Source organism: Dromaius novaehollandiae, chromosome 1 (genome assembly GCF_036370855.1).
Source record: "Dromaius novaehollandiae isolate bDroNov1 chromosome 1, bDroNov1.hap1, whole genome shotgun sequence".
Lineage (NCBI taxonomy): Eukaryota > Metazoa > Chordata > Aves > Casuariiformes > Dromaiidae > Dromaius > Dromaius novaehollandiae.
In genome coordinates, this window is record NC_088098.1 from 207,299,742 (window position 1) to 207,588,099 (window position 288,358).

General features: G+C 40.1%; 9 protein-coding genes and 8 non-coding genes across 35 annotated transcripts in view; 11 read left to right on the forward strand and 6 right to left on the reverse strand.

Moving 5' to 3' along the window:
* HEPHL1 (hephaestin like 1) overlaps positions 1-1,069 on the reverse strand; it is a 34,001-nt gene extending 32,932 nt beyond the window's left edge. Inside the window, exon 1 of the mRNA XM_064505116.1 lies at positions 900-1,069. Within this exon, the coding sequence (XP_064361186.1) occupies positions 900-1,069 (170 nt within the window). The remainder of the gene's footprint in view (positions 1-899) is intronic.
* Positions 1,070-18,207: 17,138 nt separating this feature from the next.
* LOC112988556 (transmembrane 4 L6 family member 1-like) lies at positions 18,208-34,778 on the forward strand. Of its 2 annotated transcripts, none has more exons than XM_026109132.2 (6): positions 18,208-18,340; positions 21,378-21,560; positions 25,581-25,646; positions 31,198-31,343; positions 32,151-32,337; positions 32,830-34,778. In XM_026109132.2, the coding sequence occupies exons 2-6, from the start codon at positions 21,390-21,392 to the stop codon at positions 32,848-32,850; spliced, it is 591 nt and encodes a 196-aa protein (XP_025964917.2). In that variant the 5' UTR covers positions 18,208-18,340; positions 21,378-21,389; the 3' UTR covers positions 32,851-34,778. The 2 variants fall into 2 exon arrangements, with proteins under 2 accessions (XP_025964917.2, XP_025964918.2); XM_026109133.2 differs by having other exon boundaries at positions 18,215-18,340; positions 21,381-21,560.
* Positions 34,779-39,290: 4,512 nt separating this feature from the next.
* Positions 39,291-49,026, forward strand: LOC112988555 (high affinity choline transporter 1-like). Its single transcript, XM_026109131.2, has 8 exons — positions 39,291-39,468; positions 40,491-40,604; positions 42,401-42,556; positions 43,369-43,517; positions 44,031-44,174; positions 45,160-45,313; positions 47,344-47,561; positions 48,505-49,026. The coding sequence occupies exons 1-8, from the start codon at positions 39,291-39,293 to the stop codon at positions 49,024-49,026; spliced, it is 1,635 nt and encodes a 544-aa protein (XP_025964916.2).
* Positions 49,027-66,117: 17,091 nt separating this feature from the next.
* Positions 66,118-85,604, forward strand: VSTM5 (V-set and transmembrane domain containing 5). 5 transcript variants are annotated; one of them, XM_064505133.1, is made up of 7 exons: positions 66,126-66,324; positions 70,441-70,770; positions 70,869-71,006; positions 72,612-72,736; positions 77,528-81,083; positions 81,396-81,563; positions 82,270-85,604. In XM_064505133.1, exons 1-4 carry the CDS (start codon positions 66,240-66,242, stop codon positions 72,653-72,655), a joined length of 597 nt encoding a protein of 198 aa, XP_064361203.1. In that variant the 5' UTR covers positions 66,126-66,239; the 3' UTR covers positions 72,656-72,736; positions 77,528-81,083; positions 81,396-81,563; positions 82,270-85,604. The 5 variants fall into 5 exon arrangements, with proteins under 5 accessions (XP_064361205.1, XP_064361203.1, XP_064361201.1 ...); XM_064505131.1 differs by having other exon boundaries at positions 82,290-85,604; XM_064505134.1 differs by having other exon boundaries at positions 82,322-85,604.
* Positions 74,851-91,080, reverse strand: MED17 (mediator complex subunit 17). 2 transcript variants are annotated; one of them, XM_026109206.2, is made up of 12 exons: positions 90,651-91,080; positions 90,183-90,349; positions 89,348-89,567; positions 88,009-88,145; positions 87,829-87,913; positions 86,511-86,663; positions 85,521-85,651; positions 84,235-84,419; positions 83,610-83,747; positions 82,378-82,495; positions 80,908-81,067; positions 74,851-77,610 (listed from the first exon to the last, which is right to left on the reverse strand). In XM_026109206.2, exons 1-12 carry the CDS (start codon positions 90,880-90,882, stop codon positions 77,405-77,407), a joined length of 1,932 nt encoding a protein of 643 aa, XP_025964991.1. In that variant the 5' UTR covers positions 90,883-91,080; the 3' UTR covers positions 74,851-77,404. The 2 variants fall into 2 exon arrangements, with proteins under 2 accessions (XP_025964991.1, XP_064361192.1); XM_064505122.1 differs by lacking the exon at positions 74,851-77,610 and adding an exon at positions 80,241-80,373.
* Positions 91,081-91,218: 138 nt separating this feature from the next.
* Positions 91,219-104,514, reverse strand: C1H11orf54 (chromosome 1 C11orf54 homolog). 2 transcript variants are annotated; one of them, XM_026109207.2, is made up of 9 exons: positions 104,390-104,514; positions 101,331-101,454; positions 99,217-99,315; positions 98,197-98,270; positions 97,299-97,400; positions 94,927-95,103; positions 94,010-94,159; positions 93,307-93,423; positions 91,219-91,773 (listed from the first exon to the last, which is right to left on the reverse strand). In XM_026109207.2, the coding sequence occupies exons 2-9, from the start codon at positions 101,386-101,388 to the stop codon at positions 91,600-91,602; spliced, it is 951 nt and encodes a 316-aa protein (XP_025964992.1). In that variant the 5' UTR covers positions 101,389-101,454; positions 104,390-104,514; the 3' UTR covers positions 91,219-91,599. The 2 variants fall into 2 exon arrangements, with proteins under 2 accessions (XP_025964992.1, XP_025964993.1); XM_026109208.2 differs by lacking the exon at positions 104,390-104,514 and adding an exon at positions 101,845-101,866.
* Positions 104,507-120,596, forward strand: TAF1D (TATA-box binding protein associated factor, RNA polymerase I subunit D). Of its 8 annotated transcripts, XM_064505127.1 has the most exons (17): positions 104,507-104,617; positions 105,020-105,103; positions 106,820-107,059; positions 107,166-107,619; positions 107,920-108,095; positions 109,582-109,633; positions 109,945-110,229; positions 111,578-111,648; positions 111,904-111,951; positions 113,297-113,426; positions 113,790-113,838; positions 114,739-114,770; positions 115,645-115,729; positions 116,545-116,598; positions 117,555-117,634; positions 118,478-118,551; positions 119,221-120,596. In XM_064505127.1, the coding sequence occupies exons 3-7, from the start codon at positions 106,833-106,835 to the stop codon at positions 110,092-110,094; spliced, it is 1,059 nt and encodes a 352-aa protein (XP_064361197.1). In that variant the 5' UTR covers positions 104,507-104,617; positions 105,020-105,103; positions 106,820-106,832; the 3' UTR covers positions 110,095-110,229; positions 111,578-111,648; positions 111,904-111,951; positions 113,297-113,426; positions 113,790-113,838; positions 114,739-114,770; positions 115,645-115,729; positions 116,545-116,598; positions 117,555-117,634; positions 118,478-118,551; positions 119,221-120,596. The 8 variants fall into 8 exon arrangements, with proteins under 8 accessions (XP_064361197.1, XP_064361195.1, XP_064361194.1 ...); XM_064505125.1 differs by having other exon boundaries at positions 109,945-111,648; XM_064505124.1 differs by having other exon boundaries at positions 111,578-111,951.
* Positions 111,693-111,764, forward strand: LOC112988603 (small nucleolar RNA SNORD5). The gene has a single exon (XR_003260587.1). It is a non-coding gene; the product is annotated as a small nucleolar RNA SNORD5 (small nucleolar RNA).
* On the forward strand, positions 113,064-113,189 carry LOC112988602 (small nucleolar RNA SNORA40). Its single transcript, XR_003260585.1, has one exon. It is a non-coding gene; the product is annotated as a small nucleolar RNA SNORA40 (small nucleolar RNA).
* On the forward strand, positions 113,522-113,655 carry LOC112988605 (small nucleolar RNA SNORA8). The gene has a single exon (XR_003260589.1). It is a non-coding gene; the product is annotated as a small nucleolar RNA SNORA8 (small nucleolar RNA).
* LOC112988606 (small nucleolar RNA SNORA1) lies at positions 114,053-114,185 on the forward strand. The gene has a single exon (XR_003260590.1). It is a non-coding gene; the product is annotated as a small nucleolar RNA SNORA1 (small nucleolar RNA).
* Positions 115,249-115,321, forward strand: LOC112988600 (small nucleolar RNA Z40). Its single transcript, XR_003260583.1, has one exon. It is a non-coding gene; the product is annotated as a small nucleolar RNA Z40 (small nucleolar RNA).
* LOC112988607 (small nucleolar RNA SNORA18) lies at positions 116,363-116,495 on the forward strand. Its single transcript, XR_003260591.1, has one exon. It is a non-coding gene; the product is annotated as a small nucleolar RNA SNORA18 (small nucleolar RNA).
* Positions 117,069-165,999, reverse strand: CEP295 (centrosomal protein 295). Of its 5 annotated transcripts, none has more exons than XM_064505119.1 (29): positions 165,868-165,999; positions 164,101-164,233; positions 162,688-162,888; positions 161,363-161,487; positions 160,413-160,506; positions 155,940-156,053; positions 154,410-154,550; positions 150,716-150,899; positions 149,341-149,508; positions 148,182-148,406; positions 146,910-147,016; positions 144,954-145,163; positions 144,077-144,174; positions 142,856-143,951; positions 141,739-141,904; positions 141,439-141,591; positions 139,324-139,542; positions 133,301-133,407; positions 132,531-132,669; positions 130,771-130,929; positions 129,471-129,619; positions 129,063-129,225; positions 126,065-126,711; positions 125,108-125,281; positions 123,942-124,032; positions 123,147-123,350; positions 122,353-122,461; positions 121,696-121,795; positions 117,069-120,660 (listed from the first exon to the last, which is right to left on the reverse strand). In XM_064505119.1, the coding sequence occupies exons 2-29, from the start codon at positions 164,206-164,208 to the stop codon at positions 120,610-120,612; spliced, it is 5,502 nt and encodes a 1,833-aa protein (XP_064361189.1). In that variant the 5' UTR covers positions 164,209-164,233; positions 165,868-165,999; the 3' UTR covers positions 117,069-120,609. The 5 variants fall into 5 exon arrangements, with proteins under 5 accessions (XP_064361189.1, XP_025964964.2, XP_064361188.1 ...); XM_026109179.2 differs by having other exon boundaries at positions 129,471-129,625; XM_064505118.1 differs by lacking the exon at positions 165,868-165,999 and adding an exon at positions 165,570-165,745 and having other exon boundaries at positions 129,471-129,625.
* Positions 117,308-117,446, forward strand: LOC112988604 (small nucleolar RNA SNORA8). The gene has a single exon (XR_003260588.1). It is a non-coding gene; the product is annotated as a small nucleolar RNA SNORA8 (small nucleolar RNA).
* LOC112988601 (small nucleolar RNA U2-19) lies at positions 132,922-133,005 on the reverse strand. Its single transcript, XR_003260584.1, has one exon. It is a non-coding gene; the product is annotated as a small nucleolar RNA U2-19 (small nucleolar RNA).
* Positions 166,000-228,206: 62,207 nt separating the features above from the next.
* Positions 228,207-270,727, reverse strand: DEUP1 (deuterosome assembly protein 1). The gene is made up of 14 exons (XM_026109212.2): positions 270,599-270,727; positions 269,644-269,707; positions 265,776-265,947; positions 264,396-264,491; positions 259,645-259,779; positions 257,400-257,513; positions 254,662-254,874; positions 250,666-250,811; positions 249,926-250,031; positions 248,463-248,660; positions 248,089-248,175; positions 245,265-245,464; positions 235,220-235,520; positions 228,207-230,611 (listed from the first exon to the last, which is right to left on the reverse strand). Exons 2-14 carry the CDS (start codon positions 269,685-269,687, stop codon positions 230,441-230,443), a joined length of 1,983 nt encoding a protein of 660 aa, XP_025964997.2. The 5' UTR covers positions 269,688-269,707; positions 270,599-270,727; the 3' UTR covers positions 228,207-230,440.
* Between the last annotated feature and the right edge of the window lie 17,631 nt (positions 270,728-288,358).

A 288,358-nucleotide genomic window follows, 5' to 3' on the forward strand; every position in this document is an offset into this window, starting at 1 on the left:
AAGGGGTTGAGCTCCAGACCTGCTAGCATGGGCACCTGGACCTCCTCGCACACTCATGGCTCCCAGCCCAACCCAAACCCTAGGCTCAGAGTAAGGGACCTCAGAATATTTCTAGGTTGTCAAAGATATCAATTCTTAAAAGTATTCCCACGCGCATTTCAAGCCAACGCTGTACAGAGGCACCAAAGGTCTCCGCCATCTCCATCCAGCGTCCAAGCCTGCTCCCCGGTGCCTTGTATTCCTCTGGCTGTGATAGGATTCAGCAAGGTGCTTACGTACGTGCTTCGGTTTCAGCACAGGTGATCGTAGGGACTTCAGTGCCGCCATTGGCAATTGTATGTTTAAGCATCTACCTAAAGAGGTTTCCTAAACAAAGGTCTGCACACATGAAGGAATATGTGGACCATCTTCTCATATCTCATTTGTCAGTACCATACACATCTGAATTTTACAATGTCATACCAAGCCTCCTCACAGCCCTGAGTTTTATCATCTCACAGGGAATGAACTCATGAGTTTTTGCCAGTTGAACAGACCTCCATGTCTCATTGCAATAAATTGTGCTTGATTATGGCAAAATTGCAAATTCATTTGGGACAACCATTCCCAGAAATACCTGTGTCTCTGTGAAACATGCTACATGGCACTTCTTTGACAAATACCAGTTTCTTAATGTCCCTTCAAATGCACAATAACTATCACCCTGCTAAATCAACCATGACAGAAGAGAAGTCAATCAATGTCTCCTGTTACCTTGAAGTTGAAATCCTGCATATCACAACATCAGAAGAACAAGAAAAAGGCCAGCTTAAGACATCTACAGCTATATTAACCATATAGTCAATTTTCCTTGGAGTCATCAATCTATTTCTAAGTTAGCAAAGCTCTCAGTGACTTACTTGTCCTCTAAGAGATTTTGCCCTGTGATCAGATTTTTCCCGCTTGGTGCATAGTCCCAGTTCTCTTCCACAATCCCCAGGTAGTAGGTTCTGACGCTTGCTTCTGCGAGTGCCAACAGCCAGAGGAACCCAAGAGCGCGAAGGCAGCCACCAAGCTGCGCAGAAGGCATTTGTAATTCTGATTGCAAGGCTGGCAGCAGGCAGGCGGCAGCAGGATGCACCACAGGGAGCTCACCCCTCCCTCCTGGCTCTCGACAAGTTATAAATAAGGAATGGACAGAGCAAAGCTCCTCCTTTTCAACAGGTTAGGACTGGGATAGGTAGAGAGCCTGGCTATGCAGAGCAGGGCTGGGGAGGAGGTTGATACCATGACAGAGCTTTTGCCATCCTTCAGTGAGTGTCTAAATTACTCACTTACCTGTCAGCAGACAGTCAGTCAGTGCTTTTTTGGAAGTCTGGGTGCTTTTTTGTCTTCTTCTTTCCAAACTGAGTGGTATGGCATATTGGGACTTTTTTGCTTTTTTTTCTGGTCTGTTGAAATCCATTTGTTTTTGTTCGTTTAAAGCTTTTATTAGTCCACTCTATTAATCCCTCTGAGATTTCTGAAGCTAACATCTTGCAGCCTTAATTCAATGATAATGGTATATTCAGTGATATAACACCAGTTTACACTCCAACATTATCAGAGAGAGAGAGAGAGAGACAATTTGTCATTACTGTTCCAATTTCTAGGATTTTCTGACCTATTTGTTGAGATGACAAGGGAGCTGGATGTATTCATTTTTACAGTGAGACACCTTGTAACAAAGATTTCTAAAAACTAGAGCCCATCTAAAGCCTTTCCATTTTGATACCTAAAAATTGAGGCATGCAGTGATTACCTTTTTATTGCACTTATTAATTAACATGCCCCCATAGCTCTCTAGAAAATCTATCTCTTCCTTTATAGCCTAACCTTCTCTAAGAGGACATCTGTATTATGTCTTGGCAAAGCCAAGTATAAACCAGTATGAGTATGAACTATATTTTCTAAAGTACTTACCTAACATCCCCCCAAAGTTACCTAAGTACCAAGACACTTTGCAAAATCATACTACTCTTATACTATTTTTTAGCTGACTAAAGACTTTAAAAAGTTGTAATTGCGGAATACAGCATTTCACCTGAGATTCATTCACAGCTTTAACAGTTGTGAAACTCCACTTTCAGCTCCAGAACTGTTTGACCTCTTCCTGCCGAAGTTAATGCTTATTTGTTGGTAAGGGTATTAAAGGCTTCTCAAGTGAACTTGGTGGTCACATGTTAAATAGCATCAGGCAAAATCTATTTCAGCAATGTGAATGGATTTTTACATAGTGGTTGCATGAAGTTCACCTTCTGGCTCCATGCTACAGCTATAGCTACGCATAGGGTCAGCTACACTAAATACCTCTCTCTGTCACTGACGTGCATGTTTCTCTGAAATCGCACACAGAATAACTCAAAAAGCAGTTGAAATTCACACCAACCCATTCTCCAGCCACCTGGTCCATGGTGAGTCTCAACTAGATTCAGAAACTATGCAGAGGAGCCTATTAAGGAAGCTTCCAGTTTCTTTAGGCTATGCATTGCATCTCTTTAGACAGGATTACCGAAAGCCCAGTATACACAGGTAAGAATACAGTCTGACAATTGCAAACGATCAGCTTAACATAGCTTTAAAAGTTAGAGCCCCTCAGATGTAAGTCACTGATACAAGATGATGTTCACTGTCTCAAGTCAATTAATTGATAAACAGTGGGAAGGGAGGGAAGTGATATAGCAACATAGATGCTGTACAGAGGTCCTGGACCTGGCAGCTACTGATTTCTTGATCATCTTAACGTTGCCCATCTCTTTGCTTTTCTGCTGCAAATCACGCACTGCCCAGACTTTCAGCACCTCACATCATTCTATGTCTTCTCCTCCAAAATGCCAATACTTAAAAATCATCTTCCTTTTCCATTGCTTTGTTGTGTCACTCAGTTACTCAAATGATGCCAGCTGATAGTACTGTGATTCTAAAAGGCCTAATTAGAAAGCAAAAGAAGAGGCAATGAGTGCAGGACAGGCAGAGATTTTCCCAGTCAGTGGCATAGCTGTCAAATATGCAACTGTGGTGGGACCTGTGAGCCAGATGGTGGGCTATGGACCTGTGCAAAGGCCAAGGTGACACTTGGAGGTTAGCAAGATCCCACTGTGATCTTTGCACAGGGCCAAGCACCCTGCAGCCTACTGCAGTGAATACTTCCCTCATCCAGAGTAGCTGTCCTCTGAGCCCACGCAAACCATGAGCTTCAACTCTGTCCCACAAGCATCTGAGTTTACAGAAGTGGGTACCTGTTATGCAAATGTTTATTGTCATAACATAGTCAGATTTTGTATTTGAATAGGAAATATGTTTATTTGGAGGATAACATACACCTTGAATGAGATTGCTTACAGTTTGATGCTTAAATCAACCATTTACATGACATTAGAGAAATTTAAAGGCCAGATACGGGGCAAATTTCATCCAGGCAATTTTGTTACGACCTTCTCTCTCTTCGCTTTTTTGTAACTAAAGATTTCTATTATTATATGTTTAATGTGAATTTGTGTATATGAACTCATATAACTCATAGTGCATCAAGCTGATCGGGAATAAGATGGGGGAGTGTCTAATTCTGAGCTGACACCCGACTGTACTATGGTCATATAGATAATAATAATGCTATGTCCTAGTTTTTCTATTGCTTCTCATGTGACCAGAATTGGGCCCCAGCTGCTCGTTTGCTAGAATACGTATTCTAAATGCAAATGTGAAGTTAATTTCTTTGTCTTTTACTGTGAAATTTATTTATGTAACAGTAATAATGCGTGAACATTAGCACCTTATATCTGCAAAGATAATGTAATGTTGTAAATCTGGTAAACGCCTTAGCTTCAGCATTTACTAGATCTGGCACCTTGTATACACTTTGCATCCACACATTAGCACTTAATTACCTTGTCACATCATTAGCACCAGGCACATTTACATTCCGGAGAGGTGCTGTGGGCATGACTCAGAAAAAGATGAAAGAATAGCTGTTTTGCCCTTGCATCAGGAAAATTTCTGGGAAATTCCCCTCAGGCAGTAAGGTAATGGGATTAAATTTGTCCCTTTGTTCAGGATCCTTTCAGCAAAAAGGCTGGATACCGTCTCCTCCAAGAACTTCTGCCCCTCTGAAGGCTAAAATTAGTGCAAGTCGGCTCTTAAGTTTTGTAATGATGTTCATAGGTCTGAAGGGTGAACATCTTGAGTACCAGTTTGTGAATGAGCCTTAAAAAACCAGTGATGAAGCTTTCTTTTCAAGTACAGCAGGAATAAGTTTGTAACAATTAGCTCAATTTAATCCTCTAAAGCCCAAACTTATGTCACCTAATGATACTGAATTAACTAGAAGTTAACATCGTGATGACTATTAGGTCAATGAAGAGAGATTTTTGGATGTGCTGATCTTCTGCATTGGCTAGACCTCAGTTCCTTGAAGTTAGGTGACATGAGTTCAGAAATGAGCATTTTATTCAGACTACCTACTATCGAAGCCCAAATTTTATCTTCCATTTAGCAGATGATGAGCTGATGTTCAAGCAGAGTAACTCCACTGTTTCCTCTGCCTTTTCCTGACAGCAGTACAGATCCTGTTCCTAGACACTCATCCCTGGCCCCTCTGCTATGTCAGTTTGTGTCCGCACTGCTGCCCAGGGTGGGGAATTGATCCATCTGATTCTACCGTAAGACTTCCCTCAGCTGGTATTGCCACCAAACCTGCAGTCACACCTGTAGTGACTACCCCAAGGTGACAGAATGCCAGTGGCATAGCCGGGAAATGAGTTGCGCCCTCTGAAGTTCCACACCAGGCTTTGAACCAAGAGATCCTTCTCCTTCCTCTGTTTTCTATCATTTTCCAGCCACAAACTCTTATTAAATACAAGAACCTCATAGTACATCGGTGAAAAACAATTCCACTTGCACTTTCTAATCATTTTTGGAGTTGCAACAGTAGTGATCAGAAGGTAAACCTCACTTTATAGTCTTCGATAGTAACACAAGGTTTATTTGAATTAGCTGAATCTTTTGCGTATGCACTGGTCAGTTGGGAATCTCAGTCTTTCCTCCAAGATTTTCTGCACTTCTGTTTGCAATGCTGGATAGGGCTTTGTCAAGAAAGGCTTTCCTGACATGTCTAGCTCCTTATCCCCAGGAGTGCTCCAAGACTGTTGGAGACAGAATGACAAGAAAAATGGTGTTGAACACACCATAACCTCAAATAATAGTTACATTGAGCTGTAGGAAGGAAATCAGGAAGGATTTTAGAAAAAAAACTGTAACCCACATAACAGATGGCCCAGAGATCCAGCCTGACTTGCCTCCATCCAGAAGTCCCTGTGGCAGGACTGAGGCTGACTCCAGCCCTCCAGATTCCCATGTCAGGACCCAAATGGCTCTTGGTGTTGCCCTCCAGCCATGGAGGCTTGGGCTTAGTCCATGTACTAAAGTCAGAGTCACACTTGGAAATTTCACAAGAGCTGTCTGGAGATTATTATGGCAGATTAATTTTCTCTGTGCATCTCTATATACATTCTTCTTGCAGAAAAGCTATTTTGGTGCATTTCCAGTTGCAAGTAAGCCTTGAGCCAAAGTATGAAATGGAAAAGAGAGCTCCTATTTTATGAGAACCAGCCCCACAGCTCGTTTCTTTTCATTGTGTGTTTGAACCAAATCCTACGGCTGCCATGATGAGGACATAGAGAGATGTCAAAGCTGAATTTAGACTTTAGAGAAACTGATCATACATGACAGAGAAAGAAACTTAAATTCAAAGATAGTGAAAGGAGGCAATAATGAGAAGGAAGGCATTTAACATTGTACGAAAAGGATCTGTAAGTTTGAAGAAGAGATTATAATAAATTGCCAGAAAGACAGGGCAAATGAAATGTGTTCAGCCTCAAAAGCCATTAAAGCAAGCCTAAAAAAACCCGAAGTTTTGATCCTAATTAAGAGAAGCTTCTTGTGTGTAGCAACTCATGTAATATCTGCACTGTTAAAACAAGACTAATACCTAGACAGAACTTCAAGGTACATTATTTATGGGTTTCTATGGTGCTGCCCATTGTAGTACCTAAAACATGAAAGAGCTTAACTTTACGTCATCACTGCTCATTAACCCTATTATACAAACGAGGAAATTTAAGAGGGTTAGGTAACTTCCATGTGCTTGTGCATGAAGGGAACAGTCTCCTGGCCCCTTCCAACACTCAAAGCAAGGCAACAGCTCTCCTCCCTCCCCACCACCTTTCCTCTCAGCTCACGGGGGCAGTGGAGATGGAGGTCTCAGTGGACATTCCCTCTTCCCAGCAGTGATGCCTGTCGGTGACCTGGTTGCACGATGAAACCCTTTCACCCTCACCAGGCCTGCCTTGTCTGCCTTCCCGCCGGAGGAGCGTCGGTGCCAAGGGCCACCTCGGCTTTCCCCTTAGCAGCTTCGCTGCCCACCCAGCCCTCCTCCAGCCTCGCCGCGGCCCCATGGGATCCCCTTGGGCTGCCTCTGATGGTGCTGACCTACTTACTCCAGAGAGAATTTGGCTCTTTTGGTTTCCTGCTGTGACATCATTGCCCCATTTTCTCTCAGGTAAATAGGGGAGTTGTGGTAAGAAGTACCGGCATGGGAAAACTAAGCATGAATATTTAAAGCAGAGAGCAGAAAGGAAGGCAATGAGCACTGCTAGAAAAAATAAAGAAGTGATGTGATCATGTCTATACAAGTGGCTTCCTAACTGTTTCCCAGTGGCAGCCTCACCTCTGCCAGGCGCGCCATCACCAAGAGTGCTGTAAAACACCAAACTCCCACCGGGCTTGTGACGTGCCATGAGGGGTCTGCTGTGTGTGGTGGAGGAGCTAACAGAGGGTCTGTTGTCTGGATAACTCCTTCTGTCCAGTTCCTCTGCCTGAAAAGGAGCAAGTGGGAAAGATGCCATGGCTTTCTGGAAGCCTGGATGGTTGCCCACAATGAAATGGCACAATCTGCAGGATCTGCAGGTGATTGTCAACACTTGTAAATCTTTCATTTGTGTCTACAAAGCTTTGCAATAAAGACTAGCCCTGCCATTCTTCAGTGACTCTGGTGCTTCCTATTTAAAGAAGCCTGCCTTACAGCCAGAGTCCCATTACACAGAGTGGAAACATCTCAAGCCTGGCAATAAAAAGGAAAAAGTACAGTGTATGGAAAAAGAGCTTTCCCTTCCCTCAACCTAGTTTTTCCCCAAAACAAACCAACAGCACTTGGGAGATTGCCTTTAAGGGCTTGTTGTGGTCTTCCAAAACATCATTTGCCTTTTTTCATCATTCAAAGTTATTATCATATCTTACATAGTCCCTTCTTGAGGATTTCTTCTCTCCTCTGCCCTGCTCTTACCCAGTCTCTCCTTTCTGCTGATGGGTTTAATCCTGAGAGGTGTAGAGCACTGTCTTGGTTTAAGCAAGACATGCAGGAGAGAAAACAGTTGTGGGATAAGACCCTAAATCCTGGTGTTGGGTCAGGGCTCTGGACATCTTTCCTTACAAGTAGGGACTTGTAAAGGACTTGTGACAGAGAGGCAGCCTGGTAAATCCGCATCACACATACAGCACTGAGCAAATTTACCAGACCAAATACAGATCCCTCTGCAAAGGACTTATGAAGTGAAAGGCAGCATGAGGCAAGAGTGGCTGTGCCACCTCTGGGTCCAAGGTGGCTTGCCCCAGGCTGCCAGGGTGTTTCTGCATTGGACTCCACTTACGTTTATGAAACCAGGAATAACTCAAGCAGAGTCACCACAGCTTTGCCTACTCCCACTGATGTCGACATGGCATAAGGTGAGTTTCCTCCTTTCCCAATCCAGGCTAGCACTTTGAATGGGAGACTTCATGAATCACGATGCCCAAAATGCCTCCTCCAGCCTCACGCAGGACTTCGGGCAGATCACGCAGGTCCAGAATCTGTATGTTTTGGAAATAAAAGGTGGACCATCAAAACCCGCCTTTGGGCACCTCAGAAAACAACCTGAGCTTCAGAAGTGCTGAGCAACCTCTCCCCATGGAGGAACCATGGCTCCAGCTGACTAACTGTAAGCACTCAGTTAGCCCTCACTTCTCTCTGTGCCACCTGCATGCTCATCTGCAAAGTGGGCATCATTATATCTGACTCACTCTGCAGGTACTTGGAAGTTAATTTAATTAATGCTTGTCAAGCACTTTAAGGTCTTCAGATGAAAGGAGCCGCAGATAGGCAAAGCACTGCTATTACTACTAATTATTTCTATTGTGCAAGTAGACATGAAAGCAGCAAGAGTGAGGATTACTTGCTTCCTTTACAAGTGGCAAGACACAGTAAAAATATATAGACAAGGGACCATCCCTGCCCTGCAGTGCTCCTAATCTTACAAGGCAAATAAACCAACCAAAGAGCTAGGAAAGGAGCGCAAACCCAGAGAAAAGCAGTGGATGTGACAAGTTACTGCACACATTTTTTTTGGCAACATCTGCCTTTGAAATAGACCCTGTTGGCCAAAAAGCGCAATATTGCCATTTTTAGGTATTTAAAAGTCACAAAACCTCTCAAAAATCAGTAGTATGCTACTTCTTATTTAGCTTCTGATTTTTGAGCACTGAAGATCAAGATGTCAAGTTTTTCTCCGCAGCCACGAGAACTGAAAATATTTCACTCTTTCTCCATGTACAGTTTAAGTGCTTGGATACATAACACAAATTATCAGCAGTAATAGTTTGCCGTGTCCCAGCTGCTTGGCAGGAGAAATCTGCGTGTGCTCAGTGTCAGCAGCTTGTTCCTCCTCCTCCTCCCACACATCCAGGAAACATCTCACCTTTCCTAAGCGGAGGGGGAAGCTGTCGCAATTAGCTTTTACTTCCTGCAGCATGCCAGGGCTGTGCACACACCACAGCAGAGTTTGCATGCGGTGACGAGACGCTCCACAACAACTCGTTCCTTTATCTAATCTCTAACTGGGCGGATGAGGGGACAGAGGAGAGGTGCAGCCCAGGGTGCAGAGCTCCCCGGTGCTCGCTGCTCTCCGCCAGGCCACCGCAGCTCTGCTTCCCTCTCCCCTGGACACGGTTCCTGTCCTCCCCCCGCCCTGAGGTGGTCACTGGGGTGGCTGGGCCGTCAGTGAGCTCTGGGAGTCAGTTCTGGCTTTGAGCTACCGCTCTACCGCTCGCAGAAAAATCAAGTGTTTCCCAGCCAGATGCTGAAACCTCTGGGTGTGCAGCTGCAAAAGGGCTGGTGCTGGCACAAGGGCAGGTGATGCCCAGAGAGGCTGTGGAGTCTCCATCCTTGGAGATATTCAAAAGCTGTCTGGACAGGGTCCTGGGCAACGTGCTCTAGGTGCCCCTGCTTGAGCAGAGGGTTGTACTAAATGATCTCCAAAGGTCCCTTCCAACTCCAATTATTCTGTGACTCTGTGAAACAGGGCCAAGGCCAGCTGGTGTAGCAGGGCCGGGACACTCGCAGGGGAGACGTGGCCGATCCAAGCCATCCCACCTTTCCTTCAGCATGTGAAGGGTCACGGAGGCAGACCCTGGGGCTGGGGATACCAGGCTAGCCTAGTGCTCAGGCCGCTCATCCTGAGGAGGGACGTCCACCTCCCACACCTTCTTCAGAGACTGCTTCAGCTCGTCCGTGGAAGGGGATTGTAGCTGGATTCTCCAGGGCGAATTCAGCAGCTATTGGTTAAATGGCGTCATGCTTCCTCTGACTGCAGTATGAATCCAAATGGTTTTCTTATTTGTTTTTTCCCAACTAGAAGCATCCAGCTCATTAATACAAGTTGGTGAATAAGTCTGAGACAACTTCAGCCGTGTTTTTTTGATGAATTTACCATGCAATAAGAAGGAAGATGCCAGAGGTAGGCTATCACCAGATAAGATCTGCTACAAAACTATTAAACTACCCTTAAAGAAATCCCAGCCTCTACAAAAAGAAATTCTTAAAAGGAAGAGCCAACAGTTTTTCTGCCTGGTCAGAGGCAAGTGCACCCTTATTTCATGATGACTACCCACGGTACTGATGCAAGCACGATCGGGGTACCAGAAACAGGTCAAAAAAGCTGAACCGACTGTTCTCCACGCACCGCTTCAGCCCTCCAGCTTGGCTCGTGGTTCCTGCACTTACACCAAGCTCCCTCTAATGGCCAGCGACGACGTGTTTCCCTGCCGCCCCGTGCCGTCCACGGGGGCCAACCGCGGCTGCTAACCCCAGCGGCGCGCAGGGCGAGCGGTGCCTGCCAAAGGCCCTCCAGGTTTCTGTTCTTTTACTGTGCGTGGGTTCGTCTCGCACCTGGTGCTCTTCTGTGATCTTGTCTTTTGATGTCTCCCCAGTGCAGGCTGTGGAGTGGCTGTTGACTCGAGCCAGCTCTCCTGCGGGGACCGAAGGCCAAAACACTGCTGCTAACGTGGCCACAGAGCCCAGGGCAAATGGCAGTGCTGCTGCCCATGAGCTGTGCCAGCGCTGTGTTACTGTCCCGGTCTGATACATGGGTAAGTGGAAACAGACAGGCCACACGTTTTTGGAAGGGACCTTTAATTATGTCTCCTTTTGGTACCTAATTTTAGACAACAAACAAAAATGCCTACAGTTAGGAGTCTGTCTTCCTCAACCCCTCCCTCAGCCCCCAATAAAAAAAGCCTGAAACTCCCTTTCGGTGGACACAGGAACAGAAAAGTGCGACTAGTTTGAAGATGAAGATTGTTTAATTTCTTGGAAAATTGTACGATGTGATTGTCTCTGTGAACAGAGCTTCAGTTTCCGAAATCCAGGTGGTACTAAAAAATGTCTAAAGGAACTTCCTATTTCTGGGGGAATCACCCGGGGCCCTTCTGCTGTGTATGGTATGTCGAGACTTAAAATATTCTTCTGTCCTGTGATGAGCCCAAATCAACAGCTTCCGGGTCAGCAAGGAGATGTTCTGTCCTTTCTTAAACCAGCCAAAATGAGTTGGAAAAAATAGACAGATTTCAGGATCTAGCTATACTCCCAAAAGTTCATCTGATTTTTCCACCTATATCAGTTTCTCTGACAGAGGTGAAGTAAGTAGTAAATATCCTAGTAAGCAGCAATTCTGGCTACAAACCTGTCCTCATACGTACATTTGAAACAATACAGCTACAAGCCAAAACTGGTATTGATTTTCTTTCTTTCTTTTTTTTTTTGGCAGAAAATGGATGGGGAGAGTGAAAGACAGGATAGTCTCCCTCAGAACAACAAAACACTTAATGATGGCTCTTAAACTCTAGGCTCTTGTCCTCCTCTTTCATTTTGGTTGGAGTCGCTGCTCCAGGTGCCTCAGCCTAGGGACTTGTACTCGAGTTTTTAATTTCTCTGAGTGAGCCATAGGCTACGTGGCCAAGCCAGGTGTCTCTCAGTTTAACCAGAAACACCACCCTGCACTGCAGAAACCTTTCCTCCTGAAAATGTCAAATGTCTCTGACAAATGCAATCAACAGTTTTTAACAAAAACACACATTTCCTTGGAATATTCCCAATATTCACTATTCATGACTGAAGGCTTCCTGGGAGAAATAGGGCATTTCAGGGGAGGTTAGAAAGACAGGATGGTGCTTGAGTCACCAGAAGACTTAGCGTTTCTCCCATCTAGTCAGGTAAATAGGGGCATTTTCCAGTGGGTACTGCTTTTAACTCTTAATGCATCTGCACCTTGAGCAGATAGTTGGGGGGACAAACCCCAGTGACAAAATGAAGCACAGGGATGAAAAAAGCCTCTGAGCCCAAACCAGAAAAAACTATTGCATGAAACCAGCAAAATGAGAGCACAATTCTCCAGTTATCTTAATATTGGATAGTGACAGTGTTATTCTGTGTTAGGTGTACAAACAACCCTTGGCCACAGGTCATGGTTCATTGCCATTTCAGAAAACAGTGGTGCTGACGCAGTGCTGTCCCTCTACAAAACATCCCAGTAATGAAATAAAGTGAGGTTTGTGATAAACCAGATGAACACATAGCCATGCAGGCGAGCAGTGAGTAAATGCTTGGCCGGTGGGTAGAGCTTACGGGGTCCCCGCGGTGCTGGCGCGCGGCGGTGCTTCTGCAGAGCGTTGGCTGTGCAAACGTGGGGTGTCCCTGCGCTCACAGAGTCGCTGGTAACCCCGGGCTCATTCCCACCAGCCAGCGCTCTTGGCGGTGGCACTACTGCCCTCGGAGGCAATCAGAGGGGTAACCTGGACGTACGCTCAGCATATGCACCAGACATTGTCTGAGGGAAGGGGAGAGAGTGTAAATACATAGGAAAGGGGGACATGAAAGAAAGCATGAAAAGGAGAGACAAGAAAAGACAGAAGGAATGAAAATACACAAAAAATAGGTAAAATACAAGAGAAGCAAAGCTCAAGCCAAGTGACATTTAAGCTGTTTTAGCTGCAAAGTGCACCTACAGAACATGCTGTATTGGGATGAACACATATGTGATGGTTCCTTGTAGCAAATGTATTTCCACAGAGTGCAGAAAGCCTATTTCAGACTGGTCCAGAAAAACCTCCATTCCATCTCTTCAGACTCCTATATAGTCTTCATTTAAGCACAGTAACCTGCACCACTCAATTATCTGTTGGTATTTATTATTGCTATCTCTGCTCCAATTCAAAGAAGGAAGGCATGAATCTTTTTTAACTGAGCTCCTCCTCATCTTCCTCTGTGCTCTAGCTCTATCATCAACTGTTATCTGGGGTTATTTGTGTCTGGGATACTCTGAATAAAGAAAAACCTGAATAACACTGCTACTGCTTTTTCCACCTTTCTGCTTCTACCTCTACAGAGTATCATTTGCTGCTGGATATTGGCAGGGGTGCTAAATTGGGTCCCTGCTGCAAGAACAGGGAGAGCTGGCTGGGGCTCCAGGGCAGGTTATCTGCGTTCCTGCAGTGCATGGGCCAACCTAGGAAACCTCCCCAGAGGTCTCATCCGTGGAGAAGCCTCCTAACACCAGCTTGCTCAGCGTAAGCACTGATCCTTCCTCAGGAAAATTAACCCCTCCTTTCCCTCAGCTGAAGGAAGCATCAACGATAGAATGTCACAAAAGAAGAGCAAGAAGAGATCATTTGCGTCACGGTGCCAAAGTGGAATAAATTGAATTGAAAGGGCTGTGCCTGTGTACCTGGAATAATGTTTTGACTTCAGAGGAACCACTTAAGATTTATCCTAGTATAAGTGAATGAGGAAATGCCCATCTGCTTTCTATACAGAGTATCAGCACCAAAAAGGGCTTATTCTAGTTAGTGCACCGCAGCTGCCCTCCAAATGGGGCAGATCTATTAGCCGAATAAGTGGGCAGTCAGATGTGCCCTTCAGCAACCTGAATGGTGCTGTAATTCTCCAGTTTCCAGATCGCACATTGCATCACCCAGGGAAATAGTTGGGTTGGAACTGTTTTCATTCCTAGCATGACCTACAGGATTTTTCACATACTTATATTTCCTCTCTCAGTATCTGTGCTGCTACAAGTAATAGGAAATTTAATAAAAAGTTTATGGATAAAAAGAAAGGAATAGAAGGAGGATCAGAGCTGATGAAATAAGCTCAGTAAATCAATATAATCAGGAGGCATTGATCAGTGGAACACAAAATGTTTTCATTGCCTTCAAAATCAATATTGAAGGGAAAAAAACAGATATACACAAATGTATACACTCAGCTTGGCTACTAAACACTTCACAGAAAATTCAGAGTTTTTCTAAGCATTTTAGGGCTTTTTTTTTCTCATTTCTTTAGGGCTATTCTGTCATTTCAGAAAACCAGGTAAGAGTAAGGCCCTAAAGAGCCTGACAGTTAATACAGACTTTCAGTTTGGGTATTAGAGCAATTTGCCCGTGCTCTGCTTTTGTTCTGCTCCGATATTCTCATTTCAAGGGAAAGATTTGCAGCCTGCATAAACTGGGCCTGCCCCTACATTTTTAACTCCTTTCCCTTGGAGATCATAAGGAAGGATAGAAAAGGAACAAAAACCATGCATTAGAGATGTTCTGTATTTCAAATTAGGCCTTTGTGTATTTATTTGTTTGAAAGAGTTTTAAAAAGAAGTTGAAGCTTGCTGTCCTTCAAAAAAGAGTAAAATAATGATGATCTAGTAAAAACAATTAATAACTGAAATAATCATTTTTTCCTTAATGTTGATGCCACCTTAGCCTCAGACTAGTCAGTGAGGAAACTGTTTTTGGTACCTGTCAAAAAGGAAATTCAAGTTCCCTGATATCTGTGAGAATTTTTACAGTGTTCTTCTTTTGGGTACCTTTCTGTACCCACTAAATGACCAGTACTTCAGGCCCAGAAAAGTGGTGCAAAATCCCAGAGACTAAGTGGCATTGCTGGCATTCAGAAGTCTGCATTTCAGAATGAAATTCTCATTCCTTTCTGGAATGAGAAATAAGCTCTTCCTCTGGTCCTAATTTTACAGTACAGGGAAATCTCATTAATTCCTACAAGTAGTGAAGCCTCCTGCTCTTCGCAAAAGAACTTAGTTCAATTTTCATCACAGGCTGAGAATAGTTCCTACTCAGTAATCAGCAAATCAAAAGACATTTTTGAAGCAGCAAGACAGAATTGTGTTTAATATATCTTATTAATATATTTATTTTTCTGTAATGGCTAGAAGCCTTATTCATTGGTTAAGCCCTCTAGTGCAAAGCATTGTACAAACAGACGCAAACACTGCGCTTGTCCCAAACAGTTTAAAATCTCTGTAGTAGAACAAAAGGCAACAGATCGCTGTAAGCTAATGCAAAAGCACAAAACTAATACAGTGTTGGTTTTGGTTATTGTGCACTTGTTTGAAAAACTATTAAGCATTCACTGGATATTGACACTGAAAGGTTTTTGAAATTAGGAGATGTGATCAACTCTAGGTTCTTAATACTAGATGATAATTGATCAATATTGTAAGGTAGAATGGGATAGGCTTTGAAAGGTGAAGAGGAGAAATTGAAAGAGTCAGTAAAGGAATGTATAGAGCTGATGACACAGTTCAGATGAGAAATCACAAAGATGAGCTTTGCACACCACTCTTGTGGACTATGAGCAGGACAAAATCAAGGAAAAGCTGAATCAATCCAGGGTGCTGAGCCCGGTTGACTTTTAGCTATGTGGAGGGTAGGAGAAGTGGTAGCTTAGAGAAACTATGAAGTAAGACTCTATGAAAAGCTGAGAGCTGGGACTACTTAACATGGAGAAGAGAAGGCTCAGGGGGGATCTTACCAATGTGTATGAATGTTTGATAGGAGGACATAAAGGAGACAGAGCTAGACTCTTCTCAGTGGTGTCCTGTGACAGGATGAGAGGCAATGGGCACACACTGATACACAGGAAACTCCATCTGAACCTAAGAAAACACTTCTTCACTATGAGAGTGGTCAAACATTGGAATAGGGTGGCCATAGCGGTCGTGTAGTCTCTGTCCTTGGAGACATTCAATACCCAACTGGCCGTGGTCCCAGGCAACCTGCTCTAGCTGACCCTGCTTGAGCTGGAGGTTGGACTAGACGATCTCCATATGTCCCTTCTGACCCCAAACATTCTGTGATTCTCTGAAAAACTCAAAGCAGCCAGGATATGAAACTTAGAGAGAGGTTCATGTAGAGTACGATTATGAAGTTTCTTTATTTGCTTCTTAACTCTCTACAAAAGCTTGCAGTCCCCCCATAGTCCTCCCAGTTACCCAAGTAGATTGCTGACTCTCTGACTTTCAGCTAGATTTAATACTTTAAAATCTCTAAATGGGTAGTACTTGCCATTAGATCTTGTGTGTTTGCCTGCCTGAAGATTATCTGAGACTTACTTGTGACCTCACCTTTCCTATTAGTTCCATGTTGCTTTTCCTTCATGTTGAAGGACCACCATGTAAAACATGCATGGGGAAATGCTGTTGCCGCTGATGTCAGTTGAAGTTTGGGACCGTGGATTCAGTGGGTTCAGCTCAGTTTCCCTCCCTGTTTCTACTGTAATGAAGTTTATTTGCCTGAGATCACTCTACAAGCTTTTTAAGAATTTCACTGACTGTGAGTCAGTGACAAGAATAAACATCCTTCCTTGCCTCCTCAGGTGTTTATGGTATCAGGTAGGCAATCAGGGGTCCAAAGTCCCAGACTTTGACCATGTGCTTTTGCAGCCATCCTACCATGCTTGAAATCCTCATGGATGGGGTTCATCTGACTGTAGATGCACACACCTATGTCTAAACTAGTACTCAGACTGCTGTGCAGTTAATGCTTCACTGTAACCCTAAAGTAGCTCCTAAATTAGGTCAGATAATTGTTCCTTAAAAGTGCCTGTTCCTTTGAGTAGGTATAAAGGCAGTCTAGGCTGATATCTCCCTTACGGACATCTGAAGTCATGTGAGATGAATTCCACCCTACAGGATCAGTCTTTGGTAATTAGAAATCTTCTCCAAAGGTGAGAAAGGGCTACAGAAAATAGAAAGCCAACAGGGTGGAGACTGGAGCATTTTGCATCTTTGCTTTCATTCACATGCCCCTTTCATTGAGCTCTAACATTTCTATGAGCAAGTCATCCTTCCGTCTTGAGGATGATGAGCACAACGTAACTGGAGGTGCTGTGCACTTCGAGTCGCCATGTTGGTCAGTGGTGGAGTCAGGAACAGAGTCTGCAGCGGCTGAATCCCAGCTCAGTGCTCTGTCATTAGGGAACACTATCTCCCTCTGTGCATTTAATTGGCGGATTTATTCAATGTGATAGATATCTCCATCAAACATACATAATTATGAAAATACATTGCATTCCCAGCACGTTGTCAAATGGCTGTTTATGTCTCCATGGACCATGAAAAAGGGAACAAGGGATATGGGATGATCAGGCAGTGGTGGCAGTGATTGCTGTGTGATTGCCAGAGGGGAAATGTTTTTCACCAAAGACAGAGAGTTCAGGATATTCCCAGCCTAAGTGGGACCTTATCTAACCTGCAGGGTTACATATGTATTTATATGTTTCAACATGCTTGCATATATTTTGACTGCTATTATTATCACATTTTCTACAACAGAAAGTTCCTTGCTGCATCCCTCTTTCCTTGGTATGTGTCTTTTCCCAGTATAATTTTAACATTTCTTCACACTTTTCACTGTGTTTTTCATTTCTTGGTCCGTTGCTCGTGTCTCTGCAAGGCCTCTCATTCCCTTCTACTTGTCCACTCTCTTTTGCCAAAGCAAATATGCAGTTTCCCTTCTGTATTCTCACTCTGCTCATTGGAATTGAGCTTTTCTGTTCTTGCTGTCTCACTGGGCCACATCTCTGCCCTTTTAAAGCCCTTCTGTCCTTCTTCCTCTTTCTTTCCCTGCCTTTATTGGCGTTTTTCTTCCCTTCGCCTTCCCGGCTCTCACCCGCCCCAGGTCTGGCACACCACTCCACATGCCCTTACATCCACACTACATATGCTCATACACATATTTGTTCTCTCCCACAAGCGAGTCACCAGCTTCCTCACCTCCTGTCTGCCGCAGCCCCTGCCCAGACCCCTGCTGCTCTTGAAGATCCTCCTACCAGTCTTTACCCACCCCTCTGACAGTGCTCCCATCCTCACGTCCCTACCATCTTCTCTGCCCAATCCACTGAAACGGTTCTCTATAGCGGCCTGGGAGCAGAAAGCTGCTAGCACTGAGGGGCAGCTTTCCAATGCTTTTGCATCCAACAAATCATCCACAAGTGGCAGAAGAACCTGTGTTTCCAGCCTAATGGCTGGGGTGGTTTTACCAGGGAGCAGCATCCACTTCTCTGCTGCAAGAGTATTACCTGCCCGGGGGCTCTTGCCTGGGGGAGCCCTGAGCCATGCTCCCACCCTCCCATATGGGCTGAAGGCAGCGCAATTTGGAGCAAAGCTGGAGTGGGATTTTAACAGCCAAAAACCCACCCTGAGTAAACTGACTTCACACCGGCTGCCTTGCCGTGCTGTGCCCCCAGCTCCTGCTTCAGTGGTATTTTCTGCAATGCACACGGTGGTCCTCTTTGCACACTGGCACTCCTGCCGTCTCTCACCTCTCCTGTCCTGCGAAACTGTGCACGACCAAAATGGTTGTGGCGGTAAAAAGGACTCCGCTGAGCCAATCTTTGTGTCCTGCGGGGCGGAGGCATTGACCACTGGAACACTGCCTGAAAATAATCAATAACGCAGGCCGACACGCAAACCTCGCGCTGGCCAACCAGGGATAGTTTGGGGTATTTCCTCATTCGCTGGAGAGAAACAACTGTTTGCTCAATAGAGCCCATTGCTGAGAACAGTTTTGTACCTCTCTCCAACTGGCACATTCAAGGAAAGGGGAAAAAAAAGCTTGAAGCCAGCTGTGGGAAACTCCGAAGCCAGGAGGCCATCTTAGCCCTGTAGAGAAGGTAAGCAAAGTTATTTACTTACTTCTCTCAGCATTACACAAGAAAACTTTCTAAAACACTGGTTAAAAATTAGAAGCTTGCTCTAGCTGCCTTGCTTAACAAAGCCATAGAAAATGCCTTTGTTTGCTGAATTAATGAAGCACTTTGAGCACTTCTGGCAATCCAGAATGTTTTCCTAAGCTGTAATAACACGGCCAGATCTTCTGATGTAAACAGGCAGCAAAGCTACGTTGATTTTGGTGGTAGAGGCTCTCATTAGATCTGGTGGTTGATGTTTAGGCAAATTCTCCTTGCAAGTTGAAGTGATACTGAGATAGGTTAGAGAAAATGGGCCAGATCCTCCCCTGGTGACAATCTGTGCTCCTCCAGTCAAATCAGCGCTGTATTCCTTCGCACTGGATAAGAGTTAAGGCCTCTGGCTGTACGTGAAAGATGTAGAAGAAAATTTGTAACTCATCTACAAGATCTAACTTTTATGAAAGGAGGTGTGGTTGTGCCTGTGCTTGTTCGCTTCTCTCTGTGAGGGAAATAGGTGAGGCTGGGCAAACGCATGGAAAAGCAAGGGTCGGAATGAAACAGGAAGGCAGGCGGACAAAAGTCAATATAAAAATGCTTTGCTCCAAAGTGCAAATGCTTTGAGCATTTGGAAGAAAGACAAGTAAAATATCCAGTGTTCTTTCCATTTCCCTCCACCCCCTCCCTGCTTCATCCTTCATTTGCACATTGCCGGGCTACTTAGATTTGTATTTTTTTGAGCTGAGACCTTTTTCCTAGATGCTTGCAAAATGCCCTGCCCAGTTTTGAGCATTATATGCACAATAAATAATGACCATAAAACAAGAAGTACCTCTGTTAAATGTACCTTTCTGAAATTGTTTAATCCCAGCTAACTTGTTTTAAAGCTGAATTGCAATGTATAATACGATTGTAAAGTGCTCAGAGGATAAGGCGTATAAGCACAATGCTCTTATTAAATTCATAGCAGCACAGGACAATGCAATTTTTTCTCTGTAGAAATGCAAGCTCAGAAGAAGTCCCTGGCAACCTCGACCTCACAGCAATGCACAGCATCCCTTCAAACCTTTCCATTTCTCTCTCAGTCACACAGGTCTGAGGACACCGGCCTGTCTTCATGCCTTACCTCACCATTTCGCTGTCCTCATTCTGTCAGCAAAGGCAGCTGCAGCCTGTCTCTGGCTTTCTCAAATACCTAAATACTGTCTTCACCCAGGCCTTTACTCTTGGGGAACCCATGCTGGATTGATTTTGGCTACTCCTAGCCTGCTCATACCTTCTCAACACCGACTTCTGCCACAAAACTTTCAGGACTAGCCAATGCGCATGACTAAACTGAGGGGCATTTCACAGTTTACTGCCTTTATTATTACAAAAAGTACTTGTATGTAGCAAGCGTAGTTGTGCATACATGGGAGCATGTGTGCGGGTATAGCACAGCTGTGTACGTGGATTGCCCTCCTTCCCTTACGTTTTACAACCTGTGCATTGGAGAGCAAAGCCATCTTTGCCACAGCTTATCAGCCTTCTTTGAGGGTAGAAACCTGCAGTTGATATTTTGTATTTTCATGCAGTTGCAAGCCTTGAGCTGGAGTGAAGCTATGATAAAACTGGTGATGAAGAAGCTGTGATCAGTTTGTGCTACAAAGTTAATGCCAGGGTGAAAGTTCAAGAATCCCAGTACCAAGAGTCTGAAATTTCCAGCCTGTCATGGAGAAGTATTTGTGGATCCACTTTTGTATTGACCAGTCTTTTCTCCTCTGGCTATGTATTGCAGCGTGGGTGCTCTATGAGCTGGGATTGCTCAGACTGGTGAAGGGGGATCTCACAGCAGCCTGCACCAGACTGGAAGGGGAGTGACAAAGACGATGGAACCAAATTCTCCTCTGTGCTGTCAGAGGATATAACAAGGAGCTACAGCCACATTTAGAGCTTTGGAGGTTCAAGTTAGACATTAGGAAAGACTTTCCACCAAGGGGTTAGGGCAGCCCTGCATCAGGTGACCCTGAGAAGTGATAGTATCTACATCCTTGGAGGCCTTTAAGGCTCAGCTACACAAAACCATGGCTGAAGCAGTGACCTGGTATTGGTGGTTGTCCTGTTTTCAGCAGGAGGTTGGACTGGAGACCTGCAGAGATCCCTTCCAACCAACATCTCTATGATTACTTGATTTCAAAAGAAAAACCCAACCACTGTGAAATAAAAAGCTGCTATTTTTCACATTATGCCAGATCTCTGAAAATGAGGTGGGATGGCTCTGGGAGTTGGTGTGTCCTGGCAATGACGTATCCTTAACAAATAGCCACAAGATTAACCATGTTTCAACTCTTTTGGATACTTTAGCATGGGTAATAAACAGCCCTGCAACCCACAGTCTTATTTACCCTGATCTGCAGGATAGGCACAGCACAGAAAACAGCAATGAAAGCTGCTCCAATTCCTGCTGGCAGTGTAACTTCAGCTGAAGCAGGGAAAATGCAGCTGGCAAGGGATCAGAAGAGGCACTCCAGTCTGCCCCGCTCCCAAAGCAGGACTGGCTCTTTCTAGGGTGTTCCTGGCAGATGTTTGCTGCTCTTTAAGACCTCCAGTGGTGGAGATTTCAAATCAGCTTCCCAAGACAGTCAGTCCAGAGAACCTGGAACATCCACCTCCCTGTCTGCCTAGGCCTTAGCCCTACCACGAAGACCGCCAGCCAGTTTGTGCAGCCAGAGTGATCTTCCCAATGGCAGAGACACTGTCCGTTAACAATTAGAATGAAGCTATCAATCAGCTCATTGCATACCCACATGTTTACTCCTGACGATTTAAATTAAATCCAATTAAATAATCCAATTTTTAATAATTCCATTTTAAATAAAGGCCCTGGAGGGAATAGGCTCTGTAGAAGAATATTATCTATGTAAGTCTTAACTGGAACATTTCTTGTTTAAAAACTAGCTCTTCTTTCATTAAAGAAGATAACTGCTGAAATGCTGTGCCTCGTGTGTCACAGTAACCCAAATCTTCTTATGTCTTTCCTCAGCAGTGAGCTACTATGTGCACAGGGAAGTGTTCAAAGTGCATTGGGATCACCCTGTTCCCACTGGCGACATGTGCTATAGTCTCCAATCTTCTCCTGTACTTCCCCAGCGGACAAGTTCTGCAGATAAGCGAGATAACTGACCTGGTCTGGTTTTTCCATGGCATTGTGGGAGCTGGGATACTGGTAAGAGAGAAGTGTTGCTCTTGTTGCTTGTGTTCATTAACACTAAGGGCTAAGAAAACCTCTGTTAATTTAACAAAAAATCATAGCTATGTCTCTGCATAAGTTTCTGAACACCTTAACTGGGAAGGTGATGTATAGGACTAAGAAAAGGCATTCAAGACCATTCAAGTCCTTAATCACAGGAATGCAATCTATTTCTGAAAATGAGTATCAGGATTGCAAGCCAGAGAGAAGCAGTCAGGTTGGCTATTCACTGTGGAGAAGAGTAATGCGGGTGCTCATGTCTTAGTGAGTCAAAGCAGAGCTGAAGTCCCAAGCTCAGCTTGAGGTGGTGAATTTTCACCATTGCCTGAACTCTCTTGCTACTGCTCTGACTGATTTTATTCTCACATATTTCACAAAGAACAGTAAGGGTAAAACTGAAACTTGTTTCAGCAGCTCTCCATTAAAAACAGCCAACAGTCAACAAATGTGGAGCTGCAAATGGCTTAAATCCCAGATGCTGTCTGTGTTCCTCCACATTCACATCCTTTTGGATTTGGTTTGCATTTTATTTGCTGTTCTGTGACCAATTCTCCATTCCACTGTCCGGGAAAGATTTCTTTTATGTGAATATCCATAATCAGAGTGGAACATGTTCTGGAATACTGATCTTCCTAGTTCATTAGAAAGACTGCTCCCTTCACGCTCTTTCAATCATCCAACCGAAGTGCAGATGAAAAGCCAAGCAAAAGTAACATGGCTAGTTGCATATGATAAATAATGGCTGTAATACAGTCTAGAAGATGGTAAATTGGCCCCAGGCTGGCTACCTGCATGTCAATTAACTGAATGCTTAAGAACAACTAATTTATAAAAAACCAAATCTCATTCTCAGTCAGACTCTGATGCAGTTACTGCTTAAGTCTAGAGAAAAACTAACAATGGATGTGGTTCAGACTTGTATTTCCCAAAGCAAAAATACTATATAAGATCATCCAATAAATTATTCACCACCAGCAGCTTGTCTGCTTCCTCTTTTAGCTAACACTTGGGCCTATTACTCATGCTGAGCTTGAACGTAAGTGCGTGCAGAAAGCCTAAAGGAAGAAGTGGAACTACATGAGACGCCTGTGGAAAAATCATATCACTGCAAGCCCAGGAGTCATTGGCTTTCCATGAAAGGAAAGACAGATGTTCAGCCTGAGAGCATCACTGGCTCACTCAGAACATGCCTCCTTTGGAGGCCTCCACCAAAGGCTTGCCTGTGGCCAGCACTGCATACATCAAAAATGAGAACAGCAATTGAGAGGGGAGGAAAAAATTGCATTGATCTTCAAAACACAGATGACAGCACTAGGCATAATTATTGATTACAGTAATTACACAAACAATGCTGTTGAGTGTACATGTTTTCCAGAAAACAGCATGACAGATGCCCACAGGTGAAGAGCAGGGGGAAGAAAGCATCAGCTCCGTTTTCCAGGGCGGAGGGAGCTGAAGCATGGAGAAATGAAGACTGACAGAGAAGTAACCCAAGGGTGAGGGGTGCCCCTCGACACACTGAGAAGTCCTGTCCCCAGCCTGAGCCCAGGCCATATCCTGACTCCCCAGCAAGGACAGACTGGGCTGCAGCCTGTTACCCTGTGCACCCAGGTACCTCTCCAGGGAGACTCAGGGCTAGAGGAGAGACACTGCAGCAGGTGTCCTGACTTTGGTAGTTTCCCTGCAAACAGGACACAGCCCACTGGAGCCAGGACTGTGGGGGCAACTTCATATCACACACCCTGGCTTTGCTCTGGCAGCCAGAAAATCTGCCTCAAAGTGGGAACTGAACCAGTAGACTGATACCTAGGTCAGCAGAGCATGCTTATGCTGAACAGCCAGCCTTGCTCTTTCCTCCTCCTCCACTGCTTTTCTAGTGGAATTTTATATAATTTGAAAACTTCACAGTTTCCTTATTTCAGATATTTAGGGTGTAAGGAGAGGAAGGCTGGCTCCATGTCTCATAGTAATGTCTTTGCTGGCAGAAAATCTATGTGCAGCACTGGGAAATGCCTGTATGAGCCACTTGGTCCTCATTTTACTGACAACAACCAAATCAAGCAAATTGTCATTCCAGTTCCAAAAAGCAGGCATTTATAATCAGGCACTGTAAAAAAAGAAAGCTGCCAAGCAAACTGTTCGTCCTGAGCAAGGCTAATAAATAAAAGAAAAGTGCTCACAGCTTAGACAGGAAACCTCCAAGGAAGGAAGTCAGCCCTGGCAGAAAGGGAATGCTGATTTGATGGGCAGAAGCATTAGCTCTCCTCCTGAGTGCTAGGCAGCGACTCTGGGCTGAGGCTGCCTTGTGGACCACCTATGAATATTTAAGAATTGACTTCTTTCCAGGAAGAAGAATATCTTTTTAACCCCAGTATCTAGATCTGCTGTCCTCAAACTGTGGTCCAGGAACCACTGAGGACTCTGGAGGCTGTTCCTAAGGAGTTCATGAAAGGTAACTAAGAAGAGCAAATCCATTGGAAAATATTTAGGGATCTGAAAATCCAAACAGGTTTCATAACACTGTCCTACACAATCTGACATGGATAGTCATATTTACACATACATTCCCTGTGCTTCATTCATCATGGACATCCTGTTCATCCTGCCCTAAATGTCCATCTCTCCAAAATCTAGTCAGGCTGTTTTTACAAACAGTAGTATAGAAGAGCATTATACCTGCCTTTTTCTTGTACGTTGGGTTTTTTTCTTTCCTTAACTGTACGGGGACAATTTCCTACTTTGTCAAATACTTTTTTGCTTGTGCTGCCCTGTGAGATGTCTACACAAACAGGGGTGGAAGCAGCAGGGTTGTTCTGGCCACCCAGCTAGACTCAGAAAATCTTTATTTCCCTATAGCTACCAAACCAAATGCAGTCTTTCCACTCCAGCATGCCTGTGTGGGGTGACGTTACATCCTGAGACACAGACGATTGCTGACTCCATCATATCAGTCCAGCTCCACCTGCTAATTACCATGCTGAAAACTGATGTGAATTGAGAGTTCTCTGTTGAGTGAGCACTGTTTTGTAGGTTTTCCAGAAGTTTATCTTCAGACAAAAGACCAAAATCAGTTATGTTTCAGGAAGTTTAATCTCCAAATTCTAATCTGGAGCAGGATGCTTATAAACAATTCTCACCCCAGTAGTTCACTAAACTTCTTTAGAGTCTGCTGAAGTGAAAGTTGGATGGGAAAGGTTTTCTTTTCCTCGTGGAAATTTACACTATTTCAAAAATTTTTTTTCCATTTTCTCTGATGATGATGATGATGAAGTCCAAAGTTTTTCTTTTTTTTTTTCATAGATATACAAAAATCCCATTCCAGAGTAGGCAATATCCCAATGATTAAAATACTCCACTGAGACACAGGAGCATGGGTAAGGCTCAAGCCTTCACTGTGCCTTATTCAAACGAGACATCTGAATGGCAATCTCCAAGCCCCAGTGTCCTGACCACTAGTCTGCTTCTTACAGAGAGGGTGTTTTGAGCTCTTCTGGGAGAGCTGTCCTGGTTTGGCCAGGGAAAGGGACTGACCTTACACTGCAGCATTTGGGGCGCTCATGTGGAGGGTGGAAGACTAAGATTCGAGTTCCAGACCAGAAGATAGACATGAAAGCTGGCCTCCCGCTTCCATAGCCCTAACAGCAATCTATAAGCTACACTGGAGTAGGAGGAAATCCTATCCGAGCAGAAACTCCATTTTGTCAAAACTGACATGTGTATTTCTGGGAAAAAAGATTGACAACCCCCTGCCTAAAAGAAGCAGAATAGCTTCAACAATCAGAATTACTGTATTAGAAATTTGCCAGCCAGCTCCAGCTGTACTCCCACACTTCCCCCTGAGCTCGCTTCCTTCTGCAAGCACCAATGCCTAAGTCGGTGTAACTCACAAAGAGGCAGGAGATGGTTTAGATTTAAGGCACGTGATGCCTCAGCTCCTAGACTTTAAAAAACATCCAAAAATACTTCACACAAATTCGGCTTGTGCTTTTCTCACAGGTTATGTTGCCGGCATTTATGATGCTGGGAGCGGGCGGAGCAGGATGTTGCGCTAACAGATGCAGGGTAAGTGGATATTTATGTGTTGAAACGTCACTATGCAGTTTGCACAATAGCTCTCAAATGGCTGCTTAGCAGGTAGAAACGTACAGTGACAAACCATCACACCACCATCAACAGCCAAGTCAGGAAAATGCAGAAGTAGCGCTTGATCTATAGCGTCCCTGGGCTGGGGCTGAGAAATCAGTTAGCAAGCAAGAATATTATGATACTGCAGCCACTGATATAAGGGAAATTATACATAGCCAGGACAGCTACTGGAGCCTTTAGCCACAGTCCTGATGGTTGAAGGGGACAAAGCTACTTTACTTTACCCCCCATAAAGTAAAACACTGCTGCAGCTTCCTCCTGCCCAAGGAGATCCTGAAAGTCGAGGCGGCTGCCCATTTCTTCTGCTTTCGTCTGGTCCTCTTCTGTGTCAATTCACTTTTCTACAGATTCATTCTTCTTTACCTCTGAACAGTCAGATACATCAGCCATCTCAATGGCCACTACCATGGGATGCTGAAATTGAGCTCCCTGAGTGCCAAAAGCCTGAGCTGCTCCAGTGGGCATGGAGGAGCAAGCACTGTGTTGCTGAGGCTGGTCCCAGGCTCAGGTGCTCTGTGGACTGAACCTGCAGAAGGCTTTGACCTGTCGCACACACTTGCCCAAGTGTTATGCACGTAAGAGCTGCCAATGCAATTTGGGCTCTTTGTCATGCAAGCAAAGGCCAGAGAGAATTTTCCCCTTGGTAATTAAGAATATTATAAAGCAACATGCTATACAGGCATCTCAATTAATTTTCAAGCCCTGGGCACAGACTTCTATGTGGCTGTCCTCATTAACAAGAATAAACCGAATTAGAAATGTTTCTCTAATCTGCAGTCTTCCCAGAAGCAGCCTGTAACCAGATTCCATACAATAAAACATTTCTCTTCTGTACTCTTCAATTAATATGTAGTTTGAACCGTGAGATCTTTGCCTCTTCAAGTTGTTTTGCTTTAGCTAATTCATTGTTAGTAATACCAAATTGCATTCTTCATTAGGATGCCAACAGGTACATCACAAGGGACATGCCATGACACTGATTTTACCAAGTGTGATGTGCACAGTGGGGAGAATTTGCTAAAGATGGTCAAGTAGGCCAGTTGCAGAGCTGGGATGTGAGCCTCAGCTCCCTGAATCCAAAGCCTTAGCCAGCTGCTTCTCCTGATTTTGAGTAATACAGAAAATTGTGATCAAAAATGGCAGTACTATGTAGTACTGGGGTGCTCACATGTTCTGCAGAACAGACTAAGTTGCAGGGGGAAATTCAGCTGAACAAGGCTCAGCTGTAACATGATGTCTAGGGTCTCCCTCCTCAGTCCTCCATCTCAATACTAAATATTACACTGGACCTCCCAGTTTAAATCTGAGCCAAGAGTCAAACTGCACCAGACAGGTTGGGTTGGTTGCCCTATCTGACTTCCTCCATCTGCTGACTCAGTCAATAGCATACAGCTGGTTGGCAGCCCACATCTGTAGACTGCCTGCTATCTGCTACCCTGCTTCCTGTCTTCCATCCTTTAGCTGTTCAAGGCTTTTTTAACTATGGTCCTTGGCTGCCAGATATCCTGCCAGCATCTTCCCAGCACTGACAGGTTATATATGAGCTGTTTCTCCTCTTTAGTATTTGTTATGGTAGAAGGATATAACAACCACTGTTGAGAAAATCAATATCTGTATGAAGAAAACCAATGCTAGGTGATGAAGCTACTCAAACCAAACTAGAGAAAAAGCCTGGTGATGACAATTAATCTTTGAAACTGTTGTCTTCTAAGACCATGGGAAATGCCCACCTCTTTAGGGTGGAAAGGGGTGCAGTTCTACAAGTCATCCTATGGCTTAAATAGAATGTGGCAAAGTAGAGATGAGGTGGAGGCATGAACAAAGAGTGAGCAACTATGAACAGCATTAAAAGCAACAGTCCTGTGTGCACAGCCCCTGGGAAAGAGTGACTTCCAAGCATGCAAAAAGAGGCAAGTTTTGCAAGAAGATCTGAAGGCCAATGTGTTTCTTCAGGGGAAGAAACCTCAGGGAAACTTCACTTTGGGGATAGTGGGAGGAACAGTGCACAGATACACAGCAGGGTTGCTCAGCCTTCCTGACCATATGAGCTGTAAACCCAAGCCCGAGTATGGTGTGAGCCACCAGACTCTGGAGAGCAGGAGCTCTGGGACTGGTTCGTACATGCACAATGGCAACAGTTTCCCAAGTGTGCCAAATCTCCTTGCAAGGTGGGTCTAGGATGGACCTGAAGACAGGTCCCAGGCTCTTGGTGGCTTATCTGTCAGCCCCACCCCTGCACCACCCTTCTGGCAGGGAAAAAGCCCACACTGGAACTACTCAGGAGCTAGCACGGCCTAGAAACTAGCCTGGCCACCTTTCTGCTTTGGGGACCTTGGATGTAAAAAAACAGATTTACAGAGAACACTCAGCATTGGTTTTCATGGCTGGTTTGGAAACAAGACTAAAGAACCAATATTAATCAGAGTTATTATTCGATCAGAACACAACCATGTTCCTCAGGGTAGGGACTATCCTGCTATATTTTGTGAAATTTCTGGTTTAATAGATCCAGACTTCATCACAGCCTTTACATGCTGCCAAGTATCAACAACAAGAGTAATAACAATTACTGTATTTGTCATCCCTTTATTCATCTTACTGAGTTCTCCAGTTCAAAATGGGGGGTCTTTTGCATTCTAATGATGTGCTGCATTAACTTTTTCCATTAATCCATTTTAACTTGTTGCCTGTAAACATCCCTAGGTGCCTTCCTGTTCTTGCATTATGGAGTAATGATTTTGGAAAGTAACACATTAAGAAAGCTTCATTGTCCTGCAGCTTAGCATATACGCATCTAAAAGCATCCACTGCATAGGCACAATGAGGAAAAAAGCCCCCCTAAATACATAGCTTATGTCATTACATCAGCAAACATATTCTAATACTTCCTTCTAAGCCTTCCTTAAGAGTTACTAGTAGAACAAGAATAGCCTTAGCAGCTTTCCAGACAAACAAACCTAGGTAAGCAAAGATATCTAGATAACCAGAGAGGATATTAATTCATCAAAAAACATCTCCAGAGGAAGAAACACAGAAGAAAAATAGCTTGATGAAACAAGAGCCAGGGCAATAAAGACTAGTACAGAGCAGTACAATCTGGGCAAGAGGAACTTGGTAACTTCACCAAAGCAGCTGGTTCAAATGCTCCAAGAATGAATGCCGAAAGTCCTCATTGGCTCAACAAAGACAAACCAATTCTGTAAGGGATAAATCAGGGAAGACTTAAAAAAAAAAATCACCAAAGAGAATGGTCAGCAAAAACTTCACAAGCAGTACATAACAAGTCAACGTCATGGGAAACTGGTGATTATAACAAACTCAAGCATCCCAGCTTAGACTTCATTTTCAGTCAAAGACACAAGTGAAGCAATAAAAAAAGAAATTTTAAGGGACAAATGAAGATGGTGCAACTATGGAAAATGCTGAAATGCTGAGGTGATGAGATAATAAAATTGTTGGATTTCCATAGAATATGAGATGAGCCCCCAGAAAAGTTTGCAGAAAGTAGAAATAATGGAGAAATGCCATTATGTGTGTAGAAAATGCCTAGGAGAGGCAATCTAACAGTAACAATATAATCATATGCATGGTAAAGTAAATATGTGAGATGAAGCTAACTGTACAGCCAATAGATTCCAAATCAGAAAAACATGCGTTAAAGAGTAATTATCAAAGATAGCACTAACTAGTACTAACCACTATCATAAAACCTAAGAAGAGCAAGGGACCATTTGACTTTTCTATTTTAATTGACTTTGGGACACCCTGTACTGCTGTGTTGTGCCAAAAGAAATCATCAGCATAATTAAGATCCTTATATCAAGCTGCAGAATGCACAACTGAGGGAAATGAGAAAACAGATGGGGAGAAATGGTTCAGCATAGATAGGGGTTTCAGAGTATCAGTCATTCACTTTTACTGCAAGGCATAGCTGGTGATCTTATTTTGAGACACAGTGCATCAGTTACAACCCAAGCACTATGGACCAGGACAATATATTAAATTACCTACATTTTGCTGCCAATGAAGCTCTGTCAAGAGGCAACTGACCCCATATGCAGATAAAGACTGAAAGAGTGTCTAGCTTTGCAAAAAAGACAGAATTATTAATCATTTATGATGAAATAAATCTCATGAGAAATCCCAGCAGCATCTAACTAAAGTATTGCTTTAGAGGTGAAAGAACGAGCAAAGTGAGTCAGTTCACACACTAGTAACACGCAAGGATGTACAAAAGGCAGTAATGTCATCAGCTGGCAAGTTGGAAACTGCATTCACCAGCTTAAACAAGCTTGGGTGTTGAACAGCTTTCAAGGCTAGGTCTCAAATCGCCAGCATGGATGCCGGATATTTCCATTTGTCACTGTAACGGAGAGCTCTGTGGAGCTGCTGGCAGTAGTGCAGGATTGCTACCTTCTTTCTGGACTGTTAGATTTCAGCAACAGAAGAATGTGAGGCCTGAGGTATTCAGTTTCAAACCCAAGTCCTGGATGGGAACGTTTCTCGTGTGCTTCATCAAATGTGTCTCTGCCCCAGCTCGCAGTGCCCTGACTCCTAGGCAGTCTTGCTGCCTCTCCTCTAGCCCAGGTCTTCCGCTGGCTCAGCCAGTCTCCTCCGCAGATTACTTCTCTCTTCTCCTTCTTGGCAGAGTTGTGCACAACCACAAGGAGGGACAAGAATAGTGGGTAACCTTTCCCAGGTATAACCCTGGTAGCATCAGGCTGAAAAGCTTGTTTCTAAATGCAAAAAGCAACAAAATATATCCCATCCATTAAAAGAAAACTATGCCAAAAGAGAGGAAAACTAAAGTTTCTGTGTGAGTAGCCAATGTGAGACATGTGGGTACATTACAAGTAATTCAAAGTCACTGTTTGTTTGTTGACACATTCAGCACAGTTAGATTTCTCAGCATGAGTAGTGGTAATACCATTTCATGCTGTTGAAAAGTAAAGGAAAGCAGCAACTGAAAGGCTCTTTTGCGTTCTTCATCAGTTGTCAAAAACAACTAATGTATTTTCTATTGCTTTCACACCTGGTTCGGTAATTGATTGCCTTTTGGTTTCTGTTTGTAGAAAAGTGCCATTGGCTGAAGAGCTGGAAATGCCAAGGCACCCAAGATATAGACCACATCAAGCCAAGGTGTGTTGGCTTCATATTGGCTTTTTGAAAGAAGACCCATGAGATGTTTTCGTAATTAACAAGTTAAATATGAAACTGAATAAGCCCTGTGCTTAGCCACGTTTAACGAAAGAATAGATACAGGTTGAAATCTTTCAACTCCCAGGATAGCTGCACTGGTCAGAAGTCAGCTACTTATTATTCCCACAAATATCATACTGCTATTATCAGTTTCTGCATGTAATAGGAAATGGATAAAGATAGTTTCCTTCCCATTCAGTGTAAGCTTTCTATCCTACTCAATGCATCTGTGAATATGATGTTGAAGGTTAATTTTCATGCCCTTCAGATGCTGCTGTCAGTGATTCTGGCTGTGCTGGGATTCGCGGGAGGAGTGTACTGTGTGGTCGTCTCCTCACTGGGGCTGATTGGTGGACCTCTGTGCAACACGGGTGATGGAGAGTACATTTACCCTTTCAGGAATGACACTCTGGAGTGAGTATGATTTACAGACTCTTCCAACTTCATGTTGCCAAACCTCCCTACACATATTTTTCATAAAAAATTTGGATTTTTCCAAAGTGAACTAACGCTCCACCCTGGTTAAGCTTGAATTCACATTTCTCTGAGCCAGCATGTTCCAGCTGGTCATCTCTTTGACCAAGGGCTCATCTTCTGGCAAACTGCCTGTTTGCTCTGTTGTGCTTGTCAACACCCTTTGTGCAAGTTGCACCATGCTTTCAAAAGACTGCTGAGTGGTAAGCCGTGACTCCCATCAGAGTCAAAGGAATTATATGATAACTGTGTCACAGTAGTCTGTAAAACCATACGGAGCTGAATCTGCACTATATACTTCTGGAGAGCAAAGCAAAAGTCTCTGACTCTAAAGTTAGCCTTGGGAACTGCTCTTTTCATGCCAGAGCTGGGGACTGTGGATGGACTGAGCTGAGATAAAGCAGAAGAAATGGAGAATATGGAGACCCATTTTAAAGCCATTAGGGACCTTTCCCTTTAGTGATTAACATTGTCATAAAACATAAGGGAAGTTCTCATTTATGCGGCAAAGTACAGGTCTAGCTCTCCTCCCTAGTCATCAGCTGCACTGTTGCAAAGTGGATTCTTAAAGAGAATCACCAGCTTTTACCAGTTATAGTAGAACTTGAGACTCACTTTACATTGTTCAAATGAGCTCAGAAAATGTAATGCCAGAAAACGCAAAGCCTCTTTATAATGGTATTCAAGTCAAAGCCCCTTCATATTTTTGTTTTCTAATATATTGCCAATTATTTTTCTGTATCACAGAGACAATTATTTGTTTAATCAGACAACATGGAGCACCTGCAAAGAACCTGAAAACATCGTCCTTTGGAATATTGTCCTTTTCTCTATTCTCCTGGCAATCGGTGTGATAGAAGCTGTCCTTTGTTTTATTCAAGTCATCAATGGACTTATTGGCTTCATATGTGGCACATGTATGAGAAAACGAAAGGTTGGTATGCAGTAAAAGGTATCAGGGTGCTTACATTCTTACCACTTTTCTTTTTCAGACTCTTTGGGAATGGTGTATGGTTGGACAGATCTATACAACCTCTGAATGAACTCCTTTGGGGAGCAGAGGCAGTACAGATGCATCTGTGCACAGCCCTCTCTCCGTGACATTGTGGTCCTCAGATATGTCAAAACAGCAGTGTGCTGACGCACTCGGTTACATGGTTGTGTTCCTATTCAAGAAGCCTTTTTGATAAAGTTTAATGATTCTCCAGCACTTTTAAATGAGAGACATGAATCTGAGGGATTTTTTTTTTAATGACTAATGGTAGTAGAAAATGTCATTTTACAAAATGGCAGAAAATCTTCTTACAGTTTGATTTATCACCACTGCTTTCTTTTCACTGTTTATTTTCATTGAACAAGATGCCTGCAGTGAGTCTGATATCCATCTGAACTATTAATTAATCATCTGTCATTCATTGCCTTTCAGACAAATATCTCTGGAATGTGACTGACTTACAAGACAAGCCCCAAGCTGCCGATTCGCATACAATAAGGATCATGCATTGTGCTGTATGTATGAGGGAGAGGAAAAAGAAACCCCAAAATGTTCAGGATTTTCAGGGGAGTAAAATGGATTATTTTATAAAGAGATCAGGGTGGAAAAGGGTTAGATTATTTAGGATCTGAGATTCCAAATGTTCTTCTATCTAAATACTCTTGCTAAATCCCTGGTACAGAAAAAACACTAATCTGTGCAGCCCCAAGCACCCTGCTTGGGCATAAAACACAATTCTCAGCTAGAAGTTCACTACTTGTCCTGTGGTGCGTATGGGAAATTGAACCACTGTTAATACATGCATTTATCAGCTGCACTAAACCGGCGGTCTCTGGCTGGATGTAAATAGCTTCTGGTTCCCCCAAAATCTAGGCTTGATCTCACCTGCGTGTTCCCATTAACTTGCTACCTGGGCACTCCCAGAGTTAAATTAGGACCTGCAAAGAATATACTGAGTGGCATTTGTGACACTGCAGGGACAACTGAAGGAAAGAGTTTTCCACCTTCCTTAGTCACCCTCGAGCCAAACCCCCTTGTGCTTATTCTGTAGCTTGCTGTCATATTTGACAGAGTCTAATGCACATCCAAATCAGTTTTCCAGGAGCATCTGGTAGACGTGGTATCTGTGGAGGTGCATTTGGGTGAACACGGAAAGTAGGCTTTTGAACAAGAGTTTAACAATGCCGAGTTTAACAATGCCAAATTTAACAAAAAGGAGGAGAACCTCACCACGGTTTTGCCCTCATAGCTTTGCCGCTGCATAGGAGTCTCACTAGTATCTGTGAAGATCTATGTGGCTGTCCTAGAACAGATCGCATGGACAAGTAGTTAACCCATAAAGATAAACATTAAATCAGTAAAGGTAATAATTATGTGCAGCTTAGTAACAAATAAGAGATATAATCTGAAAGGAGACAAATTACATCAATCTTAGTGTTACAGCAAACAGTAATCCCACAAGGAACTGCGTAATTTGCCATCATCGCTCAAGATCAAGCCCTTGATGCTGAAATCCATGACTGGCAAATTTCAGAAATTCCATCATTTCAGTGGCTTCCACAAAGACTAATTCTAAGACATGCCACTGACTTCTCTGAGTCAGCCAAACTGTGAGATAACTTTTATCCATCCTAAATACAGGTATGCAGCTGTGAAAATCTGAATTTATGTTAAGTACTTAGAGTCTATTTTTCAAAAAGAGGCATTTATATTTTCTCAGTCAAAAGTTGTTCATATTTCCAGATTACAGCATAGGAGCAAGTTATCTGAACACATTCAGCATTTACAGGCAGACGTAGCTGTTTGTGCTGCCCTCTCCTGCAGCGTACAAAGTCCTTTGTACAAACTGGTGCAGGAAATGCCAGTCGTGCGAAGGTGAGTTGCACATGTGTGCTTCCTTGGTGCACTGTTTCACCACTAGAAGCAGGAAATTTGACCCATAAAACTTAAACGTACATTCCGTAAAGAAAGCGTAAGAGAATGCACATGCTGGCTGAAGTTTGAAAGCATAACTAGGTGCATCCAAACCCACTAGATGGCTTAGAAAGCTAAAGCTCATTTTAAGCCGTGAAGCCTGAACAAAGAGGACATCAAAAGAAAGCCGACTAATTCAACCAGGAAAAGAGTCAGGAATGTAGCTAGAAGTACTGATACTCAGCATGTAGTCAGTCCACCATCAGAAGAGGAGCTCTGTAAGCTCTTCCCTCAATATCAGCTCTCGCATCTCTGTGATGAAGCCGGTTTGCAGTGCCAGCACTGGAAGAGGGGGAGATACCCACTGACATGTTCCACCTCAAGCGAGGAAAACTAAACGTATGGCTGTATTGCTGCCATACGCATCCTCCAAGTTGTCCTGCCCTAGGGACTTTTAGTGTCATGTCTGTGTACTAATGGGAAACACTGTCTGTCCTGACCACTGTGCAATCTTTGGCTTTACTGATATATGTAAATATTAAATATTGCTATTCTGAAGTTATTTCCTGGTTTGGTTTGTGTGACCTGCCTTCAATCTAGCTCCAGGAAGAACAGCAACATAGAATAACACAGAAAGTAGAGTGAAATTCATCTTATCTAACTTGAACCATCAAAATGGGACTTTTTGGGGGGTAGGTGCCAAGTCCTATGGGCCATGGAGAAAGGCTTCTCTCAACCCATTCTGAAATCGATGTTTAAGGTGGGTGGGAGAAACTGTGTCTCTGGGCATGGTCCAGTTGTCCACACTAGCCAAGAATATCCAGTGCCATTTGAAATGTGCTGAAGTATCCTGCTTGGCCTCCAGGTACCAGCTCCTTGCGCAGAGCAAAGGAGAGAGCCATGGAAACCGAGGCGTTTCTGGTTGGACAGAGCTTCAAACTGAAAAGGCAACACAATAACAGTAGTAACTTCACTTTTGACAGAGAGTGGGTTTGACCAGTGGCAAGATGTCGTATTTCAGATTTGAGATTGCTACAGATTTTAACTGTTTTCTTCAAATTGGAAGGAATTCTCTGCATGAAATCTCCAAATCAAGAAAAAGAGGCCTTTTTGCCTCAGGAATGTTTTACACATGAAGAATTTGGTAAAACTAAGGAACCTTCTTCCATGTCACTATGGTTTTTTGCTCTAAAAAATAATGGCCAAAAACTCAGACAGCCCTAATGACCAAATATTTGTTTAATTTTTTATATTTAGTACTCACTGTGGACTCTCACCCCACAGACTCTCATACAAGGATTAAAAACATTTTACTATCTCATCAAATTATCCTTCTCCCTTCTGCCATTTGAAACACGTGCTTAGCCACATTTAGAAACTGTAAATGTTTAGGGATCAGTGGCCTGGCGTTTTATCTGCCAGGGTCAAGGACATGATTGAAATACCTGTGTTGGAAACTACAGGCTAGTTCACACTGTCTTGTTTCAGCAGAAATTGTCAAATCATTTTGATGGAAAGACCTCGGGTGCCTTAGGTCCCGGTGCTCTGTTTTTCTTGGCACCTGGAGCAAAACAAAGCAGTGGAGAGGCTGGTCCTTGCAGACCTCCCCGTGCGAGGACCTACCACGCTCTGGTTTACTGCCCCTTCCCCAGCCTGCCTTCGTTCCTCCCAGGGGGGTTCCTGCCAGGGAACCGTTTTTTTTCGCAAACTTTTCAAAAAAAATGTCAAAGGAAGTTTAAAACTCAAGACCTTTCCAGCTCTTCTGAACACTTTATTTCTTTTCCCACAGAGTGTCACTGGGCTTTCCCCTTTCTGGGAGAGTCTCCAGGGTCAGCCTCCCCTCTGAAATGCCTCTTCCCTGAGGGACCTCCCTCACCCCTCGCGATCTCCATTCCTCCTGCACCCATGGGCTGCGGAGGGCTGTCTGAAAGCTGAGCATCAACAGTGTTGCACGTTAAATGCACAACCACAGGAGAAGATCTCTTTCAAAGGCAGAGAGGCCACAACATCTTGTTCATCTCTCTTTCTTCCAGTTGTTTAGCTTCAAACTCTGAATTCTGCAATCAGCTCTCAGTTGAGTATCCCGCATATGGGTACCCAGGGCCGTTGGAGATACCTGAGAATATCCTAGCTGCTGGTACAGCAGGGCATGTGTCTCCCATAGGTGCTCTGTAATATCTGCCTGCCTATCTGGACATCTCAAATGCTTTAGGGCGTCTCAGGTGGCACCGGACACCTCTACGTGAACAGCTGAATCAAGCCCTGAAGTATCTTCTGGCTGTATTGGCACCGCTCTTAAAAGCAGACTTGGAGAGCTGCCCTCTCCCTGTCCTACCTCCCAGGGTGACCTAAGACAGGGGAGTGAATCACATCCTAAAATTGCGTATTTCTCCCCCCCCCCCCCCCCGCCCCCCGCTATGCAGGGAGCTTGCAGTGACGAGCTAAGCAGCCATCACCCTAGGCCGCAGACATCTCTCATGAGCCGGTAGAGGAATCTCACCTCTGATACCTTTCCAGCGATGAGATTTCATCTTTTTGTGAAATAGCTACGTTAGCTGAGAGGCACCTAGTGGCAAAAGAGTATACCGACAGCTTCAGCGAGGAAACCATTCTTAATATATAGCTCCTGCTTATGCAGTTCTTCTTTCAAGCACTATATCTTGGCAAAAAACAGACAGATTCATGTGAATTTCCTTACACGCACTTTTTTTCTCTGAGTCTCCTTCATCCCACAGTGTAAAGTTTTCACTTACATTTTATTCTGTCAGAGGTCTGCCCTACACCCTGAGCTTTAAATGAGGTCTCCCTGGAGATTTTTTAAGCCTGCCACTCTTTGGGGCTTTTTTTTCAAGAGACGATAGAAAGTAGAGTTGATGTAGACTTTCACTGCAGATGTCAAAAAAGAGATTCAAATCTTGCTTTGGATTTGTCGATGTCAATATTGGTTGACTCCCGGGGGAAGGACGCCGGCCGGTACCTCCTGCTGTGCCTGGCTGCCGAACGGCGTGCCACCCGGCTGCAGCGGGCTGGACCTTCGACCTGCTTTTGTTCCTGCCTGGAAACATGCAGCGAAACTGTTGTACATAGAAAAATGTTTAGTCAATCTGCGTGTGCATAAATAGTGCTGTAAGGTTTTGCGACGTCCTGTTTTGAGCAGGGAAGGCAGCCTAGAGGAACCAATGTCTCCTTTGCCACCCACAGTTCCAGTTTCTGTGACTTTGCAGCAGCTGAAGTTAAGGTGAAAATGCCTATTTCTAAGTGCCACCCAGAAAAGATGCCTTTAAAATGTACTGTGTCTCTTTACTGGCATTTTGTACATGAATAATTAAGCAAAAGTTAAAAACCCTTATCAGTCAAAAAAAATTTGTTTCTAAATATAAAGTAAGATTTTTCCTAAAGGAGAGAATAAGTATCTGGCTGTCAGGCTTTTTCATATCTTTTCAGTTTCAGCTTTTCTTAAACACTCTCCGTATAGTCTTAGCGCCAGATCACTGCAGAACTTACCAAAAATCTTATTTTCCCTTCCAATTCTCTATGCAGTTTCTCATGAACATAGGATTTAAAGTCAGATCTGTTTTGGCAGGGATTTGAGGGAAACCCTTCTCGCCCGTTTATCTGCACTTTGAGCCAGTCTCCCTCTCCAAGGCCAGGCGCGCTCTGCGGCAGAGCTGGCGCTCTGATTCCCCGGTGCTGCCGCCGCTACCAGCTCTGCCCAGCCGCCCTGGGCCCCCGGCCCGGCTCTCTGCAGGGTGCTGTGCAGAAGGTGACCGGCTCAGCCGGAGAGGTGCCATCACAAGCACTGCCTTCCCTCACTTTCTCCCCTTCCTCCACGCGGTCACCATCAATGTGCACGAATTTTCAGCATGAACTGCTGAACTAAAGGCCAGCTTCATTTATGCTATACTCGTTTCAAACAACAGCTATTCCTGGATGTCTACACAAGACAGCACAATGCAGAAAACCTCAGAAGAAACTGCAGTGCCTGCTCAGTACATATCAGTGAAGGAGGAATGGTTGATTTCTGTATTGAAAGGCTCTATCTACTCCACAGATAAACACAGGTATCTAGGAAAGCCAGGCCAGCATCATAAAAAGGGCTTTTTTAACATCGAATCAGTTATTTAGAATCACACCAAAACAGATGAAAAAGATTCACAAGACAGCTAAACAGATATCTGTATGGCAACTCTATAATAAATGCATGCAGCTTATTCCCTAATGCATATGTGGGTTTCTCCTCAGAATTTTGTCCATTTAAAGGGAGCTTCACAAAGTAGTAAAGTCTGTATCCTTGCTGTTGTTTTATATATTTATAAATATATTATATACATTATATATTTTAGGTGTCTAACAACACCTCACATTCCTGCCTGTTTTCAGGAATGAAACGATCATGCGCTTGCTTTAAATACTAGAACATAGCTCCGTCAATTGATCATTGGTAAATCTTCCACCATTTCCTGAGTTTATTTTGATTATTATTGCAGGTTTAGTTCAGTCAACTTTAAACAGACAAATTCTTAGCAATATCTTCTGTGTTAACCTTGTAAATAGAACCTAGATAAATGGATACGGATTATTTGCATATCATTCCCTACTAGACCAAATATAACATTTACCCTCATTTAAGCCAAGCTAGTATTAACCCTCTCATCAGCATTCACTTACTCTTATCAGTGCTTATTCCTACCCTCTTGTTCTCTGTTGTCCATGAAAGTAGGACTGGATATTTCCCTAAGAAGGGTAGAAACTGAAGGAAAACTGGTAGTCTCTGCATCCGGTTGTCAGACTTCTGGGATTACAGCTCTGTTTCAGGCTGCATCATTTCTCCCAAAGTACAGTAAATTAATAGCGGGAGGTTTTTTACAAGAAAGCAGCATTTTTTCTGATTTTCTATTTTTTTCTAATTGTGAACTCTACCAAGAAATATAGTCATAAATCTATTGTTCATCTCCATGATCTAAATTAAACAACAGAAGATGGCTCTCAATATACCAGGTGTAGTATCTTTGAGTGTGTTTTATACATTAACTTTAGCTACTGGAATTTGGGCTTCTCAGAAAAGCAAAAAAGATCAGAAGAACAGAAACCCCACTGAAATGGCCATGGTTGGAGGGAGGAATATAAATGCTTTTGTTGGATTGTTTACTGCAACTGGTAAGTTTTCTTAAAGGAATGTTTTTATTCATCTTAAAACATATATATTACATGCGGTTGGGGGGCATTTTTTTGGCTTTCAAAGCAAGTTACCTCCTTTAATGTCAGGACAGATTTAACCTGAACGTAGCTTTAAAGGAGTATGGTTTTGTGAATCATTTGGGGATGGATTCTTCCAGACCTCTTTACACTGTGCAGAACCTGATGTTTATGCAGATTCTTTTAAATTAAAGAGTATGGCCTAAAGAATGCCATGCTTTTCATTAAGGAGGACTGTGGTCTTAATCTTGGACCAGTTTCTGTTATCCAGTGTAACAGAGGTCCTTACTCCTGGAATAATTCAGTCCTATGTGGAACAAATTGCTCCCCATGGTGAGCACTGGGCTCTCACCTGGTGGGAGCGATAAGGAGAGAACATGTCCCCACTGCCAGCTGCCCTCCTCTGTCCTCTTCTGCCCCAGCTACATGACATCATCTGGAATTTGCTTCCCTGCTTTTTTGTTGGCGAAGGCTGCCTCAAGTGATATTCATCTAGCTAATATATTTGGTTAAGCCCGTCCTTAGGTTTGCTATTCTGACTGCAATGCCTGCCTGCATTTTTTCCCCCCCAAGGTCTATTATTTTAGCCTGTGTAAGGGATGCTCAGGGATGATGGTCTGTCATTCATGGCAGAATAACAAAGGCCGTTCTGCCTGCTCTGGCAAGCCTCTTCCACTGAGAAAAATGGAACAAAGAATGGGCATTTTCCAATTGCTTCTAACTGCCTAAACACTAATGAGCTTTTCCATGCACACACAGATATTCATTCTTGAACCTAACCTTAAATCTGTTTAGAGTGAGAGTCTAATAGCGTTACCTCCACTCAACTGTACCTCTCGCTATGGGAGAAGATTTATGAAAGAAAACAGGTGTGTGATTAAATATTTGTATGAGCAAAAGGTTTACAAGCTCCCAGGGTGTTTTATGAGACTAGCTGAGAATGTGTGTCATAACTCTTACCTTCCCATCTTTTATGTTCGCAGCCACCTGGGTTGGAGGAGCATATATCAATGGCACAGCTGAAATTGTCTACTTGCCTTCAAAAGGACTATTGTGGGTTCAGGCACCTGTGGGATTTGCCTTGTCCCTTTTTATTGGTAAATAATTAACATAGTAATCAGGACGTAGTAAGTCTCTTTTAAAAATTCGTCTGGGTGTATTACAACATGTAACAGAGTGTAGAATACATTTTAAAGGTGATTTCATTTCTTCAGTCTCCGGTAGATTCAGAACAGGCATTTACAATCCTATCCTCTAAGTTGAAACATTTGAAATCAGGGTGACTTGAAACAGGTGCAGAGCTTTGTCTGCCTGGAGCAATTTACAGGTCAAAAATCTCATCTGTGAGCATTAGAAACACGTGGTTATGCGGACATCACTTTTGCACCACAGTCCATTATTTGCACAATACTGAGAGTAGCAGTATCATTTTAATTTTTTCTTTGAAATTTTTGTGCAATGAAAGAATACCATCTTGATCCATCTCCACTAAAATATATTCTTCTGACTAGTCTTATCACAAGACTAATTTGTGGTGGATCCAGCTAAGTCCCACTTAATAGGTGGTCGCTGTTGGGTTGAAACGGACACCCACACCCTTCTGTGCCAGTGAGGTCCGCAGTGCCCTATACCTGTTTCTGACTCCAAGGACTATTGGACTCACGCTGAGGTTGAGCTGTCTTGTCTATCTCCCTTCTGGGTAAAGTGGGACTGTAAAGATCAAAGTTTCTTCCAGTCCACACTGGATTTTGCTGTAACTCTCTAAGGACACGCGATGATTAAAGTAAGGACACTGTGCAGACCTTGCACAAGAATTTTTAAAACAGCAATAACCTTTATTCTCAAGTCAGAGAAAGGAGTCCAACTGACGTGGACATGAATCAGTCTTGGAAATATACTGCCAGCGTTTCCTATGTGAGTAATTCTAACTAATGAAACTGGGGAGTGCAGGTCTGATCCTGCAATCTTTACTCAGGTCAGTAGTGCCCAGACAAGCAGTCCTCTTGGCTTTAGGGCTAGGCACAATACACATTCTTTGGTTTTAATGAGGCTTCTGTGTGACTGAGGTCTAATATTGAGATGAAGGTGGGTGGGACTCAGCTCAGTGTGCAGATTAAAACAATATAATTCTGGGAAGAGACAATGAAGCCACCAAACTGAAAATGTAAATGGAAAAGGAATGCATGATGCATCAAATGGTCAAGGACAAAATATTTGCTTCTTTTTCACCAAATATGGGTCTCTAATGCATCTCTCTCTGCCCACTGACATAGGCCTAAGGAAGCATTTCAGAAAATTGTGTGTCTCGTAGCACTCAGATTGATAGATCATTGGAGATGTAGAGGAGTCTACATGCAAGTACCTTGTGAGCTGCATCTCTGAGTTCCTCTTACAGTCAATGGAGCAGTACTGAATACAGTCAGTGTACCTAGAGTTCAGCTTAGTCTTAAGCAGACATTTAGGAGCATAATTCAATTGCCTAAGCACAGGTATCTTCTGCCATTTGGGGTGCCTTAGGGGATCCTGTTTCACCTCCAGTAGCCAATCCAAAAAGATGTAGGTCTCCCAAAAGTTCTGGGTCATAACTCCCAGCCACAAGCAGATGTCCCTGATAACCTAGATCCTCTCAGATGGGTGAAACCCCCACATTTAGGCAAGAAAATCGAGTCCCTGGTGTCTGGCTAGCTACATCAGTCTCTAGGGTCCATTGCCTATAAGAGAGCCCAGACATGCAGTTCACATGCAGAAAACTGCATTAACATGTTTTGATCTCAGACTGAATCCCACACTCGCTATATGAATCTGATATAAACCCAAATGCCATCGAATTCTGACATTTTTCTTGGGAGATAACACATCCAGAGTTCTATCAAAATGTTATCATTTCTGATAGGTGGCTTCTTCTTCGTAAATCCAATGAGATCCAGGAATTATGTGACAGTGATGGACCCGCTCCAAGAAATGTATGGGAACATGATGGGAAGCTTACTCTTCATTCCACCACTGCTAGGAGAGGTGTTCTGGTTTGCAGCTATCTTGGCTTCCCTAGGTAAATACTAACTTCACTGTTATATTTGTTGAAGATTACGTGGCACAATAAGCAGAGTATAATACATATCTAGGAATCATATTAGACTAAGCTGTGGAAAGTTGTGCTTTATGTCTCCTTTTGTGAGAGGAACACAACCATTTCTAACTGCTGAAAAATGTGCTCTTTAGGTTTAAAACAAAATTGATTGGAATGGCTCAACTTTGGCAGTTCTATATATGCATTATATTACAGTAGAGAATTATGGCAATATGATTTGTTACCTTGATCTTACCTGTGGCAGAGCAGACGAAAAGAGGCAAAGTGAGCTGGCTAAGGCCATGCAGAAAGGTGGCAGCAGAATCAGACAAGGAACACGAGTCCTAGCTCTGCCTGCTCTCTGCTAGACCATGTGCTCCTCAGCCAGCAAGGTGTGCCGACACTGAGGCAGAGCTGCAGAGGGGATCTGGCTCTGCAGGACTTGATGCCACTGTCAAGAGATAGTGACAGGAATGGTGTGTATGGACAGGCGATAGAGAAGCAGAGTGCTGGGCAGGCCCAGGAGAAGGCATGGGGAAGGCAGTGCTGCGAGATGCAGCCGTGCTGGGAGTCCATGTGAAAAGGGTCTTGCCAAAGCAAGGAAAGGAGACAATGTGAGACTCTGGAGTGAACCAAAGCAGCCAAGGAGGTATAGGCAGAAAGAGGGGAACTGTGAGAAAACAGAAAGAGGACTACTCCATTGCCATGAGTAGTATATCCCTATTTATTCTGCATTCCACAACTTCATGTATGAAATCTATGTTAAAACAGTTGACTGCTTTCCTTGTCTGCAGGAGCAACGATTAGGGTCATCTTGGATGTTGGAAGCTCTTTGGCTATCATCCTCTCAGCATGCACTGTCATACTCTACACTCTCCTGGGAGGCCTCTACTCTGTTGCTTACACGGATGTCATCCAGTTGGTTTTCATTATCCTCAGTCTGGCAAGTCCTGTGTATTTCTTTGTTACCAGTTTCCTAACTAAGATAAAGGACAAAATCCTACTCTTCTTTTCAGTATGCGTGAGACCAAAAATAACTCCATCAATACTGGCCACTGCCCCACAGTTCCTCTTCAGGAGAAGACTTCAGAGAGGTTTTCCAGTTCTTGTATATGTTAGACAGCATGTACACAAGCTATTGGCCTTGCTGGGTGAATGTAGCTGCCCACAAGTAAGGTGTGCAGACTCTGTTTGGAACAATCTTGCCTGGAAAGGAAAGAGATCTGACTCCTGAAGGCATCAACTGACCTAAATTACAGACTCGCCCACTGGATGATGCTATGGGTCAGAAATGTGTAGATGTAGAGTAAGGAAGGAGAGTAAAGGAAAACTCTTAGTCTGGGATTAATCTTACATAACTTTGTCTTCCATATGTATCTTAGTTTCTGTATCTGAATGGCTCCCCCAAGAACAAGGACCCTGGGGAACTGGTTGACTATTTTCATTTCTATCCTAGTGGGTCTGTATCCCCTTCGCCCTGATGAACTCTGCGACAGAAAGTATTTACTACACTGCAACTCATAAATCCTACCAAGTCCCTTGGGTCGGGAAAATAGAAAAACAGTATCTTGGAAGATGGCTGGATGACTTCTTCTATCTGGTAGGAAATATTTCTTGGACAGGTGGTTGGGAAAAGGAATTGATGGTCTTTCTGTTTGGAAAGCTTATGTGCTCTTCCGGGCAGGAGCCCACAGGTGTGCACAGCTGGCAGAGGCAGGATGAAGTTTAAACCCTCTTCTCAGCCACTCTGCAGTACATTGAACGGGTTGGGGATACCCAGGGCTCAGCTCTGGGTTGGACAGAAGAGGTAGGGACATTACGTCCTGCAGCCTTCTTACACCCAGCACCCATGTGAAGGAATAGCACTTCCTCAGTAAGACCATCCAGACAACTAGTTCCACACCAGGGACTAAATTGGCCATTTCCTGTCTTTTGAGAAGTTGGTCTTGCAGGCTCAATAATGTACTTTTAACATAAATATGTATAATTCTCTCTATTAAAAAAAAATTTAAAAAACAGTACTGCATATTTGGTGCCATTAGCTCCACTGCACAACTCAATTTTCAAACTACCAGTATAAACACGAGCTACCACAGGCTGCTTCCTCTCGCTAGACTGGCAACCCACAGAAGCCTGAGCTTGTTTGGTCAGTACAGAATCTTCAGATTTTATCTGACGAAATTTGTCTGCTGAGCAAGTGAAAATGGTTTCTTTTTTTTTCTTTAGGCTATACTCTAGCCAAGCTTGAGCAGATCTTTACAAAAGTCACATACCTGACAAAATTCTCTTCTCTTTCCCTTCCTCTACTCCTCTTTCATTATGTCATATAACCTACTTTTTCGATGTCTCTGTCTTTCAAAGCATTAACCTGTTTTGATCAAATTTTCACACCCATCACAATTAAAACAGAAGAAAAGAACACTCTCAGTCATAGAAAATTTCAGCCTGAGCGGCTAAAGCTGAGCAAAGTTGGTGCACTTGAAGGGAGGCTTTTGTGACAGGAAAGATCATCCATTCGGAGTGGATGGATGACTGCAGCAGTCAGGGGTCGGGCAGGGAACACTGCTGACATTTGAATGTTTCAGGTGCTTGGGAGCATCCCGTGGCAAACCTACTTCCAAAGAGTCCTCTCCACTGCCTTGCCGGGACAGGCAAGGCTCATTTCCTATCTCTCTGGACTGGGGTGCTTCCTTATGGCCATCCCCTCTGTGCTCATTGGGGCAGCTGCAGCATCAACAGGTAAAACTAAATAATTTGTCTCTGAATAATGAACTTGCTTTTGCCAAAGGTGATTAAAATGGGACCCAAAGAAGTCCTGATTTAGTCTTCCAATAACATAATCCAGACTTTCAGGAGCAGAGCATACCTAAAAGCCCTCAGTGGGAGATTTGGCTAACAAGCGAAAAGCCTGTATCAGACACCTGGAGCCCTCTTTGGTTCAATACACAGCTACTTAGTGATATGTAAACAGCTACGAGATCTGTTTAAAGCCATTTCATTACAGTGAAATGGCTTTCATGGACCTTCTGGTGAGGAAAGATGAAGGCAGAATCTGTCCTCAGCTGTGGCTGATATGGTACCCATGCTTCGGAACGATTTTTAAAACACTGTAAAATTATTTTCTCCACAAAATGTTATTCTGGCATTATCTTCTGCGTCGGTAGTGTAACTACTGTTTGTTAATAAAGTTCAGGAGAAAAAACACTTGAAGGAATCAAAAAGTTCAGTCCTGTAAGCTCAAAGCACAGGAGTTTAGTCTTGTATTGGCTGTGAGCAGGGGTTAAAGAGAAGCCAGATCACCAAATATTTAAAGAAATAGTTCGATGTTTAGGAATTCATCTGTCATTAGGAATATCAGAGCGAAACTCCCTTCTCTTAGCAAGTAAAGTCTAGAAGGTGGGTTGATCTTAAAGTGTGCCATTCCTAGAAGCATGCAGAGCACAGCTATTCCTATGGATACTACTGAGGAAAAGGAAAAATGTGGATCCGGTACAGGCTGCAGTGTGCTATGGGGAATCATCTCATTTCAGGTGCAAATGATACCCAAGGCCAGGTAAGAGAAGTGCTCCTGAAGACCTCCAGAGCTCAATCTATTCCACCCAACTGACATTCATCTCTTTTACATCCATTCTATAGACACTCCAGAGAGCAAGCTGGTCTTCCTTGTGTTAGGGTTCTGCTTCTCCCATGAGAACACAAGGACCCCAAAAGGCATAGTAGGGTTTTTAACCACTTAGCATCCAGCACGCCCAGCCCTCAGTGTGTACTAGTTAGTACTGGTGCAGTCAAAGCACCCAAGAGGCAGCAACCTGTAGGCTCTCAGCTCCTTCCATCCCGAAGGGGCTCAGATGAAGGGCATCACTCTGCAGGCAGGGCCCCTGACTGCTTGGCTGTGGGTTACACATCTTCTACACCTCTGACGAAACTCTGCAGAGATGAATGAGCCTAGAATTCAGACAGTCTGTTTTCCCAGCTCAGCCACCTCTTAAACATACCTGGCTAATGAAATGTAGTCACCAGAGAAACTCTCAGGCTAAGCAGAGAGGTTCCTAACTAATTTAACTACCTATAAGAGAAGATGGTTCCAGGAAGAAGACAGACTGGACAGTTGTCTGGGACTTAATGGATTAGGGCAGCCAGGCCTGAGTTTAGGTGAGATTTTCCATTTGCCTGCTATGGATATGGCAGTAGCTTACACTCCAAAAAGAGACATTTAGGGTAAGTATTCAAGAATAGTTTCTAGTGGGATAAAGACAGTGAGACAGAGGAATGCCTACTATCTGGGGACAATGCCAAATCTTCATCAGAGAAGTTCTTAAAAACTATTAACATGTCAGGAGTCACAGGGCAGCACTGACCCTGCTTGAGGTCAGAGATGGATTAAACAACCTCTGTTAGTATCTTGCAGCCTTTTTTTCTCTGACTTCATGAATTGCCTCATCATGCATTGAACCTACTATCCGTAGGATCAAAAGACTCTGTTTGCATCTAGTACTGGATTACTGTGGCCTTCGTCATTGCATAAAGAGAGGATAATCAATGTAGGTGTTTGCTTCCTGGATCTTCAGTCACCCATCCTTTCTTTCCCTTACTTCACAGCCTGTAGGGATCACAAAAAAATCCAAGGAAATGAATCTAAATCCTGAAATACTGAGTAAGCCTCAGTCCTTAGCCCTGCCACGGCTGATTGCTGTGGAAAGGTAGGTTCAAAGATAACAGAAATGTTAATGAAATGTTTTATTGTGACTTTTCCCTGTTCTCTTTTAAAGACTGGAACCAGACAGGCTATGGTCTTCCCAGTCCACTAGACAGAGGAGAATCAGCCATGATACTGCCTTTTGTTTTACATTATCTCTGCCCAGCTTACGTCTCCATTGTTGGTTTGGGAGCCATCGCTGCCGCTGCGATGTCTTCTGCAGACTCAGCACTTCTCTCTGCCAGCTCCATGTTTGCTCACAATATCTACAGAAAAATCCTGAGGAAAAAGGTACTTGGTTACAGCATTCAAAAGTTTTTGTATCAGGACAGGGGTTTTTGTACCAGGACAGGTTCAAAGCTGGTCTACGCTGCGAATGATTAGAGGTGTCCTTCAGCTGCTGAACTGAGCTCTGGATCCAGAACTTACAACATAGGTTAATGGCATGCATATCCTCAGTAGGGATACAAATACCCACAATAGTGAACCTTGCTCATTGTAAGATGACAGGTACAAGATTTGGACCAGGGTATTACAGAGAATAGCGTAAAGTCATGAGCCTTAAAATTACAAAGCACTACTACAATTTACAGAGCCAGGGCCATATCTGGAGTGGGACAAAATGGGTGCCTGCCTTCAGCAGCTGCTGGAGGTGAGCACCACCTGGATGAAATGAGAGCTTGGCAGAAACCAGCCTGGAGTGGGACCGTGCAGAGCAGTGCTGGTCCCTGCGAGTGTGGCCTGGATTGGGATGCAGTTTTTCTTCCCAGGGCTCTGTACAAACCTCTGCCCTGGGTGCCTGCTGAGCTCCCGTGGAGCAGAAGAGGCTGCTTTGCAGGGGGGAATCGTTCCTCTGGCTCTGGGTGAGGCAGAAGCTCTCAGGCATCTGAAATCCCAGAGGAGCTGAGAGCCAGAAGCTGCTGTGTCCCAGAGCAGAGACACTGGTACTTGTCTCTGGGAAAGTCGATGCCTCTTACCCAGCTCCCTGCCACAGCTCACTGGAAGCAGATGAACCCCACCATCAAAGCTCTGCCTATTCCTGCTGAGTGCCAGTAGCACCCCAAATGCAGTTGTTTCCCCCTAGAAGCAGTGCTGTGGTGGCTGGGGACAAGGCTTGATGTTGTCAGCTGAAATCATCCCAAGTAGCTGGGACAAGCTATTTGCCTCATAACAATACCAACACCATTTAATGAAGTTCCCAGTGTCTGTAACTTTGCAATTGCCTATTTTACAGGCTACTGAGAGAGAAGTCTTATGGACCATGAGGGCCTCCATGCTGGTTTTTGGGACTGGAGCTGCTGGCCTGGCTTTTTACTCCTATTCTGTCTATGACCTCTGGTTCCTCAGCGGGGAGCTGGTGTATGCCCTGCTCTTCCCGCAGCTATGCTGTGCCCTGTTCGTTCCCAGCACTAACACCTACGGCTCAGCTACCGGCTTCTTGGTTGGGCTTCTCCTAAGGCTGCTAGCAGGGGAGCCTGCCCTAAAAATCCCCCCTGTTATCCAGTACCCAGCCTGCTCCCTCGTGAATGGGACCTACATTCAGCTGTTCCCCTTTAAAACATTCACCATGCTTCTCACCTTGGGGACAATCATTGCTGTTTCATACCTGGCCGCGTTTTTGTTTAAGAGAAACCTCCTTCCCCGCAGATGGGATGTTTGCAACATCGTCAAGGAAACCAGCACTCTCATCCCCCTGCAGCAGATGGAGAAACAGATGGGTTTGCAAGTGATTGCACTAGAAGAGCATCATGATTAAATGTTGGACCTCATTTGAAAGGACACAGTGCCTTCTGCAATTAGGGTTTGGCACAAACAGCACTGCTGTTCCCTTTGCTTTCTCCAGTAATAAATAATATAAAGCCCTTGTAGAGTAATAAAGACGCACTCCATTTATGCAAGGAGAATGAGTGAGCTCAAAGTCTGCAGTGATTAAAGGCAGGTGGTGATGGAGCATGATCTTGTAATGGTGACCAGGGGGTACCCTGGGCCCAAGCAGTATTTGCTTCAGGATGTTCCTGCTATCCCATCAGAAGGCACATCTCCAAATCACGTTCCAGCATTTATGACATTCTCAAATCCCATACTGCTCTCACTGCAAAGGAGACAAGTTAATGTTTAATAGATTGGGTGTATTTAATAAAAAAGAAAGAAAAGAGAGAGCGAGCAAACCTGTTCCTGTTGCAATAGCTAGAGTTTTACCATAGCCTTTCATGGGGAGGGCATCAGACCTATAAAAATATAGATTACTAATTATAACACAATCACCACAGAAGTCCTGTAGTAATATCAATTCTACACCATTCTTTGTATACTTTAGAAAGCTTTCCTTGACATCCCAAAACCTTTTGAACACGTCCTTCCCCAGCCATGCAGCCAGTCTGCTGCCACATGGCTGAGGAGAGAACATCCCCATATCACACATGATCTGGTAGGGCAGAAGCGTATCAGTGAGATGAAGCTCAGCCCTTAATTACTAGATAAAAAAGTGCTACATAGCCACTATTTACAAAACCACAACCAGCTGGAAAAATGGAGGTGTCCAAGAGACTCTTGAATGTCTTCTCTAATACACCTGGTTAAACTGCTCGTGCAAAGGTGTTACTCAACCAGAACGGTGGGATGCTGTGAGACAAATACATAAGCTGATGTGTGAGACTTCAGAAGACTCTGACAACTGCAGGGTGCTGGGAACTGATACTGAACCTGCTCACAAGGACACTAAGTCCTGAGAATGAGATCCCGAACAATTCAAGCCAAAAGGTCTGCACAGAAAAGTCCAGGTACCTTGTTTGCAAAAATTCTTAATGGGTCAGGAAAAAAAACCCACAAAAATGAACTGCAGCAGAAGCTGGCTGCAGCAGCTCAGCTAACTAGTGCATTTGGCATCTAGCCTGAAGTCTGATAGAAAAAGATCATCCCTCAGCTGCAAGGCATTAAGATGGGAGCTAAAGTAAAGATTCAGAAAGTGAATATGCCTCCTAATTGGCCGCTATTTTAAAATTCCCTCAGCTCAGCTCCCTCAGCTGTGCAGCATTTCATCAGGGTCAGTCATCCACCTGCAATGGCCATCAGGAAATGTGCTCAGGGCAGCCCCTCACCGCAAAACCTTTACCATGTAGTTGTAGGAGCTGCCGTGCATGGAAACATCAGGCATTGTTGGAGGGAAGACATTTACCTATGTGTCCAAAATACCGCACAGCAGAGCAACCCTGATGGCCAACCGAGCTGCAGATGAGTTGTTTCCAGCACACACCTGACAGCGTGCCCCCAGCAAACTCAGTGGGGAGCCACTTGTCACTCCGAACTGTACCAAGGCAAGCTGTGGCGGTGGCTCCAAAGGAGGACTGGAAGCCCTGAGCTCTAGATACAGCTTTGATAACTCTGCCCTCCATCAGTAGCATCCAGCCCCTCTCAAATCCATTCCCCAGCATCATCTTCAGTGAGGTGGAAAGTCTGCTCCTCATTAGAAAAAAAAATCACATAACATTATGCTTTGCCTTAGTGTTAGTAAAGCATTTGGACATGCTTCATTCCCAGTTCATAGCAGACCTATCGACTGGCTTTGTGAAACCAAGACCAGAAATTCTTTCCAGTATCTGCAGAGACTGTAATGAAAGGTTAATTAGCTAACATGTTTAGAAAAAGGAGAAAAACTGTTTCAAAAATTAAAAGCATTTTCATTAACTATGGCCCTAGGCTGCCACCCACCAAAGTCTTTCACATCCCAGTGATTTGAGCGGGGGCCTCTGAGATAGTGCTTAGCTAAGGGATATGCCAACGTTGCCATTACCGTAGCGCCAGAAGAGCTGGACTCTTGCTGTTAAATCACAGTTGCTATATGCTGATTCAACCATGCTCCCCTGTAAGAATTAGGGATGGCCTAGATTGGGTACCTGTACAGCTCTACGTGGAGTAGAGCTAAGCTTACATAATTCACTTGCGTAAGGGCACAGACTTGCTCCACGGCACAAATGATAACGAAATTTCAATTTCCTCATGTCAAGGTCAGCACCCTACTCACAGACCATCCTGCCAAGCAGCTCTTAAGGGCAAATGACTAGATGTGAACAGACCTTTTCTATACACCACTATGCCCAGCTACTTCTGATGTTCTGCTTCAGAGTCCTAAATTTTTATATTAAAACTTTTCAGTGCTTTGCACATTTGGCCTGGCAGGCAGTAGATTCATAGCTTTCTGAGACAGCTTCAAAGTACAGCGCTCTGGGGTAGGACATTGCTGAAGAGTGTCACCACCACAGTCACATCACCACCCAGCGTCACTACGAAAGACTCATAGTGACTACGTCTGACATTCATGAATATGAATGTTTTAGTGCTGTAAGGGCCATCTGGCATACTCGGCACAGACAGTTTGCCCTTACAAAGCTTCTGTGAATTTCATACCACTAAAATATTTTCTAGTTTGTGTGGAGAGACTAAAATGGCAAAGATACAATTACTGCAATTCTACTGAATAGTTACTACTTTCCATCCTTATATGACTCACTCTTTAGAACACCCCCCAGCAAGCTTAACAAGAAAACATTAATCAAGGTCAGGTAAAGTTTTGCAAACAATTAATTGCAAGTAAAATAAATAAAAGCAATTCTAGCCTATACTTAATGACAAAATGCCTAGTTCTTCCAGTCCAGCACACCCAAAGTCCTTGAGGTGTTGCCAGCCCAGTGGATAATGACCCAGGTCTCATGAAGTCATTCCTCTTACAGTTCAGTAACCATATTTTTTTCCTTGACCCTTCTTTATCAAAAATGTGATCAGGCACTGGAGGGCCCCACTTTACCATTCCACTTATGGCTTTACCTCCTTTGTCCCCAACATATGTTCATGACAGATACTCTATGGAGCTCCAGTTTTCATTAACTTTTCCCAGCCTGGACAGCTGCTACCTGTTTCTGGCATTTTTTGAGGTTAATAATACCCTATCTATTATGCCTAAATAAAAAATAAATTAAAAATAAAAATAAATTTAAAAATATAAATACAAATATAAATATACTTGCAATTTGGGAATCATTTGGCTTCCAGTGAGTGCTGAGCATCTCACTGGTTCCTCACCAGGCATCTTTGGATGCCTAGTGTACATAGACGAAAAAGGCAGGACCATGGCACTTCTGAAGGGAACCCTACATATCCTTTCTCTCTCCACTTAGGCTCAGTTTTAGGATTTCCTAAATGTGTCCTCATTGGCCTAACAGCTGGGAGATGGAGCTCTGCTCCAGCAAGGGAGCAAAAAAACACTCAAAGATTTGTCAGACATTTCCAATGCCGTCCAGAAGATGCTTCCACTGAGCTATATGCTGTTTAGGACCAGGATGATGCCTTCATCATTTCTACGCAAGTGCCACACTCCCTATTTTTATCCCCACAGACCTCACAGAAATCTTTCCTCAGAATTCTCAGCTTTAATATAACCTGCTGGAGAATACGTCAGCTCAGCCAGCAGAGACCTCAGGTCTTGTCATAATTTTTCCTGCCCTAGGCCACTACTGATCTTTGCGTTCCTATAATAAGGGAAAAATTCAAAGGCAGCCAAACCCCCACAACAGGACATTTGTAAATGTCACCAGGAACCAGGAAAAAAAGCCAGCACACCTTGCTGAACCTTTGCCGTCATCCCCAGCAATGACAATACAGCTGCAGCAGGCTCTGTCTCCCAGCTGGGGCCCAGGATTATGTTTGTGACTGCGATTTGGGCTGCTTGGAACAATCAAAAGAAGGAGAAAAATGTGAACCAGAGTGAGGTTCCCATCATCACATGTAGAAGCGTGAACACTCTAAAAGATGAGTTGTGTCTTAACCTGTTTTCCTATGTAAGAGATATTGAGCTAAGGTTTTCTTTAAGTCTGCTAGTAAATGTCTTCTTCCAATATTAAATAACCACAAGAACAGTCAGTGTTTTGTTTCAGTCCTTTGGCCAATTTTTTTTTTTTTTTTTTTTAATCTTTTGGTAGTTCTCTAGAAGTAATACAGGATGTGTCTTGGCAGGGCCTCCCACTTTCCTCCTCCTCTCTTCAGTTTCCCTTCTGCGGCTCTTCTATCCTGACCCTAGAGGTACTGCTGGACAGGTTAGACTTTGCAGAGATACTCATTTGACTCATTTATGGTTTAATTTCCTGAGCCCTTAGATGGGAACAGCTGACTCCAAGACGGATTTTGAGATCTTCGGAAGAAAGCTCCATTCTATAGATAGAATACTAATTTTACACGAGATGAGAACTTCTGTTCCTACCTGGAGTGCAGTTTTCCTGGTAAGTTTAATTTGCAATCCTGGACCAATGGATGTTGTCTGTCTCGACTTTAGTGAGACTTTTGACTCTGTCTCCCACAATAACCTCACAGACAAACTGATGAAGTATGGGCTAGGCAAGTGGACAGTGAGGTGGACTGAAAACTTGCTGACCTTCTGGGTTCACGGGGCCGTGATCAGTGGAACAAAGTCCAGCTACAGAGCAGTCACTAGGGGTGTTTCCTCAGGGGTCAATACTGGGGTCAATACTATTTAACATCTTAATTAATGAGCTGAACAATAGGACAGACTATACCCTCAGCAGGTTTGCAGCTCGTACAAAACTGGGAGGAGTGGCTGATGCACCAGCTGGTTACACTGTCATCCAGAGGGAACTTGACAGGTTGGAATAATGGGCCAACAGGAACCTCCTGAAGTTCAACAAAGCGAGACGCCAAGTCCTGCACCTGGGGAGGAATAACCCCATGCATCAGGACAGGCTAGGGGTCAACCAGCTGGAAAGCATTTTTGAAAAAAGGACCTGGGGTCATCGTGGACAACAAGTTGACCATAAGCCAGCAATATACTTTTTGCGTCAAAGAAGGCCATCAGCTCCTGGGCTGAACTAGGCAGAGTGTTGCCAGAAGGTCAAGGGAGATTACTTTCCCTTCTACTCAGCCCTGGTGAGGCCACACCTGGAGTGTGGTGTCCAGGTCTGGGCTCCCCAGTACAGAAGATGTGGACCTACTGGAGTGAGACCAGTGCAGGGCCATTGAGATCATTAAGGGACTAGAGCATGTGATATCTGAGGGGAGGCTGAGTGAGCTGGGACTGTTCAGCTTGGAGAAAGGAAGGTTCAGGGGGCTCTTATCAATATGTATAAATAATGGATTGGGGGAGAAAAGAAGATAGAGGAGGACTCTTCTCAGTGGCACCCAGTGGCACTTTTTTACTGTGAAGGTTATCAAAGACTGGAAGAGGTTTCATGGAGAGGCTGTGGAGCCTCCACCCCTGAACATATTCAAAACTCAGCTGGACACAGTCCTGAGCAACCTGCTGCAGCTGACCCTGCTTGAGCAGAGGGTTGGACTAGAAGATCTCCAGAGGTCCCTTTCCACCTCAGCCAGTTTATGAAAAACAAGAACAATATAAAATCAATGCCGTGTACTTCAGGTGGATTAACAACTGGCTAACTGATGGGCCTTAAAATGTAATTACAAGTAGGAAGTTATCATCCAGCATCTGAATCTCTAGTGAGGTTGAGTCTCGACGTTATGCTATTGAACTGCATTTATCAGTGACTGGGTGGGCAATGAAGAGCAGCGCATGTTGCGTGCTTCGCTGCGCAAACAAACAAGATGCACTTTAGTATGGGCTAATGGACAGTCTAGCACAGATGTCTATACACAGGTCAGGTGAATTGCAATCTCTATTTTCTCTGTTGTCCTTAAAGGAAACCCTGAGTGGTGACATTATGTTGAAAGTTCAGTGAGATGAATCACACCCAGAGCATCTTCCTGCTACTTTGATAATGGCTCTTTCCTCTCACAGACAGAGCTTATGACATGATACCGTGTCTGGAAGTTAAAACTGGACATAGTCAGAGTAGAAACAACACTCAGCTTTCTTAACTGTAAGGACTATTAACTGTCAGAACACTTTACCAAAGGTTGTGGTGGATTCTCCATCACTGAAAATGCTACAATGAAATTGGAAGCTTTTCTGAAAGTTATCCTCTATTTTAAGGAGGCATGCGTTCACAGGAGCCCCAGGATATGTGCTTTCTAGCCTAGAGTTCAGGCTGGAAAACCCCAGTGATCTCTTTTCTTCCTTACATCTCGGAATCCTTACATCACATCCAGAGAGAGGCAACCAGAAAACATCACCACTACTAGTTTTAGCTTAAAGCAGATCAACGTTGCTTACCTTCCTGCCATCTGCAGAGCTCCCCTCACAGAACTGAAGTCAAGACCATGGTGTAACTTATATTTCTAAATCTGAATCAGGGCCTAAATCAACAGACTGTCTGTATTCTGAACCCCACATTATCTGGGCAAAGACACATGAAGAGAGTGTGATTATTAAAGCAGAAGAAAACACAACTAAAAATTCAAGCATACTTACATCCCCCCAAACTGCTGTTATATAATGGCAAACTCTGATACTTGGATTCCGCTGCAGAAAGGGCATAAGAGGGTTTTAGTTAATACACATATGGGATTTATTTTCTTCTAGAGATCAGCTATGCTCTTTCAACTCAGGAATAACAGACCTTGATATATTTACATGATGTGAAAAAAACTTTACACCATAGAACTAGAGAAAATTGAAAATTTTCCAACTTTTCCACACTTTCACAATTCTGGTGAGCCCATGCAGCATTATGTTGTACATTGCATAATGCACCTCTGGGCAGAGCTCTAATTATAGTGTGATAAGCACAGTTTGAGGATTAATATAGAACAGAACTGAATAGGACAGTTTGAAACAATGTCTAAAAGAGATGAATTCCGCTGCACAACCCTTAATCATCCTAAGTTTTCAAGCCCAACTATGATAATTGCAAACATTAACTATCTAATTGGTGATTATCTTATTAGATGAGAATAAGAAGGAACAGGTAGGGAACCCTGCCAGTTTGAAAGTGGTCATTGCTATAGGGAAGGAAACAAGAGGAAAAAGCAGAAGAGCTACAGACAGTAAAGAGAGAGAAAGACAAAACAAACATAGGATTGAGGAAAACAGCACAGGATAGTCATAGATAGGGTGCTAGATGTGAGACTACTCTCTCCCATGTGGAAAAATTCCCATCTAGGGAATGCTTAAAGTGACAAAAAGCCAGAAGTTCAGCTACTATTAACATTCACCTTTTTCCAAACCTGCCATTGACACCAGTGAACAGTCTGTGTTGCATAAATTTACCCCACAGCCCCATACAATCATTAATTAAAGGAGAATTGGTATGTAGGAGTAGAAAGTTCATGGACAGTAAAGGGGAACCATTATGCCTTCCCAAGTAGTAGTATTCTCAGATATCACACACACTGGACCTTCAATTTTTTAACTATGAAGCTGTCATCATTTCATTCGGTAGCATTATCTCCTGTGCTTTCCCTGGAAGACCATACTCTCCCACCTGCATGGCTGTAATACAGCTGGTTTCTATGATGGCCAGGTTGGTGAGGCCTGTCCATTATCAAGATATTTGAATGAAGTGAAATAGAAATAAAGGAAAAGGAGCCCATTTGCATACTGAAATTGGCTTTAGGGATTTTTTAATTTCTTGGCCTCACTACTTGATCCTAAGCATAAGAAGCACTTTATGTGCAGGGAGTTATACACAGGACATAGAGAAGAGACATCTGACATTCAGAAAGGAGTTACTTTATCCAGCACTGATGTTTAGCTTCTCCATGAATAGGTGTGGCTGACTGGTCAGAGACCATCATTCACACCACCGCTCAGTACCTGAGGAGAAGGAGCACTGGAAGTGGTTGGATCTACAGAGGGAATGTAAGTAGGCTGTACAAACTGTGTCACCCTCTGAGATGTTCAGCAACTGAGAATAACATACTGATCCTGTGAAAATGAAGTCTGTAATGCCTATGAGAAATGGTGACCACCTGAGCTTTCCATTTGTCCTAAAAGGTGATAGCCTTTAGCAGCACTGCAGTCACTAAAGGCCATGCAGAGGCTGTGTCCTAACATAGTTCAAGCAAATTCATGCCACTTTGGCACATGACTTGCATGCAGTCTGTGAAAGATTACTGCTCAATCCCATCCAGATAAATCTAGGTCAACCCCACTAAAGCTCCTTTGGACATATACCTACCTCATCAGGAGAAAAATCACCCTTGCACACATCAATATGTGAATGAGACTGTGAAAAAGTGGAAAGGAGGCTTAAATCAAACCTACAAGCCCTAGGGCATCTTCAGTTTGTCCAGTTAAAACACAGTCCTACACAGGTTTAAAAGAGGTCTTTCCAACAGCATGAATCAAACATCAGATTTTTAATGAGGCTCAAAATGAAAACATAGTAAACAATAAATCTTTTTTTCTCAGTTGCTATATTGCAGTTTCTACATCAGTTCATCAAAACACTACCTTTCCACAGCCCTTGCAAAAACAGAGAACGATTTAGACATTTGAAACAGGCAAAGAGTGTAGAAAAAGCAAGTTGTGGAGTTGTATCTCCTATGAGGCTGACTGGTAGAATTAGAAAACATGGGCAGGCAAGCCCTCCTCCTGCACTGTGCCTTCAGATGTGTTAAGGAGCCTGGCACACCCACAGCTGCTCAGATGCTACAGAGCAGACCTCTGAGCCCATGGAGCTGACACAGACAGTGTATCCACCAGGTAAGGGTACCTGAGCCTGGTCTCAAGCCCAGACTCATCTGTTATCCCCTTTCTTAATCAACTAGCTTATTCTGCTGTGGTGATTGAGGTCAGTCTAGAGGTGGAGAGCTTGAACACACTCTGTCTCATTCAGTATAAACCCACATTTTCAGTTACACATCTAACAATTCAACCTACCAGCACACACATCAGGCTCAGCTCATCCTACATCCAGGACGGATACTCTGAGCCTGACATGCTACAGCTTGCAATACGAATCTGGCCACATTATACACTGTTTTTAATTTTGCAATGGAGATAGGGTCTGATAGACTGGCACACAAGTGTTAAAACCAACAGCAAGGCTTAAAATTGACCAGTTAGAATAAAGCATGACATTTCTAGCTGTACCACCACTGTTGAGTCCAACAGCATCTTGCGCCAGTCCTGTTGCTAGGAAGGGCCAAATTCTGGGTCCTAAACATTTTTCGTAAAGCGAGCACCATGTTCTAGAAAGCCCTAGAGCCCTCCTCCAAAAGCTGTGTATGCCAGGATCATGAAAAGCCCAAGTGGGAAAGGATGCTTACCTTCAACATGTGAATGAGATACTAAAACTCACTCAGAGTCCAAATTCCTGTGGGCAGATTGGCTATCGGAGCAGCCCATGCTCTTAGGGGTCTGAATGCCACACGAGCCAGTCCTCCCCTCCCTTGCGTGACTTGCAGGGCAATGCAAATCCCTGGTGCCACTCCTGATTTGCATGGCAAGAAAGGGGAATCAAGTTGCTTGGAAATTTGGAAGAAATACGACCTGTGCCAGAACTATGACAGAGGCTGCACTCGCTGCTCCTCCTGGCTGCCGTCTTTGGGTGAGAGAATGTGTAAGCCAAGTTTTGGTCTTTTAATTTTTATTTGGACTGTATCACTCTAAAAATCCTTCTAGTGGGAAATTTAGGCAGGGATTTTGTTACTTGGTAAAACAGGAGAGTCTCTCATTCTTCAAATTAGGTTTTGAGAAAGTACTAAAAAGATCAAACAAATTACGATTCTTTTTCCTTAAATACTGCCGGCCTGGCATGTCCTGTGAGATGTGTCGTATACAACCGCTGCAGTGTTGAGTCAATATCTTCCTACCGCTCTTCACAAAATGTTTTAGGGCCAAATTCCCCCCAGCTCCCAATTCAGGCACCCAAATTGCAGAGGTTTGAATTATTTACTCTCTAGCACCACCTAACCCCAGCTCCAAGCAACACAAATCAGCACTTCCTTTTTGGAGCACACCATTCCCTGCTGCCCTAAACACGGCTTTCCATGTGTCCTCAGAAGTGTCATGATCTGGAGACACAGGCTGCAACCAGGCACCATCATCTGCCACTTGCCGGTCAAAATCCATCTCCCAAAGTGGCAGACATCCTTCGGGCTCTGGCGAGGCACCCAACAGCCCTCATCAAGTCACCACGCACCAGGCACCTCCACTAGCATTGCTGGGAGGTCTTCTGCTGCCAGTGATGGTGCCACGTAACCTCTTTCATGAGCCACCTAGGCTGTACTGCACTCTGGCAAACCTGAGGCAAAAAATAAATGAAATTTCCATCTACAAGAAGTTCAGGGCAGTTCCCAGGACCTCCTCCGATGCAGGCCAAGGCGGGGGGCCGGGGGCAAGCCTCTAATGGACAGAGTGACGTCTGCAGTGCTCCAGGAGGAAATCACCCGCGGCGCATGCGCAAGGGTCTGAGCTGTGACTGCCTTCAATTACCAGCATTTGCTTCCATGAGTGACACCAGTAATTACATCAGTGTTGTCCAATCACGGCTATTATTGGAAGGGCTACATGCCTAAAATATTTCAGCAGCCATTCCGCAAGGCCGGATTCAATTTGCTTTGGTGCTGGCTATTTCCGGCAGCCCCTGCGGGGTGTCGCATCCGCAAGCGAGAGTAAATTCGGGAAGCAAGCCTGCACGAGGCCAGGAGAGCGGAGCTGCTGCCACAGGTCTCTGGAGCGCCCCTCACGGATGGCATCTGCTCAGCCCTCCCGCAAGCCTAGAGAAAGCCTAAATCAGCAGTGCAGAAAGAGGTTTCTGGCTTCTGCAGCTCAGTTAGACCAAATGAGCACACGGATGTGCTGCCAGAGCACCTCAAAGAAAATTCTTTATACCAAATTTACGCTGAATGAAATGGAGAGGTACTAGGTGATCCACATAGAAACAGCTATTGAGACTATGCTGTAGATATTTAAATGGTCCATTTAAACTAGACCAGCTTAATCATGCTTAATTACTGCCTTGTTTAATTATAACTCTAGCTTGATCCTAATGAAGTTCTCAACCCCAGTCCGCGCATATCACTACTGCTGCATTGGCAGAATTAGAGATGAGAGGCAGGGTCATGCTTCTCTGGCATCGCAGGATTCGGGATGATGAAACCTTGTGCTATTCTGGAGGTGGAGAGGGGAAGTTGAAATTCACAGGGAAGAGGGAAGACACAAGGGGTCCTTTGTGTATGTGCCCCTTTTTGAGACTGTTTTTGCTCTGCACACGGTGGCTATATGTGCTATTTGCTTTGCTGAATTCTGCAGTTCAAAATATTTATACTGCTAATAATGAATATACAAAGTGCTGTGATCAGCAGACTACAAGCAGAGTACCCTGGAAAATAGTTAGATGAGTTTCCATATGTGGTAAGAGATCCTTTTATACCTTTCCCTTGTATGGTGCAATACTGCGGCCCCTTTCTAGAAACCCAGTTTTACCGAGAGAAGTCTTAGGCAATAAATGATAACTTTAGACTTTATTCTTTCAAGGCGCATTCATGTCATCTGAAGGGTTATATCAGTGAAGGACCTTCTGATGTCATAGCCAAACTGGAACATAAATAATTTTATTTAATTGGAAATCCGTTTTTTATCTTGTTGGTGTAACTTCGTTTTTGTTTTCTGAAATTAAAACCTACCTTGTCTTGTGGGCTTAACATTTCAGGGTGAAGGAAACAGGCATCCAGTTCCTCTCCCCCATCCCACATTGCCACAAGTGCCCGTATTTGAACTGGTTCTCCCATTTCCTGGCAGGGAGTTCAACTGCTGAGCTATGGAGTAAATGACAAGAGGGGACAGATGGTGAATCCCACTCACGGGCCTTTGGACTCCACTCAGGGGAGAAGAGCCCTGAAAATGTTCAGCAAATGGGACTCAAATTCATGAACAGTTTTAGGCCAACCAAAACAGGATTTTGATACTGAATAGATTCTATTCGGCATCAAAATACTATTCAGCTGGGTGATTCCTGGTATTCTTTAAGCCATTCTGATTTTTAGAGCTGGACTATAAAATTTGAGAAACAAGCCTTCAAGTGACACTTCTACAGCTTTCTGGGAGAGACTGTCTGCTTGTGCCATCAGGCACCACATCTCTGAGGTCCCCCAGAGACCTGCACCGACTGCACCAGGCTGGAAATCCCCATCCAGCCTTAGTGAAGGTGAGGCATGGATGTACTGATTGCCTTCACTTGTCTCTGCAAAGAGCTTCATGGCAGATCTGTTTCCAGAAAGTCTTTGCAGCCATCTCCTCCTTATTTTGGAGGGTTTGGGTGTGTTTTCACGCTCATCACACCTGCCCTGACTGGTGCACTAGTTGCTTGCCTGGGTAAAGCTGTTTCTTGGGCATTATTTGTAGCATATGAGTTGCACCTAGCATGGACAATCAATGCCCCACCACCTTAGACATCGTCTTCAGGTGTGTGTGCAGCACACAAGAAGCTAGGCAAAGAAGACGAAAGGAAGACGGAGCGAGAGAAAAACAATAAAGCAAAATTCGCTGTTGGTACAACACGTGTCCTACTGCCACGGTGGGAGCTCGCAGCCACCACCTGTGTGCTGGCGGGCCCCCGTGTCCTTGGTGAGCTCGCGGGAAGGCAGAGGCATGGCTGGGGGAGATTGCACCACCCTGCACCCACCGCTGCGGCTCCCCTGCCCAGCCAGCACCCAGCCCAGCCCGGCTCTTACCTCACCTTCTGGAAGGGACAGCGATGATCTCAGAGACTCAAGGAAGCGTTTTTTTTTTTTTGTTTTTTTTTTTTTTTCTTCTCCCTCTGTTTTGCCACAGGCTTCCTGAAAACAAGCAATTTTATCTTTATGGTTTGGTTTCCCGTTTAAAGAAAATAGAGGTATTGTTCTGTCCTTGTTTCAGAAGCGCACAGGGGGCTGAGTAACATCTTGGACATGTTTCAATGCCCCACGGTGATGGCCCGTTTCACTGCCGACCTTGAACAGGGCGGTATGGGCAAAAGCAATCAGCTGGATAGCCCCACTTGAGGATGCAGTTTGCTATACCTCTAATCTGATAAAAGTTATTTCCGAATGGCTCCCTTCTACTCAGCATCTGTGCCCCCCACCCCGATACACATTCCTGTACCTTTCAAGGTTGAATTTCACTTCATTTTTTCCTCCATTTTCCTAACTCCCAAAGCCACAAACCTCAAACCACAGAGAGACTCAGACAGTGCAGATAGCTTAAAAAGTGGAGGAATGCTGACAAACCAGGATTCCCCGCGATCGCTCCTCTTAGAAATATTGATCCGTTTGGGATAAGATAAGGATACTCCCTACTGTGCCCTTGCCAAAAGTTACAAGGCAGAAAGAAACCACTGACAAACAAAGTGCAGGATTTGGCCACTTCCTGCTTCAAATGCTGAAAATGACTTTTTTAACCTTATACAGAAGAGAGGAATTTTTTTACGCAGTGAAACCCCACCATCCTTCTAATGAAGGCTCTTTTCACTCTCAAAAGACTGCAACAAGGTAAACTTGGGCTGCCAACCGCACACAAAAGAGGAGAGTCCTGCAAGACGTTGCCTGCTCTTCTTCCCCATCTTTATGCTGCGTTTGGGCTGCCGCTTGGGCAGCCTGCAGCTCGCCCCCGCTATCTGCCAGCCGTTCGAGCCGGCAGCTACCAAAAGCATCTGAAGGAGACGGCGCTCAGTTGCCGAACCCCTCGGGCCCTGCAGATGCAGTGCCCTGAAATCTCTGTTAACATCTCTTCTCTGTATTTTCTCCCAAGGTTTTCTCTCAAAGTGAAATTGCCTTTAAAATGCTATTGCAGGTGGCTGGATATGGGGTTGGAATCCGTGAATTTTTAACTTTGGGATGATTTTTCCTTTCTTTAGAAAAAGACAAGAACAAGCATTTGCTTCTGAGCAAAAAAAAAAAAAAAAAAAAAAAAAAAAAAGAGAGAGAAAGAAAAGCAAAGGGCAAGAAAAAACACACTTTGTACAAAGCATTTCAAAGTACTCATGCAGCATATTAGAGAGCAAAAAGAGCTCTCTGGCTCCCATCTGGCTGTTGCTGCCGTTGCTAATGTGGTTTTGTTCCATTATTAATGACAGCAGCAAGAGAAATCAGGCCTTCCACGCGAACCTGAGAGACTCTCAGGCAGCAAAGAGAAGGCAGAAAAAAAACCCCCTTAAAATACTGAAACTAAGCATGTAGCAATAAAACTCTCCAGTCATCTATAGCACTGTAGGGATGGCGAAATGACTCCTATAAAGCTTGTAAATCATTCCCAGAGCCGGGTAGCTCCAAGGCACTTTGTAATTAAAGTAGGAAAACTAATTCTCTATGCCTGTCCTTTATTGTTTGATACACTCATATTTCCCAGAACTGCTGTTTGCCATGCGGAGAAAAGGAAAACCGGAAGAGCAACATTAGTGGACAAGGCATCTGCAACCCGGCGCAGCGTATCATTAGTCTCGTCTGAACGCGGAAGGACGGGATTTCGATAGAAAGGTGTCTTGGCAAAACACATCACGGCTAAGCCGGGACGAGCAGTCTCACCGCTGACAGTGTAATCTGGATTTTCTGCAAAGTTACTCCAAGTTAGCAGCCAAATCAACACTGCTGTGGAAGAGCGCGGGGGGGGGGGGGGGTGTTTGCTCCCACCGCACAGCCAAAATCTTGCATTTTTTTTTTGCACCCCCCACTGCCATTTCGGTACAGAGAGGCAGGCACATGCCGGGGGCACCCAGAGGTGCTGAGCCTGGGGCTGAGCATGCCGCTGGGGTGCTCGGCTGAGAAACCCAAGCATCAAAGATCAAGTAGAAGCTACGCTAGCCCGCTAATCAATACTGGCTAGCTACTAATTAGTAATACAGCTAATAGAGTTGCTCCTCGACATCAGGGGCTGGTGTGATTTGCGCTCTGGGAGCTGAGTCCCCTGGCTGCCTTCCCCTCCCGGCCCCGAGCGCCAGAACTGGTGCGCCCCTGGGGGGTCCCGCTGCGCCCCACGCGTCCCGCACCAGCATGTCCCCAAACCCCCGAAAGGCCCCGCGGCCACCTGGCACCCGGCCCGTGCCCACACTCGCCGGGCCGCCCCTCAGCTGCCCCCAAGCGAGGCGGCGAAGTCCTGCTGAAGCACCTCCTCAGCGCTGAGCACATGTGCCACGGCGCATTTCTTGAGGTGCAGAGGGGTTTTTTCATTTTTTTCCTCTAGATATTTTATAATTTTCCCTTTAAAAAGGAGGAACCTGAAATTTCTTTGCTATTATATGTTGATGCTGAAAACAAACCTATCCCAAGACTGAACATTGGACCTATACCCCAAAGCCAGTATTTTTGGAAGAGCTTGAGACTTGGATTTGAATTTCTTGACTAACATCTGTCTTTCCAATAGACCAGATTAAATCTGTGGAACCAGTGTGATACGTTTTAAATTACACAAAGTTCAACTAATTTTGTACGAGCATATTGCCCATGTGCCGTGCTGCCAAAATAGGATACTGAGCCAAGAGCTCAAAAAAAAGTTAATACAGCTTTAGAAAAGAAAAAAGGAAAATGACATAAAGTCACATTACCATGAGATCTTCTTTAATGCTTTGAGGAATAAATTCACCATGAAGTCCTTTGGGTGAAGGACTCCGTTACTTTTTTTCAGTAATCTCACTTTCGGCAAGGACTCGTGGACATGATATTGGCCTGACAGAGCAAGAGGGATTTGGCAAACCACAGGAACGGGATGAAGCAGATGGGGTGGACGGGGGAGCTCCTCCAAGGCTGCCTTTATGGATGAAGTGTCACCACACTTCCAGATGCCTCCAGCACTAAGTGCACAAATCAGTGCAGGCTGCAAAACCTACTTAAAAGCAAATATTCAGGCAATAGGTCTTCACTGGCTTCTTTCTCCCCTGCATCTCCAGCTGACTCCCATTGCTCAAGGGCTACGCCAGAAACCAGGGGAGCTGGAGATTTTATTGCATCCTGGACGGGGAAAGGGCTCTGGAGTCCATGCAGGTTGCAGCCTTCTCACCCTAAGCCTGAACCAGCGCCTATGATCTGCCCCTGCGCTGTGCAGATAAGAAACCCTAATCTTACAAGCTTTGCACCAAAGTTTCTGTTTGGCTGCCCGTGATAGCGTCGCATCTGCTGGAAAGCCCCGCAGGGAGCAGCTCGCGGTGGATTTTGGGAGAGGTCCCAGATACGCAGGGGTCCCTCTGCCTCTGTGCAAGACGCGGGGCAGTGCCGGGGGCTGCAGGGCAGCCGGCTACCAAGCACGGCAGCTCGTGGGCCCCTCGCGCCCACCGCCGAGCCCCAGCAAGCCCGGCCCCGCTTCTGCTCGGCCCCCTGCCATGGGGCCACGCATCGGCCCCAGAGCCCCACGTGGCAGCTCACTCGTCACCCTCTGGTCGCCTGCTGCGGTTGGGAAGTGCCGCGGTGGCCTCCTCCTTCCCTCGTGGTGGCCTCCCGCTTCCCTCGCGTCCGGCTGTCCGGGGCGAGCAGAGACCGCCGCACCGGTGCCCGGCAGGGCACCATCCGCTCGGGCGAGAAATCTCAATCTCCGTCCAGAAACACATCGCGACGTCTCTACCGGTCCGTACAGCAAGGCGGGAGAAGCAGCCGCCTGCAGCAGCCCGTCGCCCTCCTCCTGGCACGGGCACGGACGGCCCTTTCCTCCCGCCCGGCGCCCGCAGGTGCCTTGCTCATTGCCCCGGGCGGGCAATGCCAGAAGGGGGGAACGTGAGGGAGAAGAGCCACCAAAGGCCCCGCCGCGCTGGGCCCCTCGCCAGCGTCTCCCGTCAGGGCCCTCGGGGACCCCCGAGGCCGGCTGGGCCTGCAGCGCGGGGGCACCCGCGCGTTTTGGATCAGGCTGCCCCGGAGGCGGTCTGTCGCGGGTTTCTGCGAGGAGAGGCGCTTCGGGGGGCGGCAAGGCCGGGAGGGGAGCGAGCAGCAGCCCGCAGCCCGCGGAAGCCGTGTTTCACCGGCCTCCGCCGCGGCTCTGCGGCTGCGGGAGGAGGAGGAGAAGGAGGAGGAGGAGGAGGAGGAAGAGGCCTGGCGGCCGGCAGCCCCCGGCACCGCCCCGTGCCGCTGGTTAAATGCAGGCCCGCGGGTTGTGGCGGGCGGCGGATGAGGCCCCCGCAGGGCTGCCGGCGGCGGGGCGTCATCGCGGGCACCGTGACCCTCTGCCTGGCGGCCGGGTGGGCTCTGCAGAGTAAGTGTGCGGACCGGGCGATGGCGGCGGCTCCGCGCCCTCTCAGCCCCCCATTGTGCTCCTGGCGTGCAGCCCCCTGCACCGGCTGCGCCCCACGCGTGTCCCGGGCCCCCGTGCGCGCCGGCGGCGGGGGGTTTCGGGGAGCCCGGAGACCTGCCCTGCCTTCAGCCCCAGCTGCAAAGCTTCAGCGCTGCCCCGCTGCGGAGGGGGCGAGGGCTCTGCCCCCCTTGTTAGCGTGGCCAGGCGTGCCCCACGCGTGTGCCCCACACGTGAGCGTGTGCCCGCGCGGCAGGGAATGGCGCGGGCGCTGCTGCTCTCTGCAGGCTGGCAGCGCTGCCGGTCTGGGCGGCCTGTGCCCGGCGGCGGGTCTCCTGGTGCTCGGGCAATGGGGCAGCCGAGGGGCGCCGGCCGTGGCTGCTGCCCAGCTTGGTGCACGGGCCGCGGCAGGGCGAGCGGTGCTCCCCGAGGGACGGGCGGCCGCGGGGACGCGGGTCTGCCCCTGCTTTTCAAAAAAAGGGGGTGAGAAAACGCAGAGCAGATCGAGCCTGAACGGCTGGAGTCGAGCTGAGGGATGTGGCCGCCGGTGAGGAGAGAAGGTGACTCTGGACACAGGGCCCCGCGCGGGGCGAGCGGGGATGGCACGGCACGTGGACGGACAGATGGACGGCCCACGGTCGCCTTGGTGAAGGCAGGGTTAGGGGAGGCTGCCGCCAGCATCTGCACCTGGGACCAAGGGTGGGGAGCGCGCCGGTGGGGTGGACGGGGGTGGACATGTCGCTCCTTCTTCACCGAGGTGATGCAGAAGCCGGACGGTGACAAGCACTGATGGAGGAACAGTCCCCAAAGTCCCTCCGCCGCCAATCAATAGCATTTTATTCGGCTTCATTTTACTGCTCTGCACAGACAGAGCCCTTTTCCGTCCACTCGCCCAGCTCGCCGCGAGCCTGCCCTGTGTTGCTATGGCAGGCTCTGGCAAACACGCCAGCGCTCCCGGTTTTGACTCCCCGCCAGAGGAATAGGTCAGAGTCCGGTGTTTGCAGCAGGCCGGAGACACGAACCTGCTGCGCTCGGAGCGGCGCTGGCGTCCTCCCGTCTCCTGGTGCAGGAGCACTGCTGTGCACGGAGGAGCTGGTTTTGCAACGGGGGTGAGCGTGGTGGCCTTGCACGCCGAGCCGCGCACGGGTGTGATGTTTGCTCTCGAGGCTGATGCAGCTCTGCTCAGATTAGACTGGTTCAGGTGAGGTAGGCGGACTGCATATTAAAAATACTTCCCAATGTTTAGGTACTGCCTTGCCAAACTTGGCTTTGCAGGTTGGAAAAAGACATAACAAATGTTTGCAAATAGTGTGATGGCAACTCGTGGAAGAATTTTTTATATTTACCTTGCAATCACACATTCGAAACAAAGCCATGCCTTTATCAGAGCATGAAGGAGGCACTGCGGTGAGACACTTGGCTCACGCACACTCAGAAGTAGAGCAAAAAGTCTTTAAACAAACACGCGTAACAGAAAGAACAACTAGAACAGTTTGCAGCAATGAGCCGAAGTCCCCGTCTGTTCTGCTTATCCAGCTGTCGCAGAAATCTTCCCCATAGGTCTCCTGTGCAGATGTGGTCAAAACAAAACCACAGCTTAGTTGAAGATGGGCTACCCAGAGCGTGGTGTCCCTGCTAAGGGACCAGGCAACGCGAGCATGCCAAGATAGCCCTGAAGGGCTAATTCCAGGAGTGTTACCCTGGAAAAATCCCCAATGCCATGTGGTTAATAACAGTATGGGGGCTGGGGCTTTCTCCTGTGCTGGTCCCTCACGCCAGGACCTGATAATCAACCTCCTTTTCCCCCCCCCCCCCCCAAATTATACATTACCTTGACCAGCAGAGTTTCTGCAGACCAAATACTGTGTTACTCCACTAAATTCTGGTAGAGATCCCAAATGGAGCAGAGTTGGCTTGTCATTCATTTACCCATCTCTCCCTCCATTTGCGGTGGCTGTGGAGCTTTCTGGCCGGGGGGGAAAGTAAGATTTTTTTAAAAAACATTTTTTCCCCTGGAAATCTTTTTCTTTCTCTTCTTTAACATTCTCCCGAATTTGCACCGCCTCCAGGAGGCACCTCCAGGGAGGCTCCCCCAGAGACGCTTTCTTTGCGCAGTTTCGGTGTAGCTCAGGACCCAGCGCTCTCTGACCTCTGGGTTACAGACAGTTGAAAACAAGCATTATTTTTCTATTCAGCAATGGCAGACAGGCTGCTCAAACAGTCAGAGGGAGCTGTTGAGCTGGTCCATGCTGAACCAGGAAAAAATATTCAGAGGTAAGGCGTACTCTGTGCTTTATCTGGCTTGTGTCTGGTTTGATTTCTGTGGGTAGATAACTGGATTTCAGTCTCCAGCCAAGTCTCTCAAACATGCCACTAATTAGAAAAATATGCGTGCCTATTGAAACTTGGATGTTTGGTGTTCATCCAAATCTTCATACAAAAAAAAAAACCCCCACAGGTAAGCAGAATTATTGCAGTTACACATTAAACTGCATTAAACACTGGTTAGTTCAGGTCAACAGGGTTACGAACAGCTCCATAATCACATCCGTGGGAACTGTGTAAGAATTAAATATACTTTTGCATCCATTCTTGCCTTGGAAAATGAGTGCCTAGCTTAATGTGAAACTGGGCACCTTTGATGATCTGTGATTCATCTGCACTGGCATATAACTGGCTGCTTTTACTTCACTTACATTTTGCTGTTGTCTCAAATGACTGATTACACATCATTACTAATTTACAATCCACTCGGTATCACCAACAGTCAGCTATGCTTCTCTCATCCTGAAAACATGATGAACTCCTCACCTAGTCTTCATATACTTAAGCCTGCTACGGTTCTTGCTTTTGGAGGATGGTAATCAATTAACATAATAGGTTACCTTGGCCGTGGCAATTAAGCTTGCAATTTAAATGCAGGATTTCAAAGGAAAGCCAGTTACTGATGAATACAAAAGATGCATATTTATCTGCATGATTCTTGATCCATGGCATAAGGTAAATAAATGAGGTTTTGTAGTCATATTTCTTCAAAATGTTCATTTTCTTTTTTTTTAGGGGGGGCATTAGGTTGACTTAGCCTCTCTGAAGCCCACCTAAACTGGGATGTTATAATTGACTTTCAGAAACATAAAGGCCATCTCCAGATTGTTTTAATTTTTAGCTGCCTGGCAATTAAGTTGTAAATAAACCACTGTGAAACATCTTGACTTTGGGTAAAGCAGGGTAGGAGAGATGGGAGGGAGAGATGGGAGGTGAGGGCTGCTCACCACAGACAGCATGTCTACCCCGGAGGAAAGCGGCGGGTGCTGGGACTTGAGAGTGCAGTGCAGTGGCAGGGAGTACCTATAACAGGGATCTTCATTGTAAGCTATGAAGCAAACACAGCATCTACTTTTCCCATATATCTACACACAGAATTTGATAGTTAAAATGTGTTAAAGGTGAGATTTATGAAAGCAAGTGATGAATTCCACATCTCAATTTGAGAGGTAATTAAGGTCAGAGTTTTCAGAAAATGTTGTCCCCTCTTCCCCCAAAAGATTCTTCCAAACCATCTTCTCTTGGGTATACTGAAATATGTACAATTACATGTCCTACAAGGCAGAAACATTTCTCCGAACTATAACCAAATAAACTGTGTATCTATAAGTTAGATATGCATGTGCCTTCTGTGGTCAGGAGAGAGATAGAGACTGCAGAGGATAACCCATCGTCTCCTAAGACACACTGCTGAGATGGATGGGATGACCTACCCCCCAGAGGTACCCATCTTCCCACAGGCTAAAGAAGGAGCATTTCCTAATTTCTAGACTGCACATAATGCATGATTTTCTGAAAGCCAATACTGAAACAAGATGAATACCAGCCTTAGCTAGTATCTATCTCCTCTGTTGACAACAGAGAAGGTTGTATCAGTGATTACAGAGTCTACGTAGGGCGCTCGTTTGTCCCATGCCACCCAAAATTTGTGCAGTGGCTGAACGCTAGCTGTCGTGTCTAGGCTGATCGCACACCCTGCCCATGACGCTTGCTGCAACATCACCTCCATGCTCATTGCCCTCCTTTGTCTTTCAGCCCCCGGAGGAGTATCGTTACGTGTCCCACAACCCAACATCAATGCAACAGTGGCACAAAACATCCTCCTCTCAGTTGAATACTCTTGCAGAGGTGTCGCCACCATTGAGTGGAAGCATGTGTCGAGCCGGGGCACCACAAAAATTGTTGAGTGGAAAAGTGGGAATTATGTTAACATATCCACAGTCTACAAGGACAGAGTGACTGTTTTTGAAAATGGCTCTATACAGCTCCTGAACGTGGGCGTGAGAGATGCTGGCTACTATTTTGTCACTGTAACAGAGGAGTATGGAACCAACATCTATGGGACCATCGTAGTCAATGTTTACGGTATGAGCTAGACAGGAGTGCTTGGTTTTACCCTGTGTTTAAACATTAATCTGCTCATAATCAGTTTATAATACTACATTTTTCTGTCCTCCCTGCAGAGATTATCTATGAAGATTTACATTTTGTAGCAGTTTTCTTTGCATTTCTCACTGGGGTATCTGCCATTTTGATCTGCTTCATGTGGCTGTGTAACAAATCCCTGCATCTATTCCAGAAGACGACACACAAACTAACAGGTATCTCCCTAAGAATTCGGTCAAGGTATGGGGTTTTCAGGTCTGAATTTTGAGCCTAACTTTCACGCATGGTTAGAGCCACAAAAGTGCTAAGCAGTGACACAGAGAAACAAGGTTAGAAGGGCTCAGTTGAGTTATCTTGTCATAGGTATTCGGTCCAAAAAGGTCCGCAGGACATCAGCCCTACACATTTCACATCACAACCCAAAACTTTACAACATCGCTAACTGCAAAACTTTGGGAGAAAAGGCCAGAGCTTCAGTGTCACAGCATATAAACCAAAAGCAAGAGCATCAGCAATGCTCTCAGTGTCTGCAACAGAAGGAGATTTCCTGGTGCAAAATACCCAAAGAGCCCTTGTGAGTGGACTCCATCTCACTTTACAGAGGACAGCACTGCTCACCCTCCTTCCTAAGCTCCCTTTAATCTGCCCTCTCATCCGATTTATCTGCTACCTTCAATGAGCAGAGACTAATACCAAAATTAGACTCCTAACAAAAGCCAAAACAAGAAATCAGTCAAAAAAGTATTATTTATAGTCAGATTGAGAGAACATGAGGTAGGCATTGAAGGGAACTTTCACGCATTAGTAGAGAAACTTTCAAGCCAAAGCCAGGGATATACTGACCCAGCAGCAAAGCAAGATGCCAAGCTACGGGCTTCAGCTCAAGCTGTAGACACAGCAGTTCCTCCTTGCAATGGGAGGTTTCTTTCACCACTTCCAAATATTTCAGGCATTTACCTGCCTTCTTTATAAGTGCAGATCCACTAGTGGTTTCTTGCCCTGTAGTCTGTATTTCTTCTCTTGAAGTGCTGCTTAACTGTTACGACAAGCAGCTGAAATACCAATGTTTTTCCAGACCAACATAGATACTCCAAGAATCCTTCGCCTTGGGGCCCATAGTCTTTCCTGACTCTGCAGATGCAATGAGAAGAGAAGAATTTGGCCCAGGCTGTCTCTTCCTATCTGTCTCTTACTGCTACGGCTCTAAGGCCTGCTGAAGTTTTCACAGTGCACACATAGTTCACGAGTTTCTATAGCTGCTGAAAATTTGCATGCCATGACACAATATATAGGCTTCTGTTCAGATAAAGACTCTCCTTCTGAAAAAGTTAAAGCCGATGTTCCTACAGAGCCAGAGTTTTACATAGTGTGAATCAAATGTACCTGGTGGGCAGACTTTTGGTGTAATAAAATTCTGGATACCTCCTCTATAGTCAGTGAACAGTTACCCAAAACACGATTCAAAGCAGGAACCTAACTTTTGTCCTCCAATTCCACCTTAGAAGAGCCCTCCTTTCAATAGTCATTGAAGAAAGGAAAAAGGATCAGCCCTACGGACTTCAAATTAGTTTTGGTGGTGTCTTTAGTCTCGTCTTGGAAGAAACCAGTGTCACTTTAAGGATGGTGAGGGACTGTTTATACAGTTACATGTTTTGAAAAGATGTCTCATATTTAAAAATACTATAATTGTTCTCTAATTGTAGATGAGTAAGTTTGAACAAATACTAAGAAGTTCACAATGTCTCAGCTATTGACACACAATTTTGGAATCCATTTGTCAATCCATTTGCCAATCAATAAAATTATCCTTTTATTTGCAGCAAGTACAACTGAAGAGATTGAATTGGAAACCATTGAGTGTTAGCCAAGAACCCTTTCATAACAAAAATTACAATTCTACCTCAAGAGAAAATATTGGCAAGGAAAGCGAGAAGAAACCTAAAAGGTAAAGTGTTTGTGACTATTTTAGAAACATCTTGACGTGCAAAGCTAATTAATATGAAATCAGCAGTGATGGAGCTGTTTTTACCTGTTAAGATTTTGGCTCTACTAGTGAAGGTTAAAGTGAAAGAGAACATGCTTTCATGGCTGAGCATGAACACATTTTTGTGGTTAATTAATAAAATCTACAGCTTCTACCATGTTTAGAACAACCAACCAGCCATGCTTCTAATACCAAAACATAATGGAAATGATCACGGTCTTGAAGGACATCTGTATTTTGGCTATGGCAAGTCTCCTATTACAGAGAGGACAGTAATTAGCTTTCTTCAATGTAATAAATTTACTATCAAATTACAGTATTAAATTAAAAAAAATAAATGGCAAGGATAGAGTCCTGTTTATTGTGCATATGCTGCTACTTTGGGGCATAATCCTGAAGCTCTGAAGACAAGCAGTAACTCTTCATGAAGCAAAACTTGAAACGATGCCGAGCTAGTCAAAGTTCCCTCACTTACTTTTTCAATTGTTTACATTGCCCAGGGATGTTAACACACATTTTATGACTTTATTAGGGAAGGTTGTTAAATAAGGAACCATGCAGAGGTACTGAAGATGACGCTGCCTATAGCAATTAGATTGTTCAGATAAAATACTGACGCACCACACCACCAGGGTGGGAGAATAAACTGTTTTATTGTGAAAGATGTTGAGTTCTTTGCAAACTTAGCCCACTGACGAACAGCCTACCTGGTAAGAGAAGTTAACATAGCATCATTTTGAAGTTTAGTATTTACAATCACAGTCCTGAAATCACTCGTGCTGAGAGAAGCCACATTTGCTTTCCTGTTTTGTAATGAAACAAAGTGACCTAACCAGCATTTTTTTTTTTTGAGTCTGTGTTGCGCTTAAATTTTCCAACTGCAAATCAGCTGGGTAGAATAACATTTGCTTTTGTGAGCAGAAAAGCACTAAATTGTCCAAGCTTCAAATGATCCTGGTTTATTTTTGTAAAGAGAAGAATTTTGCAGTGTGAAATATATTTTGAAAGAGACTGTGGATTCTTCTGTGTCTGTAAACTGCCACACAGCTCTTCCAGCCTAACTGCTGCTACTGCCTCTCCCATAATTTAACTTGCTTGTTAAAGCTTTTACAAGGCAAGCTGACACAGTTCTCCCCCTGTTCTGGGGAGTACTGTGCTCAGGTGCACACATACTATGGGCTAATTTGTAAAGACAAAGAAATTCTCACTAGGTGCCTAACAATGCTCACAGGTGCCAAATAAACTTTTTCCAAAGCGCCCAGTACACACAATACCTTTAAAAAGTCATCTGCAAGTGAACCGGCCATTAGTAGAGCAAAAGGCCTTTCACCCCCGCATCAGCTCAGTGCCTCATTCAGCTGGTTGCTCTTTCCCACATCTAGAAGAGGTCAGAATGAGTGAGGAACTGTAGGAAAACCCCAGCTACAGCTTGGCAAAAGAACAATTTGTTCCTATTCCTCACTTTAAGTATACTATTAATCTTTGTATCTGTGACTGAAATAAGTTTTGATGACACAGAAGGAGCTGAGAGCATGTCTGTTTTAATCACCAAACTTGAAAGTACTTGGTAGGATATCCATACTGCATATGGACACTATGAAAGTTTTTTTCCTGTGCATCTATTTTAGATTATTGGTTTCTTAATTCCTAAATCTTAAAACTTGAATGTGAAGTTATTCATCAGGCTGAGTAAACAGCACACGCCACTGCCAGACATATTTAAAAAGATATGAAAAGTGCTACTTAAAGGAAACACCACTATTAGCTATTAATATTTACTTGAATACTGTAATTGTCAAGAGAAGAAGTCATGAAATGTATACAGACATGAGTGACCTTTCAAAGTTTTGCTGTAAGGGTAGTTTTAAGTGCTCTGTACAGCATTTAAAAGTTAGGATGAAAGTAGTAAATGAGCACTTAAAATTCTTATATTTAAAAATACAGCAGAAAGAAGTCTTCAGCTAGCAACCTCTCTCAGCCTGCAATTTCAGGCACCCAACCTTAGTTATTAGCTGATACCAATCTTGCCTTTAGGTCATAACATCCTAGGCAAACCACAGGGATTCAAAAGAACATTCAGTGAAGACACAGGGTACAGTTAGTTTTTGTACTACTTTTCTTACAGACACAGTCTACAAGTTTTATGCAAAATTTAACATGCTTTACTCTATGTACATAGGGTCACTTATAAAATATTTTGTGAATTTGATTTTTCTCAATATGCATTAATAATGTCAGTAATATTTGACTAAAAAAGAAAAAAACATAAGGCTAAGCAGTCTGGAGTTAAATCTTCTGTTAGATGGGAAGCATCCGAAATATCTGAAATTCTATAGCAAGCTGTTAAGGTTGAAGTTTAGAAATTAGTAATGATTCTTACTCCCATCATAAACTCCATGCAGAACAGCAGCAAAAGTTAATATTTAGAACATTTCAAGTGATCAAAGGAATTTAGGCATTTTGCATTTAAGCTTTAATTAAAAGAGATGTCCAAGTTCACAGGATTGCCTTGGCAATCAATCTAATGGTCTTAATCATCCATTAATGTCTCCATTTCATACATTTCAAGGCATATTACCAAGAATTTCAAGATTCTCTCTCTCTTAAATTAGGAGTCTAATATTCAGTCTGTTTTCCATTAGCATTGAACACACAGGAATTCTCGCTTTTAAAAGTCAGACTTTCAAGGTCTCTAATCATATTTTACAATGCTTTTGCATCCAAGCCTGAAAATCTTGAGCAGTCTCTTTACTACTAATCCTTTGGGCAATGTCTGCAGCACAAGAGAAGTGTTCCTCTTGGATCCGTTAGCTCTTTTCAGAAGGGGACAAAGGTTTTATATACTTATCTTCTAATTGAGTGAGAGATTTGTTGTGTTGCCAGTCAAAACAGGCCTATTATAGTCAGATGCACAACAGATGAATTTCCACCCACTGTTCAGTAAGTATAAACTCCTCTTTGTACCTGCAATCCTTCAGTGTCTACTAGCCATGTAATATGGGAACAAGCATCACAAATGTTGCATACAATTCACTCATCTTTCGAGAAGACAAAGAGACACATACACTATTTTCAACTGGTATTTTGTCATTTTCAAGAGTTATCCAAGACAGTTTATGAGAAGTTGAAAGCAGCATCTCTTCTCTCCCATAGTTCAGTTAGGCAGAAGCAAGTACTTCAAGGAACTGAAATAACCGTGTGTTCCATACTGGCAAGTACTACCGTAAGCACAATAGCTGCTTTGAATACACACTGAACAACAGCAGCTTACCACAAGCAGCTGCTTAATATACATATTTCCTGTAGCTATTCTTTATTGCTCAAGAACATAGTACCATAGAAATATGACCATTCAGTTCAAACCTGCTCTGCCATATGTAAAAAGTTCTCATATATATGCACACACCCCTTATAAACACATAATACAAACATAATTCTAAACCAGTTCTACAGACAGGTTTCAAGAAAACCTTTAGCAATTAATTGTCAAACAAAAGAAAAGCTTTGTGTAACACCTTAATAGAAACTACAAGGCAGCTACAATTACAACCAAAAAACAAGTCACATGACCTCCTTGTTATTTTAAGAACTCAAATGATGTCCTGGATGATAACCAGTATCAGGGCAGAAAAAAGAATAGCATGAGTGTAGCAATCCAAGCTGTACTGCATGTAAGTTCCCAGCTTCTCCCCAGTCACGAACTCTCACAAAAAAATTATCCACAAATTCAAACTGTCAGGAGAATTGCATAAGCAGAGAAAGACCCTTCCTTCTAACGTGCTTGCAAAAGACAAAGACAGAAATCACAACCAAAGTAGCTGACACCACACAGACTCATCTGTGGCCACCAAAGGTAGGAAGCTTGCCACAAGCTGTGATTTTGTAACACTCAAATCTTTAATTAAATACTTCTCTCAAAAAAAGAAATGGAGTAGGTGACCCAGAGGCCACACCAATGCACATGAACCCCAAATCAAGAATGTCACACACAGCGAGGACTTGCTGCCTGAATTTAAGTTTTCTTTAACCTTAACTTTTGATAAAGGTGCTCTGTTTCTCCTCCTTTATCCCACTTCTAAATCAGACAAGTCCACTATCTTCCAGGATAGACATTCCCTGCAAGACAAGCCACCCAGAGCTTATCAATAGCACAACTCAATTCTAAGAGTCTTCTTTCAGAAATGCCTGAAAAGATCTATGGAGAAACACTTGGGGGCGGGGGGAGGAGGTCACTCTGAGCAGACATCTTTCATGCAGCAGAGAACTACAAAATTTGACTTGATAGAAGAAAACTACATGAATTACCCAGATATAACGTTACTCTAGACAGACACAGAGCAATCTCCAAAGATACAGTTTCGCTACTGTTTGAACTCTGTGTGAAACAGTAAATTAATGTCATTTTATTTTTAAACTTTAACTGAAAGGAACTTTTTCAAAAAGCCATATTTTATGTGTCATTGAGAACATTTTATTATAAACATTACAATGGACATAGCTGTACAGGAAATTAATTTGTTTTTTCTTTCTTGTATTGCCCTCTAAGCTGCGTTTCCCTTTGTTGCGCTGGCAGCTATCCTTCACATAGTAGTGACAATTTAAAGCCCCCAAGGAGAAGCTGATGGGTTATTAGCATGGAGTTAGGGCAGCCATGAGGAGTTCCATTTTATATACAAAGTTGCGACCTTCCATTTTATTCCACTGCACTTCCTTGAATGGCCCCCGAAGATGGTTCCACTTGTTGTCTTGCAGTACATCACCTTTGGGGAGGTCCTTGCATTGACTCCGTGGAAACTGAACCATAACTTTGCTGCCACTTTCAGGACCATTACGCACTGTGATGAACAGAGATTTTTATGAGCACTTTACATTTCAGAAATTCTTCATATTATACATTGCTCTTCATGTATGCTATACATTACTGTCTAGCCAATAACAAACATGCTGGAAATAAACAAGGGAAGTTCTCTTTACATACATTATTTTATTAAAGGTTTTATCTTTGCATTTGCTCTCTCCGATTGCCCACTTTTCCCCCATGATTCTTGTTGATTTAGCACTGCATGTTCTTGGTTAGGAAACAGAGAAATAATACAATAAAAAAACAAACAAAAAACCTTAAAGGCATTTCTCTTCCCCTCAATGATGTCAAGAACTCCAAAGTTTTTTTTTGTTTTTTGTTTTTTGTGTTTTTTTTTTGACAAGTCTCACCTTGGATGCATTGCTTACCACTCTGTTAAAGTACTAATTCTCCTGAAAGGAATCTGTAATTTTTTTTTCCTAGTGGATTTATCTCAAAGGCACAGGAATGAAGACACTTTGTATTTCTGTTGCTTTTATCATCATAAAACTCTGCAAGTTTGGTGGGAGTGGGCTTTTTTTTTTTTTTTAAATAAATAAATAAGCAGTTAGGGACTAATGCTTAGTTTTCCCGAAGAGCATAATCAAACTTAGTTAGCAAGGGATGAAAACTGCACCACAACATCATTTCAGATTTTGAAAGCACAGGGGACAGACACCTTATGCTCTGACCGAAAGTAACAAATCTAGATCAAAAACCAGACCCAGAAGCAACTACCTCTGTAGTCTATATTATGTACATAAAGTTTTTACGTTACATTTGGAAGGTCTTCTCAGACCTTCTCACAGAACAGCTGAGGGGGGAAGGGACCTCCAGAGGTTGCCTAGTCCAAACCCGTGCTCAGAGCAGAGTCAGCTAAAGCAGGTTGCTCAGGACCGTGTCCAGTCAGGTTTTGAGTATCTCCACAGATGGAAACTCCACAACCTCTCCAGGAAGCCTGTTTCAGTGTTTGACCACCCTCACAGCAAAAAAGCTTTTTCTTATAAAGTTTCTTGTATTTTAGTTTGTGCCCTTTGCTTCTTGTCCTGTCACTGAGCACCACTGAGAAGAGTCTGGCTCTATCTTCTTTACTCCCTCAATCAGATATTGATACACATCGATAAGATCCCCTCAACCCTTGTCTTCTCCAGACTGAACAGTCCCAGCTCTCCCTGCCTGTCTTTACACATACCAGATACTCCAATCCCTTCATCTTCTTTGTGGTCCTGCACTAGACTCACTCCAGTAGCTCCATGTCTCTCGTACTGTAAAGTCCAGAACTGGACACAGCATTCCAGGTGTGGCCTCACCAGGGCTGAGTAGAGGGGAATGATCACTTCCCTTGACATGCTGGCAATGCTCTGCCTAACGTAGTCCACAATATTTTCCCTCAAGCATACATTGCTGCCTCATGGTCAACTTGTTGTCCACCACGACCCCCAGGTCCTTTTCTCAAAAATGCTTCCCAGCTGGTTGGCCCCCAGCCTGTCCTGGTGCCTGGAGTTATTCCTCCCTAGGTGCAGGACTTGGCATTTCCCTTTGCTGAGCTTCATGAGGTTCTTTTCATCCCATTTCTCCAGCCTGTCGAGGTCTCTCTGAATGGCAGCACAACCACCTAGTATATCAATCACTCCTCCCAGTTTTGTATAATCTGCTCAGGGCACACTCTGACCCACCATCTAGATCACAAATGAAGACATTAAACAAAATCGACCCCAGTACTGAACCCTGGGGGAACACCACTAGTGACCGACCTCCAGCTGGATTTGGTGCCGCTAATCGTGTCATGCAAGCCCAGCAGTTCAGCGAGTTTTCAGTCCACCTCACTGTCCACTTGCCTAGTCTGAACTTCATCAGTTTGTCAATGAGGATGTTATGGAAGTCAGTGTCAAAAGCCTTGCTAAAGTCAACATAAATGACATCCACTGCTCTCCCCTCATTCACCAAGCTAGCTATTTCATCGTAGATGGCTATCAGGTTGCTCAGGCATGATTTCCCTATCATAAATCCATGCTGACTACTCCTAATCACCTTCTTGTCCTTAATATGTTTGGAAATAACTTCCAGGATTATTTTTTACATCCCCTCTCCAGGGATGAGGTGAGGCTGACCAGCCTGTATTTCTCTGGATTCTACTTCTTCCTTCTTAAAGACAGGAGTGACATTTGCTTTCTTCTAGTCCTAAGGAATCTCTCCTGATGATCACGACCTTTCAAAGATACTCAAGAGTGGCCCCACAATGGCACTGGCCAGCACCCTCAGCACTCATGGATGCATCCCATCAGGCCCCAAGGACTTGTGTACATCAGTTGAAATGTTTCCTAACCTGATCCTCTTCTACTGAGGGCAAGTCTTCCCTGCTCCAGATTTTCCCATGGGCCAGGGACCTGGGACTCCTGAAGGCTGATCTTACCAGTAAAAACAAAGGCAGAGAGGCAGAGTACCTCAGCTTTCTCCATGTCCTGTGTCACCAGGTTCCCTCCCCATACAGCATGTCCACATTTTCCCCAGCCTTTCTTTTGCTGCTGATATACCTGTAGAAGCCCTTCTTGCTGGCCTTCATGTCCCTTGCCAGATTCAACTCCAGATGTGCTTTGGCTTTCCCATCCCCATCCTTGCATGCTTAGACAGTGTCTCTATAGTTCTCTTGGATCACCTGATCCTGCTTCTCTCTCTTCTACGCTTCCTTTTATGTTTGAGTTTAGCCAGGAGCTCCTCATTCACCCATGCAGTCCTTCTGTCACCTTTGCATGACTTCCTGCATATCAGGATGGACCATTCTTGAGCACAGAGGAAACGATCTTTGAAAAAAATCAACCAGTTCTCCCGGACTCTCCTTCTCTCAAAGGCCATATTGCATAAGATTTTTCTAAGCAGATTCCTGAAGATGTCAAAGTCTGCTCTCCTAAAGTCCAGGCCCGTAATCCTGCTATCTGCCTTGTTCCCTTCTCTCAGGATCCTGACTGCTTCTGCAATTACTTTTTTCTATGATAATTTTAAGAAATATTTTCAAGCTTGTATAATAAGGTAATATACCATGGTTACATTAAGTTGCTTACTTGGCAAAGTACTGATTCTATTTAGGTGTCAATCCAATATGCAAAAGAGATTGTTTCTAGAATAATGATAATTTATAGTAAAATATTCTATAAAAGTTTTGAGACTGATTTTATAAGCAGACGTACAAAGCCTGTATATACATTCTAGATATTATAAATACATGTATAAATATATAAATGTATATAATACATACATTTGTGTATTTTGTATACATTTGCAAGAGAATTCATACCTGAAATGGCATAGTCTCCATTCGGTGATGCTACAGTTATTGCTGATGCATTGCCAATGCTCTCCACTGGCCCCAGACCAACATGATTACTGAAACTCAGCACGTGCCATCCCATAACTTTTGCCAACTGCTGAACTGCATGTACTTGATGCTGTGACATCTGAAAGATAACAAAGGTTTGTCTTCTCTTTAATATTTGCACCAAAGAATGAATTACATGTTGGTTTTACCCATCTTTTTAATTCTGCTGTCCAGTAATATTTATAAAAGTGACTGTGTTATGTGTTCTCTAGTTTCAAAGCAACTGAGGGTATATTTTTTAAATGCTTAAGCAATATACGTGCCTTAGAATAGTTCCTTTGCAGACAGAGAAGATCACTGTATTAAGCACACACACAGGCTACACAGCTGGATAAATCTTTGATAGGCATATGGGCTTTTGCATTTTATTTAAGTATTGCTTTCAATAAACCAAAACCTTTATGTAGGTCTCAAGAACTTATCAGTGTTACAAACAGGATTTTGAAGCAATCCTTTCTTCTTGGAAGTGAGGAGAGACCTCTGCTCTATTTGCAAGAATAAGTATTATCATGGCAAACTCGGAAAAATCAAAGTTGAGGTACTCAGATGCATGATATCCCCACTACTGTTCAAGTGTAAGTACTGCACAGTTTCTAAGAGCTAATATTTTTCCTTATCAAAATTTAAGTCTTTTAACAAGGAAGAACTAGCACTGTTCAGCCAAGTGGTTCTCCATGAACAAGTCTGAAAACACTTGATCAAAGCAATACCCCCAGAAGAATCCATTTCAACTAGTTTTTTTTGGGGGGTGGGGGGGGTGGGGGGGGTGTCATGGAGTTTCACGTAACAGCAGCAGGCCAGCCACTATTACCAAAGACCTAAATTTTGACTATTTATAATGCCTATTAGGGAGACTGTCACTTCTGAACAAAACCAGCAGCCTGCTCTAAGCAATTGAGAAACACAACTTCATTCAAATATCAGCTGATTTAGTAACGGCTAAAGCAAAGTGAACGTTAACAAGACAAAGTTGAAATGACAGTAATTGTGGGCCCATTAAGATCTCTACTCCAGATAGGATTTGGCTATAAAAAGTTTAATATATGAAAAACTTATTGTCTGCTATGACTCTCACTGACTGTTTCTGAAGTCAGCAAAAATCTTAGTGCTCCCATGATAAGTAGCACAAACAAATGTATTTTAAAGAGGAAAAAAACCCTGATTAATACTACTGACCTTAAAAAAACTGGCACTAGTAAGTACTAGTTGCTAAAGTCAGTACATACACAGACTGAAAAATTTAGTCATCCACCTTCCTATTTGCAATATTTTTCTTTGAAGTTTTGTAACATTTTCTACAGAGATAAAGGGAAGATTCTAACCTCTTAAACAGAACTGCTGTACCCCAAAATACTACAACAAAGGAAAGAACAATGTATAAGAGTCTACCTGAGATAAAAGGAAATCCTGCAGTTCCTGCTCTTGATGGGACAATGTAATAACTCTTCCATCTCTGTGCACTACTCTGATCTGTTCGACTCCGATATTCAGCTGTAGTTGAATGGATCTTTGAAGACAAGACGGACATTTATTGAAAATGTGTAACAGCACTTAAGAAAACAGGTTATCTTGTTCTAAGAACACAGAATCCCATTAACTAGTAAGAACTCTAAAATGAAGATGGTACAAAGCCTGTGGAATACAACAGTGACCCCAAACATTTCAGTCTCATCAGTCACCACAGCAGCTATCTCTATACTGCAGGACAGGTGTATTGTGTGGCAGGTTCCCAGACTCAGGGCACTGCTTTTTCAGGCCAAGGAACCTGCTGAAGTGCCTCACAACTTCCTCCCTGCCAATATGACTAGGTTTCCCTTCAGAGATGCATGGGAAAATGACACGAATCCAGGGCCTGTTCTGTTCCGCGGTCAAGACTTGGCCACTGCACCGTACCCTGGGACTGAGACTGGAGACGACACCAATGAACACATCTGTTCCAGTGAAGAAAGAGCCAAAGAGGACTGCTCTAAGTGGAAAAATGAAGCTGAAGCAACCAGTTCATCCACTGTTACACATCAGTTATTTCACTGCTGGTCAATATGCAGACATTTGTTTCCGGAACATGAAACCTCCTATTTCAGTGACAGTGTGCATAATTAATAGCATGAATTCCAGCTAGTTCCATGTTTTAGTGCCTGTGTAATCAAGCTAGGACTGAGCACTGACTAGCTCTTCATGAATAGATTGGAAGCTTAGAATCCAACACATCCAAAGGTACTTTAAATCCAGGTATCTCAGTCTGAAGTAAATCCCTCTTTAAAAAAAAAAACACTTTCAGCTTTGACTCCTTCTTTTGAAAAAACCAACAACAACAACAAAAAACCCAGAGCTGCTATGGTTAACTGCTTAATAAGTTTCTTCATTAAATGCAGTGTAAGGTGGGTGAACAGCTTTCTGATGGTGGCTGTTCTCCCCACCATCCAGAAAGCAGTGTTTACAGGTAAACCCTGCTTTTAAGTCATACCATCTTCAAATAAACACTCACATAAAAATAACACACTCTTAGTGGTCTGTCTGAAGCCGGATCTAAACCTGTAACGAAACAACCTTAATATACTCTGTCATTGTAGTCTAAAAGCAAGCTTCCACAAGTAGAAAAATACATGCATTTTCACACTTACTTGCATATCTGCTCATATCCTTGAGAAGTTATTAGAACTTTAACACTGGATTCATAAACATCATTTATATTTGACCAATGAGCCTGAATCTGAGGATCCTCAATACGACTGGCCAGACTGTCAATAGTTCGAGCAGTTCTGGAATAGAAGGACATGTTCCACCCACAATAATCTAGACAGTTTATGCAGTTATCTTTGCTTAAAGGAAACGAGTAGGTTATTAGTTTGATTTTGTGGCATACAAAAAAAAATATGCAAATTTTACAGAACCATGCAGATCACAGATCTATTTGAGCACCTGAACTGCAAATGAAGCACACTTGTTTACTCTATTTCCTATGCATCCTGCAGAATATTAAAATTATATAATTCAGTATTGGCTATTTGATTTTTCTTTAATACTGCACAGCAGAGAATATTAAAACAGATTTATGCAGTCCCTTAAGAAAAGTAGGGACAGCAGTCTGTGTCATAACTGTAACAAACAGATCTCAAAGTAATCTACTTTAATAGCCAAGTAGAAAGAAAAGCAGCTAGTTTTAAGAACACTGAAAAAAAACAATCAGTTGTGGTCTACACTATGATACATTTTATTGTGACTTGAATAAGAAGAGGTGTGACATACCTGCGTCTCAAAAAGATATGTTTTGCCTGCTTTATTATCTTTTCCAGAAGTCCTTCGTTGGACTGTAAAGAACTGATGTCATTTTTATCAAAAGCCTGGGGTCCTGCTAGTCTCATTCTCTTATGGCCAAAAGGTGCACTAGCTGGATGTGGCATCACTGTTGAGCTCAGAGTTTGCTTGTGACACTGCAAGAAAAACCAGCTGTTACAAGAGAAAGTGACCAAATGATAAATCTTCAAAGAGTAATAGGTATACTACAATATGCTATTTCACACATTAAGTGTTTCAGAAAGTGTTCAGAAAGTGCATTTTTCTTTTTTTCTTTTTTTTGCTTTATGCATTTGACAGCACTTTATATATAGCCAGCTTTACACTTACACTTTTCTCTCCCAGTTTGTGTGGGTCTTTCAAAACTTAATGTAAAGAGAAAGCTATTAAAAAAGAATTGCAAAGTGAAAGCCAACAAAAATTTGGCAGTATGGCTCCTACGCACCCCAGAGCTTCAGGGAATAAGTCTCTGGAGACAGACAGACTGGTCAAACAGAAGTAAAGGAAGCACTTCAGAGATGAAAATTGAGGTGCAAGAAGATTTAGCAAGCTGTTCAAAGTTATGGGAGGAAATCTGCAGCAGAGCTGGGCACTAAGCCAAAAACTCATGAATCCTTGTTCAGTGTTTAAACCACTGGACTATTCCCCATGACTATACGACTTGTGGAACCATGCTCTAGGAGATAAATCTTCTCCAGACCACGGTTTCACAAGCATTTAGACATCTGAAATTGGACTCCCTTACCTTAACAGACATATTCCCAACCTTCTACACCACATCCTTCCACTAGATTAAAAAAAGATTATAAGAAAATCTACAACACTGAAGCACAGAAGTGGCCCTCAAATGAAGCGAGTTATTACGATAACTGATTGTTCATTCCTCATGGGAATACGGTCTGAATAGATGCTCGTTTTAAGTACTTGACAAGCAGTAATTAGACACAAATGAAAAAGGGAGACTAATGAGCTGTACTGAAAAAAAACATCGAATGGCTGCTCTTCTGAAGTGAGTAGCTGGGCCTGAGGTTAAGTCCAGAACTAGGGTTCCATGGAAGCACACCTGGAACTCCCTAATCACTCCCACATATTAGAAGTGAACCACAGGTCTTACACAAATAGAGAGAAATGACTGATCTCTAGTGACATTCTGTTGTTGTAACACTGTCACAGGCTAAGCCAAACTCTGAGCAAAACCAAAAACAAACCTCTTCAGTACTTCACCATAAATGCATTACCTCTCTGATAAGCTGATGCAAATTATGTTCCAGAACATACAGATGATCCTCTGGATTCTGTTTTTCAGAAGCAGATTTTTGTGATTTTTTGTCATTGGAAGAGTGACACAAAGAAATAGACAACTGCAAACCTGTACACAGCAAATGAAGAAAAAAATAAAGAAAACAGAACACTAACAATTTTCAAGCAGATTACCATGAACTTTTTCTCCTTCACCTTTTAGACTCATTGGTTTTACAACTGTATTCATGGTCTCAGAGAAGAATCCACCAATGATGTCTGAGAACACAGCACCAAAAGCAGCTAAGACTTGCTAGTCACTGAAGTGTTGACAGGCCAACTACTAACTGAACAGGCATATTTCACATCTGGTGTCTCTGACTCAATCACGCACAAAAAAGGAGAGTCCAAAGATAACACACAGAAGGAATGATTTACCATCATATATATTTTTAGCAATCCAGAAATATAGTCTTCATATGATATACTCGCTTGCACACCCCTTGTAGGAAGAGAGGATTCACCAGCCAACTCTGAGCTGTCTTCATGCTACTTAACCATTGTCATAGAAAAGTATTGGCCTTAGTTCTTCTGAAGGCCCATTAACCCAAATTAAATCTTAAGTTTGCTCTGCACGTAATTCAGGAGCAATGACTTACGCAGAGCTCCAAACTGCAGTATGCACAAAGCATTACAGCTGACAGGACAACTTTAAATACTACCAATAAAAAAACCTCATGAAATCCACACAACAATAAAAAAATGAATAAATAAGAAAATAAAGTGAATTAGTTGGATTTTTCTATGACTACTCAGAAAATTCATATTCAGAATTCAGGGAAATCCCATTTTTCAACAATTTTGAAGAACAAGGAGATTAACACTCTTTCCTAAAAAAGTCACACAGATCAGAATCTCAGTCTGGACTTAAGTAAATAATCCTCTGCTTCCATATTCTTAGGACAAGAAGAGTCTTAAAAAGCTTCTACCTGGGAAAGGCTGGGAGATGATCTGATTCTTCACAACAATGTGAGGAATTTGTGATTTAATTTGAACAGCTTCTCGTGACAGCTGGGCAAAAATTTCTTTGCATAAGAGAACATTCTGTGCAGTCTCCAATTTTGTTTGCCAGTGGGGAGAACCTGAAAAATTTAAATCATTTTTTTCAGAAGAAAAGAGTAAAGAGGAACTACTATTTTTTTTCAGATGTCAGGTACTGAGCAGTAACTACAGGGCATCAAACAAACAGATCAGCTAAAATAATAAGCTAGTCAGCATCTTCTATCCAAACTGAATCTTTTCAGAATTTTGCCACAGTCAAGCATAATAAAGACGTGAAGAAAGAAACAAAAGCATAAAGAAAATGCTAGTAAATTTTACTCAGATTTTACATCTACATATGTTGTGAACTGCTACTGCCTTCTGGAACTGCACATTATATTTTCAGGTATCTTGTGAACATTGCTCATAGAAGCCCTGCCTTCGTGAGTTGCAGCTTTATTAAATTCACTCTGCAAAGAACCACCAAATAATGTTAAATTTAGCTGCCTGCTCTTGTAGGCCAAAATTCTTGAAAATTCTGGTCTGAATAATACACCAACTCTACATCGTACACTGAATGCCATGTGAAACATCTACTTAATACTGCATACTGTCTATATTCAAAACAGCACAAGCAACTGTGGTTACAGACCACTGCGAAATAAAATCCTGCCAAAATCAAGTTCTTTTTAATCCTAAACAGTTAAGGATTAGTTTATAATCCAAAAATTAACAGCTTCAGATACTGGCATGTTTCAAAAGAATCAAGCTACTCTCTGCCAGGTAAGCTGTTGTAGTCAATGCCCATGCTGCCAGCACAGTCTCAAATTCAGAGAAAACATGTGAGCCACAGCAACAAATGATGTATTTTGGACAAGACTGAGAGTGAACAGATGGTCATTTAGTTCAGTTGAGCTAATGGGTTGTTACAACTGGCTGAACCAAAGTAACCGGGTTTACTTTCAGTTATGTGCTCAAGCTCTTAGTGACTGTCAGAAGGTGCTCCAGATATTTTGAATAAAGTTTTAAGAATTTTATTTCAAAAACAGAGTAAACACGTATGAAACACTGAAGGACTACTAACACTTTGAAAGTGTCTTGTTTCCAAAATCGAGCAGCACCCTACAAACAGAATTTTACTTTAATAAGAACAAGAGAAGATTATTTTTCACTCTTCCCTCAAGCTCTATGCAAGTGTTTTCAAATAAACATCATATGCATACATATTTCTTGAGAATGTGCTCAGAAAACAACATAAAGCCATACCTGGTTTTGATTTTGGCATGGGTCTTTTAAAGAGATTAACTGTCCCAAGGTCACCAATGTCTGGAGCTTGTTTCTGAATAGAAACCTGTAAAAAAGAAGGTTATTTGCTGTTTGTTCTTTATTGCAAGTGTACAAATAACAAAACAAAACCCACACCATGTTATTAAAGTTCTAACAAACCTTTATATAGGCTGATCCCTCCAAATCACTTGGAATTTGAACATCCAGAGGACAGTAGTCCTCAGGTATCTTTTTATCCAGGTCAATGTCAGTGTTCTTTATCACCTCAAAAGTGCCGTGATGAAGAAAAAGGGAACCTAGTAAAAGAAGAACATACATGCTATATAGCATCTTCTGCAAATAAGAAAGCCCTTAAATACATATTCTTCTCAAACTAGAGTATAGTCTCCAAATCTTCACAGTTTGCATAAGGTATTACTAGCACTTGACTCAAACTACTTCTTAAAAGATATACGTAAATAAGAAAGCTCTGTTCAGTGCAGCAGCATCTCAGTCTTCCAGTGTGCGATGTGTAATATTATGTAGTAAGTTTGCAAGCAGTATTTAATAATTATAGAACAACAGTGTTTTAAAATCACGTCAGTAGGTGTAGGGAAGGAAAGTTATTTGGTTATAAAAAAAGATTCAGTGCCTGAATTTTTGCCAGTAGGTAGCTAAAGGTATACCTACTTATTGATTTGAAGTGAAACTGTTTGTTTGGCGCGCAGCCTTAAAACTATGACAGTGCTGAGCCTGTAAAAAGCAACCACGCAGCCATTCACTCCAGTGGGGCTGACAGAAGCAGATGCTTACATCTGACATAGTTGCATCCCTTTCACATGTAAGGCACAGCTCATCTAGTTTAGAAAGAATCATCTAAAAGGGGGCATATTCCAGGCTACATACTCATCTTGTGTTAATGAAGAAGTTTTATAACACCCTAAATTGCCTTTTAGGCAATTGCCTTAGGACCCTACCTAGCATAGGCTAGTTTAAATGTCTGCATTCTACCTACACATTAATTTTGGTGAGATTCTGTATTCAATCCTGTATTCCATACTTGGTTCCAGAACTCTGGGTGGGTTACCTTGTCCTACTGTAACTCATTTAGTAATGTATTGGCAGGCCCAGTACCAATTCTCAGCAGTGTACAGTTTCGGATACTGAATCTGTGTCTTCACTCAGGAAAAAAATGCAAGATACTCATTTTTTTTTTAATTCTTTATAGACTAAACATGGATAAAAGCCAAAGATTTACAAGGTCTGTCAACTGATCAACCCCACTGCCAATGCAGAACTGCTCCTTAACAGTATCTTTATTAATACTCTAAACATTTGGCCTTCAAAATCACTCTCTCAGGTTATGGATGAAAAGATACTTCTCACAATAAAACAAGTTTCCTCCCCTTCTCATAATTATCACAATCTTATTGTTATCTATTTTTTTTAATAAATTCATTCAATTTCTACTTTTCTAAGTACCAAAAATATTAATTCCTGAAAAAATACTACTATATACCTGCACTTCTGTAGCTGAGGTCACCAAGAATTTTGTCTCCCACTTTTCTCAGCTTCCAGTGTTGTCTTAGCCTCAGCAGTTCAGAGTTGAAGTCTCTTTGTCGTTTATTTTCCTGGTTTTCTGCAACTGATTTGGATAATCTTTCTGCTCCTTTCAACAGGATTTGGGCTGCTCCTGCTAACGACTTCTTTTTTGATATTAACTGTAAAAACTGAGGATTCTAGTAGCAAGAAAAGAAAAAGCTACTTATATCTTAATTCTCCAAAAATTATTATTAGTAGAAATTGATTGACAGTGACCTGCAGTGACAATGACAGATAAACAGTTTTTACTAGATGTTCAGAAGCTTATTTGAAATTACTTTCATGTCAGTGTTACATGGCCACAAGGAGCATTTTGACTCAGCTTCAGCAAAGAGGCCTTTGAAACCAGTCTTGTGTCCCTTTCATAGTCTCTCCACTGACCCATAACACTGTACCAGGACAATGCAATGAATATTTTACTAAGTTTTGTACTTATTACATAAAAGAAGTTCCAGTGAAATAAAATCTTCCGTATTTCGGCAATAAGCACAAAATGAAACACAGAAAGTCCTGTCTGAATCTAAGGAAAATTTTTTTTTACTGTGAAGGTAACTAAGCACTGAAACTGGTTGCCCAGAGAGGTTGTGATTGAATGTCTCCATTCTTGCAGATATTCAAACCTGTCAGGACAGGGTCCTGGGCAGTTTGCTGTAGGTGACCCTGCTTGACTAGAGAGGTTGGACTAGATGATTGTCTTCCAACCTCAGCCATTTGCTGATTCTGCATGAGCGATGCAATAAGCTGCACTGTACCTGCTTTGGAGGAGGGGGATCCTGCACAACTGGATCTAGAGTCATGAACTTTTTATCCTTGACAATGCTGAGAACATCATAAAGCACGCACATCTCAGTCAAGGCGCTTCTTAAGTTGTTCCTCACTGAATCCCAAGGCCAGAGGGATGGCTGAAACTTTACCAACCCTAAGAAAAACAAAACAAAAACAAAAAACAAAACACATAATAAAGGCTTGTAAAAAAGGTATGGTGTAAGGCTGGTTCTTAAACCGCTGCCAGGCAATAAGAGCATGAAAAAGACCGATGATCTACCCTTTTCCTCTCCATCACTGCAATTTGCTGGCTGTCACCAACACTGATCTGATCCACAGCCACCCTCTGGAAAGGTGAGCCAGGCCCAAGCGCCGGTGCGGCTAAAGCCAAGCACCTCCAGCCCGCCAAGGGAGCCCAGGCCCCGGGCCGGAGCCGCAGGCCCGCCGCCCCTCACCTTCCTCATCCTCCGCCTCGCCCGGCTCGGCCCAGGCGCGGCCGGCCGAGCCCGGCTCGTCCTCCTCGGAGCCGGAGCCCTGGCTGAAGTCGATGCGCTGCGCCAGGCGCGCCAGGTTCTGGGACATGGAGAGCGGCTGGAGGTAGGTCTCGCTGCCATCCAGCCCCACCTCCTGCACCTGCTTCTCACACGCCGACTCGATGCTGATCCGCACCACCGGCACCCCCGCCATCTTGACGCGACCTCCGCCGCGGCCCCGGCCGCCGCGCCTGCGCGCCCCGCGCCGCGGCTACGGGTGCCGAGCGGGGACGAACCAGCCGCAGCGCGAAGGCGGCCGCAGGGCGGCGCCGGCGCCCTCCGCAGCCGGGAGCGAGGCAGCGCCGGCCCCAAGCCCTCTGCCCGGGCAGGCGACACCTCCCGGCCCGCCGCCTGTGCAGCAGCTTCCTTTTATCGACGCCGGGCGCTCCAACAGCTCCCCGGAGTGAGCGGCTGGTTTCCTCCCGCGGCTGCCGTAAGGCGGGCGGCCCCGCTCCGCGCCGCAGCCACAACTCCGCTTGCACAACACCGATTTTGCCTTTTTGTTTTTTTTTTTTAATCCGAAGCCGTTTTCTTTTCCTGCGCTAAACATAAATTCACTTTTGGTTCCCCCGTCATCAGTCACAGCCACGGAGAAAGAGCAACCAAACAGCAGGAAGGTACACGATCAATACAGGCTATTGATATCGGAGTGAAATTACTGTTTCAATTCAGACAAAGCCATTTCAATTACATGGAAACTCTGAATATCCCCCTTTTAAAAATCTAAAAAGTTGGCAGTTCATTGCTCTCATATTTGTTCTTGGCTATGATAAATACCTGTGCATAATTGAAATCATTATAAAATCAGCATTTTTACTTAAAGTATTAAATTGCTATGCCTTCGCTAAAACCTCACGGTTTATGGATCAATTTAGTCTCTTCCAACCATATGAGTCTCCTTGGGTCTGTCGATACGAAAGAGAAGTTCTGCAGGCAAAAAGTATCCGAAGTACTGCACGCTGTCTGGGGTGGTGTCGTTGTGGTAGTGCCCTCCTTCCCCGTGGTGGCTGAAGCAATGGGTGTGCTCCACACGCAGGTCAAACCCCTGTGGCCAGAGAAACGCCCATGAGCGCGCTTTCATTTAACCAATATGTTAGAACAGTACTTGCACAGTGTCACGGTAATACTGCGTATTTCCACAGATCTCAAAGCACTCTACAACTATTAAGGAGTGAGAACTTGCAAGATGTTTGTGAAACTAACAGTATAAGAAGACAAAGGAAAAGGAGCTGTTTGAGGCTGTACTACAGGGTCAACAGAGGAGAGGAAAGAATTTAGAAGTCTTGACAGCCCCCATCCCTCAGCATTAAGCCCCCAGAGATTTCCTCTTTTTTTTTTTTTTAATTGGGATTACATATTTTTTGATATTCATAAAGCAGTAGTACCAAGGAACCCCAGCTGGAAGTCAGAACCCCACTGTGCTGAGTACCACAGAGCCATGCAGTGAAAGGACAATCTCTACTCCAATTCTGAGAGCCAGCTTAGAGGAAAGTGGGAGAAACAGCAAATAGAACAACAGCTAGCATACTGAACAGCGGGATCACACCCATCAGTTACTGTATCAAGAGGAAGTTGATGACTAATGCTGTGGCATTTGAATGCTAGAAATTACTAACAAAACAGTTCGTTAACACCGGATTAAAGCTCTCTTCCACTGCTGTCTCTGTAGCGACACTCAAACATTTCAAAAAATACAGGTTTAGCTGTGTGCTTTGGAGCTTTCAATGGATACATGGGAATAACCCAGCTGCCTTCACTACACAAGTTGTACTGGTTCTGAATAGAGCAGCTGTTGATGACCATTTTCCCAGTACTCATCAAAAGATTCTGGGAAGATGCACACAAATTAGCCATAGGCCAAATAAAGACACAACAAAGTTACACCCTTGAACACATTCTTGAACACCCTGAAGTACATTGTGACCCATTTAACTTGGGAGAAATTATTCATATTACTTATGACTGCATTATTATTTATAACACAGACCATTTACATCTATGGTTTCTTGGTTACTTTTAAGCAAATATTCCTACTAATGAATTTATTAATGGTTTTCATAAAGCAGATTCTTTTATCCTGAATTGTGTGCTGTTGGATCGAACGCTTGTGAAAGATGAGTTTTCTTTCAGTCATGAGGGTTTGCAGGCTTCAATTTGCATCAGCAATTATGAGACAGATACTGCACGTATTTCCACACCACAGTGGCACAGACAGTTTTTATGAAAGTGAACTACATGAACACATGCCTGACCCAGCTTCCATCCACTTGATATTCCTCCTGATATGACCAGCAGTTAACACAAACTCTGCTGCTGGGTTTGGGATACAGACAGCTGTACATGCACAATTGGAACAGAACCACTAAATTCATTCTACTGTGAACAGCCATCAGCATTTAGACTTGATTGAGCTAGTCTCAGTTCAAACAGGGACAGAAATGATATGCTTGTATTTCATTACACCACCTCTGGAAGTTTAATACAATATATACAAACTCCTGTTCTTAAAGGGAAAACCACATCCAAGACCAAATTCATTAGAAGTCTGTTTACACTTAGACATGAGAAAGAGACTCACTGGATCTCTGGAAACGATTACTGGCTGACAAATGAGTGGAGCCTTCATTTCAAAGAATTTGAGCCAGTTATTCACATCTTCATCGGTGTTCAGAGGACAGGCAGAAAATTCTGGAGGCTACAGCAAAAACAAGTGCTTTATAAATGAGAAGAAACTACTTATACTGATACCTTTTCTCTAGCGACTTTCCTTCACTTTTCCCCTCCCCACTTTTCTGTTCACCACATTTCTTCTTGCCTTGCACAAGCTCAGCAGTGCCCACTATTGTGTTGCTGCCAGAAATGGAAGTGATCAGAATATTGCTCCTTTCATTGCCCAGATGCTTAGTGGGAGAATTCCTGAAGTAAGGATTCTCTTCCTGGTACAAGCTCAATTATTTTTTTAAAAAAATCTATTGCTTGTTATAAGTATCACCTGTATTTTGTCATGTCCTTATAAATGCAAATTCATTTGGTAATAGTTCTACAGTTCCTTCTTTAGCTGTCCAGGATTCCAAAACAAAAGATGACAGTATTACGGCCAGGTAACATAGCATCGGGAGTTTGGTAATATCAGCTTCTTACTTTAATATACTGCTTATGCTAACAGTTTGTGCACAAATTTATAGCACAAAACAAAGTCAAAGCACCAAGGTGTTACACCCTGGTTTATACTTCTGTGTTCAACAGGACAGAGAAAGTGACAGGAATGAAGAGCAACTTACCATAACGTGAATCTTTGCTTTCCCCTTTTGAATGATGAATGTACCACCCATCCCAACTGGCTTTTCTCCATAGTGTTTCTCTAAAATTTGTCTCAGACAAGAGACAAAGTTAAGTTCCCCAGTTCTTTCATTTGCTTTCACTTCAATAACCTGGAGAATAAAAGTAATTCACCACTGCTGTCTTCTGCAGCAACAGTCTGCAGAGGTCTGTTTCAGATGCTGAACACATTTATAAGTTGCTGTGAAATTCTCCCAAGTTGATAACTCAAGATTACTTTTTCAAAACACAAGTTTCCCCACATATGCTGCTTCACTCACATCCTTCCAGTACCTGACCAACTTTCTTTCCTGACTTTTTGTTCAACACTAGCTTTTCCTGTGAAGTGTGCTGGTCAGCAAGTCATTTATTCACACATGAGAAATGGTATAAGCAACCCCTTTCTGCCCACCAGTTGGCTTCAACTCGATCATAAGGAAACTCTTGAAAACAGAGAAGACTCCTCAGTTTCCATGCAGCATTCAGTTTTTGGTTGCTCCACCTACACTGTCTTGTACAAGCTTTGTTGGGGGAAGCACTAAAACCTAAACAAGAGCACAGACCTGATTTACAAAAGTCAGTCATTAGCCAACAATAATCTTAAGTTGCTGCTAGTTTGGACTGGATTTGAGTAGATGATTTATGAGGAAAAATTTTACTAACCTGCTACTAATCCCTTCAGAAATTCAAACACCACTCTGTTTCCACCAGTTCTTCCCCCCATTCACCAACATCATTTTCTTGTGTTGGGATATTATTTCTTTCATGCAATTTCTACTTTACAGTTATCATAGTGAATTGATAGAAGAACACTGAAACATAAATTTCTCTTTAGCCACAAAGCTCTGCAAGCAAAGTTACCTTTCATCCAAGTACGCACCTTGCCAGGTTGGCCCTCACTGGCATAGAGGTTGGCCAACAGCCCAAACTCACAGTCAGTATATTTACTGCTGTACTTCTCAAGCAGGCACCCTTTGTCTGCAGGGTTTATCTGAGCAATGTAGCTCCCATTCACAGCAGGCTTTTTTTCGCTCTTAGCTAGCACAATAGGGATAAGCTGAGAAGAACGACATGTAAGAATAAGTCAAATTAACAGAACTGATATATATGCAGCCTAAGCTTCGGACGATGATCCCAAGAAATAACCCCCTTTAGCACACAGCTCTGTCTCTGAAGATCAAGTAAGTACTGGTAAGAAAAATGTACTAATTATTGTAGTATAGTAGAAAAGTCCAGAAGTCAGTTTTACTCTATCTGGAGAGTTAAATTTAATGTTCTGTGAAGATGAACACTGCAAAAAAAAAAAAAAAAAAAAAAGAGAGAGAGAGAGAGAGAAAGAGAGAGAAGGAAGGAGAGGGGGGGAAGGAGAGGGAGGGAGAGAAGGAAAGGGAAAGCCTAGCTTAGCCTTTGAGATCTGAGGCCTGCTTGTAAGTGAGGGCATTCTATGTGATATTTTTTCATGTGATATCCCCTTAACAACTACAACTATCGTAGTGGTCCAAGTTTAATCCTGAAATGGACTGATCTCATCCACCAAAAAACATATCAAAAGGAAATGGCAAGAGGAAGCAGGGAACAGTGAAAGTTTCCAGAAGAGTTTTCAGAAATTAGCATACCAGAGTGACATCTCATTAGGTCTCACTGAAGTCAGCAGTAGAACAGCCATTAACTTCAATGTGAACAGATTTAAGGTAAACCTGGTGGGTGTGTAAGGCTCACCCATAGGGAAAAGACAGCATGCAAAAAGACAGGACATAGATTTCTAGCACCTACTCTCTGTGTGATAGTAATAGCTTAAGCATGATTGCATTGCTCTCTTTACATTTTCACTAGTCTCCTGCATACTAAGGCACAGATTCATCATCCCTAAATGAAGGTGTCTAATTGAAATGTCTAACTGAAAAGCATCTTCTACAAGCTCCCTCAATAGTCAGCTGTGAGAGAAATGGGGGCTTCTGGGAGCAGTTGGTCTCATCTGTGATTTGAAATAACTCTCTAGTGGTGCCTCCATACTCTCTCTCTTCCCTCTCCTTGACTCTGAAAACAGCACTAAATTTTAATGTGAAATGTCTGAACGAAGAGCATGAAATTAGATTAGATGAATCTGGACATAACTTCTCTGAATAGGTGAGCTGTTAAGATAAGATCTAGAGAGTCCACTTGTCCATTAATCTAGTAATTTGCTTTTAAACAAAACACATTTTAGTGTTAGTTTTTTAACATAAGAAACTTACTACTTTTTTGTACAATACTCAGTACTGAATTTTAACATGACCTGAATCCTCTAATGCCTAGTTTAAGACTTTTCCTCTTCTTCTTTTCATATTTTAATTTATTAAAATTATTGCTTTAATTACATACTATTCCATAGCCAGGTGTTGGAGTTTGAACACTACAATATCTAAGTTTTCCATTTATCCCAAAACAAAGCTGCTTCATTTATATATTAAAAGCATTGGATCAGATTAAGCTGAATCATCCCCTAAGTGACCATCAAACTTTTCTCACAACAGTTGCACTCTGTACATATGACTACAGAAAATTCTACTGTCAAGTGGTCAAACACCCAGCTCTCAGGATGAAATGCACTCAGTCTGCCCCAACTTTACTCATCTTCACAGTGACAACAGCTAAGAGGCACTTTTGGCACTGCAGTGTACCTTTGCCTCATGAGCTCCCAGAGCTAGGGAGGCACAACAGTGCTGCAACTGAAGGTAACTTCCAAGCAGAGACCCAGACTTGAAGCAAGACTGACTGGCCAAAGCCTCCACAGGCAGTAGTTTTCACCTCCTGTCTCTCACACAGCAGGTGATTCGGTATGTAGTGTCTTTCAAGCTTAGAATGATAAAACACAGCTGTCCAAGAGGGCAAAAAACAAGGAACATTTTAAAGCCATCTCCCAGTAAGTGATTTGACAGACATTTCTACATTTTTTCATTAAAAACTCTGGCCAGGTTGTTGTCAATCAACCATTGCTATATCAGAAATCATGTTTGTTATGAGCTTCAAAGTGATCACATGCTTTCTGGAGAATCACAAGTTAAAAATCAATCTTTATTACCTCAGAAGCGAGCACCTCTTTGCATGAACCTCAACTGAATTGCTTTTAATGTGTTTTATGTGCTTTTGACAGAAAAGGTGTTTGTTAAACGATCATTTTGTTGTAAACAGGAAATACCCAATAAGATACTGCTCTCCTATTTTGATACTTCCATGAATTAGTTGAGAACTGTCATACTTCTCTTTACTGACCTCAGCATTTACTCCAAGAATCCTGGATGAAGCAGCTCCAGCTCCAAGAATGAAAGCTCCAGGCAGTTCTATGTCCTTTGCAACTATATTTAGATCATAAACCTGCAAAAGCAACACAAATCTTTCATTTTAGAGTGGTACTTGGTTTCAGACTTGTCGCTCTGTTCACTACAACTTCTAGATGCATTTAATTCACAGCACACTCATTAGTATTTTGGATAATTAGGCTGAACACAGTTCCCAAGTCTGAACAATGAAATGTCTGATAGTAACAGATTGGGTGTATCTCCATCTGTTTTTCAGCAGGTAGAGTCTGCCATTTTACCTAAAGATTGAACTACTGTTCTTGTTGAAAATGATATTTGCATAAAATAAAAAAGGAAATCACATGGAAGAGAATATCATATACATTCAGATGTGGCCAGGTGTCGGAAAGGAAACATGATAATCTTGAAAAGGGATAGTAATATGAATCCAGTGTTTGCCTGAAAATGGAAATACAAACAGTATTTACAAAGAAGCATGGCTGTGGCTTGAAGTCACTGGCATGCAACATACCATGTATAAACACACAGACCAAGCCCTTGCTTATAGGTGGTTCCTTCCATAGCTCCTGTTGCAGAGAGCAGGTGAGTCTCAAAACCTATCTAGTATTTGAAGGCAGAAGAGGAACTATCAACCTCTATATGCTGCTTCTGCTAAGATGTGTCAGATTTCCTGATGTGGTCTATGTTTAACACAGGTCAGAATAAATCTCATGAAACATTGAGAAGTAAGTCTCTCTTGCAAATAGAAACTTATAGTATCTGTTAGTCCTTGGTTTTGTTTTTAATTCAACAAGATACTGCATTTTTCTTTGACAAACATATTAAAACACCACAGCTACGAAAGAACTCACTTTTTCTTTTTGTACAAGAGGAAGAAGGTAAGGAACACCTCCCACATCTGCTATCCTAGGCTTTCCACAGATTCCTGGAAGAACACAGCCAGTTAGCTTGGCAAAATGTTTTCTCCAAAAATCTTAAATGCACGTGCAGTCTTACGCACCAAAGAACTGGTTCCTCAATCTTTTAATACTTTTAGATCAAAGTTACTCCAGCATGTTAAGATAAACTGTTACACTACTAAGAAAGCATGGAAAGCAAGCCCTAAAATGGTTCACAGTCAAGACATTTAACACGAGTCAAACTGTTGTAAAATTAACATACTCTAAGCACAAACAAATATTATAGTGGGCAACAATTATCATTTGCCAGTTCCCCAGTAAGATACCCTCATCACACAGTGGATAGCATCACCGGGACTCCACCTGCAAAATTTCAGCAAAGTTGGATGCCCAAGTCTCAGAAGAATTCATCCAATCTATTTTGACACATATCTTAAGAAGGGATGAATCATCTTCTGGATGTGCTTCTTTCACTGTGTTGATGATAGAGGAAACTCGGATGAGCTGCACAGATCAGATGTCTGTCTTTTAGACAGCTAACATCAAAGATGATGAATCCCACTCAGAAGAAGAGTTTCACTTCAGACATACACGAATGGCAGGAGTTTAGACACAGTGGAAACTGAACTCCCTAGGTACCAGAAGTGATTGACATGGATATAAAAAATTTCTCCAGCTGGAAGATAACTTAATTCCAAACCATGCTGTGTGCACTAAATGAAGTCTATGAAATAGGCGAGTATGGCAATCACAGGTTAAGAAAAAATGGTGACAGGTACTTGAATGACTTGTCCTTGCTCATACATCAACTATGCAGCAAATCCAAGAATAAAATGTAGTTTTCATCTCATGCATATTGGCTATCTGAAAAACAATCTGTCCTCTTCCAACGTCTTTAAAAGATCAAAACCAGACAGAATCAAGTATAAAGAACTGGAGAAGTCCTACTAGAAGACAGGAAGGCTAGGTTACCTTTAGCAGGAAAGCTGAAGGGTTCCTGAGTCAGATCAGGACAGTCTACAACAGAGACTTGAACATCAGCAAAGTTTTCTTTAAGCCCTTTTTGCAAAACTGGAATAAAGAAAAATGACAAAAACAATTGTTTTTATTATTAACAGTGAAAAATTACCAAAAGATTGGCAAATTACTAATAACAAGAAATATATCTGGTTTAGGCTTCACTTCAGTAAGATACTTAATAAGTAACTCCATTGATTTAAATGATACTTTCTGTAGGTATTTAATTGTTTCCAAATCAGAACTTCAGAGAAGAGAGCTTGTTTAGAAAATTGTGAACTATCACACTAATTCTTTTAAGACATTACCAAGCTTTTACTTGAGATACAGTAACTGACTGCTCCTAGGGCTATGAGGAGCAATGCAATGTGGAGTTAACATGGATTAGTGTAAACCACATTCAGCAATTGTTTTACTTCACAAGGGCAGACAAGCATGCTCATGCTCATGTGATGGCAAAGGAGGAAGTTAGTTTCAGCTGAAAGTTACAGTGACTTCTTTAAATGTATTAACTTGACTGCTTGCAATTGCTTGATTATATTCTCAAACTGTCTCTGCTCTCTGGAAATATCCTGTAAGAGCAGAAGTTGACTGTCATGTTTCCATTCATGTGGAGATTTTCTGGCAAGTGCCACTGTTGGTACAAGGCAGATAATGAACATAGCAAAGCTGTGCTGATGATCAGTCCAAAATGTAAACTTTTTGTTTTGTTTCATATCAACGTTTTAGGCCCAGAGCCTGCACAGTCACTCAAACAACAGGGAGGACTCTGACTTAGGCAAGTTTGCCATAAGAAGCAACTTCCAAACCTTAACTGAGTTGGGGAATACCTTCACATACACTACTCCAAATACTGTGTAAAAGATGCAACTTCCTCCATCCCTGGGAGTCTGCTTTGGCAGATGTCTCAAACTAAACAGCAGAAAACCTAGTCTGTGATCTCAAACCAGGCAGTTCCTTGTTTTCTCAGAGGACTTTTCTGACTGTGCCTTTGTTTCCTCCAAACAGTTTCAACCCCACTTCTGGGGAGCAGAATTACCAAGCCATTGACCACAAAGGTCAGCAGAAGGTACCTGGCAGGTTTCTAAATACATCTCGATACTTTCAGGTAAGTGGAGAAGGACAAGAAAATGGCATTTCTCAAATCATACTCAAGAGTTTATCGGCAGCAAAACTTGCAGCTTATAGGAGATCCTCAGGAGAAACAGGGGAAAAAAGGAGAAAATCATGCTCAGTACCTCATCTCTTTTGCTACTGTTGTAAGCCATTCTACTGCAATTACACTGAACCCACAGGTCTATAAGCAGCCCTGGTCTATTGCCCCATCCTGACAAGTCTGAGTGAGAAAAGCACTGAGAACCACCCACGGTACTGCTGGGACCACATTCTCTCAAAACATGGAAATGTCAAACTAACACAGATTTGGGAGAACAGCAGACTGAACTTGAGGACCTCTCTGAAGAAAAACTATAGTACATATGCTGCAGGAGACAGAAGGAACAGCACCATTCTACTAGGGCAAGGAAAAGAGGAGCTCTATAGTGTGTGAGAACATTCTGTGAAGGTGTTGGGAAAAAAACAAAATAAATAAAATGTACCCCACAGCCTGGTTCTAATTCAACCATCAAAAGAGGGACCATCTGCAGCTATCAACCTGCCATACTATACTGCATCTTGTCAGCTGTGTTTTGAGTAGCCCTGAAAAAGAAAGATTAACACCGGAGGGACAGGAAGATAGGTGATCCCATCTGTGTTAATAACCTCAGTCTATAACTGTCAAACTTCTGCAAGTTCTCCATCAATCTGCAAATGCAGCAGACTGTTTTAAAGGGTTTGAGAACCTGATGGTGTGTCTAAATATAATTTGGAGCTTTGGGAGCTTTTATTTATTTGTTAATTTTAAAGAAATAATAATGTATAGAAAAACAGTGTTTTTCTTTACGTTTCAGTGTGCTAGCAACAGAAGCATTCTGTGTGTACTTGTTATGGAGAGGTTTTGGTAAGAGCTTTAAGATAAGTTTGAAGTGCACATTTTAAGCGTGTAGAAAGTTGCACACTGCATGACTTACCTCCAGCAAGCTCCTCCAAACTTGGAACGTGAAAAGCAAACCTTTCGACTTTGGCCATTTCCTAATTTGTGTGGTTTTCTTCACGTCAGAAATCACAGTATACCAAGCTCTAGAAGCGACTGATCTGTTAACAAGGATAATGGTTTAACAATTAAAAGTGGCTTGTATCTTCATACTGTTCTTTGATATATAACTTATTTTGCAATTTCACTCACAAATGCAGAGACAGTAGAACTGTAATTCTGCCATCAAAGGAAAGTTTATGATTAATTTTCGTATGCACTTTGGAAGAGGACATATCTGTCAGCTCTACGGCAGGTTCAGAGAATTATACATGCTAGTTCTCAAGCCTACAACTAGCTGTAGGCGAAATGCAGCCTATGTTGAAATCGGTTCAAGAGACAAGTCAGTAAGCTACCTGTCCTTTGTAAGACTGAAACAATCATTTGTTTTCGGAAAAAAAAAAGCTGGGCTTTTCTGAGCACATTAGCTGCCTCCCCAGGTCCTTCCCTACCTTGATGTTTACTTTCCCAGCATAACCCACTGTGGACTTTCAGCCTCAGCCGTGATATGGTCTCCAGTTGATATTGAGAATGTTTCCCCTTTCAGAGGCAAACAGTCTCAAGTCAGAAAACAACAACAGCAAGTCCTAACACCACTTGTGCAGTATCTTGGTAGGGAGCCCCTAACAAAAAGTTTTGCTTTGAACTTAAGTTTCAGAGTCTCTGTTCAAATGAACTATATTTCAGTCAGCCTTGCAACAGCAAAGTCAGTTACTAGGGCAAACCACCAGGTCAGGGCAGAAGCGGCTGATTAGCCACTACCTATAAACCAGCCACAGCAATCATTAACTCCTTAGGCACTTGTCTGCTGCACGCAACACAAAAAGAAATTGGGTCCCACTTATCCCTACCTCAGGCCCTGGAGGAAAAAGACAAAAATCTACTTTAATTACTAGATCTGAAGAACTTCCATTAGCAAAGATTCTAATGCAAGGTATCTGTTTATGCATACTTTTAGTTTTTATTAAAGAAACATTCTTGCATTTATGATTGCCAAAAATACTGTGGTGGGGGAAGTGGGGGGAAAACAGTCCTTATATCACAGTTCTCTGGAGTCTGCAAAAGGAAAAAGGCCCAGTGGGAAAAAATATAAGGAGTTGGCAGATTATAGTAGTCACTTGAGATATTTGTGCTCAGCATTCGGCCATCCAGAACTACTTCTATTGCAGTAGAGAAGAGGGGAAAGACAGCTGCCTATGCAGAGTACTCTCATTTTAGCTAGCCTGATGCACCTCCACAGGCGACTCCCTCTCTCCTCTTACTGTAAAGGACAAGGTAACAGGCTGGATTAGGTGCCTCTGGTAGCAGCCTTCTGTCAGATGGAGTGAATTGGACCCCAGCATTTTACATCTGGTGTGCTCTGAACACAAGAGAGGGAGTAATTCAGTCAAAGAAAGTCAGAAGATGACTTTGTCAGCACTGTTTTAAATGATATTCATCCTGTCAAAAACCTTTTATCATGTCCAGAAGGAGCCTGTGACAGAAGTCAAGAAACAAGGTGAAGAAGTCCTGAAAGAGACTGAGAAGACAGACTAGAGATGGTGTTGTGAACAAAGCAGAAGCAAAACTTAGACACAGTTCAAACAATCAGGGACAGGTATAACACCTAGACTATCATCTGCTGTCTAAAGGACAGTAATCAGCCCACCACAATCAAGAAAGGCAGTACAGATTGTAGGAAAAGCTCAGTTTATCATAATGACCTTGAACCAATTGCTAGACTATAGTTGACTTAGAAGAAAATGAGAAGTAGATCAGTGTCTCCAGCATAAGGACAGCATTGACAGTGGGGTTGTGTGGTGTGGGAGAGGGAGAACAGCAAAGGAGACAACAATAGAAAATTAACATCCATGATGGTAAGATGGAGTAACATCAAATTAGTACAGAAAGCTTTGAAAGAAGCGCAGATGTGTGACAAAAACGCTAAAGGAACAGTAAGGAAAAGTTAGGAAGCGATCCGGGATGGTACCACAAGATGGTACCACAAGAACCAGGAGAACAAGATCCAAAAAGACTTCCAAAGGTCGAGCTCGACCAAGAGGAACACAACAACAGAGAGTGGCCAGGAAAAATGCAGACGAGTTAAGAACCCTGACATTTAGGCAGGAGTTAATATCAGAACCTGAGTTAAAACAACTTGCAGGGAAGAAGCCAGGTAGGAAAAGTTATAGGCTAGAAATGTGGCAGGACAGGGGGAAAGAGACATCAGGCAAAAACTGGAGAGGACACAGTCAGCGAGACAGGAGAAATTTAGGGATGACACCAAGAAGAGGAAAACATCTACAGATGTGCCTGCAGAAGTTGTGTTCCTCAACTAGGGAGAGGCAGGAGATGGTGGAGGAAAGGTTCACAGCAGCAGAGACATCTGCTTGACTGGTTGGGATAGGGAACAGAAGTCGATAGCGGCAGGCAAGGGCTGGTGAATCGGATGAGGCCGGGAATCCCTGCTGGGATCATCGCGTCAGCCGAGGCTAACGAAAAGCACTGGAGTGAAGAAACACTAAAGCTGCTGTTGAACTTGGGAAGGGTGCGAGAAGAAAGAAGGGATTATTTAGGTTGGAGCTGCCAACTCGGAGCGACCGGGCAGCGAAGGGCAGCAGCAAGGAGAGCGAGCCTTTGCCAGAAGCCGCGGGAGCGCGGGCGCGGGGAGCCGGCGCCGAGCTGCGGCTCGCCCGAGGCTGGGAAAGCGCAGAAGTCCCTGCGGAGCGCGGCCCGGGCTTGTTCCCTGCCCGTCTCGCAGCGTTTCTCGCGGACAATAAATCTGCGCTCGCAGGCAGCAGCGACCCAGGAAAGCGTGTGCTGTCGGGGCTCCGGGGCGGCTTGGGGCGGGCACGGAAAGAAGGGGACAGCCGCGCCAGGCCGGCGGGTGAGCAGCGGCCGTTACCGCGCCTCCGCGCCCGAGGAGAGCAAAGGGGGAGCTCGGATCCGCCCGGCCAGGCGAGGAGAAGAGGAAAATAAAAGCCGAGAGCCGCCCTCGCTGCGCCTCACCGCACCTACCTGCCGTCCGCGCTGCGCGGCGCCACTGCCCGCCCCGCGCCCGCCGCCGGGCACCGCCATCCCGCCCTGCCCCGCCCCCGCCGCCCACCAACATGACGGCGGCGCCGGGACGCCGAGCCCGCCCATCCCTCCCTCCCGTCAGGCCGCGCGGCTCTCGCGAGAGCTGGGCGCTATGTAAGCGCGCGGGCGGCCATTACACGCCCTTTGCGGAGGCGAGGCGGGAGGCAGGTGGGTGATGGTGCGCGCGGCATCTGCTGCCATCCGCGGCGGGCCGGCGCCTGAGGGGCGGCAGCGGCATGAATTCACTCCGTGCTGTCGAGTGCGTCCGCGGGGAGCCGCCTTCTCCCTGCCCCCTTTGCCTGCCCCTGCGTGGGGAAGAGCCCGCCCGGGGTCGCCGGTGGCCGCCTCGCCGTGGTGGCGGCAGCGGTGCCCGGTGGGGCGTGCCTGGGGGTGGGGGCGGTGTGCCCGCGTACAAAATGTCCGCCGCGGTGGCGGGGCTCGGCTGGGGGCGGCGTATGCGGCGTCCCTCAGCGTCGAGGTAAACTTGAGCAGAGTCCTGAAGGGCTCCTTGGGAGGAGAGGAGGCTGTGTGAAGCGATCAGCTTGTAACTTCCCCTTCCTCCCCCCATAGGAGAACGGTTAGCGATGTGGTGTGCCGGTCACTCTTAACAATAGAGCTGAAATAGCAAAGATAAATGGTGCTGAGCTGCTTACCGTAAGTATTAGCTACAGCCTAGCTAGCTAATGTGCCGTTATTGCATGTTCTTGTGGCCTTGGTGTTTGTTATACTGTTAATTTCTGGTCATTGTGTTTGTCAGGATGTTGGTCAATTGAGGTGAATTGGTAGCAGTGTAGTTGCTGTAGAGTCAATGAAGAGAGTTCACCTGGAAAGTAGATGTGGGTTGCTCTCTAGGGTTGTTTTCTCTTCCCTGACAGTGAAGGGGAGATTGGGCCCCTGTGCTACTAATTTAACAGCATTGGGATGAATTTGCACTGTCCTGTATTTCTGTAAGTGTTTGCTTCCAAGCCTGTGTTTTCATTTTGAAAAAGGCAAGCAAATGGGTTCTACCTTGAACAGTTAGATGATGCAAAAAAGCCATCTAAATATAGACCACTTACAATTTAATAACTGATGTGAGGCTGCAGCTGACTTGTGGTACTCATGCCTTCTTTGATCTGAGAAGTTTGAGGTCATTCTAGCTCTATGGGAGGGGGAGGAAATGGACCTCATTGCTTTGAATAGTGATGACTGTTGCTGTCCAGTAATATCTGGCTACAAAAGTATTTGTTCCAGCCTGCTGTTTTCATTCATTCTGCTAGTTTATATATGCATCTACATTATTTCTAGACTTCTAGCTTTGCTGTTGTATACCTTTGTCTTCCTGTGCTTTTGCTCTTTCCCTTCTCCCTGAATCTGTAATAATCTCTACTCTGAAACATGAAACTACTAACTATAAATGACAACAGCAGGTTACCTAAAGATGTAAGATGATTTTTCTTGTAGTATCTTCAGCTAAATTGTGTGTTACTGCCTTTGAAATACTACTGAGCAAACTGAAGGGTTTGTGAAACTGTAGAAAACACAGTAGAATTATCAAGATGCAGCACTACAGGGTTAGGAAATAGCAGATGAAATTACTCTAGGCTACTGCATAGGAAGGCAGGTTCTCTCTGCTGTTCTAGGCCCTTCTGCATAGACTGGGGCAGCTGGAGGGTGAATTGGATTATCTTGGTGATTCAACTAGAAACTAACTTTTGTGTGGTTAGTCCCCATTTGGGTTGGCAGTCAGCGAGCATCTGGTTGATAGACTCTGTTAGAGCAAGCACCAAGAGGCTTCAGGTACCGTGGAGCTAGTGAAAGAATAGAAGAGGGAAGATGGAGTTCCTCCTGGTTGTGACACTTGCTTAGGTTACTTTAAAATGATAGTAAATGCAGGGAAGTGAGTATTTGTATGTGTTACACTTGTAACTATCTTGCAGTTCTAAAAAGCTGTTGGCTACATGCATGTATTCTTGTACAAGAGAAAAATTATCCCTTGTAGAGAGTTGGATGAAACTTCGTAACAAGTTGCTCAAAGAGGTTGTAGAATTTTCACCTTGGAGAGGCTGGAAGCTGGCCTGTACAAGTTGGTGAACAATGTGATGCAACTCTGAAGTTAGAATTGCTTGAATAGGCAGTGAGACCAGAAGAGCTATACAGGTTGCTTTTGTCAATATCGGCAATATTTTGTCAATATGTAGCTATAACTTAACTGTTACTCTGGCAGCTAATACAGTTACTTGCAGTTCATAGCAAAATCTATGTCCAAGTTTCCTCACAGATTGCTCTGATAACCTAGCCCTATTAGATGGAGTGGGGGGAGGCTTGTTATCTGATTAACATTAAATTTTTCTTTAACTATGAATATCTTGAATTCTCATTGATTTTTAGGACAAATTGAAATATGACTGATACAGATGAATCTCAGGGTTCTGGTTCTGATCACTCTGCTCAAGATTTAATATTCACTCAGCAGAAAGAATCATCTGAGGTATGTGAATTAAATACACAAAGGGAGTGTTCAGGCTCAGAGCAGAAGGATGCCACTCCTGAGGAGTCTTCAGATGAGCTTAATAGACATAAATCCACTGCTTCAGCTATGGCCTTTCTGGACAGCAGTGATTCAGAAACGTGAGTTTTTTTCTTTTAGTTTCTTGAAGTTTTTCATGTATAGAATTTGTATGATGAATTGTAAATGTAAACAGTCCTCTGAAAGTAAGTATTGCTTCTTCTTCAGAGCTCTTTCTGCTTCCAGTGGCAGTGAATACCATAACAAGTGCTCCACTGTACCTTCCAAGCGAAAAAAGAGATCTCGACCTTCAAGGCAACAGACAGAATCTCTTGCAGAATCTGATGCTGAAAGTTCAGATTCCTCTCTGTCCCCTCAAAGTCCAGTGAAATCATCTAAAACTTCCAAACAGCAGAAGTCAAAGATCAATTTGAAAGCCATTTTTGCCTATCACTTCAGGGGAAAGAAATTTAAGGCTGCTGCACACCGGAAATATAAGAGTGGCTCGGGGAAGAGGAAGAAAAAGTATGAGAGCACGCAGATGCCTGTGGGGAGGCCACCACTGACGGCATCACCACAAGAGCAAAAGAAAAGGCTTCTAGATAGAGGCTTTCAATTCCCTTTTGTTGAAAAACATTATGGGAAGAAAGATATCCCTTTAAAGATGGTTCTTGGCTATGAGGTGAGTCTTTGGTTTGTAGGAGAAATGTTTTATTTTTGTACTTAGCCAAATTAAATTCACTGTTTTAAAATATGTGGTGCTTTTACTTGATGAAATGGATCTCACTGAACTGCTCTGAAACAGATTTCATTGTACTTTTGGTAAAAAGGACACTTGTTAAGTCTGCTTGATCTCTTAAGAGAAACACAAACTTGAAGTACAAGGGTGTCAATATTAAAATTCAGTTGATAATATAACTGCTTTATTTTTTTGTTTTATGGTATTTAAGATCTTGCCTGATACGTTACTTTATTTTTTTAGCAAGCAGCTGCAAAGGGATATTTCCAGTACATTGAAATGCTCAAATATGAAGAACATCTCAAAAAGGCTTTAAAAAACCTTAAAGCTAGTGAAGACTTAGAAAGAGAATGTCTGGCAGTGCGGAAACACAAGTATTTAGATGATGAAGGCCCCATTTCCCCTATCCAGGAGACAAAGTAAGTTAATTGGTTAATCTTAAAATACTTAGGCAGTATAAAACTTGCCAGGCCCTCCACCCCAGTCTGTATGTGTATTGCATGGCTGCCCTCTTCAATGGGTAGATGCAGGACAGTCTCTGGTGAAAAACCTCTTAAATATTTCTGAGGTTCAATAATGTATACCATTTTTAAAGTGGAGTTGAGGTAATATAGTTGCTTGTAGTTGCATGCAGTTCTGTGGCTGAGTTGCAAGTTTGTCAAGTTCAATTCCAACACTGTTCTTCTAACCTATATAAATACACTGTGTAATCTGAATGTGGAAATCTGCTCAAAATCATCATTTCTTTTGGGAACAAAACACTTCAGATTCTGTGCTTGTAGGGTAGAGTATACTTAATCTGAGGCTTTTTTCCCTCTCAAGTCATGGTTTGTGCTGTTTATTAAAATGACATGGTAGAAGTTAAGTGAGAAAGTTAAGTGATGTAAATCTTCTAAAATACGTTCTACTATTGTTATCCTATATAAAAGAAGTAGAATGTTTTATGGTAAAGATTCAAGAATACTTTTGAATCTTCTCTTTATTTTAAAAAACATCTGTGAAGTATCATTTAAAATCTTTCCTTATGACCAAATTGGCTTTATTACATAAAATAGTGATCAACAAATCAGCAAGATGACTTATTGCTGTAAATGTACTTAACATTGTAATACAGGAGAGTCTAGAAGACTTTGTAGAAGTACAAACCTGTTTTTCATCCACTGTTCACTTTAGTTATCACCAACACTGCTAACTTACGTAAGTTGCAGCATCTGGTTGCAGCATCTGGTTGAGTGTGTAAGATAATTATTAGTTTGTACTTTTGTAAGAGAGCAGGAGAAACTAAGTTCAGTAGGATGAATACAAGTCAGCTGATCCAGACTGGCATATCTTTATATTATCTTGGAATTAGAAGACTTTCAGAGCCATATCTGTGGAACCAGTCCTCCCTATGCCACTTGAAGTGACAGCCATGGTACTAAAACAGTTTCTGTAGAGTCCTAACGATCTTAGGAGAGGAACCTGTGAATAGTGGTGGAAAGGCATTTCATGCTTGAGTTTCTGGGCATTAGGGAGAATTCTTTTTGGCTGTGATATCAGCAAAACAATTGTGTACTTGCTAGTTGATGCTTGTTCTTTTATTTTCTTCTTGTGTTCTGCTTGTTCTCTAACTTGCTGACTTGCTAGCCTATTTGTTTTGTCACCTTAGTTTTACTTCACTACTACTATTGTCTTCTACTATTCTGTTGCTGATCACTGCTTCTGTCCCACCAGGATATAATTCTGCCATCAGAATCAGTCCTTTTAGAACAACGTAGTGTTGAAGCAGACCTGTTTTATGTTTACAAGCTGTATCACTTCCATACACATCAAGAGAAACTTGGGGGCTCTGGTAGGAAGATAGTCTACACACTTGAGACTATTACTGTGAAAGTAAAAACCTGGATTTGAATTTTTATATTTCAGTGATAACAGCTTGGATTCTGATAGTCAAGAAGACTTTGATGCCAGAGTAGTGGTGAGTAAATATTCCTTAACTTCACAAACTCTCTAACCTTCTTTCTGTTCCTATGCTAAAGAATTGGTTAAAAAGAGTACTTAATTCTTGAGTTTGGATTCAGTGCTCACTCTGATGCCTGTGATCCTGATCTGTAATACAGAAGGAAGTTGTTTTGAGCGCCCACATCCTCCTCTATGAAATAATGTTGGACTGTGCAGAGATTCTGGAATTCTCTGAAGAATTCTCAGAAGCTCGCAAAGTTACTACCAGAATATTTACTTCAAACTCAAAACTAGAATTGTGAACACTGCTATTCTTCATTGACTTAGGAGAACAGCTGTTTCATTATAAGCAGCAAAATTCCCAACAAGAAAAAAATCAAGGCAGAAGGGAAACATGCAAAATCAACTGGAGTGATGGAAGTAGAAAATGAAGAATATGATGCTGAGAACTGTCTTCTGCAGGGTTCAGTTCAATGAACAAAAAGCTAACAAATGAGGTGGTGGTGTGGTGGTCATGCTTGACAGACCTTTCAGTGCCTTCTTGGCTTAAATGGTTGTTCTGAAGTCAACCTTGTGCTATCAACCAAGGAACCTAATCAGGTTTGGTTTAAGGTGAGTATTTGGCTTGTTTGTGTGTGAAACTACAGGAGTAATATGTCTTTTTATTAAGCTCTTAAGTGTGCTCTGTGCTGTCCTGTACCAGTAGCCTTGGCTCTATGGCTGACAACTCTGTTTAAACACTAGCTTCTGCAACTTGTATAATCAATGGATAATCTATAACTAAAAATAAGAAAAGTTCCAAATGCTGCAGTTCAGCAGCTGTGTGGTATGGAAGAGTGTATGTGTGTGCACACATGCATGTGTATGCCCTTATTATTCATTAAGAGAAACTTAAACTAGAGCCACTTTCCCTCTTTTTGCTCCTTTTTTTTGTGTGTGAGGGCTATTTGAGGGATTATTTTTTGGTGTCTTAGTGAAATGCAGGTTATACTTTGAGATACTCTAATGGACTTCATCAATGGGGAGAGTAGTGGTTGACGAGAAAACTGATACTTAAGCAAAGCTGTTACACACCAACAAAAAAAGAATAAAATGCTCACAGAAGTAGTCTCTTAACTTGAATAGAAGTTTACTGCAAAATGCTATTAATATAATAAGCATGATAAAATGAATTCTTGTATTAAAGATTATACTCCATTCTTACGTGCACAGTAATAAAACTTTGGGAAAACTAGTTTTCTATTGCTGAATTCGATTAAAGATGTGTTATTTTAGAACTGTAGCAGTGGAATGAATCTTAGATGAAAAAATTGTCCTTTCTCCCTTTTCCTCTCCCTGGTCCAGAATGCTAATATGATGCAATATGAACATGACTAGACAAAAGACTGAAGTTGTCCCCAGTTGCAAATTCCTTTCTCAAAGGTGTTTTAGTCGATTGGAGACATGACTAGCAAATGCTGAGAAATGGTTTGAATGCTGCTAACTCCTAGATCACAAGACTGCCTTGATAGCAGTAGAACTTGAAAATTATGTTCAAAAAGTTCACCTGTGAATCAATGAGAAGCTAATTACCAAAGGGCAATATGCCTCACTGAAGTACTCTATAATAACCAAATTGCTGTTGTCAACAAATTAACAGCTGTTTAGTGGGTAGGAGCTGTCTGTGCTGAACAGGGATGTTGTTAAAAAAAAAAAAAAAAGCTATCTGCTCTTAACTTCCTTCAAAATATAGTTGACAAACTGAGGAGAGTTACTGCAGGTATTCTAGCATTAACGAGAGTCTGACAAGTTGCATTGCTTACGTGCTTGAATTAGGGTTTCAAATACTGGTAAAGAAAACTTGGTTTCACTAATGCAACTTGTTAGCTCTAGGGAATAAGATTGCAAAATTTACTCTTCAGTAGTTGAAGATCATATTTAATATTGGTCCAAAATTAATGGCTAAATATAACTCTTTTAGGCATCTACATCAGAAATACTCTGTATGGCTTGAAAGACTCATCCTGGATCTAGGAGTGGGGTTCTTACTGGGTAAGGTATAGCAAGGTGGTATGTGGAGTCCCACTCATTCTGTAGTTCACATGATGAATTTTTCTGTTCAACTGCTGAGTGACTCAGAAATGAACTAAATTTCAATTCTGATTAGAACTGAATAAATAGACATAAAAAGTGAGCTTATTTACAAGTGTTATATTGGTTGCTGAAACCTGGTTTTCAGCTTCGAGTCTTGAGTTATTCAACTATATCTGACAGGTTTTTTATCTCCTTCCTTTTTTTAATTTTCAGTTTGTTGCTTTTGGGAGATGGAATACTGCTCAGTTTTCTTGGTGTGAGGTAAGTTGTTACTTGGTTTTGAATTCCTATTTCCTTCAGGTACCTTTGCTATAATTTACAGAATGTTTTTGAAAATTTTCCATAATTCAAGTGAATCCATTACCATGTTTCAAATCCATGCAGATTTTCTTTATGTGAAGCTTTATGGGATGGAGTTCTGTGCAGCATCTCTGCTTTTACCAATCTAACCAAGATTAGAAGCTGTGTTTGAAAGAAAACTAGAACTTTGAATTCTTGAAAAACTGTTAACTTCTAACAAAACCTGCATTTATGTATAGAAATATTTATTTGACCTGGTGTTGAATGCTGCAGGGCAATCTAAAATGTCTGCTTTGTTCTTGACATGGCCTGGAGCACTCCCAGGTGAAGGAGTTTGAGAACTGCTGTGCACTTAGTCTCCTGGTGGTACCCCACCCTTACTTTCTGTACCACTATGTACCGTACAGCTGCTGCTTTGGGTCACTTTCTGTGGTAAAATTCTGTCCTTGCGCATGCCATCTTGCATCAGTTCTCCATTCCCGCTTCCTATGCGAGAACGGAGGGGACATCAGAAGGCAGTGGTCTTGTGCATACACATACATACACATACTGCATGCATAGCTAAAGTTGTGAAACTACCTACTGCGGGATGTTGTAGTTCGTGTGGGTTCAAGAGTGGGAAATACCATGTAGGAGACTAATACCATGTAGGAAAAATTCACGTAGGATTACTGAATAGCAAAACATCTTTGACATGGGAAGCCCTGAGCTGCAGGTGAAAAAGGCTGGGCAAGTAATGACTTCTCACAGGAACATACTTGCTCAACTAAGAAGATAGAAACAGGGCTTCTTTTGGCCTTTGCTATTAGTAAGAGTACTGGACTAGGTAACACTTCAGTCTGACACAGTATAAATTGCTCTTATAACAGTATCTGATACTGAATTCTTTGCTGCAGTTACCTTAGTCCAGATTATACCTCCCTCTAAAAACAGAAATAATGGAAGGCAACAGTAGTTAATGGAGTAAGTATATAGTAAAGACTTGAAAAATCGCTTTGATTTTGTGTACTGTTTAAATGCTATTTCAAAAAATAGTGAAAATAAGATGAAAGCTGATGTGTTTGTCTTGTTTCAGCACTTGTTCAGTTTTTGTCTCTTGCTGTAGACAAAAACCTGGAACCTAGTGCTTAGAGAAAACCCTTCTTTGCAACCCACAGCTGATCACCATATTAGTTGTGTTACTTATGTGAAGGGACAATATTTGAATGAGTTACTAGTAGAATACATGCAGATACTGAATCTAGGGCATCAGTTTCATGTTCTGTGCTAGCAGATGTGTAATCCAGTTACGCTGATTCCTTTCCAGACTGTTCAGATGAGTACACCTGCTCTGCCACAGTGAGCAGTTATTTGCAACTGTTTCCTGGCCTTCTGAAGTGCAAATCTGTTACTTCACTGCATTTTTGTGGAAAATACTGAGCCTGTTAGTGAAAGAGGTAAGTTCTGATGTGTTTCTGCTGAGCTTTGCTGTGAGGATATTGGGTTTCCTTAGGGAAGTACTTCTGACTTCCACAGCAAATGGTCAGACTAATGTTTATGGTATCTGCACCCAGCAGTATTTTCCTGATGGTGTGGTAAAAGCAGTGCTACAATAATTCAGCAGCTGGCATTGTTTGTTTTCATGCTAATGTGCTGGTTAAACTCAGTATTTCTGTTGAAACAAGTAGATTAAAAGTTTCTTATTTGGATACTTGTCATTTTAACCATTCTTCACTAATGTATTTCACATTTTGTTTTTATGTGGTAAGTATAGTAGTTAAACCAGTGAACATGTACTAAAATATTTCCTCTCTTTGAAGGGGAGTTCCTGTGACATGTCTGAAATGGTGAGAAGCCTCTGCAATTAAGGTAAGCATTGAGGGAATAGTTGTTTTTTGTCAAGATGGAGATAGTTGGATGAGGGTCATGTGAACTCAAGTCTTAGATTTAAGTTGCCTTTTTCCAAAGGAACAAGATTTTATTTTGAAACTAGAAGGCAGCTAGTGAAATGTTTCTGATAATGTAGTTGATTAGGCTTAGAAATAGAAGCTATTCTACAGACACTGTCCAAAGTTAATTGTTATGCCTCATTATTCAGCAAATAGACACAACTCGTTGTGTGTCTGAAATTGAATAATGTGGCTAGAGGAGTAACAGGTTATGCTTTCCTCACTGTAAAGCTAATTGCAGTGGTGACAATGAGACCTGTAACAGGCTTACTTAGCAAAACAGTTCTTACGCAGTTACCATCCAAAGCACAGCTACTGTGAAGTAGACCCAAGGATTGGGTTGTTTTGATGGCTTTGAAATTTGGATTGTGTTTGCTAAAGGATACAGGATTGGCAGCTAGAAGAAAAAAGCATGGAGTGCTGCATTTTTGCAGATGGTTTATGAAAGCATATTTGTAACCTATCTTAAAGTGGTATCCCTTACATGTTTTCTGTATATCACAGTATCAACTGACTTTTAGGTGACTCCTGTAAAAGTTGCACCTTCTGTGTCGTAGTGCTCTTAATTTTTTTTTTTTTTTAGCTGCAGGTTGTTGTTGTTAATACTTGTATGATCGATGGGACCATGTCTCTAGCTTTAAAAGAAATGCTTCTATGTTTTGGCATTAGCACTTAGACATTAAGGCAGCATAACTTGACTACAGGCTACCTGCTTTCTGTTAAGAAAAAAAAACATACTTAAATCTTCCTAAAATTATTAAAATGATGAAGAAACTTGAAACTAATTCTCAGATGCAGCATTTCCCTATTTTCTTTGTAGGAAGCTGACTTGCGGTCTGTCCTAATGTCTTGGTAAGTTAGTATGATTGATTGTTATTGAAATAAGGTTGCTGCACTGCTCTGAGGGATGTTTTATTCCTGTAGGCCATATCTGCGTATTAGGTAAAGAAGACAATGCAGTATGTGGTACACCAGACTTGATTCCATTTTATTACTTTTGTCCATAGTGATATTCATCCTTTAATGTAGTATAATCTCTTTGACACTGCATGTGGAAAAGAAGAAAACTTTCTAAGTTTTCAGACATGATATATAGGCTAATACAAATCATATGAACTGCAGTAGTTCTCTGCAGCCTGCAGAAAATACAAGGTGATGCAGGGTGGGGTGTGGTGGTTTGTCTTTTTTCTTTTAATCTTTTATCCTTGCCCCTTGCAGGTTAGCTCTGTTACTTAACTTGCTGAGCTGTTAGCTGGTACTCTTTCAACTGAAAGGGTGCAATGTTGCAGAATAAAACAAAGCTAATCTTCCTCCAAATTTGAAAATGCTATATTGTTGTGATGATTGGCAAAATGTTCAACTGCTCTGAAGACAGTGAATGAGAACAGCCTTTCTGAACAAATCTTAGATGAGTGTTCTTTTCATTGTGCTTTATTGTGGACATCCATTATGAATATTTAATATGCTGTGTTTTGTGTCAGTGAACAGAAAAGATGACAGTTCTGTGTGATGTTTTTGTGTTTCTAAAAAAGGCCTTTGAGAGCTGACAGATTAAATAGGATAACGAATACTTGGGCATACTAGTAGCTGTGGTTCCAGGGAGAGTGATTATCAGGAAACATTTGTAGTTATTTCTAGCATTGCTCTAGATTATTCTGTTTTGTATATGCATACATGTCTGTAACCCTGTAATGATGTGGCTTTTCTTTATGTTGTACATGCTTAGATAACAAAGAAGAAGAAATAAGATAACAAAGAACAAAGAGAAGAAATAAAGAAGCCATTTAACAGAAATATGAAGCCTCTACTAGGTTAGTAGGAAACAAACTTTTGCCTATTTCTCAGTGATGGGAGGACTTTTGTTTCCTGTGACTGGAACTCTTTATCAAGCTTTCTGGCTTGTGGAATGCTTCAGGGACTTCTCTCAACACTGCTACTATATTTTAATGTAGTGCCTGTTCTCATTCCGTTAAGGAAAGGATTTATTTTTAACTTTGGTTTGTCAAAAGAATACTTGCACAAATTTCTCAAGGAAACTGAAATTATCAAACTAGACTTGATAATTTTACTTCAAATAGCAAACACTTGACTAAAGTCGCAGGGAGAATTTTCTGTTCAAGTGAAACAAGTTAATTCCCTTTGTTTTTTGCCTTTCAGATAGCATTAGCTTTTCACACTAAAAATGTTGCTAGTACTTGTAGCTATTTTTATGCATCTCACAGCCTGCTAGCTCCCTTGTGATTTTCTTTTTTTCTAATCAAGAAGTTGCTACTTCATCTTTTGCAAGTGTTGATCTTCCCAAGTGTTGATGATACTAGTGTCTAATCTCTCCTTCCCCCCAAACGTATTTTAATTTGTATATATCCTTCTGAGTATCTTGAAGCATGACAACCTGTCAGTCTACTTGATTTTTATCTATTGTATTAACTTACAGTACTGGAGAAGTTGAGGTCTATCCCGATAGGATCTCTTCTGTAGGTTCATGTCGTTGGAAACGCCTCACAGAATAAACTTGTGGTTTTGCTTTACCCATTGAGCTACTTGTTAGCTCTGTGGGATAAAAACTGCAAGACAGATCTTAATTTGACATTCTAGGAATGGAAATAATGCTTATGTTCTCCTTTAGGTACTGACTAAATGCTTTTGATATGAATGAGAGAGATGCGAATGGAAAAGTTTGGTAAGAGTCAAAAAATAATGTGTTTTGTGATCTGGGATTTCAAATGTAACTTGCATGTTGAATCATATTGATGATATTGATAATCACACAATTCAAACTTAAGCCAGATTTGTGTAGATACCTTGGTTTCTAAAAACTTTATATAGTTATTGTGGTTTAAGTTTTTTGCATCAATTGAAACAGTCTGTTTCCCCTTTAATCTTAAAGGGAGAATTCTTTACTGGTTTAAGCAGCTACCAAATAAAAAGAAACAGCACTGTGGTGTCTGTCTGAAATTAAAGTAACTTCATGAACATGCTGCATTTTTTTGTTCTGTGTCAAGTGGATACTTGGTAGTTTCATACTGAGCAATACAATGTTGTCTTTGTGTTTCAAAGTTCTTAATTCCTGAACAACTCAGCCACTTATTACTGGACCATTAAAATTCTTGGGTGCTTAGCTATAGAATATCAAGTAAAACAAGTAAATACTATGGGAAGAAGTAAGAAATGCTTTATTGTGTAGGGATATATAAAATAACTGAAAGGATATCTGAAGTTGTTCCTCATAGGTGACATTATAATAGATTCTTTTCCCTTTTAGTTGCATGACACTTTTATAAAAACCAACTACCTGTTTTAAAATTCAAACTCCTGCATATAACACTTAGCACCTAATGGTTAACAAGATAAAAATATGCATTTTTTATTTCACAAACTACTGCAGCTGTTGCACTGTATGGTATCTGCACCCAACAGTATTCTCCTGATGGGATGTTCAAAAAACAGTGCTACAGTAGTTCAGCATTTGGCATCGTTGGTTTTCATTCTGCTGTGTCTGTTAAACCTGGTATTTCTGCTGAAACATTCTTTAGTCCTCTTCGGGGATTTGAATGCATTGGCTTTCTACTTCATGTAGGAAGTGTGAGAACTGGACATTAGCTCTCCTAAGTGCATTCTTATTTCTCTTCCTAACAGGTACTTCAGAATACTGAATAAGCTAAACTTTGCTTTGATAAGAGGATTAGCTGGAAGATGATGGCAACTTTTTTTGGCAGGTAAGTACTGAATTACTTGTCCATTCAGAAGGTTTCATGTAACTTTACTGAGCTAACACACAAACCTAACTTCAGAATGACACTGAAACTTCAGTAGACAGTTCTAGAAAAGTGTAGAAAGTGTTGAGTAATAGAGACTGCTGGACAGTGGTCATTCAGATTTGGGCAGGCTGCTTATTTGCATATGAAGTATACTTTTATGTATATTTTGCTGCATAAGTCTGTGACATCCATGCAATCTGTATTACTAGTGTTTGAGGCAAAGACTGATACCAGTTGTGAGGAATTCTTTTGTACTTGGAATTCCTAACAGATTCTAGGCTGGTTAGTACACAGCTTGACCTAACTTAAATGGCATGATTGACAGTCCTTAACAAGAAAAGACAGGAAACTTAAATATTGAGTGTAGGTTAAGTCCCATATCTAAGTTGATAACAGTAGTAAGAGGAGTATCTGGTCATTACCAAGGCTGCTAGGATATTACTGTTTCTGGTGAGCTGTGGACATGACCATAAAGTAAGGCCATCAGACTCTTGACTTGCCACATTGTGTGGCACTAGGTCTGCTGGGAATAAAGCTTTAATGTAAAAGGTCAGAGACAGTGCTTCCTTGCTTTGCTTAAGGTAAGACAAGTTCTTGCTGAGATTATTCTAGTTGAACCTTGGGCTGTAATTCAGACTTAAGGTAACTCCAGAAGTTGCTGTTGAGGGAAGCTGTGACCCATACAAAAAAAAAAGGGCAAGAAGGGAGAAGGCAGAAAAGGCCACTCTGCAAGAGTTTGCATCTAACTTTGACTTGTTCTAGCTTTCCATCTCCACTAACCAAATCTGACTTAATCCATAGTGTCTGCTATTGAGCCACTGACAATGTCACGGGGCAAGAAGCACCATTTCAGTACAGCCAGAGTGAGTCTGAAGGTAAGAACAATGCTTAGCAAAACTGCTGGTATTTGAAGGAAATTCAAGGTCACCTCAAAGAGGGTTTGCATGGCTGAAACACCAGCAGCTCTTAACGCAGTGACCTTATATTGAAATCCTCTGCAGGATGCCTTGGACACTTGGTGTGTGCTGTGGTCTATTTCTGAGGAGATAAGCTTAATGTAGCCAGGCCTGTTTGAGTGAAAAAGGATGTTTATTTACTGACATCCCAAATTTGAGATGCTATTCTAGGAAGGATGTTACTTGGTTTCAGACTGAACTCAGTTGACTTCTGCATTGTGTTGATGAGCAGTCTTGTAACTTAGCTGCTACTTCCTTCTGCCTTGGGAGTGCAGTATACCCTGAGATAAATGGAGGTGTTAAGAGTAATCCAGAAGAAATGGGGGGTGGGGTGGGGAGAGGTGCAGGAGTGGAAAGATGAAATGATTGTGATCAGAGCTGATTTGGAAATAATGCTTTGTCCCTTACATTTTAATAAGAGATGTACATGTTCCCTGGGTTAGTGCTTTTATATCAGCACCCTGCTTTGAAATTAAGTTGTTTCAGACTATAAGACTTGTTCATGTGTTAAGACTTTAATGTGAGGAAGACAGCTGAATTAAGATGGTTTTTCTCTTAAGTGATGCTAATGTGTATCATTTCTTTTAGGTCCTGGTGACATTGCTGCAAGGCTGAGGAAGAATAAGACAGTTCTTCTAAATCAGATACAAAAAGGACTTTATAACCTATTCTGACTTCTTATTGCAATAATTAAGAATTAAAAACATGTAATTCTGTAGCTTTCCTTACTGCTCTATAAATTGAAATAATGCATGGTATTTGGAAATTAGTGTAAAAGCACACAGGACAGGTAGAACATTAAAGATGGCTGTTATCAATTCAGTCCATTTTTCCCTCCTGGGAAATTCCATGGCTTGCAATTATCTGTGGCTTGCCACTAGAAAAATGTTTTTCTACTCTCTTCCCTTCTGATTATGGTAGGAGAAAGGGATGAGATCACTCATGCACAGCTTCTGCAGTGCAGTGAAAGCACCCCCTCAATGCCCTGTGTATTTAATCTGCAACTTTGACAGATAATCCTTAGACTGTAGCAAGCCTCTACCTGACTTACTGCATAGAATGACACAGGCTCTTGCTGCCCTATGCTGCTTACTGAAAGATGCAGGTCCCTTCACATAGTGCTGTACTTTCAGTGACTCTAGAGACTGAACGCAGTGAGAACAGAAGTCTAAGTAACAGTAATTGCTTTGTAAAATAGAAGAAGCTTGTTAATCCTACAGCTTCTCTGCTGCATCTTAAATCAACTAGAATAGTCAGAAAAGTTTTATGAAATCTGGGTTTAAGATAATACCTAAATTCAAATTCAGTGTAACAGCTGAGATTTGAATTTGTCCTACTCTACCTACATGACCTTGCAATTAAAATTCTTAAGGCTCCAAGGAAATTTGGGTAGAGGAACTAACACTTGGGAACAGTAGTTACCTGTGTAGCAGCAGGCTGAAATAAATTGGTTAAGTTAGTAAGTTAACAGTGCTAGGGGGGTAGGGTGATACACCTTTTTGCCAGAAACCAGTTCTTTTTGGCCCTCAGGTACTTTACTGCTGCAGCTGAGAGGTACATCTAAAGTGGCTAATAATCATTCTTTTAATATTCAGTGTAACTGGTAAAGTTTCAGCTTTATAGAAGGGACTGAAGTTTTATTGCAAAAACTTTATTTGAAAAAGTTGTTACATATATAAAAACAAGAATTAATCTGAACTTTCTTTAAAACACCTCAGAAAAGGCTTTTCAGTGTCTTGTCTAGCTGATCTGAGGCTAACACTATTTAAAGCAGTACTTGTATCAGCTTCTGTAGTGATTTGTCAATAAAACATCATCTTGGCTACTACAGTGATTATTTACCTTTGATTTTTCATACAGCTCAAGTTTCCTAACTTCCATAATTGCACTGAATGATGAAATTTGCACTAAGCCATGTATTCTGTGGATTGTACCAATAAAGTAATTTTTCTTGTTCTTCCCAAGGTGTTCTGAGAGTCATGGTAATTTCCCAAGTTTCTTCCTGGCTCGTAGTTTTTCTAGTGTTTTCTGCAAATAAGACAAACCACGAGAGACTTTGGTAGACTAGCTTAAGATAAGAAGGGATAATATTAAAACAAACAAGCTGCTGGAGCTAGCTAACAGTATAATGAAAGGGGGGGGGGGGACAGAGTTTGAGTACTACTCATCTGTATAACCTGAATATCAGTAATAGTGCAAGTTTAGACAATGGGGCAAGTGAGTTAAGTGACTGCTATTGATCCAAAAAGTCAGCATTATCTGTTTATTAGGGAAGCTGTAAAATAGTATGATCAAGAAAAACAGAACAGTTTGTTCTACTAGGGAAGGAAAAAAAAAGTAGGGTGAGACTGCTACTGCAGGACTAAACCTGTCAGCATTCTTTATTTCATTCCTTCAAAGGTGCCAAGGCCCAGTAGAGTAGCAAGGGGAAAGAAAGCATTAACAATTCAGAGTTTTCTTTCTGTTTGAAACTCAACTAGAGCAGCTGTATGCAAATCCAGACAGGATCCTTGCAACCTTAAGTCTGAGTAGGCTCAGCTAAGCAGACTCTTAAAAATTTATCTGGAGTAACAAACAAGTATTGACCAAGAAAAGAAGACTGCCTTAGAACAAAAATTCCATTAAGCTTGGGCTAATAAAAAATCCTGAATGATCATTCTTTTGCCAAGTAGATCTTCCTCCATAAACTTTCTAGCAGTTGAAGCTTTGAATAAACTTTTTGCTTAGTCCATGTCACTTACCAGAAAAATTCAGCCTGAAGCAGACACCCATTAGAGAAGATTGCTAATACAAAATAACTCCTTGGTCTGCAAGTACAACCATGGTGTTGACAGAAAAGTCTGTGATGTACTAATAGCATCTTTTGTGTATTTTAAAAGTTGCACTGAATTGTCATTCAAGTTCCATCAGGCCAACAACCTGAGACCCTCAAACTAGTTCCAGTTATCTCCATTTCAGTTGTTGTACTCACTGCTGTATGCCTCATCATCATACTGTGCCCCTGCAATAGTCTGATGAGAAGTTCAGTGAAATTACGAGAACTGACCTGGTAAGAACTACTACCTTTTGAAACTCTTTAGCCTTTTCTCTGTTTTTAGCATAGGTTTCTTGCCTTGTTCTTTCCTCCTTTCTGATTTTCACTTCTGCAAGCTGATTGTAAAGTCTGTCAAAACAGTAGGAAAAAAAAAAGTCCTATCAAGAAGTTAAGTGGCAAAGGAGAAATAAGAGTTAATGTCTTAAGTGTTTATATAGTCTCAATTGCTGAAAATGAGAAAAGGCAATTCTGACTTGGCTCTCCAGTACTATAGAATCTTTTCAAATTCCTTTTCAGCTGCCTATATCTAACAAACATCCCATTCAGGGATTCAGTTGTAGTGTTTTGTATTGTACACTATTTACTGTGTTATCATTAATAAGCACCTAAGTGCAATTATGAACTTCTCTTCAAATTTAAGCTAATTTCAAGAAATAACTGGCACAGCTATTTTAAATTGGCTGCCAGCCATACTTCCTCCTGCTAGCTCTGCAAGGGAATTTCCCATCATACACATATCTCAAGCATACTTGCTTCTTTCTCCCAGCAATTTAGTGTTAAGCAGTGCTCCGTAAGGGTCCAGTTGGAGGATAAAAACAAAATGATCTAGCCAGGAGCCTTCACAAGACACAGATTACTACTATCGTAGTTTTGTCCAAATTTCTCCCACTTTGGTTATGCAATACCTGGAAGTACGCTGGTGCATTTCAACTTCTGCAGACTTCCTGTCTTCTGGAGAAGACACTTTCACTTCTCCTACTTTCTTCAACTGATTGGTAGCTGCACCTTTTTTTCCTTAAAATAAATAAAATAAAAAAAAAAAACTATTTTAAATTTAAATCATTAATCCAGCTAATGTATACATTTGTGAAAAACTGGACTGTTTCTTCAGTAAAGGTTTACTCTTTACAAAGCTAACACTTTGGACTGGCTAGTAGTAAAACCATAACGAGCAGTCTAGGCTTTTCAGTGTAATAGAACTCTATCATTAAAGGTTTCAAATATAATGGTAAAAAAATAGTAGTTTTCCTATTTTAAGACAGCACTACAGAAGAAAAATAAGCTAGCAGAACAGACTCAGTAGATAGCCTTCTGTTAAAAATAAATCTTCATTTTCACTCATTGCCTGTAATTGTAGCAAACCACACGCCTCAACAGCTGACTTCCAAATCCCCAGATAGAGATGCACCAATTTACTTAACATGGTTGTTCTTTGATAAACGACTATTTGCAGAGACATATGACTATGAGCATGTGGACAGATTGTAAAAATAAGATGATGAGGAATAAGGGCCTTTACAGCAGTGCAATAAGGGGTATTCCAGGCAGTGAAAAAGCAGCTCTCCACATTCCTGAAAAATCTCAAAGAACATCCTAATCTGCAAAAACAAAGATGCAACAAGTGAGAGATCTACACTTTGTTAGAAAAGAGTAACTAAAAGGATCCCTAATGCTTTATCTTGTCCCCAAATAAACCTACCAGAGGTGAAAGAGGACTCCTTTTGCCTGTTTAACATCTCAGTCTTTCTTCTCTGAAACTGTCCAGCTTCTGGCTTTTCATTTTTTCTCTCTTTATTTTTTATTTCTTCTATTCTCCTGAGAGATTTTTGGATGAAGTTTTTCTTTCTTTTTAAAAAAGATGCTTGCAAACTTCCTGGCACAGAAGCAAACTCTAGCAACATCACTAAGAAAGAAAGAAAAGTGCCAACATTTCAAATTTTTAGTGAAGAACACTATCACTTGTACTAACTCATAGATTTCAGTGCATTTCTTATGAAAATGGTCAAGCTCAGCATTTTAGAAATTGTAGTAGGAGAATGACATTATGAATAACTAGGAATTTTTCAAAACAAGTAACAATTCAAAGTTACCGAATCCAAGTAACTGTAATCAGTACTGCCAAGACAAATACTGTGATATTGTATCAAAAGCATCTTAATCCCTCAAAACATATAAAAAATTTGAGACCCCCCCCCCCCCCCCCCGCAAAAGGTGAACATCTTGTCAATTCCTGTCTTTGTTACTGCTGTCCATTTCCAGACAAGTAAACATTTCCTTGTCAGTATGATGTACATTAAACCTGGGCCAAATACAGTACAAGCCAAGCTGGAATGGCAGCATGTACTTGCATAATAAAAAAAAAAAGCTCTATGTTTTGTGAAGGAGACATTTTATTAATGATTTTTAAATTTTGTATTTAGGACCTCATCTATCTCAACTTCATTATACTGAAGTTGTACATAATTACCTGCAGCCTGATGTGATGGAAACTCACCTTCATTAGGACTCTGGGCATTGGAAGAACTTTCAGGCCTTCTGAAAACTGAATAATTTGCATCTTGAGCTAATGGTAAAAATTCCCTTTCCTGTTTCAAAAGAAATCATTGGTTGAAAGTGCTTAAAATACACCACAATTTTGAGTGAAATGGTAGTAATGTACCACTAGCATAGTGGTACAAGATACAAATAAGACAACATGCTCTTTTGCCAATCCAGGAACAACATCAGAAATGGATTTCGATAGTATTAAAAAGCCACTTTCTAAAAATAATTAAAAATTAAAAAAAATAATCAAAATAGTTTCCAACGAAATCCCTTTTCCCCACCAGATTTCATTTTTTTCCTCTTAGTTTGGGCCTATAGAACTCTAGCTCAGTTGGTGTCTGCTCTTCCTTCCTCCTGTTTTCTTTAGTTTCCCCCCATCACTCTTTCACTGTTCTGCCTCTTTTCCCCATTCTCAGTCAGAAGGTAACAGCCAAGGCCACTCCAGTACTTTTAGGATCTTCTCTAAATGCCTCCTGCAATTGAAACGTCATTTCATCTAATTTAGTCACCTAACAGACGAGCATTACTTGGTTCTGACTATTTTTTTTAATTTATTTTTTTTTAATTGCTTCAGTACGCAAGCAATTTTCCCATTCCAAACCAGTGCCTCTGATTTGTGGCTGTTCTTTGATACGAGCAAACAGCAAAAAGTATACCACAGGCAAAGTAAAGTATGGCAGTGTGATAGGCTGATCCTATCTTCCCCCATAAGAAAAGAACTGCTGTGTAGGTTTGGTATAGCTCTACTCCCTTGGATGTCTGCTTTATTCCCAGCTACTTTGTAGCTTTGTTTTGTCCCACTCTCTCCCCTCACTCAGATCTTCAACTAAGGGGTTACAGTTTAGTCTTGCAAACATCTGTTTGCAAGATAGTTCTGTTTCTCATCAGAAGTTTACCCCGACCCTACCTACACTAATACAACAAGGTAGTAATATTACTGTATTAGATCCATCTACAAAACATAACATCAAAACAAGATGGTGCAAGCACTTTAATCTAGGATAGTCCTAACATTTTCTCATTTTGCAATACTGTATTAACTGCTATAATCTGGCCTTTCCTTATTCTAATGAAGAAGTATCAACTCAAAACCAGAATTAGATAATCAAGACTCACCTCAGTAAAAAAATTAAATTCAGACTGATCCACACATGCTGGGTTACTGATTTTATCTTCTTTAGTTTTCTCTTGGCTAATATGTTCAACATCTGATTCTGCAATACTGATGTCATTGGAGCTTATTAGAGTGAGTTCAGGTTCTTCCATAATGCCATGCCCTGACTCAGTCTCCTAGGAAATAAATTACACAAGACAATATCAATGTAAAAAAACAAAAACCAAAGAAAACCCACAAAAAAAATAGAAACACCAGAAAAAAAAAAAAACCCAAACCACCACCCCCAAAACCACTATTTCTAGTAACAGCAATATCTGTTAGCTTGTCACAAAGAGAAGCCTCATTCAACACAGGAAAAAAAAAGTCTGCCCCAAACAATAAAGGAAATACCTCAGGCAAAGCATTCTTTCTGTATCAATTGATGTGTGCAGACCTTGGGACCTAAGTCCCATATCAAGTATCAATCAATGTAGAAAAAACAATACAAAAAAAAATCCAAAACCACACACACAACTCATCTCTCAAGTTTTAAACTACTGATGAAATTTAAAAAAAAATTACCCTGGAACTAATTATGTAAAAGTTATTTTAACTTTGTTTATCCTTCTGTTAAATTATTTATTTCCTTCAGATATACACTGGAGATAAACACTGTTGAATAATTATGCCATGTAATGCTACACCTACTGATGCTAACAGAGGAAAATGGAATGGAGATGCTAGAGCTCATCCAACAGTCATGGTAAATCCACTTTTTTCTTTCATGACTGTTATTTCAGTGTTATGATCTGAAAAAATAAGTAGGAGGACAGAATTCCAGGAAACATGCAAGTCTCAAACTAGAACTGTAAATTAAAGGCTTGCTAAGTTTTCAGATATTGAAGGTCTAAAACAGCTTGGTGTAAAGTTAAACCACTGCATAAATTACTGCTTTTAGAAATCTCAGTTTTACTCACCCAGACTGGAATACAACAAGAGCCTCTGAGCACAGAATTAGAATGTTTTTGATATCCTTCCAAAGAACCATTTTGTTGTACAACAGCGTGTAAATGGATGTCTGAGATTTCCAAGTTGGTTTCAGTGGGATGCCTGGAAGATTTTTGTACTTCTGGAAAGCCTTGATCTGTCTTTGTATTTGTGTTCCACTGAGAACCCACCTCCATAGTTTTGTTTCCTTCACTTCCATGAAATGATTTCTCAGTAAGCTTCACATACTCCTTATCAAATGCCTCAACAGGTAATTTTTCAGAACACACAGTCTGTTTTTTGAATGTCGCACCCTCTTTTAGTAAGTGTTCAGGCAGAGTTTTATCCATTGTAACTGGTGTAGTATTTAGTTGATAAAATGATCTTTGCTCTTCCATTGAATTTGGACTTTCATTTCGCAGATCTTCCATTGAACACTGGAGATTAATAGATTCTATATTTCTTGCTAGTTCTTCATATTGTCTGGCAGATGAAACACAGTTCTCAGTCCTAATCACAGGATTTTGTTCAAAAGACCCCTCCAACATAACGTTGGGGTCCGCTGGCCGATCAGCATTCTGACAATGATCACTCACAGTAGATTCTAATTGCAGTGGATGGAAAGATTCTTCAGATCCTGTTTCAAAAATTATGGAGAGTCAAAAGTCTAACTTAACACAACAGAATTTCAGCTTAAAAAGAACCCTACATAAGCAGCAGTAAGGTATAGAAAGAAATCTAGTAAATAGGAAGAAACATTTTGTTAAAAAAAGTCTGTTCTGTTTATCTTAAAATACCTTCTTCGAACAGTCTCACTAATGTTGATACTACATCCATTAATTCATTCACTGTACGACCACAGGTAAAACAACTTCAAGAAACAGCATTTTTGTTGCTTCTTAGAAGAGATTTTGGGACAGATTTTCTCATCGGGCTGACATAACTACACTGAAAGCCAATGAATTTGTACCAATTTACACTCTGTAAATGGAAGTCCTTTGAGACCCTTTCAGGCCTCCAACAGAATCTCTAAAACAGGAAGAAAAAAAAAGTCACCATAACTTATGCAGAAACTCTTCACAGTAGAAAAAAATCCAAACTGGAACCCTGGCTGCTGTTCCCGATTGTTACAGTAACGCACTCTCATCTTTCCCTTACAGTATACACATACAAATCAAGATTTTTCCAGAAGGCTGAGAAAGGAGAAAAATAACATATTAATGTTTTAATTACTGGGGAGACATTTCAATACTACAGCATCTGTCAAGCAAACAAATAGGTTTGCTTCAAATTTTTTTGCAAATATTCCTTTGACATAAGATTTGTATGATTTGTTACATAGCCTCCCACATCATACTATTAATAGGCTTCTTCCTATACACACTTGTATACAAAATAATTCTTTAAAGGTTTCATTTAAAGTAATTTTTGCGTTCTTTGACACATACAAGACATCTAGGTTTATATATATACAATAAGGAATTGTCTCCTAACAAACCGCAGTAATTAAAACATTAAAATCTAAAGAGAGACTGATCTGGCAGAGAAGAGATTACATTGCAATATCAGCCATCACTAGAAAATTCTCCAGATGACAGGCCAAAATATCAGCCTTCCTTAAAATGCCAACTAAAATCAGTTTTCCAATTTTCTTTCTGTTGTTGATGGTTTATTTTTTTATTTACTTTTTTTTAAGCACAAGTATTTGGTATTCCCAAAGCAATTAAGAGACAAGAATCTCTTAAACTGAGGATGAGACATTGTAATTACATTTAAAACATATTGATTGTTTTTATGAGCAATTTACAAATACTGTGCTAAAGTTGGAAGGAGCTTCCTAAATCCTATTTACTGTGACCACAAGTAGTCTCACGGTGTAAGCCATTTCTGGCATTTTATTTCATTGGCATCTGCCAGCTAAAGAGAAAAAAGCGATTTATAGAATAGTTGCCTACATTTTTAAACATCAACGGCATACGTTTACAAGACTTATATGCACATATATGCAAATAAGCAAGATAATTAAGTAGGAAAATTTGTATCATAAATACATATATTACTTAAAATATTGTGCTGCATTTCCTGCTGCTTGATCAGCCTTCTAGTAGAGGACTTTACAATGCTGAAACACCTGGGTCTTGGTAATAAGAGCCTTTGAAAGACCTAGGTTACTACTAACTGCATTTGAAATTACAGGTTGGTTCTTTCTTTAGTATACATGGAAGACCGAGATAATTTAAATTCAACTGCACAACATTAAAAAAAAAAAAAACAAACTGTTCCTGTATGAGCTGCAGTTAACTTTTTAAGCTGCTGCAGAATCATAAATTTTTAAACTATGGAATTAATTATTAAATTGTCATCTAAAACTTCTTTTTTTCTTTCCCACTTTATTTTGTGGATAAAGCAGTTTTTCTATAATCAAAACAGATGTCTCAGCATGCAGTACACAATTACTGTTGGTGCAACTTAACAGCAGAAAAGGAAAGTCCAACAGTTTCTTGAAGGACACGACGTATAAAAGAAAAATGAGCAAGAACACCACAGAGATGGTCTAACATATGCTTCAATAATTTATTTGATTTATGGATTCCTCTTAACTTCCTCAGACTTACAAAATGAGCAATCTACATGAACATACATTTGGAAAAGTACCTGAACAAATTTCATTCCTGGCAGTTTACTAACACCACAAGTACTACACACTAAGTAATAAATAATATCCACTAGAGTAGCCTGGATGCAAGTCTGCTTTTATATTAGTTATAACTTGAGTAAATAAAGAACTTCACAAAATTTAGGAGTTAATCCATTAAAAGTGATGGGGAAGGAAGTGCGCAGAAGAACAACAGCAGTGCTAAGACATTTCAGTGTAGGGCTGATATGCAAGTGAAAAGTTCCGAGTGTCGACACAACACTTAAAGTTTGATACTTATGTATCAGCGATGGTTTGCTACTGAAGCATTGATCAGACAACACTATACATACCCAGGGTAACAGTTTCTTTCACAGACTCTTGTTCTGATGTAATGTTGTTTGACTTGTTTGTTTCAAGATGAGAAGGCGAACTGTTTCTTTGCATATTCAAAGTGGAGTCTCTGGCTTCTTGAAAGAGTGTTGTGTCTTCACTTTTTGTTGAAAATCTTGAAGTCTAATGGCAAAAAAGTCTTAATCAAGATTCATTTTCTCAGGAATATGAAGGGCAAAAAAAAGTTTATGTCAATATGCTCTTTGGATCACATTTCTGCTACAAACAGCAAAAATGCTTCCAGTTCTAAAATACAAACACTATTATTGTGTGTATTCTGAACAGAACAGAGTGTAGAGATTATACATTTAAATCTTGCATAAATATTAAGCCAAAGTATTTCCTCCATCATAGCTTTTCTGTAGTACCTTGCTAAATTCTCTGCTGTCTTGTGAAATCTTGTATTGAGAAAGGGATGATGAGATATCCAAGTCAAGACTTGGTTCCAGAGGCTGAAAGTGCTGGTGATGCAAGTTAGGAAAGTGTCTTTCCATTTCAGGAAAATCAAATTCAGCTGCTGGAACTACAACAAAAAATGTTATTTTTAACAAATGGACATCTCGCACCATGCCTCTAGATGTAATCAATAAAGCATAGAGAATTCTGTAAGTATACAAATAATAGCCTGTAAAAAAAAAAAATCCTTATAACATTTAATACTTTCACTCTGATACAATGCAAGTAAAAGCAGCAACAAAAAAATGCTACACCAATTCAATTCTTTGATAAAAAGCTGAGGTCAAGAAGTAGTCTGTTCAGCACTTGTGAGACTGCATCTGGAGTACCATGTCCCATTTTGTGCTTCCCATTACAAGACAGACATCGACATACTGGAGTGAGTTTAGTGAAAGGCACAAAGGTGATTAAAGGAAGGATGAAGCACATGACATTCAAAGAGAGGCTAGAAGAATACAGTTCATCCAATCTTAAGAAAAGGCTTGCTTTAGGGAGGGAAGGGGGGAGATAGGGAAGGGTGAGGCACTGAAATCATATGGTTGTCCACAACATCTTAAGAGACAGTATAGAGAAGACAAAGCCAGATTCTTCTCCAACATGCTCAGAGAAAGAACAAGTTAGAACACAGGAAATTCTTGTTAGATACAAAGAAAAAAAAATTTCACCTTGAAGCTGGTTAGCCAAGTTGCCCAGGAAGGTATGGAATCTCCATCCTTGGAGACTGGACAAGGCCTTAAGCAACCTTCCAAGTTGGCTCTGCTTCAGGTGGAAGGGCAATTTGAACTATATAGCCAGAGGTCCTTTCTGATCTAGATTACTCTACACTTCTATGATTCTAGGTTTTAAAACATTCCAAGAGAAAGCGGTTCAAATCAAAATACTGGAGTAATCTATATGATAGCTAATAATTTCATGAATCATCACCAACTTTTTCTATACAGTACAAAATTCACACTAGTCTGTCAGTCAGTGTTTCATCAACTACATGACCCTATCTGAATAAAACACTATTATTGTCTGTACCTTCCTGATTAGAGAGAAGTCATGCGTATACACGTGATAAGCACAGATAATAAAAAATAGAATCCTCACTGGCTATACAATATAAGCTGAACATAAATAACTAAGGCTAACACATAACCCTAATTAAGCTCATTCTCATTCTGTATGAGAAGAGCATAACACACAGAAACACTCTAAAATGGTAATTACCTTGGAAAGGAGTATTGTCTTCTGATGAAGTATTTAAATTTCCAGATGCTCCAGAAAGATTCTCTTGTCTCCGCTGCACATTAAAAGGCAACAAGGAGTTCCAAGGGTAGCTTGCTGTTTCTCTCAAAATTCGATCCTCTATGCTGCCAGAAGACAATCCTGAAATAAAAAGCTAGAAGTTGACAGTTTTGCATATAAACCACTTGCATAAACTCATCTGAAAATACACTGATTCATATCCCGAAATACTCTTAGCAGCTTTAGGGTTTTGTTTCTTTAACTCTCGCCTGTCAACTTTCCCACAAACCTTACCACGAATTTCCACAAATCTAGGTTGATAATACCTAATTATATAATACTTGGTGAAATTCAGCCATTTTAGAGGATGTGCATTTAGGAAATACTGAAACAATAAAATCAGAAAAGAATTAGTAGTTATTTTACACTAGCTAGCATAAATATGCAATGGGAAACATAAATGTGTGTTAATCCTTTAATGTATTAGGCATCATTATGATATAGCGCAATAGCTTTATTCATTTTTGAATAGGAATTGCCAAGTGCCATACAAGAAATCTGAGAGATGAAGGATATTGATATTGTGTTCTTAGTTAGTGCCATAACCACCTTTATCCATATACCTGAAGAATTCCACAGAGCTATCAGAAAAATCAATTATAAACCACTGAGTGTAACATGAAAATACAGCTAGTACCAAAAAATTTATTCATGCGCTGAGCAACTGAAATATTAGGGAATTTTTTTCACATCTAACCACCAATAAAAAAAAGCAAAGCTGCAAGTGATAGCAAGAGTTCTAAGTGCTGACCTTTGCTTTTTTGTCAGTTACACACAGATTTGTCACATGGATTAGGAAGCTTACTATGCAGGAAGTTACCAGTTTAGAAGATTAAAGTTAAGAGAGAGCTGAGATTTCAGTAGCTCAAGAACTATTGTCTTTAAAAATTGATTTATAAATATGGAATAACTCATACATATACACGTGTGCGAGATCAGACACAAGTCAGACTAACACAGTATTAACATTTTAACTGAAAGCCTTAAGAAAGTAAATAAAACCACAGGTCTCACAATATAGTCACTATCATATCCACTTCCCATGTTCACAAGTGATAATGCTTGAAATACAGAGGAACAAATTATAAAGATACTATTTTTGTATTTTATAAGAAAATAGCTCAAGGTCAAGAGACAGACGGCAAGCAAAAAAGGATATGAACATATATTCCCCAGAAAATCATTGATATCAATGTGGCATTAAAATGACATTATTTCAAAAACATGTTGTTAGAAGTTTTACTGTAATGACATTTAAGCAGATATCGGAACAATACTCTTAGCAACAACACAACAATTACAGCTCTGAAACAACCTACATTCTGTACAGATCACTATCACTACATATCACTATCTTCTGGGTGTCCAAATTTCTTAAAATTTTGCCACCTAAAAATTTTTAGTGTTACACTTGCTGATTAAGGCTCAAAACATCCTTTGCCAAAGTCAATGTGTTATTAGGTTAAGTTATCATGGAAGTCAAAAATCAGAGGCACAGAAAGTGTGCGTTCCAGTTGCACTCTATTCTGCAGGGCACATTAACTATTCTTAAGTGAAGTTCCATACTAATCTTTATCAGAAGAACTTATGTCCAGTGAGTTAGATCTATTTTCCTATAAAATTAGGTAAAGAGAACACACAATTTTCCATTTAGAAAACGAGGAAAAAAATAGAAAGTTTACCAGTGTCAACAGGGCTTGCATCCAATATTTCACTAGTCAAAAAGCTTCCAGTGGAAATTGTCGAAGACAAATCACAGGGTCCCCCTTCCATGAAAGCCTCTGAACCTAAGTTTGTGGATACTACTTTGGAAAGTACTTCCTAGGGAGGAAATAGCATATATAGTATCATATATTCAGCTGTCCATAGTCCAAACTTAGAAAAACCACACATTTTATTCTGAGCTCAGTTCAAGTGTAGAAGCCTTCATTTTTTTTTTTTTTAATAGTCAGGCAAATACACATTCATCATTGCTCAGTACAACACATTCACGTCCAGTCTCAGACATCTCCCTCCCCCCACCCCCAGCACACACGTGCACGCACACACACTCACACAAACTCTTATTAAGCTTCTCAGAACTGTGTACAAATCATAGCACCTGGAAGATTAGTTTATCTTCTGGTGGTCAGATTTGGCTATTTCTCATCACAGACCCACTTCAGTAGAATTGTAGATCTCAGAGGAATATAGATGCAATACATGAAAGACTCCAGAATTTCACAAGTATTTGCAAGACTGCCTTTTGCATACAGGAGACAGACCTGAGCTTGTCTTAATTCTACTCTGTTTTACAACTAGAAGTATCTAGAAAATACCCTAAAATATTATCTTCCTTAGTTTTGAGGGTAAGCTCTACAGAAAGCCACAAAGCATGGAAAGAGGTTCTATACTTCTGAGATATTAATAAAGAGAGTAGATTATGTTGTGTGGTTATTTTGATATGACTAACCATATCGTGGAGTCTGAATGATGGTCCAGAATGTGTTACAACTCCACTTCCAATTTCAGGAGCAAGAACTGGCAAATCTTGAGCCACAGGAGAATCCTGGGACCAGGCTGAACACAAATGCAACAGAAGCAGTCAGAAATAGAAAACAACTTCGAATTCAAGAGTTAACAAATTTTTCTTGAACACCAGATGGCAATAATTCTCTATTGTTGCTGTCTTCTCTGCATTGATTTTGCCCATGCTTACCTCTTTCTTATAACTTATAATACGCTTTCTGCTCCACTGTAGCACTATAAGAACATCAGTTTAGCTGGTGAACAGAGTGACTCTCCTTAACCAGCCTTTTGACAATTTCTAATTACCATGACTGCTTTCTGCAGAGAATGCAGAAAGAGTAAAAATGAACACTTTGCAGGAGGAAATGCGGCTTTGGTAGTGTTAACATAACCATTTGGGGGGGGGGGGGGGATAGGAGGAAGGGGGCTTATACTCTACCATGGCAATGATTACAAAGAAAAGCACACAATATAGATCAGAGAAATCAGAAACACTGAAATATCTCACTACGAAGTGACTCCTACCGCAGAACTGGTAAGATCAGCTCTGCGATAATGCACTTATACACAAAAATAAGGATGATCAGTATCTGGAGAAAAAACCAACACCCTAGCAGCACCAGAAAAGTGTAATCTCTTTATTCAGTGCTGACAAGTCCATTCAAAGTTTGGTAATTCTTGTATAGTTTGAGATTAAATTTCCCTGTAGCAAATAACTCTAAAGTATTACTATTTCCAGTAAGAATTTTCAAGAAAAGAAGCATTAAGTATCAGGTAGAAACTGAAAACAAACAGTAGAAGTTAATGTGTTTCCTCCCAATTCTATAGGCACTGCTAACGGCGGAGACATGTCAAACTCCAAGCATTGCAAGGCTCTATCCTTTAGAATTAACACAACATTGTGAGATCGGCTAACAGTAATTTGTAGCTTGCATAAACTGAAACTCAGTCTCTATCTTCTAGTAAGAAATTAAATGTTCCATTTTTTCCTATTGTACAAATAAAGCAGGAGACATTTCCTCTGTAAGGCAACACGATATAACAGTCTATATGTTGTGATACCTACATACCTCAATCAATTTGAAACATTTCAAAATTTGTTTCAAGGAAAAAAAAAAGGTTTTCTACAGCCACTGTCACCTAGTACTCTCCCAGAAGAAAGTGTAAGAAAGGAATGGAAATAACATCTAAAATAAATATATTTGGATTAAAAAGGGAAGTTAGTCTATTCTTCATTTAATACGTTATTACCTTAAATGCTAACTGACAGATCTCCAAGTAAAGGGTAAAGAGAAATTGTCAGACAGGCTGCCTGCCCTGCAACAAATTCTCCAGAAATTCCTAGTAGGCCTGATCCCGATCATTTATGACATTTTTATCAGTAACTGAACAGGCGTTGGCAACAGAATTTTCAAATAAACCTGAAGACTGAAAGAACGATAAACAGTCACAGTAACAGTACAACCACAAAAATTACCCAAATCTCCTGCCAAGCTGGTCTGCTAAACAACACTGTTCCAAGACAGGCAAAATCATAAAACCAAGAACAGAAAATGGATCAGAAACGAGTATTTTGTGCAAGTGCAAGACGAAGGTGTTCAAGTTCCTGGGGAAAAAAGCTTCAGGCCTGAGTAGGAAAAGGCAACAGAGAGCTGCTGCCTGGGTGCACGGGGCAGTCGTGTCGCTGCCACTGGAAGCACTGAAGTCTGCTGCTCTTCGGATCAAGATACGGGAGAGCTAGAGAGGACCACAAAAATGACCGAGGCCTTGGAAAAAATTCCATCAGCAAAACTGCGGTCATGTCACCTCTTGACATTTAAGTATCTCCACTGGAGAAAACACAAAATACATAAATTTCTAAACTCAGAGAAAGTCGGGACAAGGAACAGTGATTAGAAATGGCTGTCGACATATCGAAACAGGAAATAGAGCATTTATTTTAAAACATGATAAAAAATGAGCACTGGAACAAGCTACCACAGAAAAAAATGATTTCTCCATTTCTTGATATCTTTAAATCAAAATTGGATAGTTTTCTGAAAGAAATGCTTTAGTTTGCCAGATAAAGGATATCAGTGAGAGGTAATAATTTAGAAAACAGAAGAGATTAGATTAAAGCATCTCATATTCTTTTGTATTTAAATTCTATGAAGAGCTATGCTACAAATGTGTTTTATTACTACACAGTAATAATGTACATTGTTCTTGTGATATTAATACAAGGGATGAATAGTAGTAATTTCATGTTATAAGCCAAATTAATTACCAGTTTCGGAGTTAAAATAAAATGTGCTGAGTTTATTATAATATCCTTAAAAACTTAGTATTTGGTGGCTCATAAAGGAGGTTTTTTCTTTCCCTCCCCCCTCCAAAATAATAATGCAACATTCTTATTTGGCACAGCTAACCTCTATTAATGGACTTTCATATTTTAATCTCCTGGCCATCATACTGGGACAAACAATTCATATTAAAAAAAAATTGAGGCTGGAATATCCAGAATGCAATTTATTCAGCAGAAATTGCAGTAAGATAGCAGCAATTATTTTTGGGTGCAATTTAGAAGATAAAAGCCTGGATGACAAATCACTCAGTGAAGATAATGAAAAAACAGGGATTAGTTCAAACCTAAGTAGAGATACAAATAGAGAAGAATTATGTCAACAGATGTACTCCACACTAGTTTGCTATACTGACAATGGATAAGACAATCTGTTGCAATACTGAATTATGGACAAATACTGAGGATTAAGAAAAATAAATTGAAATCTTTGGGGGTTTTGCCTGATCCAGGCTAGCCTATCATGCACAGAATATCTTTGTTTAGGGTGGCAATATATGAAGATAATCACATCTGGAACACTGCTCAAGGGGACTGTTAAAGAGGAAGATGAATACTGAGGGAAAGGTTTATTAGTATACAAGGCAGAACCATGAAAGTAGATGTATATATCAAATCTAGTCACTGTTTTCAGACTGATTTCCTAAGGAAATGAGGGTTATGCAATTGAACTACCTGCCTCATCTGCAGGGTTACGCTGCAAATCCCCACTAACATTTTGCATTCTATTAGCCCACTTTAACCAAATTTGACTGAGAAGCAATCAAAGATGTTAAGCTCCTAACTCATTTTTTAAGACATCAATGGCATGGTAGGGGAGGGCAACCCAAATCAGTGCCATCACAGAGCCTAATACTGCCACATCAGTTCAGCAGTTATCTGTCCTTTCCAGCCTGCCGCTTGGCCCATCAGTTTGTGCAGCACTAGCAACCACTCAGTGCCATGAGCAGAGATTCACTGTCATCCCACCAGAAGCACCCTTAAGACCCCCTTTACAGTCAGATATGCCTACCTCTAAATTTGAAAAAACTTCTTCTTGTAATACTAGGAAGAAAGAAATATAGTTACTAATTAAGTGAGACAGACACCTAGGGTAATTACTGAAGTTCCAAAATAATTTTGCCTGTCACCTAATGACAAATCTTGCACATCAAAGGAAACACTTTCATCAATAAAGTATCCAAGCAGATTTACAGAGTTTATCTTTGCAAGAATCTGTATAACTTCTGCGCAGGTTATACCTTTTTATATCATCTTTAATGCTTTATTATGGAAAATATATAAGCACATTAATAGGATTTATGCACATCTAGCCATTCTGTAATCACTCACACAAGCAGTACAACTCCTAGGTTGTAAAGCTATAGACCATTTGATGAAAAGTAGAAACCACCAAGGATGTCACTTCAAAGATGATCAAGATCACATGTAAAGTACTCATTTGCTTTCATCATTAGCAAGCAAACTAAGATACAATTATGTCTCCTGAAAACATAAAAACACAACTGTAAACACAGTCTAGTTAGAATCAAGTATAAAAAAAAAGTTCACCACTACAATCATAGTTGCATCTTAAAATGCACTTAAAAAGCATTCTCACCCTTATCAAAATTTTTTAAACCCAACACAAAGATTTTTCTGCTGAAGATCCCAAATTAGTTACTGAAGGTACGATGAAGTGCTTTACAACCTTCAAATTATAAAGAAGAGAAGTTACTCTTTGAACTGTCCAAGGGGACAATCCTCTTCAATACATAACCCAGGACTCCCCCCACCTCACCCCTTTTAAATATATGTTCACATGAAGTTTCCTAATCCTCTTATATAAAACTACTGCACTGTCCATACATCACTAATGTGAAAAGACTCTATAGCAAGATATTTCTATATTAATTGGGTAACTGCCAATCTGGCAATGCTTCTACAGCTCAGGCAAAGATATAAGCCTTTTCTCCAACTATTAAGGAAACACTTAAGGATAATTTAAGTTCAAACATTATGCACATTTCAAAAAGACTATTCTGAGAATTCAAGGATGCAACTGAAAGAAAGTGAGCTTGTACTTATTTAAAACAACTTCATTTCCCATTAAATCTTGATCAAATTAAAAAGGATATTTCAACACACAAACCAAATAAAATCTTAAGATTTGGGGGGGGGGGGGGGTAGTGGAATTTCAAGCAATGTCAAGAGATGCATACTACATAGCTGTACTGCTTGTGAAGATCTACACATAAAACTACTGAACTGACTTCTTTTCAGTATCTGTCTAAAAGAGTTTTTTATTAGAGCTGCAAACTACTTCACCATGAGATACTATCATCCTATATTAAACTTTGAATTGCTTAAGTCAGTGTTTCACAAACTGTGAGTAACAGCAATAGCTAGCCAGGCAAAGCACTTTCAACTATAACCTAGCTAAACTGCATTTCAATCTGCAAGAAATTCAAAGAGATGAAAGCAAAATGCAACTGAAAGCATTGAAGGCTTCAAGTTATATTGTTATTCCAAGACTGGAGAGACAAGCTTAGTTTCTGTAAACAGTAGGAAAACAATAGGATTTAAATACCTCAACACCCACCTGTTAGCCCATCAACGCAACCTATTGAAAAAACTCTCAGTAACTGACAATTGCTTTGTTTGCCTAAGACCTTTGTCCTTTCATAAGTCAGTTGAACTATTCATAGTACCCAGAAGGTTTCAACAGCCCTATAATAAAAATATTTTGACCATCTATAGACTGCTTTATTTATTTGTGATAACCAAAACAACTGTTCGTTTGGGGAATCAGGGTACTTTTATCATATATGGATACAGCCTATCCTCAAAGGTGCAACCTCTGGTAAAAGCTCTTCACAGAAGAACAGAAGAGATCAGAATTAAAGTAATCCTTGCATTATTGTAATATTTTTGTCATAGCTAACAGCCGATTCCTTCAGTGCTGTTTCTTTGAGCAAAGATTAACATGGCCTGCTATTTTTTGTCTCAATTGTAATTTTCTAAGCAATTTCTTAAGTATGGTAGACACCCTCTGAAAGATCACATCAGCCCTTTAGCACTCAGAGCTCTGCTTAAGCATGAATTTGCCTTTTGTCTGTACAAGGAGTCATTGGGTACTGACATGGGCACGCCACCCGTCTGCTCAAAACAGGCTGCCATCTGGTGAAGCCGATGCTGAAACTGCACACAGTCCGGGCAGAAGGTACCTCCCTCAGGAGGAAAACACATTTTCTGCAGCACTCTCTAGCTGCTTGCTCCCTACCCATGCATGGGATTTTGTTTGCAATGGCAAGGCAGTCAGGTGATACAAAACAAGATTTCCTTACAGAGAGCTCCGCTAGGTACAGATACAAAGCACATGCCTTGGATGTGCAATTGTTGACTGGCAAAGAACTTCACTCCAATGCTGACATACATTACTAGAATGGTAACAGATCAGAAAAAAGCAATCGCTCAGTCCTTCCAAGAGACATATACTTATTAAAACACCTCTTTTCACACTTAAACTGTATTTAAATAGTGCTGCACAATCTTTAACAAATCAGGTCAGACATAACAAACAGCAGTAAAATTAGCTATATTTAATGGTAATTACATAATCCCTAGAAGAAAGAGGATTTGCTCACCTGGGTCATACAAATTTTCAGTCATCAGAATCTCTTTTAATAGCCTACTTGACTGTTCACTTCCCCTTAGACTTCCACTAGAGATTTCTTCTTCACAGTTTGTTATTCTCCCAGGTAACCTGCCATCTTCATGAAGAGCATGACCGTAACAGCTAACATAGGCAAACTCGCCAACAGTCGAAATGGGAGAAGATTCTCCACCAGCAGAATCTGCTTTATCTGAGTTTAAAACATTTGTAATCGGTTTAGGTACAGAAATGCAGTGTTTTGCACTTCATGAAAGAATATGTTAAGATGCACATACTATTCCAAAGAAATAATCTGGTGAATTTGTACAGTACTCCATTTCAATAAAGTTAACCATTCAAAAAATGAAAACCCCTGTATTATAACTGTTCAGACTCAGATTTCACCAGTCATAGGATTTCTCAAAAAGTAATTCTTAAATAAACTAGATTACTCTTTCAAAGAAAACCCCCCCACACTAACAGGTTTTCCATACAGTAAATCCACCAAAACTTTTGGTAACTTCACCAGTGGTCAGTTTCATTCCTTGAACAACCAGGAAGAAGTCTAATCACATTTTTATTCCCTGGATAACTTACGGAGATTGTAATATCTCAACATAGCTGATCCTGCTAATTCTCTTGATAAGGTATATTTTTAAATTCATGAGTCATTCTCATGATTATTCTTTGAAACATGTTAGTTTTTTGCAATATCCTGTTTGAAATATTCACACCACCACATCACATTTCAGAAGCAACTGCATCATTCCCAAATCCAGAGGCAATATAACTTTTCTGCTCTAGTTCAAGATTTCCCTCATTTATACAACCACAGATCATAATAATCCCATCTCGCCATAGAATCCCATTAAAAACTCAAGTTCAGTTTATTATCTACCATGACCAACAGTTAGATAATATAGGAATAAGAACATCTATGGATCACACTGGGATTACTCACCAAATGAGTATTCTCTATTCTAGAATTTCATTGGGCAATTTGTCAGAAAATCTTTGGTATGTACTTTGATTTTTAATCTTGTTTTTTTAATCAAAATGTGTGATACTAAGTCAAGTGCCTTATGAAAGCGCAAATGTATTTCATTCGAACACTACCAACCGGAACTTTTTATCTAATCAAGACACCAAATTGGTTTGACAAGAATTATTCTGCATAAACTGATGCTGACTAGCATTAATTACTTTTCTTTAATTAAGAAAAAGTCCCGTATCAGCTGTTTCATTATTCTGCTCAAGATCAATGACAGCCTGACAGGCCTGTAATTTACTTGGGTTGTTATGCTTACCCTTTTAAAAAACACTGCCACAACACTAAAACTTCTTAAAACATGCATGGAATTGTAGCTCTGAAGAGATTTTTGGTGGGGGGGGGAGGCAGAAGGGATTTAAATATTTATATTTAGAAAACATTTTGTTGTACATCTTAGACTTAATGTTCCACAGCGAATTAAAAAGCACTGTATACACAAATACTTATATAGCTATTAACATTTTATAAAGTTATCCTTGGAAATTGTTAAAAGAGTGTTTTGTAACTGAAAAAATTAAAGAGCTCTTTTAAAGTATTTCTGTAGCCACCTGATACTAACTCCTTAATTATAAGGTTTGGAGTACACATAGAATGTGAGTGTGACACCTTTAAATACTCTTCTCTCAACTCTGATGTTTCTCTTTCCAATTGATAGATATGTTTACAGGTATCTGATTAAATCCTCAAATTAAACAGGGCATAAATAATTACATTCATTTTAAAGATCGAGTCCAGAATATATAATCTTTACTCTGAAATGAATTTTTAATACAGATGCTGCTCATTTTATCATACAGAGCGGGGTACTGGAATTATGGTGAATTTCCTTTTTAGTGAGTGTTTTAACTGTTTTTCTAGACATATATACCTGATAGGATAGGCTTTCTGCAACTATAACTCATATCTTGCTGGAATATAAAAAAAATTATGCCACAGTAAAGGCAACAGTATCAGCAAATATTTCATGATCAATCATCTTACAGACTCTGAAGATTAAATTTTTTTTCCCCCTCCAACCTGTATTTCTCAGAACAAAGAATCTAATATATATTTTACCTGCGAAAGAAATGTTGCAACTCCTCGGCGTGTCTACTTCTGGTATAACACTAAGTTCATGCTGTTCCAAATCAAGCCCTAACCTGACTTTTGCCAGAGGTGGTTTGGAAGATCTCCATTTCTGTTCTTTACATTCAAGCTTCTTAGGCTGTGCTGTAAAATAAAGTTTTGTGGTTTAAATTCCCCTAGCACACTGCAATAACATATCTATTGAATTAGCTTGGGGAGATGGAAGAGAACTCCATCTCAACTGAAAAAATGAGAAAAATCATCATAATGAAAGATGTTACACAGCCTTACCAGTGTGCCCAGCTGGACTCATGCATTGTGAAATCATTTCATTTTCACAAAATTCACTTGTATCACAATTCTCTTGCTGGTAGTTTTCTGAATATTGTAAAAAGTCAGTCAGACAGTCAGGCTTTTTTGCCTGTGTCATTTCTTTGTTTGTGCTGAACTGTCTTACCTTAAAAGAAGAAAAAAAAGCAACTGTACATAAGATTATACTTATACTCATTTATTAAATCAGCAATTCTTTTTGGGTATTCCATGGAGTGTCAACAATATCGAGTAGTTTGAGAGATTAAGTTCAAACATGCGAGGTACTGGACAGACTTGCTCACCTTACAAAAGCATTTGGGCAGATAAGTATTTCTTTTAGCTCTACAGACCTGATTTACTAATACCTGATTAGTTATGTATTCAAGGCCATTGCTAGATCAGATCAGAATAACTGGTATTTTTAACAGGAACATTTCTTGAAAAGTCTGCTCTGTTTTCTGTCACTGACACCAGGAATTACAGTTATTTTTCTAAGATAGCTTCAGTTAAAAACAGAGGGGCAGAAGGAGCTTCTTTAGGAATAAGCTTACAACTCAAAAAAACTAAACTTGTTTTTTCTCCTAGAAATAAGTGAGTAAGTACAAGAAATACAGAAGACTAAATACTGAAATAATCAAAAGTACAAGTTGAGTGTAACTTCCAAATCAATTTCCTAGTTTGCACATGTAAAAAGACAAAACTTATTTTTTAAATGGCCTGTTCAAAATGCTTAGTATTTTAATATAAAAGCTGTTTTACATATAAGCTGCACTTCTAGAAGTGAAGAAAACTATGCCTGCTTGTACAGTATTTCAGACAATGTAAATATTTCAATAAACAAATATAACTATTTCAATATACATTATGTTCAGAGACCAAGCACAGAGAAGTCTCTGTAAAATTTCTGTTATATTGAACAAAACAGCTCTCTTGGGTCTCACGAAACAGAACTACTGATTACAAATCAGAAGCCTCAATTCAAATTTTCATTTTGGTAAATGATTTAAAGTATCAACGCTCCATGGCATACTTTACTACTTGGGTAGGGCACACTCTAAGTTTGATCACCTACTAGCGTTGCATTTACAAAGCATACCTGCTTGTTCAGAAATTCTTTCAAAGCCTCTTGTTGTCTCTGCATTTGTTCCTTCAATTTATCCTGCTTCCTTATAAGTAGCTGTTCTTGTACTTTTTGTCTAGAAAGAAGAGCTTCTCTTTGTGCATCTAGCTGCTCTTGAAGTTGTTTCAAATACTTTTGCTGAGCTTGGATGCTCTCTGATGAGGCCAACACCCTGTCCCTTAAATTCAGTATACTAGAATAATTTAACAAAGATGCATCTCCACTTTTTGATATCAAGAACTCCTGAACACCCTGGGCTTTAAGTTCTTCATGAGATAAAGTCAGAGGCTGAAAAAGAGAGGAGGGCTGTTCAAAGCTTGTTTTAATGCTGCTCTCTGCGGATCCTTGCTGGTACTCCAAAGAATCACTTGAGGTTGCCTGAGCTATCTGAGATCTCTTTGTTGCTGGCAAAAGGGGTACTGTAAGTGGAGGCTCTTCTACAGCTTCTGTCTCTGTTTGATGGCTTGACATCTTCTGAGATAATGACTCCTTATCACACTCCACTGTTCCTGAAGGCTCAGAGGAATTTTCTGCAGGCAGAACAAATCTAACCTGTTGTACGCGGGCTTCTGGTTGTATTCTGACAGCGGGGACATCTTGCAAAGCGATGCCTAACCCTGACTGTATCTGAAACAGAGATGAATCTCTGACTTGAGTATTGGAGGTTTCCAACATTCCCACTTGTTCCTGTGAAGAAGAGCTATACGGCAAGTGAAACACTCCTTGATTCAATTTTGGTGTTTCTAAAAACTGCACATGTCTACCAGCACAAACATCATGCATTTGCTCTTCATATTTCTGTGAAGATGTTTTTTCCACCACATGCAGTGTTCTTGAAAACATAGGTAGCGACTGGCCATACTCTTGTGTACAAACTTGTTCAGACAACTGGTATTGTATTGGATGTACTCCTTGCTTCTGTAGAACAGGTTCTGAGGTAGACTTTAAATTAACTGATTTTGTTTCCACAGAACTTAGAGGTGTTACAGGAGTACTTGGGTATCTTTGCTTCAATTTATTCTGATACTCCTGTAGACACCTTCTAGCTTCTTCAACAGTCTGTTTGTGCAGCCTAAACAGAACAAAAACACATGTCCTTCCTAAGCATTGCAAAGATAAACAGAAGTTTCAATAATTAAACCATTTCAAAATTATTTTGAAACTGTCAACTTACTTTCATTTTATACTGCAATTTACCTGTTTTGCTGCACAAGACGTTGTTGATAACTACGGATCATCTGTAAGTGACTGGCTTCTCTAGGACTTCCAGTTTTTAACACAGCAGTAGTTTCAGTCTAACCAAAATTAAAAAATTTTAAGTGGGAATATGCAAATAATTCACAGAAAACTATTAGAGCAACATTAATCCTTAGCAGTACATTCTTCCTTCTCCTAAGCCTATAGAAGGTACTCTGTACCACTGTTTGAAGTCTGTGGGAGTTGGGCCTGAGGCAATGAAGCTAGAGCAGGTTCTGGAACAGATGGCCTACCGCTTCAGTCTCCCATTGGAAATCTAGCGTACACCATGAGAGTCGATGGTGCTTACAGCAGCTTAGCTAAGAGAGGTAAACATGCCCAATAGCAAACTAAGGAAACAATGATTCAACACAGCTGCCTTTATCAGGAGAACAGATTCTCAGAGTACAAGTTGTACAAACGATTCAAAATTAAACAGATTACTTTCCTCAATGAATGCCTCTCCTTGAAACAGATAATGTTTGAGACTTACACAAAGACAAAAAAAAGTAACTTTTTTTAAAGAATACTTTTCTTTCTTGATCAAAAGGATATGTGTACATGCATAATCTCTAAACAGATTTTACTGACATGTGCTTTATACAGATATGCTGTCTCTAGGACAATGCAAGAGATAACCCAGTATCCAGAGCCCAGTGATATCACATGAAATAAATGCTTCTACTTCAGCCAAAAGGAAGCTTTTGTACGTAGGAACTTTTAATTCATGGCTTGAGAATCAAAAATGAAGTCTTGATTGTTAGAATTTAAAATTCAGAATTCGCTCTCCAGATTTTTATTAATGAATAAATAAAGAAAAACAGTTAAGATACTTCACCTCATGTTCCCCTTCTTTCTGCTGGTCTGTGAAAGGACTGTTGCTGCTTTGTACCGGCTGACCTTTCTCCTCTTTTTCTTTTTTCTCAACCTCCTCCAAACAGCGTTGCACTTGGATCTTCAGAAAATCAGCCTCCAGACATGCTCTCTTTTCTTCAATTTCTTTAAGCAAGGCCAGCTGTTCCTGTTTCTGTTGCTCTATTTGCTCATTCTGTTGAAAAGAAAGGAGGGTGAATCTCCAGAATTGAATGACAAAAAAAAAGTTGGTCACAAATTACAATAAAATTTCCACTGTAAAAGGCATTTCCCAACTCTAAGAGGCTTTTACAAAAATAGTCTCAAAGCTTACAAGAATAATTTATTTGGCTAGCTAGATATTCCTAATAGTCCATGAATACATAATAGTATACTACATATTCACTACCGCACAGTTATCTGCTATCAAATTAATAGAATGGATAAAATCAGAATCTAACCATTGAAGATGCATTACAATTTTCCAGAGACTGCAAAAAAGTCCTCTCCTTTAGACTGAATTTGGAAGTCCGTTTTGCATTTTATAGAATTTTTCATCACGAGCTCAAAGCATTTAAATGTTAGTTCAAGTCTCACAGTATTTATGAAATAGCTAATATATAAACAATTTAAAAGCACTCCATAAATCTCCAAAATGGTTTGCTTATTTTTATTTTCTTTCCAAGTTATTCATTAGCTACAAATCACTGTTGTATCCAGGCATAGTAACAGCACACTCCTTTTGGAAAGGAAGTGAAAAAAAATTTCAAAGTGCTGGCAAAGATGAACTGGACAACAGACATTAATATACTTGCCCTAAAGTGATTCTGAAGGACACTGAATGATCACCTATAAGCTTCACTTGTGTAGCTACCGTCACTCATTAAAAACAAAGAAGAATTGACACCTTTTGTGCATCCACCTGTTAATATTTATATTTAGTCTGTCAAGGAATACAAAGTCAGGTTTTGTTAGTACAAGATATCTTGCATGTAGTGTGAGATAATTAGACTGCAATGGCTAAAGTTTTACTGAATACCTGCAGTGTGGCAGTCAGAATGAGGACTAGAGAAACCGCAACCTGAGAAAAAGTTGAACCTGAAAACTGTTATGTGAACCTAGCAACCTATACCTGGAGGTAAAGAAGGGGAGAAAACTGCTGTTAAAGAAAGTAGCCATACCTTCAGGAAAGATCTACTGCATTTTTTTGCAAAAACGAAAATATTTCATCAAATCTTTGCACTTCCTGACTTGCTGAATTTTAACTCTACAGTTTAAGGCTGCATTAAGGTCTGTATTTCATTTTTTTTTTAAATGATGAATCCCCACATAATAAGCTGTACATCTCTAAATTTCTAGGATATAATGAAATAACATACAAAGTCTTATATAAACTTATCTAAATATAATAAATGTAGCATTCCAAAAGACACAAGTTTTTGCATTCGATTTTTAAGTAACTAGGAAACAAAACATTCAAGGTTTGTAAGCTTTTTCTGTCAACACTCTAGACAACAACACAAACCTTACTATGTTATTATGCAGGCTTAAAGTTTTCACATAATTGTGTATTGTTGACCACCATCTTCCCTAAAGCAAATATATTAAGCCACAATCAGGATATTATTATTTTCAGAGGGTAGCATCCTCTGCCTATAGCAGTTGTTAGATTTTAAAAACCAGTTTTTCTCCACACTGTTCTAAGCTCCAGCTAGAGCTCAGTGATTTAAAAAAGTTAACAATACACAGAGGTTAAGCATAGAAAATATTACAATAAGAATTTATGTAAAAGTTACAAGCATGTTAAAAGGAACTATAGCTGTTTTATTACCTGAAGCATTTTATCAGTCTTCTGTAAAACACTTTTCTATAACGTAACTGAGAAAGGAAAAAAAAAAAAACCCACAAATTAAAAAAAAAACACACATATACATACACTTACCCATTTTTGTCTTTCCTCTTCCATTCTAATTTTAGCTGCTTGTTCCTGAGGATGAATTAGAACTGAATTTTCAGCTACAACTGTATCTTCCAAAATTTCCATGGAGTCTAAAATATACATGTTATTTAATCGTAAATGCAGTCAAAAAGGACAATATTGCTCACACTGAAATTTGAAAGCATAAAGATTACTACTTGGAGCATGAAAACTTTAGCTTGGAAACAACTTCTATTACTGAATTCATAAAACACTATTCTAGAAATCAGTATTTTCCTCTATTTCCAATTGCTACAGAGAAGGCAGCAGCGGTTAGTTGTCAAAGAGCCAGGCCTTGGATCTTTCTTAGGTCTTCCTTTACACTGTTGTAACCTCTCTAAACAAAATCCATTAGCAGCTCTTGAAGAGATTCCCATCTACATCCTACTCTGCCTGGCCCAGTGAGCCGGAGAACCAGATTTTTGTATTATGTAAGCCCTTGCTGGCACTTTACCATGTGCTTTTGATATACAAGATGACCCATCTCCAAAAGGAATGAAGATTGCTTCTACACAGATTATTCAAGTAGCATATTAGGAAGATCATCCTGAGGAAAACAGGACATATGTTAACCTCTTGGAACAAAGAGGGCCTAGAGAATGGTATTCTCTAGGCAAATAATCGAACATCTGGCTATTGCACAAAAAGCAAATATTCATCCCATACTACCAACTTAAAATATAAGCACATCTTCCCTACTGGCAAAGGCAAGCTAAATGCTTGTTTTCACCCATGCTGCATTCTGCAGTGCCCACAAATTATGCATGTGTGTCCATGAGCACGACTGAAATAAATGACTAGAAAAAAAAAAATACAGGATTTCAGACACTTTTCTCTTAACCACTTCCAGTTGTGGAATCTCTGAATCATCTAGCTTTAATGCCCAGTTTCGCACTGACAATTCCACTCTGGGAAGCAAACATCTATTAAAGCATAGCAACACCATGTGTGACAAAAATTCAAAAATTTGGGCAAGATTTAAAAGATGCAAAGGTATTTTAGAGAGCTCTTCTCCAGAAGATCTTTATGGAGAAGACAAACAAAAAAGCAAAAAACCCTCCAATTTACTGTTTCAACAAAACACAAGGCATAGAGGGTAGGGAGAGGAGAACTGTATTTGCTTGCTGGCAACACAGTGAAACATTAAAAATTCATTAAACAACTTTGCTATATTTCACTTCCATAGGTCTTTTTGTTCCTAAACAACAAGTTTTGAGGCAAGTATGTATTACATACCTTTGGTTTTAGATACTGAATTTTTATGTTGTTCATGGTTAAGTTCTAAATCACATAACCGTCTCTCTTCACTAGCAATTGTGCCTGACTCAATAGTCTCAATTTCACTTTGATTCTCTTTCTCACTTTTTGATGTCCACTCCTCTTTTTGGCTTCTAATTTTGTTCAACAACTTCTTTAAGGCAAGTTTTGACTGAGGTTGGTGAATTTTTCCTTCTTCATGATCTACAAGGAATACGCACCTTTAAAAATTTTGGGTAATGATCATCATCATGTTATAAAACTTCAAAAACACTCATTAATTCCTTTAATTGTTACACAGCTGGACAAATAGCTCAGGCAAATCATCAAGTTTTCAAAGCTTAACAAGTTATTTTTCTTACCTGGAAGAGATGAGTAGTAATTTGACTCAGCACACTATAAAAGGAGGGCTAAGCTAAACAGTGTTTTATAGTCAAACTAAACTTAACCTGTACTGTTGAAAAGAGGCAATACTTTCTCCCCTTTCACCTTTGCCTGTATGTTCCTGCGCTCTCTACTGTATTAGCACTAGCAACACAATCCATCACAGGCCAAAAATGGGTAGCGCCAACAAACGGATGTGGCAGAAACACTTGACGAAGGAGCAAAGTTCATTAACACACCTCTGTTTACATTATGTTACCCTGCACATGCCACAAGCAAACAGTACACACACATGCACTATTGCAGCTTACTCACAAGCTGAGGTAACTCGATCATGAACCTGAACATAAAGGACAGACAATAAGCAAACCTTCATACAAAGTCAAGTTTCAGCTGTAAAGTGTTTCAAAACAAATGAAAAAAACTTAAGTCTATATACCAGCTTCATGCCATAATTTACACTATCTACATAGGAACCATTATAGCTACTAAAAGTGTAGTTTTACAGAAATTAAAAATTCTCAGCATAATAATAAATGGAGATACAGTAGAAAAAAGTCACAATTCATATTAGTTAGACTATTATCATTCCTGATAAGCATCATAAACCATTTGATACTGAAATATTTCATAGTCATTGAAGCATTTAGTAGTTAAACATTTTAACTAATATTGAAGTTAATCTAATTGATATATTATATTAAAATTTTTTTTCTACTATGAATCCAAAAAGTTTAAAGTTTAAAAGCTTTACTTTTTGATTCATCAGGAACTTCCTCTTCTAACACCTCTCTCAAGTCTTGTCGAGTGTCACAAGCAGATTCTTGCTCCAAAGTGATATCAAGTTCATTGTCTTGAGATCTGTCAGAAGGGACTGGTAAAGGTTGTGGCTCAAACTGCAAAATCAGGTCTCCTTTCATTTCTAATTAAGAGAAAACAACCACATAAAATGGCCATTTAGAATTAAGAAAAGCAAACAACATTGCAAGACTACACTCATTATACAAATTCCTAAGAAGTTCCAACATCAACAGTTGTTTCAGAACCAATTTAATCCAACTTTTTTTTTCAAAATACTAGACTTGCAAAGTTGAGACTGTTTAGTTCTTTAGCCATCTCTTGAATCCAGGATTCTACAGTGTTTTCCACTAGCATATGCTAAATTCTTCAAAATAAAAGATTATGTGGTAAAAGCCTTGTCTCCACACACACAAAGGAGTACACAGGAAGAGTGACAAGCAGGACAACCCCAATAGCCTAATCAGACAAACAGAGCACTCTGATCCCTGGGCAGTAACTGAAGAGCAATCAGCTCCATCATCTAGGTTTTAAACCCATTGATTCATCTTGATAGCCACTGTTCTGGGTGAGGAACACTCTATTCTGTGTGCACGCATGTGTATGGAGGTCTAAGTGCCAACAACTGGTGTGGGGACCACGAATCATAGGTTCATGTGCCCAGGTGCCAGCAACTAGGGACACCAAGGATCCAGGGCCAGCTGCTGGATAGACTGAGTATCTAAAGACAGTTACTGGGAGAATCCAATTTACATATCTGTAGGTGCTAGTGTATATGTGGGCGTGCCAGGTAACTGGAAGGCTGGGGGGTCCTGGGATAGTTACTGGACAAAGCATCTAAGGCCAGTTACTGGAGGTGCCCAGATGGGGGGGCACATGTGCATCTGCGACTGAGGGGGTTTGCGTACAAGCAGTTGGAGAGGGGCTGCAGGCCTTGAGGGCTTATATGTCCAGCTGACAGCAACTGGGGAGACATGGGATCCAAGGACAACTACTGGATAGACTGACTGAGACAAACTGCTGGAGGGATCTATACTGTATACACGCACATCAATTTCCCACTAACAGACCTTCATCCTGATCAGCCTGAGCAAGGAACAGGATGAGGCCATTGGTGCTATTGTGTTAGTGTGAGTGCTGCGTTTTCTGTGTTGGTCTGTGTGGCCAGCCATGTGCATATGTTTACGTGTACTGTACATGCATCTTTCTACACGTGCCTACTGGGAACACACACTCAGCCTTGCTACTGGCTGGACCTGGGAAACAGGGAGCTGCAACAGTCTCACCTCTATTGGGACACTGGATTCAGCAACCCCCAACAAATAACTTACTCTTGTCTTCATTGTACATGTCTTCAAATGCAAACTCCAGTTCCCTCTGCCAGTCATCTTTTATTTCCATTCGTTTGTATGCAGGCACAAACAGTTGAGGTGGCATCTGTGCTACAACCTGCCTTCTGCGCATCCGATCCATATTCTGCATTTGTTCAAGTTCTTTCAGTAGCCTTTCCCTGTCCTTCAAGTAAAAAAGTGATCTCTTAAAAATTTAGCATTCATTCAGACAGCACTACATCAGAACTGATAAAATGCTTCCATTTGGTTACCATGAAGTTTAATTATGTTTAAAATCAATTTCATTCTGAGAGAAGGCACTTCCTGACTTAAATGTTGTATTTAATCTTTAAATACAAGAGTTAATGCTACCCAAAAGATCCAGCATTAAATACAGAATCAGACTGTATACTGGTAGTTAAGTTACTTTTGTTAGCGCACACTTCAGCTAATAGTGGGCTAATATTCTTTGGGTATTATGATGGTACATGAAAGCTATTTAAAAAAAGCTTTACTTGAAGTTTGTTTTCTTCTGATAACTTCAGGAACATCAGTAATTCAATTTCCACATTCCCTGTTTTAGTTAGATTACTCATTCAGGGCCTCTCATTTCTCAAAGAAATAGGAAACTTTTCCTATTTATAGCCTCCTGAAAATATCTGTAAAGGTAACAGACAGTGAAAAAAAATTCGGAACGTTCCTCTGGGTACACAGACCATTCTCGATAGTTCAGTTTTTACTTTTTGGGGAAAAAAAATCCAGTATTTTTCACACTTTTGAACTAACATACCCTGAATTTCTAAAGTAAGAAATTAAAGATGTTTTGCAAAATAAAGTGAGCTGCATTCTTAAGAAATAAACCCAATTTTTCTCTGAAGCACAGAAAACTACTGAAATGAATATGGAAAAGCAGAGCTCACCACCCATTAAAGAATTTGATCCTGAATATAGCCAGCTGCATAATATTTGGTCATACATTAAGTCAACAAAAATTAAAGGACATTCTTCTAAATGATGATCTTAATCTGTGTGCTTTCATTCTTTCTCAGCAAGAGATGACTACCTACTTCCTCCTCACAGAACTACTGTGAATATAATTACAATTGAACTTTTGGAAAACTCTCAGATGCTTTCAAAAGCACAATGGAAGAGTCATGATGAAACTGATATGGCTTTATTCAGCATAAGGTTTGGACACTGTGCGATAAAGCAGTAAATGAAAGATCGGGATAATACAGTATTAAACAGCTTCCTCCACTTTATATGTCTAACTAAATACAGGGTTAATGCCAGCAACAGATAAAGAGCATAACTGCTAAGACACCCAATCTAGGTCCACACCAGCAAGCTCACATTTGGAAACAGATCTACATTCATTCCAGCTTATCTCCACACTAATTTAACAACTTCTGCTCCTCAGATAATCACCCACTTTTCTTTCTTTTCTACAGTGCCTATCTATTGTGCACTCTTATGCCCTTTACACATTTTGCATGCTTTCGCTTTACATGGATTCCATGTTAGTTTTTTCAGACAACATAATGAAAACATACATGACTGACAGGCATAATTATACCAGAAATTTGAAGTATACCGCGTACACACACAAAAGAACTGATGAAAAAAATACAGAAAAGGGAGTTAGAATGATCAAAACCTAGGGAACAACTTCTCTGCAAAGATCTGCTACGTAGTTTAGGACTCCTCAGACTAGGCTTCTTCTGTTTTGCTTTTTTCTTCTATTGAACTTTCAGGGGCATTGTGAATATAAATATGGAATTCATTGTCTTCTAATAGAGAACTAGGGAAAACAGATGAGACTAATAAGTAGCAAGAAAAAAAAAAAAAAAGGGTGAAACTTCACATAACCCATAGCTCAGCTGCAGAACTTCTGGCCGCAGGAACACTCAAAGTTGTAGACGCCCAAACCTGAGCTGCCTTTTGAACCCACGTAGTCACAATCCCAGAAGGAAGTTCCATCAAATTCAAAGACATCAATGGGGATTCAGGAAGCTCCTAAGCTACAAATGCTGCAGGTGAGGAAGCTGAATATGTAACTTATTCTTACAGTCTTTAGGCATCTTCTATTAGTCACTGTCTCTACTGAATTACACACTGAGGACAAGGTGACATAAGCAAAAATGAGATCACAGAACTTGGGGAAAAAACAAAGGATTGAAGGATGATAACGACTGAACAGAACATCAAGAACAACCGTCAAGAGTCAGAAATTGAAAATATGGGAAAAAGGCAGCTACAGCAAGCAATTCCCCAACCCACTGCAACACATGCACAACAGTGCCCATCATGTCTTGAAAGCGTTGAATTTACTGAAGCTGACGGGATGCTCTGACTGAAGAGACGGCAGAGAACACCAAAACCAAACTCTTTCTCCCACCCCTGCCACTGATGCTATGAATAGCCAGCTCAAGCAAGGCCAGGAGGAGATTGATAAGATGGTCTTGTAATTTTGCAAGGGTTCAGAAAAGCAGTGCATAGGGAGGAAAAAAAATGCAGCTCAGGAATTCAGGAGGCAGCTCTGGAAGAAGGGTACATACATAAATGTATGCCCTTCCACTGCAAAAACAGCATATTTCAAGGAGACTCTCTAAACTGTTCCATAAACTGACTATGCCCACTGCTCCAGACAGCATTCTCTAGAAGTCAATGGAACTGAGTAAGTTCTGGCTTATAGGCATCTCTTGCCCTCTTTTGTAATAAAAGCTCCTTCTACCTTTCATCCAGAGAGAACACAGGGGTGAGAAAACAGACTGGGAGAAGCACAAACCCATAATTAAATATTTCGAATATTCGTTTAAAATGCTTACGTGAACAGAGCTAGATATGAAGGAAGGAGAAGGACTGATTATCATGTTTTATAGGTTTCAGTTTTCTCAGATGCACACAATTGATTTAGGCTGACTAACAGATATGCTTTTGAAAATGTTACCCTTCTCTTCTAGTCATAATTTAAAATCATTGTACAATTCTTCCTCAATCTCACATAGCTATAAAGTAAACAAGTTTTTAAATAAAAACAACAGCTCCAAGAAGAGTTGATGAAATGAAGACTCTGAAATGCTTGCTCTTCTAATATTCTAATCCAGAAGATATATGTATTGTTCAATCATTATCTAAATACTTTAAGCAGTTAATTCACAAGGCAGGACTTCAAGCTCAAAAACTCCTTTATATATTAAAAAAAAAAAAAAAGTGACAAAACAAGTCCTGGAGTACAGAGTCTGCAACTTTGTCAAGTGTTCTTTTTTTCATTTAAAGGCAAAACCACTTCCTGCACTACTACATATTTAAAAAACAAAAAATCCAAGAATTCCACTTCTACTTTTCTATAAGGAAACATAGCAGATCCCTTGACACCTACTAACTTAACAGAAAAACAAATTTACTGATTTCACAGATTTAAAGCCACAACAATACTAGTTTCTGTAAGAGTCATGGCATTGCATAAGAAAACCAAATTACCTGCAATATCTATTCTGTTTCCAAATGGATTTCCAATTTATCTTTGTCAAAAAATTCCTACCTTATAAGCTTTCAGACAGCAAAATAAGCAAATTGAGTTTGATGGGTTTTCTTAAGAAGCACTCTGAAAACACCAATTAGTCCATCAATTTTCCTCCTAAATTCATTCAGCCTGGTCATTCCAAACAGGCACACTTTCTACTTTGCTTACCTGAGCCAAATGGACCTTCTTCAAGGCATGACTTCCTCTAAGATGTGCCTTTTCAAGCTGTTCTCTTCTATCTCTCTCCTCCTCTCTGTGTAGTTCCTCCAAACGCTTCACTTCCTTTTCAGCAACCAACCGAGCATCTGCCTGGCAGTGAATCAGTAACAGTTTAGTCTGCAAAGTTCAGTGTGGTAGTTCAAAGCGTATGTGACAATAAATGAGTAAGTCTGTAGCAAAAACATACAATGCCATATGAACACCCTCTAAAGTTTATAGTTCTCCGTTGCAAGCAGGACCAAATTAGCTTTATACCTTTGAAAAAAATGCATAATTACACATTGCACCTGCAAAGTCTTTCATTCTTATGTGCCAAATTTTAAGCTCTGGAGTTTCAAACTCTGTTCTGGAAAAAACATTTCTACAATTTTTTTTTTCCTCAATAGAGTTATTTTTCCTCCAATACAAGGTAAAATTAATAATACAATAGATGTTACAGACAGATCACTTTTATCTTCACAATTTTAAGAAAAAAAATCCACAAATGTTTTCATTCTTATTTGGAAAAATCAGAAACATTCTGCAATTTTAAAATAATGATATTACTAACATTTGAAAATGAAAATAATACATAAGGGAAAAAAATCCTTAAATGTAAGCAAGGCTATACAGATTGACATTTTGGAATTTTCAGAAAAGAGCTGAGGAAATTACAGCATCTACTCTCTTTGTTTACATCTAATGTTTCAAATACTGATCAAAATGTAAAACTTCATGAAAGAAAACAGTGCCAGCAAACACAAAGGAAATATTCACAAACACTGATTTACTGACCACACACACAGCTCTTCTAGTCTAAAAGAAGCCGACTCGGAACAAGAACTTAGTCATCATTAACTCACATCATGGTTAGAACTAAATGATAGATCATCACCTCTGAAAGCTAAGTTCTTAATAAACTCCCTTTCTCACTTCCCCAAGTTCTCCCCTTCTCCTGAGCTGACTTTGGCCCTTGTCTGATTTTACTGTAATTTGAGTAAACTTTCCCATCTGGCAAAAAACTATTCATGTTTCTTTTTCCCAAATTAGATCTTCGCTATTTTCACAATTTGAATCAGTTGGCTGCACAGACAGATAAGCACCAAAATGAGGTAAGAACTGAGAGTACACAGCTAGAAGGGAAGAAAAAAATAGGGCAACCACAACTGTTAATTTAGCATAAGCCATAAAGTGAAAGACTCAGATGCCCTGACCTTATACCAGTCTTGTGAACTCACCCCCTTAAAAAGGCCTAGCCATATGGGAAAGACTGTCAGGTCTGATCCTGCATGTAATTGAACACTTAATAGGCCTTACAAGTTTCCACCATCTAAAATTCTGATTAGTTAACAAGTCATGTAATGGCTGCTTTATACACGTCTATTTTTTAAACAAGTTCTGGGAAACTGAATTGCTGACATCAGAAATCCAGATATTATATGCAACATAAGAAAAGATAAATGTAAGTATATGCCACAAAAACACTTGGGAGTTAATCACCTGCTCTCTGTCCATTTCTCTGTCCACGTAAGGTTCTGAAAGATGGTAATGAGTAACATAAAAGTTGTCAGCACTGTAGACCTTCACTGCAGGAATCTTTTGCACTTCAAAATTCTAGAAAGAGAAGTACAAGTAAGTACAGCTGTATCATGGATAACACTGTCTCTTGCAAAGCAGCTAAATGGAACATAAATGTTTTGCAAACTCAAATTAATACTAAAAGAAAGCTAGCACCAAAAACCTAATCACAAAGTTCTCTCCTGTAAACCTCACATACTTTAAAACTTGATATATCTATACTACTAATAAATCACATCAGCATAAGGCTATCTGGAGGACTTAATGACTAAGAGCATCTAACAGCCTAAGGCAAACTCCTCTGCACAAACTGACATCCATCACAGAACTGTATCTTCATGCCTCAACAGCATCACCTCAATTCAAAAGCACTTGGGTTTTAATGTGCTAAGACAAATCCCAGTTACAATAGCTGTTGTTTTCATCTGAAAGCAGGGCAACCACAGGTCCACAATATACTTACCAGTAACAGCAAAATAACATTTCTCAAGTACAGGCTTTGTTTGCAATACTTAGAACCTGTTCTTGTGCTCTATTTATTATAGCTGCCCAGAAAAGAAAGTGTTTTCCATAATTTCACTGAAACATATCTATACATACAGTACAGAGTATTCATTTTTTGAAGAATTTTAAGTATACTACCAAATATCAAGTCTTGTCTGAATGTTTTTGAACATTCAGCAACTCTCCCTCCTCTTCTTTGGCTCAATCTGACATTCTCAATAGTAAGGTAACCAGGTAAGGTAACTCAGTATTCTGTCAGAGTTGCCTTTGTACTTCCAACATCTCCTCTTAATTTTCTCTCCGCTTCCTCTCCCCTAGACTTTATCCTAAAGAATCAGTCCTCATCCACATTAATTAGAAGAATGGAGTTTCATAGCCTGAGCAACTTAGCATGATTGTAAACAAATGCCCATACACAAAAAGTAGAAGTCTTGAGAATATCTTAAACTTTAGATCTGTCTGCTTTTTACAATTTCTTAGAAAAAATCTATCCTGATATGTCACACAGAACTTCAGGATACATTATCTCTTGTTATTTTAAAGACAGTACAGGGAGCTCTCAAATTAAAATTCTATATGTAACTAGTTTTAGCCTTACCAAAGGAACTTTGGTAATTTATTTTATGTTTTTAAAGCAAATGCGTGCTATTCTAGTTGGGGAGGGAGAACAGAAGTGTAAGGATAAGAGCATTCCACTGAGTATTTCACTTTTATTTGTATATTATAATGCTGTTTGAGAATTGCTAATTATCCTAGATAACAAGTCATAGTACTTGTAACAGAAAGGCAATAACTAAAACATTGTAGACACTAATTATAGTTTGGAAAATAGACAAATCCAATGACTAAACCCCATTAGCAAGATTGCCCATTGCTTGGCCTATTCTGTGTTTCTTGCAGAATCTGTAACTAGACTCAGTCTCCTGAAGCATTTCAAAACTTTAACATTAACAAAACAGTAATTAATAGATGACATTGACGAATCCAATTCCAACATTTTATTCAAAATGTTGTGAAGATGTGAAAGTTATGTTGCAGCCTGCAATTTTCCAATTAATACCAAAACCAATTTATATTGAAAAAAGAATAGTGATTTAATTTCTTACTTGCAATTAACATTACACCTCACAGCAGAAGCACTGTATTTAATCTGTCAGCATTTCCATCAAGGGGTTTGCAAGCCAGTTAAAGAAAAAAAAAAGTAAATCATCCCATACTAAAAATCTGGCAAAATTGGAGGAGCAATGTTTCCTGAAATTAAACAAAAAATACCCCCTACAAACTAAAGCATTTTTAAAATATTCAGGAAGAGTACAGAAATATTCTTAGGTTGTATTTCCATTAAAATGAAAATCTCATAGATCATATCAAAAATTTAAGTTTGCAAGAACTTTATCAAGTGCAACTTCAGAAAGAAATGTTTCCTATGTTCTAATAAAACCTGCAATGGAGAACACTGCCCTAGCTGCACATGAAATTTTATTCAAAAGCTACTACAAGATCAACATACTATGATTACAGTTATGTTTAAGCTGCTCCTTAGGTAAATTTCTTCAAAAATAAGCATGTTTATACAGATGACGTTGTAATTTGCTGCAATTCACAGGATTTACAGTAGTTGGTTCAAACTCAGTGCCTTTTGAGTAATGCATTTTGAAGATAAAGCCCCAGATTTTTTTTGCACTGAAGTTGACAATTTTTATCTTTTGCTTGTTCTATACAGAAGGAGGAGTAAGTCACATACTCATCTCTGAAGTTAATTCAATTATTTAGCATTTACTCCAATGCCATATCTGACAACCTTCTTACAAGAAGGAGGAAAAAAAAAAGAAATCTTCAACCTGCATCCCCCATAGCTACATAAAGCCATGAGAATAGGATTAAAATTCATACAGATAAAATTCATACAGATGAAAACTGGCAAAAGAGATCATAGTCAGCCAGTCTTTACACAGATCAGACACACTGCACTACACTTAATGCAATGCAATCCCTTCCTTAAACAGAAATCCAACAGGTCTACCAACTTACTGATTCAATCTGCCATTATCAGAGCATAAATGTCTTAAAATAAATGAATCTGAAGTACTGCAGGAAATTCAGGTATTTGCACACACTACTAAAAAAGTTAAACTCACAGGTTTTCTGAAAGGGACATAACTGAATGGGTGGAAAGGCAAAGTTGTAGGATGTCAGGAGAGGAAATCATGATTTTTGCAATACTGAAACAGGATACTGACCAGGACCCGTCATCCGACACATTTGCGTATGCAATTGTAAGGGAATCTGGGGGAACCTGAATCAAGTCTTATTCTTTAGTCTTGTTTCACCACAAGAAGCAAGACTAAAGAATAAGATGGAAATTCTCCATTTGTAAATAGCAAGAGAGATACACTGCTGACGTTGTTAGAGGAAAAGTCCTACGTAACAGCTATGAAAACATAATACTGTATCACCTACAAATTTGCACATTAATCACAGCTGACTTTTGCCACCAATAAGAAACGTGTTTCTTTAAGAAGTAACAAAAAACCCACATGCTAAACTGCAAGTTACAAAAAAGCAATTCTGTCTATCTCATGCTCTTCCAACAATGGCAAATTGAGCAACATTCAAGCATCTGATACCCACGAAATGAAGAGTCCAGGTTTAACAGCCTAAACTTTGTTCTACAAACATATCGGTGGCATGTTGCTTGGAACAATGTACAGGGTAACTGCAGCAAGCATTGAATTTATCTGGAATGTACCACACAGGACCTTCTTCCATCTGTTCTGAATTCTAACACTGTGCATACTTCACCAGAAATAACCCCAAACTTTACCACTCCCATACAACATTTGCTCTAATCTTCACTTATACCCACATTCCCCAGCAAGAAAACCCTTGGGTAGCAAGTGACAAGACCTACAGAGGAGTAGGTACTGAGGGATGCAACTGAAGGCATACGGGCACCCCTTCCTTTAATCATTCTGAAAACCTGGGGTGGGTAAGGGGGGTGTCAGACCTTAGCTGATTTTTTCAGATACAGCACTGTCAAATTACCGTCATCCACACTAACCTATACCTAACATACCAGATGTAGCTGGGAAAAGCACTGATAATTTCCAGTGGCTCCAATAGAGACTAGCTTAACCTCACATTATTGTATACCGTAATCCTTTTTTGGTTTTCGGTGGTCTGAATATCACTGAACTAAATGTTCTGAAAGGGCAGGACACCTCATACAGCAACTTTAACTGTGTATTAGTGAAGTTATTTTAAGGCTAACTCCAAAGTAAAAATGCTCATCATAATGCTTTTTTGGGAGTTTAGACCTGCAACCTTGCAGTAAGTTCTGTATCTATGGAGAGGGTACATGAAGAAGGTGCAAAATCACCCCATTTAAAAAAAAAAAAAAAAAAAAAAAAAAGTATAGCAGAGAATTAAACCTATGTTTCTTACCTACTTTCCTCCTCACTAGCCTGATACTGGTTTCCTATCGAAATTAAACAGCTTGGCATACATTTTATACTCCCTACAAGGAACAAAAAGCACCTAAAAAGCTAAAACCATACTACAGCTTTGTTACAGAACTAATCAAAATACAATGCTACTACTGCACCATTATGACAGAAGGCTGGGGTGGTACGTACATGCTGGGAAAGATCACTGTAACGTTTAACACTACTAAGGCTATTAGATGAAAATGAGATCACAATAAGGTTGAAAGAGCTTATTAATCACAAAAGTAAGGCCTCAGCTGCCTATAAGAAATAAAATCCACACATAACAAATCTGAAAAAAGCAAGTATTAAAAGCCTAGTAACAAGAAGTCTTCTAATAGATAACTCTCATTTCCTTGATATTGTATCCTGAAATTATGACCACTATCACATGATGAATACACACCTCAAGAGGATGTGGTGGAGGAGGTGGTAGGCTTGCAACTTTGGCAGCTCTTTCTCTTTCCACATCCAGAGCATGTTTACGTGCATTGATTCGTCTTGAGAGAGAGAAGGGGGAAAAAAGGGGGGGGAGGGGGAGAGTTATTCAAGCAATAATGACAGCATTGTGTAAAATAAAAGACAAACCTAAAATAATAAAAAATAAATTCAGGAACTTCTGAACCTATTTAACTCTTTGGAGACTGGGATGGGCAAGCATACTGAAAAGCCAACAGAACTGATGATGGAAGGCAGCACTGGAAAATTAGTTTCTTGAAGTAATACAAAAACATTAAGAAAACATCTGCGTAAGACAACCTTTTCAAGAAGAAAGCAAGATCCCTGCTTTTCACATAAGTTTCTGGAAAGTTCTGCATCACTTCAACATATTTTAATTGTTCATATGTATGCAAAACTAAGCATTCCAACAGTAGGCTTCATCTCTATTCAAGCACCACTATCCCCAAGAGAACACAGCTCATTTTTCACGCCAGCTCAAGTTTGGACCGATCCAATGGGGAGGGAAAAAATGCTAAGAAGGGAGAGACAGTGACAAATGTGGTAGGTTCTTTTTTCAAGTGGGTAACTCTCCATCAGGAACTGGACTGAGGACATCTCATTTCATGTGTCATTGAACAGCTGCCAGTCAACAATCTGGACCAAAAATAGTGATATAGAGATAAAAAGCTCCGCGGTCCATTGAGAGTCTGTCAGGTCAGCTAGTATACTTGACCTTCTATCTTTGTTTTAAAACTACAATTCTTATCAAAATCCGTATTTGTCCTCAAGCTCTAGTCCTCTAATTTCACAAATTAAAAAAAGCTCCAAAAAAGAAGGATCAAGATTTTTGTCTTTCATCTTGCAAAACTGTAGAGTGCACTCTGTGCTTAATAAAACTAGATTACTATTGCATACCGGGCTTGCTCACGAAGTAATTTTTCTTTTTGGCACTTCTGCTCTTTCAGGGCTTTTCTATGTCTCTTCTCAGCTCTTTGTTTCCTTTCCTCTGCTTGCTTTGCCAGAGCTTCTAAATCAGGTTCCTTTCCAATAAAATATTATAAGGACTTAATACAGGATTTTAATTACTTCTCATACTATCAGTATGATATTTCAAATTAAGTATTGCTGGTAAGAAACAAGAGCTTGAAAATACTTTCTTCCATATTAGAGCAAAAGCTTTTCCTCCTTTGCCATCTTCTTTATTCTCTCCTCATCTACCACCAGCAGTACCAAATTTGCCATAATCGTCAACCAGTGTAACCAAATATCAACATGAAAAACTTAGCTTCTCTCTGCATCTTCTTAATAAAAACAGTAATATAAATATACTTAATGTTTTAGCAAATGCTCACTAAACCATACAGAGAAAGGCTATAACTATATCTCAGTCATTAATTACAATGCTTGTGTACCAACAAAAATATTTCTTCATAATGTTTTCTCTATTCCTACTACAGTGTTCCCACAATTTTTCACAAATTCTTCCATCTTAGCATCCAAAAAAAACCCTTTAGAAACAATGTTGAAATATGAAGAAAAGCATAATGCTGTTTCGCTTGGGTTAAAAAAAACCAAAAAAACCCAAACACTGATTAATTCAGAGATTAAGCTAGTCTACTAAAGACACAGGAGAAATCTGTTGCAGAGCTTGATTTCTACAACCCTGATTCAAAGTCAAACCCATAGAGGATTCCTGCTCCACAACCTCAATGATCTCAAATAGAGTCTACATAAATTATAGGATTTAGAAATCAGTGAAAATAGTTTACAGAAGCAGAATTCCAAAGCAACATCAGATTGGAGTTCAGTAAGGGCTTCAAAGGCCTTTGCATAAGACCTTCTATGCCACTTGAGTACTGGAAAAAAAAATTTCACAAGTGTATGTTATTCAGCACAGAAAAGGTATCACGCATAGATCAATAAACAGCCTCCGAAAAAAAAATCATCTAATGAGTTACTTATGCTCTGACATCTAAGGATGTCCATCCTGCAATAACACAACTATAAATCTTCCCCAATAAGAAGTTTACACTTCTTCCCACCATGCCTGGTCCCATGAATAAGTATCTGCACACAAATACATAAAGATTTCTGTGAAGTCTTCATTCTTAAAAAACTCTGTTCAGATATTATGACAGTAAGATCAGGAATAAAAAAAAGTGACTAAAGAAACCCTGCAACCTTGATATTTCCAGAACATCAAGTATTTTTATGACAACAACATTAAGCTCTTTACTTACATTTTCCTTGGCTTGTCTGTGTCCCTCACCAACAGCTCTTAAGCTCGATAAATACAGTTTTTCTAAGGCCTTAATCTTTTGATCTTGTGCTTTCTGCCACTCGGCTCTCAATGCCTTCTCTAACTGACGTAGTTGTTCTTCTCTCCTCTGCTTTACCTCCTGTCTTATCTGCAAGGCAATGTACTTCTCTTGCTCCCTAACCTGCAGAAATAGCATTTGTTTTGTCAGCAATTTAAAAAAAGAAGAGTCATTCTTTCTGGCAGCAGATCTTTCCACAATATGCTCTCCCTCACTTACCACTTTCGGTCTCACCGGCTCTTGCATTACAACTCCATCTGTCCCAAACATGTTTTAACATTGCCATTACCCTTTTCCAAACTCCATCTTTAATAATAAATGTAATCTTTATTAAATTTTTTGGTTTAAGCCCAAAAACCAACACACAGCTGACAATCAAAATACAAAAACTTGGAATGTCTTTCCATCCATAGGAAAGGAAACAATACAATGATTTAGTAATAACTTTTATTATGATGCAACATATTTGTTTAACCGAGCAATATAGTTGCTGTTTTTCCTTAAAGTTTGTCAATAAAACTTTGGTAAACCAAGTGGAAAAAAAAAACTCTTCCCCCTAAGGAGAAACACGTGTAAGGAAAAAAGCCTAAGAGGCTGGAAGATTAGTATATATAATTTTCTCGAAGATGTATAGTTTTGAAGATGTGAAAGACCTAAACAGCTTGCGTAGGATAGCACAGAGAAAGACAAATTTTAAGAGTAAGAAGAAAAAAGGGAAAAGTCACATGCCCAAATAGCAGCAAGGTATAACAGAAACGGAAGAAAGCCGAGACAATCGACAGCCGGGCTACGAGGAACTTAAAGATGCTTTGGTTAAATTGTTCCTAAAAGGAACAATACTTTAGAGCTACTACATATTGTAACAACTCTTTTAGTCTACTGGAAAGCTGTGAAGCTTCATATTAGCCATAGGTAGCTTGTTTTAGTGGTGATCATGCAGAAGAAATATTTGGAAGACAAAGTTATGAACCTTTACACAAAAGACATACCAATAGAAAACAGACATATCTGCATGTTGACTGACAAATAAAAATGGTAGCCAAAGATGAAAATTCAGATATAAATGAAGATGAAAGTTGGCAAGAAGAAAGAAGTCCTGGAACAGAGGCCCAAGTGAACCTAGCAAAGAGAGAAGATATCACAAGCAAAACAAGCATTTACGAGTAAAGAAACATGAGAAAAAGAAAATAATTCACAAACTACATGTAAATTACATTTTGCTGGGTCATTATATTGTGTATTAAATTTGTATGAAATACATTTTTACATATTTTTCTAATTTTTTTTTAACATCATTAAATGAAAGGGACAACTAGATCAAAAACATAGGCATACCTGCTGTAGCCTCAGTTTTCTTCTTCTTTCATATTCTTCTTTTAAAAGCATTGATTCTTCATTAGGACTAAGCCTCAATTTCCCTGCTCTTGCCACTTTCCTCTTCATCTTAAGGAGGATGAACAATCAACTTCTGTGAGAACAGTGTGAAAAACAAACATTGGACATAAATGATATTAACAAAACAGCCAGAAGAAATAAATATTGCCATAATCCTACAAATCTATAATGATATCTGTCAAAGTGGGCTGCAACTGTTTATGCCTGTTACAAATTTCACTCAATTCTATTGGCATTGTCTTTTTCATAACCATAAAACAGAGCATACTGGTTTTGAACTATGATGCATGTAGTAAACTCCACAAAGAGTAGATATTATATTCACATTCCAGAAACCTTGCACTAGAAAATAAATACCATTCCATCCATAATATATATAATCCACACATACACACATCCCAAAAAACACACCACCTGTACAGCAGGCTGGTTACATAGGTGATTTGTACTGAAATATTCTCATACAACTACAAGATACAAAATACTGAGATTGTTAACAGTTTAGACTGCAATCTAAGGCTCTCCTCCCCCTCCCTGTTCTATTTTTAGAAAGCTGTGAAAGTCCGGTAAGTCTGCATTCCACTAAAACACCAAAATTCCTAGCTGTTAATTTTTTAGTTCAATTTCATTAAGTAGCTTTTTCAAATAATGTTTCCCTGTGGATTTTACTGCGGAATCATCAGCAGGACAACAATGCTGGTTTTGCAGATCATTTCTCATTTTCCTTACAATTATCATTTCCATTTTTAACCTCAGAGCAAAGAGTTTTTCAGCCTGATATACAGCCTGGTCCAACCCCCACCCCCCAAAAAAAAAAAAAGATCTGCTCTTTAAGTGTTAACAGTCCATAAACATTTTCCTCCAAACCCTCTCCCCAAATAAACAAACAAAAATTCTCAAAACCACTGCTTAAAGATCAAAAGGTTATTACTAGCTAACAACCCAGGTAGCATTAACAATTGTAATCAACATAACTGAGTTTTTGTTGCATCTGAAAAGGTTTCTTTTCAGTATCATAGATACAGAAACAACATAGCTCTAAAGTAATCAGATGAAGCATAAAAAGGAAATAATTGTCCATAAGTTGCATTTAATACAGGCTTAGTAAACCACTGGGTTCCAGGGTTCACTATAGGATAAAGAGTGAGAGAAAACTGTGACTCCTTCTAGCCATCCCTTATCTAGCTGCTTCATTTCCCGCTCAAAGAAAGGAAATCCTACAGGATGAACAACACGAAGTCAAAAGATCTAACGCTGAAGGGACAAGAACAAGAGCAGATGACACAGGCGCTCCTGTAAAACAGCCACATCTACAAAGACTCAGGGACAGCATGAAGCAGCCAGCACACGCAGCCTTCTCCGGCAACGCCGCGCTGCAGCGCAGTGTTACCACCCCTCGTTCTCCTGACCAGCAGAGCAAGCGCAGAGCAGGCCGACCGGCGAGCTCTCCTTCGGCGCCGGAACGGGCAGCGGCGCAGCTGAAGGCAGCGGCAGGCGCCGAGCGCCCTGAGGCGGGGGGCCGGGCCGGGCCGAGCCGAGAGGGCCGCGGCACCGCCGGGCACGCGCAGGCCCCGGAGAGCCGCCGCGCTCCGCACCGCTGCCGGCCCAGCGCGGCCCTCACTCGCGGGGCACCCTCCCCACGCCCCCCTCCCGAGCAGGGGCCGCTGGAGGCGCCCGCATCGACCCCCGAGAGCAGCCCGCACCTACCTGCCGCCGCCAACGGCCGCTTCGTATGCCTGCGTCACCGCCGACGCCCCTGCCCAGCCGCCAATGGCCGCGGGCGCGGCGGGAAGCTCAGCCGCCAGCCGCGAGCCTCGCCCTCTGCGCATGCGGAGCACCGCCCCCGCCGTCCCGCCACGCCTCGCAGCGCCCCAGGCTGCCAGAAGTGCGCCTGCGCCAGCGGGGCTCCCCGCCCTCCCGCGCAGCGGCGAGCTCCGCCCCCGGGCTCGGGGTGACCAATGGGAGCTAAGGAACGCCGTGATTGATTGGTGAGGCCGAAGGCGGCAAATACAAAAGTCTCTGGGGGCCTGGTGGGGTGGCTGACTGACTGGCTGACTGACTGACTTTTCCTTTTTTTTTTTTTTAACTTCTCTTCCTTTTGCTCAAAACACCAGAAAAGAGGTGGAAAGAGGCAGTGATGCGATAGCTGCTTGGGGGCCACACTCGATTCCCCGCCCTGTGCCTCTTACCCAAGCAGGGCTCTGCTCCCCTCCAGGTGGACTTGTCTCCTCTTGCCCCTCAAGCCACCTGTCCTCGGTCAGGCCCTCCCTGAAGGCTAATTTAAGCACGATTAATATTTGATCCGCTCTATCAGGCAATCTTGGTCTTGTGTGTGAAGGGGTTTATTGCCATGTGTGTGGCATTGCAGGGGTGCAGGGTCTCAGAGGATGCAAGTTCATACAGGAGAGGTGGTGGCAGGCCTAGAAATGGGGGAACTGGGAAGGAAAAAATAAAGCTGAGCATTGCCTCTTTGCTCACCCTTCTTCCCCTACGTAACTCTGGTTCAAAGCACCTTTTGATGCCCCATACGAGTAAAATGAGTAAATTTAGACCATGGTAGTCCAGCTGGATTTCTGGTGCTGCTCTGCCTGCCTTCTGAGGCTTGTAGGTGGCTGTTTAAATTGCCTTTACAATGGGCAGATCTGTATTGCTCTCTCAAGCTCCTAACTGGTGCTGATCTTCCAGGAACCTTTTTTAAACTAATTCCTGCTCCTGTAAGTCTGATGCAATACGTGTTCACTTCTTCGCTTTCATCCTCATGTTTTAGCTTTCATTATAAAAGGGACCATTTGTCATGTGTGTGAGATTTACAGCAGTTGGGGTTTGAAAGTGGAGTCATCTGATATCCTTGACTTGTGAGGAGCAGCAAAACTTGTTATTCATGTTGAGAGAAACAATTCTGCTGCACATACAGATGAGGCAAGAGTGGCTGTGCCAGAATGTTTTTTTCCATTGAATATGTTCCTGGGGTCTGAGCTGCCACTACAAAAAGGGGGAGAAATGCCTGTGAATTGTAATTAGTTAGGCAGACAGGAAAGAATCAGTTGTCTTATGCTGAAATGTGAGTGTAAAATACAGCATTTTATGCAGTTTCTTCTAGAGAAAGGAAAAAGTGCTTTTTTTACTAAGAGCTAGCTGTCAAATTAACCCACTATATTGTGCTCTTCAGGACTGAAATCAGGAGACCTGAGATGACTTGGTAAAGCTCAGTGGCCCGGTACACGCAGATGCATGCCTGCACATAAAATACATGGAAAACTACAAGTTGCAAAACAAAAGCCAAAAGCATGGGAAGAAGTCGTGTAGGAGCTGGATGTGCTTTCTTCACGGTCTTCTGCATTTTACTGCTAAACTGCCTTCTTATTCAGACTTCTGTGCTATGGGATCAGTTAGGGAGATAATTTGCTTTGTATCACATGCTTGCAACTTGTTTGCAAGCTGCTGACTATAATAGCTAGTGAGTAGTTAATATACCTGATTGTACGCTGCAGACACCCAGGTGTTCCACAGTATGGATATCGAATAAATTACACTTGAGTAGTGTCTTTTCAAATGTGTTTCCAGTCTCCTTATTGGATTTTTTTGTCCTTCAGCATTTTCATTATGACAGTCCTGTCCACAATAACATCTCTTCTAAATAGCTTTTTTCTGCAGGTCAGCAGGTAAAAAAAAAAATGAAGACAATCTATTAAGAGAGTAATTGAGATTATGGTTTTTAAAACCCTCTACTTATCAAATGCGAAATAGGTCAAATATATGCTCCAGAATTAGACTACTGGAAAAAGAGTTATAATGAATCCCACATTTGCCAGATAGGAATTTTGTTTCAACAGTGCTTTTTAGACAGAAAGTTGTGCAGAATTATTTCTGCTACCACTTAATTTACATATATATAATTAAAAACAGGCATTTAGCAAACAGTAATTTGAATAATATTTTAATGCTTTCCACTTAGTATGTCTGAACTACAACATTATTGACACGGATTAATTCTTTCCTGTTGCGAGGTAGATGGTGTTCCTTTCATAAGAGGTGAATATTAATGCAGCAATATTGTTGCCTAATCTAGCTGGGCAAACCTAACACTGGAGATAACAATCCTGCTTTGTTTTAACCAGTCACATGTCTGGGGGAAAAGAAAGACACTTGGTGTAGTTGTCATCTACAGAGTCCCAAGATACTCAGAGGAAGATCTGAATTTGTTTTCAGGAACAGAATGCTTTCTATATAAAAATATCTTCCATTGTGAAGCTGTATGAAAACACCAATTGAAAAAAAAAGAAATTTGTTTTCATGTGTTTGAAGTTGAAGGAGTTGTATGACTGTAAGCATATGCACAGTTTGCTGCTGAGGTGACCTGTAATGTGTGGTCAGGAGCTCCAATCACAGTATAGACCTTTTCTTGTAAGAGTGATAGCAGGCATCCTGCTACCACAACAAATGGCTTTTGAGTGGGATTGTCCATACTTCCCTATCAGAGAAGGTTTGTTCTATCAGCAGACGAACCCTCAGAGGAGATGTTGGCTCCGGCGTATTTCCTGGTGTGCTCTGTGTGGGACTGTTTTGCCTGCATACAGGATTAGTGAAACTGGGAGTTGCCTTAATGTGCTTGGAGAGAACAAAGTTTCCCTGCTCTGTGGCACGTCAAATATGCCAGTTTATGCATTTTTTTTTTTTTTTATCATGCAGGATCACTTGCTCCTTTCTTCTTTAGAAATTCTTACCGGCCGTTCATGTCTCGCACTAAGTGTGAGATGACCTTGCACTAGATGCTTTTCTGCACCTTTAGTGGGGAAGCAGTGGTTTATAGGTTTTTCGAGATCCAGTAATGGAATAGTATAACCACCTGCACCTTGTGCAGGACTTGGCACCCTGCAAGAATTAAATACTTTCCTTGTTAAAATCTGAAGGAAGAGCTTTAAAGAATGTGTCATATTCAGACATTAAAAAAAAAAGTCTTCTGATACCTCATTAGACAGTAATGTAGTTTTCTGTTTCTTGTTTCCCTCTTGCTTATTACTGAAGCATCTGAACAAAACCAGAGTCTCTCAGTTTGAATTGGCCTTTCTCTGCATTCAATATCCCCCTGTTTCATTTGGCACATTATCATATGGCTTTAACTGTTTTCCTTTGGTGCATTTTGTTTTGATCTGTGATTCTTTGTTTCTCATGCTGTTTTATCTCCTGTTTAGCATCTTACAATAGATTTCTAATTATCATGACCAGCAGAAACTAACAGGATGTGGTTTTACACAGATTTTTAATCCTCCATTTCACACAGTCACAAAACTACAAAATACTTTTGTTAAATAGTTTGCATTAAACGCAGGTTTTTTACATGCAAATGTTGTAAACATGATGTTTCCTAACATGAAAAAAAGAGCTAGTTTTTATTTTGAAGTCTGAGTAATCTACTATGGTCAGCCTATACATGCATAACCTATAACAGTTTATGCCTGAGACTGATTTGGAGATAAGTTTTCTTGACATGGGTGGAAGGGTAGTCTTCATTTTTATACTCTATGTTGTGTAATAAAAGGCTGCAAAGCTACAGTTTCAAGTACCAAAACAGTTATATCCAGAGCTGTGCCGTATAAAATCACCTTGCAGATTATACGCATAAGTAGGATGCTACAGGTCGAAAGACTTGTGAACGAAAGACAAGAGGCATGAAAAACTGAGTAACTGTTTAAAGGAAAATCAAACGTAATTAAGTATAATGCACCTCCTAAAACCAGTGTCATGGCAAGATCAAGAAACAGTTGTGAATTCAGAGCTCGTTTTAGGTATAGTGTTGTCTCACAGAAAACTGCATGCTTTCTTACGACATTGGTCAAGGAGCTCTGTTAAAAACAGAATCAACACCGATCTTCGGGAGTGTACACTCTCTCCGTTGTAAAGACTTTACTTAGTGTCCTTAACCCAGCTTAATAGTGCAGGTGTCTGGAAAACAACCTTTGTTTTTCCAGCGTTTGGTTGCTGATCATGTATGAACCTTAGTGCTGGATACAACCACTTTAACGTGGGGTCTCCCAAAGTTTGAAGCCAAAAGAACTGAGCTCTATCAAATTCTTGCAGGCAAAAAGAAGCCACATGTATTTACACTGCTGCATGTCCTCAGGACCAGTCTGGATAATTACACAATGATATAAGCATATGCACAATTCTACAGCACGAATTCGGTGTGCATTTTTTTTTTTACTAAAATTCTTGTAATCTGCCTTCAACATTGTAAAATATATTGAAACCGTACACAGACTGTTCTCCAGTTGTTAGAATATGCATAGTAATTACGTGCAAAAATTGGCCAATTATGCTCAATCCAGTGAGCCTACAAGCTGTTCGTTGCCAGTTTTTCTTAACTATTGTTCCATATACTGCTTGGCTAACTTTCTTTTGTTTCTTCTTGTAATACCTGCTTTTATTCAATTTCACAAAATAAACTGAACGTTACGTGCTTTGCTGCAGGTAGTTTCAAGCAGAAAATAAAATGGAACAGTGCTGGGTTTTCTGGTATTTTCTTTAAATAACTGGTTGTACTATACTTTAGCAAGAACTCTTGAATGCTTTAAAATTTTACTTTGTTGGAAAAAGGCCATGTTTGTGTGTTCAGAATGCTGGTTTTTAGTTTAGTCCTATGTTAACACTAAACAGCATATTTTCAGCCTGTAGTACAGATGAACCTGGAATAAAGCTGCTTTTTGTCTAATTTTAAAATGAATATTCTTTCTCCAACCAAAATTGGCTTCTGACCTGTACTGTGTGTCTCTTCCTGTTGATTGCTTATGCTTATTAACTTGTATGCACGAAATGTAGCGTCAGGAATCAAAAACAGGCACTGGAGGATATTTTCTGGCATGAACTCTTCCTTGGCAGTGTCTACCATAAGCTTGTGTTGATAAGCATTTGGAGATTTCGCAAGTTTCATTTTCCCTCAGATGTATGTCCAAAGGTTGTGTTGCCAGCAATGAAATTAATGTAGAAACATTTTGAGCAATAGCTTAAGGCTTTAAGTCTACAGATCACTATGGAAGAGGTTAAAGGTTCCAAATGAAATCATAAAGAGTAAGTAAATGGTTAGGTCCAGCCAATTTAATAGCAGATGAAGAGAGTTCAGTCAGAATCCCGTTTGATGTCTCAATAGTCATTTACGCATAAAGCAACTAAAAATGTATGTTAGATACTTCCTCTCATTACCGTAGGCTTCTGCCATCTCTGACAACTTCTGCTTTGGGAGACATAATGGCTAAGAAATGGGATGCAGGTCTCTTCCTATGAATATATGTATCACTATCCTCAGCTATGTTATAATGTCTTAATATTGTTTATGAAATACCAGCAAAATGTTCATGGTGTAAAAAAAGTGGATCCTGGTTTGATCAAGACCTTCACAGTCCAAATCAAACGGACTACATGATCAGACAGGCCTGTGATGCACCAGATTACAGTTCTATCACAAATTAGCTTTGATTCTTTCTTTAGTAGAAAGAAACTGATTATGTAGATGGAGTCATTAAAAGGCTTTACAGAGGAAGTCTGGAGGATGTTTCAAGGAGAACCTTACATAAGGAACGGGTGGTAAAGAAAGGTTTCCAAGGAGTGAGAATGAATTTGCACTGAGAGGAGGAACTTGGAAAAAGCTGCAAAGATGATACAGAATGAGCAAACTAGTATTTAGAGGGAAGCAGGGAGCATGGAGTAGTGATCTATTTGTTCTTATATTCCTCCAGTTTTGCTCTTTTCCTTTATTAGAAACTGTTCCCTTTATAAACATGAAGACTTTTTCTGTCATAATTTTGTTAAATATTATAGACACCAAGAAGGGATGAAAGAACAAAGGCTTTTAGTGACTGAAAAGAGATAAATCTACAGTCAAGTCTGAAAGAAGAAAATGTGCAAGGGAAGCTGATTAATGACTTAGTCTCCAGCCTACCAAACTAGCATCTGAGCTTCAGTGTCCCATGAGACCATGGATATATGTGTGTGGGTATGTGTGTGTGCACGCACACAGTCTTGGCCTAGTCTCTTAGGGCTTGATCTGAGATCTGGTAAATGGAACTGAGCCCCAGAATCCCAAATTTGAAGAGCCTTGCTAAGCTGCTGAAGTCTAGAAGTATGGCATTTATTAATTTTGAAGGTCCTCGACCTTCTAGACTCACTGTTCTTTGCACTCTCAGACTGTTCTAGTGTTGACAGAGCTGACAGCTCAGGATCTAGACGTGAACAAGGTTCAGGAATTGCGGGTTTTTTCTATATAGTTCAAAATCTAGTGTGCTCAAAATGCATCTGACAACTGCACAGGGTACTAGCCTGTAACGTACTACTAACTTAATGTACTACTATTTTCTTTTAAAACGTAGTTGGAGGAGGAAGAAGCCATGATGCTTGAACAGGGGACTGGAGACCAGGCCTCCCATTCTCCATGTTTGTACCTAAACAGCTAGATTAGAGTCATTGCTCGCTTGCTCTCTCTATGGCCAAATTAATACTGAATGACTTTTTGCGTGTGGCTTAGCTTCACAGGAGAAGGCAGATTATCTTCCCTGGCCTCCCTTCCTAGAACGATCTATGCCTGCTGGTTTGAACAGGTCCGTGGGAGTGGACTTCCTGCCTTTCGAGGAAAAACAGTGAATCTTTCCCACTTCCTCCGCAAGTGCTGTAGCCACCAAGCTGCTTTTAAGTGGATGCAGTTCCTACCACCTACTCCTGTTGCTTCACTGGGGAAAAAGGCTTTGCACAGCTTTTTTGAAGACGTGGGTTCCTATATTTAGAGATGTGAGGCTAAAGATATATTTTCTGAAGACTGTATCCCTGCAGCTCTGAGAGGTGGGATCCAACACATATTTCTTTTCTCAACATTTCCTATAAGCTAGTCCTAGATAGCTGCACCTTAACACCTAGACTTTAAGTGGTTCCCTATTAGTGTTCTGGCATCTCTAGATTTATCTTAAGGTTCCAGAAATGCCTACGCACTCTGTAGGAAGTTGATGCACCCAACAGCACAATCCTACATCGGCCCTAAAAATGGAGCCATCCATTGAATACAACCTTTAGTTTCAGATATTAAGAGATTAAGGTAATGCTGTAAGGTGGTAAAGAGGACAGAAGCAGTAATGGAAAAAGAGGTGGGCAGCAGTATCATTTGCCCCATTAACACGCCCTTGGTAAAGGAAAAATGTGTTTTTTTCCCACCGGCCCAATAAAACTGCCTCATTCTTCTTCCTTGGATGATCAATGCTCATTTGGAATTTTATCACTGTCCTTTTTAGAGGATGATTTAATTGTTTTACATTTATGGAGGCAAGGTAATAACCTTAGATTTACATAGTGCTAATTTCTTTCTTTGTGAGTGGGGTTCTGCAAGATGTGAGCAATTAAGCTGCTGTGGGAGGATACAGGAAACATGATTAATGGATCAAAGGGACATCATCCAAGGGAAATGGGTATAATACCAAGGGAGATAATGCTCCATTTCATAATAGTTATGCAAATATACCAAATGTTGGAGAATTCAATTAGTATTTGACAAACGGATTTTCTGTGATGCAGAGTAAACATGTACTGGGGGGGAAAAAAAGGCTGTATTGCACATTATCTGTTAGCTTCCTCTGGAGCAGGCTGGGTGGGCTGGTCAGGCATCCCAGTCCACTGCAGGTGGCAAAGAACAGCTCGGCGTGAATCAGTGCCAGACAGTGATATTGTTCGGATGAAAGAGGCTAAATTTTATACACAACATCAAGGTTAAATTTTATGCACAGAAGGCCAGTCAGCACTTGTCATTCTGCTTAAGTCTGCTGCTCAGTCCTCTGCCATAAGCTAAATTTTATCCCATATAAATGAAAAGTGGCTTAGGGATAAAGGAGATAGAATTACACAACTTCGACACCCTTGATCTTTTATGTTTTAATATTTAATGTTTTAAAAGCAACATTTTAAACAAACGAAACAAAAACAGCAATCAGAGGTAAGAATGGGATGCCTGAACCAGTGGAAGACACAGGGCTGGGGCTCCGAAAACCTGTGCCTCACTTCCCCAAGTATAAAATGAGGTTAATACCAACACTATATAAGGATAATGACTCATTTAGATATTGTAGTGATGACAGACAGAAGTACCTACATTTAATGAAAACAGAAGTTTTGTTTGTTTGCTAGCTTCCATACTGAGCATGGTTTTTTAATCCCTGTTCTGAAACACACAGCTCTGTTACTGAAGATTTAACAAGAGGTTTTGCTCTGACAAATCCGGATCCAGAGAAGGATAACATTTGCGAAGCATACTGAAGAGTGTCTGACTTTGCAGGCTGGGCACTGAGCTAACGAAGTGTGGCAAGAGTTACGGAACTGAAGCTGTAAGTGTGAAACTCAGGTTTGTCTTTCAGTTACAATTGTAGTGTAGCTGGGTGTCGGGACTGTGACTGCATGCGCCGCCAGTGCTCTTAGGTCACGAATTGCCTGGGTAGTCCAGGAACTTCCCCGTTGGTCATCCGCATCGTTAAGATAATAAATTGATTTGAAACAATGGACTGACTTCAGACAAAGTGATTGACCAAACTCCGAGCCACCTTCACAATTAAAATTTTGGCTGTTACAGAAGCTCTTCCGGTGGGAATTTTGGGCAGTCCTAGAGACCTCTCCAGGCAGCTCCTGCTGTGACTAGACCAGTTTATGCACTTGAATGTGTTAACTAACATCCAGGGTGGAGAATCTGGCCCAGAGACTCCCTTAGGTAGTTCTTGCTGCAGAACCGACCACACTACATAGAAAAGATATTTGCAAATAGGCAGTAGAAACTATTCCTACAGATGCAGAAACAGTCACGTAGGACATTCTTTTGTACATATTTACGACAGGAGACATTTTGTATGTAGTTTAAGATAATCTGTAGCAGTGGATTGTACTTGTGCGTCAGTGGTCATGCAGGACCAAGGGCCACTTGGAATACAAGAACTGAGCAAAACCGTGGTTCAAGATACCTCATGTGACCCAGCTAAAGATGCCATTTCAGTGGACTCCTTGCAATGGAAACTGTTGTCACCATCTGGACAGCAAAGAACCATCATGTTTGAGGGACTTGATTCCCCACTCTTGCATTACCCTAGGCCAAAATCTCAGTAAATGAGTTCTTTTAGGCAAACACTGTCTATGAGTATCTCTCCAAAAAAGGTTCCTGGGCTGTTAGGACATTCCACTCCTTGAAATCAGGATGAGCTCTAGAGACATTCCTTCAGTGCCCAGACAGGAAGTTAGGAAGAATTTAATAAAGTGATCTTCAAAATCCTGTGCTCCTAAGGACACTTACCGTTGGGGATGCATGCTCCTGCTTGACTTGGAAGCATTCAGAGCTGAGACTTCTGAACATCACTCCTATCTATAAGAGTAGGTGCCTACTCTATAATGACAAAAGTCCACTGAGATGCAACCAAAATGATTAGGTGAACTATATACATATGCATATCACACAAATACAGTATTATTTTTTTTAGTATAAAGCATGGCAAACAGGTTACTCAATTTAAAAGTGATGTTGCTCTTGCTTCAGTGCTATTGTTTGGTGGTTAAAACAGTCAATCAAGAAGCTGGAGATCTAGGTTTGATTCTTAGCCTGGAAATGCTCTGTCTCAGGCTAGGGAGGTCTCTCTGGGGCATGCCCTATGCCAACTGGGCTGCTGTGCATCCAGGAAGGTCAGTCATGAGACTGGAAAGAGAGCAGACAAGAAGGTGCTCTGGAGACACAGAAGAAAAAGGCTTGGGGACCTGGAAGACAGGGAAAGACTGTGTTCTTCTCCACTCTTTTCTGGACTGTTAATGCATTTTGCATCAAGCAATCATGAGATGAATGTTCAAAGATAATTAGGGAAACAGAACTCCAATTAGGTTTGTTTTTTAAACATCTCATTTCTCTAGAAAAATGAGCCATGGTCAGTTAGGTCCCTACACTTGAGAAGGCTCCGTACTATGCATCCTGAGCGGGCAGAAGCTTGCAAGTCGAGCAAAAGGCTTTTCATATTGGTCAGCTATCGGGCAGAAGCTTGGAAGTTGAGCAAAAGGCTTTTCATATTGGTCAGCTATCGACCCTTCGTGTGGCATTCTGAGCTAACCCGGGAAGTATTTTGTTATTTTTATTGAGAATATGGACCTTACATGTGTAACTTCAATTCTCTGATTCGCCCCGCTGAGACCAGACTTTGTGATGCCTGTCAGAAGTGCATAAATAAGCACTCTGGATCGCATCCTTGCATCATTAAGTGTGTATTTTTCCCTATGCTTTTGACAGTCTGGGAAAGATGTGAGCCCTAGTTCATACTTGCAAGCCGCATGTTAATTCATTTTGATTCACTGTGGTCAAGTTACAAGCTCTTAAAAAAATCCTTATCTCTTCTACTGAGCCATCCACTTAATTCAGAGATAATAAATTTTAATAAACATTGATATTTCCCCCAGAGTTTATGGTATCTTTTAACAAGCAATTTTGCTGTGATCTTTGAGTTATTTCCTCTAATAGATGACTTCCTGTTGCCAGGGCTGATTCTGTCTCAAAACGTATTAATCTAACCCACATGTACACTTTAGTTAAATGTTTCTTGGCAGACGTCCACCACTGGAATCAAGTGCTGAGCACCACAGAGTATTTTTTTAATTGGACATAAAATTCATAGTTTTTGTATCATATCATTCCTTGCTATCCAGTATTTCCAATTAGATAATGAGCTCATTTTCAGGACAAGTTGGCCAAACCAGTGCTATTTCTAATTAATAGAGGCTACAGAAAAAAGTCACTTTCCTATTTTCTTTCCTAATTTTCTTTTCTTATTCTAGGAAAACTGTCTTAATTCTTTCCTAATCCTATTCTCTTTCCTAATATCTTTCCTAAATTAAATATTTCTGGAAAATATTATTGGTTCTTTTTCTTTTAGCGCATGAATATACAAAAGCATAATTTTGGAAATAAAATGTTTGTCCAGTGTGTAATTTGCAATGATTGTTGCAATATCTTTGGTTTTTATTGCAAATGTTTTGGCAACAAAGATAAATCTATAGCATATTCTTGTATCACAATGATAAAACCAAGGTAAGTAGCATGCTGACTGGGGAACTAGTAGCAACGTAGCTATCACAGCATGAATCACACAAGCCAGCTTGAGATGCTGGGTGAATACTTGCCAGCTAATGCCTAAGCTATTCTAGCCATACAGCCTGCTAAAATCTAGTGTAAAGACATTTTTGGTTAATATAGAACTAGCTTAACAATGTTTTTGTCTGGAAAAATGATCTCATTGGTTGCAATCATGCTGGCTAAGCTAGGAGGGGAAGCATCAGCCATACTGCCTGAGGCACTTGGCCTTGCAAGCTAAACAGTCCTGAGCTGGACCACACAGAACTCTACGTACTATGGACCTAAGTCAAGAGATCACGGCTGAACCCCTGGGAAGACTAGGGCATGGAAAACAAAACTGATGAAAGACTTAATGTGGCCTTTTCATCACTTCAGTGCTGACAGAGCAGATAAGGAAGCAGCCTGGAAAGTTATTAGCTGAAGATGAAATGAAAAATGTCAGTGTTCAGACATGGGTGAAAAGAGTGGTATGCAGAAAGAAAAAGGAGATCCAAACACTCGAGGCAGTGATTCACAGGGAAGGGTTCTCTCTAAAAAAGGAGACCATTTTACGTGGTACCTCTATCTTCTACTCTCCATCTAATGTCAATGAATAAGGGAGGTGAGTGGAGAGGCCAAGGCTGTCTTTCTCACTGTGGCAGTGGGGTTGCACTTCGATGGGATGGCTGCTGCTGGGACAGGCAGCCCTGCTCCCCCTGCTCTCCCCGCTCCCCTGCACTGGGCTGCACGGCCTCCTGCCCTCAGTCCCCCTGGCCAACTTGTGTAGGCAAGGTGCTTGTCCTTGCAGGATCACTGTCTACAGCTGCAACATGGGAATAATACTTCCATTTTTTGTAAAATGCATTGAGAACTACCCACATGAACCTCAGAACAGGAGTGCAAAGTATTGCCTTTTTGCTCGCCTTCACTTATTTTTTACTTTACTTTGTTGAAAGTTTCACAACACAAGGGTGTTGTGTCCTAGGCCATGATCATTTCATGAATTGTTAGTTCTGAGTTATTAAGAACCTAAAAAGTTACGTTCTGTTTGTATTGGATAGACATACAGTAAGACTTTCATGCCTGATTTCCTTGCTATTCCTTACTAAGATGTTTCTCACTCATGTAGAGAAATAATGAGACAGAAGAATGTTCAAAGGTTAGTATGAAAGCTGCAGGTTACTTCTGGCAATAATTATTCCACCTATCTGTCCACCTTTTTATTTGTATTTTATTCTCTCTCACTGTATATATAACAACAAATTCCTTAGCAGAATCAAAGCTGCTTTCTTTAAACTCACAGTGCTCTCGTTTGGTCCATACACAAACAAGCAGCATAGTGGAGGAATATATGCACATTATGCTCTTGGTAATATTCTGGTGGTAATTTATTTATCCGCATCCGGTTACTTTCCCAATATAATAGACCAGTCTTCCTTTTCTAATGAAAGTAGTCATGGGAAAATTGCTAGAGGTGCTATAATGAAAGCCAATATATTATGACATGTCTTTAGCAGAGTGGGTTAAGCATGAGTGCCTTGTGTGTTAACTGTTTCTTTCACCTGTAGAATACGAATTTGGCAGTAACAATAACAACGTATTAGCATTTTACACAGCAAAGAGTCAACATTAACTAAATATCCTTGCAACACTCCTCTGAGAGAGGAGAACATCATTAACCTCTTTTACAGATGAGGAAACAACATCGGATTAGCATTGTAACTCCATTGATTTCTGCGGAGTTACTCCAGATTTACACCAGTAGAAATGAGATTAACATTAGTCCCCCAAAAGATTAAGCAATTTTATTCATGGTTTTACAGTCACACAGCTGCACATTCAGGATTAAAAACTGAAGACACCCATGTTTCCTCTTCTGTTATAATAAGATTTTCTACTGAAATAGCATCTTTATACTTTTAGGTAGGATAATTTAATTAAAAAAAAGAAAAAACAGGATCTTATATTGTTCCCCCACTTCTGTCTAGAAATAATTGCCTGGTGTCTAGAAAGGTCTGCATCCTACGGAAATAAAGGAAGAAGAATAAATTACTTTTTGATGAACTTCTATTTGACCAGAAATGTGGATGTTTTTCTGGGTAAATTTAACAGCAGCAAAGAATAATGGGCTTCCAAGACTGCCAATGAGCAAAGAATGTGAGTTAAAAGCCTCTTTATATGCAAATACTTTATTGTGTTTGGGTTTTGTTTCTTTTTTTTTTTCTTTTTTGAACGCAAAAGCACAATGGGACATTGACTATTTCAATTTAGACATGAATGTCCAGAATTCACTTTCCACATACAGTTATTCCACAGGCCTGGTGGTACCTGAGGGCATTTGAGGTCTGGGGTAAAGTGGGAATGTGCTGACTTCTCTGCACTGAGTGCTCTGCACACATGAGGGGTCTACGCTATTTTGGCAAAAATAGAAACTCTTTTTGCAAGATATCTCTTCTTTCCCAAGTAGGTGGTGTCAACAGCATTATTTCCCTTGAAAAGACTTACAAATACAACTATCATGTCTCCTAGTTACTTGATTCCTAATGTATCCATTATAAAAGTGCTTCGCTGTCAGTTGTAATATACTCATGGCAAGCCTGGGAACTAGAGCTGAAATTCAGCCTTACACAGAGGATCAGTACAAAGCTGAACACATGAATCTCACTCAAAACAAGGTCAAGTCCCACTCTTGAACGTCCTTGCTCTGGGCGGCACTTCAGGGCTGAACAGGCAGCGCGCTGGCCAGGCCCCTTGCCGTGGCCGCCTTGTAGCCTAAGAACCGAAATCCCTTCCCGGAAGCAGGTCAGAAGATAACTGTAAGCAAATTTTTAGTATTCCAGAGAAAATAAGATTGGACCTGCAAACTGAAAAACTCCTTTCTGGGTCAGAGACCAACACGAAGGGCAAATTTTATGAACCAACTCAGTGACAGCAGTTACACTGCACAGATGCAAATTCCTATGGGATCTGGTCTGCCCTGCTGAACCTTAGGGCTAATAATCCATTGGGTTTGGTACTCTTATCACACCCAGAAGGCCCCTTTAACACACACTTCTCAATAAAACAGACAGCCCAGTGAATCATAATACTTTAAGTATTTAAAACTTGAAAATCTAAATAGGAAATAAAACACTTCTTCAGCAATTGTTTCTCACATTGAACTTCCAACGGTGAGTTCCGCAAGAAAACCAATTATGTAAAATTGACTGCAAGGCAAACTTTGAGTTAGAAAATTAAATCCATTCATATTTTAGCAGACCTCTAGAGGTTACAGTCTATTTCCAGAAATTTGCAGAGATAAGAACCAGAGGTTGAGAAAACCGTCCTAATCAAAGGCAGCATTTTTAAAACTATGTATTGATTATTTATAGTATTTTATCTAAGTAACCATTACTGTATAGTAGTCAAAGAAGTATTCACGAATAATTAATATTTGAAACCTCAATTTGTGAAATGGTTTTAGGAAAATATTTATCACTGTTTCATTATTTCTATTATCCATGAGTGCTGCTTTTCTTTCTCTGTCAGGGATGCTTTTTCCCGATACAACTTATCCACAGGTGGGATTTTTATGTCTCACGTAGCTGCACTTGAATGCATGGTTGGCAAGTCTTATGGATATTCTAAGGAAAACTTTTCTTTTTCTTTAACAATAGTAATAACAACCTGGCTATATAATAAATTAGAAAGCCTTTGGATTCCCTGGATTAGCCAAACAGCCAAGAGCGTGGATTCTATTTCATTGGCTGATGTTTGCTTATTTAAGGTAAGGCATATTCACTTTTACTTTCAATTCACTGTACTACTAAAAAATAATTGGTTTCATGTGCTAAAAGCTGTAACTCATTTTCCCTAGGGAAAATCTGTGATTTATATATGGATCTGTATTCTTATATGGTGGGGGTGTGCCACATCCCATTCCCTCCCTTCTCCGGTTTCTTCTGCACCATGATCACAAGGCCACAGGGCCAGTCACCTAGGCTGGCTGATGGCATGCAAGACTATTTGTTTTCATGGTTAATGATGTGCCACCAGATTGGCAAGGGGACTCAACTTACCCTGAGGTTACACTCACCCACATTTAAAGCACTCAGCCTCCTGTTAAGCTGATTTCCTAGCACAGGCTTGTCATAACATAAATTGGCAAGTGAGTCTGGGATACAACAGGATCAGGCCTGTGCTTAACCAAGAGTATGAAGCTTTGATTCCGTCAGAACAGAGCTCTCCTAGCTTTCCTTGGGGTTTTCGAAAGCATGGAGAGGGAACTGCAGAAGGTGCATGTTGTCAAGGTTAGCAAAAATACCTACAGGATTTATCTTTTCCTTACAAAATGCAATGGAAAATGCTGCAAGACAGCATTTTGCATAGCTACTGCAATAGTGGTCAAATGAATGTACATAGTTTTATCACACAGTTTAAAAGTCACATTTTGCAAATGTGGTCCTAATCTCCCAAATCTCACCATTTATGGAAGACTTATTTTGAAAACAAAAGATGATGGGGAGTCCAAAACACTTTTAGGATAAAGTGATGCATCCAATTCAGAAACTAGAACTTTCACATGTCCCTTCTCTTCAAGGTGCCTCATGGCTGACGTACATGTATGGAAATTAGAGGATGTGGGTCCCAGCTCTTCCACAGATCTTTTTTTTTAATCCTTGGACAAACCACATGAGGCCTGATCCAACTCCTTCTGCAGTCAATGGGAACAACTCCAGTTGACTTCAATGAGATTGGTTCAGGCCCTTAATCTCTCTGAACATATTCCTACTCCAGCAAGCAGCAGACATTGATATAAGCAGAGAAAGGGAGAGTGACACAAATCTCTTTCCAAACGAACGAGATTCATGGGCCAGCTGGAATTACAGCCTATTTATATTCTTTAATGAGCTGCATGATCCAATAATAATTGTCTTATGCTTTTCCTAATGCTCTTAAGGCATTTCATAATCAATTAACAGCTTGAGCACGTCATCACTACAGAACATTTTGCAATAATCCATTAGGGACTGATGCAGAGTGAGCTCTCCATCACCGCTAAACACATGGTTACACCACCAGCATCCATGCCAGGCAGGTGGGCTTTGGATTTTCCAACAAAGGTTACACATTCCCTGCAAGCATATTGTCAGGGCTTTCTACTCCGCTGCCCCCAGCCCCCCTGGCTGGGAGATTTTTCATCTCCCTCAGGTGAGATTAATAAAACCCAGTGTTGCTGTGCTGCATTACCTTTAATTCAAATAGTCAGGACAGGATAGATTATCGAAAAGGTCATCTACAGCAGCTTTATCCCTGGATTGGAAGTCCGTCCCTAGAATGACTTCATGTATTTCTGAACTCTTTCCCTACAGCTCTATGAGTAAGACTCTCATAAATACCCTTCCTGCCTCTTAAGTCTTGCTACTCCTCCTATTTTTTCCAGTTAATTGTCCTGGACTCATCACTACCTTCTCAGGTCAAGCACAGCAGAAGAAGGAGAGAGAGCTATCTAGGTTCCTCCTAGCTGTTGCAAGCTCTAGCAGTTAAGTGCCTGGCTCCCACAGCTATTTAGAGCAACAGTAATGCATTCACACTTCTTTTAGTCCAGAGGTAAGGGCCGCTGGATTTAAAATTCAAGCTTGCACCTAAAGAGCTCCCTCACCTGGCAAAAGCAGGCTATCCCCTCTCCATGTGAGAGGTCTGTGGCTTTCCACGCTCATCTTCCGCCCAGCAACAGTTTGTTCCTTCCTATCTGCAGCAACAGTCTATTATAAGCATCTTGCTCTGAGATCAGCAGTGGGAACTTACAGCACGATTTATACGGAAAAAAGCTTCTTGTTCAAAGATTAAAACTGCTTTAGATGTCTGACATTGGACCCCCATACGGCCAGCATCACACAGGGTGTAACTTTTCAGCAGTTTAAGCAAGACGTGTTTTGCTTTTACACAGACGGCACACAGTCTATTATTAATCTTCTGCATGAGAGACATGGCAGTTTCCCCACTGTCACGCCAGACAATATGGTTTGATTGCTTCTGCCTCCTGTCAAGTCTCCAACTGTAAACGTGTAATATGAAATGAGGAGCAGAAAAACAGATAGAAGGATCTGCTGAGGCAGTTAAAATAATACTGGGGTAATTAAGGATTGGTATCTGTATGTGAAACAAAATAAACTCGCTGTTTGGCTGGTTTGATTGGCACTGCAAGATTTAAGGTTACTGATCACACAAACTGTGAGAAAGCTGGAGGAGAAAATTCATCTTAAACTAGGAAAGATTAAAACTACATAGGAATATTTAATTTATTTAAAGGTTTTAGGGAAAGATTTTTCCTCCAAGCAGAAACAGGAATAGAAAATGTTTTTGCAGCAGCAGCAGCTGTAGCAGCAAGTTAAATAGTGAGAAGCCATCTGATCTTTTTGCTCACAGGTACTGCACTGTTCCTATGTGCTCAGAGCTCTGGCAAACGTAGCAGTAAAGAAGGAGAATGAGAGCCAGGGGCAGAAAAAACTCACAGCAATACATAAAACACGAGGAATTCCTCCTATGCATGCCACATTTGTAAAAAAAGCCAAGAGCTCCTTCTTTCCCCTCACCCAAAAAAACCCAGGAGGTAATGCCCAGAAGAGCAGTGCTGAACTGTGAATTGCTGTTATGAACGCTGTATCGTTCAGCTTCAGAAAGCTCCAGCCACGGCTCCTGGAGCACAGCCTGCTTTGCACAGGAAGGCACCGGCATCCACACAGCCGAGTGAAGCTCGCTGTTAGGTATTTGCTCCGTAACTCCTGCTTTTTTGCATGTCTTGCAGAGATTATGTTAGCTCATGGCACTCTACAGCTTTGCAAAGCGTCAGTCTCTCCTGTGTCCAGCTGCACCTCTTCGCCTATCAAAGAGAGTCATGAATTCCTGAGTCTTTAACTGCGTATTTACAAAGTAATGATCTCTCTGCTTTGGAGTAGGAATCCAGCCTGCATGCAGTTATACCCACAGTTGTGCAGCGTATGCAGTGTATGTAAGGAAAGGTGGAACTGTAGAAACATAGATTCCCATTGCCTTCAAATGGGATATATGACCAATAAAGAAAACAAAAGGTCCTTTGAAAAGATCAAGGAAAAACAAAATGAAACAATTCCAGAATATTGTTTCTTCTTCCCTCTAATTACATGTTTTCTTGTTCACACAGTCATCTACTCTCTCTTTTAAATGAGGAAGATATTCATGCAGTGCTAGCCTCACTCAAACCAAACATATTACCTTATTTCCCAAACTGAAGATGTCAATTGAACCAACTCATCAACCGGAAACTGCTGTACCTGAGCCAACCCAAGTTTTCCATGCTGTCAAGTGAATGATGCACGTTGCTGACAAGCTCGACGAAAGAGGCCATTTCACAGTTGTGAGCGTCAGAGTGACTGAGCCAATGTAGGTTTTCAAAGCACACTTTCCTAAAGTGCTACTGCTTCGCCCTCCCTTCGCTGCCCAACAAGCACCAGGCGCTCTCTACCCTCTTGCCTTCAGCGTGAAGAGAAAGACTGCAGTAATTATTTCTAAATAATGACTGACACTAGAGGAAGGCATATTAATATGAGCAGCGGTCTTGTGACTAACGTACCGCTAGGAGATCAGGTTCAAGGCTAAGCTAAGCTCTGCGGGGCCACTGGACGGTCCTGAGAAGTCAGCTTGACCTGCCAGTTCCCTGCTGAGGAGCCTAGGTGAGAACGCAGTCTGCCACAAAGTGGCCTAGTTGCTTCCTTCGCCTTAAAGATTTGAACTCGTTTTCCCGTGACACAGCCATAATGACCAGGTCATAGAGTATTCTGAATGCGTGTCTTTGGCCACCTTGGAATAAATAATATTCAAGAGGACCAGGGAGAGAATGGCTCTGCAGCTGAATAAGGTAGACATTGGGAGAGGGGATGGGGCTTCTAGTCCATCCTTCGGGGAATATACGAGTACTTAATTTACTAAGTTTCTGATTGAAAATTGAAGATGATGCTAGGCAGGCAGCACACAATGACACAGGCTTATATTTGGTCGTAACACTACTCGGGGCCAAACAGCTCTGGTACAGGAGCACCTTACTCTCCTACTCGCTTCTCTGGTGTGCATCATGATCCTCAGCAACATCCAACTGGAATCAGTGCAATACTCCAGAGTAATTCACATTTTTATAGGATCAAATACAACCTCACATGTGTAGTGCAGCAGAGGAGTACATGCCTCTACCTATAAATAGCCAGGCAACTGCATGCTCCTCGGATGCACAGAGTGCTGTTTAATCTTTTAAATCAGCCCCTGCTATATTGTTGGGCAATAAGGTCAGGATATGGCAAGTCTCAGTAGATTTCTAAGATGAAATGCAAACTATTTCCAGTTGCATTGGTTTTGGTAACGGTCTTGACAGAGGTATTTTGAATCATAACACTTAGCAAAAATGATTGATTCAATCCTCAGAAAATAGTAGAAGATTCCCATTGATTTCACAGGCTCAGAGAAGTTACACACCAGAGAAGCAGTCTTCAACTTTGAGAATCAGCTATAAAATAGATCAGTTACACTTTTTATTGAAACAATTTCCTTTGGAAAGTGCCATTTCCACAAAAGCGTGGGTTTTTTTTTAATGAGACACTATAAAATCAGAACAATTTCTATTTGGGAATAGTGAAAATCTTCCTCTTTCAATATTTTCAGAATGAGAACTGTTGATTTTTAATTTCAATACTGTTTGCCTTTTAGTGATGATGCTCATATACAAAAATTAAATTGAAACAAAATATTTGGAATATATTGAAATAAGACATCTGACCTGATTTAAAATTAGTATCTTTTTATGTAATGCTTTAACAAAGACAAATATTGCCCTCCATCTCCCTCTCCCCCCAAAAAAGGAAAAGAAGCTTTTATTCCACTTGGAATAAGGAAAACTTCTGCGTCACTGGGAATAAGAAGAGCTTATTTCAAGATTTGCATTGAATGAAAAAAATATTTCCCAGTCAACTCTACCAAATAGACTAGTGTGTCTCAAAGCTGTAAATGCAGTTTTCAGATCTTGCATCTATTTTTTGTTTGTAGTGATGGCATGATTATATCTGTAGAGGTAAGTCAGGTTTTCCATGACAACAGTGTGTACTTCTACATTTCTAGCTAGTGGTAGTTCTTGAAAACACAAGTAGAAGAGAATACAGAAAAGAACCTTCCTAGCAACACAAAAAAACAGTAAGAATCTAAAGAGGCAAAATTAGGTAATGCATAGAGTAGCGGAGCTTGTTCAAGTAGGTAATTGTATTAGTATCGACTCAGTGTAACCATATCTCTTTCATAAATGAACGCTTTGCATGACTGGTTTTCTGTGAGTATAAATGCATTGGATTTTTTCTTGTTATCGAATTTTACAGAAAAAAAACCCAATACATAGATGGAGGTGAAAAAAGCCAAGCCCTAATATTTTGAGAGAGGAAGTATGAAACACACAGAGCAATGAATCTAAACTCAACCAGGCGTTATTACACCCAGTAGGATGCGTAATCGTGCTTATCTCCATTGGGAAAGGTCCCAAACCAGAACTCCAAGCCTGAAGCAATCAGGCACATCCTATTTCAAACATCCTTTCCCACCTCCCACCCAGCCATTGAATGTGAGTTTCTATGTGGGTCCTCTTTAAAACCTGAATTTCAGGCCCAGCTCTTGCCTTTGCGAGAGTACTCCTGTAGTCGGTGCTTGTGCTGAGTAGCACCTACTCATAGTAATTAGACTGAAGGAGAAGGGGGGGAGTGAGAGCATCCCCCCCTTCACTTCTCTCAATGCTGCAAAAAAAGTACAGCATATATGTGTGCATTAGAAATATAAGTCCTTGGGAAATACTATAAAAAGATTACGAACATCATAGCCTCTGGGATCTGTGCGACTGAACCAATATGAACATCCACAGATATAATATCAGACATTACATCCACAGATATAATCTACAGAAAGACTTTGGAATTGAGCCCAGAGAGAATTGCTAATGTGAGAAAAGGTCCCTTATGTTTTTACTAAAATCTCAAAGTCTGACATTTATAAATAAAAGGGGTTTTAGGCTGGAAGTAAACTTGCATGGTCGTACAAGGGACATCTCTCCGCTGACTAGTTCAGTTTGCATGATGATACAACCCTCAGACTCTGCCCAACCTTTCAAGAAATGTGGTGGTTAGTACTACTATTCAGGAAGGTCTTTATGGTCAAGTCACCAGCTTCATTTTGGTATGAGCTAAACAGGAACCAAACATGTTTACTTTATAATGAAATGTATGAAATTGCCTTACATTGACAACATCAGTGAAATCACTGGAATCAATCAATAGCCAAGATCTACTCCACTGCTCCACCACAAATAACATCCCGTAACCAAAATCTGCTGCCCCCCTCCCCTCTGGCAGAAACACACAGGTACACCTGACAGTCCAAGCCAGGCTGATCTCTCTTCCCAGGCCCAAATTTGCCTTGGACAAGATGTACCAGCCAGCCAATCTGAAATCTTTACCCTCTCAAACCACCAGTCGGTGCAATCCAGCATCCCATCTTTCATGCTCTGGACAAAGGAGGAAAAGGCAAATGAAAGTACATCTGGCCAGTTCTGCATAGGCAAGTGAGGGGGCAAGGAAGAAAAAGCTTCCCAAATACTCCAGGAAAATATCTGAAGCCCTGAGAGTGAGGTTAATTATAGACACTGTCCTAATGCAGAGCTGCAAGTGGTATGAGCAAAGCCAGGACTACGCACGCAATGCTGCTCCCTGTGCCACAACCCACGAAGAGAGGAAACAGCTCCACAGATTCACAAAAGGAACTGCAATGTCTCTATCGCCTAACCTCATGCGTGTAGGCTGCACGTTTCTTCCAGAAGACTGATTAATGCATATTTTGTAAAAAAAAGATATTGACTCTTACTTTTGAAAAAGATAAGTTATAGAGAAACCACCACTTCCTTGTTAAGGCATCCTACTGTTTAATTATACTCACAGATTTAATTTTATTTCAAGGCTGAAGATACCGAACTTTGACTTACAGCTTTTGAATTCTGCCACGTCATTGAATGCGAAGGCCCATCATTACAGTGACAACCATGTCAATAAAGAGCAGACCCCATTTCTTTGCTAAGCATACTAAGGACAAAGCTGGATAATACTGATGGATAATACAGGATTTTCTAACAGGATCAGGGACACCTGCACTCCCTCTAATTGTATTATTTTACTTTCCCAGGGGCTGTAAGGTGATCATCAGTGAAGCAGGAGGAAGCAGAAGGCTCCATTATGTGCCAGGAAGAATAAAGGACTTGCTGTAAACACTAGCCATGTGCCAAATGCCACTGGACCTTTCTACAGATCACTGAACAGTCGACAGCTCTGGTCTGGAATTAGGCTAATGGTTTGGAGAAAAAGTCCTCAACTAAATCAGCCATTTGGGCACCTGGCTGCTATGATTTAAGAAAATTATAAAAGAGCTCACAGCATTAGTATGTTTTTATACATAAGGGAGACAAGTCATCTCCTGAAAGTCATGGAATAGCACATTAGGTTTTAAAACTAAAAGCTTTTCACACTTAGGTTTCTCCCAAATATCTTATGCTCTAACACTGAAGATAGCATCCTGAAGATAATATCAACAAGAAGACAAAAAGTTGACGGCAGTTGTGAAAATCCTAAAGGAAGTGACAGGAGGTGTTTGCCAGCTAAGTATATTTGTGTGGCAAAAAAGAAAAATAGGAAATGTCAAATTATAACTAAAAGTAACTACAACTTTGTAAGTTAATAGAATTAATTTGCTCTTGATTTGAATCTTTAGAAGTCTGAGCTCTTCCTGTAAATAGTCAACTTCCTTCAATTCCTCAAAGATCAATAGGAGTTCAAAGCATTTAGTAACTTGCAGGAACTTGCTCAGCACTACACAGCTGTGTCTATAGTGCAGCTCTTGGAAGTCTTGCTGATACGACAGGTTCTTCAGAGGGAACAAAATCTTGAAGCAAAGAAAATCTTTCCCCAAGCGTATGTCTTCAGGGATTCACCGTAAGTCACGTAAACGTTAAAATATTTATGATGATTGAATGTGAAAATGTTAAGCCTAGGCATCATCTTTCAGATTGGTTGTGATTTAGAGAGCTGAAGGTGTTGCTTTTGTAAATTTAATATAGCTCAGTGCCAAAAGAGGAGATAATGTGAAAAATTATAAGTAGATCTACTAAAGCATTTACATCAATAGTCTCTATTGAAGAAAGCTTTGTCAACTTCCATGACTTATCTCTCCACTTCTGTAAAACATGGTGCACATGTAGCTGTCTAATCTGACTTTTAGTCACAATATTTAGCTACCTGAAAGATAATGTAACTCCATACATTTCTGCTTTTACAGTCTCTCTCAGCTTTGGAATTGTGAACCTTTGAAAGCAGATGACACACTCAATTATTATCAAGTAAATCTTGTATCTGTGATTTGATCCTTTGTGATAGTGATGGAAATATAAAAAGACTAAACGTGCACTACAGAAATAGCCTGAAAAATATAATACAGTTATTCTAGTGTATACAACATATGAAATGTAAATTAGCTGTCAGAAGTTTCTGAATATATTTTTATGCTTTTAAGGTAAGCTTAGCCAAAGTTCTGGTGAAGTCATATTTGTATCTTTCAGATATCTTTCAAATATCTTTCAGAATATTATTCATTGTCCTTCTGAAAAAGGAGTTTTGCTGTTCAAGAGTTCTCTTATAGACATAAAAAGGAGTTCTAGGGGAGAAGAAAAGTGCCTCAGCTTTAAGTTCAGCTTTAGCTTCAAACACTGATAGATCAGAAATTCTCCTTGTCTAAATTAATACAATTTAATTGACTTCACTGGAGCTATGCCAGGTTTTATCAGCACATGAATCCGATCTTCTGATTTCTGTCACAATTCACATTATTCTTCTAAAGGTTATTTTAGTCTCTACGCTAAGCAAACTGTCATAATTGTGAAACTGTTACCTAGAGTTCAGAAGAAGAGTCCTGCAGGGACGGTGACAATGCAAGCCACTTCTTTTACCTTGTCAATATGGCCTTACTTTCTGTTCAAACAACTTATCCCACAGATTGTAAAGCCAGAAGAAAGCCCTGCGACACTTTAATCTGACTCCCTGTCTATAGAGGTTGTCAGAATCCCTGGGCTCAGTTCCCGGGTGGACTGGAACACGTGAAACATGTCCAGTCTCAGTTCAGACATCACCAGCATTGCCATAATGTCATACCGATTTGCACATCACCCTCTCTCCCTACTTGTCTGCTTGCATGTTTTCAATCTCACTCTTAATGTGAGTATATTTAGCTTTAACTTTCATCTGGGAGTCTGAAGAGTCTGTTCCTGAAGTTTTGTTCCCCACACAGGTACTTCCAGTTCACAATTAATTCACTCCTTAAATCATCTGTTTGCTAAAATTTGTTTTACCACCCACAATTAGATTGAGCTCCAGGAGTCTTCTCTCTTCAGAAGAGAATGAGTAATAAAGTCTCTGGGCCAGGTCAGTGAGTGGCATCTGTAATGAAGTTATCTCTGTAAAGAAAGTAAGAGCCAGATGCATTTCACATTTTTCAGAAACTACCAAACCACTTTCAGCCAGCAATAACTAATGGTCACTTCTGTTCTGAGCTAGCTGCTGAGCTAGAAAAGAAGACATTTGTTATCCATCACCTCAGGTACCATTTTTACCAGGCCAGAAAAAATTCAGGGCCTTATCTTTCACTACTGAAATTACTCAGAGTTTGCCTTTGACTTCTCTGGAAACAGAGTAGACTCATAGGATGGGATTCCTTTCACCTAGCCTTAAATGTCTAAATCTGATCTACTTGTTCACTTACTCTTTATGGTCAGTAGAGAAAACTTCCATGGCACATTCCTCCCACCTAAAACTTGACAGATGACTATCACCCGCAGTATTTCAGATGACTGTAAGAGAGACTTCCTGGACACTCGGAGAGATAGTGTAAGTAAGCGGGGAGAAAGAAGACTCTGATGATGCCATTCAGGGAAGTTCCCACAGGACTAAGGTCTGAACATAGTGAGCAGAGAAAGTGTGGAACTTAGAGGAAGTCAAAGAAAGGCGAAGGAGCTTCAGAAAGGCAGAAGCACCAGCAGAACCCAGTACTGCAGGTGTGCTGGGTTTGGAGAGCAACATCCTGCACCCTCTGGGGAAAACAAAGTCTAGAACGGCTGGAGTCTGTGAAAATCACAGTCTCCACTGATCCATAGAGCCTGGAGAAGCAACATTTGCTTCTCTTTATCAGGAAATATTTTGCCATTTGGGAAAGATAGCATCAGGAAGATTTTGCCACTCTTCAGTAAGTTCTCAGAGAAGGAGAAAATTGTCTAGGCAAAGGCCCTTGCAGTGTATATGTGTATTGGAACTCATACAATTATATTTTGTATATAAACTTGTAATAGTAACTACCGCTATAGTTATTGCACTGCAAGTACAGTTTATGTATTAATTTTTCTTTCTTTCTCTCTATGCACATGCATATTTAAAAACATATATGAATCCACATATATATAGTTATTAAAAGACTAAGCTGCTACTATCACAGCAGCAGGATACAAGAAAAGGAAAAAATCCTAAATTTGATTATATCATTTCCCATCCTCTAACAGTACTGTGTATAAAATCTATAAATTCTAAGCAGGTTTAAGGGGGGATTACCGCACACTGATAGCTCAAAGCAGTCTGAAAAGACTCTTTTCTAGATTAAAAATAAAATAGTGAACATTATAATACAACCCTGGCAGTAGATTTTGCATCTACATCCAAAGGAGGTGCAGGTTTATTAAAGAGCATGAATGTGCAATGTCTTAAAATTTTCACTGAGCTGTACTGCAGACTCCACTGCTGCAATCAATACTCCAAACAGCCCTATTTTTCTTGAACAAAAACCATACATATATCTGACATTTGAGGAAGCCAGGTGAATACATCAATAACTAAACAAAAATGCACTTAATCATATTTACTTCGGACAGATGCAGAATGGAAAATCCTATATAGTCCAAGTGTTGCCTTCTGCTTAAAGATTAAAAATGAATCTGTGTGTCCTAAATGATGACATCCTGTTGTTACAGAGTGTTGCTGAAGCTGGAATGATTATAGTAGCAATTAATTGCGTGCCAGCCAGTGTTAGACAGATCTATCGTTCTAACTCAGATATAGTTTGTTTTTAGGGTACTGTGGCACAAATACATCCATAATTTAATCACCAGCAAATCATGCATTTTAAAAGTGTAACGGCTTTACTGGAGTACGTAGGAAAGATTCACACGTTCAATTTAATCTTAAATCTACTGGGCTGCATTTTCTTACGTAGAGTCATCCCAAGGGTGAGTTTAATATATACATACATTTTATCTTCCTGTAATGATTTTAAGTGGTGACCCTTTTTGGACATTTCTCAGGGCATTGCAGATTATCATTAAACAAGCATAATAGTTCTATTAAATCATTATGGATAACTCTCGTGCCTCAGGCAAAAAAATTCTGTGTCCAAAGATATGTTTGTGTGCAGAATGGCTGCTGTGTTGAAAGGTGCACCTTTACCTGACGTTACTTTCTAAAGCCCTTTGCGATAACCACAGTACGAAGGGTGGTTTAGAAAAATGCAATTCTATTTCTTCCCTGCTTTAGCCCTAAGCATTTCAATGTTATTTGAACATCAGCAGCAGCACGTCTTACAACTTCAAAGTCAGATTCTAATCTCAAACCGGCAGCACGCCTTGAGATTAAAAATTGGCCTCAACTGGAAGAAATGGATGTTTTCAACAGAAAGAAGTGCACCAGGAGTTAACAGCGTGACACCCTAATATCACTCAGTTAGAAGGTATATTAAGGCAATATTAAGGTTCCCGATATGAATTTTCTTACAGGAAACAAATTCTGAATTCTAAGAAAGATGTTAGGAAAAGCATGGTACCGTTAAGCTGGGGAAGAGTTTTGGAGCTGCTTTTAATCTGGAACAAGGGAGAGATGCCTCCCCACTGACCTTTCTGATACAAACCTCTGCATCTGGCTATCCAAAACCAGGAAGCCCAGGTACTGTCGTATATTTTCCAAATGTGTAATCCTGAAAAGAAGAAAATGCAAATGGATGGCTGAGATCTCTTCATTTTCTGCCACTTACAACAACCGTCTCTTTAGGAACACAGTAAGAGATTTCTCTTTCTCAGCAGAAAGAAGAGTATCGCTGTGGCAGTTCAGCTTAAACCATGGAAACCGTGAAGCAGCTACCAGATGTGTTGGGGTCCTGTTGGCACCGAGATAACAACAGCTCAGGCTGGGCGCAATAGGGTCTCTCGGCCAATTCAAGGCTGCCACTATCGCTGTTCAGTCTGTGGTCTTGGAGGGCGTGCGGATTGCACTCCGGTTTTATTTTAGACCAATTATTTCCGAGTTTGATCAACTCTGCTCACAGCAATGAAGCATTGCCGTCCTGCTGATACCCATGAAAGTAATTGCTGCTATAAGTTCACCTGTTTTGGCGTTCTGTTATTTAATTAACTGATAAATGCAGTATCGCATGAACTGAAATAGCACTTTAACTGCAAAATTAAACTGAGATTTACACACGAACTGCAAGCGATTTCTATAGTCGCCTTCGCAGCCGGTTCCGCGCAGCCGTCCCGTACGAGGAGCGAGACGATACGTGAGAGGAGCGCGGCGGGAGCGCGGCGCCCCGTGAAGGCCCGGGGGCGGCGGGGGGCAGAGCCAGGCGGCCGCTTCCCCTGAGGCGCGGCCGAGACGCGGCTGCTGGAAGCCGCCCGGGGCGGCAGCGCGGCGCCTCCCCCCGGGCCCTGGCGGCGGCGGCCCGGCGTGGGCTCGGGCGGGGCCCGGGGCAGCGGGTCCCCCGGCGGGCGGCAGAGGGCGCCCCGCGTTCCGCCAGAGCGGGGCCGGGAGGAGCCTCCGGCGCGGCGCGGCCAGGGAGGGAGGGAGCGGCGGGCGCTGCCACGTCCTCTGCGCCGCGCGGCGAGGGAAGGCAGCCCGCGCGCCCGCAGCCCCACGCGCGGCGGCGCCCGGCTCCGCGAAGTTGCAGGCGGCGCGCTCGGACGCTTCCCCTCGCTCAGCCGCCGCCCGCCCCTTCCCGCAGGGGAGCGCAACTCCGGGTGAGGACGCGCGGCGGCCCGGACCCGCTGCCCCCGGGGGCGGCGGGCGGCTGGGGGTGTCGGGGCAGCGCGGGAGGTGGCAGCGCTGCGGGGAGCCGCTGTCCGCGCCGGGCGCCGCGGAGCCGCTGTGTGGGGCGGCGGGCTCGGCTCCCGGGCGGGCCAACTTCCTGCCGACTTTGCCGGCGCGGAGGCGCCGCGCTCCGTCCCGCGGCCGGGGGGCGAAGCGCCGGGCGCAGGGTGGGGGGGGCCGCGCCGCGGGGGGGCGGGCGGCCCGGCGGCCGCGGGCCCCTCGGCCGGGGCGGCGCGGTTAAAATTCGAAAGTTTTAAAACGGGGCTTGCGGCAGCGGCGGGTTAACGGCTCCCGCGCGGGCTAACGGCCGGCGGCGCGTTAACGGCCGGCGGCCCCTCAGGGGCGGTGCGGGCCGCGGCTCGCCCTGCGGCGGAAGCTCCGCGGAGTGCGCGGCCCTTCCGCGGTGCTTCCCCGCGGGGCAGCGGTGGGTGCCCGCGCTCGGCGCCGCCTGCCCCCGGCGGAGGAGGGCTGCGGGGCGGGCTCGCTCCCGCGGGAGGCGCAGCGTGCCTTCGGCTGGTTTCTAGCGAGACGGGGTCGCAGCGTTTGAGCAGCGCTGCTGAGAGATTAATCAGGGAAAAGAGTAATTCTCTAAAAACAGTTGCAACTTGAAGTGCTTTATTTATTTTAATTCCAGTTCCTCAGCCTCTGGTGCGGTTGTGTTTGGAAGGGATTGAGGTGGGTGTTGAAGCAGCCCATTGAAAAAAAAGCTGAGGAAAGCATTAAAAGGTGACCCAGGGAAAAAAAAAACAAGATAATCCATTCTGAATGTAAAAAAACGTGTCTCTGTCTCGTTCCTAACGTGCTGCATTAATTTGTTCTTGTTTTGTCCCCGCAATGTGCTGTGGTGAGCTTAATGTGCAGCTTTTTTGTTCTCTTTATTGTTAGTTGCCTTAAAAAAATAGTTTTTGTTATGTTTCTAAACTGGTTATGGTTCAAACCCTCTTGCAAGGCAGTAGAGAAAATAAATGTTCTCATGTTACCAAGATTTCCCAAGCCTGCATGAATTTGCCTAAGTTCCCTTTAGGCGTGTGTGATACCCTGCTGGCCTGGGACCTTCTGGTGTTTTCATGTTTTCTTTCAGTTTAGAGAACTCAATTGTCAGTTATCTTTTGTTTTGCTAAAATTTTTCACATTTAAATGAAATAAAAATCTTGTAGGAATTCCCTGTCACCCTATTAAAAAAAGTGAAATGAGTTTGTTTCTCATTGGTGCTTTTTTAATAACTTTTTAACTCTTCTCTTAAGTGCCTTTGAGTGGCAACTTTCAGTGGCCTATTTATAGATTGCTTAGAATGAAAAGAAAAAAAAGAAAGCAGATTTTAGATTGTTCTCAAACTTTGGAGTTGTTAGAGATGTCATTTACCTTTGTCAGGTAAATGACCTGTTAGTTATTACAGCAGTCTCGGCTGTAATTTTCCCCTTGGCTTGTGGGAAGTGTAAAAGGGCCCTACACCAAGAGAAATTTGGGTGCAGCTGTCAAATATCCTTTACTCTGTAGGAGAGATTCTAGAAATTGCTTGATTCTTTAGTTTTCTCTCCACTGTGGACTTGCATGACTCTCTTATTCTGCTCCTGGAGAGGGTTTTGGTGAAGCGTGTGACCACCAGGTGAGGGTGGTGCAGAAGAGTGTGGCCAGCACAGGTGGAGATACAGAGACAGAGATGAGCCGTTCACAGCGCTGTGCGTCTTCAGAGGCTGCCAGGGTGGGTGCTGGAAGCCCTGTTCTGGGGAATCCTTAGCAAAGGGAGCACTGTTTTGGCACCTGGTCAGTGTTCATGGACTGATGGGGCTGATTTGCTTGAGACATAGGATATTTAACAGTGGCTGCATACCCACATCTCCTTCTGTCTTTGAAATGCCACCAGAGCTTTGAGGCCATCCCAGAGCATGGGATGGAATGGAGATTGCTCTGAGTTGCTTACCCTGAATCACGCTTTGCTAGGTGACCGCTAGTTTGTTGCTGCTGTTCGGAGGTGTGCGGAGTAACAAAATGAGAAAGTAGACTAATTATTTTGCCATGGCTCACTGTTGTATCAGTCTGCTAGCAAAATAGCCTGCTTTTTTAAATCTAACAACGTTTTTCGTACATTAAATGACCAGTGAAATGCTTTTGCATGTTGATAAGATATATGTGCTGATTAGGTGATGTGAGCTGGCTCATGGGATGGTAGATCATGCAATAAGTAATTTGGCTATGGTACATAATGTGCAATATAATGCAGTTTCCGTGTTCACTTTTGTTTTAATTTTTCCTCCTCCATCATCTTTCTCCATTGCCTGTTGCTTCAAAGCCTGACAAATGGTAGGGCTTGGCCAGATGGGCTCCACATGCAATTAAGCTGAAAAGGGAGACTTTCTCCATGGAGAATCACAGAGACCTACCCTGGTTCAGTGGGTAGCAGCACTGTCATGGGGACTACATGCAGGGAGGGATATACTGATCTCTCGCGGTGGTATCAGGGTTTGGAAGAGCTAAGCACAAGTTTGCAAAATGCAGGTCCTTGAGGTATTTTTAACCATAAAAATGATTTGTCTGGTCTAGGCCTTTTCATCCTTAGATTTGCTCAGATCTCTCCGCTGAATTGGGTTGGTTTTCCTGCTACAGCTGTGTCCCAGCTACTCCCAAAGAGATCTGAGGTCCCTGAGAACGAATCTGGCATTCCTTCGCTCAACTTCTTTGGTCTGTGTGCTGCAAAACTAAACGATCTCTCTGTAGTCTCTCATACTGCAATATGTATCCATGATGTCCAATAGCAATTTGCATCGGATACAAATGTGACTTCCCTTTTCTTGACATTTGGCTGATTACGCAAGTCCTATCATGGTTGGAGAAGTGTCAGGCAGAGGGGTCCTGACTGTTGTCTTGTGCTCTGGAGATCTCCTGAGGTTGATTGCTGTAAAGGGCCAGCAGGACAACAGCAGGACTGCTCTTTAAGACCACAAGTTCTTTAACTGGGTGGTATTATTTTCACCAGGTAAGAAATTCTGAGGAGTTTCTGTGATTGTGGCATTCTGTGTTGCTCCATTATTATCATCATCATTGTTATTACCATATCAGCTTTCCAGTAATTGCCCAGTAAAGCTGAGAAGTTGCCTTCCTATCTGCCCATATGGGGAAGAGTTGTGATGACAGATGTGGGCTCAGTGAGGATTTGCTGAGCTCTTAATCCTGTTTGTGGCTAACAAGCTGTGCTAATGTGGAAGGGCATCTCTTTGAGTATATAAAGGTCTTAACTGCTTGCTACCTTAGGGAAATATGCTGTTATAATGCTGTAATTGTCTTAGCAGTAGTGGCAGGCCGTGAGACAGACGATGTAAACCTCTGCAACAATGCAGGCCGCTCCGTCCTCTGCCCCACTTTCTTTTTGACATTTTTACCTGTTAAGACAAACCTTAAAATAAATGCTGTGGGCAACAGAGGAAGCAGGCTCTGTATACTGGTTCTGGCAAACAGCTAGAGATCAGATGTTTGTATATACACCTGTATCTTGAGGGGACGAGAATGTGTGATAATACCCTCTTTGTTGTCTCTTGCTCTACTACTGGTTTAGTCTCAGGGTTTTTTTGTTGTTGTTTTCTCCTTCTCCATCTGGCTTCATTTGGTTTGTTGTACACTGTTTTTAGTTGCTCTCTGTCACTTCTTCATCTTTTAAAAATGTGAGTTCCATGCTTTTAGATGTCAGTGTGACTAGAAGTTTCTGACCAGGTGTATTTGCAACTTGGCAGAGATCTCTCTGTCTAATCCATCAGTATTTTGGTCAAAACCTAATCTGAATAAATATTCTGAACCGGTAGGACTTACCTCTTCAATTTTGTATGTGTAGAAAACACCACTTTCCACCCTGTATAATTACTGTATGCTATTTAAGCAGCTGCTGTATTAAAGATGGTGGCTACATTCGTGGTGTCAAAGGAATTATCATGTGTAGTTTGCTGTTGAGATTCTTTGGGGCTGAAAAGCTTTGAACAAAGTAACTGCTTGCCTTCCTTTTTCCCAATATGCAATCCTAAAGGCATTTGCAAAATAGTGACCTTAATTCCATGTTAACCAGGTGGCTTTGGAGGACATTGATAAAACTAAAAACCAGAATTAGCTATGTAGATGACAGACAAAGGGTAAGTGATTTGTGCCACTCACCTGCAGTACATGTGTCACTTCATTCTTGGGTTTCTCCTGAGCAGAGGTTGCCAACAGTGCCAAATACTTTTATTTTTCACTTTGTATCAAGGAGTATCTGTAATACCTGCAAAGAAAGGCAGCTTCTGTGACCATAATGCATTCCCTGTCTAATAGGCTTATGGAAATTGGACCCAACAGGAGGGATGCTTAGTGAAAGTGTCAGTCTTGAGGAATTCTTTTTTTTTTTTTTTTTTCTTTAAACAGGTGATAATGATAATGCTGGGCTTTTCTCACAGTCTATTACAGGTGCCTGGGGACTTGCTGAGGTGAAGGGACCTTAGAGTCTGAATAAATGTAGAGTGAGTCCATTCTGGCTCATTCAGGTGGGTATTGACTTTCTAGAACATTATGGTAGAAGGCTAGAAGAGAAAAATGTATGAGGATTTTGTCATTTGGCCAGATGCGCAGTAGAAGGAATGCGGAAACTCATTATCAGACTCATCAGCACCTATGAGTCAGGCTAGACTGTGAACTTGTGCCTGGTGCATTAAACCTTTGTGCCAGCTAGCCTCTTATCTGCTCCCTTTCACCATCTTTATTTTATCTTCTGTGTGAATTGCACATCTCTTTCGCAAGACTTCTAATGATCCTTTTATTTGCATTCTAATTGTGTTGTGTATTTCTTTCCTTTTTACCTCCAGCTGTTCTTTGTTGCTTTTCCTATTTTTTTTTAGTTGTACCATTAGATTGTTTTTTCTTCTTTTGTACCCCCCCCCCCCCGCATGTTGTTTACATTTGTTCTTCCTTTACTTTCATCATCTTTTATTTTTCCCCTTTTAACTCTTATCCTCAGAGGAACCAGTTTCAGTCTTGGAGACCAGCCCTTTCTTATTGATTGCCAGCTGCTTTTATTGAAACTAATTTGCATTCTCTGCTCTTATTGTGCTAGACAGAGGACTAGTGATTTTGAATAAAGCTCTTTCCCCAAAGGCTTTGCTCAGAAATTGTCTCTGTATTTCACAAAAAAAGTGGAAAATAAAGAGCAGCGTCAGTGCAAAAGCTGCTTCTGCCTGAACCAATATGTTTGCATCTTTGTCACAAGGAGAGTGGAAACGTGGCATGTCTTGCTGCTGGCACAAATGACTTCTCCAGGCAGAAGAGAGCTGGGTGGGGGAATGTGGAATGCTGTGGTCTATGGTATTTACTTACATGGGCACCTCTTAAAGTATAGCATTAACAAACCCAATTCATTTTGAGTGGGACTGTTTACTGCCTCAGCATTTTTGTTTACAAGCACTTGTCCAGCTGTGATTTTTGGCCATAGGCAGTTCTCAAAAAATTTATTAAGAGTGCAGTTATATACTAGGGTTAAAGAGCTGTGACTCCACTTTGGTAAACTTGAAAAATGAAAGCAAAGCAGTTATTCTTTTTCTTCTTTTTTTTGGCCTTTAATGCTGTAGGTACTAGCTGCATTCAGATAGGCTCTTTGATAAGGGTCTTTAGTAAGGCTTTTTGAGCTTTATGTTGATGAATATAAAAAGCTTGAGTTGAGCCTGTCTTAATTTGAAGCTTTGTACCATGCTAGGGGTATGGATAATCATGCTTTGGATGTATCAGACCTACAGCATATATCCATTTCAGACAAAACCATCTTATTCTTGGACTGCTTTATATTTAGTTGGTCTCACCACTTTTTCACCATTTGTCGATTTAATTTTTGTTTGACACTTGGAGAGGAGTTCTCTGACCCTGATAAACGCTCACCACCAGGCCTGAAGAGAAGATGTGCTATTTAATCTCATTATTAAAACTCACTTAAGAGGTTTCTATCTTATAGTTCATTTGCTAGGATGGCTTACTACCAGTAGTTAAATGGCAGTAACATCTGTATGTAGCATCTTTGCATCATGAAAGATCTTGTGCTTGACTGACACCCAGGTAAAAGGATGACAAAGGCAAGAAAATGTTCAAATTAAGCTGCGGGGCACAGCTTTTAATTGTAAAAGTGCACCCTCAAACATAGCTTGGGTACATATCTTTTACCATACAACTAAGACTGAGGATCCCAGACACTTTCATTGGACCTAACTGAGTAATAAGGAAGAAGAGACTATGCCATCAGGACTTGCTTCTTCTAGTGTTTAGGATACTTGGCCTGCCAGTTAGATACTTACTATTCTGTATCAGCCCCTGGCAATACTGACTGCCATACTAGGTGCTGCTGGTCTGCTGGTTGGGTCTTCAAGTGGTGCCAGGATCAAATACGGCTCTGATCCTGTAGGTCGACCCCCAAAAAGCTCAGGGAGTTGACCTGCAGAGTTGCTTGTCCGTTTTTGCAAACTAAACTCTGCTTAGAAACCAGTTCACCTGCTGTCACAGTGCGGCCTACTTCAGAGTAAGAGATCTTCCTGTTAAATCATAGGACAATTTAGGACAGAAACTGAAGGATAAACATCTGTTTTAAATGGCTTGAGGGGTTTAGTTGACAATGCTGCATTGCATCATTATTTTCCCACATCAGAAAAACTCCTTTTTACTGAGTTGACACTATCTGAAGGCATGGCTTGTAATTATGCTTGGGTAAATATCAAATGTGTTACGAGGCTGAGAGACTTGGAATTATTTGTGCGGAAGGGCTTTGGCATGGAGGAAGAAGTGCACATAAACTTCTTGCCTAAATATTTGGGTTTAATACCATTAATCAGAAATCTGGATGCTGGTTATTGCTACTGAATTGGGATTATTTCAGACTGCAGACCAAGCCTTAGCCAGTTTCCCTTCTTTGTTTAAGTCTTCCCCCAGTGGTAAGAGAAACATTTAACAGGATAGAAAACAGTGTCTGTGAAAATAAGATTTGCCCTGAAATTTGATTGCCTGAACTACTTTTAACAGCCTTCTACATTTCTAAAAGTTCGTGCTAGCTTACTGGCAACCTTCTTTCTGTTACTAATTTATTTGGCATGTTAACTTACTGTAAAATAACCTAGCTCTAACAAACATGTTTTTGCATTTTTAAATGACATTATAAATTGGGGGAAAAGAAAGGGAAAGATTTGCATGCAACCATTTTATTGTGTTGTCCATGTCTTCCACCCACAGCACAGCCTTCAAGTGGGAGAATCCGAAGGTGAAACCTTTCTATGCTGTGTCCAAACTGAGCAAAATGCAAAAGCCAACAGCAGAAGTAGGAGTGTGAATCCACTTGACTTTTCAAATCCTTGCCTCTGTTAATAGCAGGATGGATTATTTTTTAAAAAAATCATACTCAGTAGCAAAGAAAGTTAAGGAATTTAGTGTGTGCTTAAGGGGGAGCAAGGGGAGTTTTGAATGCCCGAAGAATCTGGTAGGAATACATTTTCCTAACAGATTCAGTAACAAGCAGAAACTCACGTTGGTAGCACGGTCTGTGTGCGTTATCACTGAGCTCCTCCCAGGCTAATTATGTCCCTTCTCACACAGCTAGGGTGTATCTGTGCAACACCTTGCAGACTGACCACGCTTCTCTGCCCACATGCTCAAATGATTAGATAGGAGTTGAATCTTGTCTGCAAACCTAGCTTTATTTCAGTGCTGCACTCCATTTCAAACGCGGTGCTGAGAGACTGGCCTTTTTAGCTTAGGCACAGCACCATTCTTAAACAGCTGCAGCTTCTGAACCGGAGCTGGTTTGCATCTGCGCTGCCGTGGATGTGAGGGAGAAGCTCGGGCCTGCCTGTGGTTTACCATCCAGACATGCCCCGTCGTTGGCTCAGGTCACTCAGACCTTTCTACAGCTAGCTCAGCTATTTGCTCATGCCACTTCCCCGCGCATTGCATGGGTGCCTGAGATGCCCAGCTGCCCATGGGAGGTCAGTCTCAGCTGTCCTTTGTGACTTTGAAAAACTCCTGGGCCTGGGCACTTGATGCTTAAATTTTTACTATCCATGTATGTTTTCTTGGCAAACATTGATTATGCAGGGTCTTTATTACAGCAGGGAAAAGAATCCACTGGCACCTGAAGGTTTTTTACTGAATGCCCTTCCTTGCCCTTTTTAAACACTGTGTGCTTTTGCATGGACATAATCCTGGATATTTTAGATATCCCATGTTGTTGAATTAAATGAAAATTTGATGTGTTGGAGAGATGTAGGCTTTGATGATAAATGCACATTCCCTACATAACTTTCTCTTTGTACTCTGTGCTGGGCAATCCTGAAGGAGAAATTTAGTTTAAGAAGAGATCTTCCGACAGTTTTGGTCTTAGCAACCCTTAGAAGCACAAGAGAGCAGGAGAGGAGGAATTAAGGGGAAGAGCTGGAATGTGTAGTCCGGGGAATTAACATCAATATCTTCAGATCCTTTTTCTTATGACGTAGGGAAAGAAGTGACTGGAGAATCAAATCTTTCTAAGGCTACTAGCTGCAAAGCACAGACAGCACCTGAGAGCTAGGTAAGGCCCCGCAAGCAGCAGTTATTAGACTACAGAAGCTTTCTGGGCTGTGTTCAGTGTTCAAAAATGCAGTTTAGGAAACAGTCAACAGAATATGTTTCCCAGAGGTTGAAAAGATTTTTCAGGTAGTGATTCCTGTTTATCTGTAAGCTTAAAATGTCTCTGATAACCCCCACATAAGGTAATTCAAAAGCATTTTTAAGCTTAACTTAATTGTAATTAAAAAGAGGCCTCACAGCAAGATATTTCATGCTGTACACTTGCTGAAACACATGTACTAGCTGGATAAATGACAGAAAACTACGGTTTTCTACTTGCTGCTTCTTTTGTATCAAATATTAGTTGTTGGTGGGTTTTTTCTTTTTTGTGAAATGAATGAGTGTGAATTTTTCTCTGAACATTTTCATTCTGTGAATGTTTTCATTCACTGGGTGACAAATATGATTGTTATTAAAAGTTAGGTTGTGGGCATACATTGTCATGTCTTCTGTGCTTTTATGCATTTTCTATAAGAGATACAGTAAATGCTGCAATACTTTGAAAAAACAGAAAAAGGCTATAGTTGTTTTTCAAAATAATTACTATTCCTGAAAGTTTATTTCAAGTTATTGGCAGGAGAGTGGACATGCAAGGAGAGGAAATACGGTGTTTTATTTGGCACATACCTTTCCCAAATATATTTTCAAAGGCTGATAATCTGTTTCCTGGCTAGGAAGCCAAGGAAGTCAAAGAGAGAAGGAGATCACGGGCATGTCTGCTCCTTCAGTGCTGTGGCGTTTCTGTGACTTCCGTCTCCTACCCAGTTACGAACTCTGCAGGAAAGGGACGTGCAACTTGTGTTGAAAGCTTTAAGGTTTCCTTTTTCTGTGAGCAAGCTGGTTTCTGACGGAGCCGGTTACCTTTTACTACTGGGGCATCTGTCCTTGTTTTCCATTGCCCTGGAAACTTTGTGGTCTCCACCGTTCCCAGCCAGCCTGGTTGTTAGTGGTGGTATCCCTCCAGGCTCGCAGTACCTGTGGTACAGCAGCATCAGCTGTGTGCAGCTCCCTTTGAATTCTGCTGTCGGTAATATGTCTTGCAACTAAAGCGTTGCTGTTGCAGATTCAAGGGAGCCCTGAATATGAACATATGAATTATGTGTCAACACAACAGCATCTGTCATTGAAACTAGGCATCGTTTATTTGGCATCAGCATAGCAAAGATTTGGCTGACAGCCAGAGTAAAATATTCCAGCAGAAACTGCTGCAACAGGAGCCATCTCTGAAGTACTCCTCTGAAATTCAGGTGCTCTAACATCATCTTTTAATAAATTCTTAAGACTCTAGGGACCTTAGCAAAAAGCCTTTCAGGTTCCACATTCTTGTCTAGCTTTATTTCTCTTGCATGTTCAATTATTTTTCATTCTTTTTCTCCAAAGACAAAGGTTCTGGGAAGTACATATCCTATGATTTAATATCCTTTTTTGACTTTTAATTTTATATTCCAAAATTTGTTTACATAAAAATGCAAAATGAATGCAATTAGTGATAGCTGCTTTGGGGAAACTTTGCTTAACTTTAAAGGAGGCAAGGCTTTCAAAAAGAAAGAGTAAGAAATTACATGCCATTTCTCCTAAAAGACAAGCAGTTGTTTCTGTTTTTTCTTTTTTTTTTTTTTTTCCTGTTGCTGACTGATGCTAGTCTCTGTAGTTTTCCTCACTTTCACTTAGACCTTATCTAAGTAAGCTTCATGTTCCCAAAGATGTAAGTGGATCAAAATGGTAGTTTCAGAAAGGGAAGTCCAGAAGACACCCCATTTGTCACTGGCCTGTCATGGTTCAGACAGGACTTCACAGCATCTGTGGGAAATCAGAGACTGAGATCACTTTGCTTTTAAGGATGGTCCTTGTTATAGTTACAGGAGGTAAAGAAGGAACTTTTGTGTTTAATGGTATAGCTTATAACAGCCAGCTGGTCAGTCAGATGTAAATATTTTTAAAAAAATGAAAACAGGAGAATCAGAGTGGGAAAGGAGAAAATATGTCAGAAAGTTTTGGTGGTACATATAGCACATGCAGCTGTCTTTGTCATCTCTTTTAACTGCTGAGGCTTCAAACTCTCTCCCTCCCTTCATGAAATTAGAGGTGTCCACTTGTATGCTAAAAAACCTTCTTTCTAGGAAAGTGTTAAGAACAATACAGAGATAAAAGTAGCTGGGAGAAAATACACATTAGATTTTCAGTGCTGGAAGAAAGGCTTGTAGAATAAAGATGAGTTTTTTTGCCTTTTTTTTTTTCCTTGAGGTTTGAAGTCTTGTGAAGTACAGTTTCTCTCGGAGGGGAGAGAACAATGAAAGGAAGGGAGGTCTATCGTATTCTCTGCATTTCAAATGCGTTCATTTCTGTTTGAGTAGAAAATAAATAGTATATTTGTATTAACTTTTAACTTCATGCTCTCAAAAGAAATCACAATTCTAGAGGTAGGTAATGAAACCTGTTTAGGAAAATAAATGTTACCTTTATCCAAGCTCAGAATTTATTCAAGAGGTCAGCTTTGCTGTCCTGGCAAAGCTTGAATTTAATGATTAACCTCTTTGTGACTGCTCATGTAACTTCTGGCCGAGACAGAATGCTGCAGTAGAATAGTACACACTCTCTGGGAAAAATATCTGTTTCTACATCCTATATGAGAAGCCTGTTAAGAAATCTGATTAGCTGTGTGCTCTCCAGTTCAGTTAAAATCTCTGTCCAATGTGATAATCAGTGATATCTAGCTGGTGGTTTATCTAGTAATAGCGTGCTCTCCTTTTATAGAGAAGTGCTCCCTGTAGCAGTTCAGCCAGGTGGGTGTATTCATTGCAGCCACATACAAAGTTGACTATTGAAAAGTGATACCCTATAGTAAATTTAAAAATCCTCTCCGGTGTTGGACCTGGCACTGTCTTGTGTTATGTCACCCCTCTGTTCAGCAGGTTTCCTTATGAGATCTTCTAAATGTGTTGTGTAAGCAGTAGTATACAACAGGAGGGAGAGAGTGCTTTGTGTGAAAGCAACCCTGAGAAGTGCAGTGTTAGGTCCAAGGTTCAAAGCAGTGTGTTGTCACGCACTCGACAGCGTGCTTGCTCTAGCAGTAATGATCTCTATAATCTCCTGTGGTTTAAAAAAAAAATCCATGGGATTTTGAGAAGTAAGTACAAAAACAATTTCAAAAGCAGCTTTAGTTAATTTAATGAGTTGTAGAGTCTACATTATTTTTTCCTGTTAAAATGGAAAATATCAAGAAGCCTAATGCTAATGCCAGTGGTCTTTGTCTGTACCTCCATAAAGCTCAGGTCTGTAGTCCATTCCATATAAGTAGATGCTTATGTCCAGAGAGATCTGGTTGAAACCTGTGCAGTGCTGTAGTAGCAGCTGGGACAAGCTGCCAGATTGAAACTGGACTTCTTTTACTTCCTTTCTCTTCAGCTCTTCCCACATGTACATAGTCCTGTATCTTTTGAAAGGATCTGGTATTGGTAGTTGTTAAATCCTGTTGGTGTGTGTTCATCTTCTATCTTCTGTCCACTTGAAGGAGATGGATTTCGATTGCAGGGTGTTTTTTTGTTTTTGGGGTTTTTTGTTTTTTTGTTTTTAAGTGGTTTACACTTTTGACTCTTGAGCTCCATCAAAAGCTTGGCCGATGCTTTCTAGCTTATTTTGTATTTCATAGTAAATTTGCTGTTCTGAAATATGTTAATACTGTGGCATTTCGGTACAGAGGTTTGTGAATTGACCTGTCACTGGCATTTCTAGTTGTTTGAAACTCTCCAGTGCGCTCTGGAGGGTGAGAATGTACCATATATTGAGGACTGCGTGGGAACAGGGAGGGGAAAGTAAGTAAAGGCTATTGTTTTCCCTTCTTTGCCTTCTCAAAAATGTGGCTGTAGTTCTAGCTTCTAGGCTAGGTTAATTCTTGCAGAAAATCCCTTGTCTGTTGGACAGAGGGATCAGCAATGGTTGGTGGATCTGTATCATAGGAGAAGTAGGTCTAGATATCTCCTGTCTCTAACCTCTTGTATAAAAGTGACAGTTCTGGGAGTCTTGCTGGAGGTGGAGCATGCTGCCTGCACCTTGCCGCCAAACGCACACAGTGCTCAAGAGTGTGCGTGTATTACGTTTTTCTTCATTTAGCATATTCAGATGCTGGACTAGTGGTTAGTAAGAAGCTCCGATAAACCACTACTTCACTCTTTGTCCAGAGGCTGCCTCTTTGGTTCATTTACCTCTCTTTGTTGAACTTCCATCCCTTCTCTTAGTCTCCCTTCTTCCTTCAAGTTCAGATTATTTTCTCAACAAATTGCTACTAACATTTTCCTTTCTCTTTATGCTTGCACTAAAAATTCAAATGACAAAATGCCCCTTCTTCTCTCTTAGGAACTGTAAAGTGCATTTTTAAAGTACTCTTACAGTAAAAATTGGGGTCTCTGATTTTGCTTCTGGCCCTGTAGCTCTTGTGTTGAGGAGCAGCCTGTTTGAAGCAGTGTTTGTAAAACCACTTCAGTACATGTTGATCTATCAAGTCAGTACAAAAACCTTACATAAAACAGTCTTCATTCACTTAACTCCAGGAGAACTTTTGTGATTAGTATTTATATAAAAAGCTTTCAGTGAAATTGTCTCACTCTCAAAAGAAAGGGTGGCATTTCCCTGTTGACTCAGTGTGAAGAAGACTGCAAAGGCTTTCAGTAGCTCTGTATCTGAGACAGGCATCAACAGGAAAACGAGGGTCGTCTTTAATTTGGTATTTCATTTTGTGAAATTGCCTACTCTGAGAGAAATAAAACATTTACATGTATATTAACCAGTGTTTGCCAGCTCTTGGAATAAAGCCAGTTCTCTCAGGGCCAAACAAACACTCTGAGTGGATGAGTAATAATCTGCTACTGTCATTTCTAACTTATGGATGGGTAGACAAAGCAACGTTTGCCATTTTAAGTTACCCTATTTGCTTGAAAGCCTAAAATTCACTATTAGCTATCAGTTTGGAATTGAGGAATATGAACAGCATGTCTTATTGTAGCTGATTTACTGAATATAGCTGTTGCAAAAGTTCAAAATGTCCCTAAATGATAAGGAATAAGTTTGGAAGACAATGAGAATGCTTGGAGGATGCAGAAGTTTTGGGATAGTAATTTGGAAGATGCAGCAAGGGGCTGAAGAGATGTAGGGGATCTCCTTTCTAAGGATGACCTACAAGGTCCATGTGTCACTTTTTTTTTTTTTTTTTTTTTTGGAGGTATCTTCATTAGAATGGCCAAGGAAATCCTGGAAATCTATATCCTTATCCCTTTCATGTTGGAAAAAAACTAAAAATCTTTGCTTTACCAAGATAATGAATGTATTGAGTTTTTGTTGTTGATATGTAAGTAAGAGAAGGAGAGCGTTGATATTGAACCCTCCTTTACAAAGATGTCTCATGTCTCCTGAGCCATTTCATTTGCATAATTTTTCAACAAAAGAGTTTTGAAAACTTCAGGCATTTATAAGCATGCTTTTCTCATGAAGTTAGCAGCAAATCTTTGCAGCACTGGGATAATTAAAAACAGCAACAACACATTCTTTTGTTGAGAAAGATGCTTGTTTTCAGTCAGTGCATAAAATCTTGCACATTCAAAGCCCTGCAGAGATGCAAATAGCACAACAATCCTCTAGAGTTGGAGTTTAAGCCCGTAAGGGTCACTCTTAAGATTAAACTCTCCTCAGCATGCCCTGTGAAGTCTTCTGTAAGATCTCTTGGCAGGTTATAGTGGAGTGTGGTATAGCACACCCAGATACATAGATAGGAGATGCGTGAGAAATACAAGCCTTGCTTGTCAGCCACTAAGAGTAAACAAACATAGTCTAGAGACAAGAATGATAATTGGTGTCTGTCTTCTCCATGCATGTCCACAGCCCTGAATTTTGGGGTGCATCCATTAATACCGTGTAAGCTTTAGAAGATGGATTCACTAGTGTCTCCCAAAGAGCTGACGCCTCAGCTCCTTTGAAAGGTCAGGCTTAAGGTAACTTTGGAGCCCTGGCTGTCCTTTGGTGTTCACAGGCACTTTAGTGGTAAGATTAAAAACTAATAAATCCATGGTTTGAGGAAGGTCAAATGGTGTGTGATCCAGACCCCATGACTAACTGGCCCCTTTACCATTTTAAAGGAGAGGCACATTTAAATACCTCTCCTCTGTCCTCTGCACACAGACGGTTCCCAAACTGTGCCTAGGCCCTAATGCTGACTTAACACTGCTTTAGGTTCTGGGTGCAACTTGACATGATTTGGTTGTTGAGTGCCTGCAATTGCCTTAAGGGAAGGGATTGACTGAATTCCGCAGAAGACAATACCAAATGTAGCTGGTTCACTTCAGTTTTGTGAAGTGAATGAACAGTGAAGCAAAATGAATAGTGTTTTTAAGAGCTGGAAAGTAGGATCTTAAATAAAAATGCAGAAAGTGTTTTGGAGGCATGTTTCTTGAAGTTGCTGTAAAATATGAAACCATTAAGATTAATCTGAATTAATCTCTATAAAGTAAGAAAGATATCTGCTTAGATCTCAGCAGCAGGTGCTTGCGGTATTATAAATAGAAAGCAATATGAATTGAGGTGCTTATTAAATTTGCCTTTATGATGCTTTGAAGGATTGCAGTGGAACAGAAACAAGAAAAATTACTGTGGCCTCTGGCTTAGAAAGCTGACTTAAATAGCTGTGCTGCCAGAGAAAACAAAGCATAAACCAGGACTAAAATGTATTCAGAAAAACTGGTAGACTTGTTCAAAAAAGGTTATCTAACATCAATCTGTTACTAGCATGGGGAGATTGGCTGAGAGTTTGGGGGACACAATTAAACAGGGAAGGGCTTAATTTTTTGGATAGTTTTAATATAGTATTGAATTTTAATGTATTTTCTAGAAGAATGCCCTGTAACCCTTTATAGCACTTATGTTTCTCAAATTTTTCCTCATCAGCTGGGGGACAGGGAAAAGGGAAGCAAAGGCTAATTCTGTGGGAAACATGAATGGAGATAGACTTGTTCAGATTTTTGCTGTCTTTTTGGTTGAGGATTTGCTGAGGATTCTGTATGTCCTTCAATGTTCTTCGAAATTGCTGAAACACGGTAGGGTCTGCTTAGAGAGGTGGCTGAGCAGAGTAGCTCACAAATTGGCTAGTAAACCATATCAGAGCAGCAGGCTCAACTGGTCTAGAGACCATTAAAAATGAAACAAAATCTGCCATGCTTTTTTCTTTAATGAGATACTCAAACTGATTTAATTGGGCAGGGAGCATGCGAGGAAGTAGTAGTATGGGAAAAGCTGACAGTGCTTTTGGGAACAGTGAATTGGCCTGTGTGAGATCCTAGATCCTACTTTTTAATGTAGCAAAACATAAGCATGCTTACTAGTAGAGCTTAGGTCTGCTGTGGCACTGCTCTTGCACCTTTCTTGTTCTAGTTAACTCTGTCTTGGAAAATGCATGCCTAGGCACAGCTTGCCTACAAACAGTGAAAACATCTATGTTAGAGCTGGAAATAATACATACGTGCGCACACATATACATACACATAGAGCAGTTGAACTCATTAGCACAGAGAGCTTGGAGGGGAAAAAGGGAAGGCATGGTGATAACAGGACTCCTGGGGTCCACTGCCAGATCTCCTTGGGGTTGCATGTCTGGTCTTACAGTCTGAAATGGCTTGCATACGTACCAAACACCTAATACATTAACCTGTGGTTAGGAATTCAGTTTGCATATGCTCGTGAGTTGCATGAAAAAGATGACTGCAGCTGTGCACAAACATGAATACCCTTGGAAAAGTTTGGATCTGGTCAGTGGGGAATTCAGTGGGGAGAATGAAGCTGGTATCTTGCATTCAGCATATTGAGATTAATGCATCATTGTGTATCCTTGGTAACTTTCTCCGAGCATCGTGAATATAGTGGATTGCTTTAAAAAAAAAACTAGATGGAAAGGCTGTATGGGAATAATTGAGAAGAGAGAATATGAATCCTGTTACAGCAGGGAATATAATGTTTTGATCTTGATGAGTGCTTTTAAGAAAAGGTCATTTGGGTCTTCTGGTTTTGAATTGTGGTATTTAATCAATAGTTGTTTGCTAACATTATAGAGGAACTTCAATGAGACATTCTTCTTTACCTACCCATGCCTGTTTGTAGTGGATGAATGCATTACCCACACAAGACCATAGCATTTGCTTTTGTTTCTAAGTTTTGAGCTGGTGCAAACTCCTGACAGTAGGTCTGTAGATAGGAGTACATGAATAGGTGGTGCAAGAGCCATTGTTGCAGAGCTCATTAGGCAAAATCAAGCTTGTGTTTAGAGGGTAGTTTTGCAGGGAAACTCCCTTTGGTTAGACCATGCAAAACTTTTCTTTTTGTCCCTGTAATTTTATTAGGTCTTAATTAAACTTTCTGCATTTAAATTAGTTTACATTAATGTCACACTGTCTTATTATGTATAAATTGACAGACACTAACAGGGATTTAATCAGCCTAATCCAGCTGTATGTAATTATGTGTCTTCTCCTTAAATAATTGCAAACAGAGTCTATCAATCATGGCAGGAGAGTCTGGCGCTTTATTATAGCGTGGGATTGTTTAGTGAAATGTAATAAGACTTCAGGTTTAAGCTGGGAAATAGAAAGAATGAGATTTTAATGAGAGCAGTGATAGGAAGAAAAAACTCTCCCCACCCATCCTGTGTTGCAGGTCTCGGTTCTTATTTTCCCTTCCTCCAAAAAGGTGTCCTGATTGCATTGCTCTGGCACTGCTACTTGAGAGCGTTTCTGTAATTTGAAAGGAGTTAGGGGAGGGCACAGATTTGTGGGTGTTAGAGAAGAGTTCTAGCCTGAAGATCTCCTAAATCAATAACTTGATTACCCAGATCAAGTGAGTGTGTGTGGAAGGCAACACGGGTGAGAATGAAATCTGCCAAGCCACATGTGCATTGCACATGCTCTAAAATACTTGTCCCCCATAGAAAAACAAGTCCCCTTTCCTGGGGCAGTGCATGGACATTAAAAAAGTTTCCTCTGTCAGAGTTCACCCACTTCAGGAATTCTACCTGGGTTGATTTCTGTGTGATTTTGTCATAAATGGTACTCTGTTCTCCAGTGTTACCGAGTCCTCTCCTGGCATGCGTACAGGCAGGGAGAGACAGGCATGGTGCCAGCAGTCTTTCCCCAACCTCCTACTGAAAAACCATCTGTGCCAAGAAAAGCTTGAAAAACCAGAACTTCAAAGAAGCCCTGAAGGAGCGAGTTTGAGATCAGAACCTCTTGTCCAGTATGCTCTGGCCTCACATCCAATTTGCTCTGAATTTGTAAATAACCTCAAGATACTTCATAAAATAAAACCTTAAACTCCAGCATTACTGCCTTGCTGTCTGTCTTCCCCTTCAGGACTGTCCCAGGAGGGTATCAGGAGCCCACATACACATCTGTCTTGCTTTCTCCTATTGCAGATAGTTCTGTAACTTGAGCCAGGACAGGTTTCCTTTTGTTGTTTTTTTTGCCCTTTGAAGAAACTGTTTCACAGATGATTTGGGTCCAGTGTACACAGATTGTCACGTGGTCAGGAAGTACAGACATGTTGTTTTTAGATGTTGTCCTTGTATCTTGGGAGTTTTTTCTTCAGCTTTTCAGTGGGCTGGTCTCCATCGTTCTTCTCCCCCACTTCACCACCAACCCCAACCACACACCTGCACCCACCCTCTTCCCTGGCCTTTCTGTTGTGTAGATTAAACAAGCCATTCTTGCTGCAGGCATGTTTTTTTACTTGCCAACTTTTAGCCTGGACTGAATTTTCAGTGCCAAAGGTTTAATGACAATAGAATTATAATGAAAAGCAGTGACAGTCCCTCAGCTCTCATGTTTGCATTACAAAATCATAACATCAGGCCTCGGACTTGTTGGCAGTCTGCCTGGGTTTTGTCTTAGGGATCTGTTTCAGACATGTTTACAGTGATGCTGTTTCACAGACTGACTTTATTGGGAACCCAGTAGTTTGGACTGGAGAGGTAACAGTCAGACCCCACATCGGATAGATAAAAGAAAATGAGTATTTCCCATCTGGGTCATCATCAGTTCAGAAGATGAGCGCTGCTGCCCTCTGGTGACGATTCGGTTTGTGATATGAGTTAGTGGCAATCCAGGTCTCAGCCTGACACAGCTATATTGGAAAACAGAAATACTATTTTCACTCTTGATTCCTCTTGCCACTTACTGTGAGAGAGGCCAAATAGTTGGAGTTAGTCTGGGAAAACAGCACGTGTATTTTAAGTAGTTCTGATATCAGTGACTAGTGTGTTTCTATTTATGTATTTGATGAGTCTATTTAGAAGTGAACTGAGTTTCTGTAACTACAATGGGAAGATAAATATTCTCTATCTAAATGAATCTTGTCAGGAACAGCTGAAAAAAAATATGGTTTTTAAGAAAACAGCTGAGCAAACATGTATTATCCAGTCATATGCTAGGTTTGTTGCATCTATATGCAAGATCATCTGTAGCTGTATACATGGAGAGTGGCAAGATCTTGTTTTACAGCCTCCCCTAGGAACTGAATACATGCAGTGACAGAAATTGCTTGTTTTTCTCATGTTTTCAGTAAATACTAGTCCCATTTCTTCATAGGACAGCCTGTTGCGAAAGTTGTCTTGATGTTGATTCTTTATCTACAAAGAAAAATATTGGTTATTTGCCAACCCATTCACTGAGCAAAGGAGTCTGTCTTTTTTTTTTTCTTTATTGAATTCTGCTCTGTTTCTTTGCTGAATTCTGGTCAGATAGCATCACACTACAGCATCGTATTTGCTGAAAACAGTGTCACCTAGTCTCTGCTTGATGACACCTTCCCAGATGCAGAAATCCCATGGCTTTTTGTTTCTAATACTGATTTTTCTTTTTGCTATATCCAAGTCCTCAGAATTGTGAAAATTATATGGAAATAGCTCTTTTTCCTGTTGACGGCCTTGTTCTCTCTGGCTTTCTGGCATAATTCAGTGGTGGCTTTCATTTTCCAAATGCTGTGAATAGTTTGGAGCCTCTCAAAGCTGCATTTACAGTAAATGTGATGTTGTGGTAATGATGGGTCAAATCTGATTTAGGGCTGTAATTTGACAAAAAGAATTTTGCTGAAAGACAGTGTTAAACTGACTTCAAACAGTATCTTAATAGTTCCATATTGTTATGTGTGTAATTAAAAGCTTTTACCCATGAAAAGAGGGTTGTTTCGATTTGTTAATCATAATTTTTTGATAGAATGAAATAGACTGAGGTAAATTTTTATGATATTAAGAATTGCCCTAATGCTGTAATGTGAAAATCCATTTTCCACAGAGCAGAAAATCTTCTGTTATGGTTTTTCTTCATTTTTAGCACTCTCTGAAATCACATGCCGGATAATGTCACAGAAACACGAAGATCTCAAATTTAGCATTGCCAAGCATTATCTTCAGTTAAGCATCAGTTCTGCTGCATAACTTCTGTTTCGCAGAAGTGAGCCGGGCGGCTCAGAGCACAGACTTGACGGTGCAGGAGTGAAAGTTATTTGTGGTGCTGCGCGCTATTTTGTGTATCTCTCCCTAGAGAGTCCTTGCTCGCTTAGGGTGGACTTGTTCCATTAGGAGCGAATTAAAGATTTCTTCGTTAAGTACATAATATTTGTTTCCCTGTGTCAGTGGTCATGTGAATAAGGCTGTCTTTCAGTACCAAACGGTACTATCCTGCAGCTGGAGTATTCCCTTCATCCTGGGGCAGCCTTTTGTTGCTGAAGGTGGGTTGGCCCAGCAGGTCTGCAGGGAGAGAGGGAGAATGTGATTGGGATTAAAGTGCTTTTTGCTAATCTCCTGGGCAGGCTCGCTCTTTAGGGTTCAGCTGTTTTAGTCAAACTGGCAAATCTCTGCTCTATCTGTCTCTGTCACCCACACAAGCGATTATACAGAACATTTTGCTCCTCCGAAGCCTGTCAAATAACAAAGATTTTTTAAACTATATCATTTTACATTTAGTGTTTAAAGCATGGTTTAATAATTGTACTTGAAAATGGTTGGAAATATTGCTGGGCAATCGCTACGGATTAGATAAAAGCTGTTGTAATCAGGCTTTTTAGAAAGCCCTTTCCTTGGAGCCAGATTTGCAAAGGTGTTGGGTGCCTAATGCTGTTTCCAACGTGCATGAGCAGATCGAGCCTCAGACTCTGCGTGAGAGCTGGGTGTCTAATTGCTGGAGGAGCTGTGTAAATCCTGCGGGCTGCCCACCTGGCACCCATCTGCAGGGATGAAGGCGTTCCTCAGAAAAGGTGCAAGGATCACTGTTTTTCTCTCGTCCACCCGTGAAAACTGAAATGCAAGAAAAACAGCTGGCTGAGAGTTGGATCTTTGCCAAGGCTGGTGGAAAGGCTGGGTGAGGAACTGAGGTGGCTGGAGACCCTGGCCAGAGCTCAGATATACCCCTTCATAAATCTGCCCCAAGGTCCTACCAAAATGCGCCCGGCTTTCTGATATTCCCAGTTAGCTGTATTTCTAAGCAGGCCGAATCCCATTAGAAATTGGTGACCTTGCCGATGCTGCTCCAGCAATGGCCAGACCGTAGAGCTGTACCAGAGAAAAATCCCCTTTCAAAATGGGGTATTTCACCTTGAGTAAAATCATTTATGGAGTGAATCTGTGCTCTGTGGTGTAATCTAAAGCAGTTCTTGTTCATTCATTACAAAGTTACACAAACACTGGGGACTATTTTACGTACAGTTTTTTTTGTTTTTTTTTTAATCATTTGTGTGGCTATGAAGTGTTTCAAAGGCGGGAAATAAAGTGGTGTGTAAGCAGCAGATACCTGTCAGGTTAATTCTGGGTAGCAGCGAGGAGAGCAGTATTACTTGAGCTCATTCGTTGTCACCCGGTTCCCCAAGCTGACCGGGGTCAGCACGTCGGGTTCCCTTCTGCTGCATCAGGCACTGCTGGCTCCGCGCGGTGCCGGCTGGCTCGGCCGCAACCAAGCTAAAGTTATATGTGGTTAAAAAAAGGATTAAAGCCTTGTAAGTAGGAGAGCAAGCTGCTGACCACAGCCACCGCTCCTCGTTGCTCCTGATTTTTGTCTCTGTTCTGTGCTGAGCGGTGGTTCCTGCTAACCCAAGCCCCCGCTAGTCCTCTGGGTCTCTGCTGCCTCCTCTCCATCTCCTTGTTCCAGCCTCCTTCCAGCAGCAGCCCTGGCTGCCGTACCCTAGAGTGGTACAACCCTAGGAAAGCCTGTTAGTTCGAGCTCTTCTCCTTGACTGACTTGTGATGTTGATGTGTCTCAGTGACTGGGAGCTACTGGTTTTAGGGGGCTTTTTAAACACTAATATAATCTGAGGAGTGTTGTCTGCTTATGTATCTTGTGGCCTTTCTCCCTACTGCTGGCAACCAGTTTGAAGACAGTGTGTCCTGCTTCTCTGCTCTTTTTTTAATGTCTCAGTAACATACTTGGCCCTGGGGAAAATGTAAATGATAAAAATTAATTCTTGCTGGATTGTTTGTTTGAATTTCAAGATGTTTTGCTGTTTCAGAAATGTTACAGTGACAGCAGCAGGATCAGTAGGCCAGGTTAATCCAAATTGGTTTGCAAACACTTATAATTTGGATTTGAAGAAAAATTATTCGGCTTAACATGGCTAATACATTCATGGTGTAAAGTTGGCAATAATAAGTTCTTCAGATGTCTAGACATGTGATTACACTAAGTGCGGTTAAACTAAATCTTCTGTGCATGTGTGGCATGTGGAAGGAGATCCAGACTGCAGTACTTAGCGAATGTTAGTGCAGTTGGAGTCAGCACTGCCTTTTCTGTCTCACAGGAATAGTCATGTATAGTATGAAGGACTTTAAATTGCAGATTACTAATGATCAGAGTTAATTCCTCCTCCCCACTGCCCCCCCCCCAAAAAAAAAGAAAGAAAATCAAAAAACGATGGATTACCATAAATTCTGTTTGGAGTATTGGAGTACTTGGTGTGTTTTGAAGGCTACTAGTCCCAATAAGTTTCACTATAGTCTTCTGGTACAAAATTATCCAGGGTTAACTGTATTTTGACTTGCTTTAAGATGCTGACAAATGCTTCAGCGTTCAGTACTCTAAGTTACTCACAATCAGTGTGAGTAACTAAGTAACTAAGTCTGCTGATGTGTGCTCTTTGGTTTTGAGGGTAGCTCTGCAAAACAGCTCCAAAAACTTAACCCAGCAATTTAGAATAAAGAGCGTTTCATGTATCAGAAGCAGTTTGGGTAATGGGCAGGGAGGAATGGAGTTGCACTAGCTAGACTTTGAGCCAAGCCACTAAATTTGTGAATTCTTATTCTGTTGAAGAATGACATTTTTAGGTTGGTCTTAAGTAGCTTGAACTTTTATGTTTTGTTCTGCCTGAGACTGAGCTTTTCAGTGAATGTGTCAAGTCGCAGTAGTGCTGTATCAGAGAAAAGAGGTGATTCCTGTGATTTGGATGTTTCAACCAACTATATCAGGCAATGCTCCTTTTCTTGAGATGAAAATCAAGATAGTTTCTTTCCAGCCAGGAGATTCCTGCATTTGAGGGACAACTTACTATAATGAGCTTTTAAAAAAAATTTTTTTTTCATCACCTCTGTACAATTTTATTATGAAACTTTAAATTGTGAAATTCATGAAAGGAGGGTAAACAGGCTCTGGCCTCTGAGAGTAAACATTGGCTAGTGCAAGACTATTATCAGACTCTTGTGGACCATGGATATTCCACTTTTGCAAGACTATGTTCATCCTTTCTATTGCTATTCCTATGAATATCCTGACTGAGGCAGTTACTGATGCTTTGCAGTAAAAGCAGTAGTTGAACTAGTTTGGTGTTCACTTCTGGCCTTGACAGAAGCTGGGGCCAGGTTGAGCAGTCTGCAAGGCAAGCCCTCTCCTGTTTGGGGGAGACTAGGAATGGAAAGGAGACTCTTAGCTCCGATTTGAAAGGAAAAAGTAAGCTGCTCATTATTTTTCTTGTGGAGAGTGAGTTAGGTGATCTTTAAGGCTGGAGAGGAGTTTGTAAATGATCAGAGTACTTGTGAACCATCACTTTCTCAGTGCCTTTTCGGTAGGGGCCTGCTCTGAGATGCTGTCAGTGGGCAGTGGTAGCCAGACTGATTACAGCCATCCCTGCGCTGTTTTATTTCCTTCCTGTCTCCATCTGAGTTTGGCCTTCCTGTTGAGCAGGCAGGGTGCTTATGCCCAAAAGGGGAGGTAGCTGAGTAACGTGAGAGAATTTGTTGTCCTGGGCCATGTACACCACCGAGAATGAGCCTCTGCTTTTCTTATCCCAGCTGCAGCACCAACTTGCTTGGTCTTTCTGTATCTGTTTCTTCACTCCACTAGTTGTTAACAGTTGCCTGCCTTCCACTGAGGTCCATGGGGGGAAGCTCGCGAGTGACTGGTAAGAGACGTTGAAGTGGAGAGGGGCAGCCGTGGCGCTGCTGTTCCCTTGCATACCACGGCCCGTAGAATTGCCCCGTGCCTGTCTGAACGCTGCGGTGTCCAGCCGAGTGCCCTGCCTCAGTTTAAGCTGTTTTGAAGTGCTGCATGCCAGCACTGATACACCAGCACGCGCAGCGTCCTAGAGCCGTCCTGCTGGGAGGGGTGTTGTCTGTTGCAGAAGTTATCTCATCCTGGCAGTCTCGTCCAGGCTCCTAGTGGCAGCAGGAGCCTGGCAGTGACTTGCAGAGATTCACTGCTTCTATTTTATGATTTAGTTCGGATGAATCCTAAGGCTCATCCGCTTAAAAATTGTGGGCCAGACTTCTGCGCAAGTCCAGCTCTGCCAGTTGCAAAGCCAAGTAACCCAATCTATTGGAAGCATATTTGGAGGTTGATGCCAGATCCCCAAACCTGAGACCTTAAGCTTGTAATTCTAGTGTTGCTGACATTTGTGGGAAGGCTTTCTGTTTTAATCCTTCAGATGTTAGCTAGTGTATGTAATTAACTTCATATAATTTTGTTTCAGGATGAAATGTTCATTTAAAAGAGACTTGAAAACAGCTGATATTTTCAGTGTCTGGGTGGCGAGTGATGTTATACAGAACAAGGCATATATTCATTGTTTGAGAGATTGGTTTTGCAGCAACTTCTGTTTGTTACTATGGTACACAGAAAGTCCCAAGGGCTTTTACTGCCCATCACTTCCTAGGTCTCTTGAGTAATCCAGATACAAAACCTGCTGACGTACGTTAACAGTGGAGACAGAGCACAATGTGAAAATACTGTAGCCTACAATGCTCTGGCTTTCTAGTTATACCAACAGGCAAATATGAAACTTTATTTTGTATAGCAGGTTTTCTGGAGTTCAGTAATAAAGCTTGTGGCCAAAGCAGGAGCAGAACTGAAGTTGAAGAGGTAAAACAGAGATTACTTTTTCCCCACAGATTTAAGAGAGGAAGCTAGGGAAGTGATTAAAAAAAAAAAAAAAAAAGTAGCTCGCAGAAGGTAGAATATCAGAGACCCTCCCTGGAGCCAGTCAGAGGGCTGAGGGTTTGCTGAGAGAAACATTTATTAAAGTCTAGAATTGAAGTAGTCCCATTTGAATAAATAGAGACTGGAACATGGTATCTTATGTAATTTCTCTAGCCAATTCCTATTTGCCTTCGCGTTGTGAAGTTCACTGGCCGTGTCTGGTCTCTGTAAATCTGTTTCATATTTGGTTTCTAATGCTGCAGCTTGCAGAAGGAACTGATTCTTCATGAGATTTGAACTTCATCGTCTCCTTGAGAATCACCCCAAGCACCAGAACTCCAGTCTTGATAAAGCATAAACTGTTTGCCTCAGAGTCCAGATTAAATTTGCAAAGTTTATGGTCAGAAGAAACAAGTGCTTGTGTGAAAGGTGTGTGTACATGACACAGAATCAGTGAAAGCAGCTGAACACAGATATCCTGTCACACTTCTGGTTTTTGAGATTGTATCGAAGGACCTTTTAAAGGCAGGAATACTGATCTGTTGCTTTGCTGTTGGTTTTGAGACATTGCAGAGTGGCTCTGATAGTCTGGTCATTTCTGTAACTATGAGTTAGTGGTTCCATATTTTGCTGTAATTGGTGAAATAGGTTTGGATGAGATTCACAATTGGCAGATTGTTGCATTGTGAGAAAGGATGGGAAAACTTCGTGGCTGCACACAACTGTAGGGGAAGATTCTCGTTCTGTAAATGAGCATTGCGGCTTGGTTCTGCTTTTGTTGTCAAGATGACAAATAGGGCCGAGTGAGATAACCAACACCTACAGAAAGTGTCCCACTTTCAGTGAAAACCTCTTTTGAAAAAGGTAGCCACAAAGCTACTCCTAACATTGGCCAGAGGTGACCCATCAGGAGGAGATCTTCTGTGGGGTGACCCGATACAGCATTGCAGTTTTGCTTGCTGATGCGTTCCTGCTCACCTAGGGCAGCATGCTAAAATTATGTTTATATTCTATGAATTAAAAAGAGGGAAAGAAGAGACAGCTACGGTAACCCATTAGTTTCTTAGTACGTCTTATTCTGAGTATTTTAGAATGACAGAAAAATGTCCATTCTCTTCAGTAGTTTTGCTGGGCTATTCCCTATGTTTTTGTCCCCAGATGTGTGTGCTTGCATTGAGATCATGAGTATTCTCCTATTCTGTTTTAAAAAGCTTGTCTCAGAGGTCAGTTTGTGTCTAAGGAGTTAGTTGGTTTAATTGACATAGTCATGAGATTAACACATCCCTTAAAGACTTCCAGGATGGTCAGCCGCTGATTATTTTGGGTAGTAATCCTTCAATTCGCTGAAATGCATAAAAACTGTAATTGTTACCCTCCTAATTTGTGTTTAGATACATCTGGCCTGTATCCAGTTGTTGTGCACTTACAGAAATGAGAGAGGCGGCAAAGAGGAATATATTGAAAAAATTACCCTCCTCCCTCCCCCAATGTGGTCAGTGATTTACACAGCTGTAGGTGTCTTAAAAAAAAAACAAAACAAAAGAAAAGTTTTCTGCACACTTAGGTATGGAAATACAAACACCTACTAATGCTTCTTGCCTCAGAGAGGCTTTCATATTGTGCAGTGTTTTTGTTAATCTCAGTTCATAGATACTTCTGCTTTTAAAAATTAGTCTAGTAGATGCTTCGAAGCAACTTGCTTATCAGTGACTGCTTGTCTAGAACAGTGATTTGTAAGCCGGCTGATTATCACTTGGGATGATCTTTTTCTTATAAAAATGACAACTGTAATAAGAGTCACAGCATTCATTCATGTTATGATTTAGACCTTGTTCAATGGCAGCAAAAACAGATTTATAATTTAAGCAGATCTTTCCCCACGTTTTTTTCCTATTAAAATAATAATATCCTTTATTCCAGTAAATGTCTTGCATGAATGATAAGTGCTTAATGCTTTTCATTATGATAGGATGCACGTGTACCCTTCCTAATTCTGCGGATCTGTGGGGAGCCACAGACCTTTATTTGGGAGCCTGCCGTTGTTACAAGAAGAGGCAGCTAGCTGGTGCTCTGTGTTGGCGCAAGACTAATTCATATTATTTTCATTAAGTGTTTAGCCCTGTTATCTTGTTTGCCTTGAAGCACAGAACGTATGGTGCTGGGCGCTGCTTCTGGCTTAACGCCATGCAAGTTCAGTGCTCTTGGACAAATATACATGCCATGATGAACTGCTCTAATTTTTCATGGGGAAAAGTATGATTAATGAAGTGATGAGTGCTCTGCAATTCAGTTTCATTGGAAGAGCTGCACAGATACTGGTGCAAGTTAGACAAAAGAATTACTGAGTGAAGCTTGTAATAACTGTTTGGAATATATGTTGATTTTGCTCAAAAGACTTTGTTTTGTTTTGTTTTTACTCTTGCAGTTTCTTCCACGGCCAACTCTTTGAGGCCAACAGAATTTTTCAGCCCCATCTCTTAAAAGACCCTGGCCTGTCTTCTGCAGCTCAACTCCCTTCACTCCCCGTTTTGGTGAACACAAGATCCTAAGAAGAGAATGAGGCAGCTAAAAGGAAAACCCAAAAAAGAGACCTCCAAAGATAAAAAGGAGAGAAAACAGGCAATGCAAGAGGCCCGACAACAGATCACCACCGTGGTGCTTCCCACACTGGCTGTCGTAGTAGTTCTGATTGTTGTTTTTGTTTATGTAGCAACACGTCCAAATACAACTGAATGATGCAGCTTTTCAGACTCTCTAACTTTGGGGTATTAATACTTTATCAAGAGCCAAAAGAAACTCTCTGCCACTCTTTTAATACTTTGCAAAGGAACATGCTGTTATCTTCAGTCTTTCTCTTGGTTAGGGTTCTACAATTTCTCTTTAGGAATGTAACATAAAACGTATTAGTGAATGTGCCAGTACGTTTTATGGTCCAGTTCATGTGCCTTTCAGACTTCTAAAATGGTGTTTTTCTTAAATCTGTTTGAAGTTCTATATTGTAAAAGGAAATTCTGTGCTGCCATAAATTTGTAAAAATCAGCTTTCAGCTATTATCGCTGTTATGGATAACGTTGCTCCCATGAGCTCTTGTATGTCTATTTCAGAACTTCCAAAGAAGTATATTTCTTCTTTGTACGTAATGTCTTATGAAATGCTTTGATTCAGAAAGGATATATTTATTTTTTGAATAAAGGAAATAAATCTTACTTGGAATCTTCATCTTATTTTGCGAAAAATGTGACTTGTGAAAGCCTACACCATGTAGTAATTTTTTCATTAAACACTATATAGTTCACTTGAATTTCTTTTTGCTGTGAGATGTGAACATTCAAAGTGAATACTTTAGGATCCAACAGAAGGAATCTTACAGAAGTCAGAAAGGAAGGTTCCATCAGTTTGTGATAAAGTAGCTAATAACAGATTACATAAATACAAATAGTTGTTTATATGAATGTTAAAAGTTTAAATCTGCAGAGCAGCAATAAAAAAGTGGTTTTGAGTACAGCCACTTGATTTTCCTTTTCATAAAGGAAGAAAATGTGGCATTAGTATTATTTAGGTCTCTAATCTCTCTATTTAAGTGATCTGCTGTTCTGTAATCCCCCCTCTGCAGTTGCAGGGAACTGTAAGTGCACCTTAGGCCATTTTATTCTAGAAAATCAAACTATAAATATAAATTTTGATTAAAACAAAAATCCTTCACTAATCCTGTATTATTCTGTAGTCCTTTTTCATCTGAATATTTTAAGGCACTGAGTAACCATTAAGCTTCAGAAGACTTTTGAGAAGGAATTTGAGAACTCTTTATTGTTGCTTAAATACAGGCCAAATGAGAAAGAACATCATGCTACAATGCACAGAAATGTAGCAGGAAATATTTCTCAGGGAGCCTCTAATTTTCACTTCATGTGCTTGTCTTTTGGCACTTGAATAGTCCCAGTGAAGTCAGTGGGACTATTCTTACGCACTTGCTTTCTCCATTAACCTTGGGTATTGTTCCTGTGTGGAATGCTATTTTTAACCAGAGTTGTTCTGCAAAATAATAATAATAATAATTTAGGCAAGCAAATGCAATTCCCTGAATTAGGCTCTGCCCTAAGACACATGTTCCCAAAGTGAAGCGGCTCTATGTGCAGCTATAGACAAATTGCTTCAGAATGAGATGTGTACCCAGTTAGTTACTCTGGGACGGCTACAGCTGAGATACTTGCTGTGCCACCACTGCTGTTGGTACTGCCTAGAATTAAACTGACCCCATGGACTAGGATGTTTTTGAAATATGCTAAAAACTAAATAGAAGACTTGGGATAATTTTTTTTTTTTTTTTTTTTTTTGCCCCCAACCTGCAATGCAGGTTGAACTCTATGCACAACAAACTACCCAGACAAGATGGTCATCATGATATTTTTAGAAGACTGTTTACCCACTGGGTGACCAGCTCGAGCTCTAAAGTGCAACTCCACTCCCCACGCCATATACCATTCTTGAAAATTTTCTATGCTTTTGTAGTGAGAGCTGCTTTCATGAAGTGGAGAGATCTAAAACGCTGCCTCTGTCGAGGTAATTGTTTAATCCGTTATCTTCCCATTGTTTGTTCTCCCAAGCAACAAAATTTTTTTGCCCTATTTTTTTCTCCTTGGTTAGGGATGGCTGCAATTGAGATATAGTAGTTTGCCTTTTTTGTCACAAAAGGTGTTCAGCTTGAACAGGATTTGTGTCTGAAGAAGTGAACAAATATAAGTGTAGTTTAAATATGCTTGTGCAGTGTGTTTGGTTTCTTGAGCATCTAGAATAGAAGCAAAAAGTTTCCTCTGAGAAAATGAGCCGAAGTTGAAATTCTCCTTGCACTGTCATAGGCTCCTAACTGAGGTTTTCCTACCCTGGCTTATTCTGTGATATTCTTTTTGTATGCTCTGACAAAGTCCCCGTGACTTTTCCATCTCCGAGCAGTAGGATATTTCAGTCCATTCCACCTGTAGGACTTTTTTTGGTCCTTGTAAGCAATAGCACGCCACATTTGCAATGCTTTCCCTGAACCTGGTCAGTTGTTTCGTGACTTTTCTTCCTATTCTCCAAGAGTCAAGTCTGTGACACAGAAAGGCAATTAAGAGACTGATTACAGCTAAATAGGTAAAAGGTCAGCTGGGCTGGATGATATTTAAGACTACCTCACTAATTAATGTTTCATTTCTTCTTCTGCCCTTCATTTATCTCTTGTCATCTGCATGTTCTTCAGGTCACAGTGATCATCTGTTCAGAGCCAAGTATTTATTAATATGAACCTAAAGCTCATAAGAGACTGTGTATTGTGATGCCCTGAAATGTGCAATTCTTCTGAGTACTAATCTGAGAAGAAAAGTGTTAAACGTTCTGAATTGTTCATTATGCAGGAGTTAGAATTAATTTCACAGTTTGAATCTCTAAAATAAAAGAAGAAAGAAAATACAGTTTTCTCTAGTAAACTATGAAGTTGGATTCTGACACTTTCTACCATGTTCCCTTTCATTAGTATCAGATGTGAGAACACACATTTGGAAAAATAGTATGAAGCCGCTGTAGACAGAGACTGTCAAAAATCACTGGGAAATAATCGGGAACTAAATTAATGGCAGTTGTCCAAATGTCAACTATTCTGAACTTCTCAGCCAAAGGTATAACTGTGTCTGTGTTTTTTTAACTGTATATATTACTCCAAGTGTCAGTTAACTTCAAAAGTGTTTTAGAAATAGGGTTTCAAACCGTTTCCCAGCATACAGTAGCTTGTGGGCAAAATTGAATGATTTATTACAAGCGTTTTTACCAGGAGGCTCATGCTGACATATTCTTTGGTGGTATCTTATGATATGGTTTCCAAGAGTGCTCATTATCAGGTGCAGTCATTATAAACCTGCCATTGCCTTCTGATAAATCAAGTTACAGAAGCAATTTATTAAGACCAGTTTTTCAAAGCATAAATCAAATCTGAGTGAAACACTTAAAGATCAAGGTTTGAATGGAGATTTTATGTCTTCGAAGTGCTAAGAAAATAAAGGATTTGTCAAGTGGTCTTACAATGGGTAAATGGCCATTTCTATTACTAGTGGCCCCTACTCCCCTACTTATACAAAATTGTGTAAGCCAGTGATGCTGCAAGAAGCCTGAAAGAGAAATTTTCTAACGTATTTTCAGATGTTAGAAAAGCTCACTCTCAGTCTTCTTTTTCAATCAAACTGTGCAATCATGTTTACTTACTGAAATCCTGTTCTTTGGAAAATAGCACTTTTAACTATATACGAGAGATGTAATGCACTGGCCTTTTTTTCTTTTTTTTAAAAAAGAACAATTATGCTCAGTGCCTGGATAATATGTATCCAGGTGTGGATGCTCCCTTGTTTTGGAAGATCTGAGGTAGAGTCTGCACTTTGATTCTGGGTTTTGGAACTGCATCATGGAGAACTTTCTTATCAGAAGACTTTGGGGTATGTAGATCTAGTTTACGTGGTACATATTGCACCAGGAACGTGAAGTGCTACCATCCATATTCAGGCCATTTTTATCATAACTATAGATTCAGTTGTTCAGTTGACGCTGTCTTCTATTCACCACCTTTATTTGTACACAGTGGAAAAATATCAATCAAAGAAAAAACCTCAGTAATCTCATTATGGTACTTACATAGGATGCAGAAGACCCAGGACTTCTGTAGAATTTCTTGTTCCATCTTGGATTGTACAAGGATTTAAATCAAGCCAGGTAAATTCAAATTCTGTCCCAGTAAATTCAGTGACTGGATAGTTTAGAACTGTTCTTTGCACCCAAAAGAATTATGCCATCTTAATATACGGGGACAAACATCTGCTTTTGAGAAATCTCTCAAAGCCTCTGGCGTTCTGCTAAGAGTAGATTAGAGGAAAAAAACCATCAATTTGTTAGTTTAGAGCATGTGAATGGAGGGCAAGGTCTAGGGGGCTTTGCTCAATCCATTAAGGGAAATTTAGATGCAACATTAAATTACAGCCTATTTATAGCCTGGAGGGTGTCCAGGTGATTACATTGTAGACTTAGATACAGGGTACAAGTAACTTTGAGATCTGAATCTTACAGTGAGAAAAACCAATACACAGTGCCCATATTGGGCTTGGCTAATTCAAACAAGCTCTGCTGTGAACAATCTTTAATCAAGCGTTTTCTAAGCAGAGTGTCTGAGTAGAAAAGACCTCACTAGCACAAGACAGTTGACGTGAAATCTAGCATGAATCAAATAAAAAAAAAGACTGTGAATTACAGAATTGGCTATTGCAGATTGTAAAGCCAGACGGGAACGCTGTAATCCCATGATCTGTGTGATGCAGGTGAAGGACTGCACCCAGCGCGCTCTGCCTCCTACCAGAAAGCAGCACGGTTTGACTTCTGAGTGGAGTTCAGCATGGTCTCTGTATAAATAAAACTTCAGTGACTGGTAGGACATACCATAGATGTAAGTAAGATCACCGCAAGCTCAACTCTTTAGACTGTTTATGATTTACCATTCCCACTGGTGTTATTTAGTTCAGTTTTAAGTGATTAAATGGCGGTGGGCTTGATTCTGTGCATTACTATACTACCATTAAGGCAATCATGTAACCAGTTACACTTCTGTAAAACTAGAACAATAAGGCTGGGAATTTAGGCTGTCTCTGTAGTGCATCTGAGCATAGCAGAGATTAACCTTTGACTGGATAAGCTAAAGCCATTGTTTAAGTCTACCCACGAGAAAAGCAAGAAAGCGATGCCCATGGTTTTTCACATTTATCCCATCTGGCGTTGATCTGGCACCGTTTTGCTGCCGCTGTTTGCATCCCTCTCTGCATTGCTTAGAGTGCACAGTCTCCGTGACACTCTTCCACTCCCAAAATGCCTGCACAAAAAAGAAGAGATTAAGGAATAGTAGGGAGAAAGTGCACAATACCCACCTTTCATGTAAGCCCGCTTAAAATGTTTCTGTTCACTTACTGTCATTTCACTGACAGCTCCGTCAGATTAAGTTTGGGGAAGTGAATTGGATAGCAGTGGTCTGGCAGCTCTTTTACCACCAACTATTTCAAAATTATATCTTGATGAAACATGCTGGCAGCTGTGTGTACGTGACCTCTGTTTTTGCTTCAGCAAAAAGCTGGTGGCAGCCTGTGAACCATTGTTCTTTTTATTTAAAATAAGCCTTTCAATTCGGGAACCAAAAATGCTTTTGGGGAAAGCTTTGAAAAATCATAAAAGAAGTCCAACAGCTTACAAGATTTTTTCATTGCCCAGCTACTCATAGGGTAGAATAGAAGTTTTCTTTATGTTTTTACTAATCCTTAGCTCCAGAACATTGCACCTTGTCCTGTCAAATGAATGTATGATTAATAATTCGCTTTTTAACTTTTATTGTTACTTTCAGGCATTTATAGCCATGGACCCTTCTGAGTATTCTTTTCTTGACAATATAAGTATATCTCCAATCCTTGCTCATAATCTGTATCATTTCTCAATTGTAATTATTTCTGCTGTCCATCATTTTTTAAAAAGTTTTCCAAGTAACATGAAATGTGATACAAGTTGTACAAACCTACAGGCATCATAGCACCAGGGCAACATGTTTTCCTTCACAAACCTCTCATCCAGTTCAGCCAAGGCTGGGTTTCTACCTTTAATATGGTTAAAGGATTTCATTAATTTAAATTATTGCAATATGCACCTGCATAGTACTTTATTCCTGAGACTATGTGAATCCCAATATCATCTTTTCTCTTTCAGAAATATTATCACATAAGTTATGAACTTATCCACCCAGAACAGGCTGATCTTTACTCGAAGGCATGTGGAACACGTAGGCTTGACAGCCTCCCTCAAAAATCGGCAGATCTTTACCGTGTGCAGACAGCACCATTCTGAATCCGTGTTTGGACTCTGACTAAGCTCTGCCAGCAATGGACTTGTGTTCAGATGAGACAACTGTTAGATGAGAAGCTGTTGCCAGTCCAGCTGGGGAAGAGACAGGTGGCCTTTCAGGTGAGCGTTCAAGACCAGCGCTGTGGTTTGCACTTAGAAACAGACAGGCTCAGCACATTTTTGATGTACTATGCTGCGAGCAGCAAATAATGGTACCCAGGCAGGTTGTCCAGATACATGGACTATGCAGGTTTCAGTGGTTTTCATGTGCAGTTTATCGTACGATATTACACAAAAGCTAGGCTGGAACTGACACTGTTATTTCTTTAGAGAAAGTTAATAGCTTGGCCAGGTGTTAGAAAGTTTTTAAAAAGCTCTTACTCATTTTTTGATAATTTCATTCATTCATGCTACTTGATCACACAGACCTGTATCACAAGAGATCCTCGGGTAGTTAACTGGAGGCTGGCACATACATTTCCATGAAGATCTGGGCTGTAGTGACTTGTTACATATTTAAATCTTTTAGTGGCAGAGGAATCTGGCTAACTGGCTAATATTCCATTTCTTCTTTTCCCCTTCTGAAAGACAATGTTGTGTTGTCTTTTTGCTTCTACAGATCTTTCCCAACCTGAAGTTTAGCATTATTTCCAGAGGTTCCTAAGTTTCTTCATTAGATCTCTTAAAACTCCCAGATGCATCTCCTCTTAAATTGAGGATGCATATATATTTAGTTTGTTCAGATGTCCTTTCATCATCTTTTTATTCAGCCTTTGTTTCTCCAGCTGAGTCTAGTAATTCCTCTGAATTTTCCTGTAAAAGATTCTTTGATGTCTTCCTTTTCATTACTCATTTTATTGCAAACTGAGCCAAACCGGTATTTAAAATCTTGGTATTTTGTGTAAGTGTGATGTAGTGTATTTTGTCATCATGGAAATATAGCTTCCAAAAACAATTTAGGTATTTGCTGTGGTCTTGAATATTAATGATAGTTTTTTTACTCACAGACTGGGCTGTTTGACAGTCTGGTATTATTTTTATCCAGATTTTTCGAGGAAGCTGGCAACAGTGTATGCTGGAAAACAGTTCTTCAGAATCTCTTTCACTGAAATTGGTGGTTAATCAGCACTGCCTGTAATTTTTGACTGTTTCACTTACACAGCAATAGAATTCAGTGTGAATTGCAAACAAAAGGAATCTCAACAGTAGGCAGTTTTTCAGCATATAGAGTTGAACTAACTTTGCTCCATTTTATAATGTTTTCCTGTGTTGTAGAAAAATATAAAAAATCTAGGCCCTTACCTAAGATTGATCACACGATGTCTAAAGTTAAAGGTTTTTTTCCTATTCCATGTAGTTAAACAATGAGCCAAGATAATATCAGAAACATCAATACCAAAACAGGTGCTTTTGAAGACAGGATATAAATACTTCAGTATCAGTGTAAAGCTTGTAAAGCAACTAAGATCAGACTCTGTCCCAGGTGAAGTCTAAAGGTCTGAGTGGCTTCAAAATATGTTCATGCTTTGTCTATTCATGTTCCTCCCATAGAACTGCATGTCTTAGAGCATAAGAAAGAATAAGCTCAAACTTACTCATTTCAGGTGTCCCAAGGCCTATCTCTATTGCCAAGAATAACCAGCGCACACATAAGCTATTTACGCTAGGAGGCATAACATGGCTAGAGGCCCCTATTATTCTTGCTCTGTGCAATCTAGAGAATTTCTCTTGTCTGATTATATTTTCAAGGGAATAATTCCACTTACTAGCCCTCTGTACATCACAGAATTGAAAGTATCTTACTTAATTTATGGCGCTGCAACAGGGTCTCTGCTGCACACAATTCAACTATGCAAAAACAACCTGTATACTATAGCACATGTCTAGAGTACAATATTTTGTAGTAGAGCCAAGTTACAATTTACCAAAATCCATAGGAGAACAATTATCTTATTAAACCCTTGACATTAAAAAATATACACTATTTGCTATGTGCCAAAATAAATTAAGAAGCTAGTCACAGATTTTTGTTCTAAGAAACTCCTAGGTGATTACTTGGTTTTATTTTCTTAATTGTGTAAAAAAAGCTAACTGGCTTAAATATGTCTGTTTTGCTTTAAGCTGGCATATTTTCTTAGGGTATTTTCAGAATGTCTTTGCAGTTCTTCAATGTGCGAATTTAAACGTTCTTCAAATTCTTTGGTGTGCTTCTCTTCCTCTTGAAGAAACTTTTCTGTTGTTGCAAGGAGGGATATCTCAGGAGGAGACTGAGCAATGCATAGAGAGACATGGTTAGTAAAGAACAGCAAGTACAGCAATGTTTGCATTATCAGTTTTTAAACTTTAAAAGCATCTTAACATGTATCAGCTAATAATCCTATAATGTTTTATATCTCATGAGGCATGAGTTTACATCAGTAAACATGAGTTTAAGCATACATTTTTAAAGGTGTTCAAGTGCCTGAATGACTTCATGTTCACCTTACCTGTGATATTAAGGGCATTAGCATGTAGATTTGCCTTTAAACATTTCAGTGTCCTGTTAGACAGACTTAAACTGCTTAGAACCACCAAAACCCTTAGGTAAGGTAAAGGTCATGTTATAATTTAGGCCAGAACAGAGGACAAAAATCTGGTTTTTGGAATTACAGAATGTATGTAACTAGCGTTGGGTACTGCTAATTGCCTTCTGTAATTCTGTCTCTCTGCCTCTGTTCCATCTCATGAGATGCTTTTTGAGGAAAGGAAGAAAATCTATGCTCACTTCAGCACTGTCACCTTAAAGCCCTGATATTCTGGAGAATGCACTAAATTTTAGTCATTGTGAATGTTCACTGAAAAATCTCTTTTCATTTTATGAGCAGTAGACTGAGACATAAGCCATAGCAAAATCTGTTTTAAAATGGTTGTGATAGGAGTTAGAGTTCTCTTTGCTAGTATTAAGATCCATTCATTGGAATATCTTTATCAAAAGAAATATGAAATAATTTTTCTTTGAAGATATTTATGCTTGTTTAAATAAATACGATTATTTATATAGATAAATACTATTTTATGACATGAATTTTTAACGATGGACTATGAGAAAAAACTCAGTATAAGAACTGCAATACTGAGTAAGAGCAAGATCATTTTTTGTCTTTGTATGACCATATATTGAGAAGATTGTCTTAATGAAACCGTATGTTAAAAATAATTTCAATAACTTAATTGATAGAACTATCAGTCTTGAATCTCTGGTTTTGTTTTTCCTACAATGTAAAAGGGGCAGCACACAAAATAGAAAAGCCCTCAAATGATTTAAATATTCAAATGGTTTGTGGAAAAGGCCAATTCTACTACACCTGTGAATTTTTTTATTTGAGGATTCATTGTGTCAGTCGTCAGAATGGGGTGTTCCCTATTTCCACAGCAACTAGAGGCAGATTCAATCTTTGCTTTCAGCCTGGCTTTAAACTGCCCTTTAGTAGCTTTTCAGGCTGAAAGAAATTAACTGCAGAAATGCTTTAAAGTGCTATTCAACTCAAACTGTTTGTAAAAGGCCTTGAGATGGAATTTAGGGATTTCCTACAGGAAATCCCTCATCTTTTTCAAAGTACAAGTGAGCAAGAGCCAAAAATAAATTCTGGACATAATACTGTCCTGGATATAATATTCTGGATATACTGCAGGCTTTCTGACATATAGGGTTAAAATGAAATAAAGAGATAAAGTAGAATTTTCCTTTGCTCAGCCCCTCCACATTAGTGTTTTAATATGGTGGGAAAGAAAAAATGCCTTAATTTTCTGTGTAGGAACAAGGAGCATAAGGTATTGGATCACCCTGTTGCACTGCACTCTCCTATCAATGCCTGCATTAGCCAGGGAATGTTAATCTTCCCATGTTTGACAAACTCCTGGGAGAGATCACCTGCCTTATGTTTTACCTCATAAACATGTGCATGATTTCCCACCTATAAATCACTGTCGTTCTCATAAGAAGAGTTATTCCTGATATTTTGCATACCACTGCTACATGCACATTTATTCCTTCATGGGCTACAGTCACATAAATAATTTCTTGTGACATTTGGATTCAACAGTAGAGTCAGCAGTACTATTTTGTATTATGAAGAAGGCTTTTGTATTACGAAGAAGACATTGGATATGGAGGCTGGACTCCCTTAAAGAATCACCGTATGTTTCACTTACTGAATACCAGCTCCAAAATCACTGAGTCAATACTGAGAAAATAAAATACAGTGAGAGCATAAGAAACTGGGCAAATATGAATCCAAAATGTGGATTTCATAGGTTTCATCTCCTATAGAAAAAAGCATGTCAAGCATTTCCATACTGCCAGCAGACTGACATGAGTGCTAAGTTCTCAGAAATGTTATATCAAGTTATGAAAGATTCTCAGAGATTCATTATAACAATGTTTACAATTGCTGACTTGTCTTTAGAAACATACTAGTGTCATGATCAAGCCATCCTGCAAAAACACTAGCGTCCTTTGCTTCAATTGTACTGACTTTGACGTGTTTTTCTCGAAATACAGTCTCGGCCCCAAATGAGACATTTCTGAATTTCCTCAGAGATGAGAGAAGAATATGTATCACTTAGAGTAAATAGATCATGGTTCCTTTCAGTTTCTTACCTGAGGGTCAGGCATCACTGACTATCGTTTTAGATAGGTCCCTAATTCACTGTTTTTATGCACTCTGAGAGAAAGCTGAATCTAAATAGATCTAAAAGGCAGAACTTACTAGGAACTAAGCTTTGCTTTCTAAACCTCTGGCCTATCTTTCACCGTGTTCTATATTATCTTTACTTTCAGTGCCTGAGGAACAAGAATCATGAAGATACTACTTTAAACCATTTCTCAGATGATGCTCATAGTCACTTGTTTTAAATTTCTTTTCCTCAGCTAACACTTCTTTTATGTCTTTCAGTTTTCTAACTGGATCTGGACAGAAATGGGTTAATCAGTAAGCTTTCAACCTAACCTGTTGTATAGTTAGGCAATATGGACTCCGCTTTTTCAGTCTTTCTGTGTCAGCTGACCCTGTCTTGGTGTAGGTCAGTGATGAGAATTACTTTTTTGCCTCATCAGCTGCTGGAAATGAAGGAGTGCATGTGATGCAGATGCAGCAGATTCACATATGAAATACGTGTTACTTCTGAGGTCTTCTCTTCAAACAAGAACTGCCCAAAGTACTTATGAATTAACTCCGGATTGCTGGGGAGAAGCACTCCAGGATGTTCGTCTACTTTCTCTCACAGAATGCCTACTTAAATTGTCTAGAATTAATCTCCTTCTGGCCCCATAAATTGTCCCAACATTTGTGGTTGCACCTTCAGCAAGGCAGCTAGAAAGAATTAACACTCAGGACATTCTAACATTTAATGGCCGAATCATGCTCCCAGAGCATTAGAGTTACAGGCTAAAGTCCTCTCATGCTGAGTCCCTCCTGTTTTCCAGGAAAATTCTGGTAACACCAAAGCTAGAAATTGGTCTAGCTAATTTAGGCTCACTGTGACTAAATTTAGAGGCTTTTGTGATGGTTTCCTCTAACCCTACACTACAGCAGGTGCACCCTACAGCTTAGGCAGCAGGTATAGATCCAGGACTACATGGTTCTCTCTCTGTTCTCTCACTACTGAGACCTTGCTCCTGGTCCACGATCAGGGAAGAGCTGCATTACAATCCCTACTTCCCAGAGCAGGCCCTCACTACGGTGCTACCGATCTACAGTGAGATTCTGGATTATGAAGACAGTATTCCAGCAGCCATGTCTGCGATAGGAAAGGATCGCACGTTTCTGAAATGGACAGCAGAGCTGGGGGATGACAACCACAAATTGCTTGAAGAAGCTGATGATTGTTGGCATCATGATGTCTCTTCTCTCCTACTTAATGTGACAAATGGGAAGAAAATTGCTGACTGCTTCCCCCTAATAAATGCTGAAGTACAGTCTTCCCCTACCTCTCTCTACAGGCCTTGGCCACATACCTACAGTTCAGGATCTCTTGGGTACAAAGATTTATGCATCACAGCTGGACAGACAGATGGCTACAGTCCATTCCTCACTAACCTCTTAGTTCCATTATTTAATGATGGTGTGGTTGCATGGTTTGATGTCTGGGAAATAAGTGCTAAATTTTCAAGTGGAAAAAGAATTAGTGGCTAGTAGGGATGCCTAGGGAAGAATAAAGGATACTAAGGAAGAGGCTAAAGGTCAAATTTAAAGACTGCTGGAGTCAGAGAGTTCTGGAGAGTTTTTCCTAAGAAGTGGCCCTAGGTAAAGTGGGATATATTCCACTTGCCATGGAGATTGGTAATCTCCATCCTATGAAGAGTAAAAGAAAGAATGCAGCATAATTACTCCTTCATTTCAAGAAAAATGAGGAGTACCGCAGTTATCACTTCTGCTCATTTTTGGAAACAATAGCTAACATACAGAAAGTAGTTGCTGGAATTCCTCAATTTTCATCCATTAATATAATGCTGTAGAAACTTGATTTGTCTGACAGTGCATTATATTACTTCAGACAGTAAGTTTGCTGGTGTTATGGAAAGACACTTAAAGCAGAGTGCCCGGACTGAAGACAACATTGGCAACCAGCTAAAATGCAGAAGTCTCTGCCACAGTTACATAATGGCAAGTAATTATCACTGTCATTATTAATATGGAGGCATGGCACAGTGGGGGATGTTTAATCTTCAGAAAAACTGCATTTATGTTAAGATAAGGTATTTCTGTTTTTGCTGGGCTGGCACTGTATAAATAAAGATGACAACAGGGGTAATCTAATTTTTAGCTCCTCCAGGTTTGTATTTGGTCCACAAATGGATCTTTGAAAATATCTGTGTTACAGGAAAAGTTACTTACTGATAATTTGACTTCTTCTGCGCTATAAGCATGGCCCAGTAAAATGCTTGTTCTGCCTTCTTCAGGAAGCAGCCCGTCAGAGCACAAAGGAAAGTCCATTGGTGGTGATGGAGACTTATCATCTAGTTCCTGTTCATGACCTCTGTCAGGTTTATGAGAAGATAAAGTGCTGCCACTTTCTGAACCAATGATATCACCTTGGCCATACAAAGTAGGACTACAGTTTCTGTGGCATCTACTGGCTGTGAACAAAGCAGTCTGTTGAGGTTTCATTTGTGATTCATCTTCATTTTGGAAAGTTCTAAAATAGCAATAAAAATATAAAATCAAAGTATGAAAACCAACTAAAACTACAAGCTATTATAGCAAAGCCACTTTTTTTGTTCATTTATGTAATTTTGATTAATCAGTTGTTCAAGCTGCTTCAAGCATCAAGTCATGGGCATAAGACTGAACATTATCAAACTGCAGCATTTTAGCAACTTACCACCTGCTAGCTAAGTTAGTGTAAATGTCTGGGTGTATATTCTCTGTCTGCTTGAGTTGTGGCTTAAGTTATGCTCCTTTAAACCCTTTCACTGGAGCTTAAGTTGACTAACCTTGCTGTATAATCGTGGTAGGATAAGAGCTGAAACACAAATTCACCTCAGGTATTTGAAGATACCAATATTCCTCACACATTTGTTGCCAGTTCGTTGCCAAAGGTTATCATCCCTTTAGCTCTTCAGTGGAAGAATATATGCAAACACTCTTCAGACATACCTTGACAACTTAGCTTATGGTATAATAGGGACTAGAGTGAACTTAACCACACAAATACAAGGAAATGAAATATGAAAGTATAACTGAGGTAGAAAACAAAAACTACATTAGTGGTCTGCATAATTCGTAATTTTTGATCTAATTAGATCTTAAAAAAATATGTTCAAAGAGCTAGAATTTAAAATAGATGTTTAAATAAATTAAATAAAAAAACAGTAGAGGAGATTTTGATCCTGTACCTTTGCTTGCAACAGTAATTTTGCCACTGATTTAATGAGAACACAATGGAGATTAATATAAAAAATGAGGAAATATTTAAAATACAGTTTTTTAACTGTACAAGAACATGGTTTTGTAACAATAATCAAAGCCTTTGAGACTACAAAAGAATTTTAAAGTATTTTATAATGTTCCATAACCTTGCATCCTGCTTACAGTGATCAGAATGAATGTCAAAGCATATAATTCATTTGTAGCTCTGTCAAGTAAAAACTGTTACAGTTTAATGCAACTTAAAGAAAGCAAGCTATTTGCTTCCCATTCAAAATCTCTTCTTCTCCTGACAGTTAACTCAACAATTCTGAAACCAAATTGATAAAGAGTAGGGAATTTTGAGACCAGCTAGCCCAGATGTTTGCTGAATTAAACGAATTTCCAATTGCATCTTTACTTGTATTATATACCAAAACATGCAAAACAAGAAAATTCAGTTATTTCAGATTTTATTACATTTCTGTCAGAATACGTCTGGCTGTAGTAAAATTTCCCATTGTACTGAAGTCTGACTGAAGATAAAAGAGAGATTTTTAGTCTTGGGAGGTACCTACCATACTTAACACAACAGCTGTTTTAAACCTATGCTACATCCTGTCATTTGAAAAGATCCTAAAGCACTTTACTAACATGAAATGCAGATATAAAAGCTTTTAAAGAATAAGTTCTCTGCCACTAAAATACAGTTATTATGAATATTTAAGAGGATGCACTGCTGCTCAGTTCCAGGGAAACCAGCTTAAAAAAAAGAAAAAATTGCCAAGCACAGAGAAAAGGGCAATGTTTTCTGCAGAACGATCATACCATCATTTTCCAACCTTAGTTTAAATATTTGGTCATGAGAGAGGGTAGCTGTGCAGATTTGGTCATGAGAGAGGGTAGCTGTGCAGTCTTAAAGGATACTGCTTATACAAGAGCTCATTGGCCCCAGAACTTGAGACTGAGTGAATACTCCATAAATGGATGGTGCAGAATACCTCAGAGAAGTGATGAAGAATATATTCTTCTTTGATTACAAAAGAAGTAGTGATTAAAATAGTCTGAATGCTATAGGAAAGGAAATTATAAGCAAGATGCTATACTATTATTATTACTATTATTCATTCTAAGGATGATTCTCTGAGAATATTTACTAATCCTTCCAGTTTTTAAAATCATCTAATATGTTTACCTTCTCTTGGGCAGAATTTTCTACTTTCCTTCTTGCTCTTCATTAAATAAATATACTCTGCTCTTTGGGGCACAGAAGAAAATCCTTTTTTTTCCTTTCTGTTTTAAAGTCCATTCTGTCTATTGTTTGGATGAAGGGCACCGTGAAAAAACTGCCACAACTGAAGATAAATGGCATGAATAATAAAATTACTGATTTTTTTTCATCTTGTGTTCTGACCTTTTTGGAAGTAATTTCCTCTGTAAACTCACAGCAAAATGCTATGTGATCTGTGTGGGTTTTTTTTATTCCAGAACTGTTTCTCTATGTATTTAATAACAGTTATTACTGTTGTGTTATAGCTTACTTCACTAAGGCCAGCATTTTCAAACTTGGGTGCCTACAGTTATCATAGCTTTTAGATGGTAAAAGTAGAACATATACATGCACGCACACACACGTGCACACACGCCACCACAAAAAAAGTGGCCTGATTTTGTAGAAGCACTTCACTACCTGCTATAGTCCATTGGCTTGCTGCTGCTGCTTGCTATCTTGGAAGAACATGCCACCTACATGGAGGTGCTTCAGTATGGATTTTTGTATGCCTTCACGTGAGACAGATTTCACAGTTGGTGTTTAAATTTCCACCAGTTCAGTGCAAACTAATATCTAAAAACAGAGTTCTGGTCTGAATACAAATGTGAAGGTAGGCAAATGTCTGCAAATCTTTTTAAAAATCTGACCATTTGTTAACACTGGCAATACAAATTGTCTGCAACTGTAGCTGCATAACTTAGGATTTCATTGTGTTTACCTTCATAGAGTATTTAACATATGCATATACGTCACAAAGATAATATCAGTGTTGACATGAAGACAATATGGGACAAGGAGTGAAAGAGCTATATCCTTGCAAAAGGAATTTACATAGACAGGATACATTTTTCCCAAGTCTTGTATGTAGAATCAGCCTGATGCCTCCGAAATCAATGACTTGACTGGTGCAAAACAAATTCCCTACATAGCTTGTGTTGTTTAACATTCTTGAGAAAGAAAACAAAAGAACTTGAATGACCAGAATGCGCTCAGAATTAGTATTTTTGCTTTTGCCTTGTAACTGCTAACTTGATTTAAAAAAGAAAAGGCTTAAAAAATATTTTCCTGAAGAGATTGTTTTTGCTGCTTACAGTTTCTCTCTTGCAATAATGGATATGATGGTCAGCATGCCTGAGGGTGTGCAGGCTCCAAAGGGTAGGGAAAACCTCCTTAAAACAGATACTCCCTTTAAGAGATCCCCACCTACCTTATCTGTCCATTCCCAGCCCTTACCTGTTGCTTTTGCCACATGAGCGAAATGCACTTTGCCTTGACCAGTTACCTAATTTGTGTATATGTTTATGGTAACTAAGCCACCTTTAATTTTGAAACTCAAATGCTTGTTTTCATTTCCCCCAAAAAAGGCTCAACACATCTGTTTCATCATGGAAAACCCTTTTCAATCCTGCCAAAATTTGAAACTGCTCTCTGTGGCTATGCTCTAAATAAGGGATGAAATCTTTGTGGTAGGGGAAGTTTATTAATATGGCAATTAAAAATAAATCAATTATCATATATGAAAACAGTAATTAGTTAAACTGGTTACAGTTAGGATGTGGGCAAAATCTTTTTTAGCAAAAAGATGCCACTCCTCCATATGCTACTCCGTAATATTTAGAAATTCACTGTATACTGAAAGACAGAAGAAATGCCTCTTAATCATCAGCATAACCTCATGCAATCTCCTAAACTTTCTCTAGCGGTCTCCCATCTAACTAATGACTGTGCCCATGCCTCAGATTCTAGTCCTGATTGGGATGACAAGCCTGAAAAATATTACAGAATATAGTTTGTCAAAGACGTTTTTTCCATTGTACAAACATTTCTAGGTTTCTGAATACAAATGGCAAAACCAAAAGCACGGCATCTGAAAATGGCCATTTAAAACACAACGCCGCATTCCCCCCTACACGAACCTCATGTTTTCTATTTTTTCACTACGTAAAAAAAAAAAGTCTTTTTGCCCTTTCTGCAGTGCCATAATTACCATGGAAACAGAACTACAAATTAAAACATAAACAACATGGTTTATGCTCACAATAAAATAAAACATACCTCAGAGTTAAACTCAATCAATATCAATTGCCTGGCTTATCTGCACAGATTCGATGTTTGAAAATTTAGTTTTCTGAGAAAATATTGAGGTAGCTCCCTGTTTGGAAATAGAGAGATAACAGCATATAGGGGGCTCAGTCTTAAAAAGACTGGCAGGCTGAAGTGTATACAAACTGCATGTAGAATTTGCACATTTTTTGAAATCTGTACATATGCTTATGGTAGCTAAATAGCCTTTAATTTAGGAACTCAAACGCATGCTTAGATCCTGAAAAATAGGCTCAGCACATCTGTTCCATCAGTCGAGGGGCCATCGCATACCCTAGCATCATGGCTGATTCTGACAAATGTTTAGTCACTCAGAAAAAAATGCTCAGCTTCTTCAACAGTCCCATTGTTCCTATGTTCAACAGCTACAAATTCTTTTTTCCCCTCAAACCCAAGGCTGTACTCCAACAAAACAGACTAATAAAGAGGTGTGAATGTGGAATTTTCTGGCTAACTTAACTGTTCCTGATTTACAAAGCCCTCAGTTCAGTCATGTCTATTGGCCTCTGGCTCTGTATTTTCAAATTCTGTTGAAATATAGTTCAAGTAAGTAGTTGAAACAATATTTCAAAAATGCTAAAACTCACTTTTCTTTGAAGCAGTTAATACTATTAATTAGAATCACAATTTAAATTGTTTTCAGTAGTGTGGCTGAGATTTCTGCTCTGAGGAATGTTAGCTCTCCCAGGTTTAACTCCCAGTTTTGGTTTAATGTCGGTCTTCAATGCCTACAAGATTAAATTGCTGCAAATTACCTGCATACTTCTATTGTCTCTTACACTTAAATTCTCATGAATAATTTCACGGGTCCTTATGTACAGTAATTCCTTAGAAAACTGGGGGAAAAAAATCTTTTTTTTTTTTTTTTTTTTTTTTTTTTTTTTTTACTTAAGAGGAGTGGAAGCATGAACAAAAATTGCACTGACAAATTTTCAGTGAAATTATGAGCCTTACAGGTGCAGAATAGTGTGTATCTGGGTTTTAGTAAATCTTTGTTTCAGCAACAAGCTTTCAACATCATTTAAAGCTTAGTAGGAAAACAGCCAAACCTGCCATTTCCATATATACATATACATACATATACATACATATATATACATATATATATATGCACACATAAATACTATCTGAAATGCTATATATCGAATTTAAAAGGTAGCTTTAGGGAAGAGTGCATCAACAGTGGATGCCTTTTTATTATGCAGAAAGAGAATCACTTTACATTTTGTCAAACACTAAATGTACAGGTTTGAAATCTTAACCTGTAAAATTTTTGGCTCCAAATTATTTAAACTTTGCTTGACAGAACTGTTTTACATCAGTGCTATTTATTATGAATCATCAAAATATTTAGCTTTCTATTAATTTTTACTCTCCTGTTCTGTGTAAAATATGTTTAGTGGAGAGTTTAATTTTCTTTTTATTACTGCAACTCCATGATCATAATGTGTTTGAAGGTAATTCAGTGATTCACTGTGTACAAGGAATTAAGAAGGAAAGGCATAGCTACAATATGCTTTCTATGAGCCTGAGTATTCTTAAGTCTCATTATTTTTCCCTAAAAAGGAGTTTAATGTGATAATGATTTATTCAGGACATCTGAAATTATGTTTCTTTTAAAAATCAGGTCAGCCAAGAACACCAAAACTAGAGAAGGCATTAAAATACATTTGATGAAACTCCCAACAAATGCAACTAGCAGGATACAAAGCTTTTCAGCAGGAGTTGTAGTTCAAACTGCTTATTAAGATAACCTCCTGCAGAGCAGTTTACCTCTCATGTTGGTTTGTATATCCTTCATTGTCTTGTTTTTATTTGGCAGTAAAAATATATTCTGGCCTGTTTTGCAAAACCTGGAGCAAAGAAGAATTTAGGGAGCATATAATTTTTTTTTTAAATGCTTAATATTAAAAGTATTAAAATAATGATCAAACATTTCTGGGGCTTTACTTATTGCTAAATTCAGTTAGCCAACAATAAGTAAAAAATCTTACAAATATACTAAGTAGGTGATCTTTATTATGGAATTCAGACAAAAAAGCAAGTGGAAAGCTATACTCTTTGTAGACTTGTTTATTGAGAAATAATTATAAGATTTTGGTATTAGAGAAATCTTTTCACACGGAACTAGTCTAATTCCATAGCTGACGTAAGTATGTTTGAATTCATCTCCTTAATCTAGCTACTCCTGATTCAACCCACCATCACTATTTCCACACAAAGGAGCCAGTTTGTAGCTAAACCTGGTAACCATCCAAAATGAGATGTATAGAAGTTCAAGGGCATCTAAATTGCTTCTTTTGCATGTGCTCAGCAGGTCCTTCACACATATACCATTTTATCCATTTAGAATCTATTCAGGCTCATTTTTGACACAGCTCCATCATGCCACATCTAAATCTATCCAGCGGGAATATGTCAATTCTAAACAAAATATAAAGATATGAACCAAGGCTTTTGTATGGAGAGATGAGGCTCAGCAACAACTATAAATGACTTCCCTCCACACTAAAACTCCCTTTGCTAGAAGGCAGTGAAGAGATGGGAGAATTAGCGAAAGATCCATTTGACTGCAAGGAGATACTTAGATTACAGTGGAATCCAAACTACCAGATTCTTAGAATCTGTCTACTTAATGTTGGTGTTAATGATCTCAAGTCTGAAGCCAACTCCTCTTTTCATCTGTGCTGCATTTTTGCTATCATATCCCACAGTACTTGAACTACATACTGTTTTATGTCCTATCTGTGCTTTTTGGGGACGTGGAATATGTGTAGACTTTCCTTTGCTCCATTTGTTGCTCTGGTTAGCTGTCTTGAAATCTGATGCTTGGCCATGCTCAGGAATTTTTATTTGCTCAGTGAACAGTGATCCTCTTGTGCTCGTAGATGGCTTAACAGCCTCTCTCAGCATCCACTAGGCCATTTCCCTAATTTTCCAGCTCGTGCCCAACATCTCTCGCTGCCTCAGACTTGCTTCATTTGTACTATTTTGTTAGAATAATATTTCTTGCTTTGGTAGCTTGTAGCTTATTGGTAGACTGTAGCAAGTAGAAAACACATTGACATTTCTTTTTTTACAGGCTCCGGATTGTGATCTAGAATGGTGGAAGAGACTCTCTATTAAATGACATGACATTGGTCTAGCATTCTCACAGACAGTGTACCCTGGTTCAGTTTTCACCGTGATCTGATAGATGCTACTCCTTGCTGTATCTGTTTGGTGACTGTTGTTCTGTGAGTTTTGTAGCACAGTGATTGGCAGTGGCAGAAAGAACAGCTACACATCCAACACATTTGTGAGAAAAGGAGTTGTGATAACAGGCAAGGCATCACATCATGCCTAGAAGCAAAGGCTAGAAGCAGAGGAAAGGTAATGAGATCTGTAGAAGGCATGGCCTGAGAAGGACATTCTTCAGGACAAAGATCTATTTGATATGACACCTGTTGCCTGCCTTTCTAAAGCATAACTGGCCATCTGATCTCAGGGAGCTCCATTACACCTTAAGGAAAGCAGCTAATTTGAGTAGCTGCATAAATGCATTTTGGCCACCTAACTCAGGGGAGACATGTGGGCCAATGTGGCTAAGGAACTTACCCAGGCCTCCACCCCTCATCTCAGCCCTATAAACCCTACAATTTGAAAAGAAGAGACAATTTTCCTGGAAGCTCCCCTCATCTTCTAAAAGTAATGAAAACATCTCTTCAGAGCAGGAAGCTGGAAAGCTCATGTAAATGTGCAGTGTAGCTTTATTTATTTCATAGCTAATGAAGTCTGAGAGAATTGAGTTCCATCGTAATGACATTCATATGCAATGCCAGGAGCAGATCTCTGCTCACTTTAGCTTATTAAAAAATAACTTGTGTTGTACCTGGATGACACTCTCATCTTTAAATTTCAGGGAGGAGGCACAGAAAGGAGGTAAGAGGATAAGGACAGGAAGGAACTACGGAATAATTAACAGTCAATGAGTTCTTTTCTCTTTTCTAATACCCAGCAATTAGCCAAGATTCCCTTCAGAGAATATATTGTTCTGAAATTATTCCTCATATAACAGATGAATCCAAGCTTCCTATGGAGACCTGGCTCAATTTGCTGATTGATATATTTGTCATAAACACAATCATATCGTCAGAAACAGTATAGGAAGAATTGCACACTCAGATAACAGTATAATACCTACAAGTACATACATAAAATGTGAACATCTCTCCTGACGTAGTAAAAAGATTCCATAGCAGCACAGAAGAAGGAAAGGAGAGTTACTGTACAGTAAACAGATTTCTTTAAAGTGTGTTGCCTCTGTAATATTCTGCTGTAGGTGGAAATCTATCCTGTGTATCAAGATTGAAAATACTTCTGCTAACAGTATCCACTTGATCTGCATATGCACCCTTGCTATTGTCATATCAAAGCCATAGAGGATGTAGTAAGTCTATGGATTTTTAACTTAGTATGTATGTCTAGGACTGGCCATCGGTCCTGGAAGCACTGTAATTACAAGTACCAGAGTCATTATGCTTCCCTCTCCAAACAGATTATTACCAAGCCTATTTTGAACCAAAATTTTACTATATGCCTCAGATACGGACATAACTGGATCTAAGACATCTAGTCTGATTTGGGGTTAGAGGGACCAACCCAATTCTTCAGGCATCTGATAAGCATGAAGAGAATTCTATTATGTATGAATCATTCTTGTAAACCTTTAATAATAGGACTTGGATGATCATCATAGCTTATCGTTAGATGTGGATTCCACTGGGGCATGAACATCTTTTTGTTCTGACATTCCATGAGCCAAATTTTTACATTTGCCCAAGCCAAATGGAATTCTACTCCAAGATGGGGATGCTAAGGCACTTCACATGACAAATAATCTCATGGAGCTCTTTGAGCACTAGTTGCAATTCCACCTATTCCATAGCTATGCAAAATAAAATGCATGGTTCATCTGCCCCAATATGTTAATAGTGGCTATATTTTATTTAAGTAGTCATGCATTTACATTGTTGGTAAATCATTTTGCGATAAAAGGTCTGAAATAGCCTGCATCTGAAAATATTCAGAGCATGGTTTTCTCACTTATTTAATTTTGGGGAAGGAGGTATAACAGCGTAGAACTACTGGAAGGGAATATGAACCCTTCGGTTTCCTGACTTACTGAGGACACACTTCAGTTATGGTTTTTATTAATGTTATTATGCTTTCTGTACATGAAGTCATGGAGCAAAAAATGGATAGTTGTTCATTTCTACTTGTCCACCTATCTAAATAATACCCTATCATTTCCCCTCATAACTGAACATTATAACATGAAAAGCTAGTACCAGATATATAAAACGTGTTCTTGGCTAGCCCCTCACTTTGACTGCAGGATGATTTAAGATTGATAAACTACAGATTTTTATTGTGGAAAACCATTTCTCTTAGTGTGTCATCAAGGAAGATCGAAGTGGAAATAAAACACTGTAGTTTTGTGCATTCTTCAATGAAGTTCATATAAGTAGTTTGGAAAGCTAGATAAGGTCTGGTATCTAGGTTAGACAGAGTTCTGAATAAACAGAAACAAAATAAAAGCCTTAAGAGTTTGGCCTTATTAGGTGCTTCCAAAAAAATACATAAAGTTTCATATATGTGTACAATCTCAAATATTACCTCTTTTCCTTTTCTTGCATCTTTAGATGGGTTTGGTAGCTGTGCTCTGTTTCTTCATATGTATCCATGACATCCAGTATTGATGTTTCTGTGTTATTTCGTAGTTTAATGAGACTATTTCGTAATCTTACATTCTCATGTTCCAGTTTGTGAATGGGAGCTGTGTAACTTCCATGCTTTTTGTTAGATAAATCTCTACTCTGTGAAAGGAGGTAAAACTATCATTAAATGGGCATTATATTTTCAACAAGCAAACACAAAGCAATGTTCTGTGCAAAAGACATAGCTACCATATATAATCATGCAGCACTTAGAGCAAACCAATAGAATTGCCTCTAGAAAAGAAAAAACAAACTAGATAAATGGGAAAGAAGGGATAACAGCCTGTGTAACACATTAAAACAAATTAAAATTTCTCAGCAAACAGTGCATTCAAAATATTATTGTTGTAAATTTATCACTTGCTTTGTAAAACTTATGATATAAAAGCAACCATAACAGCTAAAGCTGTAGATGTTTTAACTGTATTGCTCCCTCCAGTAATGATTCCACCAAAAATAACAAAAAAATTCAGAAATTCATTGCTATACTAGATGCAACGTATGTCTACAGGCACAATTTAATATCTATGTAGAGATATTCAAGCCAGGTCTGAATGAGCTACCTTCAGGTTTAGAAGCAGTAAAGCCACATTAGCTCAGTGCTTGCTGTGTTACAACACCCTGCTTCTCACTTGGGTTAGCCCACCTGGTATCCAGGTCAGGATACTGAAATGCAAGCAACACACATACATGCAACCCAGGGGCAGGAGAGGCCCATCCACTATGATATCAAGAGGCGAATTAACTCTGGAAGTTGATTAGCTAGGATACACCATTCCTTTTTTGCACTATCACCCCTTCCATGAAGTCCATGCTGCACATCTGAGTTAGCTAATTTAGAACTACCTCTCTACAGAATATTTCATTTCACAGTGTAAATACATTCATAATAACAGTATACTGTCATCCACAGGAAAATATCTCAAAAGACTTGTCAAATCATGCGCAATGGGCTAAAAAAACTTCACATTTTATTAAGCTGTGCTTTCACATATTTCTACATCTATGTTATTCTTTTGGAACCCAGTAATTTATGGAGATTAAAGATTTGGTTTTGGTGTATCACTAGCACATTGTAGTGTGGGTGGTTATACCTTCACCCAGACAGGACTCCTGTACCTGAAAGCTTGTCCCTTTCTTGTACTAACTGGTCTGATGTTATCTCTTCCTATAAACCTTGCTTAGGTAGTTTTAGGGGATAAATGACATGACAAATGGATAAATTTCCTCCTTTATGAGGAAAGGTGGCATGGAAGTGACAGAAAGTATAAGAAAATGAAATGTTTTGCCAAAGAATGGAGGGATGAGGCTCAGCTATGTCTGCCACAGGGACAGGAGAGGCACAACAGAGCAAGGAGAGAGCTGAGTCACCCCTACCTCTAATAGCTCTAGGACCAGAAGTAGTAGAGTTATACTGGCATGAAGCCCACAACTGAGCTAACACAGCATGGCACTGATGCAGCTACACTGCTTTTGAAACCCAACGAACTCTGTGTGATGGTGCACTACACCATATTGACTTAGGCCGGCACTAGTTTGAGGGTTTTGTGCCATGCTCTACTGTACAAACATACCTGTAAGAATCTCTACAGTTCCTGTGCTTTTAACATCCAGGTACCTTACAATCTTTTATGTTTAGATCCTCAGAACACTCTAGTAAAGTAGGAAAACATTATTAAGTGCACAAATGTACTGCATTGGTATATATAGCGACCTTGGTATATCTAGTAACTGGATGCTACTGTTACTATTAAAAATCATATTATGCTACAAGAATTCTGGTCATACAACACTACTTAATCTCAGTGAAGAATATTATTGCAGAGAAGAACTAGGCACGCACACACACGTGTCTCTGTTTCCACAATAATACATCATATGTATATATGTATGTATGTATAAATAGATAAAACATCACTGGGGGACCTATCTGCCATTTTGAGGATATGGAATAATGTAGCCTTTTTTTCAGGCATTTGTCAGTTCACAATAAGACAATAACCAGGCTATGAATCCCCCAAAGATGTATTTACAGGCAACAATTCAGTCTTTTTGTAGTGACAGATACAATAACTATAGGTGGTCTGTGAGCAAGGGAGGTTTTTAAGCTGTTTTGTGGAAGGCAGTGTTTATAATATTTATACCTGTAAAAGCTATTATTCTGTATGATGACATGGTATATATTTTTATGAATAATTTGAACTATCCCCTCTTTGAAGAGAAATAATTACTAAGCTCTGAAAATAAGCTGGGCAAAATGTTATTGGCATTTTTTACACTATCATTTAAATGTCATAACAACACAGGGGTAAAGAAATGAAAAAGGGACATCTTTTTGTATCTGTGAGAATGATGGCAGTTAAAAACAAATATTTTGTGAAATAAGTGAAACTACTTACAAGGTATAGGTTCCCAGAATCTCTTTAGTGTATAGACAAAGTTACTGAAGTCTACCTTATTACAATTAAGGTCAAAATCATTCCTAACTGCACCTGTCTGCAGGCTGTGCATGAATACCACTTGTTTTTGATTATGCTGCACAATTTTTTTATGGTACACCCAGCATGATTACAGCAATTGGTGGATTTGGAGATCCCTCGTGCCCCCATCCCTCTTTTTCTCTTTACAAGACAGAAATTTCTAAATCTGCCATGATCTCAATCTACATTTTCAAGAAATAGAAACATCTGTTCTGTATACTGTATAGTTTTTTAAAAAATTACCATGTATCTTTTACACTCCTGGTTTTCCATCATGTCTTTTAGATGTGTGTTTTCACATTTGATAGCCTTGTATCTGAAATCCAACAACTGCGAAAAGGTTAAATTCTTAGTTACAACTGGGAAAAGATTAAATTCTTAGTTGAATACAAGAATATTACTGTTAACTTGAAAAATAATGAGTATAGATATATATAATGTTAATATTATACTTTACTCAAAACATACATAATGAATTGTCAAACTAACTACAAATATTACAGCACTGCTGATGAAAACTACAGCAAGAAAGGTAATGTCTTTTTTAGCAGATAATGCATGTCATTATCAGTAACATGGAACAAAATGACCTATGCTGGTTTTGCCTGCTTGCATACCTGTTGTTTTGCTAACAATTTGTCTTTTATCTCTAACTCCATTTTTAACTGTCTTTCCAGAAGACTAGCTTTCTCCATGATAGTTGCTATAGTGATCTCCTTCTGATGAAGCTCTTCTGTCAGGTCAGAGATTTCCGTCCTCATTCTGTCCTGCTCAGAGCAATGAGACTGCTCCTCTTGATAAAGATGGTCTCTTATCTGTAGCAAATATGTTTCAAATAGAGAAAATGTTGTGCAGTAAATATGATTGCATCACTTATCATCAACTAGTGACTTTTTTTGCTATCTGCTTCCAGGACACCAACCTTCTAACTAAATCAGAGATTTTTGAGATTTTATAATAAAATGTCTTGATGAGTCAGTGCACATAGCTTTATTTATTTTTACAACATCTTCTTGCAACCCTCAGTTGCTTGTTCATTTGCCTATTTAGTATTAAAAATGAACAAAATATCAGGTATTTGAATTAACTATTAAAAATAATGTAATAAAAATTAATATTAATTACAAGAATTGGAATTTATGACAAAGAATGCCCATACAAATGTTGATTAAATGCACCTAAGTATGATTTATTTACTCCTAAATTAATTTAGGCTTCATTAAAAATATTTTAAACTAAATTAATTTATTGACTCTTTAATGAGAAACTATGTAAGAAATAAAGAGAAGAGTTTATGTGGTAAATCACTTTATGAGAATTTTGGCTGCCATTATATGTAAAATCTAAGGTCAAGTTTTCTGCACTATATCCTATCCAAATAATTCTCCAAAGAATCAACACTGCGATTATTGTTTTCATAATCTTTCTACTAATAGCAAACAATTTAGTACGATAGATTTTCTTATTACATAAAAAGCACAACTACAAAAGCCAGCATAGCTACTTTTGAACCCATTTTAATAATTTCTCACAGTACTGCACGCAATCAGTAACAGATGGTATTTCATTTTTATTTATGCAAAGTACACAAAAATACTAGAACTGTAAACAAATAGATGTAGATGTAAAAATCTAAGAGTTAGATTGTGACTGTCATGCCAAAACTGCAGCAGCATCCAAGTCAGCTGCATCCAATTACAGATGTTCCTACTTGCATCGCTACTCAGCAAAACACAACATGCCTGTAAGGAGAGTTCTTGGCATTCTCTAATCCAGAAGTATTTTGACCTGCCAAGCCATAAACCATTCCATAGTGCCATGCCACCACTTGAATCACAGTGATGCTTAGGTGTGGTCTCTTCCATTATTTCAGTGCCTAGTGTTAGCCCACAGAATCAGAATATTGTTTGTGCAGCTATACAGTTACCTCCAGGAAGACAATGTGTACATAAACTCTTACTCTCCTTTTAAAACTACAATATATCCTCCTTTGTCTCTTCTGCATAAGCACATACTAAAAAAATACTTTTGAATTCTGTATTGGAATTAAGATCCAAAAATAGTTAAGAATATGAAATACCTTGTTTAGCTCTTCTTGCTGGCTTTCTTGGCTTTGTGCCAATAATAACAACTCAGCATTTTTATTTTCTAGTTGCTCAGTAAGTTGTACACAAGATGATTGATGCCTTTAAATAAGAAACAAACAAAACCATGAAACATGCAGAAACTGCAATAACCTTCAGCTTACAGTATCTTCTCCTCATTGTAAAACTGGGGAAGACCGTCTCTCTGATTAAAAAAAGCAAAAGATCTGGCCTAAGCTAAGTTGGATCTTTGGAGATTTCTAGAGATTAAGGATAATTCAAGTGTGTTCAGAATGAATCCTGAAATCTCTTGTAAATTAATATTTCATATAATCTCAAATAGCTATGATAGAATATTCATCTATTAGATAAACCATAAAAAGATGAATGTTTTACTCAAGAGAGGTTAGGGAGAATCTTAATCGCTCTACTTCCAAAATGTTTTAATGCGAAGAAAAGGAAAGATGCTCTAAGTTTATAAACAGAAATAAATGAAATATAAACTTATTTGTAAATATTTAGGCACCATAAAAGCCTTTTAATAGAGTTAGCACCTATTGCTTGCAATCTTGTCATATATAATTGCTAATGAAAATGCAAATTCAAAAATTGTTTGGAATCTGACATTTGAATCCGGAGTATCTTTTTAAACAGACATAATTTAAATCAAACAGAAGAAAAAAGTTATTAGCTCAGAAGTACTTAGTAATTTAAATACTGTCTTTAATATACATACTGTATTTGAATTTCCTGCATATCTTTATGCTGTCTGATCTTCAATAATTCTGTATGCAACTGTTGGCATTCCAGCTGTATCCCTCTCCAGAGAGGATCCCGTGACTGCAGCTCATTTCTCATCTCTGAAAAGCCTGCCTCCATGTTCTAAATAAATAAATAAATACATAAATAGGTAAATAAAGTGAGACAGCAGTTGCTCAAAATGCCTCATTTTAACACATCTTTTCATACCAACACCTAATTTTTCATACATGTATAATATCTATGAAAGAAAAAGTTTTACTTAAAAAGTTGCTTCTATTCTGAGTCACATTTCTGAAGAAGGTTTGGCTTTCATAAGGTTTTTATATGTTAGTTCCTTCCCCCAGAAATGTCATCAAAAAATAAGATGCTGAACATTCTTTAGCTCTTGCAATGTTCCAGTGCATCAGTCTGTTAAACTTTCATAGGGAACCCTCCTCTAGAAGGTCTCTATCACAATAAATGCCTCCAAAATACATAGTCTGCTTCTTTCTATAGGCTCTACACCCTATTAAGGTGCTTCACAGACTTAATGCCATAAGTAATATGCATATCTGTGTTTTCTTAACAGCATTTCTACTTCTGTAAACTTGAATACTAGAAGGGGTAGGATTAGATGCAGGTCTTTAGTAAACATTGCCTGACACCTTGGAGCAGATACATACAGACTGATGTATTTAGATAAGGTATGTGCTCAGTCATCTCCAAAACTAGTCTTATCTGCATGGACATAATTGCTTATTTAAATGGACATCACCAGATTTTCAAACAAACAGAAAGATTTTTCATTCCACTCTATTTCACCTCTTGTTTCAGACTGTGAATGTGATGGACAACTTAAAGATACATGTAAAATTTGAAATCATAAAACCTGAATTCCTATAGTAATGAAGAAAAATATCCTAATTACATACTAAAGACATAACTTGAAAATATAACTCACAAATAACAAAAGTAGCAACAACAGTCAGATCTTTGCAATAATAATAACCAGATCCATAAACATGTTCCAGATAAAAGAAAAAGATTCTCCAAGGATGCTGATTCTTTTCCTTTAAAATATTACACTAAAAATGCTAGTATTTTTCAAAACTTCATTTTATTTCAATATAATTTCCAAGTTTAAAAATAAAAATAAAGCTTTTAAACTTCCAAAAGACACCTCTCCAAAAAATGAAATCCAGAAAGAACACTGCAAGCAAGCAACTTCAAAGGTTTATTTCCCGTAGAGGTCCTTAGAGCCTCATATTAGCATGACCTTGCTTCCAAGAGGCCTGTGGTTTCCCTTTGGCTGAAAGGGCTGCTGAAGACAGGCACGAAGCACTTTGGGGTTTTTGGTAGGGACTGCACATATAGATCCATTTATCATTATCCTTTGGTAAATTAGGCTGAGAGAGCTTTTTAAACTCTGAAATACATATCTGGACATATTCAACTGCAATAATGCTTAATGAATTCTTAAAAGTGTCTGCAAGAAATTGCCTATGATCATCTTAATGTCATCTACATTTAAGAAATCCCCCTGATTATTTTATAATATATGAATTTAGGGGTGATACACCTCTGATTGGATTACGGAATGCATAAGGAAAACGCTGCACAATTGTGTGGTGGAAGCCATATCACCCGTGGCAGATTACAGGCATTGTACTTATTTACATACATTGTATTTTCTTCTGTAATTTATAATAATAATAGGAACAACAGCAGCCACAGCAATAACAATTAAAACATGACTTCAGGTCAATTGTTTCACAATACGTCCCTTTAGAAAAATCATTTAGAAATATGCTACATATTATTTTAGGAAATTTCAATTACACTTAGTTTAAATACCAAAATGAAAATTAATTTTGAACCAGAAAACTTTAGGTTTTGTTTAGAAAAAATCAAATGAAACATTACTTTTTTCAGAAACTCTTCTATTTCAAGCTGAAAAATGTATTGAATCTTGTCTTTTCTTCTATGAAGCTTTGCTTCAACTAGCCCATCAGGCTTGATACCGAAAGGAAGTCTCAAAAACTTCCCAATCAGCTCCTGCACTAACTCTACTCAAAGCTGTTTAACTTTTTAGAGTGTACGACTGAATTTCTATGTAAATTAGCACCCAGTAGCTGACTTAGGCTTAATACTTCCAAGTATTAAGCATCTTGTGTGATATTCTCAGGCTGCCCCTCATGTGTGCTTGCAGTTATGTTTGTCATAATGTTAGAGAAACAGTTTGCAGTCTCTGTACCTTCTAAAATTCATATTTTCTGCGCAGCCAATCAACTGGCCCTCTATATATTACACTTTATTATTGCTTCCTTGCTAATTAATGGTACAAGAACAGCCAGAAGCGGATAGGAAGTGGTCACAGGCATAGAAGCCATTTGGAGCATAATACTGGCCTTTAGGCTCCCTGCCTTAGCAATCAGCTCACTCCCCACCCAAGACTCCCATCTACTGCTCCCTCCTTCTCCCACATCAGGTCTAACTACCCCATCCTCCGCCAGTACTCATTCACTCCAACCTGCTTGCTCCTCCTGGCCCACGACAGGCCCTGCATTTCTTTCTCATAGGGACATTCCTACAAAAATACTTTCTCTTTGCTATCCTGTTTTCACCATATATTGACTTTACCTTCTGCAGCAGTCCGCAAATGCAGCTTCCCTAGTGAACGCAGCAGTTATCCCACACTGCCACAGTTACTCTGTAATTTTCTGTCCTTTAGCTAACAGCATTATGCACAACTTCCTTTTCTACTTAAAACTTCTTCAGTGCTTCCCAGAACTCCTGTATCCTATTCGCACAACTCCAAAAAAATTTTCTTGCTTGAACTTTTTCTTGAAGATGGCTGCAGCACAACGCCACCTATTTTCCACATGTCCTACAGCATCTACCCTCCTGCCTCCCCTACAATTATCATGTTTTGTTCTGCCCCATATTCTAATCCTACTACTTTTTATGGCAGCCTTTAATAGACCCAAACCAGAATTTTTTAGTTGCATACCCAAAATGCAGAAATGCATACTGCTAATTTGCATATAGGTAAATGACTCAGTAACCTAATGTGCAAATAAAATGTATAAACATCACGTGCACAAAACTTTGCTGCTCTGACTACAGCTGAAATTAAATTCCACTCCTTTTATGTTAATTACTATAAAGTATATCGCAAATAAAATGATAACTCTACAAGGCAGTATACCTAGTAAAACAGATCATCTTTCTAGAGAAAGAGTTAAAGTCACTATAGGCTACTGAATACATCACTGGATGTTAAAGTGCCTAAATAAATAAGCAAACATGACTTGTCAGTTACAAGAAAAAATAGCAATAAGAATCTTATTCCTGATCTGTCTTGGACATAGCTAACAAAAAAGGGTGTAAAGATCCTATACTGTCTCAATCTTGTCAGAATTCATAGATCACAAAAAAGAAGATGCCCAAATGGCTATCTTCATACATCAGTGCTAAGTTAAAAGAATGGTAAACTACGGGTAAGATAAAAACCTTATGGGTTTTCGCATGGCTGGCAACTTCAAAATACATTGCACTGCAAAGTCTACTTACAATAATAAAAGTATACGGCACACTTTGCTATATCCTTGTTTAGTGGCTATATGGCATGTTGTACAACTACCTGTAAACCAGATAAATAGAGTTCATAAAAGTCATGTACACACAACAAACCAAATGAATGACACTAAGTTTCTGTGGATGGTACAGAGATAAGAAAGGTATAAAAACCTAGATAAACAGATAAGAATAAAAGATACTACTGTATATCAAACTTATTTTTGTTTCCTCTTATGTGTTACCCAAAAAATTGTACCATTCACAGCTTATTCTGTGTTCTTGCAAAGAATGTGCCCAGTGTAAAGATCTCTCGTATAGGCATCTCAGGGCAACTTTTTAAAGTGTACTCCTAGGTAATTAATGCTTCAACATCAATCCTACTGTAATCACAGAAAAGAAAAACTGGCATTACCTGGCACTGTTTTTGGTACATTTTTAGATCCTCCTGCAGTTTTAGGTTTTCCTCTTCCAGCTTATTCCTGTTTATTGCTATTTCATTCACAGTTGCCTTTAGCTTTTCAATAATTAACTCATCCTTTTCACTTTTGGGCTGGCTGGAGGTAATTACCTCTTCCTGGTTTTGTTTCTTATTGCTTATTTGGAATTGATAATTCTGGATCTGTTTCTAAAAAAGAAGAAAATCTTTTCAATTAAATTCAATAATTCTATGTAAATTTTAGGGCCAAATCATTGCTACTAAAATCATAAAGGTATTTCCATCCTCTTCACCACCATTTGCTCAGAAAATACGGCACAACTGGAATGGTTTGCACACTACTTCTCCACTGGGTATTTCCTTTTTTTCTGGCCTGAAGTTCCTTGCCCTTGTTGAGAAAATACTTTAAAAACTTTCAAGTGTGCAGAATTTTTCAAGTGTTTTTCTTCTCTGCTGTATACTTCCATAGTCGTTAATGCAAATTAGCCCCAAATGTGAAAAAGGTGATTATGATGACCTACTCAAAGCAGTTAATTACAAAAAAACTATTTGAGAGAAATGTTTCTCTTTGACACATTGACCTCAGTAAGAGTTGTGTATGTATGCCTCAGGATAGATATTAACCTTTGACTAGAAAGCTAGTGTTACATAGCTCATGTATAAACAGCACAGTTAGTTACTGCAGTAACTGTACTTCTTTGATACCATTATCCATAATCTTGGGGAAGAATTATTTTCACATTCATCATCTTTGGAAGCAAAGCCACACACTCCCTTTAGTTCCTTGTACTAATTAAAAAAATCTGAGAACCAAAACTTCAGGAAATTGGTATTGGTGGTATTTGTCAATCCATGGGCATTGAGAAGAACCACAATTACTATGGTAACCGCTTTTGCTGTTTAAAAAATAATCCATACGGATTCATCTACTGGGAGATTAACAAATAGCAATAATCTTCTGAAGACTGAGAATTAGCTGTAAAACAGCAACAAAATATATTCTGCAAACCGTAAGCATGTCTAGAGTACAAGCTGAGCAAGAAAATGTATATTAAAAATAAACAGGGTACCATGTTTCATTAATGAGAACTGCAAAAAGGCATGCTTTAGACTGCTTTTAATATCATTGACTATGTTCTCAGCAGTTCTGTTGGCCGAACACCTAAGCAGAACTGACCACTGCATATTAAATAAAAAGTCTGGAGAAATTTGCAGATACGTTTAGTTAATATAGATAATAAATTAAGATCCTCCTAGCATCTAAGATATGGAGTTTGACATACCATAATGGCAAAGCAGCCTGTGAAGAAAACAGTCCATGACTGCAGATGGAAATCAAAGACCACCTGGAAGAGGAATCTGGGCAAAGATAGGATCAATTTATATTTCTGAAAGACTTACGACGTGACGACCCATCAGACTTGTATCTAATAAGCTAGCTGGCGTGATGCTATGGTTGTGATGAAAGCTGTCTTCAAAGAAAAATAAACAAACTGCTATATATAAGCTTACTTGCTTTCTTAGATAAATCTACTGATGGTAGTGATGTGAACATCAACAGAAAAATGTGGCTGACAATCTTGTGAATACTCCATTTTGACTTGTCCAATTGTATAATCAACTCAATATGCACCAGATTCGTCTAGTCAAAGTCTTACTTTTTTCATCAGATATATGTATGAAAATTCAATAATTCCAATATAATACTTTCAGCATCTATAAACGAAACTTAACTGTCAGCCTTGGAGGCTCTGAATATGGATAAAGACTCTCGTAGGAATGCTTAAGAAAGTGTTTCACTAGATTAGGACAAAATGAACTTAGGTCCAGTGGAAAACGGGATTATCAGTCAACAGCATAACTGGTTTCTCTTTACTTCATTTTCAAGCTGTTCTGTGGACCAATGAATTTGTAAGTTATTAATTTTTTTTAGAGCAGGACAGTTCATCAAGAGACACATTACATCAATATTTTGTTCTGGACTGGAAGGAGTTAAAAAATAAAAATACACTATACATGCTATACAGATAAGTAAAAAACAAACGGGCAATGAAAAAGAATCACAAAGCCAACCAAGGACAATGACAAGAGGTCAAAAAATTCTGAATGGTAACTTGACACCTGAAAAATATGAGCAAAAAGGAGTAAGTGATCCAACAAACAAAAACAAAAAAAGACTGAATTTGGAGCGGCATGTAGAAATTTGTTTTTCAATATACCTTACATTAATGTATACTTATGATCCTCAGAAAGTGAGGTGTACCTTAGATTTGAGGAAACCTTATATTTGAACCTCTTAGTAGTAGCATGTACTGCTTACTTTATAAGATAGTTTTTATAACTTGTAATCACAGTTAATTGTAGTGAAGACAATACAATGTTCTGACAAATATCTCCACAGCATACTCAAAAAAAGCAAAAAGGAGCATGCATTTCCGTTTGTACTTATCTTTTGCAAAAATATTATAATTTTTATTGAGATATTTATTCATATTACATGAGAAAAATAAAATTCAAATAACTGTATGTATCAACAGATCTTTCAGTGTGGGTCTGCCTTACTTAAAAGCAATGTATCCATGTTAATTCTTCAGGTTCACTGTAAGGTTAGTGGTATTTAGATCTTTTTTTTTATTAAATTAAAATAACTTTTGCTGAGCTAACAGCCTTTTAATTATAGTTTGCTCTCTAAAGCAGGAAGATAGGATTTGTACCTGAAATAAATTACATTTCTCCGACAGTAATTTTTGTTGAGCATCTAAATAAACTAGATGATTTTGATAGATTGTCCCCTTCTTATCCCATTCTCTCGATTTTGCTTCAAATTCCTGAAAGACAGCAAAACAAGGTTACTAAATACAGGAAAAATTACTTTTTTCCTTAATCTAAATAATTTTGTAATTTGCATAGCTCTAAGAAAAATACAGTTCTGTAATTAAGTCTTTCCGTAATCTTGGAAAGAAGAAAAAAGAACAAGTATGTAAAATAGACATCTTTCCCTTCCAACAAAAAAAATCCAGCCTTATAGACTGTTAATCTAAACAGATTGGATATTAAACATAATCACTGAATCAAAATGATAAAAATATTTTATATCACTTCCATTGTTGTAGATCTTAGAGACCTGATTCATTACGAGACTACACCAATTTTATAGGAGGGTAGTTCCCGTGATTTTAAAGGAGTTATGCCCTTGTAAAGTAATCAGTAGGGAATCAAGCCCTTAATGTTCAGAAAATCTGACTACTTTTTTCCCCTTTTTCTTGAACAAATGGGACAGCAGCTACAGCGAAAAAAATTTACTTCTTGCTCTCTTTTCAATTCCTGCTTCTGATTCTGAATTTTTTTACCTGATTTCACCAGGTTTACACAAAACTTGTGTACAAAAATTACACAAAACTATTGTAATCATATTTCTCTAATACAGTTTCTATATTTGTATTTATATTTCTATTGATACTGTATTTGATTTTGCTTTTAAATCATATTAGATCATATATGTTCACAGACAGCCTTTGAAGACAGTATCCTGCAAAATAAGTAAGAGGCAGGAAAGCTCCATAGTTACTAGAGCTGTTGCTCTTTGGGACTGAGTGAAAAATGAGCAAAATAACAGTATACTGTTTTACACAGTGAAAATTAAAATGCTTTTTTAAGCTACTCTAAGAACTTCCTTTTTCACAATGGAAATATTGTTGCTCCCCAAAAGGTAGATGATTTTGTATAGCTATTCAAAACTCTGTGTTCCTCGAATTTAAAAAAACAGGTTTTATTTGCTGAAGCTAAATCAAATGCATTCCAAAACAGATTAATACAAATCTTTCCATAAAGCTTTCCTAATATTTGCTTTGGCATTTTAAACCAATAAAAATATTCCTGTTTTACAAAATGTGATAAAAATTGAGATTCAGACAACTAAATGAGGACTGCAGGTTCAAGGCCTTAGTAAAGTGCTGCTGAGCTTAGTAGATTTTCAACACAGTATTTATTTTTCTGAATACTAGAATTTGCTGAACATATTCCAAGCATTCATTTTTCATATTGCATAACTAATCAAATAATAGCATTGTGTTACATTATTTTCACATTTTAATCTTGAATAAGGTCATTCTCAAATTAGCTGGATCCCATGGTTTCACAGCTGTGATACATTTAATCAATGACGGATGTATAACCCATTTATTATTTTTGTAGTAGCAGATGTTGACAGTTACGCTGAGGTCCAAAGTTTGGTAGATTTTCTGGTAAGGACTCTTATGTCTGGAGAGATAGGGATTACGACTCAATCCTGTCCTTAGCATCTTGTATTTTCTAGTTCCCCACTCAGTATGCTGGATTCTGTGGATTTGATTTTTAAGTGCCTTATCTTTCCTCACAGCCTCATGTATTCATTTCCCTCACCTAGGGAATCTAGGTACTGAGGTCAAAGTTGTGGATTGCCTCAGGTACATAGGTGCTGAGAAGATATGTAATATAACAACCAGTTTTTCGATCCTTAATCCTTTTGCTGTCTATCCCTACATGATCAAAGTTGTCCTGAAGTCTATATAACTTGAAATAATGTAGTATATACCATGTGACACCTACAATATCCTCCATATGTAAAAAATCTCATGCCTTAATAGATGATATTATCCAATATACATATATTCATCAGGGAGGAAGTAACACTTACTTATACTGTATGTAATATACACTTACATATAAATAAGTATATATAAGTGTATATTAAACACATATACTCATTTATATTTATGAACCAGATTATCTGTGTTAACTAATAAAAATAATAAAAACACTTGGTTAAAGAACAGAAACCTGAATGTTAAATGATGTGCCTGTTCTTGCCATGTACAGAATTTTTGTAGAATAATGAGAAATTTAAAGTCTATGACTGTAAACCACAAATTAATTTGAAAGGCATATTAAAATTAACATATAACAACAATGTAATCTTACCTCTAGTTTCTTGTTTAAATTGCTCAGTTCAGATGGCATCTCTAGGCCTTCCACACATTTTTCTCTACTTTGAACCTTCTTCTGTTTTAACTGATGTAACTGTAGCTTTTCATAACTATGTATCAACTTCAAAAACTAAAAATGAAAACAGACATAAATATACAGAATCCATCCCAGATGACCACGTGGCCAATCATTTCTCTAAACTAGACTTGGCAAATGCAGCTTAAATGTTCTAATCGCTTAACCAATGTAACAAAGCACCAATTCAAAAAGTTAATTTCTTAGAGATGAGCAGGACTAAGCTCTTACATAAAGGTTACCTAACTGCTCATTTAAACACAGGTTCATTTAAGAACTATTTCATTTTGCTAAATTTTTTTATGGCACTTCTGGTTTTTACCCATACAGTCATTTCCTCTGCTATGTTTATATGAACTGTTTTACACTTGTTTACTGCCATCTTGTGTTGACATTTTCAAAAGGTACTTCACTAGCCAGAATGAAGGATTATCATTACAGTATTTTAAATTTATATGATTCCTTTTTATCGTGAAAATTGTTGAAATGTTATGTATGTGATGATTGTTTTCTTCTGGAATCATTAAGTACCAAACAGCGCCTGTGAGAACTGAACAGATACTGAATACTATTATGCGTCTTCCCATGAAAGCATGGCTTTAGACTCAGAGGCAAAGGAAGGTACCAGTGGAAGGAGATACTGCTGCAGAAAAATGGCCAGTTTGATGAAGTTAGCTGGCGGACGCTAAAGGGGAAGGTGGACATTCACAGGTTTGATATAGCAGAAACACACATGGGCTGGTAGATAAATCTGTATCTTGTTTTGAACAAGAAGGAAGAGAGCTCTTAATAGCAGTGCTTACATTGGAAGACCAGTGGCAAGGGTATTGTCAAAGAAAACACTAGAAATATGGTCTTGAGGAAAGCTAACCGAAAGAACTTTGTGAAAAATATTGACTACAAAAAAAGCTTAGAACTATGAATAAAGATCACGGCTCTTCTTGTTTGGTTTCTTTATATTTAGGGATATATGTTGTATTACATCCTCTGTAATAACTAGGGCTGCATTTAAAAAAATATGACTCTAACAGGAAATTGCTTGCCTAACCAAAAAACCCATAAAAGCTCTATTTTTGCTAACTGCTCAAGCTAACTACTGTCTGGAAGAGAAACTACTTCCATGGAAAAAAAACAGAATCCTATTGAACCAATATGGAACAAATAATTGTGGTCTATGCAGATAATAAAGATGGCCAAAAAGTTCCACGAAAGATAAAGAACAGAAACTGGAGCTGGAAAAACATCTGGAAACTTCCTAGAGTCATGTGAGATGATTACGGGGTCAGCAGCTGAAACCTGTCCAAAGAGCATGAGAAATCTGTTTGAACTCCTAATACGGACTAGGAAAAGGAACTGAAAAGATGACCAGCAGATAGATTGTCATAGACCAGAAGGTTTCACAAAATGTATAGGTTTAGGAATAGCTTTGACCGACTCGGAATTTTCTAATAGAAATCCTGTAACAAGGATTTACTGAGCTGAAAGATCACCTTCAGAAGGAAATCAAAGGTCCTGCAGACGAGCTGCCTGTACTTCAAATTGGACTTACCAGGGAACATAGTTAAGATGTAATATTTAAAACAGATCAGACTGCTTCAGCCTAAACAACATAGAACTCATTGTCTCTGGGAAAAAGGTGCCCTTTTTCAAAAAACAGGAGTCTGGCTATTGAACATATTATGATCTATGTGAAATGCCTGGGAAGAGCAAATCTAGATGAAGACAGTATTACAGTGGTTACGCTAAAAAGGCTAGGAAATACAAGATCCAACACTTCAGCAAATCATTCTAAAATGGAACAGAATGCCCAAAATGAGAAAATCAAATTTGAAAATTAGACTCCTGTAACATAATGAAATTTGGATATCTCTGGAAGGTTATAGTCTGCATATTATTAAGACTAGTAACCAGACTAAAAGCTAAGAATCTTACCATTTAATTCTACACATTAATTTTAAAGGTAAGGTCCAAACTGTTCTATTTTCATGCTGTACATGTAAAGAAAAGATGAGGTATTTTAGTGAGTTTTCAGGTGGGATTCATCCAGCTTTAGATTTCTGAAAGACAGACATCTAAGCCTGAGCTACTCTGAATTAGAAACAGGTGCCTCCAATTGGTGATTCAATTCATTTCAGCTCTCTTGAAAGCTGGTCATAAAAGGAAATGATTTGTATTCTAGGGGTGTCTGTTTCCCTCCATTGGATCTAAAGGGAGCCTGAGGTAGCTCAGACTTGGACAACTAACTTTTAAATGCCTAGGTGGCACTTAGTTGCTAAAGTACTCAGAGCAAAACTGAATTCTTGTTCCTCTGCTGAAAGATTTCTGTCATTTTCCAAATATGAATGAGCATAACTACTAACTGCTAATATAGAAAAAAACTGAAGGAAGAATGTAAGGAAAATGAACACCTAAAGTTTTTGCTATTTAATCGTAACATAATGTTGTATATTTGAATGAGTGCAGCAGAGTGGCTTAAGAGTTGCGCGCTACGTATCAGGAATTATTTCACTAAAACAATAAAAATATATGTTTTACTGCATTGATCAGGCACCTAATTAATACTATGGGACTGTTGCTCATTAAATAGCTGCCTTTCCAGTAGCAAAAGGTAAAAAGCACTGAGGATCACAGAAGGAGTATATCAGGGAGAAATTCTTCTAAGTAGCTCAAAGGTTGCTAGAAAAACAGTTGCCTTTTATATTTCTACCAAGATTAGGATGGAACAAAACTTGGGAGGGACTCTAAGAAAATATCTGTACAGAAAGATAAAATGCAACTGTGTGAATAGTAATGCTTGCACCAAAGTTTGTGCAAAATTAAACTGTAGCTCTGAAGAATATACAGGGTAGAAGGAGATATAACTTTCAAATGAGGACAAGAAAAAGAGTGACAAAGGAGAGAGGGCAAAGATTAATAATAACAGTGAAGCTCCACATTTTAGATAGCATTTGTGCAGCTGAGAATTGGGGACATTAAACTCATCCTACATAAGAAGGGCATCAAAGGCTGGAACATTTGATAAAACAAATAGGATGACAGAAAGAAAAAGAAGTGTGTGCAAGATGTATGCTGGGAAAGTATGAATATTCTTAAGAGCCAGAAATCCAAAAGTTTTGGGTAAAGGCAAAAGGTAAAGCAATCAGGGCTGTCACAGAAAGTTTAGGTGGTCTGAGTGGAATTAAGAATGAAAATCATGGCCAGAAGGATTACCAGGTATAAAGAGGGGAGCTGGAAGGATAGGGAGTGTCAGACTTTTTAAAAAAACTATGAAGAGAAAATAGATAGTATTTCCTCATGGCAAGGATTTGCAAGGGAAAGTAAGAACTTTAAAATCAAACGCTTTATGAAAAATGACATGGAGTTTCAATTTCAGAAAGAACAGTGGAAATCTTAGCAACAACACAAAACATAAAATAGTGATTTTTAACATGAGACAAAAGGATCTAAAGTGTAAAAAAGCATCTCATGGAACGTGATGAAGGATGACACAAAAGAGATCTGCTATAGTTTGGGGGATAGTTTTGCATTGCAAAAGGCACTTCACAATTTATACCTAAAATGTAGCACCTTTTTTTAATTGTCTGATGTTTAACTTCTCAATAATCATGCTAAGATGTAAGTATCTTTCTTCTGGAATTTATTGTGTAAATTAGAAAACAGCTTTTGTTTCTAGCTCCTTTCCCAAATGATTAAAAGTGTTAATTACATGCCAGCTAAAACATTCTCAGCTTACTCACAAATCTGCTTGCCAAACAGCATTCCATAATGAAATACAAGCATATATAAATAAAAGAAAGAAAACAAAACTTTCAAGATAAATTATACATTTGTGGTTTGATGGACTGTGGGTGATAAATGTTATCACCTCTGAAAGAAAATCATGATTTCCAACTTAGGCAATTGAAGCCAATTCTACCATATTGGCTACCATACCAGACTGGACACCTGACTTGGAAATTTTTAATTATAAGACAAAATCTCTGGTAGCAAAAGCCAGTAAAGAAAACAGTAGGAGATCAAGAAAAAAAAAAAAAAAAACCAACAGATGTACAATTGTGTATGTTAACGTGTTAAAATCTGAGAAACAGAATAGACAAAAATTCACTAAGACTTTAGATTCATGATTGGAGTGGAAAACAATAAAGAAACAGAAGTACAGGAATGGTGTAAGCATTGTTCATATAAAGCCAGAACAAATTTACAACATACATGTTCCAGGTTACTCTGCTTTTAAAACTATCTTCCCTTACATAATGCTATCAAGCCATTTAAATGATCCCTATAAACCAGACAAACAGAAAACAGAAAAAGGTATAGCAATCAAAGACATGATGAGAGCAGTTTGTCCCAAAATTCCTAATGTGCATCAGAGTCTTATTAGCATGAATCTAATTATCTGATTTATTCATTTCACCAAGGTTTCAAGTTATTAGTCCATATTCAAAAAATCAAATATCTGACTTCATGACAATTGATGGCATTGTCACAATCCATCCAAGAGTCCAGACATGTCAGTACAAAAAAGATAGACAGGTTGGAAGTTGCAGTCATCAGCATTTGCATGACACAATTTACCTTTCCCAAATCCATACAGGTGAATTTATTATATTATGCACAGGGAAGATCTTTATACTGCAAACAGAAAATAATGAAATTGACATTTTTCTTACTTGAGATTTCAGTGCTTGAAGCTGAACCTCATAATTCTGAACCATTTCATATTTAGTTTTCTGTAAGTTTTCCAGTTTCTGTTGAAGTAGTTCCACCTACAGTTAGAATAAGCATTTAATTTTACCTTCTAAAGTGTTCAAAAATGCATAATTTTTGAAGCAGTCATTTGAAACTTCAAAAGAAGACTGTCACATAAAAGGTGAATGTTAAAAAAAATTATTTATTTGTTTAATAATAAAACTGTACACCACAAAGCTAGATTGCATTGACATCAAGATCGGGATTTTCGAGTAAAAATATCTCTTTGCGTGCTTATGTTATGATTTAATGATAACACTGTATGTCATGAAAGACCCTTAAGTGAAAGTAGTTCTGGCCAAACTATATGAATGAATCACTGGCCACCAGTGTGAAAATTTGGCTTGAATGTCTTATGTAATCACATATATGACTTTCAGCTACTTATGTACCAATTACTGGGAGACAATGTAAGCTCATTTCAGTTCCCTAAATACAGTGCCATTTGAGATATCTTGAGTTATCTGATATTTTCACAGAGATCTGAGAAATATGACAAAGAACATACAGGAAATCTATATTTTTCTCGAGAGGCAGCAGGAAGCCAGGTGGAATATGCTAAAATATTTCAGCTAATACCTGTGTATAGGTGAAGAAATTGAGGCTTTAAGGGCTTGCTAGCTAAATTATTCTCTTGGCTCCTCTGACTGTAATGACCAAGGGTAATTGAATTGAATTCTAAATTGTTTGTTAGGGTGAGTTATATCATTTTCCAAACTCCCACTGACTATAATGGCTGTTTAGGCACCTAGTTCACACACAGACCCTTACATGTAAACACCTAACTTTAGATGTCTTAAACTAGAGTTGAATGCCATGCTAGGGTTCACTCATGTCTCTGAACAGTTCTAAGTGGTAATACAATACAAATTGCATTGTTAATAATAAAATTAACATACGAAGCCAGTGTAGCATGTTAAATGATACAAAATGGGGATGAACAGGAATTACAAGGACAAAATTTGGTCTAACTTTTTGAACAGTGCATTTTCATTTTCAATTTCTGATGATGAAAGAAGTGTTGGCATTTAAAAAAATCACATTATCTTTTTATAACTAAACTGAGAATATTTGATTTAGACCCTAGGGAAATAAAATAAATATGGGACTTTCAATGGCATTTTTACTATCATTCTTCAGAACAGAAGCACACTTTAAAACAAAACATTAAAGATAATTACTGACCTTTAAAACTGTGATTGGTATTTTGACATGAGAGAATGAACAGGACTTATAGAGCATATTATTAACTAACTCCCAGAATAAATACTTTCTTCATAGGATGTGATATTTTTAGATACCTCTTGACCTTTTTGATCCAATTTACTTCGGGCATTTGCTAATTCTTGATCCTGGATATCCATCTTTGCCTCCAAAGCTTGCATCTTCCTTTCCCATTCCACTTTCTTGCTGTTTACCATGATATCAATTTGATGCATTAACTCCTGGAGTTCTGCTTCACATGGAGAAGCTCTAATAATATAAAAAACCATAAATTTTTCTAATAAGGAAGAACATAGATTTTAATTTAGATTACTAAGATTTATTTTTTAATTATGATGGAAATACAGTTTTCAAAATCAGAAGAAAGATATGGAGAAGCTAAATGATGCCTTCAAGTGTAGGTATAATCCCACTTCTTCATTCTTAAGTTTGCCTGAAGTTAAAATCAGAACCTTTAGGATATTCTGGATTTTTTGCCTAGTTAAAATGCCATTTGATTACTCTTACAGAGATGAATTAAGCTGAAAGAATGCTACAGTGGGGCCAAAGACTCCCAGGCCCACATCTCAAAGGGCAACAGTAAGAGGAGCTAAACACTAAGTTGCACTAGGCACAGGACTTCCCACCAAGAGTACAGTAATAACGGAAGCAAGTTATTAAACAGCCATCTTGAAAACCAGCAATGATTCTTAATTGCTAGTTCAAATTTTATACTCTGATTTCACATTCTCTTTGGTAAATGGATTTAAGTCACAGGACAACTTCTATAACATTTGTCTACTAGGAAGCATAGAAATGAGTGCATTTTGAAACAGAACTCGTGTTTGGGCAACACTATGCTCGACTTAAATACAGATTGTGCATTATCTGCAACATAAACAGTACATTTTTTCCAAACTTCTGAGATTAATTTTGGAATACATCCTTTACAGTATGACTTATTTGCCAGTGATAGAACTTGTTTTATATTGTTGCTTTCAGATCATGATATCTCATAAGTAGCAAAATAATGAATATATCACATGATCACAGAATCACAGAATAGCTGATGTTAGAAGGGACCTCCGGAGACCATCCAAACCTCTGCTCAAAACACAGTCAACTAAAGCAGGTTACTTAGGACATTGTCCAGTCAGGTCTTGAATATCTCCTCAGCTGGAGACTCCACAACCTCTCTGGGCAACCTGTTTCAGTGCTTGACCATCCTCACACTGAAAAACTTTTAACAGACTCACTCACCACTGTAATGCTTGTTTTTGTTATTTCTTGAAATAAAATGATGTTTATCAGTTTTTAGTACATTCAGAGCTCATAGTATGTGAGATATAGATATTTTTATAATAGGTAGCAAAAGTGGCATATATTTCACTAGAGTGAAGGAATATCTTTCGCAGACTGTTTTTAACCAGTAGATAATGTGTTGAAACTTTTGAGAAGTAGCATCTCTTTTATTTCACTTTCTGTAAACATCTACTTTTCATACATTTTTTCCAGCAGCATGTTATCTGCATATGTCTTTTTCATGTGTTGACTGTTTGTTGATAAACTTTTTTCCCACTTCTGTTTTTATGACTGGTTTTATTTTTTGTACCTTTTTATCTCCTGTTCTAGTTTTAACTGTTTTTATGATTTTTTTTAATAAGAGGTTCTATTTATAACTGACCCCAATACATGGCTTTATTACTTTTGTTAGAAAACCTCTCTTTATCTTATCTTTACCACATTTTGAAAAGTTCTGAAATGTGTCATCTTTAGTCATTGCAATCTTATCTTGGCCAAGAAAAAGAAAATATTCTCATTTGGAATCCTCAGATTACTATTTTCAATGGTATGATCTGATCATGCCATTGTGAAAATTTCTGCAATCTTCCCTCTGCAATGAGTTTGAGATTAGCGTATCTAATTACTGCTATCTCTAAATGAAGATACAAATGAATTACATGACGTTTCTCCAGTGTGAACTCTTTTCTTATCTCAACAAATTATACTGTTAGCAAACAGTTAGTTGTACACCTGTTTTCTCTTCACTTTTTTAATCTGTTGCAGTGACTATTCATTGTACAAGTGACGTTAAATCTAAATTTAATTTCCATTTCCTCATACTGTTGCATTATTTTCATGCCTTTTTTCTTTTTTTTGTTTTTGATTCAGTACAGAGGCCTGTACTCACTTTGTCAGCCACACACATCTGTGAATGGATAATTTGTGATTTATGAGGTCTCGCAGCATGGAAATAATTATCATGATATCTACGACCATTATTCAGCCAGCTTCCCAAATTTTAAACGATCTGCATCATCCCTGGGATACTGTCAGCACAGATGGAAACTAATGTCTTCTGCCATCAGATGTGTATTCTAAACTGATCTTCTAGATTTTTTGCACAGTTAATGGAAATAAATAGCTACCTAGAATACTCTTTTTATGATGGGATGAATCACTCTCTAGATTCATCTGCAATGGCTTGAAATTTCACATGTCAGTTACAGCTAAGGCCAACAAGATCTGAACTCTTGAAATAGGCTTTTGATTTATTTAAAAAGTATCCAAAGAATAGCAATATTTTGATTTTTTAAAATTCAAGTTCTTACATGACTATATTTACCAATCATATCACTAACAAAAAGAAGGCCTCTTAGAGCCAAAAAAGTGCCACATTGTTCAGAATATACTATTTTACTGCAGAGTACTAAATTTTTTTATCATGAAAAATGCACACATTATTCTTTAGTACAACAGAATATGCATATTCAAACCATATAAAAAACTCACTGGATCATAAGAAGGTGTGATTGAATATGTGTGTTTCTATGAAGGCAGACTTCTACACTTTGTGTGCTATATTACCTAGAACTGCTTCTTGGTAATAATGATATATGAATTTTTTTAACATGAAAATATGTAATATGCTTATTTTTAAAATTATAATAAATTATTCTATCTAACTCATTATATGGGGAAGTGCTCTTTATATTGCTGTGTTCCTGGAACAGGCTGGATGGGATAGGATGAAGGCCTACAGTGTCTTCTTGTTGCTTCAGGACTATCTAGCTTCACATCACTTGCTTCATGCTATAGCAACGTGATCATGCCATGATTTAACAGCATAACTGTGTCAATAGACATGGCATCTGATGCCATCAACTCCTGCAATATGCAAGTGAGGATGGGGCACAGCAGAGTTCTGTAAAGCCATTCTGCCTCAGGAAGCTCTCAATAATGCCTACACATACAGAGCCAGATCCTGCCATTCCTAAGCTCCACAGTGTTTTGCAAGTGGTCCTGTTGATTTCAGTGATACAGTTTGCATAACTGCTTTCAGTGGGATTCAGATCTGGCACATGTTTACACTTCTTCTTTAAAAAGGTTTTGTGCTGTGCTAATATTTTTTTTTAGATTAATACTGGAAGAACTGAACTTGGATTATGTTGAAAAAGATGATTGTGTTGCGATTGAAAAATGCATTTCTTAATACCTGGTAAGAACAATTGTGGTTAGTATACGTGCAAAATAAGACTACGGCTTTAACAATTAATAGCCTTGTTTCTAAGATTTTTGAATTTTCAAATGGTGTGATATGTAAGTTTACACTCCTGTAGCCTAGCAACTTTGACTAGTTTTGAAAAACATTTCAAATAATATTTCTTAGCACTTTAATAAAATCCCACATGGCTTTCATTTTTTTCTTTTGTTCAGGTATACAGATTTTTAAAATTAAAAAAAAAAAAAACAAAGGCAGTTACTAGATTATTAACTAAAGGAATGAGCTGTGTTGTCCTGGTTATCAGTAACCTCTTCACAGTTTACATAAAAAGCAGTAGAAGAAATGGAGAAAGAATCATGTTTGCTTCTGAAATAATTAATATTTTGTGTTTCCCATCTTTAATAAACCAGCATATTCAATTCCATTAGGTGTTCAACTTCAGATAATAAGTCAGTACTTACTTGGCCAGAGTTTGTCCCTGAAACACTTCATTGTTCTGCTCCATATTATTGATAGTCTTCTAACCTGTCAAAACAGAAAAAAATAATTCAGATTCTTACATGTGTGTGATTACATAGCCAAGTAGTGCATACAGGATAGTTTCCTTTCAATTTGTGTAATTCTTCAATTGCAAATAACAGGAGTAGGGAAACGTAGCTCTAGGTCACAGGTTGGAATGGGCAGGATGGAGTAAGCTCAGCTCTGTGACAGCAGCTCTTGTACTTGGTGCAACAGTGAGATCCTAGAGGTGCTCCTGGCTTGAGGATAACCTTGGTTTTCCATGAGGAATGGTTAGTTTGGGATCATTTCCAGCTGTGTGATGTCAATGATTTGCCAAGACACTCTAAACTGTACAAACCTTCTGAATTTGTCACAGATCCATGGTTACGCTGAGTCCCAATGCCATGACTGCTCCACTGCCATGGGCCTGCAGCCAAATTTCATACCTCCGTACAGGCAGTTAACCTCCCACCCAGGCTGTAATTGCTCTCAAAACCAAATTTGGAATTGCACTGACAACGCGCTCCCTCGCTTAGCACCCGCGGCACGGAGCTGCACAGCCGTCAGGCACCAAGGGAAGGTCAGAACGCGAACGCTCCTGGGAGCTTCTGTGGGCCCGGTGGGGCACGGGATGGGGGCAAACCTGGCCGGGCACAGGAACAGGGACCGGCCAAATCACGGCATGGAGCAGCCCGAAACCGCTGCGGGGCAAGCTGCACCGGCGTGAGCAGGGGCTCTCACGGGGAGGACACGGCGCGGCAGCCGTGGCTTTGCGGGAGCGCACACCGGGCACGACGGCGGCGCCAGGCGCAGCCCGGCTCTGGGGGCACAGCCGCCCCGGGGGACACCGGCACCGGGCGGCGCTCCCACTACGCCGGGGCCTCCCCTTCCCCCCTCCCCGCCTCCGGCCCTTACCTGCGCCGGGGCCTCCCCTCGCTCCCCTCGCTCCCCTCGCTCCGGGCCCCGGTCCGGCCGCGGCGTGAGCTCGGCACCGCGGTCACTGCCGCGCTCCCATCGCGCCGCGGCTCCCGCCCGTCGCCCGCGGCCGCTGCGGCCGCGCCGCGCGGCTTCTCCCGTTGCCCCGGTAACGCGAAGGGCCGCGCAGCGCGGCTTCTCTCGTTGCCCCGGTAACGCGACCGGCCGCGCCGCGCGGCTTCTCCCGTTGCCCCGGTAACGCGAAGGGCCGCGAGGCGCGGCGGGAAGGCGGGAAGGCGGCTGAGGGGAGGCTGGTGGCGGCGTTGTGGCCGTCGGCTCTCAGTAGAGAGCGGAGCAGCCTGGCTGTTACTTCTGTCTTTCTGCCCCTTTGGCAAAATAGGCTCAAATAGGCGGTTTGCATGGCAGTTTATTTTACATATTATTTACTTATCTTTACATTTCTGTGGCCTTCAGTCTGTTGTTCACCAACAGACTGCTTGAAGAATCACAGCTATTTCAGCTTTCTTACAGCAATTATTTCTGCTTTCAGTCTTGGAGTTTTTAGATCTGTTCAAACAGCAGAGAGTTTCTCCAACAGGACTGGCCAATTCAGTTTATATTTATTGCCCTAAAAGTGAATACAGCGTTTTCAGGTGCCGCCGGCCTATTTATTTACAATATTTATTATAATTTATATACAGATTTTGAGCTTTTGCTTTGATTTGTTTAGACGGTTTGTTTAAATTAGCCGAAATAATTGCATTTTTAATATTGGTTCTAAGGAATAATCTATTTCATTTGGTTTCTGCCCACTGTGCTAACGTAGATGCTTTTCATGTCAGCAGAGAAATGCTGTTTCTGGCTATGAATTATGGAAAATAGCTAAAAGGAAAGATTAAAAACAAATTATATACAAAGTTTCAGTAAAGTTCCTGCTAAAGTTTGCTACTCTCTTCAGTTCTTACTCTAGAAAATACTGCCCTAATTTTCCTTTGTAGCTTTTTTAAAGCTTGCTAAAACTATTTTTATTTTTGCCTTAGAATGTCTTCCTTGGTGGGGCAGAGCCCAACCGCGGCGCCCCGCAGCTCTGTCTCGCAGCAGTCTGGCCCGTTACAGCTGCCCTGTGTCGGAGCCAGCCGCGAGGCCCTGGGGAAGAGGCTGCAGGACCTGCCGTTGCACTCAGGGCACTGAAAACATTTCCTTTGTTACACTGATCTGTCATATTTACTTAGTGTAATGGAACTAATATGAAGAGATCACACTGAAACATTTGATTTTTGATATCTGAAGCGTTTCATATAGAATTGCTTCTTATACTCTCTTTTAAGAAAAAAAAACCCTTAAATTTAGGATGATTTGTTTTAAAATACTTGAATTTATGATGATTTGAAGTATTATATTCTAGACAGGATTTTTAATTCAGCTGCCAGCAAATTTCCATTTGTTTCTCTAGAAAAACTGAAGTGAACTTTTCAGCTATAGTCTCGGTGCATCTCTTTCAACTTCCTCCCTGTGTCATCCTTTTTCGGTGGTAATCAGTTATTCCGAAATGTAACTTCCATTTCTTATGGGGAGTAACTTAAAAAATACAGAAAAAAATTTTAAAATTTCATATCAATATTTTCAAAGTATTTTAGGAGGACAATTCCAGCAGCAATTAGCCAGAGTCGTGTTTCTAGCCTCCTGAGGTGCCTTTAAATATCTCATTTCCTATATTAAAAGAATCCCATATCAAATTTTTTACATTTTCTGTTTGCTTTTGCTCCTCCACATCATCTCTTCACCAGAACTTGGCTTATAAAGCCCCAAATTTGTATTTGTTGACTTTGAATAAGAGGTAATTAGTAAAATTTGAAGCATCTGGAGAGTAAGGGGAATAAATACAGAATCATTAAAAGTTTTATGAAGGATATTTACACATACTTTAAATTATGACAGCCAGCAAAAGAGGAAACTACTTTCAAACCAGCTTAGAAATTTAAATAAGTGGAAAGCTATAATCACATTTCTGAGGGAAAGAAAGAAGTAGATCAGGACAGGGGCAAAACAGGACATGACTGAATGTCAAACAAGACAAGATACAACATTGACAGTTTTATAAAAACAAGGCGAATTGACTAGGAAGGTACCCAGCAGCACAACTAGCCAGTAGCAAGTGTGGGTAGGGAAAGCCAAGTTTTGGGATAAGTAGTGACACAGGTCTTACAATGTTCTACAGCTTTAATAGCAACCCCGTTGCTCAGCCTAGTTCTGGGATTCATGCACCAAGCTGAGGTTAACATCTGTAGCAAAGACTATGGAAGAAACAGTATAAAGAGAAATGTCAGTCCTCCAGTATCTGCAACTCTGTCTTTTTATTTTCAGCTTCTCCTCTCTTCTGTGGCATTGCAACACAGTATTGAGAGGTATCCTGCCTGTCCACCCAACAGGATGTATACCGCAGATGTTTGTTTTGGAGAGAACCAGGGAAAGCGAGTCTTCTGGTACAGTATGACTTTTATCCCTGGTGTGGGCTTTATGTGAGGTTGTCAAGCTTTTGTCAGTAATATTTGTGAAGCATGTAGCTATTTTCACAGCCATTGCTGAAAGAGAGGATACTTAAATTTTGTTAACTAATCTATTCCACTAAGACATTGTAATACGAGATTTTTAAAGAAGTCCTAAGTAAAATAATATTCTTTTAGCCTATAATCATTCTGAGAATTTGGTAAACTCCTACTAACAGATTAAATCAATGATATACAATCAGCATATTTCCAGAGCAGAATAAAAGAAGTGATGCTGAGGGAAGTAATATAATTGAGATGGAATGTAAGTGATGAATAATTATATGCCTACTGGGCAATCTTCCTAGATATTTGTCACTTTAATTCTTTAAGATGTGATCTTTTTGCAGTGTAGTATGTAATGACAGTAAGAGCTAAGTGCATTTGTGTGTTCAAGAGTTTTTATTTATAGAATACCTTCACACCTTATCTTGCAATCTCAGATGACAAATTTGACTGTGATACAGAAAGACCATTTTCTTGCAGTAGGCTCAGCATGGTTCTTGTAACAAACATACTCATGAATACTCTTTCTTTAGCATAGAAATCCACTGTTTTTAGTGATATTTATGTGATGGATTCATAGCAGTTCTAAAATAGTGTAGTAATTACATTCTATATGTTAATCTGTTTGGATGTTTATAATATGAATATACCAAATTAATTTATAGGTGCTCTGTTAGAAGGGAAAAACAGAAAGGAAAAAAGAATAGCTCAGTGTAAGCCATCCCTCAGCAAATACACGGAAATCACTGAGAGACAATATAGCCTATGAAATAAGAGAAAAATGACATTTAAAAAAGAACCTAAGAGGGATTTTTGTTTGTGAAAATTAGACTGAGGCATAAAGATCTGCCTGAGGATTTTGAAGGTGTCTACCTAATTTACTGGCAGGAGATGATAAATCCTGACATAATACAGTCATAGAGCCAGAGTACTGTTTTTAAACATTTTTTTTCTACTTTAAACTGAAAACTATTCTTAAGCAGCTTATCAGATTGCTGAGGGGAAGAACAGAAAGAGGTTGGATTTAGTTGGATCTGCCAGGTAGACTCATCAATAAGTGATACCGTAGGCTGGGACCTCGTCTAAAAGTGGAGAATTGTAAGAATTCATACTGTAATAGATGGGAGTATGGAATCTGAAAACTAAGGGCAGTGCTCTGAGAGAATGCAGAAAGGGGACAAAGGTGCCATTAGCTCTGTTACTGTGACAACTGGTATTTAATCCTTTTGTGTGTCATTCTTTAATGAACACAAAGCATAATGCTAGATAATGCACATGTAAAAGAAATAATCCCTTTTCTAAAGCTTCCTGCTTATGTGTTTTTCTAGAAACTTGTGATAATGCTTAGCACTCCTGTAACATCTTTTAGCATGGAGTAGTCTTCCTTTTGTAGTTATTGCTACTGCCTCATAAAAATAATACTCTATGGTCTAGCAATTTGGGGATAGTTTCTAGTGCTCTATACACAGGATTTTTTCTTATTTAACTTGTTTTTGCTTATAAAAGCAAAATGAAATAGCCTTCTGTCAGTGATCACTGGCAATTAGAAAAAGAAACAAAGAAATATGATTCTGTCAAACTTCATATGTTGCACTTCATGTGTTGCTATATATTGTGCCACAGTTGCTTCAGTTGCTATATTGTACCAAATTGAATCCACTGAAGTGAGGATTTATTAGAAATTATTCTTGTTAAAATAGGAAAGTTCTAGAAAAATATCACCTATAAAGCACACATTTGAATTTATACTGTCTGAAAGGATGGCCAAAAAACAAATTATGCATTTTGTTTCATTTTAAATTCCAATTATTTTATGTTATCTCTACACTTTTATTTTTTAATGGCACAGATTTTGATAACAATTGTAGAAGTTGCTTTTGGTAGCATTTGTGTTTGACAACTGAAGGGTGGATAATTGGAACTTTTGTAACCTTGCCTAGATTTTGGAGCAAGTCTAGTATTTTGACTTAAGCGCTTTAAGTGAATAGTCTGTTGGAATTATTTATAGAACAAAAATTAACAATACTGACATTTCAGTTGTCGTTCCAGGGTGTCCCAGTTAACAGTGGAGGAGATGACATGGCACTTCATGTAACTCAGTTGCTTAAGAATTTATTCATGCAGAATGCAGCTATATCGGTTATATTAAGTTGGTATTTTTAGGTTATACTTGGGTGATCACATACTCTCCTCTAATCATTTTTATTTCTTTTCTCTTTGGGTTCCACATTCAGTATTCTCATGTTCTGAATGTCTCTATTTTCAGAATTAGTAGTGGGGTGCAGTGGTAGGGCAATTGAAATGTATTGCTATGTAGCCTTCTACAGAAGTCCATGATGAGGTCTTAGCTATTTGACTTGCCTGTCAAAGTCAAGTCCCCATTTGACTTGACTGTAGAGGGGTATTTGATCAGTCTGGTTAGGGAGTCAGAGGCATGCAGATGTGATATCAGCCATGTCACTCTCATGTGCCTCTGGAAACAGAAACCTGTGTTTTTAACAAGCCAACATCTAAACTCAGCTTTCCGACCTTGACAGTCATTATTGGAGTGCAAATAGCAGATACTTGTTTCCTTTCTTTGCCTTCTACAGGTTCTTGATTGTTCATTCATGCACTCAGAGCTGAGTCTGGGCTGAGCAAATACTGGTATTATGCACCTACTTGTATATCAAGTCCTGCTTAACAGTCAGCAATTAGCAGTGATGAAACTTGGATTAGTATGAGCACTCTTAGCAGTGCTGACCACATTCAGGTATATGATAACAGCAACAGCAGCCATGGAGACCAGCTGGAAAATGCAAAAGCTAAAAAAGCTTTCCTATAGAATTTGAGCTAACAGAAATAAGCAACATTTTCTAATAGCTGAAAATTAAGGTTGGAGTGCTCTCCCACTCTCCTAAACAGGAGGAAGCAGCTGTCTTCCAAGGGTGGAGCCTGAATCCTTGTCCTGCTCTCCCAGCTGGGCACCACTTACTCATGAGGCCGCATTACAACTTTCTCTCTGACATGACTAAATAGTATATTGTAAGCATTATGTTGTTACCCAAAGGAGTAACTGGCCAGATACATGCCACACTCAGTGTTGTTTTTATTGAGAGTAGTTGGTCAAAGTAGAGGGAAAAATGTGCAGGATCCATGGGGAAACATACAGCCAAACACGCACACACGAATACACATGCCCACACAAACACAGACTGTGATTATTACACCAGTACTGGGTGATTGACTGACCAGGGCAAAAGATTCCTGCAGTCATGACTCTTGGAGCACATGATCTCCCAGCTCAGTGGGTGCAGAAAGACAAATCTGATATCTCTCTGTCTTTTGAGCAAAGTGTTTTCTTTTCTTCCTCCTGCTTCCTCTCTGAAACACAAGGTCTGAGGAAGAAAGTGGTCCTGTAGCAGCCCTCACAGTCGTCAGAGCAGTGTGTGAAAACTCTCAGGATTAAAGGAAGAGCTGAGATAAGGCTGAGGAAAGGCTAGGTAGATGAAAGAATAGGGGAAATAGGAGCAGAGCTGATGTAAACAGAGTAGATACAGAGGACAGGTTTGAGGGGAGCTGGGAGAATAGTAGTGTACTCTAAGTGGAGAGACAGATACAGGAATGAGATTCCTTCAATATGGACCAAAATCACCTTTGTATATTTGGGGCTGTTTGGAGTGCTAGGTGCTAGCTATACGCATGCTGCAGCTGCGCAAATGCAAAAGACAAAGTATATCCATAATACAATGTTTACACTTTTTGGCCCAATTTTATGATAATTTTGTCATCTTATTTTGAAATATTTAGGGCAAGCAATTATTTTCACTGTGTTCACTGTTTATTACCTTTTGTCACTATGTTTCTGTTGCACTTACAAGATCACACTGCTCCAGTTCTGTTCACATGCTGGATTCAATGGCACATTGCTTATTTAGACCGATTGAATTGGGATTAACCAGAATTCATTAATTAGATTATTTCCAGTTAATGACCTAGCTTTCTTCCCACACTTTTTGTTGTTCATTCATAATGAGATGAGATCCCATCTAGGAGGTTTTCCTCACGCATTCGGTATAAAATGTACCTGTGTTATGTAATTGTGGGGTCTTCAGTGCATTCTACTCTACTGCGGTTAGAGTGGAAGGAGAGGATTATGGATCAGCTAAAACGGAGAATGGAGCAACATCCTAAATGGAGAGTCAATCCTCCTTTCAAACTTTTGCAACAAGTAGGGAGGAGAAAGTTTGTGTGTTGAATATTCTATTTATTTCTAGGACTTCCTTTCCTACCCTCATGGCATTGCATTAAAACCAGATCACTTTTTATGTACAGTGGGCGTAAGTTTGCAGGAAAGATCTTGGTTCAGTAACTTAACTGGCTTTCATAGCGCTCCTGCACAGTTATTTAGTTAGCAGCCATCATGAAATTGCTCTGCAGTGACCTTTCACAGATTTCTTCGGTATTCTTCCTGTGCTTTAAGAGGCATTAACTCCAGTACTGGTTCCAGTTCCAGCTCTTTAGAATCTTCCATATCAATCCCTCAGAGATATTTTGTATATTCTTGTTTAGGAATATTCAGATTAAAAATTACCTTCAACTAGATATGCTGTAGTCTGCATCCTCTACTATGCAAGTAAAGGCTCCACTTCTGTTTCCTCTCTGGTGCCACTTATTTTTCAAATCCAGCTATAGAATAAGTAAGCTATTGACATTGAAGGTCCTCTAATTATACTCTTTAAGTATAGGGTTTTGCATAGATATTAGTGTCCAAAATATCCTTGTTTAGTCTCTTGCGCTAACTGGTTTTATATTTGTAACTAACATCTGATTGCTGCAGTCATATCTATGACTGAATGAATATACTTTTCTTTATAAATAGCTTGTAGATATTCTAGGATCTTCAGGGACAAGGGCAGCTGCATACATATAAGGTGATATTAGTATTTTCCATCTTAACAGAAAAGTCCACAGCTGGGGAGATATTAAAGCAATATTTTCAGCTCTCCACATTCCCAGTGGTTTAAATTCATAAACTAGATATAAAATCCCTGTTCCTCCTCGATTCATAGTATTATAAAGAACCTACTGCATTGCTTACTTCTCTCAAGGCCATAATGATCTCCAAAGGCCATTACGTATGTCCAGGTTAGATTTTAGCGACTGCAACATCGGCACTCTGCTGCAGATTTTCTTCAACAGACAGATAGATCTCACTGCTGTATTTTTTTGTCTTTGTCCACAATTTTCTTTTACTCAGTTTCATTCTGCTGTTCCTTAGACAGTTCCCTTCTTTCACCCAACAAATTCCTCTTCTTACATAATGTATAAGCAAATGAGGTGGGGTCAGACATACCTACATTTCAGCTTTTTTTCTGAAGCATTTCTACAGTAGTGATACACCCAAATTATGCACTTAAACTGAGTGGTAAGATAACTGATCACCTAAGTTGTCAGAGGGTGCTTGAAAGCCATCTGAGACACAGCGGTGTAAACTGCTGCTGCTGCTTGAAATACTAGTTTGGACTCTAGAACTTATTATGTATGGTTACAGTAAAGAGCAGAAGGAACTGTGAAGGATAACTCTACATGATAAGAATCTTTAGCAAGCTATTGTAGTGAAGGAGGGTGAATTTGTGAAATGAAGAATTCTGGATTCACTTCTGAACTTTGCCTTTCAGCAAACCATTTGTGTTAATTTCCAGATGTGGAAAACTGGTACAATACTAATTTTGTCCTAATTTATCTCTCTATCTTTTATCTTTGCCTGTTGCAGCAGTGACCACTTCCTATTTATTGTACGTACAGTGTTTGGGAAATGGTCCTGGCTCAGTTAGCAAGTTCTCCTATTAAAATCCAGGAATTCTCTTGGCTGGGATTCAATAACCCAGTGGCCATGATGTTAATTATTCATATACATTCTTCATCCACATATTGTTTTTGTTATTCACTTCAGTGAAAATAGTTTAATGAAATTTCAGCTTGCCTGATAAATTTTGTAAGCTAAATTAATATTTCTGTTAATATACTGTAATAAAAAGGTGTCTTGCATTCTCATCCTATTTTCCAGTGTGGCTCCACACATTTCATTGATCATTTTGCAAAATGACTGTTTGAGGTATAGTGAAGTTATTGGGATCAGTCGGATTGCATTCAGATAATCAGAATCTGTGTGATATTGGAATTTTTTACGCAGCCTTTAAGCATTGCCATATCTCCTGGAAATGAGGTTTTTAATATGTCTTTCCATTTTGGAATTTAAATAATAGTTTATCTGTGCAGACAACATTACATTTAGGTCTTCTTGCTGTTTTGCATCTTTGTGTTAGAAAACAGCCAGCTTTGACCATTTAAGATTAAGCTGCTTTGATGGTTCTCGTTATAGAGAGTAAAAGACTTTTCCCACAGAGATTTCTGCTGGAAAAGTTCCACACACCAAAGCGTTGACTGACATGCTGATAAAGATTTTTGTGTTTTCCTTGCATTTTTTCAAACCTCAGGAAAACAGTCTGTTCTTTTGTGGTGTTGAATTCTTTTTCAGTCCATAGAGAGTAACTATATTTGCAAATTTACGATGGTTGCTCTCCAAAAAGATCCACAACATTTGTCTCTTTTCCTTAAGCTTTAGGAAGTGAATGTTACTCTTATGTGAATGAAACTCCGAGGCCACATGGCTAGTCATCTGTTACTGCCACATGGAGCCAAATCTATGAATATTTCTGTTTCTGTTTTCTGTCTCTTTTACAGGGTCTAGTATGTTATAGGTCATAGTTATGAAACTTGTCATGTGTTTCTGTGCAAATAATGTATTTGGAGATTTCCTCTGTCACTTTCCGTACATCCTTGGATTTACATTTCTGCATCCTGCTCCCTGTGTGGAAAGCCGGTTATTGTTGTCACGTTGGTACATATGCAGTTTGTGTAAGGTAGTGTGCATATAGCTGGTATAAGACAGAGTGAAGCTGCCTAACGTGAAATCTTTAAATCAAGAAGAAGAGTTTACTCAATTGTATTTTCAAACATGCCTAAAAGAATCACTAGTCAGTTGATAATACACTCCTTCCTTATCAGGTGGATCCTTGTTATAACTGTCATTTTGTTTTGTGTATACATCTGCTCTACTACTAGCTTCAAGAAAGAAGTTTGCTTGTTGCTTCTAAGGACTTTTCTCAGGCCTTAACTTCTTTTGCACCTCAGTAATCCTCACAATGAAATACATGAACAAACTAGTTTTGTAAGTAGCTGTTTGACAGGGACAAAGTTAAGCATGGATTTTAAAACTATTTTATTTATTATATCTTTTTCTTTGGAGCCTTCTTAGCACACATTAAATATTTTTGTTCACTGAAAAATCTGTGACCTTTTTACTTCAGTCAAGTCAGATTCAACTGCATGATCTTTATTTCTGTAAATATCTATTTTTTAGTGATAGGTCCTGAGTGTCAAGTTGGATTCTAGACATTTAAACAGTCTACTGTCTAGCAGCTGGTCTGCAGTAATTTCACACCTTTGTGTTTCTGACTGTGAAATAATTTGAGCTGCCCTGTCTTAGCCCTCAATAAAGGAAGCTTCTTGTAAGAGATTCCTCTCACAAAAGTTTATAATATAAGAAGACCAAGAATAGGCAAAGGAGGAAAAAAATCTAACATACAAATGATCATAATGATAATAGGCTTGCTGTTAATTCCATGTTTTTCTGCTGTCTTTTTGAATGTAAGATAAATGATATACAGGATGTAAGGAAGAAGAATACAATCAAAACATGTTCAAGTTTTCATTTATATTATCAGTTATATATGTATTGCACATAGCACATGAATACAAATATATATGTGCTATATATTTATGTTTAAAGTACCTATACCTTTACAACTACAATTAACAATACAGAATCACAAAATCATGGAATGGTTGGTTTTGGAAGGGACCTATAGAGATCATCTAGTCCACCCCTCCCAGCTCAAGCAGTGTCACTTGGAGCAGGCTGCTCAAGACACTGTCCAGACAGCTTTTGAATATCTCCAAAGAAGGAGACTCCACAACCTCTTCCAGTGCTCAGTCACCCTCACAGTAAAGAAGTTTTTCCTTAGATTTGGATGGAATTTCCTGTGTTTCACTTTGTGCCCATTGCCTCTCATGCTGTCACGGGGCATCCTGTCATCACAGAAGAGAGTCTGGCCCTATCCTCTTTGCACCTTCCCTTCAGATATTTATATGCATGGATAAGATCTCTCCCTTCAGTCATCTCTTCTCCAGGCTAAATAGTTGCAGCTCTCTCAGCCTCTCCTCATATAAGAGATGCTCTAGTCCCTTAATCATCTCAGTGGCCTTCCACTGGACTCACTCCAGTAGTTCTATATCTCTCTTTTATTGGAGGGCCCAGAACTGGACCCAGTACTCCAGATGTGGCCTCACCAGGGCTGAGTAGAGGGGAAGGTCACCTCCCTCGGCCTGCTGGCAACACTCTTCTTAATGCAGCCCAGGCATGCTGGCTTTCTTAGCCACAAGGACATATTACTGGCTTATGTTCAACTTGTCCACCAGTTCCCCCAGGTCCTTTTCTCAAAACTGCTTTCCAGCCGGCTCCCAGCATGTCCTGGTGCATGAGGTTATTCCTCCCCAGGTGCAGGACTCTGCACTTCCCTTACTGAACTTCAGGAGGTTCCTTTCTACCCATCTCTCCAGCCTGACAAGTTCACTCTGAGTGGCAGCACAGCCCTCCGGGCTATCACTCACTCCTCCCAGTTTTGTATCCTCAGCAAACTAACTGAGAGTGCACTCTGTGCCATCATCCAGCTCATTGATGAATTTTCTAGATTATTAGATACTAGATTTCTTATAGGTATGTAGCATTAATCATGTGTTCCTCAAATCTGATTAAAAATACTTTTGTATATTATTCTAGGTCAGATGAAGTGGATGAAAGTCTCCTCAAGACAATAAATGTCTACCATGTAGTTGTCTGTAGCTGAATTCTATGCCTTCATATCCCTTGACACAGAATAGAATATATAGCCCTACTACTTAATGTGACAATCTTTTCTTTAAAAAATGCTGCTGCCAATGAAATGATATAGGGAATCTCATGAAAACAATGTTTGAGGAAGTAAAAAATTAAATCTAATGGAATTTTTATTCCTTGACTGGCTGGATTTTTTTTAAAAAGATTGCTTCTTGAATATAGTTTAGGATATAGTTTTGACTATAGGTGAACATGCAGCTATAAGTGCTTATCACACTTTGAGCAGTAACCTTGTGACATTTCTAAGAAGTAAGTTACTCTGGTGTTTATTTATTTGGTTTATCTGTACAGAGGCATATGTGCAGAAAGAACATGTAGAAAGGTCCTCATAGAGAACCCTGAAGCCGAATGAATATTGACATTTTATTTCCACACATTTCCTTTTTGAAAACTGAGACTAAATTGAGCTAAATGCTCCAAAACAGCACGTGAGGTAGAATGTTTCCCCAGTTAGGAGTTGTTAGACAAATCACACACAACTATAACTCTGATTAAGAAGATAATGTTGCAGTTGGGGTCACCTGACTTTCTCAGGGGTATTTTTACATTCTATCATATTAACATTCTTTTTTCTGACACTTTCAGAAGTGTTGGTACCTGGTAGAGTGTTTGGCAAAATTGGTACTGGTTGCTGTGAATGGTATGGATCATAATCTGCCATCAGTGTTCCTAGAATACCATTTTGCTCAGGGAACAGTAGTTTGTGAGTGGGACAGTAAGCTCTATCTGTTGAAATTTCATGTCACTGTTAAGTGAAAATGAATTTCAGATTTTTTTATCCATTATTCTTCAGTATGGAAGCTGAAAGTTTTCTTCTTATTTTATAATTTTGGAATATTTTTACTTTTACTTGAATTAAAAACTGAAAAATCCATCAAAGAGTTCTACAGTTCATTGGACTGTGTATGTCTTTGCTATGTCTTATTACTTTCAACAATAACTGTTGGTAGAGGCCAGGTTATTCTGTTGTGTTACTCACAGATCTTATGACAAGGTTGCAGTAATGCCAATAAGGAATCAGTGACTTAGATAATTCTGCCCTACTCGGTTCTTTTACAAGAATTCATATATTATATGTGACTATTTTTCTACCTTCTGAACAATCATTATCTTCTACAATATTATGGATTAGGTTTTACCTTTGGCATGAAGTCAATGTGAGTATATGCTGCTTTCTCAGATTATTCGTCTGTGATATAGATATGCCGATGCTGCTTATTGAAATCCAAGGAGCTCTATGTTACTTTTTGAAGCTCAATAGCTACCAGTAATATCAGGGTATGTGCCACTAACTGATTTCTCTGTCATCTGGATTCTTCTTCCTCTGATTATTTTCCATATGTTTCATATGAAGCCAGCAGATATCTCAGTTATTGTATTGTGCCTACTATGCTACTAGAAAGCTCTGTTTCGGCACCTAAACCCCGCCCTTTTTTTCTACTTGGCCTCAGCAAACAAAACCAGTTGGTTATTGCTCTTTTTGAAATTGTACAAAATTTGTACAAAAGTTGAAAAATCACTTGTCTTCTGCTTTATGGTCTCTACAGCAGCATGGTTCACCTGCGGGTGAGCCTGCCATGGCTCCCATGTAGCCCATGCACCAGCCTTCCTTTCCGTTTCCTTTTCAATCTGGAAAGAATGACTGGGCTTTATAGTGCTCTTTTCTTGAGGCAGGAACTAAGAGAAGATCTTAACATGAGGCTGGGACATGGTTGCAGCTCACATCCCAAATAGGAAATTGGGAAACCATTCTAGATTTACCATTTAGATATAGCCAGGTAACTATGTATCTTCTGCACAGTAAGTTATGAATTCTCTTAGATATGTAATATTTATTAGAGACTTTTCCCTGAAACTTATTTTCTTCTAGAAAATCTGTGATTAATTTACATCAATTTTATTTCCATTATTTTTCTCTCTCCTTCTCACCCTGCTCCCTTCCATGCTATGTTTATTTATTTGTATTCTAGTGGTTCCTGAAGGACACATACAAGATCTGAGCGTTCATTTATTGGAAGGTTTAGAAAGACCCCTGCTCTAAAAATTTAAATCAAGAAATAGATCAAACAGAATCAGAAGGCATGGACATTATCTTCTTAGTTCAAAATTCAGTCACTTTTTATTACTTTGCTTCTCTGAGACAAACATCATAGGAGGAAGGATATATTAAAAATACGTACTTTTTAGCAGATATTCAATCTCACCATCTTCACTTGGCAGTTATGTTTAGACATTTTTCACTTCAATGATAATACTTTCTTAAAACTTTGAGTTTTCTTAAAGTTTTCTTAAATAAGAAAGCAAGGCTTTTAAAAGAGAGCAAAATTTGCAATTACTTTGATTTAACTCTGAATAGTCTACTGTTACCTTTTCTCATAATAATGTGTTCTAACATGATTCAAGACGACTGATGCTCATAGTTCTGCAGAGGATTTTGGTTTCCAGAGCTACAGAATGTTTTTGTAGAAACACTGTTCTTTGTTTTCAATCCACTGTGATACTAAGGTTTCTATAGAACCAAACTGCTATTTTATTTCCTGAGAATGAGGCATTCAGTATGTTTTACCTTGTCTCCATTCATGAACCAACTCATTTTGGGGAGAGGAATTAGTGGATTTTTCATTGCTTTTTTGCCACATTTTTGTGTTCAATGGCTGCCACATTTTACTACATTTTAAAACCTTTGGCAATAGTTTATTGTCTCCTATTTCTGATGGAGAAATTCTATGTACAAAACAACTGATTGATATACTAATAATAATCTGAGGATTTTAGAAGTATTTTAGAATTATCACAATTTATTTAATCTCACTATCATTTTCCTGTCTTCTCTGCCGGAACTGGTAATATGCATAACACGCCAGCACTGCTCCTGCAGCCACTGCAGCAAAATCGCTCTTCTCAAAAAGAACATTGTGTTGGCACTCTTCTGACTATATGTACCATTGAAGGGCCCAATTGGAGAAAGCCATAGGACACAAGACACAGAGCTGTATTTGAGCTGGAACACGGCTCCATTTACCAGAGTGTGTGCCTTTGTCTCATGTCTGATTCCTATGTCTTTCAGGAATCAGAAAGCCAGATGCTGGGGTATGACATTGAAGGTGTGGGATAATTCTATGCCACAACTTTGTAGTTGAAGAATTTAGATGTGAAGCAGGTTCCGGGCAGCCTTGCAAGACTGATCTCACCCTTCCAAATTCTAGAGAGTCTCTGGCAGCGTGTACTTTCCATTGCTTCTCTTGGAGCTTGACCAAGCCACTGTGTGTAGAAGAATTAAAGATTAATGAAACCAGAGATAAGATGAAAAAATGGGAGCTGGATCATGCAGACTGGTGAAAAGAGGATGTGCTCTGGGGAGGAGCATTCTGATCCTTGTTGCCTATTTTCATGTATTTTAACAAATGACACCTAAAGACTAAATACCTGCCCCAAACCTTCTTATCACTGTATTACAAAGCCTAGAATATAAATACACCCATATAAAGAAGAGACAGTTCAGTGGTAATTTAAATAGATGGGATAGACAAAAGTTTGAAAGAAAACCTTGGCTAATTAGTACGATGGTTACCCAGTGCCTGCTGATTTTAGCTCCCTTTTCATCTTTTTTTCTAAAAAGGCTCTCTGGATTTCTTCCTGTTACGTGGGGAAAGTGAAAAATTATAGGTAAATGTGTTTGCAAGTGTGGAGACTATTTCTTCATTACAAGCCATTAGTCTCTGTAGTCTATATTGCCATGCAATTGTGATCAGAGAAACTAAGACAATATAGAGCTTGAATATTTTGCTTTTGCTTCTGTTCAAGAAACAGATTACAGGGTATTTTTAAGTTGTGGCAGGAGAGAGTATGAACAGACTGGAACAGGAGGGATGCAACACAGGGTATTTGTAGCATTAGTAGTCATAGTCTGAACTTGTAAAGAAAGAAATTTCCCTCAAAGGATCGAGGGGCAGCAGGAATCCCTATCCTGTATGACATTGTGCTTTATGATATGACAGCTGTCTTTTGCTGTCAATGATAACTCACCTCCCCTTTCCTTTGAAATAGCTAAGCTCAAGTCCTTAACTTTAGTTTGCATTTATACTTCAGTTTCAGTTAGTATTAAAAGCATCCGAATATTCCTGAACTTTGTTCACTGAGGTTTATAGTGGAACAAACTTTGTATCAGTACATCTGTTCCTGTGTTCAGCACTTAAGCAGAACTGGAAGGGAAAGCCAAATATATGTATGTGAGAATATACTTACTAATCACTATACAAATGAGAATACTGTAACACTGGCAACCAGTTTCCAGGTTTCTGGACATACAAACTTTTTGGACATGGAAAAAAATCATTGCTTATTTTTTGATGAGTAGATAAAGTAAGTAATACAAAATAAGGAGACGACAATCATGCTTCCACATTTCACTTTAGAATATCTTCATTCAATTTTTTGATCTTGTTGAAGCTACAAAGAATAAACAAAAATTTGCTGAAGATTTTACCATGCAGTAGAAATTGTCTTGCTACACAGATATATAGGACGTAGTATCTAAATAAAGGTAACCAAACTATATAGGTATTATCTACCATGCCCTTGCATTGTCATGTGTTGAACAAACTATTCTGTTTGGAGTAAACTTGAAAAGTGATGATGTCGTTGTGACATCAAACTCCATGAATACAAACTCCAGTGTTAGTGGCTCGTTTTTGCACAGCTTTCTCCAGATCATCTGCTCTTTTAAATCAGGCATTTTTTTTTATTTGTTCTTTCATGGCTGTCTTCAAAGTTTATCCACACCTCACGCTTAGTTTGTTGTATGGCAAACTGATTTCCTTTTCCAAATTAACTGTATATTGACTCTGAGATTAGTAGCTCTTGTGTTGTGATATGCCAGCACCTTCAGCATGCTACAGTGAATCACACTGTTTTAGAGTGTGTCCAATGCAATATAAAGAGTAATTCATCAAGGAACTGCAAAGCTTGAAACTAAATGCAAATGGTAACCATATTCTTAGGTTTTTTTAGATGAACTAAGTAGAATCTTACTGACTCTTTGGATTTACATTTGGGCCAATTTCCCTTGAAAAATCACTTAAATATTGCAGGATATATGTGCAAGTAGATATCTAGATCACACAATTTAAAGTCTTCCTCAAGTTTATTTTTTTAAAAGCAGATTATAAGTTTATAAACAAAGGACTGAAACTAATCAGTCTGTGGTTACGTACTCATCAATGTGTACATCAGAGCATTGTGTCAGGGCCTGATCCTCAGCGGGCTGAATGCTTCTCTATCAAGGACTACTCTGAAAGTACAGGGAAGGTTAGAAAAGTGAACAAATACAATAGTATAATTTGTGTGAATTCAAAGGTATTAAATATAGGTACCATACTGAGTATTTCATAGCACTTTCTGGACCTATAACGTTGATAAAGTTCTTTCACTTCTGTCAGTGCTGCACAGCAAAATGCATTCCACTTTATTACTACCACTGATAAATGAGTTGAATTATTAGGACTGAAGACTTCAGAAATAGAAAGAACTTGGCATGATTATCAAATCCACCTACATTTAGTTTTAGGACAAATAACAGCGTGGTCTTCCTAATGTGGCAAAGTAAACAACTTTCATTAGGGGGACTAATGAGACAATTAAAGGTGAAAACATGCAGTGCCATTTGAAGTTTCTTTTCAGAATATTACTTTTTAGATTATTAGTGCCCTTCAAACATTATGACCGTACTAACAATTCAGAAAATGCACCGTAAGGCAGACGATATTGGATATGGAAAGGAATGTGAATTCCTGAACATGGTAAAGTCAGTGAGGTTCTATTTCAACAGGGACATTCTGGGATTCAAGGGTCTGTTCGTGCCCTTCAGGAGTTCTTCACAAAATCCAAGTATCAAGCTGGCTATACAGAACCGGGAGTTCATGGTGATTCCGTAGCATGGAAATCTGGTCATTAAAATCACAATATAGGGAAGAAGAAGAAACCTGCAAAGGCTCTGTGTCTGCTTTGCTGTAAGCTCTCCTGCTGGTAGAAAAGAAGGATTCCCACTCTCCCTTTACTTCAGGATGCACTGCCTTTCCCAGACAGGCCTGTTCGTATGTTGGAAAAGATAGCATCTTGTCTGTAATTACATTTACAGAGTAGCTCACCTACCTGTCATCAGTTTTACAAATAAAATGTTCCCTAATGGTTTCTCTATTGCAAAAAATT

Coding starts and splice junctions, on each gene's coding strand:
- C1H11orf54 (XM_026109207.2), bottom strand. CDS start 101,388: ATGGCCAAAGTCGAAAGGTTTGCTTTTCACGTTCCAAGTTTGGAGGAG. Junction 98,271..99,216: donor CTTCAGCTTTCCTGCTAAAG/GTAACCTAGCCT, acceptor GTGTTCTTCCAG/GAATCTGTGGAAAGCCTAGG. Junction 91,774..93,306: donor TAATCGTTTCCAGAGATCCA/GTGAGTCTCTTT, acceptor CTCTGGCCACAG/GGGTTTGACCTGCGTGTGGA.
- TAF1D (XM_064505123.1), top strand. CDS start 106,833: ATGACTGATACAGATGAATCTCAGGGTTCTGGTTCTGATCACTCTGCT. Junction 107,060..107,165: donor GACAGCAGTGATTCAGAAAC/GTGAGTTTTTTT, acceptor CTTCTTCTTCAG/AGCTCTTTCTGCTTCCAGTG. Junction 107,620..107,919: donor AGATGGTTCTTGGCTATGAG/GTGAGTCTTTGG, acceptor TTATTTTTTTAG/CAAGCAGCTGCAAAGGGATA.
- LOC112988556 (XM_026109132.2), top strand. CDS start 21,390: ATGTGCACAGGGAAGTGTTCAAAGTGCATTGGGATCACCCTGTTCCCA. Junction 31,344..32,150: donor TTCAGGAATGACACTCTGGA/GTGAGTATGATT, acceptor TCTGTATCACAG/AGACAATTATTTGTTTAATC. Junction 32,338..32,829: donor CATGTATGAGAAAACGAAAG/GTTGGTATGCAG, acceptor ATTGCCTTTCAG/ACAAATATCTCTGGAATGTG.
- CEP295 (XM_026109179.2), bottom strand. CDS start 164,208: ATGAAGAGGAAAGTGGCAAGAGCAGGGAAATTGAGGCTTAGTCCTAAT. Junction 123,351..123,941: donor TGCCCAGAGTCCTAATGAAG/GTGAGTTTCCAT, acceptor TTTCTTTCTTAG/TGATGTTGCTAGAGTTTGCT. Junction 120,661..121,695: donor AGGCTAAAGAGTTTCAAAAG/GTAGTAGTTCTT, acceptor TCTTATTTGCAG/AAAACACTAGAAAAACTACG.
- MED17 (XM_026109206.2), bottom strand. CDS start 90,882: ATGGCGGGGGTGCCGGTGGTGCGGATCAGCATCGAGTCGGCGTGTGAG. Junction 86,664..87,828: donor CATGCCAAAATCAAAACCAG/GTATGGCTTTAT, acceptor TAAATTTTTCAG/GTTCTCCCCACTGGCAAACA. Junction 82,496..83,609: donor GGATATGAGCAGATATGCAA/GTAAGTGTGAAA, acceptor TTGTCTTCAAAG/ATCCATTCAACTACAGCTGA.
- VSTM5 (XM_064505133.1), top strand. CDS start 66,240: ATGAGGCCCCCGCAGGGCTGCCGGCGGCGGGGCGTCATCGCGGGCACC. Junction 66,325..70,440: donor GGCCGGGTGGGCTCTGCAGA/GTAAGTGTGCGG, acceptor TTTGTCTTTCAG/CCCCCGGAGGAGTATCGTTA. Junction 70,771..70,868: donor CATCGTAGTCAATGTTTACG/GTATGAGCTAGA, acceptor TCCTCCCTGCAG/AGATTATCTATGAAGATTTA.
- DEUP1 (XM_026109212.2), bottom strand. CDS start 269,687: ATGGAGCAGAACAATGAAGTGTTTCAGGGACAAACTCTGGCCAA. Junction 257,514..259,644: donor ATTTAAACAAGAAACTAGAG/GTAAGATTACAT, acceptor GCTGTCTTTCAG/GAATTTGAAGCAAAATCGAG. Junction 250,812..254,661: donor TGTACCAAAAACAGTGCCAG/GTAATGCCAGTT, acceptor TTATTTATTTAG/AACATGGAGGCAGGCTTTTC.
- LOC112988555 (XM_026109131.2), top strand. CDS start 39,291: ATGGCTCTCAATATACCAGGTGTAGTATCTTTGAGTGTGTTTTATACA. Junction 44,175..45,159: donor TGGATGACTTCTTCTATCTG/GTAGGAAATATT, acceptor TGAATGTTTCAG/GTGCTTGGGAGCATCCCGTG. Junction 47,562..48,504: donor GAAAAATCCTGAGGAAAAAG/GTACTTGGTTAC, acceptor CCTATTTTACAG/GCTACTGAGAGAGAAGTCTT.